This window comes from Sturnira hondurensis, unplaced genomic scaffold (assembly GCF_014824575.4).
Source record: "Sturnira hondurensis isolate 20B ecotype Veracruz unplaced genomic scaffold, ASM1482457v3 Scaffold0011880, whole genome shotgun sequence".
Lineage (NCBI taxonomy): Eukaryota > Metazoa > Chordata > Mammalia > Chiroptera > Phyllostomidae > Sturnira > Sturnira hondurensis.
Window position 1 is genome coordinate 1,316,398 of NW_028084511.1, and position 275,754 is coordinate 1,592,151.

Below are 275,754 nucleotides of genomic sequence, written 5' to 3' on the forward strand. Positions count from 1 at the left end.
GCCGGTGAGGCTCCGAAACTCAGGCCCTGGGGGCCTTCCCACTTCTGCTTTGCTTGGGCCCCTCTCAATATCAATAAGGACAGAAACTTCAAAAGGCAAGTTTTTAAAACATCTTATTACAAAGAAATTTCAAACACAACAAGAGGTGTTTTTTTTAAGTGGTATCACACATGCCTTATTTCATCATTCAGCATCAAAAATCACAACATTTCTGTCTTAGTCAGCCCAGGCGGTCACAGCCAGGAGGCTAGAAACCCAAAAGCAAGGTGCCAGCCAGTGTGGCTCCCGAGGACCTGCTTCTCGGCTGGCAGGCAGCTGTCTTCTCGCTGTGTCTTCACATTGCGGGGCAAAGGGGGCGGGCGTCCTCATGACCTCGTCTAATCCAGTCCCAAAGGCTCGTCTCCAAACACAGTCCCACTGGGAGTCAGGGCTTCCACATAGGAATTTATGAGTGGACACGACGCCATCCACAGCAACAATGCAAATCTTTGCCTTATCTAGATTCTCATGTAAAAGTTTTTACCCTTTATTCCTTTTTGCTGGCATATTTTAAAGCAGAGGTTATCACTTATCTATATACACAATCTCCATAATGCTAGTTTATCCCGCCAAAACGAACAGCTTGAATATCATCTAATATGTAGTCCGTATTCAAATTTCTCTGAGTCTCTCAAAAAAACGCCTGTCAACAGTTTCCTGTTCAAATCAGGAATCAGGACCTAGACACCACATACCTCTGTTGCGTTTGGTTGTTGTTTCTGAAGGCGTCTCAGGGATCACCATCTTCCCCCCTTTTCATGCCACTCATTTGTTTGAAAAGTGAAAGGAGGTGGGGTCGTTGGTCCTGTAGAACGTCTCAAGTACTGGGTCTGGATGATTGTCTTCTTGTTCCTTTATGTGTGACGGCGATTTTCAGCTTATGTACCTCAAAAAAAATTTTAAAACATATAGTACCTGACTATTTCATCAGGGGCACTGACCTCTTTTCCCTTCGATGGTCAATTTAAAAAAATTATAGCAGCCAATACAACAATAACCGTCCAGTGTGAATGAATGAAAATTATACCTTTTTTTGGTCAGAATGGCAAAAGGTGTGTTTTTCGGTGTGGCACAGCATTTTAGGAACGGTGTATGCGTGCCATGAGATGGAAAAGGTTAGAAATCGCTGCTCTGTGTGTTTCCTGAAAACTGGTCATTAGCTGCAGACTTGAGTTTGCAATTCTTTGTTGGAGTACTTCCTAGGTCGTCCCACAAATTTCTTACTGCATCGCCCCATCTCCCGAGGCACATTATTTCTAGTCGCCCCACTTTTGTAGATGCCAAGATTTGTCTGTGGGTCCTGATGTTGCCAACCTCCTCTGTTCATCACGAACTTCCTTCGGCCTTTTGTCTTCGAGTCTTAGCACCCACTGATGAGTGTTGCCTAGATCCACTGTTTCATTAGGAGTTGTAAAACACCAATTTCCTAATACTGCCATGCCTTTTAAATTGAATTGCTGGTATTCTTCAATTAAAAAAACAAACAAACTTTTCTCTATCCACTATGTGCAGCTCTGTGAAATACACGTCACCCAGACAAAACCAGCAGTGAACAGGAACCATTATTTCCCTTGTTCTCCTGACGACCGCGGGAATAAACTGGCTGCCTGACAACCTCCCATGGTGACATATTAGCTGTTGCCTGTCTGATGAAGCTCCTGGCTTTTTACATATTTCACTTGTTTCAGCCAGTTTAATGTGGGGCTCCAATTGCCCTATTTTCGGCCAGTGGAAGCCTCTTCCTGCCCATTTTGGGCTTTCATCAGGCCCCAGTCACCCAGCCCTTCCTTCAAGGGGCCCCAGGCTCATCTTACACAGCTGACGGCTAAGCTCTGGAATGTGCCATCTCTTCAAAAATCTCCATTTCTTCGAAAATCCCCTCGCCCTTTAGTGGAAAGCGCTGGAGGCCACCTGCCAGGCCTCGGGCTATTCGCTGTTATCAGGGTTTCGTTGCTTCTAGGCTTTTCCGTGTGCGAGTCAGAAAATACATATTTTTAGAACAAAAATAAGTACAAACTTATATTTCCAATTCAAGTTTTAAGATTGCAGGGTTTCACTTAATCTTTCTTGTTTTATGCTCCCGTCTCTTTTCCATGAAAACTTTTGTTTCTTAACAATACTAGCGTAATCATTTACGGGCTTTAACCTAGAGTACACATATAATAGTTTCAAAGCGAGAGGACCGCCAGCAGTAAGGTCGCCGGGTACAGTTTCGGAGTTCTTGGAATTTTTTCTTTATTTTTCTCTTTTTTTTAAATTCTATTTTTGGTCCGTATATAATATCTGCCTGTGAATGCAGAACCAGAAGTTCTTCATCTCAAAGCCAGCTGAAGGAATGTTTTGCTCTGTATGATACAATGAAGCCTGTTTGTTTTAGTCTGTTCTCGGTTTTGAGGGCTATGATTTTCACGCATTTATTTATTTTTTGGTTCTGTGGCATAGTCACATGATTTCAAAGCCGAACATAAAACAAGAAAATTCTCACTTCCATCCCCGCTCTTCACCCCCAGTTACAATGTTTATTTGTGTTCTGGTTTATTCTTCTACTTTTCTTATTGAAAATGTACATGTATGTGTGCTTGTCCACGTCTACGTAAAAGCAGCAAATCGTAAACACTGTTCTGCCCCCTTTTTAAAACGAGTCAATAGGCCCAGAGATCTCGCCCATTCATCACTCTTTCCACCTGCGTCGCCCCCGTGGGCAAGGGCGCTAGCACCTGTCGGAGGCGCCCCTGCTGATGGCCAGTGCTGGTGTGCCCCTGATCACCTGCTTTTGGAAATGCCATCGCAGCGCGCGGCTGGTGCCTACATCTTTTTCAATTTTTGCCAGTGTATCTTTGGGATGGATCCCTAGAAGGACGGTTGTGTGAAAGGCCATGTGGGTGTGTCATTTGCTACATGCTGCCAAACCCCCTCGCGAGGGGATTTGACCACCCAAACCTAATTTGAACAGTATTCAGTAAGGAGGGGTGAGATGCACAGCCCCCGCTCCATCTACCACCTCAGCGGGGGGACTAGGCCAGCCTCTGCACAACGGACAGACCTGGACAGACCTGGACAGACCCCATGTAGGCACACCAAGGCCCTGGGAGTCCTGGGAGGAACCCTAAATCCTGGTCTCCTTACTCTGGCTAGACCGAGACGGGTTTCATGGATGTCCCTGTTCATTTCAGGATGAGCAGAAGCTCTGATGGTCGATGTTTATCTTCTTTGATTGGTAAGACACTTAAAAATTGATCATTTCTCTGTGTAGTTGGTTTGGCACACAAAATGTTTGTAAGGCATGGATCCAGTGGGGGAGTTACATTAGGGCCCAGCAAGTAGAAGTTGTTAAGTCTATTGGTTTATCTGACCCTGGGGTTCTTTTTATGACCAATGGAAGGAAAATTAACATGGTTAGGGTGCTTCCAGTCTGGAATGACTAGGATGCTTCTAGTCCTTCAACCAACAAGAATTGAACATCCCCCACCCCCAACCCAGTCCACTCTACTCCCCCCTCTAGGCGAGAAATGAAGCCCGCGCAGCCTGCAAGCTGAATCCAGCCCACAGTTGCTTGAAGTCTGGCTCGCACTACAATTTTTTTAAAAAAGCAATTAGTTGCTGACATTTATACATCAAGGGAGTTCACATAAATACCCAGACCTCAGGCGTCTCTTGGAAATCTGGCCCACCAGCCTGCTTTCTAGCACGGCAACTGCTGGTCCGAGCTGAGTAGGGGCGGCCCCATGCCCAGGGGGCCGTCCGGCCCTTACACCCCTCTCCCTGGCCTTCTGGGCCTTGGGTTCATGAGTCCTGCTCTAGACTGCAAGCTGCCCAAAGGCCAGGGCCACCAATCTGACTGGGCTTCCCAGCATCTAGCCCTGACCCCAGCCTGTCACGGGTCCTCAATAAATAAATGTTTGGTGGATGAATAAAATACATTTTGGACACGTGCATCACATGTCCTCCAATATCCAAATTGTACTGTTGCAATACTGCTATAGCCTAGGTGTTTGAAGCAGAGTAGCACCCTCAGAACCCCTGGTTTGCGCCGTCTGTCCCATTACCCAGAGCCACTCGCATGCCAGGGGGCTGCCCCCACGTCTTCACTCTGCCATTTGACATCTATTCCTCCTAGCAACCTCCCCTCCAAGAGCAGACAGCGAGGCACGGCTCACAGAATCCCTATGAAGACAACAGGAGACCAGGAATGTCAAGCATGGCAGTTAGCGTTTCTTTTTATGACACGATTAGCTGTGTTTTATCTCCAAGATAGCAAGCATCTCCCCATTCTTTGTCAGATCATGTGGTTTGGGGTTGGTTTTTTTTTTTTCTCCAGCCAAGCCCCAAGGAAGAGATTACAACAGAGATCTCTGCATTCGGAAAAACTTCTAAGTCCCTCCTTAGAACATTGATGGGAGTAAAGATCTTATCGGGAGGCTTGTATTTATTATCAAGGCCATCAATAGCCCTCCGAGGGGGCAATGAGGTCAGGTGAGAGCAAATATAACCAGCAGCGCTCACCCATCCCTGCACACTCAAAACTCCCTCTTTCCTGAGCGCGTGGATCCAAGAAGAAAGCATGAAGTGGATTGGGTTCCTCAGCCTGGTGGCCCTCTCCGAGTGCCTGGTCAAGTAAGTACAGGGACTGCAGGCAGCACCAGCTCTCCTCTGGGGTCTTCCTCATTGTCCTCTTATTCTTCCACCACCCAGGGGTAAAGAAGAGAATGCCGTCACTCCCTGTCTTGAAGTCTTGAGTCTCTGTCTATCAATGAGTAGCTTGTCGTGTGCGCTGTGGGGCTCAGGGGTCTCGGGGCAAGCCCGTGGGGTTACACACCCCCAGATTGCACGTGGGATCTGTGAGCGGTGCTCCCCGGAATTGTTCGGGGCACAGCCTGGACAATTGTGGTGCCACCTGGGGACAGCTTTTCCCTCCAATTTGCTTCTAGACCTTCTCCCTGCGCCCTCTCGGTTTCCAGGGGCGTGTGCCTCCGTGTCTTCGTCGCTGTATCTCTTCTCCCCTTCCATCTCTTCGGATGTCTCTGTACCTACAAAACTCTCTGCAGTTTTTTTTTTTTCTATTTTGATTCTTGTTGCTCTATCCTCTGAATTTTCCTAGCATATTCCCCATCTGCTGGCCTCCCCTCTCAGCCTTCTCCTCTGCTTGAACCCTGGAGAAAGCTCAGGAGGGAAACTCCAGGGTCGGGTTTTGCTCTCCAGGAAGTGCGACCAAGCACCAAGTCACAAACTCCCTGCAATTCAGATTCCCCCCTCCCCCGTAAGAGAAGATGATGGTCCCCACGCTGCCTCCCTCCCCAGGTTTCCTCGAGAGACAATGAGGTGACAGTAGCAGCAGGAATGGCTCTTGTGGCCAAGAGCTCCCCTAGGTCAGGTGTGCTCTGTCCGTCCTCTCACTTAACAACCAAAAGATTCTATGTGAGGGGGGCATTATCACCCCACTCCTTTGCAGATGGGGAGATGGAGGCTTCACAAGGTCATACGGCTTACCTGGGCTCACAGCGGAACCTGTATGCGAACCCAGGACCGTGGTCTTTTCACGTTGGGTGGCCTGTCCGGATAACAAGGCAACATTCATAAACACACTTGGAAAACACGGAGTGTGGTGACTGTGCAAGGTGTGGCAGTCACGCTGAAACACGGGGCAGTGAATTGTTTTCTTCTTTTTATCTGTTTCCCTTTCCCAATGAAAGAATCCCTCTGACGAAGATCAAGTCCATGCGAGAAAGTCTCAGGGAAAAAGACCTGCTGAAAGATTACCTGGAGGAGCATCCTCACAGCCAGGCCTACAGGTTCATTCGGAAACAACGGAGAATAACTTACGAATCCATGCGGAACTTCCTGGATGTGAGTGTGGCGGGGGTAGCCCTGCACAGCGCCCCCTGGAGTTCTGGGAACGCACTAGCGTTGTCCGGAGGTGGGGGCCAGGGCGTTGGGGCTGGGCCTGGGGGACAGGGCTCCTGTCTGCAGAGCTGAAGTCACTCTCACCCTCAGCTCTTGGTCTGTGGTGACTGGGTCCAGCCGCAAGTAAACACCCATTTTAATGCCAGGGATATGTCATCGAGCACCTGTGAACCACGGCATCGGTGTGACAGATTCTGTTCCTTCTGAACTGAAAGAACCACTCACTGTGTTATAGTTGAGGGCTGAGCCGTGTCGGATCAAACAACAAAGCCAATTGCAAGTCAAGTTTGATACCCTGGGCAGAGGACATTTGGCCTCCACAGCCCCAAGAACGGCACCATTAAGAAGTTAGTGAGCCCCTTCAATGTGTGAGGTTATAAAACCATTAACATGATGGTTATTGTTATGGATAACAAAGGATCTCATCTCTTCCACAAGAAGAGACGAAGAGAAAATAAATCAAATGAAAAGGCCACCTGTAAAGAACATTACAGGTTTTAAGTTTGGAGAAAGCTGCCTGGGGTAACCTAGGAAGGCTTCCTGGAGGAGGAAGCACTCCAGCTGGGCCATGAAGGGTTTAGAGAGCTGCAGGGGAGACTAGAGAAGTGTTCAAGTGAAGGCACTGGCTGGAGCCATGGCTGTGAGGTGGGGTGGTTGCAAAGTGATCTCAGGAGACATAGGGCACCCCAACAGAGACAGGTACCCCAGGGCGGCCAGGCTTGGCCTAACTACCCCTCCCTGGCCCCTGCAGCTGTATTACATTGGCACCGTCAGCATTGGAACGCCCCCTCAGGAGTTCAAGGTCATCTTTGACACGGGCTCTGCTGACCTGTGGGTGCCCTCCATCTACTGCTTCAGCCGTGCCTGTGGTGAGTGCCCCCAGCCCTGTCTCAGCACCGTACCCCACCTCCGGGTTTTGGTGGGCTGGCCGACACACACCCTCTGTGCCTGCAGTTAGACACACGGTCTTCAACCCGAAGAGGTCCTCCACCTTCCAGGGCACAAACCGGTCCTTCGCACTCCAGTACGGCTCTGGGAGTATGACGGGATTTCTCGGCTATGACACCATTAAGGTGAGGTGGAAACCAGAGGCAGAGGCAGGGCTGGCCCTGGGAGCAGCTTCTGCCTGCAGGACCAGAGGCACCATCTTTCCCCAAGTCTCCCGGCTGGTTGCCTGCCTCGTGGGGCTGCGTCCTTTGGAGAGAGAGCGCTCCTGCTGACAAGCTCTCCCAGTGGCTAACCCAGAGAGTGGGTCGTGGTGCTGGAGAGGCTTGGAGGCGTTGGCCTGTTGCCCTTTCTCCCATGGAGGGTTCAAGACTGATTTTGCCGAGAGCAGGGCGAGGTGAGGAAACATCTGTTTGCATATTCTCAGTTTGTGCTGGCACTGTGCTGGGCACTTGCATTGCAGTGCCCTGTCTAATCCTCCAACAACCCCATGTGGTGGGCACTGTGGCCACCTCCGTGACCCAGACAAGGGGGCTGAGACCCAGAGAGAGCGAGCACCTTGCCCAAGGCCCCAGACCGAGAAAGCGGCAGAGCAGAGGTGGGGTGCGAGTCAGGATCCATGCAGGTGTGGGGTGTTTTTCAGGAGAGGGTGGAGCTGATCTGAGGTCTCTGGGGGCTGCAGAGAGCTCCAGACACCAGCGAGGGGGACGCAGGGGACACAGCGGGCCACAGATGCCAGAGGGCGCCCTGTGATAAAAAGTGTTCCTACTTGGGGGGGGGCTTTGAGAATCTAATAAAAACTGTGGACTGTGCCAGAGTACACACACACACACACACACACACACACACACACACGTGAGCACGCAGACTTCTCACAGGAACTCCGGGGGCTACATGGCGTGGCTGGCTTCTCTCTCCTGGGATGCAGAATCCACAGTGAATCACAACGAGTTCCCTCCACTTGTGTCATCAGACCACAGCAATGCCAGAGAGAAGGCCATTTGCTTTCTGCTCATTTTGTCCTTGAGCAAGAACCCCTTGGTCCCACTCTGAGCCTCAGTTTCTCAGCTGTAAAAAAGGGGGGTAAAGCATGTTTTATTAACTAGGATGATACTAGCAGGAGGAGCGGGTGCTGGCTGGACTCCCCAGTAATGCAAAATGCATTCCTGCTCTGGCTTGTCAACCATCTGAGGGCAATGCAAAGCACAAGCCACGCCTCAGTTTATTCCCGGGGTGCCCGTGGTACCTCTCTGACGGCCTCCACCCCAGCCCAAGCCTGCTTCTCAACATTCACACGAGGTCACCCACCTCTCCTGCAGATCGGGAGCCTGGTCGGCCGGTCCCAGGCATTTGGCTTGAGCAAGACAGAGGCCAGCAAGATCTTGGAATACGGGGCTTTTGATGGCATCCTGGGCCTGAGCTACCCCAGCATGGCGCTCACGGGTACCACTCCCGTCTTCGACAACTTGTGGACACGAGGAGTCCTTTGTCAGAAAATTTTTGCCTTCTATTTGACCAGGTAAGTCTGGGCTAGACAAGCCCTCCCTCCAAATCAGCTGTAAGAAATTTTCTGTTGCATGAATAATTGTAGATGACCCCATCCACAAGTTTCCTGAGAGAAAGCCCAGTCCAGGGGTCAGGAAATAGTGGTCCGGGGACACATCTGGCCTACCAGCTGTTTTTTTATAAATAAAGTTTTATTGGAACGCAGTTCTGTTCATTCAGTTACATCCTGTCTGCCGTGCTCTATAGTGGCAGCATCATGAAGCTGTGTTAGAGGTCCCGCAGCCTGCGAAGCCCGGCATAGCGACAACCGGCATTATAAAAAGTGTGCCGATCCCTGCAGTTCAAATTCCCTTCTTTGCCTGATTGGGAAACTGAGGCTCAGAGAGGAGGTCTGCACACGATTGCCCAGGCACACACTGGTAGTGGCAAGGCTCGAACTCGGGCCACAGGACTGCCCCCCGTGATGAGTGATGAAGCCATCAGCAGGTCTTTAGTCACTGGGCTCAGTAGCAGGAAAAGCTAATGTCCCTGACTGGTTGACAGCCTCGATGGGGTGTGGAGAGAGAAGCAGAGACCACAGGAGGTGGCTGTTGACAGGCTGTGTTTTCCCACCAAAGGCAGAGGTTGTCCCCCCTAGGTGCCAGGAGGAGGCAGAGGGTGGAGTTGAGGCTGTGGGCCCTGTGGGAGCCTGAACACATGGCCCATGGCTTCCCAGTGGCCTCCGCTGTCAGAAAACAACAGGCTAGACCCCTCTGGCCCAGCATCCACCGGCAGCCTCTCCAAGCACTCTGGCGGCTAGAGGGGACCTGGCTGTCTTCAGAAAGGTGGGCGGCCAAAACCCAGCCAGACTGTCTGTGTTGGTGCCTCACCAGCCCTGTGACTGACCTTGACCGAGCACTCACACCGCTGCGCCTCGGCTTCCCCATCGGTACAGTGGAGACCACAGCCATGCCCACTCCTCAGGGCTGTGTGGTGTGAGGATAAGTGATCACCGCTAAGAGCAACCCTTGGGCCTGGCGTGTCACTGAGGTTGAGAAAAGCCACTCACTCCTCTCCCCTCACAATGAGCCCTCCCTCTGCCTCCCCCCTCAGCAACGAGAAGAAGGGCAGTGTGGTGATGTTCGGCGGGGTGGACAGATCCTACTACAAGGGACAGCTCAAGTGGGTGCCTGTGAGCAAACAGGGCTTCTGGCAGATAACTGTGGACAGGTAAGTGCCCCCTCTGAGGGCCAGAGCAGCGCCATCCCCACACGGGCCCGCGCACACAGGCCCAGGCACAAGGGACACAAAGACGCACACTAGTAGGGGGAGGGTACACAGTGATCCTGGTGTCTGCTTTGTCCCCTGTCTCCCAGCATCTCCATGGAAGGGAGGGTCATCGCTTGTGAAGGCGGCTGTGAGGCCATTGTCGACACTGGGACCTCATTGCTGACTGGCCCAGATTACGACATCTTCGACATCCTGAAGACCATCAAGGCCCAGATGACCAGCACTGGAGAGGTGAAGCGTCCTCTCCAGGGTCACTCCTGGGCTCTCCACGCAGACAAGGGTCAGCTGGGCCAACCGTCTCCCTCCCCCTTTCTCTAACAGTACGTGGTCAGCTGTAAAGCCATCAACACCCTGCCTGACATCGTCTTCACCATCAATGGCTTCAAGTACCCGGTGCCAGCCAGGGCCTACATCCGGAAGGTGAGGGGCCAGCCCTGGGGGCTGCTTCTCAAGTCTGGGATGGGTGGGACCCATTGGACTGCGGCTGGAAGAGGCCCCCTGTAGGCCAAGCCATGTCATTGCAGATGCTGCTGAGCACCCCTGGCTGGGAGGACCCTTCCCACAAAACAAACCTCTTGACAGCCAAGAGCAGGCCAGGGCATCCCTCATCCTCAGATAAATACGGAGTGGCCACCCCATACTGGTGGGGTGCTACACTCAGGGAGACGGGACACAAATGGCCACTGCCCTGTTAGAGCTTCAGTTCAACCAGGGCACTCAGATGGATGAACACGGATAGCTAGCCACAGCAATCCTGAAAATGGGCAAAGGATGGGGGCTGGTGGGGTTGGCAGGGGGCAGTCCCAGTGAGCTACGCCACCATAATTTTTAACTGCATCCCCTTCCCATCTCCAAAGGGTCCTGGTTTCACTGATAGATCCAATGGCCACCCTAGTCCTAGGTTGCAACCCCCCTTGTGAAGCCCCAATCCCTCTCTGTGAAATAGAGTGATGACTCCTCCCTTGGTGGGAGCGGTTAGACACCAACGTGAATAAAGGACACAGTGGCCACAGTGCCTGGCACGTAGTTGAGGCTTCATGAATGTCAGTTCCCCCGTGGGCGTTCAGAGGAGGTGTGAATGGACTCAAACAAGGCCTTGAGGAATAGAGGAATTTAGATAATCCTAATCCCCCAGGCTCACGGATGCACAAGGAGGGCCTACCCAGGTCAAGGCAGGTCTACACGAGATCCCAAGCAAATGGCACCCCAGAGAGCTGTGCCAAGGGGCGCCCAGGCAGGTCCAGTGTGACCAGGGCTAAAGACACAGGAAACTCGCAGGAAATCAGCCCGCCCAGCTTGGAGAGGCCAAGGAGGGCGGGCATGGGTCCAGGAAGGCTGCACAGAGCTTAGTCTTTGAGAATGAGCCGGGGTGAGGAGGCTGGGAGCACGCTCTGCAGAGGAAATAGTTGGAGCGGGTTCAGTTCCTAGGTGGGTGCCGGCTTCTGCCACTGCAGAAGGAGCCACAAGGCCCCCGGGAAAGCCAGGAAACGAGGCTGAGAAGCTGCCAGCTCTGGATCCCAAAGCGGGAGGCAGGCAAGGGCTCAGGCTGTGTTTTCTCCTCCTGCAGGGTCTCTTTAACACCTGTTACAGCAACTTTGATGACACTTTAAGCCACTCCACTCTCTGGATCCTGGGGGACGTCTTCCTGAGGCTGTATTTCACTGTTTTCGATCGGGAAAACCACAGGATTGGCTTGGCCCCTGTGGTGTCATGAACGCCGGCACTGCTCCAGGACGTGGCCCCACCCACCCCAGACACACACGAGGTGTTCCTGCCCTGGGGGAGCCGGCTACACGCACTTCTGCTGCTCTGGGAAGCCCTCTTCTCAGTAGAAAATAAAGGCTCTTATTCTCAAGGATGCAGATATGAATGGTGCCTCTCTTTGGGTGTGGGACATGCCTCAGAACCAGGTAGAACTCTAGAACCTAGCCTGGACCAAATGTGAGGAGACCAACTCCAACTGGCTTAATCGAGAAAGGACACTGTTGGAAGGAGACAGAGGATCCAGGGTACGGAAAACAGAGCAGGTCCAAAGAGCTTGGTGGTTGGACCCAAGAAATCTAAACCCATCAGCACACTTTTTCTCTCCATCCCTCTCCCTTCTCTCAACTTTGATTCTCTTCTCCTGACAGCTTTCTTTTGTCAGCCTTCTCCAGGTGGAAAGGACTTTGCCGTCACCTGCCCCAGAGTTTTACATCCTTAAGGCATCCAAGTGGAAAGGAGAGGAGCTCAGGGGGAAAAAAAAAAACGCAGAGCACCAGAGAGGGATCTGATTGGTCCATCTGGTTATATATCCAGCTCTGGACCAATCACTGTGGCCAGGGCATGGAGCACTGTGATTGGCTCTACTTGGTCCCATGTCCTGTGCTGTGGGTGGTGATGGATCGTTTCCTCCAGAACCACTGGCTGGAGCTGGGTAGAAGCAGTCCCCAGAAGTGGGAGAGAGATATTCTAGATCATAGAAGAGTATGTGACTCCCTCCATCAACTCCACCAGGCCTCATTCAGAGGGATGACAAAAACAGATTCTATTTTTCCCGTGTCAGAGGACCTTGGGCAGTAGCCTTGTGATTTTGGGGGGGGGGGGTCTTCTATCCTGTCTCCGCAACACACACACACACACACACACACACACACACACACACACACACACACACACACTGAGGAAGGCAAAGACCCCAGTCACCAGTTCTCTGCCACCCAGTCTTGCTTCTCAGATTATGAGTTCACATGGGTGCTCAGGCCATTCCTACCTGTCAGACACCCAGGATAGCCCTGCCCTTGGCCTTCAAGACTCTCTTGGGGAGGCAGACTCTCACATAGAGGGAGACCCAAGGTGCACAGAGCCTTTCAGAGCACGCCATCCTGCCCTGCCTCCAGGCAGGCAGCTCCCAAGCCATTTGGTTTCAGCTGCCATGGTTTGAGCTGCCATATTTTGGCAAGTTTGGAGTCAGGGCATCACTTCTTCCCACATGGAGACCCCAGGCAGAGGCCCAGGAGGAGAGCAACCGGGGTGAGAGGTAGAGGAAGGAGGGCCCAGACAGAAGAAAGGTCAGGAAAGAGTAAAGATGGAAAACAACCCCCGTCTCAATGCATCCCACTGCCCTCTACTCAGGTGAGACAAACACCAGAGAAGTCTTTCATCACCCTTCCCACTGGTGCATATTTACTGAGCATCTACTATGTGCCGGGCACTAAGATGGACCCCTGGGCTCGAGGGCTGGATTCGGAACTCACCTCTGAGTTATGGAGAAATATAAGGAGATAAACGGTAACACCAGTAATGGGAGCCAAGTGGGGAAAACAACAGCAGTCGGAGAGGTGGTGGACTTTCTCTTCAGGGTGCCAGGAAAAGGTGCCCAGAGATGGGGGGGTCATGCTCACCTCAGTCTTTCCACGGCACCCCCAAACCCCTCAGTCTCCATTGTGTGAAAATCCACTGCATGTCCACAGTGGTGTGTGCCCAGTCCCTCTGGGAAGGCCTGGGGTTATGAGCAGCATGAGGGGAGGCAAAAGAGGGCTGGACGCAAAGCTGGCAGAGCGCAGGGAAAGGGTGGGATCAGAAGTTAAACAAACGGTACAAATCACGAACTGGGCTTAATGGAGACTCAAGGGAACTGCTGGTTTGTAAAACTCATTTTCCAAGTAGGTCTTCATGGACCCATAAGCAGCACATCTCTCGGTCAGAAACCAGCACTTACCCCACTTGCTAGTATAGCAAGGGCAATGACAATAGCTCCAGCCAGTGACCTAAGCCATCTCACTATGTCCCACGACCCCCTGCATGGCAGACAACATTGCCCCCATGGCACGGGTGAGGGAAGTCTCCTCCGATCTTCCGCCTCCAGCACTGGGTGCCAGCACATAGTAGGCCCTCAATAAATACAAGTGGAGACAGTAAATGGTGGCAGCAGTGCTGACTGCCGTTATATCAACTGTAAAAGGTCAGGCTTTCCTCCCTTAAACGAGCCCGTGGCCGGGGCTGAAGCCGTGTCCGTTACAATGAGCCACACTGTTCCTGAGGATCAATATTTGTAGCCTGCGCTGCCAACAGGAGGGTCAGTTCTGATCCTCAAAGGGAAGCCCCCCCACCCTCCCCGTTCATCCTTTATCAGTTGCAGACCAAAGAGACTTCCAGTCTTCGGTGAGAGAAAATATGAGGAAAAAGGAAAAAGATGACTCTTGAATACTCCTTGTAACAGTGTAAATTGGTACAATCTTTTTAGAGATGATTTGTCCTTACAGCTGTCTGGCCTTTGTCCCAGCAATTCTGCTTCTAGGATTTCTGCTAAGAAAATAATCGGAAACTCCCGCAAATGTGAGTGAGCAGGGATGCGATCCTCTGAGTATCTGACGAAACGAAAAACCTGGGACCTCCAATGCCTATTCAACGGAGTTGTCCACGGCATAGCGGGCTCGGCCATCATGCAGCCAACGAAAAATCGTGTTTTAGAAGGATGTTTAATGTTATGGGAACGCATTCCAATGTGACGTGAAGAGAAAAGAACAGAACACAGAACAGAACGAGCACAGGTGTGCTCAGCACCTGGAAGACAGGGCCGCACGCCCCCCAGGTGGGCACATCCAGGAGCTGTACAGTCCGGGTCCAAAGCCCACCTCTGACACACACGACCAGTCATGTGACCTCGGACAGAGTTGTCTCTGTTTTCTGCTCCGCAATTTTGAGAGAGGGAGAGTTCCTCCCTCACGGATCAGCAGGGAAATGCAAATCCAAACGACAGTGAGCTATCCCCTCATGCCTGCTAGGATGGCCACTATCGAAAAAAACGAAAGCTAATGAACGTGGGTGAGGGGGCAAAGCCCTGCACACTGCCAGCGTGAACGCACAGTGACGCCCCCACTGTAGGAAGCAGCACGGAGTCTCCTCAAACGTTACAAACAGAGTTTCTGTAGGACCCGGCAACCCCACTTCTGGATATTCATCTGACAGAATTAAAATCGCGATCTTGAAGAGATGTCTGTCTTGCCGTGTTCACTGCATATTATTCACAAGCACCACGCTGTGGAGACAGCCTAAGTGTTCATTGACAAATGAGTGGATAAAGAGAATAGAGTATATACATACAATGCAACGTTATTTAGTCATAAAAGAAAAGGAAATCCGCCCTGGCTGGTGTAGCTCAGTGGACTGAGCGTGGGCCTGTGAAGTGGGGGGTTGCCAGTTCGATTCCCAGTCAGGCCACATGCCTGGGTTGCAGGCCAGGTCCCCAGTGGGGGACACATGAGAGGCAACCTCACACTGATGTTTCTCTCCCACTCTTTCTCCCTCCCTTCCCCTCTTTCTAGAAATAAATAAATAAAACATTTTTTTTTTTAAAAAAGAAAAGGAAATCCTGCCACGTGCAACAACAGAGATGAAACTTGACTTAGGAAAGACAAATACTGTACGATTCCACGTAGATGAGGTATCTTAAGTAATCACTCACAGAAGCAGAGAGTTCAATGGCAGTTGTCAGGGGTTAGCGGAAGGGGGGAATGAAGAGTTGCTATTCCACAGGTGTGAAGTTTCAGTTAGGCAAGATGAATGAGTTCTGGGGACCTGTTATACAACACTGTGCCTCTAGTTAACAATGCTCTACTGTGCACTAAAAGCTTTTTTAAGATGTAGATCTCATGTTAAATGTTTTTACTATGATAAAAGAGTAATTAATTAATAACAAAGAAAGAATAGCCTCTTTCAGTTAGGGGAAAGGGCAGGGTTGGCAGTGGTTAGACTGCTAATGTGTATGGTGTTTCTTTTTGTGGTATCAAAAATGTTCTAAAATTAAACCATGGGATGGTGATATGGCTCCGTGAATATACTAAAACATACTACACTGTACACCTGAAATGGTGAGACTTATGATACACAAAATAAATCTCTATCAGGCTATGTGAGTACCATATATAAAATAGTAACAGGAAAAAGTGGTCCCCACCTTCTCAGTCTACAGTGAAGATTCAATGAATTAATCTGTAGGAAACCTCGGGACAGTGCCTGCCACAAAATAGCATGAGTTATTACCAACTTCACACATACAAGAGGAAAACGCCCGAAGTATCGAACAGTGGTTCTATCTAGGAGTCAGCAGTATGGGCGATTTTTCCTCTCATCTCATACTTTTTTTCCAACGATGGCTTTTAAGATCAGGGGAAAACTAAGCATTGTTCTCTGAAACGTGGAGGTTTCATGTAGAGAGAGTCGAGAGAGGCTCTCAGAGGGTGAGAGGACCCCCCCTATCTTTGCTGGGGTTGCCGGCTGGAGCCCACGGATTCCCATGGAGAAAGCCGTCCAGAAACAGATGGCGAATGGCTGACACCTAGTGGCCAAGGTGGGCATTAATGTGCACACACCACATGGTCTTGACCTGATGAACCTGCCCTTTCGTTCCATGTACATAGATTTATATATCTATATAGAGGAAGATGTATTTAGCTACAAACTATTATATTAATTATCAATATGAATAGGAAGATGTATTTTGCTACAAACTATTATATTCATTATCAATATAGAGTCTATTTATACTACTAAAGTTGGAGTCCACCCTAGTTTCTAATGGCAGGGAAATTATCACCAGGAGGGAATCTGTTCCTGGCTTTTAAAGTGATTAATGTGGACTACATCCACTGAGGAAAGAGTGAAGATAGGAGATATATAAAACAGGGTCACTTTAACCAAGCTACTAAAACCATTAACATTACAAAGGTCAAGGCATGAGGAGAGATTCCATTCTCGGTCTAACTAGCCTGGGAACTTGAACTCTTCTGGACCTCGAAGTCCTGCGTCAGGGCCTGGACCCACATCTGGACCTGCAGGAGAACTCCATACAGTCCTCTGATTGTGCTCTGAAGGACTCAGGTGTCCAGACCCCTGACACAAGCACCAGCTGTGCCCAGACCTCCTGGCCCCATCTTCTGGGCCATCTGGCACCTGTCACCCAGACAGCCTAGCACCTGACTGGTCGTCATCCGGACCAATCACAGTGCCGAGAATGTAGCACTGGTAATTCTCAAGAATGCACTTTTTAAGAACTTGTAACTTATCGCTCTTCTTTGGAACACTGTTGGGGTTTCGCCCCGCTACGTTCAAAGTTTGGAGACTTTAAAACCCTTGAAAAAAAATCCTAGTCATTTATTTCTAGCAAAGCCACCAGACACTTTTTGAGTTTGTTTAACACCGTACAAAGATAAGGAAATGCTGTACACCCGAAACTACTAGTCAAACCTCATCTCAAATGACTCCACCTCAAACAATTTGGTTCTCGACCCAGTCGTTCACAGAAAAATGTCCTGACTGTCGAACACAACTTCGGGTCTTGAGTCTCTATCCAACAAACCTTTTGTGCCAATACCTGTACAGTCAGTCATGTGTCTTTCAGGCAACAAACAAATGAGATTCTGTTTTCAAACAAACCGCTTCTCAAACAGTTTTCCAGAATGAATTCAGTTTGAGAACCGAGGTTCCACCGTACATAATAGTGTTGAATGCAAACAGAACTTGAAAAATAAAATTTAAAAAATAATAACAATAATCGCATGCCACCCAACAGTATTTTGTAGAAAGATGAAAAATATCACAAATGTAAAAAAAAAAACTGGTCAGGAAAGGCGCAGCCCAAACTGCAGGCCACAAGTATCTGCCTTCCCTCCCCAGCTCCTTCAAATCTCTGCTCTCACGGCCCCTTCTCACGGCCCCTTCTCGGTGGGGCCTCCAACGGTCCCTCTACCTGAAATGTCAGTCCTTGCTAATATTCCCTGTCCCCTTTCTCTGTCTTTACTCCCCTCCCACGCTCTCATTCCCCGCATTATGTAATTCGTTTCTCTATCCTGCCCCAGGGTGTAAACTGGAGGGCGGCAATTTGGTCTGTCTTGTTCTTTGGATGATCGAACCCCACTGCCTATATTAGGGCCCGAAACATAGCATATACTGAATAAGCATTTTGGAGGGATGAACGTTATGTGAAATTGGGGTTAAGGAAACACAGTGCCGTGGGTTCACACTGAGCACTATTCTGCAGACGCAAGAGTGAGGGCATCGCCAGCCATATCAGCGTGTATCCACTTGCGCAGGCCACCAGAACAATACCACAGACTGGGTGGCTCAGACGACAGAAAACGTGTTTTCTCACAGTTCTGGAGGCCGGGCGTCTGAGTCCAAGGTATCCGTCTGCCGAGCTTTTCTTCTGAGGCTTCTGTCCTTGGCTGGTAGACGGCTGTCTTCTTCCGACACCTCACACGGCCTTTCCTCTGTGTGAATCTGTGTCACCATCTCCTTTTCTTAGGACACCGGTCAGATGGAGTAGGGCCCACCCTGGGGAGGTCAATGATCCTAGGTCACCTCTTTAAGGACCCTCTCTCCGAACAGAGTCACATGCAGAGGTACTGTGGGTTAGGACCTCAGCGTATGAATTTGGGGAGCACAACTCAGCCCTTCACATGGAGAAGGGCAGGGGGCGTGGCTGGTGTTATCCCTAAGCCAGTGATGGGATTTCCGAGCCTCCAGCCAGGCTCCAGAGCCTCCTCCACCTACGCAAGCTTCAAAAACATCCCTGAGGGTCAGCTTGGAAGCTTAGTGCTCAGCCACTTACTTCCTCAACACGTGCTCTGTGCCGAGTTCCGATCCCTATACAAATGTGATTCCCCCGGGAAGGAAGAACACACTCCTGGGCGGATGTCAACTTCCAATTTAGAAATTATTAAAACAGCGCAAACACCTCCTCCTCCGTGATGGCCTCCCAGATGTCCCCTGGAAGTGCACTCTTTTTCCTAAGTGACCCACAGCACTTGGTCTCTCTCCACATCCTGCTCTAGTCGGGGTACTCAGGAACCCAGCCCAAGTGGGAGGTTGCAGGGCAGGGAGGACATAAGAAGGCAGCAAAGCCTTGCACTTGGATGTGCAGCCTTGCACCCACCCCCACCCCATCCCGCAACCCAGGCAAGGCATAAAGACCCTGAAGCTGCTGCTGCTGCAGGTCCCTTGGGCAGGGAAGGCGGGTGCCCCAGCGGCTTTGAGATTGGCTTTGTCCGTCTGGAGCACGAGGCCCCAGGACAAGGGTTTTAAATACCCTTCCGCCACACCCCAGCTCTCTCTGCTGTAACCAAACATAAAGGTCACAGGTCAGAAGCCAGGACCCAGGTCACCGCCTAAAGGAACAGGGCACGGGTCAGATCAGATTGGATCAGAAAACACAGAGAGGCGTGTTTACCAGAAAGTAAGGTATCGTTAGAGATACGGAGGACAAAGGAGCTGGGGCCCCATGGGGAGGGACCCATTATCAGCAGGACCTTGACCTTCTTTGGTCCCCAAGAGGGGTTCACCCCAGACCACCAGCCCCAGTAGGTTCTTGCTGGACCCCAGGGCAGGTTCAGCTCAGGGGAGCCACCATGAGGAGCAGCTGGGGGCTGCAAGGGGCGGAGGGGGGCCTTCTGAGAATCCCTTTGTCCCTGCCGTGGGCCTGCAGGCCAACTCCTTGGTTACGCTCCAGTTCCCAGGAATTTTCCATACCCTAGTTAATATCTCTGTCCTCTGCCAGCCCCCTCCCAGGTTTCAAACATTTCCTCAGCTGCCTCCAGTTAACCCCTGCTCTCCCCAGCTCTGAATCTCTGCTTCCCCCCAAGCCCTTCACCTGCATTCTACCCGGAACAGGCATTAGCTCCCTTGCTGAGGGCGGCCAGTCTAGCCATGGGAGGCTGGGACTGAGGCCTGGGGCCATGCCTCTCCCTTCCAGGGAGCCCACACAAACATATTCCTGACCCCAGTACCCACAGCCTCCTCTCTGCTTCCTGACTGTCCACGAGGGCTTGGACCACAGCGCCCAGGGCCATCCTGATCAAGGGTCCCCAGAGTAGGGGCCAGTGCGGTCCAAGATGGCTCTCACTCCCCATGCTCTTGGCCCCTGAAGATGAGTGGGCTCCTGCTGTGCCTGGGGGTAACTCATTCATTCAATCATTCGTTCATTCATTCACACTGTCATTCACTTAATTAATGGGTAGAGAAGGTCTGTGTTGCACCAGCTGCTAGACGGCGTCCCAGTTTCTGTCCACACGCCTCTCGTGCGGCAAAGCTCACTGCCCGCAGGCTGCCTTATCCATGACCAACGACTTCATTTGCTGGAGCAGAGCTTTCTCCCCTGTGTGGGCCCCAGGATGGGCTTCGGGAGCTCCGAGACTGCGTGTGTGTGTGTGTGTGTGTGTGTGTGTGTGTGTTCCTGGGAAGGGGGCCCTGAGCTGTCACCACTGGCTAAGAGGCAGTAAGTGCTTGCAAGTGTAGGCTCGGGATCCAGACAGCCTGGCTTTGAACCCCAGCTCTGCGCCTGTGTACAGTGTGACCTTGAACAGTTACTGGATCTCTGCACCCCATCAGTAAAGCACGAATAAGAGGAGCACCTACGTCACAGGGTTATTGAATGAGATTTAATTCACACAACACACTTGCCTTTATACACGGTAGCTATTATCATGCTCACGGGCCTCTATGTCTTGCCGTGTCATGGGCTGTGCTCGGCCTCCTGGTCCTGGTGACCTGTCTGGGAGGAAAGGGCTTTGTTCCACCTGACCCAAGGAAGAGAACTGGGCTGGGACTAGCATACTCTTGCCCATGAGCTCCCTGCCAGCCCTCAGAGGTCTGGAAACCAGACCCACTTAATAAATGAGGAGGAGCCAGAGCCAGAATGAAGGGACTATCCCCAAAGCCTCTCACATGGATCCATTCAAAAGAATGTTCTCCCTATTTCTCCCCAGCACCTCTCAAGCCCTGCAGGACAGGCACAGCCAGCGTCACGACCCTCTGAGCAGAGGTGTCAAGGACGCCAGCTCCGCCTCTCGCTTCTCCACACCCTCAGCGAGCTGCTGAGCCTCTCTGAGCCTTGGTTTACCAGCTCTGCCCCTGTAAAATGGTGCTCCAGGGCCCTGTATCGACCTCACGAGGAGAGACACGTGGGCACTTGGCACAGCACACACAGACCTGCTCAACATCTGCAGACTGTTATTACCATTCATGTGACTGGGGACAGCTAGAGGGGAGATGTGTCCTTGAGGAGGGGAGAAACAGGGCTCTCACCTCTGCACCCCAAACTGCACCTATTTCAGAAGTTTTTCGAATTGCATCTCTGTGACTCCCAGGAGTTCTGTGGACATGTTTTGATGGGGGCTGCTGGGTCTTGACCTGCTCTGCTGCCTGAGCAACTCACCTCTCGTTTTCTGTAACGGCATTGCATGCAAGTAAGGTAAAGATACTTTTCTCCTAAAAATTACATTACCGGTGCAAACTTCCACAAATGGTAACAGAAGACAAGCTAAGTTTTTTGCATGAGCGAAAGGCAGGAGCGGGCACTTCCTAAGAAGACACGAGTGGTCAGCGAGCACACAAACACATGCTCTGATTCATCAGGAAACGCAAACTGAGCGGACAAGGGAGTGCCTCCTTCTACCCCCCAGCCCGGCCCACATGGAGATGACTGACTCGGCAAGTGTGATGAGAGCGTGGAGCCACGGAGCCCTCACCCACGGCTGCGGGGAGGGCAAAGGGCAGCGCCGCTCTGGAACCAAACGCCTGCTTCCCTGTGATCCAGCGCTTCCACTCCCGGGTCTCCACCCAACAGAAACGGGTGAGCGCGCTCACCCAGGGGCACGGCCTGGGCCACAGGTGGCAAACAGGAGGCCCGAGGGCTGAATCCGGGCCTCCACCTTGTTTTATCCGGCCCAGCACCTTGTTTCTACCCAGCGGCAGCGCTGACTCCTCGCCCCTAGTTAAGGAGTAGTTACATTTGTACAGTCCTGGAATTACAGTCCTGGAATTCAGCCCTTTGAAGGCAACCATGAGGCTGCTGTGGCCCCCGGTGAGAATGAGTTTGACAGCCCTGGCCTAGACTGTCCAGAGCAGCACCGTTCCTGAGAACCCCACACCGGGAGCCGCCCAACCGCCCATCGACCGGCGAAGGGATCAGTGAGTGTCGATGCACACGGTGGGCGGACACACAGCAGAGCGAACAACCGATGCACGACTACACGCTGCCCAAGGCGACTCCTGCAAACGCAATTCCGAGCAAAGAAGCGGGACACAGACACACGCGTGTTACGTGGGGCCATGTGTCTAAAGGACGAAAACACGCCAAGTTCATCTTTGGGGTTGGGGGTGCGGCTGGAAGGGAGCCTGAGGGAGCTTTGGGGGTCCTCGTAACGTTTCTGGGTCTGGTACCGGTGACATGGATACCTGTAGGTCTCAAAGTCCCATCAAGCTGCTCCCTATGACACGCGTGTGTCTGTGTGTGTTTTCTATTTCAACAAAACTTTTATAGGCGGTGCTGTAGCGTTATAAGCAACCACTTGGGCCCTGACTTGTGTGGCCCACAGTCATTGATCGGGAGCCATGCCGCAGAGCGAAAGGTCGACAGTTCAAATCCCGGTCAGGGCGCATCACCGGGTTGCGGGTTTGGTCCCTAGTTGGGAGCGTGCAGGAGGCAACCGGCCGATGTTTCTCCCACACGTCACGTCTTTCTCCCTCCCTCCTCCTCTCTAAACATAAATGAACAAAATCTTTAAAACAGAGAAAAAGAAATCACTTGGAATGTACATGAGCACTTAATTCTCCTTGAGAAAGTAATTCACAAAAACAGTGTGTACTGTACTATGTGGCCCCATCTTTGTAAGTAGATAAATACATGTGTTTGTAGCATTAATGGTGGATAGTCTTTGGGCAGTGGGATCGAGTCATTTAAAAATTTTTATTTACCCATAAATAATTTACAATAAACATGCATCATACTTGCTACGCTTGGGCCAAACATGCTATTATCACACATTTAATCTGAAACACTTGCGTCCACCTCTGGAGAAACCCGCAGGTCTGGGCCTGGGCAGTGGGAGTGTGTTCTCTGTGTTGTGGGAAGACCCCGTGCGGGGGCGAGACCTTGATGGAAAATTCCAAGGGGACCGGCGTCCCGAGGCCTACCTGGCCAGCTCGATAACACCTGGCGCATGGAAGCGTGCCATCCCGGCCGTGCCGTGGCCGAGCTCTTTAGATTACATTCCCCGGCTTGATTTGATATGTTTTTTGACAGAACATTTCCGAACACCTGTGCCCTTGTCGGGCTGCCCTCCACTCGTGATTCAGTCCCCGGCGTCCCTCAAAGCCCAGTGCCAGGCCCGGCTAATGGCAAAGTAAACCTTGTTGTCTAATCTTTCTGCCAGGCCAGTCTGGCCTGCTCAGATTACTCGGGCTCCCTGCTGGCAGCCACCCATCAGCCCTGGCTGGAGGTCGGCCCTCGGGGAGAGCACTTGGTGCTAGGATTCCGCTTTCCCCCTAAGAGTTCCTCTAGGGACTGGGTGGAATGGCTTCTCTGAGTGGCCTTGGGGCGAAGGCTGAAGATGTCACAGGATGTCTGCCTTACACTCTAGCCAGTGGGCAGAAGCCAGGTGGGTGTGTGTGGGTGCAGAGCCTGGCCCGAAACAAGCATCTCCCAAGCCCAGAGCCTCCGGGACCCCAGTTGTAGTCCTGCTCCTACCAGGTCTTAGTTAAATGAACCTGAGCTGATCACTTACACCTGCCGAACTGTGTCTACAGGGATAATGCAGGAACGATCATTTTTATTGTATGTGTGTATGTGTTTTTAAGCCTCACCCGAGGACCTGCTTATTGATTTTAGAGAGAGGGAAGGGAGGGAGAAAGAGAGGGAGAGAAACACTGATGCGAGAGAGAAACATCGTTCAGTTGCCTCCCATATGCACCCTGACTGAGGAAGGAACCTGCAGCCTAGGCAAGTGCCCCAACCAGGAATCAAACCCTCAACCTTCTGGTCTGTGGGAGAGCATTCCCACCCAATGAGCCACAGCAACCAGGGCAGGAGTAAAAATTTTTTGAAAGCTCATGTATCTCAAAGCACTCAGAAGAGCACAAAGAGCCACGGAGATGCGCACCTCGCTGTACCAGTGGAGGTTCGCCCACAAGCAGACCAGCCGTGCCAACGCCCTCCTCCCATCGCTGCCGCTGCCCGCACAGAAAACCGCCTCCCCAGGCACCATACGGCCCCCCAAAGCAGACAGCCAGGTGCATCTCCGTGGAGTTTGCTAGGAGGTTTCAAACCCCGTAATAGTTTTTATTGCTGGTGACGAATTAACACAAACTTAACACAACTCACATTTACCTCACAGCTTCGGTGGGTCAGGAGCCCAGGCTCCGGGCTCCGCTCAGCTGGGCCCTCGGCCTCAGGGCCCCTCACAAGGGCAGTCGGCCGGGCGTGGTCTCATCTGAGGTCCGAGTGGTTGTCCGCAGGATGCAGGTCCTTGCAGGTTGTCCGACGGGGGACCTCAGGTCCCGGCTGTCTGTCGGCTGGAGGTGACGCCCTGTCCCTTGCCATGTGGGTCTCTCTGAGGTCGCTTCATCAGAGCCAGCAGGCAAGACAGTCTGAACAAAGACAGACGTGACCACCTCATATAATATACTCACAGAGGGACACCCCATCTGCTTTGCCATACCCTCCTGGTTAGCAGCGGGTCACAGGCCCTGCCTGGGCTCCAGGGGAGGGGCTGACGAGGAGCAACCTACCCAGAGGCCAGGAAAATCGGGAACCGCCGGGAAGTCTGCCGTAAGCCTAGAACCGGTGCCCCAGAGCATGTCAGCCTCCAGGTCTTAAAATCTCTAATGGGAGATGACATGACATCGGTGTGACCCCCAAGACCCACCTAAGCGGAAAGAAACGAGGCCCCCCCTCCCGCCCTCTCTCGGGCCACCCAGAAACTCCTTGCCAGCTCAGGCCCATTTCCATCCTGCTCATGGAGGTGCCCCCAGCACGAATGGGGCCTGCAGGTTACCCCCTGAGGCATCTTCCTTTTGCTCCCCGAATGTGGTTTTCCTCTGTCCAAAACCGCCGTGTGGGTCTCACAGACAAGCTGTGCCCCCAAGCCGATGCCCCTCCTTAGACTCCGAGGCCTGCAAGCCAGCTCTGGGGCGCACAGAGGAGCCTGGGCGCCGTCCACTCCTCTGAAAGGAATCTCGGCCACCGGCAAGCTTCACCTCAGCCTGCCCGCTTGTCACCGCCACCCTTCAGTGGGACGAGAAAAGCAGACTGTGAGCAGATTCACCCACCGTTCCAAGAACAGAAATGGAAGCAGGGGTGGTGAGCAGGCTGTGCATGCCTTCCTCATCAACTTCGGCAGTACTGTGACAGTTCATGCGAAAAGAAACCAATGTGTCCCTGCTCAGGTGCCTCCCCAGGCGCCACCTACTACCCAACTTTCCCCTCACTCCCATGGGTGGAACGGTCACTGGCTGCGGGTGCCACCTGTTGTGAAGTCAGGTGCTTTGGGTCTCTCGTCACAGGGGGCAGCTTGCCTTTTCAGGGGTATAGTCTGGAGACGAAATATTTCTATCACCCCAAAAAGGTCCTCCATACCCTTGGTAGCCAGTCTCCTCTCCCCGCCACTGACCTATTCTCTGTCCCCATTTAGTATTTTAAAGATTTTATTTATTTAATTTTAGAGAGAGGGGAAGGGAGAGAGGGAGAGAAATGTCAATGTGAGAGAGAAACACCCACCAGCAGCTCTTTACCCACCACACAGCGTAACACACCAAACACCTTTGAAGACCCTGCCCGCCCCCCACCCCAGTACGTGCCCCTCCCTCCCTCCCTCTCAGCGGTAGCCTTCCTCCAGGGGTTCCCATCCGCTGCTCCCAGGGCTTAGGCAGCCACCTTTAGGACCATCAGCCTGAGGGTGAGTGTGACTCAAAGAAGAAAGGCAGTGGGGGCGGGGGGAGGGGGAGCGAGGAGAGGAAGCAGGAATCAAAGGACGTGAAAGTGGAAAATACGGGTCAAGGGTCCACATCTGTGGCATGAAGCTGACTTAACAATGTGCTTTGTACTGACCCCACCCCTCTGTACTCACTCAGAGGTACAGGGGGAACTTTGGAGCTTTACTAGAATCTGTATCTCCTGATGCTGAGAAAGCCTGGGGTGGCCCAGGGGATCTAATTTCAGAACAAGACCAGCAAATAGGCCTCCCTACCTACTGCTGACCTCCCCCCAGTATCTCCCACCCCCACAATTCCTGAATCAACGTTTTTGCTCCACTTCGTCCACTGAATAAATCTCATAGAGAATCCACTGGGTTGTTAAGCATCCTCTTTTAAGAAGGGACTCTCTTAAAACTTTCTCTTCAGGAGAAATGACTTCTTGAGTCATTCACACTCTAGTATAAATTCTCCCAGATGGCTTTGCTCCACTGTAGCTGAGTCAGCCAAGTTTTAAGATGGAGAGCATGGGAGAGCCAGACTCACTGGGTTCTCGAAGGTGGAAGCTTCAAGCAACCTAAGAGGGTGGCACAGGAGCAGCGGGAAGAGAAGGGGGACAGGAAGTGAGGAGCCCAGAGTCCAAAGACACAGCTGGCTTATTTTCAGAAAAGGCAGCGTTTTTCCACCTGTTCCACCCTCTCCTCTTCCTCTGCTGCGCACACCACTTTCCAGGACTCAGCCCAGCTGTCCCTCAACAGCCCCGTATAATGACATTTCTGTAGGGACATGTCTTGAGTCCCAAGCCACCGACCCATGAATGTGCTTTGGGGTCGCAGCTCCAGGAACCTGGCCCATCACTCGGTGGGGAGCTGGTCTCCAAGAACCCAGCCGTCTCTCCCACTGGGACAAATCAGGGTAACTGGGCTCCTTGGGCATCTGTTCAATGTTCAGTGCACTTTAGACCAATTCTGTCAACATACCCAGCTTGTCAGGCTGTAATACATTTCATTCTTTCAGACATACACCTCCAGCCCATCACCCGCTCTTCCAGCTAGGGGGAGTGGTTACAATGGAAAGCTTCTGTACTGGAAACTCCTCAGAACATGGCTCAGGGGCAGTGACAATCTTATCGAGAAACTTTCTGTTTGGGTTAGGAGAACCGGCGATGTTTGAGGGCTGATAAGGCCGACGCCTGGGCACGGGGCGGGTATATAAGGAGCGGCTCCGGCTCGCTGCGGCACACTTCCCACCACCTCCGCTGCTCTGGACGCTCGGGCCCGGGAAGAACCATGAAGTGGCTGCTGCTGCTCAGCTTGTTGGCGCTCTCCGAGTGTGTCCTCCACAAGTGAGTTTGCTGCCCGTGGCCTTGCCTTTCTTTCCGCCCGTCTTCCTCCTCTTCCCTTGGGCGGCACCTCTCTGGACCATTCTGTAGCTCGCTCTCTCTCTGCCCTTTTGGGAAGCCAGCACCACAGAGGTGATTAGCTGCTCAGAGGAGAGGAACCCTGTATCCATTTGAACGAAAGAGCAGGACCGAGGGCCCAGGGTGACTCTCTCGCGAGGACTTGCTTTTTTTCAGACGGAGTCTCTAGACTCCATGGAAGGAGGCGCTAATGGCAGACTCTTATTAGAGAGACCTTGAAACGCTCCCAAGGCCAGAGAGCTCCGTGCAAGACCAACCCAGGCAGCGCTTCCCGGGGGCCAGCCTGGGGTCGGCACCGGTTCCCCCACGGGACCAGGACAACTGTCCGACTCCGGACAACCACTGGGCCTCCTTGTGTCACCGTGCCCCAAAGGGGAGAACCTCCCATCTTGACCCCCTCCTTCCTGCATCTCTCTCTCGGGCCAGCTTCCTCTCCCTCACCGGGCTCCCACGGCGCCCCAGGAGCAGACTCCTTGACTAATTACTCCTCCCTCTCCAAACCATCCCTTTGCAACGTTCGCCACAGGGTTCCCCTGGTCAAAAAGCGGTCCCTGCGGCACAACCTGGCCAAGAATGGCCTGCTGAAGGACTTTCTGAAGAAGCACAGCTTCAACCCGGCCAGCAAGTACTTCAAGGAGGTCGCCGACCTGGCGGCCACCGAGCCCCTTGTGAACTACATGGACGTGAGTACACCGGCGGTGGGGGCGGGAGCTCTGGGGGCTTAGGAGAGAGAGGGCCCCAGGGGCCTTGGAAGATGGACCCGAACTTTGAGGCCCCAGACAGTCACTTAGGAGTCTGCTCCCTGAATCTCAGAGGCACAGGGAGGGCGGGAAAACTCTCTCATTCCTTCCTTCCTCCCTTCGTTTGCCCACTGTTACGCATACCAAGCACCTCGAGGTGCATCGGGCACCGAGCTGGGCTGGGAAACCGCAGTGAGCAAACTCAGGCTGGCCCCCACCCCCTTGGAGCTCACAGCCCCGTAGGGAGAGACAGACGGCGCTCTGTGCGCCTCACAAAGCGTGAGAAGTACAGCCAGGCGAGGGCTACAGTGAAGGCGACACCCTGTGCCAGTGTGGCAGATGGCAGGTGGCAGGCAGGGATATCTCCCCAGAGCCATGCAGGAAGACGAGGGTTCCCAGAGGATGGAATAGAGCCCCAGAGAGCAGGAGGGACCCCGTCAGACCCCGTGACAGTGGGGAGCAGAGTGCGTCTGAGGGAAGGAAGCCGGGGGGGGGGGGGGGTGCATGGAGAGCAGGAAGGGAGGGCAGGGGAGGGAGGGGCAAAGCGAGGTGGAGGGTCAGTGGGAGAAGCTAGGCGGAGTCTCTGATAACCATCTGCATCTTAAGTGCCACCGAATCATCCTAACAGGTGGTTGACAAGGTCAGATTGAAATTACAGGAAGATCACTCTGACCCTTCTATTTGTCTGCCATCAAAAATACTGTGCGTCCCCTACCTATGTGATGGCACTGGGCCAAGGGAACAAAGCAGGGTCACCTGTCGTTAAAAGCTCTGATTCCGCCAGGCCTGGTGCACATCTAGGCTCTGATGGTCCCGGTGACCTTGGGCAGGTGGTTTATATTCTCTGAGTGAGCCCCAGGGTCCTGTCTGTCAAACAGAACCACTAATATCCGCTGTCAGAGGGAAGTCCAAGTAATTAGTGTAATAATGGTCTTTTTGGAGTACTTAGCTCAGGGCCTGGCCCCTGGTAAAGTCAGCCCATGTACTTACATGTTTATGAAGCGCCTACTATGTGCCAGGGGCTGTGCAAGGAGCTGAGAAAATGATAGTGAATAAGCAAAGTTCCTGGAGCTTTGCTTACTTAACTAGAGTAATTGGAAAAAGAATAAGGGGGCAGGGCAAACTTAGAGTGGTCAAGGAGGGCCTCTCAGTGGAGGTGACGTTGGTTAGCGCTCTGAATAACGGATGAGAAGGAGGCAGCCAAGGAAAGATGTAGAATAAACATTTTCCAAGCATAAGAAGCAGCAAGCGCAAAGAGTCTGGGATGGAGAGGAGGCTGTCCTCATCAAAGACCAGCAAGACCAGCACAGCTGCAACAAAGAAGAGAAGTGCTGTCACGGAGAATAAAAACCCTGACTACGCCCTTTCTGGAAGCCTGCTATACACTGAGACTTAGGAAGAAGATGTATCAAAGGGTTTCAGTGACTTGTTTATCTCCCGGTCAACAATTTAACGAACACGCATGTCAGAATTTACTGAGCTGGGAGCTTTAATGTTTCACGCTGTCCTCCAAAAACATGCGTTCTCAAGGACAGCAAGACGAAGACAGGCAAGACAAGATTAGTATTAGGTGTCAACGGTGTGCAGCAGAGAACAGTCAGAGGAGAACCGGGCACGATCAGGGAAGACTCCAAGGAGACAGGGAGACCAGGCTGGGAGGGAAAGGCAAGAATGCGAAGGGGAAGGCGGGAGGTGGGCTGAGGAGCCGACCCAGGGACAGTCCCTGGGGAGGCAGGGTGGGGAGCCCCATGTCGTGAGCTGTGCTGTCCCCCACTCACCCGGCAGACGGAGTACTTTGGCACCATCGGCATCGGAACACCCCCTCAGGAGTTCACCGTCATCTTTGACACCGGCTCCTCCAACCTGTGGGTGCCCTCCGTCTACTGCTACAGTCTGGCCTGCTGTGAGTGCCCAGCCCTGCCCACCCCGCAGCCATGGGCCTAGGAGCCCAGCACACTCAGGGGCTGCAAAATGGCCCCTTTCAAGCCTGCTGGGGCCACTCAGGATTCACTCGGCAGGCATTTGCTCGTGCCCAGCACTGGGCTTAGACGCCTGGCGGGCAAAGGGGTGGCTCACACATGGTCCCAGTGGTCAGGGAGCTTAGACGAGTGGCAGAGAGAAGTGGGCAGCCACGGGCCTGTGCCTCACAGTGTTTGCCTGGGGCGTCCTCGGCAGGGGACTGTGGGGTCAGCTGGGGCTGTTCCATCAGTGATCAGAGATTGCCCCATCTGGTCTGAACAGAAGGCATGAAACCTGGGAATGCTTGGGCTCCAAAATCTAGGAAAAGGTAACCCATCTCCTCCAGAGCACCCCCTACCCAGAACCCACGCACCCACCCCAGGAAGACAACACCAGACCATGACTCCCCACCAGCTTTCAGAGGTTGACAGTGTCACTTCTTGCCCTCACAGTGGACCACAACCTCTTCAACCCTCGGCAGTCCTCCACCTACCAGCCCACCAGCAAGACAGTCTCCATCACCTATGGCACCGGCAGCATGACAGGCATCCTCGGATACGACACTGTCCAGGTGAGCTCAGTCCTCTGCTGGAGGACCGCCTCACCCCGCCCAGCCCTGGGACCCGCTGCCAGGAACCTTGGGGGCCACATATAACCAGCAGCCCCCCAGAACCAGCTCATCCCCGCAATGTGGGTCTCAGGGATCACAAAGTCACCTGATGGGGGAACAGGAAAGGGGAAATGGCAGAGGTGTCACAGACATTTCTAGGTGGGGCAGTGGTGGGTGCCTGGAGCCACAAGCCCACCTCAGCCCGACTCAGGCCGAGTGCTATGGAGAAGCTAAGAAGAGTCTCAGTTCTCTTTTAGCACCTCCTCCTCCTCCCCCCACTGCAGGCCCCCCACTCCAGCCCTAACGCTCCACCAGCTCCCCCCTTCCAGGGTGCAGCACGGGGCAAGGGCTCCAGTTTGCCTGGGGCCTGCTCTGCCTCTGACCATCAGACGCATAAGCACATGGTGGCCATCTGCTCTGCAGCAAACTCTGACACCGAGGCACAGACTGTGGCCATCTGGAGATCTCTCGCAATGGTTACCTCCAGCAGCATAACAAGTATTCCTGGGGACGGCCCCTCTCCCGTCCTTCCAGCCTGCCGCCCAGAAGCAGAGTCCCACGCAGGATGAGCCAGGACGTTCCGGGGCCCGCGCTGGCGCTGCGCAGAGCCCGGTGGACGCAAGCTGATCGTGAGCAATGTGGTTTCCCCACTCAGGTTGGAGGCATCTCTGACACCAACCAGATCTTCGGCCTGAGTAAGAAAGAGCCCGGCTCCTTCCTGTTCTACGCGCCCTTCGACGGCATCCTGGGCCTGGCCTACCCCAGCATCTCCTCCTCAGGGGCCACGCCTGTCTTTGACAACATTTGGGACCAGGGTCTGGTTTCCCAAGACCTCTTCTCCGTCTACCTGAGCTCGTAAGTTGGGGCAGCGGGGGTCACAGTCACCTAGTCTAGCACGGGGCTGTCCAGGGCTGGGTGGTGTGAAGAGGGTCTTAGCAAGCGAGGGACTGAAAGGGTCGGCGTCTGAGGCTCAAGAGGTGCGTCTGTAGAGAGGACAGCACCAAGTCCCTCTGTGACCAGCTGTCTTCATTCATCTTATCTGAGCAATGTGAGCCTCTGTCACTTTGTCTTACCCAACTCCAATGTCACAGGCGTTTGCTCTGCAGCACCAGTCCCCTCATCACTGACCCCCCAAAAGACCACCGTTTGAAGTGAATCTGCTTAAAATTGGGGCCAAAATGTCACAGCAAGAAATGAAAAAAAAATTGGTTGAGACTTATACTTGAACAGTGGGACTTTTAGAGGATGAATGCAAGTTTCTTTCATTAGTTAACATCAGGTGTGACTCTGAGTTAATTCCAAGACAATGAAAAGTGAACCAGGTGTTGGCTTCGGTTGAGTAGAGGTTTATGTGGGAACATCCGAGGGTGTCTCCACCTTCCCGGAGATGCCCAAATCCTCCTCTTCTGAAGCAGTTTGTCACAGCTGGTGTGTTTCTTCAGTTGTCCACTGTTCTGCGATGCGCACAGTGGGCCGCGCGCACTGTCAGATGGGATTAGGGAAGGTGGGTGGGGTTCGCTGAGTAGGGACAGTTTTATCTGCGGCCAGTTCTCCAGCAGCTCATTTCTTCATCTGCATCTGCTCCCCTACCGAACCCAAATCTGCAGATTTAGACAATTCCGGTAGCATGGACCCCTGCAGTTTCCATGGATATCCCAAGGATAAAAGAGAGGCCGTTTTATCCTTTCCCCCAGCCACTCAATACTCAAGGCAGCCCTAAATGCATTCAGCCCTTACAGGTATTTCATGTAGAGACCCTTCATCTCTCCAGCTGGATCAGTTTCTCAATCCCAGCGCCATGGACATTTTGGACCAGAGAATTGCTTGCTGCTGAGGGCCACCCTGTGCCTTGTAGGGTGTTTAGCAGCCTCCCTGGCCTCTCCCTCCCAGATGCCAGTGATGGCCCCTTACCGCCATCCAATCACGTCCATGAAAAACTCCTCCAGACACTGGCACATGTCCCTAGGGAGCGAAATGCCCCTGGCTGAGAACGAGCGCTACTGAAGAGCAAACATGTTTCCATTTCACGTACTTTGAAACCAGAAAGACCTAGGTTCTAATCTAGGTTCTGCCACTCCCTGGCTGTGTGACCTTGGGCAAGTCGCCTCACCTCTCTGTGCCTGTCCATAAAGTGGAAATAATCATCATCATCGCAGCCATGACAGGGGCCTTGGTGTGTAGGTTACAAGAGACCCTGTCTGTCACACACTCAGCAAAGTTCCTCGCACAGGCTAGAGACCAAAATATAGAGCAAACTTCTATAGCAAAAAAAAAAGAAGGAAAGAAAAAAGGTAGCTCTTAGAGTACATGTAGTTTATGTTCGTTTGAATGAGTGAATGAAGGAAAGAATGAATTTCTTGTCCCCCCACCCCCACTTTTCACAGCGACGACCAGAGTGAAAGCGTGGTGATATTTGGTGGCATCGATTCTTCCTACTACACTGGAAGCCTGAACTGGGTGCCTCTTTCCGCTGAGACTTACTGGCAGATCACCGTGGACAGGTGAGACCATTGTGGACGGGCGACGTCCTGGCTTGGGCCCCAGACTCCGTTTCCCTATAGACTCATAGTCAGCGAAGCTTTTCAGGGTCCCACCGGCACAGCCAGCACAGGGACATGGACCCCAGGAGGTAAAGGTGTGAGCTGGCCAAGCCAGAGAGACCCTGGACAGGTACTTCGCTGGAGGAGGAGAGCTGTCTGAGCCCCCAAACACTCTGCAGGGATGAGACGGCCACTTTCCTTCTGGTCACAGAGGCAGGACAACCTACTAGCATCCCCAGGCAGGGAGAGCGGGAGGACCTGGCTGTCCACCTGTCTCAGCACTTAAAGGACCTGTGAACGGGCACATGCTCCTCCGTTCCAGGACAAATGTCACTGTTAGTCTAGAGATAGGGCAAAACAACTGAGACGTTGTTTCAGCCATCCTGTCCCCACTCCTCCTTCGGGGCCTGCCCATCCCCCACACAGCCTCATTCCCCAGCTCTCCTTCCCTCCCCTCCCCATGCCCCTCAGGCCTGCTAGAGGGACCAGTCACCCAGGGTTGCCCAGGCCAGAGCAGTGTCCCGGGGTGCGAAAATCTCCAGCACTAAACCCAGGACGGTCCTTGTAAACGAGAGTGTGCCGGTCCCCCTGTGTCTGTCCCAGCCATGCCTCAGCTTCGTTGGTTCTTCCAGCTCCTGCCCCTGCTCCTCTTGTCCCCATCACTGCCTACCTGCTGCACGACACCACCCTCCAGCCCTTCACCTCCTTGCAGCCTCTGGGCTCTGCTTCCCTGAGAAGCCTCCCTGGTTGCTTCTCATCACCACCACCCTCACTCTGGATTGGGGCGCTGGCCCCCTGCCGTGGGCCCTGTTCATCCTGCCCTTCCTTGACCATAACTTACCTTTCCAGCTAGGCTGTGAACCCCCTGCAGCCAGACATTGTGTGGCTGTCTTGTTAGGCTTTGCACCTCCCAGGCCTGGCACAGAGTCGGCGCTCAGTGCATGGCTGCAGAGAAATGAGTAAACGAATGCACACACAAATGTACGCGTGAAGGAGAGAAGCTGACGCTTCATATATTGGCCAATGGGTGGGGAAGAGAGGCCCCCTGGAGTCACATGGTTCCTCCTGGGGATGCAGGAAGCCCTGACTTACATTTCCCCCACAGCATCACCATCAACGGCAAGGCCATCGCCTGCAGTGAGAGCTGCCAGGCCATTGTCGACACTGGTACCTCTCTGCTGGCTGGCCCCACCAATGCCATTGCCAACATCCAGAGTGCCATCGGAGCCAGGGAGAACTCGAACGACCTGGTAAGCCCAGCCCTGGTGGCCCCGGTCTAGACCCAGGTGGCGGATCTGCCACACAGAAAGAATGCAGTCCTTCTAACCCTCCCTCTTCCCAGGAGGTGGTCAGCTGCTCGACCCTCAGCAACCTGCCCGTCATTGTCTTCAACATCAACGGTGTCCAGTACCCGCTGTCTCCCAGCGCCTACATCCTGCAGGTAAGAGGGCTCTGGGCCTTCCACCTAAGTCGGCTCCTAAAATGTGGCCACATCCTCCTCCTCTGCGTGGGCGGAGTCAGCAGGCTGACATCTGCTCTGGACAGCCTCCAGAGAAAAAGAATACATGACAAATGAAGGCACGAGTGAGGACTTGGACCCAGTCCCCATCCCACCCACAAGGGAAAAGGAAGGCCAATGATGGTGGCGTGAAAAGAATTTCTGGTTGAACACCTGAGTCCACACCCCAGGTTTCCGTCGCTAGCCCGTTGATTTGAGTGTGGCTTAGCGGTGCTGGGTGAGAGGGACCACACTGAAGCCAGCAGGGGTCCAGCAAATGAACATCACAGCTTGTGTAGGGTCAGGGATAATAGGCTCCTACTGTCCCCACCTCCTGCTCTGATGCCTGGAGGGAAACTGGTTCCACCCAGGGAGTCAATGCTGTCCAGCAAGAAGTCCCGATGTCCGGGCCACTGCCCTCAACATACTGACTAATTAGTAGAGGGAGGCCTGAGCGGTGGGGTTTTTCAAAGCCTCCTAGGTGATTCCCATGTGCACCCAAGGTGCTCACAACCTTGGTGAACGAACAGGACAGAGAGCCGACCTGGTTTGTCGCTGAACGGGATCGGATAATGAGAAAAGGCTGTGTTACCAGGGCTTCCAAAATCCTTCCTGGCAGCTTTCTCCCTAAACCCCTTCGCTCCGGTGCTGATGTCAGGGTTTGTGCACCTGCCAGAAACACTGGGCCACGCCTCGTAGTCCCTGGAAACCGACAGTGCAGGGAACTGCTCCTGCAGGCAGACCCCAGGCAGAAGGAGCCAAGTCCCCGGACAGGAGCCAGGGAGATCCTTTGGGCACGTGCCTTGGCGGGCCGTGGCCCTTGGGGCACAGTCCCCCAGCGCCTGTCCCTGCGGAGTCTGTGTCCCATCTCCAGTGTCATTCTCCTCTTCTCCAGAGCGAGGGTGTCTGTGCCAGCGGCTTCCAGGGCATGGACCTCCCCACCTCCTCCGGAGACCTCTGGATCCTGGGCGACGTCTTCATCCGCCAGTACTTCACCGTCTTTGACAGGGCCAACAACCGGGTTGGCCTGGCCCCCGTGGCCTAAGCCCAAGTCTTTCCGGCTCCTTCCCGGGAAGATCTGGCCCCCACTCTGTTCCCACTCTAGGTGTATATAATTATATAATTATCCCCACTGGCCTGCCCGTGAGATTGTGGAGATGGAATCTTGGTCCTGTCCCCTGCAACACCAATAATGTAGAATAAAAACATGACCTCCTGAAAAAATGTTCGTGGCATTGCTTCTCTCCGTTGGTATTTCCCCTCACATCACCAGGGTCGGGTCACCAGGGCAGGGGGACAGACATGGCCACATTCTCTCGGACGGCACTGAACACAGTGACAGGGGCAGCTCACATTTCGAATGGAGGCAGGAAGACAAATGGGCCTTGGCAGGTGCTGTTGGGAGCACCGTATACAGATTTGGGAGTCAATTATACCTCAATTTAAAAACAATAATAATAAAATAAAATAGACTTCAGAGACCAGAAATGCCAAGCCACTGCCTCTTCCTGGAACAGGGCACCTGAGTTCATGGTTAAGGGGATTGACTTCTTATTTCCCCCAAACCCAATAAGGTAATGAGAAAAAGTGAGGGACTGAGGACAGGTGGCCCCTGGTGACGACACTCCCACGTAGGCGGGCAGGGTGGTGTTGAAGGCAAGACATGGGCTGGAGAGGGACACCGCACAGGCTGCTTTCTGTGATTAGCTGGTCGGTGCAGACTAACAGTCGAGGACCCCTCCCCACTCTGGGAACAAGACACTGCACTGATGCGTTTCCCTATCAGGAAAGAGGGCGCCTCTGTTCCCTGAACAAGGATTTCTAGAAAAGAAACTGAGCATGCTCATTAGCAGATGTGCCCAGAAATGCAACCAGGAAACAGAGCAGGGTCTCTCAGTGATTCTGAGACCAAAATGTTCAATGAAAACCAAAGTTTCAAGCTCCGGGACACGATAGGCCGTTCTTTGAGCTTCACAGGGCACGCAGCGCCCCCACCAAGGGCCCTGAGAAGTCCTGCTACATAGACATGGACTGCTGGCCCTCCGCCCACCCTTCGCTGTGAACCTGCGCTGGCTGTGCTCCTCTGCACGCCCGTTGGAAGAGTTCCCACCGCTACTGCCTCTGCCGGCAGCTGGATTCCAGACTGTTCGTGGGAGACACTGCCTGCGGCGGGAGCTGGGCCTCCCTACTGCGCGGGAGTGACCTCGGGGTGACCGGAACAACAGAGCGTTAGATGCTCTCTTGTCACGTCGTCCTACGATGTGTCATCTATCACCCCACGAATACAAGATTAGGGCTCCAGGAAGGGACAGCTGACTGATCTTTTTGAAACATAAATTTGATCTCATCCCTTCCTTGCTTGAAACGTTGAATGAATGCCTTCCAATTGCACTTGGGGAAGATGATAAAGCCTTGGCGTGGCCTTCAGGCCCCGCAAGCTCCAGTCCCTGCGCACCTGCCCTGCCTTGCCTGATCTCTCTTACCCTGAGTTCCCATCACCCTGGCCTTCTTCCACCTCCACAAACACTCAAACGTCTTCCCCACCTCCGGCCCTTTGCACACACTGTTCCCTTTGCCTGGGTTGCTGTTCCCTTTTTCCTGACTTGCCGACACCTGGGGTCCTCTCAGCTGAAACATCACTCCCCTGCAAGGCTGTCCCTGACCACCTTCCTGCAGAGCCCGGCCCTCCTCTGCTTCCTGGCACTGGGCACAGCTGGCGATTATGCATCTGTGGGGGTGCTGGTCTCATGCCCACCAGGGCAAGGGCTGTGATGGCCTCACTGTTGGAGCCCCAGGGCCTGGCACACAGTAGATACTCGATAAATATTTGTCGACTGAGTGATGAATTTGAGAAGATTTTTATATCTCGGACAGGATGAGAGAGTGGATCTGATTTGACTGAGGTCATGCTTAAGACAACAGGTGGGTCCGCTGCGCCCACCCCCACCGGCATTCTGTCCCCGTCATATTTGGTCATGGGACCAACAGGTGGACTTCTCAGATTTCTGGGGAGGGATTTCACGGTGTCCTGGCTCGTTGGCTGTTGGCATTTCTGACATTTCCTGAGCCCCCCCCCCTGTGAGCCAGGCCATGAGCTGAGCTCCGAGGACTCAGGCAGGTCTTCCCAGACCCTCCCTGTTCTGGTGCGGGCCACAGGCTGCCTTCTTTCCCATCCTCAGTTCTGCCCCTGCAGCTCGGCCTCTCCCTCGCAGCCCTGTTTCAGTTCCCTCACCCTGGGATTCCTGCGTCCAGATGGAACCTAAAAAGGCGCCCCATGAAACAGACCCTTCAAATCAAAAAACCCTGCGCTGACACATCCGACCCGATACTTCCCACTCTGCTCCACAGGATAAGATGGACTCACCTTCCTCTTCTCCAGTCTCAGGACCTTTCTCCATTCATTGTTCTTTATTTGCTGTGGGCCTCGGGGGTCCGGGCTCAGCTCACTTCCCATCCACTCTTGTCCAGAAGGGCTATTTTCACCTCGTAGGTCTCTGCTCCACTCACCTGTGGGGCCCCCCTCCCCGAACACAGACTCTCCCGCGTCTGGTGGGAGCGCAGGCTGGGACCAGCCCTACAGAGGACCGTGTGGCGATACCCTTCGAGACCAGAAATTCATCTGCCTTTGGGTCCAGTAACTTCACTTCTGGGAATTTTTCTTAACAATAACACTTGTACATGTGCAAAGTGTCAGTAGAAGGTTATCCTCTGTAGCATCTTTTGTAGGAGCAAATCTGAAACCACCCACAGGGAATACTTTAACGACTCCAGAGCGTGCACGCCGGGAGCTGCTGCGTGCCTGCGAAAAGGGAAAGATGAACGAGCTTGCTTGCTGCCAAGACCCTGGGGCGCCAAGCTCTTGCAGAGAGATCGCTAGGTGGGAAAGTGCAGGTGCCAGTAGGACCTAGACTACCCTGTGTTTGGATGACAAAAAATAATAATAAGGTTTGCTTGCATATACACCAAAGAACCGAGGCACCCAAGAACCAGAGACCACAGAAAAGAGAAGGGGGGAGCTGGGTGGATATGGGGTGGGGGAGACCTTGCCCTGAATACGACTTTATGTGTTTTCATTCCTAAGGATGTAGCTGTACTACACATTCAGAGCAAGTTGAGGAAAGGTACTTTTCAACCTTCAGATTATCCTAATCTGAAACCTCAAACCTGTGATTTGTCTCTGGGCCGGTTCTCCCAACCACCTGTACCCCTGGGTTTGGTCACCCAGCCCTCAGGGGATCCCCAGATCCAGTGACACTGACCTTGAGGAAGAGGCCCTGGTACACGGAAGGCTGCTCGGAGCTCTGGATGGGGACTTGCAGGCCTGGGCAGAGCCAGGGTGTGTTCACCCAGGGACACCCTCTCCTGCCTGTGCGAGCCCCGGCTGCTGGGAATTCAGAGCAGCCCCTCCTGCTCGTTCAGAGCACTACACACCCAGGTGGGGTCCTGACGGTGGTCTCCCGGCCTCCTGGAGCCACCCTGGGCGGCGGGCCCTGCACACTGGGGCTTACTGTGGACAGAGCATGTTCTTGCCAAGTCAGATTCCACAGGGGCTCCCAGCATGTCACCACACTGCCTGCCCACGGGGAAGGGAGGACGCTCAGACCCCTGCTCCAAGGGGCCCCGAGAAGAGACTGTGCGGACCACAGTGTGAGGCTGTGAGAACCCTGGCCCAGCCGGGAGGTCCTCTGCAGGTGATCCCAGCGTCTCTTCCCCAAGAGCCTTGCCAGGGAGCAAGCAGATGGGAGGCAGGCAGGGTCCTTGGGGCCAGCCGGATGTGCCAGAAACAAGAGTGGCATCTTCAGGCCCTGGCTGGGGGCGACCCTGAGGCACGTGCTCCCTGAAATCCCAGAGGGTCTGCAGAAGGACTGGGTAGCAATTACCCATAACCCCTCTTTCATGCATCTTGACTGGTTTTCTTCCCTTCCCCATCTCCCTTCCCCCTTCTTCACCTGCTTCCGGGGATCACTTCCCAGGGCCAGGGATTCACACATGCCCAAATACTGACCTCTGGGGCTGCCCTTGGGGGAGCCCAAACTCCGATAAGGTGATCACGGTGCCTTCTCATCCAAGGTGGCCATCCACGGTGGCCATCCACGGTCTCTCTTAAATTCCCACGGGAGAATCTAACCACATAGGATGTGAAGGGACAAAGCCCAGACTGGGCGTGGGAACAGGGCTGCCCTCCCAGCTCAGCCTTCATACCCTGTGCAGCCACGGGCTGCTCTCCCAACCTCTCTGAGCCTCTGTGGTCCCAGCTGTAAGGTGGGGGGTGGGGGTGAGGCAGGGTCCAGATAAGCCTGGTTTTGTGCTTGGACCAACTTGGGGGAAATGTGTGCAGCTGTCCTCTTGCCCCTCTCCCATGCGTTTTTTTTGGGGGGGGGGGCTGTGCTTTTTTTTTTAACATTTGAAATAACATCATTTCCTTGAGTTTGGGGGCAGGGGGTGAGGGGAGACTGGTATTAACATTTGAGTTGCATCCTTTGTTAAACAGAGGGTAATGATGGGACAGTTGGCCCTGACTCTCAGCCACCACCACGTGGACGGCCAGCTTGTTCAAGAAGCAGCCACGTGGGGGCAGCAGCTGAAGCAACCCGTGTCCTGCACGTCTGTCCTGAAATTAGATCCCAGGTGGCCTCAGGAAGCCAGGTGGCCGCACAGCATCACGAGGAGGCAACGCCATGAGGGAGGGTCAGGGTCCCACCACACAGACCCAGGCGCCAAGCCCCGAGGTCCCTCGGCCAATCGAGACTGAGCAGGGCTCGGAGCTGGTCGGGGCACCCAGCTCTCGCCCTTAAATGAAATCCCACCCTTCATGTCTGAGCCCTCTGCATCTCTCGGCACTTCACTCTGCAGCCCCCTCGGGCTTCAGTGGCAGCAGGTGGGTGACAGGGTGACATCATCATAGTTCTGTCTTCCATCTCCACCTGACGTGCCCCATAAATGACAGCACTGTCCTCTTTCCACCTGTCATGGAAAATAGGCTGCACCGCCCCGACCCCCCCTCCCCACTTCACACTGGCGGGCTTAGTCCCCCAGCTGCTGGGAGGGCTGCTGGCTGACAGCTCTCAGCCGCCCACCCTCACAGGCAACTGCCTCAGCTGAAGGGAGCTGCCTCGCCCAAGGTCACGCCGCTTTCCTGGGGCAGCCCAGATGGAATTACTGGTGAGCATGGGCACACGGAGCTGTCCCTTGGCCTTGCCTCGGGACAACTCTGAAGAATGAGGCATCTGGCCTCAGAGCTCCCCAAGGGGCTGGCTGAGGCCTGGAGACTCAGGGCAGCCGACCTCTCCCTCTCGCCCGCCCCACAGGTGTTGAGGACAAGGACCAGCTGCCTGCTGCTCCCTTCCCGCCCAGGGAGCCCGACCTGCAAAGGCCTCTCCATCCATCTTTTTCCTTCTCGTTTCAGAAGTCTCCCAGCACCAAAGGCCACCAGGGGCTTACACCAGACACCTCCCCAACACAGCCCCAGTCTGGGGCAGGCTTTTCTCCCAGGTGGGATGGGGATTGGGGTGGAGTTTTCCCACCTTTCCAATGAGAAGTGAATGAGTGAGCAGGGCAGCCTGGGGGAGACTGAGACAGCCTTTAATCGGGAAACCTCGGGCGAGGACAGTAACGCTGGCTGGCGGCACAGTCCCAGTGGAGTCTCAGGCCCTCACCACCAACCCTCCGCCTCCAGTGGAGGCAGCCCAGCCTTCCTTGAAAGAGGATGGGCCTTCCAGGGACGATTCTGCCCCTGGGGGAGGTGTCTTCTGATCCCCGCAGCACATTCCAAATGCTTCCTGGGAGCAAGGCGATGTCAGCCCTGAGGTCTGCCATGGCCCCAGCAGCCCTGCAGGAGTGAACCTCGCTGGCCCCCACAGCACTCCTGCACACTCCCAGGGCCACTGGCAGCTTCCTCGGTCTGGCATCTCCTGGGCATGGCCCTGAAATGGAGGCCGCCTCACCCAGCAGGCTCCTCTTTGCGTGAGGTCCCCCTTGTGGGCTGTTGGGGGCCGGGGCTGGTGGTAGCCACAAGGGCCGCAGAGAGTCTGGAGGTGGTGGGGGAGAGTCTTCGAGGCCCAAGGAGGGCGGTGGGGGTCTCTGAGGGGCTAGGGTCTGTCGTGGAACCGGCTGAGGCATCAGTCAGGGTGGATGCGGGCAGAGAAGGCTGCCTGGCCGCCGTGTGGGCCCCGGAGGCCATGGTCAAAGGCTCTGGAGTAACAGGAGGTGGTCCAGGAGCACCGGGAGAGGCTGGAGGTAGAGTGGAGGCTCCTGGCGCGATGGAAGGCCCCAGGGACGGCCCCGCAGGGGGCGAGGGTGAGGCCGGGGCTCCTGAAGGGCTCCTGGGGAAGGTCTGCACGTCAGACACGTTCGTTCCTAAGAGGAGCTGGAGGAAACGGAGTGCTGGCCTCTGAGGCAGGGCTGCTGGGGGCCCTGGGCAGGAGCTGCAGTTGACGGGGGCTTCGGGGTCTCTGCGGGGACTCCGAGCCACATTGCTGAACTCCACTTCGCCGGAAGGGTCGAGTCCCCGCCTTTCTTCCAAGGAATCTAGAGACAGGTGGGGGAAACAAGAAGCCTGTGGTTCTCCCGAAAGCTGAGGCTGCTTTGAGACAAGCTGCATGGGGACAGATGCCCAAGCTCTGTCCTCTCTTGGTCCTCAAACACCTGGTGAGGGCCAGCGGGTGCCTGTCTTGATGTAGGAGACACCAAAAAAGCCATGAATGGGCCCTGCCTGGTGTGGCTCAGTGGATTAAGCCCTGGCCTAAAAACCAAAGGGTCTCTGGTTCGATTCCCAGTCAGGGCACATGTCTGAGTTGCAAGCCAGGTCTCTAGCAGGAGGCACGTAAGAAGCAACCACACATTGATGTTTCTCTCCCTCTCTTTCTCCCTCCCTTCCCCTCCCTCTCCAAATAAATAAAATCTTTTAAAAAACGTCAATAGAAGGAGGCAGTGCACCAGAGTGGCTTTTCCAGGAGCTGGCTCTGTGACGCTGTGTGAGGCACGTAACTCCCCTGAGCCTCTGCGTCCCCATCTGTAAGCTGCCGATCACACAGGACTGGCTAACGCAGCANTAAGAAGCAACCACACATTGATGTTTCTCTCCCTCTCTTTCTCCCTCCCTTCCCCTCCCTCTCCAAATAAATAAAATCTTTTAAAAAACGTCAATAGAAGGAGGCAGTGCACCAGAGTGGCTTTTCCAGGAGCTGGCTCTGTGACGCTGTGTGAGGCACGTAACTCCCCTGAGCCTCTGCGTCCCCATCTGTAAGCTGCTGATCACACAGGGCTGGCTAACGCAGCACATGGGACATCTCAGCCCAAACCCAGATGCAAACTGCGAACTTTGAGTGACAATCCTGTGTCCACGTAAGGGTCACCAATGGCAACAAAGGTACCATCCGCTGCGGGGCGTTGACCGCGGAGACACAGGGTGTATGGAAGCTTCCCGTGCCATCCACTCAGTTTTGCTGGGGACCTAACACTGCTCAAATAAAACATCATGAGGGCTTAATACCCAGGAGGGTCAGGGGGAGGGGACAAGTAAAGGAAGGAAGAGGGAGGCAGAAAGTACATACAGAGTGAGGAAGCAAACGAAGAAAATGTTAGGAGGGCATGATCACAGAAGAGAGGGATGTTGTTAAACACATTAAAAAACTGGACGACCCTGGCTGGTGTGGCTCAGTGGGTTGGGCGCTGGCCTGTGAACTGAAAGGTCGCTGGTTTGATTCCCAGTTCAGGGCACATGCCTGGGTTGCGGGCCAGGTGCCCAGTAGGGGGCGTGCAAGAAGCAGCCCATGGATGTTTCTCTCCCACATAACTGTTTCTCTCCCTGTTCCTCTGTCCCTTCCCCTTATTCTAAAAATAAATAAAATCTTTAAAAAAACAAACCTGGATGCATGACAGTTTGAAAATCGTCAAAGGACAGTCACACAACTCTGTGAATACACCCAAAGTCACTGACTGTGCGCTTGGACCGTATGAATCATATGGCCTGTGAACTACTCCTCAAGCAAGCTGAGTTTGGTTTTTTTTTGGGGGGGGGGGGGTTTCTTTTGACAACCAAAAAACCCACAACTCGTATTCTAGTTCAATAAAAAGTGGTTTGGTTTAGCTTTGCGCAGTGGCAGGATCGTAGCCAATGAGGTTTATCCGAGGCGCGATTATTGCTCATTGGATACAAAGTGGTTTGCCCTTAAAAGGAGTTCTCATGAGAAAAAGTCCTATGGAGAACAAACTGAGGCCTTGTGCCTCAGAGCAGCTGGCTCCGTGCCTCCCTTCTTCGGGCCTCGCTTTCCCCATCTGGAGGGAGGAGAGCAGAGTGTGAAGGAGCAGGGGTCCGAGAGGCCGGGCCCCGAGTCTGACACCAGCCAGCACTGACAGTTTTAAAACAGACCCTTAGATGCTCTCAGCCCCTATTTCCCTACCTGAAGACGGAGATAAGAGTAACAGCCCCTCTCCAACATTCCCAGTAGCATTCAAGTGAGACGATACAGGTAAAACGCTCCGTGCCCTGCCCAGCACCTTTGCTAACAACTGGTCTCTAGGCAGCATGGGGAATAACACCTGTCAGCTGGCAGGGCAGTTGGCAGTGGTTAAACTGAAGAAGGAGCTATAAATCTCTCGGCGGTTGCCGAGGTGGGCTGCACGGACTCCAGCGGTCTCCGGCCCCCCAACTCCTGACAGCAGCTCGTCACCCGCAGACTTGAAGAGCCAGCTACCCTACTACAGAACGTCCTCTTCAAAAGCCCAAAGGTATTAAAAGCTATTTTATGCACAAGGAGATCCAGGCCAAAATCAATGGGAGAATTCACTGTCTTCTCAGAAGTTTAAAAAGCGTAAAAGAGCCACACTGAAAGTGCTTTATGGATATGTTAAATTGCAAACACTGACTGCATGCATTCAGGATCGAGTTGGGGAACCAGCCACCTTGCAGTAAGTTTCCTCTTTCCCCAGGACCCCACGGGGCTGTGTGCTGGGGTCACGTTGTGCCAGCTACCAAACCACGCGGATGCCTGGGACCCTGGTACTCCATCTATTGACCACATGTCCACATGCAACTCAAAAAATTTAAAAAAAAAAGTTGTCTGGCCTCAGCTTTTGTCTGTCTATCCTTGGGGATGGAGTGCTGGCCTGTGAACCGAAAGGCCTCCAGTTCAATTCCTCGTTGGGGCACACGCCTGGGTTGCAGGCCAGGTCCCTGGTTGGGGGTGTGCAAGAGGCAACTGATTGTGTTTCTCTCTCACATTGATGTTTCTCTCCCTCTCTTTCTCCCTCCCTTCCCCTCTCTCTAAAAAGAAATAAATAAAATCTTTTTTTAAAAAAAGCTGTCTGACCAAAGATTTTTCACCAGAGGTCCATTATGGTTAGAATAAAAAAGAAAGCGAGAAACCACCAAATGTCAACCAAAAGGCAGCAGGTGTGCCAGGTACGTATGTAAACCAGAACATTTGGGAGCTTTTCGGATGACCAGCTCAGGGCCACATCAATACTCCAAAGCTATGTGTTCTAGCAGGTCATCTGGGCGCTGTCTCTTCCTCCGGAAGGAGTGGACACAGATAAATATCAATAATAGAGACAGACAAACAGGCGGGAATAATGCTCAGCAGCCAGGACAGCGCAGGAGCTAAAAGCATCGACTCCGGGCTCAAATCTTGGCTCTGCCGCCACTCAGCTGTGTGACCCTGAGCACGTCGCTCCGCCTCTCTGTGCCTCAGCTTCCTCCCCTGGAAAACAGGGATGACATCAGCACCTGTCTCCACGGGCCGCTGTGAAAAGGAGATAGAGTCAGACCTGCGATGTCCCCTGACACGTGAGTGCTCAACACCTGTTAGCGAAGACACTTCTGCAACGCGGGTTCAGTCCCTGAATTCTGACTTTTCAAAAAGGAGGAAAGTGGAGGAAGGGATTAAGGAAAGGGATAACGGAGAAGAAAGAGGCACTGTAAAGAAGCCAACCTGTCACACGGCATGTCACGGGGTGGCACAAGGAGCACGGATGAGGGTCATGTGTGGCCTTGAGCAAGCCACGTTCCCTCTCTGAGCCCGGGTGTCTCACACCCGGGGCTTGGCCAGGCCTGTGTTTCTAGGAGAAAGAGCAAAGTGGGACAAGGCGGTGGAGGAACGCCGGGACCCAGAGGCCTGCTTACCTGGGCAGGACGGGCAGCAGTGCCCAGGGAATACGGAGGGGTCTGCGCAGGCCTGCTGGCAGGGGACCTTCTCACAGCTCACCTCTCCCAGCTGGAGAAGCAGAAGGGCACACATGAGGATGCCCAGAGCCCCTTACCCACCCAGAGCAGCACCCCCAAAGGCCTCTGGCACCAGCAGAGGGACCCACGGGAAGACCCGAGGACAGGGGCTGCCGTGCCTGGGCCTCACCTGCACAGCAGGTGAGGCCAAAGGCAGCAGGGTGGCCTTAAGGAGACCGCAAAGAGGGAGGACACAGTCATACCCAAAGGTATTCTGGCAGGTGATTGAAACTGAAGAAAGTTGAAGAAAGGCAGGAGGAAGACGGGCTTACATGGGCTAAGGGGGCTCGGAGGTTTGCAAAGGGACAAAAGGCAAGAAGCAGCCCCTGGCCAGGCAGCTCCCAGGTCCCAGGCCCAGCTCACCTGGCATGTGCACTGGGTGCAGGGCTCATCATCCAAGGTGAACACCTGGCCGTTCACCACCTTCCTTCCCTCGTAGTTGCAGTCTGCGGGGGCAGAGGAGACAGCGGCCCGTGAGAGCCAAGGCCCACCCAGGAGCCTCGAACATGGGGTGGCGGGTCCCACTCACCTCGGCACACGGGGCAGCACTCCCCGTCGGGGTGGAAGGGATACGTGCAGGTGATGGGGCAGTCCACGGGCGAGCAGGCCACTGAGCCCAGCTGCAGGACACAGAAAGTGCACAAGGCCCTTCGTTCCGGGGGGCTGATGGGACCCTCGGAAAGGACAGGTCGCTTAGCCACAGAGTGCCTATCCGCACCACCAAGGTCGGGGGAGTGGTCCATGGCGGGGGCAGGGGAGGGGGGTCATTCACTCAGTCAGAGTCTGTCTTCCTGCTAAGACACAAGCCCACAAAGTCAAGGGCCTGGCCTTGTCCACAGACCTCATCTGTCCACAAGCACCTGTTGAACAAAGCCATGTGCGCACCCAAGCAAGGGGCGCACCAAACCCCAGGAGAAAGAAGGACCCAGGAGCCAAAGCTGCCCAGAGCTCATGGCTGTGAATGAGCGGGGACACTCGGAGGCCCAAGACGTTCACCTGAGATTCTCGGTCTTTCCGCAGAGCGTCCCTTTTCACGCTGCGCCTCACCCTCCGCAGGCACGCCAGCGAGGACGCTCCACCCACAGGGAACGTTTCAGCAGGACAAGCAATCAGGGTTTTTGCTCCAGTCCCCAAACACTAACTGACTCGACTACCAAAGGTGCTTTTTCGGACTGAGGGGCCGTGTGGGTGGGGCAGAAGTGAGCTTCCTGGAGCCCAGGTTCCGAGGGTGAGGGTTTGATTCCCAGCACCGCAGTTCACGGGCTGTGGGGTCTTAAGCCTCGGTTTCCCACCTAGCAGATGGAGAAGATGGCGCTGCCTGCCTCCTAGGACGCTCCTGAGGACTGACTGAGCCCATGCAGATGAAGGGCTGAGAGCAGGGCTGGCCCCGGCTAAGAACCTGAGGTGTGAGTAGAGGGTGTGGGCTGGAGTCCCTCACCAGCACCCTCTCACACGCTAAGGACTGGCCCCCAAGACCCTCCCTGGTCACCAGAAGCAGAGGACTTCGCCAGGGCAGAGAATGAAAAATGGTCCCCCGGCCCTGGGTAAAGACTCGCCCTGGGCAGGGCTGGAGGGCGCTGACTGTCACCAGGACCCAGAAGTGACCTTTCTCTTGGAGGTCTCAGGACTTTGCCTCCAGGGTTCAGGAGTTGGTGGCAGTCCCCGGGGAGTTTCCGCAGACAGGGGTCAGGTCTGGGTGGCCGTACCAGGCAGATGCAGCTCAGACACGGGTCCAGCACAGACGGAAAGGTCTGGTTGTTGAGGAAGATTCTGCCTGTGTAGGTGCAGCCTGAGAGAGAGAGAGCACTCGGTGAGCGCCAGTGGGGCGGGGGCCGGGGCGGGTTGGTTAGGGGCCAGCCAGGGTCAGGGCCCCAGGCTGACGGGGGAGTGAAGGTCAGGCCAAGTGCCTCCTGGGCCAGTTGCCCCCGAGGTTGGGGAGGGACAGAACACGGGTCCAGACGGGGCGCTGACGTTTCCCGCTAGACTCAGCAGAGGGGTCAGTGTGTCTTCACCGCAGGGTCCTCCCACCTCCCCGCTCCCCCACGCCCAGGATGAAGCGTCTCCTCCTCTCCCCTCACCAGGCGGGTCAGGACAGCGGGCCTAGAAGAGTCAACCCGGGAGCCTGGCACCACAGACACCCTCTCCGCTCCTCCCCACTCAGCCAAACCCCACCCTCCAGAGCACTCATTCCTGCACACTGCTCCCCCCTGTCTCCTGATGCCCACAGAGACCCATCTAGACGGGGCCTCCTCGACGGCATTCACCACGTACTAGTAAGTAAACAAACAGTGATGAGACGGTAGGGAAATATTTTAAAGGCAAATATATGTATAATATATTAGATAGAAACATGTATCACGGAGATGTTACATATAGATGTAGCTATTACATCACAAAGGGACTAGAAAAGCCTCACCCCACCCTAAGCTGTAAGCTCTGCACATCTTCATATCTACCTCCGGCACTAGACAGCCCCTACCACAGGCCCAGTCTCTACGTCTCTGAGCCTCAGTTTCCTCATCTGTGAGATGGGCTGCCCCGGGGAGTGGTTGTGAGGATTACCCGAGATGAAACCCGTGCGGTGCGTTGCACGGAGGGGCCCGGGATGGGGAGCCCGAAGGCGAGGGCGGGGAGGGGTGCTCCGCAGCCCCCACAGGGAGTTCACCTGCCGAACAGTCCGGGCAGCACTGTCCAGGGATCCGAATTGGGTGCGGGCAGGAGTCCACGCAGTCTGTCCTCTGGCAGCTCACGGAACCATCTGCCTGAAGAAGAGGAACTTCACCAAGATCCCACCTGCAGCACCGGTCTCTATCTCCATGCCCCACTCCACCCTCCCAGCCCCACCCCAAACAGCGGCGATGCTGGAAATTGGCCAAGGCTTGCCCTAAAGGGCGCCCCGGTGCAGTGGGAGGTGGCAGGTCTCCCTCAACGGGGACCAGCCACTTGAGGAGGAGGTGTGAACCTTCCAAAGATGCCCGTATCCAAAGAGAGGGAATGTGCGGACTGGGGTTCAGTCTCCTCAGCTTCCTGTCCTTCCCCCCCCGCCCCCCGTCCCCGCCACAGCAGCCAGGGCTGTGCCGTCACACCCCTGCCCCCACCCCAAATTCCACTCTTGGTGCTGGAACCCTGGCTCACCCCACGCCACGGAGTGTAATACAACCCTATTTTTGCACTCCACCTGAAATGCCTATTTCAGAAGACAAAGGTGCCATGTAATCTTTCTCTCTATCCCTCAGAGTCTGAATGTTTATGAACATTCTGCGTTACTTTCTCACAACCCGAGTGCCCAGATCAGTCACGACGGAGAAAGACGGCAGCAGCCGCACTGCCCTCCCAACTCTGATTCCAATGAGCCGTCTCCCAGGTCTGGAAGGGTCTGAGGCTGATTCACAAACGGCACCTCAAAGGCCTGGAAGGTCGCGCTTCCCACACGCTGATGAACCCCTCCCCACCCCAGCACGCAGGGGTAAAGCGCTGCTTCTGCGCAGCAGGTCCAGGCAGCCCCAAGACTCTGCATGTTCGCCAGGCTCCAAGTGACGCCCACGACACCAAGGGCACAGGGACCTCGCTTTGAGACGCAAAGGTCTAGGAGAATCTGAACTCTTTTAACGTAGAAAAAAAAAGCCAACATGCACTTAAACAATGAGCTAAAAAACTGCGCTTCCTGGTAAGCAGCTGTGTTGGCATTTCCATCCATCTGACTCTAAAACTCAAGCACCTGGCCCCTACCCACTTCCGATGAGATGAGGTCACGAGACTCGGGTTAATGGTGAGAACACCGCGAGTTCACAGAAAAGGCCTGAACAACTGGCTGCCCCAGCCCCTCACTTATCTGTGCCCAGGGGAACCTGCTATGAGGACTCCGCCGTCCCATGCACAGTGCGGCACACACCGCTCTCAAGGCAGAGAGCCACGCCCCATTACCCCGCACAGTCCACTGAGGACAGAGATGCTGGGTCCCAACCTTTTCTGTTTAAATGGAGCCTGACAGCGTGGAAACCAGACTGAGGGCAGGGCTGGGTGGCCCAGCGTCCGGAGGGGCAGGGCGCCCCGGATCAGAGCACCGGGGCCGGGCCAAGGGGTCTGCTCAGCCGAGGCGGGAGCAGCAGGTAAGCAGCTGAAGGCGCGCAGGTTGTCATTCACCTGGCAGACGCATAGCTCACAGGGGTCGCCAGGAGACCAGATCTGTCCCACCGGGAACTCGGCCCCATTGTCGTCCAGAGAGCAGCCTGGGCGGGGAACAGCGAGGGAGACAGGATGGCTGGGCACAGGGACCGACTGAGGAGGGTCCTGAGTGCCCGCGGGACCTGCGACTCTGCCCAGCAAGGACAGACACCTCCACTCCCTCACGCCATGGAGACAGCTCCGAGGGTGCACACTCACTCCGGGGGCCGCCCTCGGCTGCCTGCCGGCTCCCTCACTTGGTGAGTGTGCCCTCCAAACCTGCACCTGGTGTACACAAGGCAGTCACACAAACGTGTGCTTCCATATGCACCCACAAACACAGAGAAGCAACTCGCACACACAGATATACAGACACATGCACAAATATGCAAACACACACTGACACACAAACACACACTCACACAGACACACAGGTAGATACACACACATGCAAACCGACACACTCAGACTCATTCTAACAGTGCAAGGGGTACAGCCCAGCCTCCCTCCTCAAGGGCCTGTGTTGGGCGCAGCCCTGGGACACGGCACTGGGGACCCTCACCTGTCCTGGGCGTGGGCTCCCGGCAGGTGAAGCAACACTGTCCAGGGCCCAGCCACCACTCCTCACGGGGGCAGTCCAGCTCTGGACACGGTGTGAAGGAACATTCCACTTCCCCATTCTGGAAGAAAGCCAAAGGGCATGGGCCCGTGAGGGCAGTTCCCCAGCCCTGGGCCATTGGAGGGCTGCCATCCCCCTCCTAAAAGCGACAAAGAAATCTCCAGGGAGCAGGGGAGAGAGGAAGGGTGAGTCCTCCCCTGGGGGCTGGGGTGAGGCTGGGGGGTCCTGGGAATGTGCCCGCTGCTCATGTGGAGGCTGCCCTGTCTGCCCTGCCTGCAGCCACCAGCATCGCTTCCCTTCACGCCTGCAAAGCAGCTTCTGTTCTGGCTCCCCGCGTTCTGCTCTCTCTCCAATCTGCTCTCGCTCTGCAGCCAGAGAACCTTCTCACGCACCCATCTGATCACATCACTCCACCACCTAAAACCTTCAGCAGCACTGCCAAGTCCAAAGCCCTCAGCCTGGCCGGCAAAGCCTTTCACAGCGGAGTCCGAGGCAGAGTCCGTCACAGCACCCCAGGCCCCTTCCGCTAAGTACTACCCTCGGCCAATGAGGACCATGTCTTCCAGGTGCCAGACGGTTCCCTCACCCAGACTCCCTGGGGAGCAAGGAAGCACACGCAAGTGACTAATGCTCCCTGGGCTCCCAACACGCCTGTCTGTGCCGTGCAGCGCCCACTCCAGAGGCCCGGGGTTGTCAGCCTGAGCCCCAGTCTTCACTGGGCTCCCTCCCCTGACCCTCCTGCTGCCCCCACCTCACAGCACTCCCTGGGAAAGTATCTTCTTCCACGGGAATCTCGCCCTAGGCCCTGCTTCCTGGAATCTAACCCAAACACCATCCCAACCCCTGCCTGAAGCCTCATCTCTTACCTGCCTCTAGTTGGGTGTGTTCTGTGCTCCAGCCAGGAGGGCTGCATGCCACGCCCTCTCCCCTGCCCAGGCACACCAGCCTCAGCTCCTCACTTGCTTAGTACTGGCCACCCCTCAGGTCTCGCCTTAGCGTCCCTCCCTCCAAGAAGGCTCCCCCGAAACCTGCAGTCTGGCTAGGAGCTCTGGTCACCTGTCCATCATCCACCTAGGCTGTGGAGCTCCAGCACTCAGCGTTGCTCTAGGCACACAGTAGGTGCTCTACAAATAGCACTGCTGAAGGGCGAACTTCAAGGAGCCCGTGGAAGGCCTTGGTGAGTGCAGGTCCTTTTAGTCCCCTTCCTGTCTCAGTCCCTCTTTCTGCATGGCAGGCCCTCTTCTCCTGGGTAAGTGCTGTGCCCTGCACCCTCCCTGTCACCCACCAAGTCAGCCCCTACCTGGCAGACACAGGTGGTGCACTCGTCACCACCCCCACTGAACACAGCCCCATCTGCATACCACCGGCCGTGGAAATAGCACCTCACTGTGGGGAGGAAAGGAAGAAGCAGCTCAAGGTTTGGGTGCCGGCGGCTAAAGAAAAAGGGGAGAAAACAGGTGGGGGGCCCTGGGGAAGTTCCCATGCTCCCACAGCACAGCCCATGCCCGAAAACCTCACTCACTTCCCCCCTCCAAACCCCCGACAAAAAATACACTACTACTTAAACATTGACAGACGATGAACCATGTGTAAAATAAGGTCCTTAACCAAAAGGGCAAGGGAAGCCCAGAATAACTCCAGAGGAGGAGGAAAGAAGAAATGGAAAAAGACTGTGCCAGACACCTGAGACGGCTCGGGGAGCCGTGCCACCCAGGGGGGGCTGGGAAGGCTCAGTGGGGGCCTCCCTTTTGAGGGTCCCCCACAGGAATAAACAGCCTAAAACCTGTCCGGGCCCACCTGGCACTCGTCAGACTGCCCTGAGTTCAAATCCCACTGATCCAACCCACCAGGGAGTGACTTCTGGCGGGACACTGAAGCTCACTGAGCCTTAGTTTTCTCATCTGTTCAGTGGGGTTGATAACAGTTCCCACCTCCTAGGGGTTATAGTGCCTATTCAAAAAAGATTTAGTTAAAAAATAATACAACAGTAAAAAGTTAAGAAAAAAATTTTAAAAGGGTGCCAACTTTGGAATCAGGTAGACTTGAGTTCAAGTTCTGCTCCTGTACTAACTGGCCGTGTGTCTTTGGGCAGCGACTTGACTCTCTGAGCCTCAGTTTCCTCATCTATAAAATGGGGTTCTGAACAATACTCCCTCAGGGCAGTGACACCCAGACTCAGTGGGATCAAGGTCTGGCAAGTGTCTGCAGGGCAATGACACAGAGCTGGCAGGGAATATCAGTGACTGTGATGAGGTCATCCTGGGCAAGAGAACCACATTTTTCACAAAGGACCAACCCACTGGTGGGGGAGGTGAGGTCCCCTCTCTGTCTCCAGACAGAGCACTGCCATGAGTGGGCTCAATCCTCTTCCTGCCCATGTTGAGGGTGCCTCTAGGCGCAGAGGCAGGCCAGGCTGTGAGCCCCGTTCAGCACCCAAACCACTCTACACATAGTAGGAGTTCAATTAAAATAGGCACTTTGAAATGTATCACTTGACCTGAGGGCCTAAAGCAGACATCAATCTCCTTCCTCTCTCCTCCACTCAAAAAGACACCCCTCCCCAGAACATACAAAAAGACTAACTTCACCCTGGCTGGTGTGGCTCAGCAGGTTGAGTGAGGGCCTGCAGGCCGAAGGGTCTCCGGTTCGATTCCCAGTCAGGGCGTATGTGCCTGGGTTGCGGGCCAGGTCCCCAGTTGGGGGCGTGCGAGAGGCAGCCGACCAATGTTTCTCTTAGGCATGGGTGTTTCTTTCCCTCTCTTTCTCCCTCCCTTCCCCTCTCTCTATAAAAGAAAATAAAACCTTTTTTTAAAAAAAGCGCTAAATTCTCACCTGGAACACAAGTACAGCAGTCGGACTTTGGGGAGGTCTGACACGGGCCGGGAGGACACTCGGGGGAGATGCAGGACACATTCCCAGCCTGAGGAGGTGAGAGACCAGGGTGGGCGGGGCGGGGAGGACCCAGCACTCTTCAGGCCCATCCAGAGCCAGCTCCCGCCCCACCCATCTCCCACCACAGCTTGGGTTTCCTGTCCAACACAGAAGCCTCCTAAAGAAAGCCTGAGAAAGCCTTCCCACACCTTTAAATGCCACCATGGTCACAGCAAGGACAGTCTGCGGGGACCCAGTGTCTGCAGCTTATTATGGGGTGGTTAGAACATCTCCGTTTCCAGAGCAGGCTGCTTCCCGGTGGAAACGACACCCCTCGCCAGGGTCTGCCCCTCCACTAACGAGCCGAGTGACTTTCGGCAAAGTGCGTCACCTCTCTGAGCCTCGGTCTGCCCACCTACCAGGGGATGCCGAGGCTTATGTGGGAGGAGATCACCCACAAAAGTGCTTGGCCACTGTGGGTGTGACACCCAGGAAGAGCTCGGCAGTGGGTGTGGTATCTGCCTACATGTCCCACCCCACTGATCTCACACCGAAGCTTCGGTCATCACTGTCAGACCCGGGGCTGCTTCTAAAGATGGTCAGAGAGGGGCAGTGAGGGTTGGTGGACAAACTCCAGGCTTTGGATGCAGACGGACCTCAGTTCAAATCCCACCTCTGCTTCGTCCCAGCCCCAGTCTTTTCATCTATAGAATAGGGACGACAAAGCTGACCTTGAAGAGCTGGCAGGAGCCTCAGGGGAGGCATCAGGTGACAAGCACCAAGGCCCGTGCCTGGCACACACTGCATGCTCATAATCAAATCTGTGTGACTGCATCTGGCAGTGTCTGGCACACAGTAGGTGCTTCATTGGTATTCTTGGAGGAGTGAATATGCCTAGAGCAAAACACTCGTCACCAACGGAGCCCAGTAATGAGCCTTCTCCCTACCAAACGTGGATACCTCCCCTGTGCTGGCAAATGTTTGGCCTGGAGAGAAAAACAGCCTCCCCAGTGGGAAGTTTCCAAGGGACTTTCATCCCCTCCCCTTCCTAGACAGATGGACCCTGTTTGCCTGCTGGCTCTTCTCTGCTCAGCAGAAACCTCCCTGGTTCCACAGACCTACAGGTTTCACGTTCCCCCCCCAACCCCCTGGCTTTTAGATCCGACAGGTTCTGACCAAAAATCTACAACCTGGGAACTCTCCCTGCATTCAGCCAGCCCTCCTCTTATACCCTGTCTTCCCCCCTTCCTCTAAAACCCCCAAAGGTTAAGAAAACACCCGTGGGGTTTCAAGGCTTCAGGAATCCTGTGATGCTCACCAGGCAGACACAGATGGTGCAGTTCTCCGTGGGAGGAGAAAACACGGCCCCTTCGGCTCTGATGACGCCACTGTGAAAACAGCCTTGGGAAGACAAACAGGAGTGGAGGAGGCATCAGACCTCTTCAAAGCAGAAGGAGCCTGCGGCCCCATTCCTTTTCCAAGCATAATGTGCCTGGAACCCTCTCTCACTGGCCGGGACGCCCCCGGAGCGGCAGATCCAGGTACCCAGAACTGCGTGGCCCTGAGACCCCTGGAGAACCACCGGGGGGCGCCCCCACAGGATGCCCCTGGGGGTTCTGTGCATGCCTGACAAAACCACAGCTGTGCGGAGAGTGTGGCCTTTTATTCCGGTTAGGCAGGAAAGGCAGCCAGACAGCCCTGGGTTCAATACCTGGCCTGCCCGTTTGGTCACCCGAGGGGCCTTGGACATGTCACTCAAACTCTCTGAGATTCAGCTGTCTTTACTGTAAAATGGAGATGCCGCCAAGTGCCTTGTGGGGGACCTAGAAGAACCCACAACCTCAGACGTGAAGTGCCCAGCACTTCGCCTTTAGGGCTCAGGATGAAGTAGAGACACAGTAAAAGGTCACGACTATCACTGAGCAAGTCAGTAGGTGCCTTTTATTCTCACTCGCAGGAAGGCTTTTCATTGCTGCTCCAAGTGCAGCAACTGCGGCATCGTATCACCATAGCAATGCAGATGCTCGGGCCCCTCCCCTGCTCCACCGAGCGAGAGTCTGCATTCTAACCGCAGGGAAACGGGTGCGCAGGGTTTTGAGGAGCTCTGTCGAAGGACTTGCTAAGATTTGGGGTCTTTATCCTAACAGCAATGGGAAGCAAACGAAAGACTGTAGGCAGATTGTGGGAGGAAATCAGGAAAGGGGAAGAATTTGCAAGTGCTTGCTCCTCCGGCTACAGGACGGGGCAAGACCAGGGGACTGCAGAGTGGAAACGCAGAAACTCACGGAATGAATGAATGAATGAGTGAGAGAAGCTCAGAAGGGACCCCCAGGAGATGAAAAGTTGCCCGAGAGAGATCACAGCCCAGACCAGTGGTTCTCAAACTGTGGTCCCCGGACCAGCAGCCCCCAGAATCACCTGGGACCTTGTTAGAAATGCCAAGTCCTGGCGCTCCCCACACCTGCTGAATGAGAAGCTCTGGGGGTGGGGCCCAGGGGTCCCCCTTCAGGTGATTCTAAGGTATGAGAAAGTTGGAGAAGAGACTTTCAGCTGCAGAAAGGCTGGGGAAGGGAAGAGGAGGGACCCCGTGGGCACTCACAGCCGTCGCCCCGGGACCAGCTCCCACCTGCGCACGACGGGCAGCACTCCTCGTCTCCAGAGGGGATGGGGTGGGAACAAGCAGCTTCGCATGTCACCTTTTCACAGGTCACCTCCCCATCCTGGAAGCAGATGTTCCCATCACCACAAAGCCCCAGCACCAGACCAGGGCAGCCCCGAGGACCCTCACACCCACCTCGCACCAGCACTGGGAACACCCAGGCTCTGTCCAGTGGCTCCCCGACTCATATGTGGCTCCTAGGTGCCAGCAGGCAGAGGGCCCTGGTGCCGGCTGTGGGGCCGTGGGGCCCCTGGGCAAGGAAGGGGTAACCACCACCTTGTCTTGGAGTTGTGAGGGAGGTCCGAGCGTCCCCAACAGGTGGACACTAGGCACTAGGGTGGCCATCAGGGTGGACATCAACCTCGTTGGGGCAGAAGGGGAAGCTGTTGGTAGTGCAGGGGTGGGAGATGGCAGGCAGGTGGTCCTGACTCCGGCTGGAGGCCCAGGAGCCCCGGAAGGAGGGCTGTGTCCGGGGGAGAGGGCAGGCCGGCCGGCCTCTGGGAGCAGCAGCAGCATCTTGGGCGGGTGCTGCAGGGGCTGCAGGATGGCGGATGGGGCCAGCACGGCTTTCGGGAAAGCTGAAACAGAAGCACAGGGGCATCTTGAGGGAGGTGAGACTGGGCGCCTGAACTCAGCTCCACCACCAGAGTCAGCGAAGGTCTCTGGGCCACTTTCTTCATCAACATAACGAGTCTAATACCACCAGCTCACCTCTGAAGTACTGGGGCTGTGGACACAATCACACAGAAGGACTGAGGGAAAAGTCCCAGAAGAGCAGGCCAAGGGGACCAGCGGGACGGTGTTCCTGCCCCCCACCCATGGGTGGCTTCCTGGGATGGGATGCTGAGGCCTGGAAGAACTTGCCATGGACTAGAAGGCCCACCTCCAGTTTTTGTATAATGTTATACCTCTATCTACAGGCACACTGGTAAAGTACGGCAGAGTGATCTGACACCACTGTCCGAGAGTGTCTGCCCCTGGGAGCCCAGGTTACTGGGGCTCCTATGTCACGTGCTCATGTTTTCCCCTTTTACCATTTGGAGGAAAGCAGAAGGGCTAGGGAAACAATGAAGTGATACGGGAGAAAGAATGGATAAAGAAATGGAAGGAGGACGGAAGAAAGTAGAAATAAGAGGAATGAAAACAAGAGTGGGCGGAGGCAGAAGAGGGTCCAGCTCTGGGAGGGCGGGGCTGAGGGCGGGGCCGGGAGCTGGGAGGCGGGGCTGGCTGCTCACCTTCACAGGACACGCGGTCAGCTCGCAGCCTGAAGCCAGGCCTGCACGTGCACAGGAAGCTGCCCACGGTGTTGTGGCAGGAATGGTGGCAGACTCGCCTCTCCTGCGGTCTCCGACATTCGTTAACATCTGCAGGAGAGCCTCGCTGTCTTGTCGGGGCTACCGAGCCTTTCTTCCATCATCCCTTAGACCAAATGGCTAGGGGAGTCTCCCTGCCCCAGGGTGTGGACGTGACTCAGACGTCTGGCAGTGGCGCTGAAATCTACGCTAGTCCCCCTGGAAGGCTCCCCCATCAGGAGGCACTCTGTGGGCGCACCAGCGACTCACCCCCAGCATCACGCAGCAATGATTAAGTGCTGGCGGGGATGAGCCCGCTGGGAATCCTATCTCCGAGCCTTCCACCATCCCACCTGTCGGGGGTCCGTGCTCTGGCCCCTTCTGGGAAAAAAAGAGTCTCAAAAACCACTGTGCTGCTCAGGGTCGGCTTCAGGACAAACACCGCACTCTGCTAGAACAAGGCCTTTTTTCAGGCCCATGGGACCCCACCTTCAACTCACGAGCCAAGTGCAAGACAAACATGCCAGTCCCTTGCTGGAAATTTCAGCTAATGGGCTGAGAAAACAGGGGTCTCCTTCTAAACCTGAGGCACTAAGGAAGACATAACGTGCTTTATTTACCCAGGGGAGCAAAGGCAGCCAAGAAAATGGGTGAGCAGAAAGGAATCCTGGGGTGTATCTGGGAGGAGGGGCGGAAGAGAAACACAACAGGATGAAAGTGGCACGTGGCCAGGAGGAGTCCAAGCGGGGTCTTCCATGCGGAGCCCCGCCCTCCCCAGCCAAAGGCAGACTGAGCAGAGGCTTCAAGCACCTACGGGCTCCAGGGGACCGGGCAGTCAAGACTGCCGACCTTGCCCTGTCCCTGGGCTTGGACCTGTCCATCTTCCAGGCTGGCAGCCCAAGTGTGAAGACAAGCAGGTCCCCCCGACCTTACCTACACAGGAGTGCCGGTTGCCGTGCAGGTGGAAGCCGGTCCTACAGGAACACCGGTAGCTGCCGATGCTGTTTTTACACCTCTGCTGACAGGGGGTCCCAAGGCACTCGTCCGTGTCTGGGAGGGAACCGACAAGGCCGGAGCTCTTTCATCCATGGAGTTGTGGAAATACGTGCTCCCCCCATGTCTCTCATTGCCACCCCCTGTCCCTCGAAGGGGTGTGGGGGGCCATCTTAACCCCTCTCTTTCTCACTGCCCACATGCAGTGGATCAACTCCTAAGTGCTCGCTGGACCAGCCTTCTCTCCACTTCCACTGCCACCCCCTAGCCTGGCCACCTCTGTCTACAGTCTGGAGAAGAGTGACAACCTCCTGCATTGTCCTGCCTCTCCCTGAAATACCCTCTACAAAGCCTGAGGCATGTCCCAGCCAACAGGCACCTGTGATTGGGCCACCCGCCCTCCGTGGCTCCCACGAGGACTAATGCAGCCCCCCAGTTCACAAACCCAGGGCTGCCTTTTCGTCTCCTCGCATTTGCTCTGGCTCAAATTCTTGCTATGTCCCAAGCGCACCACACTCTGGAGGCCTCCCCTTCATCCATGGTCTCCGGTTTGCTCAGACTACCTTTCTATCTTGTCTGGCTGGAAAACTCCTACTCATACCTCAAAACTCCACTTCTACAGCACCTCCTCTGTCAACGCTCCCCTATGCTGGGATTTGGAATTGTGAAAAAATGGAAATAACCTCCATGTTCACTGGTTAAGAGAAGAGTTAGTAAACTGTGGCACATTTGCACTGCAGACTACCAGGCAGCAGTTAAAAGAACAACGCAGGTCTGTCGACCCCAAGGAGAGACCTTCAAGACAGACTGTCGAGGGGGGAAAGGCACGCAGAGGAAGGACTGGGTTCCAGTCCCAGCTCTGCCAGGATCTTGGGCAAGTCATTTAATTTCTTTAGGCCCCAGTGTTCCTCTAAGGAAAATGGAAATAAACAGTACCAACTTCACAGGAGAATTCTGAGGGTGGAACAAGAAAATGCGTGTGTAATGCTTAGCACGGTGCCCAGACACAGCAGTTCGGGACAGTGAGCTGCTCGCCTCTTACTGTCATTTCTGTGTGCGCGTGCACGTGCTGGGGAGAGGCAGCCAGGCACTCGGGTGCCATGGTGAATCGTGTGCCCCGGATTCCTGTGTTGAAGCCATAACTTCCCATGGGACAGGGTTAGGAGGTGGGCCTTTGGGAGGTAACCAGGTTTCAATGAGGTCTGGAGGGCAGGCCTCACGATGGGATCGGTGCCCTTAGAAGAAGAGACACCAGGGATCTTGCTCACTCTCTCTGCTATCTGTAAACTAGGAAGAGGGCGCTCACCAGGAACTCAACAGACCGGCACCTTGAACTTAAACTTCCAGCCTCCAGAACTATGATATGTTCTTGGTAAGTTGTTGGTATTTTGTTATAGGAGCTTGAGCTAAGACATCAGAGTTATGTCTTAAGACATAACTTAGTTATCTCTCTAGGGAGAGTGGAGCGCAGAAGTGGAAGAGAGGGCTTGGAGCTAGCAACTTGTAAAACCTTTGTTACAACTGATGAAAATGTCAAACACGCAGAAAATACTACTGCAGTATCAAGGGGGAACTTTCACCTTCACTGCCTCGTTTACCAGTGTTTCCTTCCCTAATTCTATAGAGAAAAGCCATCTTAAAAGAATGAGTAATTATTTTTAAAACTCGCTCTCACCCTGCTCCTTTAGGAAAAGAGATGTCTTCTCTTCTCTGGGTCCCACAGCACTGATGGGCCCAACCTCGTTGCTTTCCTCCCCACCAGACTGAGGCAGCTGGAGGGTCATATTCCTCCCAACTGGCCCTGGGTCTCCAGAGCCTGGCCCAGCGGGGCCTGTAGGACCACAGGGTCCACATCAGAGCCCAGCAGCAGCGGTGACAGCGTCACCATCACCCACCCGACCCGAGCCGCTCACCTTGGCAGCTGTGGCGGTCGGCAGACAGCTGCATGCCCGGCCCGCACTCGCACACAAACCCCCCTTCCGTGTTCACGCACTGGCCCTCACAGGAGGAGCTCAGACATTCATCAACATCTGGGAAGAGAGAAGATGCCCTTGCACAGCCCACTGTCAACATGGTTGGGGTGCAGGGAGAAAACACCCCACACGGACCCCGTGTCCACACCCGCCTGCCCCACCCCACTACGGGAAGGAAGACCAGGCACCAGGAGCGTCAGGGGCCCCAGAAAGAGGCCGAGGGGCCAGGCCCCTCCTCTTTGACCTATGCAGACCGATGACCAAAAGGATGCTATATCCCACCCACAGGGCAACCGCACCAGGGCAGAGGGAATGGGCAGGAAGGCTGAGTAAAGCCCCATAAATGTTTAGAGTGCCGCCTGTGCAAGCAGGAACGGCGGGGAGACAGTGGGGACACAAATGGGACTGAGATACAATGCTGACTCTCCAGATGGTTACAGTCTGATACCGGAGGAGCCACGACACACGCCCACGAGCCGCATGGCCGGGTGATATGGGCCCCACCAGGGAACGCCCTGCCGTGCACAGCGGGAGAGTGCTGGAGGAGGAGTGGGCTCAGAGGACCTGGAGGCTCCAGGGTGAGGGGCCGTCAGGGGAGGGAGTCTGAGGACGTCCTGAGACCACAGGGAAGACGTGGGGTCCAGCCCGGCTGGACTGGGGCCTCGGGAGGCAGGGCTGGAGAGCTGGGTGAAGGCTTGGCTGGGAAGCACCAAGGACCCCGCAGAGCTTCTGCCCAGGGTGGGGTGACTGGATACAAGAAGTGCTTTGGGGAGGTTCTGAGGGGCGAGGGGGCTGGAAAACAGACCTCTGCACCCCTGTGGCACCCCTTCCTCATCCGGGAACCACGGCGGCTCTGGAAGACCCACAGGAGCAGCTCTGCCCAATCGGGTCTGCACCTGGGTCTCCCACCCTCCGGCCCCGGCCCCTCAGGACACCTCCATCCGCACTCTGGGCTCCTCAGGAGCACGCCCACCGCTCCTAAGAAGCCCACCCTGGCTAACCCCATCCTACTGCCTCAGGCTGTGGCCAGTGCCCCCACCCTGCTCTTGCTCCAACACGATTCTCTGCCTTTTCCTCGGCCCAGTTTGCCTCTGCAGCAAGAAGTGTGGGCAGAAACTACCCCCCATGAAAGACATGCAGGGGAAAATGAATGGCCTCATCCTTCCTGAAGGGGACGGTGGGGCAAGGAGCCCCAGCAGCAAGCCTCTCTCGGGAGACGCTCCAAGCCACCAGCTTTTCTGGGAACAGCCAGAGATGCTGCCAAGAAGCCCTTTATTGCGGCATTATTGACAGCGGCAAAACACAGCAGACAAGCTCGGTGACGGGTAGCAGCGCTGGGCGCTCACAGCAGCCACACATGCAGCTGCGAAAAACTACGTTGGGCAGACTATTTCGTGCTCCCAGGGTAAAGTTCAGCGGGAAACATAATGAACGAAAACTACAGACAAGACGTGATGCCCATTTTATAAAACACACAAATGTGCATGTGTAGCACACACAATTGTAGACACAGGATTACAAACACATACACACCCAGGAACAAGGGTGGGAGGAATCTCATCCTTGTAATAAATATCTCTGGGCAGGGGCCTCTGGGACCGGCGGGTCTATTTTCCCCCGAATTCCCTTCCTTTACAATACTTTCCAAATGTTCCAAAATGAGTCACCTTTCACGTCTGTGTTCAGGGGAAGAAACATGATTTTTACCAAATCAAACCTCAGAAAGAGACTTTCCCCTCCCTGGAAAGATAAGCAAGAAACTGGTCCGAGTGGCCGCCTCTGGGGAAGGGAACTGACTGCCAGCGGGAACATTTCAAAATCGTGAACAAATACAACAGTTCTGGGGGTTCGCTTCTCTCCTCTTTCTGATGTCACTCTCCCCAGGGGGACTTCTGTGTCCCAGCCTCCTCCAGTCCCACCTTGCACACGCCAGTTCTGGTCCCATTCTGTCTGTGTGTAATACACGCTTACGGTCCCCGCCCCCAGCTCAGTTCCCACCCGTAACAGGAGTGGTGTAAATATTTGGGAAATAGCAGGAGGGTCCTATCCCTTTGGCTCACCTGCCTCCCTGCCCACTCTCAAAGAGCAAAGCTCATCCCAGCTCAGCTCTGGAGGCCACCGTGGCAGGCGGGGAGGGGACATAATTGCTGCCCGCCCCTCCTCCACTGCTCCCAGGTCTCTCACCGGTACACCGGATGCCAACGGCTGTCTCTGTCATCGAGAAGCCCACAGGGCACACGCGGGCCACCTCCTGACAGCCGCCATGGTTACAGGTGAGGTCGCAGCCATACTCTCCGCAGGGTCCGTGGCCTTCTGAAACGGGCACCACGCACGTGAGCGGCACATGGCCTCGGTCCCAGCTGCCCCCACCCCACAGGCGCTCCTGAGTTTTGTTGGGAGGGTGCCTCAGGAGGCAAACAGGCCTGAGTCTCAGTCCAGCTCTGCCACTCACTAGCCACGTAATCCTGGGTCAGCCACTGACTTCTGTGCCTCAATGTCCTCACCTACACAGTGGGGCTAAGAATGCCTGCTATTCTAACAGGGCGGTGTGCGGATGATATGTGAGCCCAGTGTCTGGCACGTGATCTCAGCGTGAACACAGTTCCTCCCATGAGCCGCTGCCCGCCCCCAGTTACCTGGGCAGGTGGCCCCTTGCTCTCCATCCTGGCAGGAGCAGACATTGGGCGCGATGCAGATGCCACCCCCGCAGCCAAAGGAGCAGAGGGCTGAGAGGAGAAACGCAGGTGAGCGGGGGAGGCTGGGGCCTCCAGTCTGCCCCTCAGGCCAGTCCCAGGGAATGATCACCTAGCTGGGGAGGGTGTTTGGGGCCCAGGGACAGGCACTTACGAAGGGTGCAGTGCCCACTGCCCACGGAGGGCGCCCAGCCAGGGCAGCAGCCACTCCCGAACCCTGAGAGGCAGACGTGGGGGCCCAGCCGGCGTCTGCAAGAGAGGAGAGAGCGCTTTCCACCTCAGATGTGTCTGCAGAGGAGGGGGAGCCTCCCAACCCAGCCAGTCCGTCCGTCAACAGACAGTTCTTGAGACCCTCAGGAGAGGCAGTGGGAAGTTTCCAAAGAAAAATGACCCTGACAGCCAGTCCTGGAGGACACAGACAAAGGCACCAGTGTCCTACAGCTCACTGCCGCAGGAGCACGGAGCAGAGTAGCCAGGAGGGGCCCTCTGAGGGGCTTCGGCGCTGAGGGGGAAAAGCTGCAGTGGATGAAGAGCCCAGGGCGAGCTACCGCAGGGCCTTTGCACCTCCAGTGCCCTCTCAGGAAGGTCCCTCCTCGGACACATACTGGGTCGTTCCCTCCTTTCACCCAGATCTCCTTGCTCATGCCGTCTTCTCAGAGGCCCTTCCTGTCGACTCTGACTTTGTTTCATTCTTTCCATGACACTCACTTCCCAGGACAATACAATACTTATTAACTTGTCGACTTTTTAAAAAGATTTTATTTATTTTTAGAGAAAGGAGAAGGGAAGGAGAGAGGGATAGAAACATCAATGTGTGGTGGCCTCGTGCATGCACCCCAAGGGCACCACTGGGGGCATGACCTGCAACCCAGGCAGGTGCCCGAGAATGGGAATCCACCCGTGACCCTCTGATTCACAAGCCCAAGCTCAATCCACTGAGCCACACCAGCTAGGGCTTAACGTGTTGATTTGTTCATTATCTGTCTCCCCCATGATTCCTGGAGGACAGGGCTTCATCTTTTTCTTCACCTCCGCACCAGGAGCAGTACCTAGCACACAGTAGGTGCTCAGTACTTGGTGGTTGAGGGAAAGGTTGAGAAGGGAAGCCAGCAGAAGAGAAGAGGAAGGGCAGCCCCAGCGGGGCTAGACAGATGTTGTTCCCCAGGTTACCCCTCTGGGGTGGGGGTGGGGACACCGGCGAGCTGCCCAGAGGAGTGAAAGGGAACCAGAAGCTGGGTGAGGGCCAGCAGCACAGCCAACAGCCACTGAGCAAGTCTTTTCCCCACCTTCAGGGGCACTGGGCAGCAGGGCAGCCGAAGAACCAGGTGATAACAGCATACTGTGACACGTGTCACAACAGGACTGGCTACGGAGCCCAGAGTAGGGTCAGGTTTCCTGGAAGGCTGAGGTGGGGATGAGGCGTGGGGGTGGCTGGTGTGAGTGCAGGAGGACAGGGGGCAGAGGGAGCACAGGGTGGGGGCAGGGGACAGTGGACGGGCCTGGAGGGAAGCGGACGGCATCCCTACAACCAGTGCTTTGTGACTGGCTGGGGGGGGGGTGGCCCACAGGGCAGAAGAGAGCCCAGAACACCCTCCCACCTGTGCTCCACCTGTTTGGAGGGTGATGGGAACAGTCTGAGGGTCGGGGCTGAGGACTTGGGTGGACAAGACAGACCCACCCTGCCCTTGGGGAGAAGAATCAGTGCCAAGTGTGACATGCAGTCTGAGAGGGAAGCTCGGGGCACAGGGCAGCACAGAAACCACTGCAGAAAGGAGTCCCTGGAGCCCCAGAGAGCCTGTTTACTCTCTGAAGTCATCCCAGAAAAAGAGGGGGCCCTGGGGGGACACCTGACAGCGATGTCTCATCCACTGCCCTTGCTGGAGTATTTTGTCAGCCGCCTAGGAAGGAGGAGCCGGCAGCTCCTCAGACCCAGCTCTGAAAGGGAGGGAGATGCCACCAAAGTGGCAGATGTTGGAATGCCCAGGAGCCTGGGCCGTGGCGGGGAGACAGGTGGCAGCAATGCTCTGAAATGCGCAGAGCTTGCTGGATCTGAGTAAGAACTGGCGTCGGTGGTGGAACGCACGTGCGAGCGGCGGGACCACCCCCTGTGCGCCCCTCTCTCCCCGGGCAGTGGCAGAGGGCCAGGGCGCCTGCTGACTCCGCATTCCCTCGCTTGGAGCATCACGCACACACGTGCTCCGCCCGCGGCAGCCGGGAGACCCGAGGGGAAGGCGGCATCCGTTGGGAAAGAGCAAAGGGGCAAACACCCCACCCCCCGCCCTCTCTCGCCCTCGCACATAGGCGGAAACCGAAACATAACCTGGAGAGACACTGGTGGTTCCAAGGTCCACAGCGTGCGCAGGGCGTGAGCACAGGGAAAGCCCCCTCCCAGGAGCGGCCGGAGCCGCGGGGAGCCAGCCCCTGCCGAGGCAGAGGCACCAGCACGTCCTCAAGCGAAGCCAGCCAATCTGGACACCAGGTGGCACATCCCGAGCTCCCCTCGCCCCAGGTCTACGCTGCAGAACGGACTCAGATGGGCTCATCCAGCGCCTGGGTCTCTGTTCTTCCCTCGACGTCCCAGCCAGGACAGCCCCGGACAGGGGCACAGAAGATGCATCCGTCCAGAGGCACATGCCGCAGTCTCTTTGTCCGTCCCCCCGGGATGCGCCCGTGCGGACAGAGCCCCAGAGGGGAGCCCCTTTTTGCAGTTGCAAGAGGCACCGAGCGCCCCTCCGTGCCTCCCCGCTCCACACCGACAGCGCCCCGCGGCAGGGCAGGAGAGGGTCTCGGGTCCTTACCTCTCTGTTGCGAAGTGCCCAGGCGGCTTCCTGCCAGTGTAGCCGCGGGCTAGGGCCCCCGGCAGCAGGAGCGCAACACAGGCAGCCGGGAGGAACAGTCTGGCCCACATGACCTGCAGCGGTGCGTCCCCCCGGCTCGGCTGGGCTCCGGCGCTGCGCACGGGGGAGGGGGCTACCGGCCCTCGCCCCTCCTCCTGGCGCCGCGGGGAGCGAACCAGCGAGCCCCGAGCTGGCACGCAGAGCCGAGCAGGGGGGCTGGGGACGCCAAGAGGAGGGGCTGGGGGCCCGCGAGGGGACGCTGCGCAAGGCTGGGGGGTCTCTGGCACCTCGGAGGGAAACACACAAAAGGCAGGGACTCCCGCCTGCTGGTGGCCTCCAGGGTAGAAGGCTCGGAGCCCCAGGAGGGGTCAAAGATCAGGGACCCCTGGGGGCGGGGTTTAGCCCTTGGCCCCCACCCCCTGCCCGGGTTTTGGGAGTCGGCTTCCTGAGAAGGGCTGTGGGCGTCAGACTGAGGCCCGGGAAGGGAAGAGACTTCGGGAACAAGGCTGGCGCTGGAGGCTGCGCATCCCAGGCATTGCCGGTCTCAGTGGAGCCGAAGAGGCCTGTGTCGTCCGAAGGTGGGAAGTGTGGAAATCTGTGCCCTGTGGAAAAGGACTCTGGGTCCTTTTACTGCTGGGCAGTCTACACCCTAAAGCTGGGCGAGTGAGTCAGAGGGTCCATCTGCTCCCTGGTCAGGGGGAACTAGGTGTTGAACCCACAGCCTCCTCTTTGCCGCCTCCGGCAGCTGCCCCAGGCCAGTCAGAGAGCGCTGGGCAGGAGCAGGTGGTGTGGCTGGGTAGGATCATCCCGCTGGGAGAAAGCCCAAAAGATGACCAGAAAGCTGAAATTCTGCCATCTGCTGTGTGCGGGAATCTGCCCTAGCCATCCGGACCCAGTTAGTCAAGGTTTGCTTAAACACTTCCGGGGATAAGGACCCTACTACCTGTCAAAAGGGACACCAACCGAGTTTTGAGTAACTGCCTTTGTTAGGAAGCGCCTTTACTTCCCACCCAAATAACCGACACCCCCCCACCCCGGCCCCATTCTTGCCTCTGCAGATGCCCACCCACTGGNAGGTTTGCTTAAACACTTCCGGGGATAAGGACCCTACTACCTGTCAAAAGGGACACCAACCGAGTTTTGAGTAACTGCCTTTGTTAGGAAGCGCCTTTACTTCCCACCCAAATAACCGACACCCCCCCCCCCGCCCCATTCTTGCCTCTGCAGATGCCCACCCACTGGCTACCCCAGCCTGTCACTGAGGTCCTCAACATCCGTGGGCACAAATGAACACGCTCTGCGGACGGTAGCCTGAACTCTTGCTTTCTTCCTTTCCGACACCACGTTCATTAACACGTCCTACTCCTGCTTGGCTCTTGGGACAACCCCTGATGCTGTTGGTTCGTAACAGGGAGTTTACCATAAAGGAGGACCTCCGGCATGGCCAGGTCTTCATGGTGCTGTTTGCTAAACACCAGCCGCCAAGCTGACTGCCCTCCCTGAACCCANCATCCGTGGGCACAAATGAACACGCTCTGCGGACGGTAGCCTGAACTCTTGCTTTCTTCCTTTCCGACACCACGTTCATTAACACGTCCTACTCCTGCTTGGCTCTTGGGACAACCCCTGATGCTGTTGGTTCGTAACAGGGAGTTTACCATAAAGGAGGACCTCCGGCATGGCCAGGTCTTCATGGTGCTGTTTACTAAACACCAGCCGCCAAGCTCACTGCCCTCCCTGAACCCATGTGGTTGAACTTTTGCGGAAGTTCACATTCGGACTGGTTGCCTCACTTCGTTAGTTTTGATCCATCTTCTCAGCCAAGCAGTAACTTCTCACCAAATAGGTTGCAAAAATACTGTGTCCTAAATTGAACACAGTGTCCATATTTACGTCCCTTCTGAGTCCGGCGGACCTTCACAATCCTAGGGCGCCTTCCCTCTGTGCCTGAGAGGCCGGAAGGGGTGGCCCATCCCTCCACCGCCCACACGGCCTTCTTCCCCAAGACCTCAGCCGGCTACAGAGTGCTTCCACGCCCGCCTTCGGTGAGCACGTAGCCACAGTCCAGCTCTGCATCATTCGGTAGTGAAGAACATCATGGATACAGCCCTTCTCTCTGTCGGGCCCGCAAAATCACAACCCCACCCTTATCCCTGCCTAGGCCCCCCTCAGTGTCAAACAGGCGCTCCACCCTGGCCCCAGAAGCCACCCACGGATTCTCACACTTACACGGGACCCACATTTCCTTCTACACACCCGTCACCCCTCGTTCCAGCTCCTCCCACACGCCAGCACGCCTGAGCCCCACGGCTTCGTGTATGTAGCCTGGCCCCTGCACCGCATCCCGTACCCAGGCAAGGTCTGTCCCATAGTGGTCTCCTGCTCCAAAAAAATCCTCATCCACCCTCAGGAGCCCAGGGTGTCTGAGATGCTGCAAAGTCCTACTGGCGCATTTCAAAACAACCCTCTGAACAGCCCTGGTGTTTCTCAGTTCCCCAGCTTCCTTGACCTTATGGCATTCCGCTTGCTGCTCTTATCAACAGTTTGTTCCTTTAGTTTGCTTTTTTCTTTCTCCCGTCTTTCCGTTTTTTGGCCCAAGGCTCAAAGTTTGGCCCCCAAGAATCTCCAACTTCACGTGGGTCATCTTCAAGGACGAGTTCGGGCATGGCCCTCAGTTCCGCTTCTTCCGTGTTGCCTCCCCACTCCTGTGGCTTCTGAGTAACAAAAGGGACCCTCCTCGGAGGGCGCAGGATCCAAGTTGTTGGCCACAGACAGAAGGCCTCTCTCTGGCTTGTGACCCTTCGAAACGGTCATGGGATGAGTCAGTGTTTCTGTCCTCCCCAAGGTCGGTGCTTGCAGAGGCCTCGAGTGAGGCTGGCGCTCTGGCAGTGCCTGCATGCACAGGGGCGACTCGGGCTGGCTGGGCTCCACAGGCAACCTTTCACCCCTGGAGTGGTGACTGACCGTTTTTTTTTAAAGTGGGGAGGGGGATGTGAACGTGCAGCAGCACAATGTCAGAGTTCCCAAACGACTGCTGGAATTCAAGCCTGAATGTTCCCAAGATGGTAAGGAACCAAAACTGTGAGGACTCTGTAGCTTCCAAGTCAAGCCTGAAGCCACTGATAAGTAATGGCCGACTAATGGCTGACTGCTAGCCGCAGCCGGTCTCCTTGGCTGCAGGTCCGACGGCTGGAAGGCACCGAACACGTCACACGACTCTGTCTTCCTGATCTCGGCACCTTATTGTCCATCCTCCCATCTAAGATTAATTGTTAACATAATCACAATCTGGAGATCGCTGCTTGCCTGCCTCATCAGAGGGGTCTCTGGCACGGGCCAGGCCCTTTCAATTCAAACCATGACTTGAAGAATTCAAATCACAGTGTTGAGTTTCAAGTCCAAACTGTGGTTTTTGAGAGATGCCGATTATTTTTCCCCCTAAGGCCCTGAGTCCCCACCCTCAGAAAGCCCAGGAGAGCAAAGGGGAGAGAGCAGGAGGGAAACACACGGAACGCCTCCTCCAGGGAAGGGACCTCGCTCCGGAAGACCCCCAACGCAGAGATGCTTCCTTGCCCTTTTCCTTTTAAGCTAGAATCTCTCAAAACCACAGTTTGAACTTGAAACCACAACTTTCCTGACACTGTATCAAAGGCTGGCCTTAAAGGAGCCAGCCAGGATGCCGGGGACCCACCCGACTCCACCGTCGGGACAGAGCAGCCTTTATCCCCACTGGGTCACTGGTGGGAATGTGGGCCCAGACACTGACCACTGCGCTGGAAGAAGACGGGCTCTGTTCACCGGACAGAAGGGGAACCCCAATGTGCCCTACTGGTGTGTTTTCAAACTAAAGGCACCACAGGTTTACCTGGTTAAAACCAGCGGACACAAAACGAGAATCCAAAGGGTCCGTGACGACAGGAAGCTGGGGGCCAAGGAGCAGCCCCCAGGGGCTGGTCAATGGGCGGCTGCGACTGGCTGTAAACTGACGTCAGGAGAGGCAGCCCAGGCAACCCCCAGGCCAGGCAGGCGACTGCCAGAGCAACTGGGCAATCAAATGATGGCCCAAGGCAATCAAAGACCCCGGAATGTCAGACACCTCACACCCATCACCCTTAGGCACCCACACGGCCAAGAAGAGGTACGGATGCCATCTCCCTAGCCAGCCTGAGAGGACTCCTTCCGGCAGCAACGGCAGTGACGGCAGCAGCTGCCGTTACCAGGGGCCGAGACGCTGCAGGAAACGGGGCCCAGTGCGACCCGGATGCTGGAGTGCTGGGCAGCCGGAAGGAAAGCAGAGACAATCGGGTCTTTCTTCTTTAGACTCTACTTTTATTTGGTAAAACTCGGAAACTAACCACCCACTCACGCCCACCCACCTCCTCTCTGAAGGAGGCAGTTCCCCAGAGACAAACAGGCTGCAGCTTGGGGGTCATCCACCACCCCCAGGTTTTGCACTCTGGCAGCCCACGCCCGGTGGGCAGGGCTCCAGACCCAACGCTCTGGGAGGCAACAGAAGAAAGTAAAAGGGAGTTCTCCTTCAAAGACAGAGAACCCTCCCTGCCCCTCGCCCTTCTCCCCACAACCTCCCCACACCCCCAACCTAAATAAAAAGATAGCAGAGGACAATGCATGAGTGACACACAGAGCTTCCTTTCAGCCAAAGAGCTGCAAAATCCCTCCCTGGAAGGAAAAGCTGCGACACCAAGCAAGGCTTGGTGGCCCCAGGTGATGGCTGGAATCATGCGAGACTGGTAAAAATCTAGGGAGAAAATTATTTCCCCTTCGGCCCGTTCCCAGGTGTCCAGTGAGCTGGTTTTTTAGTTCTAAGAAATCCCCATTTCCACACAGGCGGCTGTGGCTTCTGGGGCAGCTGGCTTAGGGAAAGGTCTCCCGTGGCCAAGAAGACAGGGGGGGGGGGGAGGCAGGAAGGCAAAGCCTTCTGGGAGGATCTGGGAGAGGGACTCCCGCCCTTGGCTAATGGATCCGAGTCAGCTCTTCCACAACCTTGATCAGGTCGTCTGCCGTGGCCTCTCGCTTCATCCCACTGCCGTCGTCATACTGCAGCAAGGAAAGGGGGGGAGGTGGTGAGGGCCGAGGGCGCTCTCGCTCCCCCGGGAAAGGGAACCCACAGCAGGGAGGAAGCCCTCCCCAGAAGCCCACACCTCTCCTTTGGGGTACAGGTCAGCAAGGTCGACTGAAGGCAGGGCCACCTGGAGCACGTTTCTCTCTCCCAGGAGGCTCCCCACAGGCAGCGTCTCCAGAGAGTAACACCCCAAAAGCCAGCACTGCAGACGTTTCTCCACCCTGTGGTTCCGGCCCGCCTCCCTCTGTGGGTCTACCGCGAGCCGGGACACACCCCCACGTGCCCTCACTGCTGAAGCACAGTGGTCACACGGGGAAAGGTGCTCATACAGTGCCAGCCACGCGAGGGGCACCCGGGAGCCAAGCCTCAGCTCCCTCTCCTCGCCCTCAGATGCCACCTCCCATGCAGCAGAACACATAAAAGGGCCACTGGTTTCTGGGAAGTGAGGAGGGGAGACACCTGGAGTCCGGACAGTCTCCTGGCGTGCCCGGCCCTGCAGTGAACCAGCCCAGAGCTGAACACCGCACAGCTCACCTGAAGGTTTGCCACAACCTCCTGCATCTTGGGCCGGCTGATGTCCAGGAAACTCTCAATCAAGTCTCCATCGATGAAGCCGGTGGCTGGTTCTGTCTTTCGCTCGGTATGAAAGGATCTCCAGGTGGACGGGTGAGTTAAGGAATAAGCAGTTACTTGGAAGGACCCTGTTCTCAGTCCCCCTGCCTCTGCTTGGGACCACAACTGAAGCAGTCAGGGAGAGGACAGGATACAGATTCAACTAAACATCTCTCTGCTTTCTGGACAGTTTTGGAATTGAGATGCGTCAATCATTACCTGCTCCAACAGTTATCAACAGGGGCAGTCTTCAAAACACTTTTTAAAGCCCATGCATTCACCCAGAACACTCACGAACACCCACACGCCTCCCCGAGTTTCCGGGTGCTCCGGGTGGGTGAAGGGGCTCGGGGCCTGGGAAGAACCAGTCTTCTAACTCTGCCCTGGCCTCACAGGCCAAAACGTGGGGCCCATATCGCTTAGTCAGACCAGGGGCATGACAAAGTCCTGCCGGTCAGCAAAAACCAGCACCTCGCCCAGCTCCTCCCTGGCTGTAGCCAGGCCACCCTCCTTGTACCAGCATGACCAGCGTCACAGACTCACAGCAGGAGCCCCTCCCACGGGGAGGGCCCTTTAAATCTCCCATAAGAAACACACTTCCAATGCTACTTGAGTCCTGGGGGTCTCTGGGGAGGCTGATCCCTGGGCTTCTGGAGTTTTCAGCTTCTTTACTTTTCCCAGCTTCTGCTGGCCACTCTGGCAAAGATCCTCAGACCCTACTGCCCCAACAAAATCTATGAAAGATGTTCCTATGTTGTCATCTAAACTGACTGACAGGCATCGCCGGGAACGCCAGAGGCAGACAGTTCAGTAACATCATGTACATTTCCAAGGTCAAGCAGTTGAAACTGGGTGATAAGTACATGGAGATTCATTGTATTACTCTATTGTGTTTAAATTTCCCTGTGAATTAAAAAAAAGAAAAAAGTCTGTTTCCCACAGGAACTTAGTTAAGATGTTTCCGGAAGCAGCCAGGCGTCACGCAGCACCCCCGCCAGTGTCAGGACATGCTGCCCGGCAGGAGAAGCCTCTGGGAAGGATATAAGGAGTGCTCAATCTTGCCCACACTTTTGATGACTTTATTGAGTCGATTCTGCATGTCCAGGAGGAGGTTGTACCAGCTCTCTGACAGTGAGGTCACCAGCCCTGCAGAAGCAAAGGGAGCGGTGAGTTGCAGATGCTCCGGAGCCTATGACGAGCCTTTTCCACCAAGGGCAGCCCCCAGAGCAGCAGGAGGGACAGCCCGCGGCGGCCTCCTCTGCCAACGCCCGGCTCCCCTGGAATGGCGCCCTGAAGGAGGAGGCTCTATGGGAGTGCACCCAGCAAGGGGGACCTCACCAATCATGCCGTTGACTGTGCCGAAGAGCACTGAGCCCTGCGTAGGGGTGGAAGTCTCGCCCAGATTCTGCATAACCAGAGAGCCATGGCAGAAGACATTGACGAACTCGCCCAGGTGGAAGAGGCCGACCTCCTGAAGGTGCTGCCGCTCCTCGTCAGTGGTGGCAGCACTGAAAGGCAGTGACAAGCTCACTACCCAAACCTCCTGCCCCACGGGGACCACGCACAGTGGACACTGTGTACCGAGCCCCCCTGATGACCCCACAGGCCCCACAGTGAAGGAGCTGGCCTGGAGAGGCTCCTCACCCACTGTGGACCCGGGGCTCCAGCCCCTCCACCACACCCCCACCCCCGCTGGCCACTCACCTGTCCTTCTGACACACAAACAAGTTGAAGGCGTTCTCAGCCCCCAGGAAATTGTCATCATCCAGGATCTCCACAGCACTCATCCAGTTGGGGTTAAAGTCCCGAGCGATCTTCAAACAAACAAGGTGCAAACAAGCAACACAATCAGCAGTGTGCAGGGAAGCCAGTTCCAGGCCTGTCTTCTCTTGGCCAGGAGCCAAGAGCCTGCCCTGAGAAGATCCAGCCCTGGGTTCAACAGTTGCCCTCTGCAGAGCTTCTCCCCCAGTGCCTGGCAAACAGAGCCCGTTCGACTGCAATGACTGAGAAATGGAGCCTGCTGAGTTTAAGACGAGAAGGGTGAGTGGGTGGGCTGGAAAAATCCTAACTCAATGCAGAGGGTTCGCTCCAGGGAAAACGTTTCTGCCCCTCACCACCACAGGAACACGGGCAGGGCATGAGCTCACCACCACAGGAACACTGGCAGGGCGTGAACGAGAAGCCCGCCCCGCCCCACGCTACCTCTTCAAAGTTCCCCTCCATGGGCTTGTAGGCGAGCAGCAGCACAGAGCGCATGAGGTCGCCCACCAGGATAAAGTCGCCCTTGGTCTTCAGGTAGAGCGCCATGATGTTGTTGTAGTGGTTGCACTCGGTGCGAAGCTCCTTCTCCGTGGTCCACTCATAGAGCCGCACCTGGGGAGGGCACGTCTGCCTCAGCCCGAGGGCCCAGCGCTTGCTCTCACCAGGCCGTGGCCCTGGCCCACCCCTCCCGCTGCAGTGCCAGTCACCGAGTGGAGTGTGCGTGGGCCGAGAGCGGTCTGATGAGGGACTTGCATGAGCATTTCAGTGTTTACACTGTATTTGTGAAACATGAAAGTAGGGCGAGCACATCAAACCAACACCACAAAGTTTCCCTTTACACAGAGGGAGAGAGCGTGAAAGACAAGTACTGGAACACCAAGTCGACAGTAATTCACGTCCTACCAAAGGGCTACTGCGGATGTGACAAATGATGCCTTCTTGCGACTGAAGTTTTCTGACAGACCTACAGAGTATCTCTAGAAAGAAGACCCATCTCCAATTCCCAAGGCTGCCTCCCCAAAACACCGCTGGTTCAAGCCCTTCTTAAACTTGTTCACTCCTGGAACCTTCGATATGAGGCCCGAGTGGAGAAAATGAACGGGGGAGCCCACTGGCAACATGGTCACGTAACAAAGGACTCTAGCACGCTGGAGTCTGTGGCAACACTTCCACCCAAAATAAAATTTTGTTTCTTCTCCACGGTGATCTCTTCAGTTACACACAGCCACATCTCCAAAAGGATGAAGATGCTTTAAAAGCAGAGGACAGATGAACAGGTGTTTGGCACAAATCTGAGGAAGATCCACTCACCCCCGGGAGAAGCCTGCCCTGGCAGACCCTTCAAGGCCCAGGTGGCCCCACCCGTGGCCTCTGCACCTACGCAAACTCCCGGACAGAATACATTGGGCCGTGACTTCCCGAGGTGTGTCTAAAGAACCCGAGCTCCACAGGGGTGCCCTCCAAGAGCCATTCGTAGTACTTACAGCGGCTACCACACCTCCACCGGCAGGGTCCAGGGTGTCTAGCACACCCTACCTCTGTGTAAGCCCGGACTTGCTGGACCGCCACCCCTCCAACCGTGAAGAGTGAAGGAGGAGTGAGGGTTCTACACACACTGGCAACACACCCCACCCTCCCTCTCCACTGTCGGCCTTCCTATCTGCCACGGCGAGAGTCCTGACCGAGGTCAGACGCCACCGAACACTGCACAGGTTCTAGACCTCCGCTGTCTAATCACGTGGCAGCCGCTAGCCACACGTGGCTCCAAAACACTGACGTGTGGCTAGCCCAAACTGAGATGTGCTGTAAGCGTAAACAAAACACACCCTGGTCCTTGAAGTCTTAGTATGAAGAAAAGTACGATATTGCACTAATAGTTTTCATATCGACCACACGTTAAATAGTGTTTTAGCTCTATTAAGTGCACTTTACCTACTTCTTAGTTTATTCATGTGGCTACTAGAAAGTGTAAAAGTACACCTGTGGCTCCTATGATGTTTCCACAAGACACCAATGGACTAGACGGTACGCAGCTCCTAATCCAGACTCACATCTGACCCCTCCCAATTCCAGAGTCACCTCGCTGGAGTCTCTGGAACCTGCTGACACTAGTCTCGGGTGACGCGCTTTCTGGCCAGTCCCTTGTTACTCCAAGTGAAATGTAGGTCTTGTCGCAGGGCCCTGTGGCCCTCTGCACCTGGCTATTTGCTCTCCTCGCACCACTGGCACTGGAAGAAGGACCGCCTGCCCTTTCAGACTTCCACCCCACCCCAAGTCCACTCCGCCAGGCCACTCCCAACACCGGCCATTCCATTACTCTTTCCCACACACACCGTGACTCTACGTAACCTCGATATTCACCCAAGGACCCTTCCAGTACCCTGACCTCCAACCTTGTCTGATCTCTTTCCCGCTCACCTTGTCCTGTGGTCACCCCCTGGAGTCTGTCATTAAAATAACTCCAGAAATGTCCTGTGCTCAGTTTTACCTTTCCAAGGCCACTGCCACAACACTTCTCTTACGGATGGTCCGCTCCCTTGCTGCCCTCCCCCTGGACCATGCTCACCCCACAAAACCTGACTTCGATGAGATTCTCCTCTCCAACTACGGCTGAGAGAAACCCTCCAGCCAGGATGACTGGCCTCCCGTTCAGCAAGCCCACTCACTGAGAGCAGGCGCTCAGGCTTCCCAGGAGCTGTCGCTTCCCTAGTCCACCACACTTCAGGGCCTGAGATGCCAAGTTCACACCCCCACCCCCCTCCTCAACCCTCTAATCCCCCTCCCCCTTCCTCTCAGCCACTTCACAGAGGACAGACACAACCCACTCCTGCAGCACCTGAGGGCACACCCGGCACAGGTCCCGCCCCACCCCTTGCCCGTCAAACCACGGCTCCAGCAGTTCTTCTCTAACAGGTGCTCCCGTCAGCAGGCAACACGCCTCCGCACTTCCTAACTTGAAAAGCCGACACCCTCTTGCCCTGCCTTCCCTGCACGAACCCTATTCCCCTTTTCTCCTTTACTCTCTTCTCTTCCCCTTCACCCAGCTGCCTGCCCGACACCTCCACTGGGACGACTACCACAACTCAGCTCGTCCAAACCCAAACTGTGACATACATTTGGTCTCTGCCCCCACTTCCCTTGTCATTTCCTAAGCGATATGGATAACAGAAGCATCTTACAGACAGCTCCCAAGTCTCTGGATTTTTCTGGATAGAAAGGAGCCTTCGGTTCTAATGAGGCCACTCCTGCTGACTCCTGGGTAGCTTCAGGGCGGGGCGGTCACCAGAAAGACCAAGTTGGGACTAGAAGCTTGTAACCTTCAGCCTCTCCCTTCCTCTGGGGAGGAAACGGGCTGGACACTGAGTTAATAGGACATCGTGCCTACGTGATGAAGTCTCCATAAAACCCCTGAACGACAGGGTTCACAGCACTGTCCGGGTGGGGCACCTCAACTCCAGGAGGGCAAGAGCTCCAGCGCTCGGGAGCCTCCTGGGGCAAGTGCTACTGCAGCTCTCACCCGTCTCAGTCCCCACAAGCCCTCAGGGTCTGACACTCACAGAGGCTCGCAGAGCCAAGTCTGAGAGGTGGTCCAGCCCGAGCCTCCCTGACTCCCAGCTCCACCCCTCCCCTCACTGCTGTGTCACCCTTACAATTAGACACACACCGACCCAGGAAACACAGGGGAAACATGCTCTGTGGACGACGGTGTGCAACCAAAGGTACATACACAGATACCAAGTGGTACGGGCCTCACCGTGCTATTGATGCTGGCCAGCAGCTTCCCGTTAAATTCCACCATAGAGTACACAGCCCCTTTCACTTCCTTTTCAGCCACAGTCTGTAGTTTTCCTGGGGGAGGAAAAGATACTCTTGAGTCTCCTTTATGAGCTCACACTAATCAAAAGAAACCTCTGGCTCCCTCTTGGGCTCTAACTCCTACCCAATACCACTCATCTGAAAGCAAAAACACAGCCCGTGCACACCGAGGTTGGCCACTGGCAGCAGTGTGAGCCTCACGGTGATGTGCAGGGGTTCCAGACAGCGTGCGAGACCTGCCCACCCTGAAACACCACATCTGTCTCCTAGGACGGAGACCAAGTCCATCTCGGCCCTCTGATCCGAGATTGCTCGGCTGGGGAGATGAGCAGAGACACAGACAGGAACACAAAGTTTTGGTGCTGGAAAGAAGTCCAAAATGGTTGAGCAGCCCCGTGGAAAACAAACCCAGGATCCGTCACTCTTAGTCCAGCCACCAGATTCTCCCCCCATCATTTACTTCTCCCCCTTCCCCTGCCTGTCAACAAGTAGAAAAGGAAGAAACGTATGCTAGGCCCTGCGTGCCTCTGCTCACCTAGTCCAAAGCGCATTCAGATCACCAACAGCCTGAGAGGAGGGAACCCAATGTCGCACGCACAATTAACACGAGTTCTACTGCCGCTTAACTGAGGCTCCGAAACCTAAAACAACCTGCTTACTCTCCCAGAACTTCAAATCTCTCAAAAGCTGGAGACCGTGTCCACTTACCATCTGAATACTGAAACACCACAATACGACCCTGCTTGGGCTCCGCCTCCTCTGGGTACACCATGGCTGTGCCCACGATGAAGTACGTGTTGGGGTCTTTGCCCAACTTGCAGGAGACCAGGCTGAGGGCATACTCGTTCTGCAGAAACTGGTGGGCGTGAAGCACTAGAAGGAGAGTGGAGAGGGGTGATGGCCGATGACCCCCATCCACATGCAGCCTTGCACTTGAGGCTCACAGCTCAGCTCCAGGCCGAGGACAGGTGGTGACTGCACACCGCTTCCTGCTGCTCCCGCCTCTGCAGACGCTCCCTCACCAGCCTCCACGGACCTGAGGAGGCCCCACCCCTCCTTCTTTTCCTCTGAGGATGATCTAGCACAGGGCCCACCAAATTTTGCAAAGAACGGAGGTACCAAGTGATAGAAAGAGCTCGTGCGCACCTTCGAAGGTATGCTGGTCGATGATAAGGAGGTTGTGCACCTCCACCTCCTCCCCAAAGGAGGTCTCGTGCGGGGCTGTACTGCTGGAGAACAGCTTGCTGGAGCTGACGCTGCTCGACAGGGCCTGCGAACAGAAGGACTCGCATCACCCTCGCAAGAGCGGGACAGGTGTCCGGAGCAGCAGGGCTGGACAGGCGGGGTCAGGGAGCAGACCCGGAGTCTGAGTGAGGAAATCCCTGATGCTGGCAGCTCAAGTGCCGCCTGAAGAGCAGGGGCTCCGGAGGCCACGGAGACGGAGGACAAGGGTCCGTCCCCGTGTGGAATTGGCGCAGCAGCCCCAAGCCCCACGAGAATGTGAGGGCCATTAAGAGCATTAAATCAGTGATGCCACGTCAATCAAGCAAGGCTACCACGGAACTCAGGACACCTGAGAAAGTGACAGGCTCCACCTCTCCCAACGGGAACAGCAGGGGAGCGCTTCATACAAAAACCATAAAGACCCTCTACTCCAGACTGGGGGGAGAGTCCTCCCCTAGATGTCTGGCAGAAAGAAAGGCAGAGAACACATGGAATGAGACCATCGGCTAATATCCCCAGGATGTGTGACTCCAGATCGTCCTTATCGCTATCGTTTGCAGATGAAAAAATTAAAATTTAGATTCTCCCAAGGTCATGCATTTAGCTATAAACCTTGAAGCCAGTTCTGTCAGACGCCAAATCCCACTTAACGATCATGCCGTGCTATCCCCAATTATGCACACGCCACAAAGGACCCAAACTAACGACGAGAGAAGAGGAATCACTTGTCTGGCAAAGCTACCGAGTAGCAAAGTCACAGACTGCCCCAAGTACCCCAAATTCTCCTGCATCCTGCAGTGAGGGGCCAACCCAGCTCCCGCCTGCTCTGTAAAGTGAAGACTGCACTGGCACCCCAGTTGTGCCACCTGCTGCTCGTGGCTGCTCTCCTAAGGGCGGGAGCGAGGAGTGACTGAGACCGAATGGTGTGCAAAGGTGAAACATCCACTCTCCGACCCCCTACAGAAAAGTCTGCCCCCGCTCTAACGCCGTCTGCCTTCGTCCACTGCCCTCACCTGGGTGCTGGCACTGGGCCTCAGGGCAGTGGTGCCCCCGCTCGTGTCCTGGACTTCAATACGGCTGGAGAGGACCCCGAAGCACTGGGACACTTCCTGATAGCAGATCTTCCTGCAGAGCAAGGACAAAACAACAGTGCCTTTCAGAAAAAGTCGGGGGCCACTCCGCCTACTCCCAGATCACCGCCCGCTGCCGTTTCCTGACCCCGGCCTCACCTGGGAGACTCGTAAAGGGGGACGGTGCGAATGTGCAGCTTCTGGATCTCGTCGATGGTGCCAATGGTGAGGGTGCTGTTATTGGCCAGTGCCAGGCTGGAAAGAAGGGTCTGGGTTTAGTGTGAGCAGTCCCGAGGGAGGGGAGAACTCGAGGCAGTAACTCCGTCAGGGGAGGAGAACAAGGCAGAATTGCACTACTTTACTCCAGGGCAGCGGTTCTCAACTTCAGCCCTCTGGCTGAAAACCCCTGGGGAGACTTCCAAATTCTAATGCCTGAGTCCACCCAGAGATTTTACCTAACTGATCTGCAAGGGCCTCGTCTGAGATTTGACAGCTTTCGAATGTACGCGCACGTGCAGCTCTAGAACACAACTCTCAAACTATTGAGAATCAGCTGGACGCTGCCCCAGATTCTCACATGTCCAACAGGTTCCAGGCAGAGCTGGGACTGCCGGAAGGGGCCACACTCTGACGGGTCCTGCCTGGGGGACACACAATCGTTGCTAAATTCCCCATTTGGACCACCCGAGAGGTTTCCTGAAAACCCAGATCCTAGGCCCAACGGCAGACCTGCTGCAGCAGGATCTGAGAAGGAGTCCAAAACAGCTGCACTTTAAAAGAAGTTCCCCAGACACTGCGATGGGTGGCCAGACCTGGGAACCTCTGCCCCGCCCTTCCTGCCTCAGCTGTTCACAGTGGAGGAAGGCTGGAGGGGTGGGGTGGGGAAACTGCACGATGCCCTCAATCGTGGCTCGTGCTGAAGACAAAAAAAGAGGCCCACCTGTCAGGATAGCCGTCTGAGTTAAGGGGACACATGTAGTTCACCTCCTTGAGGTTGACATTGGAGAAGACCAGCTTGTGGTTGCTGCTGTAGATGACAGTGGGCCGGTCGGAGCAAGCGAAGACGTTGGTGGTGGACAGAGAACGGAAGGTCCTCAAGACCGTGGGCTGTGTGCCCAGAGTCACCTTCTTGCGGTCGCTCAACAGGCCTACAGGAAGAAGAGTGTTCAAAAAAGGAAGGAAGGTATACAGGACGAACAGCTGGTTACTCCAAGTCCCGAAGCAGCACCTGCAGGCTCAGGACTCCGCAGTTCCAGCCATTTCCAAAGAGCCCCTCACGCGGGGAGCACCATTCTCACCTGTCTCAACGTTGAGCCCGAAGTAGAAAAGTGCCCCATCCCCCAAGGCACAAAGGAGGTAGTGGCTGCTCTCAAAGGTGGTCATCAGGATGGAGCGAGGAATGATCTCTGTGGGGAAGGGTGTGTTAGGTTCTTGTCCACATCTGCCTCTGACCCCAACCCAGGCCCTTAAAAGATCCGCACCTCCACCCAGCATCTCTTTGTGCAGCAACTCAAAAGAGGGCAGCTTCAAGATCCGCGCCGAGATGTCTGTCCAGAGGCCAATGGCACAGAGAGGGGACAGCCCACTGCTGTCCCCTAATGGTGTGATGTCCAAGCAGGCCACCTCGTGTTCCATCTCTGTGTGGCTGAACAAAGACGAATATGGTAGCAGAAGGAAGGCGAGGATGAGAGAAGTCCCGGAGCACACGGGAGGGAACCGGTGCAGGGAGAGGAGCACACACCTGATCTGTCGGAGCTCCTGAGGGTGGATCTGCAGGTAGTAGAGGGCCCTTCCCACGGCCACCACCACCTGGCTGCTGTTGCAGGACGCCACGCTGATGTTCTTGCCCTGCGGCTCCTTCCACTCGCTGACAAGGGCTTTGGGTTCTTGGGAGACCAGCCTCACGGATGCTGAAGTGATCTAGGGAAAGAAACGCCATGTCTACGAGCACCTGCAGGGACCTCTGCAGGAGAGGTGGAGGGCTCACACACGCCCTGGGAGAGCCCTAAGAACGAGCGGTGAAGTCCTCTTCTGCCCTCTCCCGCCATGTTTCTAGTTGAAGCCCTGAAGAAGACTGGCTTGAGGCATTCAGAGCTTCCATACCCACAACCAGAAAAAAAGGCCTCCTTCATTCTGATCAAGGCTTGGGTAGCTCAACCACATCCTATGGGAAGGAACTGGCCGCATGAGACCCTGTGACTCACCAGTCCAGCAGTTTTTCTCAACCCAGAAATGAGACCTTTAAAATATCCCAGTCCTTTTTTTAAAATTTATTTATTTTTAGAGAGAGGGGAAGGGAAAGAGAAAGTGAGAGTAACATCAATGTGTGGTTCCCTCTTGCGCATCCCCCACTGGGAACCTGGCCTGCAACCCAGGCATGTGCCCTGACTGGGAATCAAACCGGAAACCCTTTGCTTCACAGTCCAGCTCTCAATCCCTTGAGCCACACCAGTCAGGGCCCAAGATTTTTTTTTAATGCATATTATAACATACCAATGTTAATAGCATACATATCAAAAGTAAAAGTGAGCCCTGGCTGGCGTGGCTCAGTGGACTGAGTGCTGGCCTGCAAACCAACGGGTCACCAGTTCAATTCCCAGTCAGGGCACATGCCTGGGTTGTGAGCCAGGTCCCCAGTGGGGGGTGCGGGGACACATGAGAGGCAATCACACATTAATATTTCTCTCCCTTTCATACATTATTAATTACACAAATGTCATCCAACAAGTTCTTGGTCGTCAAGTCAACTTATGAGCGACTCCTGCTGAACACACTGCCATGGGCCACAGGGAAAGGGGCTCAGGTGCCGTGGTGTCTCCTCATGAAACCACATCTTATGACAACTGTCAAAACTTTCAGAAACACATGTTTTCATACGGCAGTAAAATACAGAATTTAGAGCTGAGAACAAGCACTTTTTGAATAATCTTATTAAATTTTCATTTTGCAGATATCTGTAAAATTTGAAATTACCTAGGTCGTAATGCTGATACACACCTTAGCATGATGTCTATAGTCTTATATCTCACGGGCAACCCATCAGCCAAGGCCAAGGCCTTAATGACTCTTCTTGACCCCTTTCAAAGACTAATACTTACAGGCATAGAAATGGAAAGACAGACTTTTAAGCCAGACAGACCTGAAGCCTACCGCACACTAACTTCACGACCTTGGGTAAGAAAGGTGAATGTTCAGGCTCGCGATCACCATCCGTAAGGTAATGGGAACGCCCATCTCAAAAAGCTGGGCGAGAAGTGTATGCTCCTGGCATGCAGCCAGCACTAAGCAGTTATTATCATTTGTCTCCACTGCTCCTGCAACACAGCCACAAACAGTCATATGGGAATGTGTTCACAGCTGTGGCTGGGTTTCTCAGTAGGTAAGAGTGTCATCTCCATATACCAAAAGACTGCAGGTTCGATTCCCAGTCAGGGCACCTGCCCAGGTTGTGGGTTTGATGGCTGGGGTGTGCAGGAGAAGCAAATGATCGATGTTTCTCTCTCACATTGATGTTTCTCTCTTTCTCACTTCCTCTTTCTCTAAGATCAATAAACATATCCTCAAATGAGGGTTAAAAAAAAGTGCCCAACCTTCTAAAAAAAGTGTTTATATTAGCTAGCAAAAGTGCATTCTTTAAGACAGTGGTACTAACAAATGACCTATCTTTATTTTTACGGGACTGGAAAGGCTTGAAAAGATTATGTTAACTATGTAATAATATGACACTTCTAAGATTTTTTAATATCCAAGTTCTCAACTATGCACAAATCATTAAAATTATTTAAAATCCTTTCGTAAAGGCAACAAAATTATATTGACATGTTTTATAAATCTATGTCATCACCGAAGCACAACAAAAAGCAGGTCGATGGCACGTATCAGTTCATCTTACCTATCCGAGCTGAGTTGATATTTAACGAGGAAAGGCCTTTGGTAAGCCACGGCCTGGTCAGGAAGCCACTGTTTAGCAAGTCACCGCCCCCTGGCTAAAAGGAGGACCAGGAGGACGGGAAGATGGAAACAGTTCAACGCCCCCAGTCAGTCGAGTGCTGTCCGCTCTCCACGGGCGAACACTGACACTGGCCGCAACCGAGAAGCGCTCAGAAGGTGAGGTGGGCATGGAACCGAAGAGCAAAGGGGTCACTCAAACACAAAAACATTGCCAGGGGCGCTCAGAAATCAGGCTCTCGGGGATAACAAGTGCCAAAGGGCTATCTGACCTCCTACTGCAGACAGATTTAAAACGAGAACCCGAAGAGTGTGAGAGCTCTGGTTCTACCAAGCGATGCGTGGGAAGTGCAGCCGGCAGGCCCACATGGAGGGCAGCACGGTGACCACTGTTCCTCTTCTCCCAGGGTTTCTCTATTTCCCCAGTAAGTATGCACCCAGGTTATAATAAGGGGGAAAGGTGTGCCTCAGAAAACAGGGTATAATTAGTGCTAAAATAGTACCCCCCCATATATATAATAGCCCCACCTATTAAAGAAAGCACGAATAAACTGTAAGTGTGTGTGTATATCTATATATAGCAGAGGAAACAAAGCTAAAAGCAATACCTCCAAAGCTAAGAGCTCTGAAATTGTTATTGCTGAGCAGTGGGTTATCAGTAACTTATTTTTTTCTAACTCTTTAACATTATTATTTTTACAGCCATAAAAATGGCCTGTTCTAAAATCTGGTGCTGCTCTGTACTACACTCTAGGTCAAATGCAAGGACATGCGGCCTGCCCCCTTCTCAGCCGTTACCTGGATGAGCTGCTGATGAGCCACGTTGCCACAGAAGAAAGTCTGCTGATCGTCCACAAAACCCATCAGTTCGGTTTCTTCCACCTCCTCTCCATTCAACATGAGAACTCTGCAGCAGAAGGCGGCCCAGGTCAGCCAGCCGAGGTCAGTCAGCCCCGCCTCCCCCCTCGCCACCCTCACACAAGCACCTACCACTGGCACCAGACTCGTCTTACCTCGTCTGGCCCACGAAAGAGAGCACCAAAGTGTCATCGGTCTCCCGGCTGGGATCAGACCGCAGTGGCCACAGGCCTGGAACAAAGATCAAGGATTAAAATGCATAGCACTCACACATCTAAGGAAGGGCCAGCCTGACCCCACAGGAAGAGCAGGAAATTTGGAGTCAGCCCTGAGTCAAAAAACACACTATGTTCCCCTCTGGCATTAGGACTCTGAAGAAGCTGGATATTCTAAAAACTGTTTTGAGCCTGGTATTTGAAAGCTTTTCATTTGATTTCAGGTAATACCTCACCATGACCCGAGGTCAAATTTACTTTTAAAACATATAACAGAGCCCTGGCTGGTGTGGCTCAGTGGATTGAGCGCTGGCCTGTGAACCAAAGGGTCACTGGTTTGATTCCCAATCAGGGCACATGCCTGGGTTGCAGGCCAGGTTCCTGGTTGGGGGGAGCACAAGAGGCAACCACACATTGATGTTTCTCTCCCTCCCTTCTCCCTCCCTTCTCCTTAAAAACAAATAAATAAAATCTTTTAAAAAAAAAACTTATAACAGAAGTCTTACTCCTATACCTATCCCTCCAACCTATTCCTCACGTAAGTCTTCAAGGATAGTTGTAGTTTCTATTGCAGTTTGTCCTTCCAATGTATTTTTTATTTAATTAAATTTATTAGGGTAACACTGGTTAATAATTCAGTTTATTTTATTATTGTTATTTTTTTAATCCTTATCCAAAGACATGCTCACTGATTTTAAAGAGAGGGGAAGGGAGGGAGAGCGAGAGGGAGAGAAACATTGACTGGCCCCTTCCCGCACGTACCCCAAACAGGGACTGAACCAACAACACAGGCACTGCCCTGACCGGGAACTGAACCCAGACCTTTCAGTTTAGGGGACAACGCTCCAGCCAGGGCTTCAGTGTGTTTTCTTAAGGAAACAGGTAAACACTGTATGGCAAGCAAACAAACATAGAACAGCCCACTGCACACTGTGCTGCACCCCGCCTTCTCACTTGATATGTGCCCGAGCCCTTATCAGAACAGAGCGGCCTGTTCTGACTTCCGCACAGCGTTGGATCGTGTGGCTGTAACTAGTTTGTGAGTAAGTCCACTGCTGGACACGTTTGCAGCGGGTTTTGCAGTAACATACAATGTCACAAGGAACAGTCGTACACTCATGTTGTTTTCTACTTGTGAAGATCTGGGGGAGAGATGCCCAGACTGGGGTTTGAGGGTAATTCACTAAATGCAGCTGCAGTTTTGGTGGGTACTGCCAACGAGCATGCTCACGTCCTCACAGCCTCACCGCCATACCGTGTTGCCAAGCCTTTGGGTTTGGTCCTCTGGTAAAAAATGATGTCACTACTTCGTTTTATTTTGCATTTCTCCTAATACGAAGTGAAGCCTGTAACCTGTCCATTCATGTCCTTTGCCAAACTGGGAACAGAAAACTTGGTGATCTTCCTAGAAATCCTTTTATAAGTTAGGGAGATTAGGCCTTTGGCTAGATGACACTTTTTCACCGGTTTCCATTTCTTCTGTCTTCACAGAGTTTTGTGTTTTGGCATGCAGAAGTGTTTTATTTTCATGTTGAAGTCTTAAATCTTCCTTTTTGGTTTCTGTACTGAGTCGCACTTTAAAAGACCTCCCCATTCCAAAATTAGAAAGGAATTCACCAACTTTTTCTTTGAGCATTTGTACCGCTCCAGGCTTTACATTAAGTCTCTAATCCTTTTAGATCCCAGCACTATACACAATATGCAACACAGGTCCTGCCTTATCTCGCCCATCACCACGGAAACCCATCACCTTCACCTCACTGAACTTAGAGACCACCACGACCATACACTAATTCCCACACAACTGTGTTATTTCTGGACTTCTGAGTCTGCCATGACCATCTGCGCACCAAAACCACACTTGTGGTGACTAAGGCTCACTGGTGTGTTTTAGTATCTGGTAAGGGTAGTCTGTCTCATGGCTCTTAGGTTTCCTGGCTTTTCTTGTTTCTTTTTTTCATTGGGACTTTGGCTTGTCTAGGTCAAGGAAAATAACCTATTGGTACTTTTATTGAGAAACATTATACACAAACAGTCAAAGACACAACGGCTTCATAACAATTTATAAGAACTTGGTATGTACGCCTTTCTCATTTGATCCATCCTTTTAGTCCTTTCAAGAGTACTTTAAAAGTTTTCCACACATATAGATTCTGCACATTTCTTGTTAAATTTATTCCTTGGTATTCTACCTTTTCACTGCTATTGCAAATTGCCTCTTTTCTTCTACTATATCCTCTAACCATGTTTCTTAACTGAAAGTTATTGATTTCGGTACATTAATTTCATATTCCTCTACCTTAGTGAATTCTGTCTATAGTTTTTTCAGTTTCCCTTGGGTTTTGTAGTTCTATGACCTCTTCCTTGCTGATTCATAAACCTCTGTCTCTTCTCTGTGCCCGTCTTCCACTTTTTTATATTCCGAATCACTTTATGTTAGGTGTACCTCCTCTACACAACTTTAAACTGGTTTTGCCTTACGCTTCAATCTGATCATCTTTTTCTTATAATAGGCGAATTTAGCCCATTCACATTTACTGATACTGTATCAGGTCCCTGATGTAAGATACAGGTACTCATACCTGTTCAGTACCATTTCTATCATATTACGTTGAGTTATGTTTACTATAAACTTTTCATTATGCAGTCTTTGGTTTTTTTCTTTATTATACCAGTTCTCCTGGAATCAAAAAAGATTTATATTTTTGTTCTACAAGTTACTTATACCTTTCTATGACATCCTCTGTCCCCATTTTCTTTAGGGCAGGGGTGTCAAACTCGTTTTCACCAGGGGCAACGTCAGCCTTGCAGTTGCCTTCAAAGGGATGAATGTCATTTTAGGACTGTGTAATATACAGTCCCAACACAAGGACTACACATTTACACGGTCCTAACATCACATCTGGCCCTTTGAAGGCAACCACGAGGCTGATGTGGCCCCTGGTGAAAATGACTTTGACACCCCTACTTTAAGGTTTCTATCAGTTCCCTATAAACAACATTAAACTTAACCTCTAATTCTTTTCCTCCTCATCCCTCTATTTCATTGTTCAACTTGGGTCAACAATATTCTTTTTGTTTTAACGAACTTTTATACTAAAGTATGTTTAAGCTTCTATCACTTTGTTGCTACTGTGACTTTCTTTACTCTTCATCTGATCTGCTTTTCTCTAGCTCCCACCCAAGAGCCCTCACAACATGTAAAACAAGGTCGAACACCAAGGTCATTGAAGTAAGATCTACATCCTGTGTCCACCGAAAGGCTACCTTTGATGCCTGGTAAGTCAATGCTGGCATGCTCATGGATTCCAATTCCATTCCGGATGATCCGCAAGGAACCTTCCTTGAAAGCCCCAGAGCAAGTGACCAGCTGCAAGGAGAGAAAAGGTTTCTAAATAACCCCCTCCACAGCCTGAGGCCATCATACTGATGCCCAGAAAGTGCACCAGTTGTACCTAAATCCGAGGACCCTTCCTACGGAGCTAGGTGTGAGCATGCAGTCTTCGCAGCGCTGGACGGCCAGAGGCCCTCAAATACGCCGAGCAGACAGAAAGGCCTGGTCCAAAAAGCAAACAGCTCCCCCTTTTCTCCTAGCAACCTTGCTTCCACCCCTGGAACCCAGTTTACTAGAAAGATCCTAGGACTTGGCTTCAGACACATTTGCCACTTAGTAGTTCTGTAACCTTGGACAAGTTGCTTAATATTCCTCAGCCTAAGTTTCCACATTTCTGAAGTGGCCGAGAATCCCCATCTATCAGGGTGCCCACGCAATCACAGATAACATAATTCAAGTGCCTGGCAGACCAGGACAGGCACTCAGCAAATGGCAGTGACTCGTCCACCAGTGAGATTAGTGAGCGAGGCTCTTAAAGCGACCTTCAGGGCTCTCTGCACAGGCAAACCCAGGAGGACACAGTCTGACGGGCACAGCAACTGCCCATTCCAGGCTGACCCCTTACCTGCCCTTGCCCCTGCCTCTCCAGGTCCACCACGCACATGTCCACAATGGGTCCCAGATTTGTAAAGGTTTCCATGGCCACAACATAGGAGCCTTGTTCGTTGCTGTCAACATTGAGCTGGAAAGAAGAAAACCCTGTTAGTCCTGCAAGGCTGCTAACAGACCCTCCCAAGAGAGAGTCTCCGCCCGGAAGAAGCTCTCGGTCCTATTGGATCTGCCCTCTGGTGTCCCACTGGAGGCTTCCAGGAGGGGACTGCTGACTGAGGAACGTGGCTGTGCCACAGGCGACCCACTAACCCCAGGCAGCGATTTCTCACGAAGCAGCGTGGAAATTAATGTAAAGTGTTTGCATGCACGTTTTTGCACAGATCCAACACCTTCTTACTTTAGAAGGGATCCCGTACGTTAAACTATGACCTTCTGAAGTCAGGAGCTGGGTCTTGTTCATCATTGTCCGCAGCACCCAAAACCCTGCCTGACACATGTGCTGAATGAACCTTTAGGACAAAGAGCTAGTCAGGATAGAATGTTCAATTGACATTGAACAGCTGACAGCAGGGACATGAGTGAACTGAAGAAATGCTGAGGGCACTGAACACAAAAGATACCTGGGGAAGCAGCACGGAAGCCAGTGAAAAAGAAGCTACAAAGAAGAAATCGCCTCCTCACCTTCACCAGCTGTGAGTCACCAAGGCGAGACCCGACAAAGACAACACCATTGTCCAGGTACGTCAAGCACTCAGCAATAGAGGTCTAGGAGAAAGCCAACAGCACGAAAGGCATCAGAAGGGACTCTTCACGGGACCCAGGCACCATCCGGCCCACCTCTCAGCCCCACGCTGGGAGAACGCACGGCTGCGGCCATCATGGCTGCAGCAGCTCTCCTTTCCAAATCCCGGGTCACACAGAAAAAGGTTCCAAAGTCTCCGATGCTTGTGACTCTCCCCTTTTCACACCTTTACAGCCAGAAAACCCTATCGCTTATCTTGAGGTGCCTATTCCAAAGGGTCACTTTAATCCCAACCACTTCAGTCTCCTGAACACAATTAGAAACCTCTACAATTCACTGCCTGATTCTTGAACTTTTTTTGGAATCTCCTCCCAGAAATGAGCATCAGCATTAGATTAACCTGTAATTCTTCCTGTTTCCTTTTTGTTTCTTTCTTTTCAAGTGCTCTAGGTAGGCACTGAGGGGATGCCTCTGAGATTCTTTGACATCTAACTCATCTAAACGTCTAGGGCACGGGTTACCATTTGCTGCCAGGACAGTAACTCCCAGCTGCAGCGGGAACCACACACGCGGGGTCGCTAGGCCCCGGGAGAACACAGCAGAGTGGGAACAAGCCCTACCTCTCCGAGCAGTTCTACCCGGAGATCCTTGAGGGTGACGGTGCCGTCCATCTGCTCCTCCTTCTCCAAAAGCAGCATGAAGAGCCGTCCCTCCATGTCTCCCAGCAGGTAACGGGAACCGTTGGGGTCCACACGATTGTGACACACAATTGTGCTTTGCTGCCAAGAGGGAGGGCACAGTCATTGGAGGTTGAGTGTCTTCCACAAGCAGAGAGCAAACCACTCCCTTACCAAGCTCAGCCACTGCCTGAGCAAGAAGTCCACTCAGCGAACATGACATGAGTGATTGAAAGCGGGGACATTTTTATTTTAAGACAATTTTCTGAGTTCAACATACCTAAAATGTTCATTCACATGTTATTGTCCTGGAATACAGGAATAGAAAGAACAGAAAGCAGTTCTAATCATTCGCTGGACCATAAATGCTACCACTGTCTGTGTTATTTATACTCAAGGCTTAATTTTTAGGACTTGAAATTTGAAGGCTTGCAATTTTTGTGACTAACTTTGTCTATATAATTTATCACTATAGTACTTGCATGATGGGAGACCTAAAAATGTTCAAAAGAATTCACAAAATGTTTCCCTTCTTCAAGTTGCCCCAGTCAACAGAAAGGTAAACCTATTTTGGCATTTCTCTCTCTCAGAGGCAAGCAAGGTCTTTTCAAGCAAAACCAGCCAACCTCTCCTCGTATTCCCCACGACCACGCATGACAATGCAGTGTCTCCCATACTCAGTGAGCAGCACGGCTGACCCTGCGCACCATCTCCTTTTCACAAATGGGGAAGGAGAGAGGAGCAGGGCAAAAACCAGGGGGAAAGGGAGGAAGACAGAAGGAAGAAAATGTCCAGGAAAGCTGCTCACCTTGATGATGGGAGGCGCAATCGCCAGGTACTTGTCACCGTTGTGATAGGTGATGGACTCCTGCCCGATGATGATGGCCCCTCCAAAAGGCTCTGGGACTGCAGGAGAAAGGGCAGCGTTGCAGGGCTCCGCCCTTGGACCTGCCAGACCCTGCGACAGCAAGGGCGCTGACCCAGATGCGCAAGGCAAACTTGAGGATAGTCATTATAGTTAAAGACACCTGAGCCCATGGAACACGATGGCCTTCTTCTGAGATCTCTAAGATTCCAGGCAGGCACTACCTCGCCCTGGTGACACTTTATCGCCATGCCTGGTGTTTCTGAGCTCCTAGGGCACAGCCTCTCGGTGTTCTTCCACATGCATTCTCCCCATTTGCCTCTCCTAGACTTCAGATCCTCCCAAACTAGAAGCTTCACTCCTCTCCTCATTCCTCAGTTCCATCTCCCCTGTAATCAGGGCGGCTACTTGGAAGAGCCGACTTGTACTTAAGGGTTTGACAGTTTCTGTGTGGCTGAGACACAGAGCACAGGGCTGGGGCAAGAGCACAGAAAGGGGCAAAGGGGTCTGCAGCACAGCCAGGCTCTGTCATGCAGACACAGACACGGACAAGTCCCTCAGGCCCCGTTTCCTCATCTACGAAACAAAAGAGTTGGGAGAGCTAAGCTCTACCAGTTCCTTTTAGTTTTTTAAAGGTTGTGATCAACAATAACATAGCGAGACTAATTCCCATATGCTACTCTGTAAATCAATTTGTTTTACAGTTAACCCTAAGTAAAGAAAAACTATACTTTTGGTGGAAAAGTAAAAAGCAAGACAGTCCCCAAAACAGAAATGGAAGAAGCAAAGGAAAACGCATTCGGAGAAGAGGCGCAGGGTGCGTGAGACGGTGCACGTGTGTGACGGTGCACGTGTGTGACGGTGCACATGTGTGACGGCGCTGGAGCACTGAGAGGAGGGGGCAGAACAGGGAGCAGGGGAGAAAAACAGGGACCTGGCCACGACCTGAGGTGGAAGCAAACTTCCTGAAACCCCCAACTGACCTGCAATCACCATGGAAGCTTCAGCTTCTACGTTTTCCTGTTTCCAAGGGCCCTTATTGAATTCCTTCTCTCGGAGAGACACCTCATAGGTTTTCACGTGCCGCCCCTGAGGGTCCTAAGTGGGAAAAGATGGAAGGATTGGCCTTTAGGGAAGGAGAGGGGCCCTGGAGGCGACTGGTGACCAACACCCAGCATCTCACGATCCTGTCATACCACCTTCCTATCCTGTGACTGTGCCTGTGACCGCCTGGGTAGACTCACTGAGGCCTACTGTCACCTACAGTTCAACCAACCAATAAAGGTTTAAGAATTAAAGAGAAGGAAACATCACACTGAACCAACCACTGTAAGATACAAGGTAAACATGTAAATCTGTGCATGTGTGTGTGTGTGAAAAGTACATATTCCATATTCCCTGGCCACAAGGAACTTACAAAATAACTAAACAGAAAAGACACTAAGAAGCTATCTGCACCTAAATTCTTAAAAATCTGTGTGATAAATTCTTAAAGGCATTCTGATGAGATGGCAAGGAGACAACACAGTGCTCCTCTGAGGTCAGCCAGCCCCACCCCCCCCTCCTCCTTCCGAGTCCCAGCTGCCGGGTCCTGGAGCTGCCCTCCTTGTGAGCCAACAGAACCGGCCGGGAGGAGGCTGCATCCTGACAGCGGGGGACAGCCGCGCAAAGGCCAGACCAGGGTCTGGGAAGTTATGAAAGGAATTCAGCAATGTTTTCCAGTGCGGGGACCACACCTCAGTGACTGCTACAGCTCCTGAAACTATCAGCATAACTGCCTTTCATGTCGTAAACACCAGTCAAATGAAATCTTGGACACAAAAACAGATGAAGTAATTTTTAGTTGATGAAAATTCCACTTTCCCATCAATAATGGGGTAACTCTCAACTTCACAAAGAGTTTGGATTCGGGCCTCCCGAGACCTACGAAAATGAGAAGACCGTTCACACTGGCACACCCAAGGCTGCAAACTGGCAGAGTCCCGTTAACCAGCAGCAACGTTCCAATGCCCCGATATTTACAAAACTGGAGAGAGAAATTCTGATTTTATTTCAACTCTGATAATTAAAGTACTGTAAAAACAGTTTTTAAAAAGATGTCCCAAAATAGTTTCAACCTTACTCAACTGAACTTTTTCTAACCAGCCCCAGAACCGTAACAACTCTAGTGACACTAAGAAATCTACAAACAGTTATGCATCAGTGTATTTCCAATACATAACACAGCTCTCGGTGTTTTCATACCCACACAGACCACATGGGCTCGTAATCTGCCGTTTGCACAGCAACATGCTAGCGGAATGACCTCCTGCTGTATGGCCCTTGGTTAAAAGGCTGAGATTTTACCAAGACACAGGCATGTTCATCTAGTGCTCTGCCGCCCTGCCCCCGCACCCCCTGGCCCAGAGAACAGCTGCCCACGATCAGCTCTGCTAAAGTTTTAGGCACAGACTAAAATAGAAGTCAAGAGCCAGCAAGTCACCAGAAAGTGAATGCTAAATAAAATGCCAACCTCTTCTTAGAAGACATAAATGCATCATCAAGACATTTCCCTCTTTGCTTGTAAAAGTAACTTTTGGATCATTTCTCTACAGCCAAGCTTTACTAATCCCTTAGCATGCCAGTAAGAAACGAAGAAAAAATAAACCAGGTCACCCTACAAAATCTCCAAGGCCCATAAACAGGGTGTAATCTCACAATGAAAACCTGCTATAAGCCTCAGAGAGCTCCCAGCCTCCACAGTAAGTGCCACTGCACTCAAGACACAGCCAAAACCTGACCATATTAATCATGCTGTTCAACAGTATTTCAGGACAAACACATTAACCACGTCCACCTACCCTACTAGTAGCCAAAGTGAGCTCCTACTCTGCCAAACCACACAGCTTCTCCCTCTTTCCTCCCAGTCCGGTACCTGGTAGACAAAACAGATGGTAGGTGCTTGGCAACCATATAGAAACTTGACATCGATGACATGCAGCTCCTCCAGGCGGATGTTAAAAGCCTTGAGCTCTTTATTGTCTCGGTCTAGTGGGATGACCTTGAAAAGGCCATCATAGAGTCGCAGGCCAATCATCCGGCACTCGGGATCAATGATGCCAATAATGCCAGTCTCAGAGGGGCGGCCAATTCGGTCCTGAGAAGCAAAACTGGGGTTAGGAAAGAACCTCAATACCCAGAGCCCAGAGGACACTAGGCACCACTTTCCCAGAACGATTTTAGGAGCGGTAGCATCTGTGTGACATACCAGGAAGCCCAAAAGTCAGTGTGCGTGTTTCTGCAAAACACTGAACTCCATGAATTGTTTACCCTGTCCCTTGGACTCTGAGTAAACTACAGAAGTCCTTTCTTCACAGCTCAAAGCCTTAGTGTTTTCTCCTTGGTTCTCTGATCATATAAAAAAAGCCGTCCCCAGTACTTCAATTTTCTTCATCAAATCATGACAGCCCTCCTTGGAAAACTCTCATCAGCCTGAAGCAGCCACCTCACCTGCACATTGCCATGGGCTCGAGTTATGATGTCAATGCTCTCACCACTCTGCTTATACTCCAGGATGCAGGCATTGTACTTAGCTGTCAGGATAAACAGGAGGTCCTTGCTCTCCCCCTAGAAACCAACATTATGCTATCAAAAAAAGGTTCTTTTAAAACAGGAGTCCCCATCCAGCCTTTAAGCATCATTCTTGAAGCAAGCACATTTAAGAACTTTTTGTCCTCCCTGAAGAGAAAATCCAGTGAGTACACTACAGACGTAAGCGCACACACACACACATTCTGAGGGTGTGTGCAAAAGGCCAGAACTGAAGCTGGTAAACATCTAGTCCACATCTCTCTGCTCTACATAACAGTATCTTCACCGATTTCCATATCAAGCTAATCTCAGCCATTCCACCCAAATTCTGAGAGCTGAATGTAATGACTCCTAATCTTCTCCAAGTATTTGGAGAAAGAGGAAAAAATGTGAATAATAATAAAGCTAAAATGGGTCTACAAAGTCTTACTTATTAACACAGACCCCCCCCCCCAATGTATTCTGTTCTAAGGGTTAAAATCAAAATGTTGAACCCATTGCTTTGTCAGATTCGGTTAAGACATAATGAAGCCAAGTGGCGGCTAGTTGAATGAAAACATCTGAATAATAATAATGATGATGATAAGTGTTAATATAACAATGAACACTTGCTATGTCCTAGGCCCTGTGCTACTAAACAACAACTCAGGAAATTGGATACTGTTATCCCCATTTTGCAGATAGGGAAGTAAGGCTTTGAAAGATTCAGTGCCAAAGTTAGAATTAATGAGAACGAAGCTAGGACTGCCGTACTCTACAGCCAACGCTCCCAGTTGCCCCGATGACCCACATTTCAAACTGCTTTAATTTCTCCTTTTTTAAAGAAGTCAACTTGATCAATTTTTTCCACTTATAGGAAGCTTGTTCAAGAAGAATATAAATTGACGTCTACCATTCAAAATGGGTTGTTTGTCTCCTAAGCCTCACCCCGCCTTCTCTAAAAAAAAAACAACACACACACACAAAAACAACTTTGTTGTTGGACTCAACCCGGAGGGCGTCTTACCTTGGGCCTGAAGAGCTCCATGACAGCGATCTTCCCGTACATGCCCACCTCTTTAACAGGCCGGAGCCCCTCGGCTGTGACCACATAGATCTCTAATCTCGTGTTTTTGGCAATCAGCAGGTTTAAGTCTTCAGCCGAAGTAAAGTGTCCTGAAAGAACAGATACTCTAACTTTGGAAGCCAGAGCAGTTTCTAAAATATCAGGAACTCTCACTTAATTCATATTCTTCTCCAGCTCCCTCCATTCTCACCAAATCCAGCACCTCAAAGAGTCTCACTTCAGACACTCATGAAAGCTACTTCTCTAATCATACTAAGAAAACTGGACCAGCTTACGAGCAGCATGTCCTTCACCTGGCAATGACTGTGAAACCCTTCAGATGGCTCTGTGCCCTCAAATTTTCCTTTTCCTTTTGCAGGGGCACACTTATCCTCTAACTAAGCAATGGTGAGCAAGTCTTTATCTCTACTTGGTCCTCATCTACCTTTCCACAAAAATCTACACCACAAAGACCACGCTGAATGAAGAAAATTCTCAGAGCTTTATATCAAAACACTGCTTTGTCCGGACTGCTTGCCCCACCCCCAGTAGTCTACCGAAAAAACCCTTGCCCACATTCTCTCTGCACTTCAAACTGACAACTGTTTTGTTCTGTAATCATAACTAGTATTTACAGAAATACACAGGTTTGACGTCATCCTAATGTTGCTGAAAACCTGGTTCAAGATGATTATTCCCGGATTCTGGACATCTGTCCCCTTAACAATCTTTCCACAGTCAAGGCAAAAACAGCACTAGGCAGGGCCACCCTAATCTTCCTTTCCAGCCGCTCCCTGGTGTAAACAGCCCCAGGCAAAGAGGACTCCAGCCCCGCTCCGAGTGACTGCGGGCATTACTCACATCCCTCCACCCGCCAGGCTCTCCCACAAGAAAATTCTGACCCCCAAATCGCCATCACCACCGCCCCTTACCCTGACCACACGACGCCAATGTGGAGGCCCAAGCAACACAGCACAACCAAATCACACTTCGCTCTCTGTCCCACTGGGCCCGTCCCTATCCTCGAGGCCAAGTGACCTCCCAAAACTTACGGGGATCCTCAAAGGAGGTTTTAAACCCCAAAAGGCGCATGTAGAGACAACTTCTTTGAAGTGGTGAACTAGGACAAGATCCTTGGCCTCCGGTCCCTTCCATTCCCCGGGCCCGGGCCTGGGCCCGCCCGACTGCCCCAAGGGCCGCGGGCCTCCCTAGGCCTCGGGGTCTCCCCAGATCCCTCCCTTGCCGGGGTCTCCGGCCCGGGCAAACTCACCGGTCACGCAGCCGTTCACGGCGGTGGGCTTCTGTGCCGTTACCACGTAGTTGTACGACATGTCGAGATCTGGAGTGGCCTGGAGAGACTCGAGAGCAACGACAGAGAGATGGACACCAGCAAAAACACAGGCAGCCCTGCCCGCGCGGCGAACTCCGCGGCCGCTGCCTCCGCCCCGCAGACACGTTGCAGGCCAGAGCGACCGGAGCGCGGAGCATCACGGGATGGCCTCACCTGGCCTCTTGGAGGACTCACGGATCTCCAGGCGGCCAATCAAATGAGGCCCCACCCCCTGAGGCCCCGCCCCATCGCTTACCGCCAGAGCCGGGGTACCCGGATGTGGCCGCTTGTTGTGAGTCCCTGTGGAGCGGCGGCGTCATCTGGGTTGGTGAGGGGGAAGTGAGTGGTTGGGCGAGTTGCGCCGACGCCCCCGAAGCCATCAGAGCTGACCCGCCGACCTCAACCCCTCCGCGACCCTCACCCTAACCCAGGCCATCTTATCCCTTTCCGTTGCTCCAGAGCCCTCGGGGGTGTTCACTCTTTTGGAACCAGAACTGCAGAGGCTTGGAGAAGGAAGGGAAGTGACAACAATTTGTGCCCCTCCCAGACTAGAACCAAGGTCCGTTCCTCCCTCCCGTTAGCCCTCCCAGTTCCTCCAAACCCGCCGGTACCCTCGCTTAACCCTAGGATGGCCTGTCACCCCGCCTTACCTGGAGAATGGAGGGAACACCAGGAGGTTCGCCTCTCTCCTTTGAACTGTTTTATTCAGACTTTGAAGGACCCACCAGGCCACTTGGCCAGCACTATTGATGCCCCTATTGCTGTACAAATTCTGACCTCAAGTACAAAACCCGAATTTCCCCAGTGAGAACCTTAAGGACCCAGGAAAGCAGTTAGCTCTGCAACTTCAGGCGAGGCCATATCACACAGCCTCAGCCAGTAGGAGGAGGAGAACCACAGGTCTGGAGCACCTGCAGACTGCCACAGAGGATACAGCCCCCACTTTACAGATGAGGAAACTGAGGCTCAGGGGAGTTGGCTTACCTAAGATCCCCCAGTACGTCAGAGGCAGGGCTAAGGCACGGAGCCAGGTTTGGATTCTTTGCACTGCAGACTCACAGTGAGCCCACAACTGGGAATGACCCCCAAGACACCTCTGAACCAGGCTGAATTGAGGAGAGCCAAAATGTCTTTGGGGTTTACGTGTGTTGTTTCCCATGCCAGGGACTCTGCCTGATTTGGAGGCATTGGATTATCTGTAGAAAGAACACAGGCTCTGTGGAAAGAATAGACATGGGTTTAAGTCCTGGCTCTTACTAGCATGACCTTGAACAAGTCACTAGGGCGCTTTGTGTCCGTTTCCCAGAAGTAAAATGTGCTCAAAGGCCCAGTTGCCTTCAAGTGTGTGAAGAGCTTTGTAAACGTATTCAGTGCATATGATGCGCACAGAAGAAATGAAGTGGCTCTTTGTGTCACTTTGCCCCTGGCAGACATGGGTGCTGCTCTGGGGCATAAAGGCAACCCTGTGCCCAGTGTGGATAGATCTGCTTTCGGCAGCCAAGTGCAGGTGTGAACCTTGGTCAGCTCCACGCTCCTGTCCACCCCCAGCCCATGTTCTGGAATTTAGACTCGGATCAAAGTCTGGGGCAGTTAGTTCCCTAATTACTAGGGCCCTGGAAGCGTGATTGTGCCAGTAGGCTGCGTGTGCCTTCGGCAACACGTATCCTTACCCTCTGCTGCAGGTGCTGCNCGTATTCAGTGCATATGATGCGCACAGAAGAAATGAAGTGGCTCTTTGTGTCACTTTGCCCCTGGCAGACATGGGTGCTGCTCTGGGGCATAAAGGCAACCCTGTGCCCAGTGTGGATAGATCTGCTTTCGGCAGCCAAGTACAGGTGTGAACCTTGGTCAGCTCCACGCTCCTGTCCACCCCCAGCCCATGTTCTGGAATTTAGACTCGGATCAAAGTCTGGGGCAGTTCCCTAATTACTAGGGCCCTAGAAGCGTGATTGTGCCAGTAGGCTGCGTGTGCCTTCGGCAACACGTATCCTTACCCTCTGCTGCAGGTGCTGCTGCCGCCCTCTCCGTGCTCAGACTCAGGGAGCACCCACAGGATCACCCATCCTCTGGCCCCACCATGGTGAGTCTCATGAGGGCCAGGGGTGGGGAAGGACACCGTTGGCTTGAAGCGGTGGGGGTTGGAGGGGATGCCAGCCCTGGGCACACTGGAGTTTCTTACACTCTGACCAAGAGGTGCCTCCTAGGTTCAGAGAGGTTAAGGGAGAGGGTCCCTCTCAGGGCCTGGTCCCTGCTTCTCTTCATTTCCCAGCCAGTCCCAGCCACCCCTGGGGCTGCAGCCTCTGAGTCCTTCCAAGGTTCCTCTGCCCCTGGTCTGGGTCGTGTCTTTAGATTAGAACAGTAACAGTTACCTACTCTGTAATAGATACAGTACCGGTCACAGAAATAGCCATGAAGAAGGACCTGGTGCCTGTTCCTGAGTCTGGGCATGTGTGGCTGGTCCCATAGGTGGAAACTACACTTTGGAAGCTCAGTGCTGCTGAGCATTGCCCCATGCTACTCTAGAGCTGATGTGAATAAAGCAGGCCTTGGACAGACCTAGGTTCAACTTTCAGCCTGCTACTGACCAGCTGTGGGACGTCTTACAGAGACCTGACCTCTCTGATCCCTTCTCCTCACAGTGTGAGTCAAAATTAAGGCCTGCCTCCACGTGGCTGTGAGGTGTTTATCAGACCAGAGCCCTGGGGCCTTGCACAGTACTTGGTCAACTTCCTTTCCTTTTCTGTTCCCTCAGACCACTGGGAACCAGGGAAGGCTCTGGTTCCAAGCCCTCCTCTGACTCTGGTATAGGAAGGGTTGCAGATTCCAGGCAGGACAGGCTGTCCATGATGGCAAGGGGTCCCTGTCTTGGAGACTGTTGGCCCTGAAGGCCTGGCCTGGAGTTGAGACCAATCACAACTTCATTGCGTGTCCAGTCCCTTGGCAGGCTCTGAGAGCTACAGGCCCATATCCTTCCTAGGGCAGGACCTCTGCCACTCCTAGGCTCCCATCTGCCCCTGGGGAAAGCTGCGTGAGAAGGCCAAAATGGAACCAGCTTTGGAGCCAGGCAAACCTGGACACTTGCTGGCTTTGTGACCTTGGGCAAAGTCATTTAACTGTGTGTCAGTTTCCTCATCAGGATAATCTTTCCTGCACAGGGTTGGTGGGAAGATTAAAGGAGACATGTGCGAAAGCACTCAGAGGCAGCCTGGCTCTCAGTCACTGCTTGGGAATGGAGCTGAACGAACTTATTATTCTGCTCTCTTCCTATTGACCTGAGCTTGTCTCCTTGTCTGAAGCAGGTGGATTGGCTCCGGCCCCTGCCAGACCCAGGGAAGGTCAAAGTTTACACAAAACAACCTGCTGCCCGCAGGCTTGAGGAAGGAGCCTCTGGAAGCGTGCCTTGCCAGGACCTGACTCCACTGCAGGCTGCCCCCAGGGCCACCAGGTGGCACTGGGAACCTGGCCTTCTGAGTCCCTTTGGGCCCCAGTCTCACTCTCTGGGACAAAAGAGCTGCACTGGGTCTGCAAACCTCCTTTAACCAGCTCCAGCTTTTTGAAAAGGAAGTAGCCCCCTTTTATTCGATTTTTACTATATGACAGGCATATACTCTGTTAAATCCCCATTTTGCAGAGGAAGACTTGACACTCAGAACAGTCAGGCGTCTTCACCGAGTTCTCACAGCTGCTGGAGGCAGATGGGATTTGAGCCCACGCGCCGGTGCCTGCAGAACCCAGTCCTTAACTGCTGTAGCCCCATGCCACCCGTTTCTTCCCGCTCCTCCGCTCCTCCGTGTCAGCTCAGCTATAGCTCCCAGGCCCGCCTGCCCGTGACCCTCCCACCTGAGGCTCTGGGTGGCCGGGGCCTTCATCTGCTCCTGAGGCCCTACCTCCCTCTCCCTGATGGTCTCTGGTAGCTCAGGTCGTTCTGTCTTGCTTCCTGGCCTGGCCGCCATACTATTTCACACCTCCAGACCTTGGCATGTACCCCTCCTCTACCTGCAGTGTCCCTTTTCCCTATGTGCCCCTCACTCCCTTTCACCTGCCTAACTCCCGCTTACCCTTCACAGCGATTTCCAGGATCCGCCAAGGAGGTTGAAGTCCCTCATTTCTCTGGTGTAGCACTTCCCACAGCATGTGGAAATGACCTCTGTGTGTTTTCCATCAGGGCAGGACCAGCGTTCTACTGTGTCCTTACACACAGCACTGAGCCCTGGGCCTGGCTCTGCAACAGGCTCAGGCAGTGTTGTCCCCCCCACCTCCGTCCAAGGTCCACGTGGAGCAATGAGTGGGTGGGGGCCTGTTTGCCCCGTCCCCCCGGCACAGGAGCCTCAGCCCGGGGCTGCTCCTCCTTTGACAGAAAACAGCTACTGGGCCCGGTTGTATTAAATGTTTTGTACTCAGTATTCCACTCCCCGTTTTCTTTGCATCGAAGCCATTCTTCAGGATATGTTTAAGTCATGGTCCAAAACATTTCATAAATTAGGCAAAGGATAAAAAGATACAAATTAAGAAGAGGACTCATAGAAATAACCACCTGATAAAATGACACCCAATTTTGTGTGTCCCTGGAGTTCCCGAGTGGCCATGGAAGAGGGGTCTTGGCCATAGCTCTGTGACTGGGCAAGGTGGGGGCCAGGCCACACCTGAAACCTCCTCCTCGCTCCTCTCCCCTAGACCTCCAAGAAGCTGGTGAACTCGGTGGCAGGCTGTGCTGACGATGCCCTTGCTGGCCTGGTGGCCTGCAACCCCAACCTGCAGCTCCTGCAGGGCCACCGCGTGGCCCTCCGCTCTGACCTGGACAGCCTCAAGGGCCAAGTGGCACTGCTGTCGGGTGGGGGATCCGGCCATGAGCCTGCCCATGCTGGTGAGTACCCCAGGCCAGAGGTAGGGGTGGGTGCTGAGCAGAGTGGATGGGGGCTCCGGGGAGATCATCGGAGCTGCTAGAAGGTCCACCAGGCAGCCAGGAGCCAGGCCCTGGTTCCCTCTCTCCCACTCTGGGCTGTGATTTGGGGCCAGCTGTGGCCTCTCTCTGGGCTTCAGTCTCTGTTGCTCATAAAAGTAAGAGGTTGGGCCAAATGATCTCTCAGGCTCTTCCAGTCCTGAGAGTCAGTGATTCTGTGAACCCTCCTGGCCTTCCAGCTGACCCATCATCTCCTCCATGAAGCCCTTCTGACTCTTCCAGCCTAGAGCAACATCTCTCTTCTGAATTCCCACCCGGCATGTTCACATACAGCGTGAATAGTCCTGGATTGTTTCCTGTTCAGTGCATGTGACCTTTCCTTCAGAGCTCCTGGGAACTGGGACCAGGCTTTGTACCCTCTGTACCATTCCTGTCTCGCTTTGGCAAGTCCTTCCATCCCTTCAGCAAACATTAATGAGCACCCACTGTGTGCCTGGACTGCTCTGGGCACCAGGCGTGCAGCCGTGAACCAGACAGACAAGGGGCCTATTCTCACCAACCTTCTGTTCTCCTCTGGGGAGACAGGCAGTAACCAGGTAAACACACAAGTGAAAGAGATCAGTCCAGAGTGTGTGAGTGAGGCCATGAAGACAAGAGAGCAGGGAGAGGAACAGCGAGCCATGGAGTTGGTGGGTAACAACTTCAGCTGGGAAGTCACACAAGGCCTGTCCAAGGAGATAACTCCTGAGTAAAGATGTATGGAAAGCAGCACAGGTGCTTGTCTGGCATCAGGCACACAGTGGGCCTCACCACACCATGAAGCTCAGGAGTGTGGGAAGGCCCAGGTCCTCACCCAGCATCCTCCCTCCACCCATCTCCAGGTTTCATAGGGAAGGGGATGCTGACGGGGGTCATCGCGGGAGCCGTGTTCACCTCCCCAGCAGTGGGCAGCATCCTGGCAGCCATCAGGGCAGTGGCCCAGGTGGGCACAGGTAAGCCTGGCATGCAGGAGGGAGTGCATTCCCAGGAGGACCAGCTGGGAATGGGGGTGGGGTGAGGGCAGGCACTGATGGGGCCTGCTGGCTGTTCCTGCAGTGGGGACCCTCCTCATCGTGAAGAACTACACTGGAGATCGGCTCAACTTTGGCCTGGCCAGGGAGCAGGCCCGGGCTGAGGGCATCGCCGTGGAGATGGTGGTCATCGGGGATGACAGCGCCTTCACGGTCCTGAAGAAGGCTGGCAGGCGGGGTCTCTGTGGCACTGTGCTCATACACAAGGTCAGGCTCCCCACCAGGATGTGGGCTGGCCACCCCTCCCAGCCTGCTGTCTCCTGGTACCTGGACCTCTCCTACCACCCCACCCTGTAGGAAGCCACCCCTTCCCTAGTCTCCCTGATCCAGGGAGGCCCCACATCCCCACCCCTAGCTAAGCCCAGCCTATGAGCATTCTCCCAGGCCCTTCCTGTCTGTTCCCCACACACAACCTTCACCCTGTCCTGTTGACCTTATTCCCGACTGCCTCTGCAGCACGCATCCTCCTCAGAGCCCTGCCTGCCCTGCCTGCCCCAGCCTCGGCTTGGCACTCATCTGCTGGTGCCCAGGTAGCTGTCAGGCTTCCCTGCCTTCCTCCTGCTTACCCTTCTGGTCTATTCCCACTCTTCCCTGGAGGTGTCTTTTGAAAACGTGTCTGATCAGGCTGCTTGCCTGCTGAAAGCCTTCTGGGGTTTCTAGAGTCAGCCCAGGCTCCTTGGTCTGGTGCCCACCACACTTGCACCTTCTCCCTGAACTTTCCAAGTTCATCTCCCATCACCCCTCCCATGCTCTTATGCTCCGTGAATAATAGTTCCCTGCACCACCAGGCTGCAGCTCACCTCTGGGCTTTCCTCATGCTGTATCAACAGCCTTGGAAGTCCTTTCTCCTGGCTAACTGCTACTGTCCTGTCAAGGTTCAGCTCTGATGTCTCCCCATCTGGGAGGTTTCCCTCCCACTACACTGAACTGGTTAGGAGCCCCTCCTTGGCGCTCCCACTGCACCCCACCACGAACCCTGCCATTGCATTTGCCACCTTGCATGGAACGTTCAATTTGTGTGTGTCTGCTTCCCCAACCGTCCCCAGAATGAGAGTTTCTTCAAAGAAGGGACTGTGACTTAGTCACAGTTTTTTGGGGGGGTTTTGTTTTTTGTTTGTTTGTTTCATTTCAGCACATATTAGGTGCTCAGCAAAAAGTAGGTGGGTGGATGGATGGGTGAGTGGATGGATAGGTGGGTAAATGGATGGTGGGATGGATGGATGGAGGGATGGATGGGTGGGTGGATGGGTGGATGGGTACTTGAGTAAGCGGATGATGGCTGAGTGGATGGGTAGGTAGGTGAGCAGATGGATGGATGGATAAGTGGGTGAGTAGATTAGTGGGTAGGTAGGTATAGTGAGCCATGGTGTATATGCCCTGGAGAAAGAACTCTAGACTAGGAATGAGGAAACTGGCCATCACATCAGCTAGCTGTGTGACATTAGACAAGTCATCTCCACTCTCAGGGCCCATTTCTCCATTTGTGAAGTTCCTTCTGGCTCCAACACACTGGGGTTCTTAACAGTCCCTGGCAAGCACATTGTAAATATAGAGCCACACTGTTCTGGCCCTATATTCACAACGTGGCCCTAAGTGTGATGGGCCAGGTTGATGTGGTGGTGCTCAGAGAGCCCCCCTGGCCAACTAGAAACTCAGTTCCAGCCTCTCTTCAACCCTCATGTGCTGCGGTGACTCTTTCCCCATTGGGGACTTATTTCTGTGTGGGTACAGGTAGCAGGTGCCCTGGCTGAGGCAGGTGTGGGGCTGAAGGAGATCACAGAGCGCGTGAGCATGGTCGCCAAGGCCATGGGTGAGTTCTAGCCCAGGGACTGGGAATTGGGGAGGGAAGAGGAGGCTGACCTTGGGACTAGGAGCAGGTTCCCAGCAGCTCTCACTTGGAAGGCTTGTTATGTTATTCCCCAGGGGCAGAGGGCAGGTCTCCCTGGGAGACCCTCAGGGACTGGTAGCCTTAGGCCCCAGAGCCAGGTGTCTCCTCCATTGGAGATGAAGGGGCTGCCCTGTCTCATGCCTGCTGCACTGACTGATGCCAGCAGCTGAGGGGGTCATCCCGTNGAGGGAAGAGGAGGCTGACCTTGGGACTAGGAGCAGGTTCCCAATAGCTCTCACTTGGAAGGCTTGTTATGTTATTCCCCAGGGGCAGAGGGCAGGTCTCCCTGGGAGACCCTCAGGGACTGGTAGCCTTAGGCCCCAGAGCCAGGTGTCTCCTCCATCGGAGATCAAGGGGCTACCCTGTCTCATGCCTGCTGCACTGACTGATGCCAGCAGCTGAGGGGGTCATCCCGTGCGTACCTCATTTCTCATAGGAACCCTGGGAGTGAGCTTGTCCTCCTGCAGTGTCCCTGGTTCCAGACCCACCTTCGAACTTGCAGCTGATGAAGTAGAGCTGGGCCTGGGTAAGCTGGTGGCCACCCCTGTTCCAGCCATGCCTGTTCCCTGGGTTCTGCCCACATCTTAGGCCCTGGGACCATCTACATGGTCCTCTCAGGTTCCTGGAGCTGTCGCCTAGGTGGTCTTGGTGTTTTTGAATGAGGACATAAAGCCCTTCTGGCCCAACCTGCCTGATTCCTACCTGCTTTGCCATCCATACCCATGGCTTTAGCCACAGGAGGCTCTCCACACTGCCCACCTCCCTGCCTTCGCCCCCATCCTTCCCGGGTCCTCTGCCAAAATGCTGCCCTGCTTTCCAGGGCCACTCTGAGGCCATTCCAACCACAGCACTTTCCCTCTTTCTCCTGTGCTTCCAAAGTGACAGGCAGAGGCCTCATGCTTCTCCGCTGTGACTGCCTCTGGTCAAAGCTACTTAACTCATTAAAATTTAAGCTCCTGGCCACCTCTACCACCAAGCCACAGCTCCTGAAGAGCAGAAATGTTGTATATTTTATTTTTCGGCTCATTTCTACCACACTCCCCATGTGCATGGCACCTAGCATAGCAATGAGCAAATATTGCTGAAAACTGAGCAAATCCCCAGGACTCAGTGTGTCAGCAGTGACTGCGTCTGTCCACAGGGATCCACGGGGAAGCTGGCGTGCGCCGGGTAAAGGTAGGTGGGCTCCATGGGCCGGGCTGGTGTGACAGCAAGGCCTCGGACACAGCTCACCCCCAGGTCTCCCCGGCAGATGGCAACCGCTGACGAGATCGTGACACTCGTGCTTGACCACATGACCAACCCCTCCAACGTGTCCCACGTGCCTGTGCAGGCTGGTGAGGGCTGCCACACCTTCTGTCTCCCAGCCCTCCCCACCCCCCCAAGGGGGCCCAGAGAGTCTCACCAGGTGTCACGTCTGTCCCCAGGCTCCTCGGTGGTGCTGATGGTCAACAACCTGGGCGGTCTGTCATTCCTGGAACTGGGCATCATTGCTGACGCCGCTGTCCGCTCTCTGGGTGAGCCGCACCCTGGCAGGGGACCTCCCAACCCCAAGAGCTGCTTCCCTCCAGCCCTTGGAAGCTGAGGTGGGGTCTCGAGGCGGCCCCGAGCTTGAGCTGTGCCGTCTGAGGAGCCCCAGTGAAATCCTGACTCTGCCACCCAACTGCTGCAAGCGCCACGCCTGGGCCTTGTCTGTACAAGGGGGTGTGAGAGTGGCCGTGCCTGCCTGGTGGGGCTGTCGTGAGGATTAAACGAGACTAAGCAAGCATAGCATACGTAGCACAGTGCCTGGCACCAGGAGGCGCTCCATAAGTGAGACCTACATGACCTAGCTGTCCCTACGGGGGGACTTTGCCAAAGAATGCAGTAATTTAGGGCATCATGGAGGAATGAATGCCCTGAGCAGATCTGACCGGCTCCCGCCTGACCTCAGGGCCCCAGCTTCCAAAGTCCTTGTTTTTCTCTTACTCTGTTTCTTTATCTGATGCTGGAGGGGGTGGGGGCAGGAAGGTGGGAGGTGAGGTACCGCCCTTCCCACCTTCCCTCACAGATGTCCTTCTTTCACGATTGCAGAGGGCCGTGGGGTCAAGATTGCCCGTGCCCTGGTGGGCACCTTCATGTCGGCCCTGGAGATGCCCGGCCTTTCTCTCACCCTTCTGCTGGTGGACGAGCCCCTCCTGAAACTGATAGGTGAGACCCGGAACCCGGGGCCATCCACACCAGAGCCCCTCATAGCGGGAAGGGGCCAGGGAGACCTAGAGAGACCCCATCAGGGCCAACCATGAGGGTCAGTCCCCTGTGAATGGACAGGCCCTTTCTGACAGCTCTGGCCTCCGCCAGCTCTCACAGAACTGGGGGAATTGGAACTAGCGTCCTCCCCAGGGACAGCCCCACTTGACCCTGGCCAGCTGACCTATGTTTAAGAGAGTCCTCCTGCTGTCACTAGATGCTGAAACCACCGCGTCGGCCTGGCCTGCCGTGCCCAGGGTCTCTGTGACTGGGCGGAAGCGGACCAGGGCGGCCCCCACCGTGCCCGTGGAGGCCCCTGATTCCACTGCTGCAGGAGGTACGGAGTCCTGCTGTTGGGCAGGTGGCCTGGGCCATTGGCCTGAGCCCCGAAGGGTGAGGGATGTGCAGGGGCCCTGACACTCATGTGTCCCACACCTTCAAGTTCAGCAGGGGCAAGGGCCAGGCGTGCCTCTTCCTCGCTGTTCTCCCCTCCAGGCTCAGCCCCAAAGCGGATGGTGCTTGTGCTGGAACAGGTCTGCAGGACCCTGCTGGGCCTGGAGGAGCACCTGAATGCCCTGGACCGCGCTGCTGGCGATGGGGACTGTGGCACCACCCACAGCCGCGCTGCCAGAGGTTGGTGCCAGGGCCCCTCTGGGGTCAGGGAGGGGCTGGGGTCACATCAGTGCTGAGGTTTTGGCATTTCATGAGGCAGAACAATTGCAAAAACACTTGGAGCGCTGGCGCGGGTTGCCAAGTTTTGTCTTGCCAAGCACCGTCATTCGTGAAACCTAGCACGCCTTCCACCTATTCTCATAGAGAGAAGGCCCTTCTAACACTCCCCATGTGGGAGGGTCATCACTGCAGAACAAAGTGTACCCTTTTGCAGCAAATAATAACTTTAGATTCAAAGGGAACTCATTCTGTAGTTCTTATTTTTCTTGGCTTACCCAGACTAGTGAACAGTTCTTAATTGTACAGCATCATTTGGTCAAGAAAGATGTATTTAGCCCTGACCACTGTGGCTCAGTTGGTTGAGCATTGTCCCACAAAGCAAAAGGTTGAAGGTTCGATTCCCAGTCAGGGCACATGCCTGAGTTGTGGGTTAAATCCTCAGTGGGGGCACATACGACAGACAACTGATTGATGTTTCTCTCTTAAAGACTTTATTATTTTTTGAGCCAAAGGAAGGGAGGGAGAAAGGAAGAGAAACATCAACTTGTGAGAGAAACACTGAACAGTTCCTTCTTGTACTTTCCCTCACCAGAGACCTGGCCTGCAACCCAGACATGTGCCCTGGCCAGGAATCAAACCCGTGACCTTTTGGTTCACAGGCTGATGCTTAATCCACTGAGCCACACCAGCCAAAGCAAAAATAAAATACTTTTAAAATGTATTTAGTGCCTATCACAATGTAGTGCTCTCAACTCTGGATACAACAGTGAGCAAAGCAGATAAAAATCACTGCCCCCGTGGCTTGTGCTCTGGTGGGGAGACAAACAATCAGTAGAAGATAAAGGATCATAGTACAAAGCGCTGAGGAGGAAAATGAAGTGGGGAAGCAAGGTATGGGGATGACAGGTGAGGGGGGTCAGGCGGGCCTCTCTGCTGGGGCACTGCCAAGGTCACAGTCAGTCACCACTTCCCACTCCTCTCTGGAGGGCACAGTGGACATGGGAAGGGAGCCTTGGACTCTCTCTGTGGGGGTTCCCTCAGCCTCCTCCAGGCCAGGGTGCTTTCCTGCTGCCTGGCAGCAGTGCCTGGGTATTTGTTGGGAGGGTGGGTCTCTGAATTCCTTGCCATGTCTCTGTCTGCAGCAATCCAGCAGTGGCTGAAGGAGGGCCCACCACCTGCCAGGCCTGCCCAGCTTCTCTCCAAATTGTCCCTCCTGCTTCTAGAGAAGATGGGAGGCTCATCTGGCGCAGTGAGTGCCGGCAGCTCCCAGGGACGGAGGGCTGACACAGTGGGGTCGCGGGCTGGCTGGGGCCCGAGCCAGACCCAGTGCTCAGTCCTGGTCCTCCCCAGCTCTATGGCCTGTTCCTGACTGCGGCGGCCCAGCCCCTCAAGGCCAAGACTGACCTCCCAGCCTGGTCTGCTGCCATGGATGCCGGCCTGGAGGCCATGCAGAAGTGAGCCCTGTGCCTTAGACCAGGGGTGGCCTGGGGATGTGGTGGTTGTCACCTGCTGCCAGCCAGGCCTCGTCCCGGCCCCCAAAGTGATTCCCTACATTGAGCCTCACTTGTTCTCTTGCCCTGTAGGTATGGAAAGGCTGCCCCAGGGGACAGGACTATGGTGTGTATGGGCCCAGCCCTTCCCCTTTTTGCTTATCGAGGCCCTGAAGCCCACCCTCAGTGGCAAGGCCTAAACTGAGCTCCCCCCTCCCTCACCTTGTCCAGCTGGACTCTCTGTGGGCAGCAGGACAGGAGCTCCAAGCCTGGAAGAGCCCGAGGGCGGACCTGTTACCAACCCTAACCAAAGCTGTCAAGGTGAGTGAGGCTGGGCCCTGCCACCCAGGGGAACAGGCCTGGAGCAAGTTAACACCCTCGCTGTACCTCAGTTTCCACACCGGAAAATGGAGATGAGTACCTGTCTCAGAGGCTGCTGTGAAGCTAAAGGGACCAATAGCTCCCCAGCATGGTGTCTGGGGCATAGCAGCCCCGGAGTGAATGGGCCCCTGGTCCTGCCAGAGACCAATGGGAGGTACCTCTCTACCCTGGTGACAGGGCAAAGGGTCCTAGCAGAGCTGGGACAGGAGGGCCAGGGTCGATGGCAGGAAGGAGGCCTCGTGGCTTGTGCTTACACCTGTTCCTCCTGACCCCGGCCCCCCAGAGCGCAGAAGCTGCAGCCCAGTCCACCAGGAACATGGAGGCCGGAGCTGGAAGAGCCAGTTACATCAGTTCGGCACGGCTGGACCAGCCAGACCCTGGGGCAGTGGCAGCCGCAGCCATTCTCCGCGCCATCCTGGAGGTCTTGCAGAGCCAGGGCGCCTGACTGCTCCCTGGGCCTTCATGCCTCTCTCGGGGCCGTGCAGAGGCAGCCACTGCCACGTCCGTCCGCCTCCCAGCTGTCACCCTCTCTGGCCTCTCAGGCCCAACCTCCGAATCCAGCCTCCAGAACGGCTCCAGTGTAGAAGCTGCAGGCCTAGTGGGTGGCCTGCCTGTTCAGCACTGCCCTCTCCCTCCTCAGGCAGGGTGGGGTCCTGGGGTCTTGGGGTCAACCCACTCTGCCCCCAGCCAGTTCTGGGCTTCAGCAGCATTTTCCCCGGGAAGAGCACAGCCTTTAACTGGCTTGGCTAACTCTGTTTTAAGACCCTCTGGGAAAGGCCCTCTGCATCTGAACCTGAGCCAGTGTGGAAAAACAAGCTAATAAACCACATTGACGCAGCAGAGCTCCTGCTTCCTCTGAGGGACCTTTTCCCAGGTGTGTGAACAGGTGGCCCCACTGCTGCCCTAGGAGCTGAGACCCCAGCCCCCGCTGGGGACGATCATGGCCCATGGCCCACCACTTGAACCCAGAGGCGGGTCTGCACAGCGGGGTCGGCGTCACTGGGGTCCCGTCCTTTCCTCCCCCTGAAACACACACCAGCCCTGACGGCGGCTTGTCTCAGCACCACACCAACAGATCCCACCAGTTCTTCAGGAATCAAGTGGGACACCGAAGGGGAAAAACCACCATACCTTAAGGCTCAGTGGTGGAACAGAAACCACGCCCAGGCCAGCCCCCGGGGGTCTCTAGAGCAGTCGCTAACGGCACTGCCGAGTCTGGCACACAGCGACGGAACGCGACGCGACCCGCACCCTGTGTGGGGGAGCAGTTACGGGAACCAGTGTGGGTGCACACACATGGCATTGGCCCCTGGTGCTGCCCAAGACCGGCTGCGGAAACTCGGGCCTGTCATTGGGCCTCCTGGAAAATCAGAATGGTGCCTGTCTCGTGGGGTGTGGAAAAGGATTGAAAGGGACTGATGGTGGAGGCCTCAGCACAGCCCTGGGCTCACCCCCTGGGAGTTACTGCCACCCTGGAGTCTGCATCCAGGTCCTGCCAGGTCACCTGCTCCACCACCAGGGGGCATCTACAGCTGGTCACACTGGGAGGGAGGGAGGGGCCCCTTCACTTCGCCCCAACTTGACTACAGGCTCCCTCAGTCCCCGGGCTTCTCTGCCCAGGGTCCCCCTGTCCAGCAGCCAGACAAAAAGGTGCAGTGATCAGTACACACAGATGCACACACCCAGCAGCCGGGGAGGAGGCTCTGGCATCAGACACCTGGCCTGCGGCTCCCCTCTCTGCCACTTCCTGGTTGGGTAACCACAGGCGAGCCGCTTCTCCTTGTGTTCCAGATTATCAACAGGCAACACGTCTTCCTGTGTGATAACAAGGTGCTCAAAGGGCATTCGGTGTTAGGGGCACGTGCACACGCCAGGAGTGGCGTGCGGCTCCGGGAAGAGAATCATGTGGATCTTCGGTGACTTCTGGCTCGTCCTTCTTCGGGTCTTAGCGTCAGAACTGTCCTGAGACTTACCCACTGCCCAGAGCTCGTTTCAGCACAATCTCAGCAGAAAAGGCTGACTCTTAAAAAACATATTTAATGAAAATCAGGCTTCATAAACAAGTGAAACACCTACCCATGCGACCTACCATGTGGCTGAGGTACCTGGCAGTCACCCCAACGGCTTCGAAGCCTTCAGTCACTGGAGAGGTTCAGTCACAGTCACCCTGCCAGCACCTGACCACGTGGGGTTGTGCATGGGGCTGCCATTGACCAGAGAGTGAGCATACCCTGGGCCCCTGGTGTCATGGTGCCTGTGACCTAAGCACACCAGAGTGGCGCCCGAGACCCAGAAGGACTCATCTCGGGGGGGGGCAGGAAAAGCCACAGTGCCCACACATAGGAGAGGAGCCAGATTCCCCCACCTCCCGCCCCGGGAACAGCTGCAGCTCTCATTTGAGGGTGGCGCACAAGACGGGGTTTGGCCCTTCAGTAGCCACAGTGGTGGGGCAGGCGAGGCACTCGGATGCTCAGCAAAAAACACCTGTGAAGGCGGCCATGGCTCCTGGGCTCTGCTGGGTACAAAGCACCACACTCTGGCATGTGTCATGGTGGGCTGGAGTGGGAAACTTAGCTGAGCGAGGGCCCTGCCAAGAGAGCAAGGTTGAACCTGCCCAGAGAACCCTCCCCTGGGGAGGAAAGTAATGGGAGTCTGGGGCACCCCTGCTACCCATCCCTGTTGGGGCAGCTGGGGACAGCAGGTTATCGGCACTCACTGGGCTGCCTGACAGTGACAGGCATGTAAGCTACGAGGACAGGCCAGCATCCAGGCCCCAGCTGTAGCCGCAGCTAGAGGGGGTGGACCTACACGGCCACAGTGGACACAAACACAGAAGGCAGGGATGGGAGGAGAGCAGTCAGCGCCTCTGCTTCTCCTCTGCGGAAGCTGCTCTGCCTTCCCCTTCCTTCACCTGACGTTCCCGCCCAGCCTCACATCCAGGACGGCCAGGTGGAGGTAACACAGCTGAGGGGGCCCATCCCACGGTGAGCGCCTAAATGAAACGCATGCACTCAAAGAAGCTGAGGGGTGCATCACCTCCCTCACTTTCCACGCTACAGACTGCACTTGAGTCCGGCTCGTCCGAGCCACTGGGATTTCCTGTCATATCCCGAGGGGCCTCAAGGGGAAATCAGCTTGACTTCAGCCAGACAGCAGGAGTGGTGGGAGCAGCCAGGGCAAGAAGGGCCTGTCTAAGTGGAGGACTTCAGAAGCCAGCGCCGAGAAGGGGTGCAGGAGCCAAGGCCCCCAGGAAAAGCCATGGGCAGCCAGTTGGTGGAGAGAGCAGGCCCAGCACGGAGGGAGGGAGAGGTCGGGGCCCAGAGCCCCAAACACGTCTGTTGACAAGACCAGAGGGGGCCCAGGTACAAGAGAGCTTCTGAGGGGGTCCAACTGCACCCCCGACTGCTCCTGGGAGCTCCTTCCTGCTTCACTCCCTTTCATGCAACAGGGGCTGGAGAGACAAGCAGAGGCACAGGTGTCAATGGCATGTGTCACAGTGGCCTTTGGCCTGCAGGTATCACACCAACTGAACAGATCATACTGACCCCAACCTACAGGGTGGTCCCCCCCAAAGCCCCCGGGCCTGATACACACCCCATCGCACCCCATCCCTCGGATGCCCGAGTGGCCAAGGAAAGGCACAGCCTGCTCCAAGCACTCCGCTTGTCACCAAGCACCTGCGAGGTAGGCTCCCATCCCGCGAGGCTAGCCCCAAAGCTGGAAAAGTAGTCCCGACACCCCTCATCATGCTCAAGCCCTTCCTTGGGGAACATAAGACCATGCTTCCCCCTCACGAAACCACAGGAATTTGGGGAAGGGAGTGACCCCGTCCTCCCCCAGTGGACAGGCCCCTGGGAGACCCACAGCCTGAGCAGCTGCCCCTGCCATAGTGGCTGGGACGTGCTGCCTGGCACCAGAGCTTCCCACCGGCTAACCTAACCCCACCTTCTAGCTACCTGGTTTCCCACCGCGTCACCGGGTTAGTCTCTTCCAGGGAAGGCCTTGGCCTCTTCTGGGGACCCTTTTCTAGACCCGGCCCTCCCCCATCCTGGCATGGGAGACCAGGACCCCATACCTGTCCTTCAGCCATCACGCCCACCTCCGGGCGTCTCCAGGACGAAGCCTGCAGGATGTAGAGCACCAGCAGCCCGAAGATCGCCACCAGCAGCCCGGTGCTGTTGGCGAACACGGCCTCGCCCGGCAGGCTGGAGTACGGCCTGGTGGCATTCTTCCTGAAGACGGTGAAACAGGGTGGGCCCCTGAGAGACTTTCCCACCTATTTTTGCCCAGCGGGAGAATCAGCGCCACTGGCAGAGGCCTGGAATGTTGACACACTTTCAAAGTCCCGGCCACAACAGGTGTCTGCAGAATGCTTTCTACTCTGCCTCAGGCCTTGCATGTGTAAGTGGCGATGACAACAGTATTGAGGTTGTGGGGCAATTAGAGGGGTAAATTTAAGGTGCTTAGAATAGTTTGACACACAGTAGGTACTAAGCCAACTTGATGCTGGAGAAACACCTACTGACTGACTTACCAATCTCAACCTAAGACTGTTACCTTCCTGATCAGATATGAGCCGAACCCCAAAGCCCCCCGTTCTCCACCCTTGGATGGGTCCAGTGAGCACAAGGCATGACTCTGAAGATGATTCTTTCCTCCCACCTTAGCGTTGGGGCCCCCTTCCACTCACAGGCTGAAGAAAAGCTTTTCATTAATGCCAGAGATGACAGATGCAATGGCCAGCGAGAGGATGGAGGTCCCGAAGAAGACGTGGACAGGTTTCAGGAGGCTGCGCAGCCACAAGGATGCCCAGGGCAGCAGGAAGACGGAGAAGCCCAGGAACCACTGTGGACACAGGGAGAAGTACCAGATCCACCTGTGTGTGACTAAAGGCACTCCAGGTCATGCCATCTCACCAGCGCCTCCTACTGGTCACTGAACCTTCTCTCTTCCTTCCTAACTCAAACCAGGAATCGCCCCAGCACCGCCAGGCTTCCTCGTGTGGCCCGTCTGTCTCTCTTACACAAACAAGAACCTTTCATGGAACGCTTAGCTACAACCCCTCTCTCCCACAAACACAGCCATCCTCGTTTGTCTCTGCTTCCTTCCAGTCCTGGATCATAAAACTCCCTTGCTCAGAGTGCACTGGAATGACAGATGGGCAGAGCAGGGTGAGTATAGGAGCCACCATCTCCCGCGGCCTTTTAAACTGCGCGTTCTACAGGCTGTGCCCGGCTAAGGCCGTCTCCAGGCAGCGAGCAGAGGGAATTTGGTGCTGGCACAAGCAAAGCCCCAGCCAGAGCCTATGGCTGCCACTCAGCCGTGGGAACCCAGAGGAGGGTGGGCAGCACCCACCTGGCAGGCGAAGAGGAAGACGGCGGTGATGCCCAACCAACTGTGCAGCGAGTAGAGGTTGGTGATTTTGTTATTGTTGTGATATTTAAAGACGGCCACCAGCCCCAGCACGGTCAGGATGAAGGCCGTCAGATGCAGGGACGCGTGGGCGATTTTCCAGGGCAGCTTGGGCCCCACCCAAGACTGGGGCAGGCGGTACACCAGCGACGCTGTGGGAGAGAGCAGTCCCGGGGCTCAGCCTCTTCCTCTCGTGTTCACCACCCATGAGGGCAATGGGCCCGACACGGCCCCACTCAGCCTCCCAGAGAGGGGACAAGGAAATGCTGAAAGCGGTGTTGCTTATCATTCCATCTAACTGAATTCTCACAACGCTACCAAAAACAGCGGCTGTAAGGTTGGATAACCTAGGTGCCAACCCTGGCTCCGCCTCTTAGCTATTTGGCATCTTCTTTCTAAGTCTCGGTTCCCTCAGCTGTGGAATGGGGATAGCAATAGAGCCTACCTCTCAAGCAAAATGGGACGCCGTGTCTGAAGCACATGGGGCACACTGCCACTGCCAATGTCGCCGTCATTCCCACTATGCAAGTGGGGAAACGGAGGCCCTCCTGGGCCCACGGCCCGGCTCTGAATGCACGGGGCAGACGGGTCTGGCAGGAGCGGGCAGATCCCTCACGTCGGGATCCACCATGCCACCAGGGGCCTTGGCCTCCTGCTCCCTCCAGCTCCCAGGCCAAATCCAGCCCACCACCTACCACATTTTGCTGAGTATAATGAGCTCCTGTGTGTAATGTACACCCATGTGAAAACTGTGTGTTAAGCACCCCCCATGTATAATGCACATCCTTACTTTTCCCTCAAAAATTTGGGCAAAGAAAGTGTGCATTATACACAGAAATATATGGTATTTCTGTAAGTAAAGTGCTATTGGAACACAGTCGTGCGTGCGTTTTCGCGTTGTCTGTGGCTACTCTCGCAACGCGACAGCAGAGCTGAGTAGCTGTAACACACATTATGGGGCCTAAAAAGCCTCGAATACTTACTACCTGGCCCTTTAGAGAAAAATTTTGACAATCCCTGGCCTAGCCGTGTATCTGTGAGGCTGCCCTCTCAGATGCCCTCGTTCTCGCTGCTACTGCCTCCAGATGACACCTAGGCCCACACACAGACCCACCCGCCCAACCTCCATAGCCCTGCACCTAAGGGTGACAAAAACCAACCCCAGAGAGAGGCTGCTCCGCCCCGTCCAGGCCTGGGCTGTGGGGTGTCTCCCACGCTGATCTCATACTCACCCGCGCTGTAGAGCACCACCATGCCAGTCACCATGAGCACCGGGTGGTAGTTGAACGTGGATATGGTGCCGTCCCAGGCAAAGCCACCGTGCCAGCTCTGCATCCAGTAGACGGTAAACAGGATGCACATCACGCCCAGGGCTGACAGCGCCAGGACAGACAGGTAAAACGATCCCACAGCCATTCTGATCAGGCACTCCTAGAGGGAGCAATCACGTGTCCCTGCTGGCTCAGGTACGCCCCGCACGCCAGCCAAAGAAAGACCTTGCTCTTGGGCGGAAGGGTGGATGCCTTTTGTTTCCCTGCCCCTGCCATCAGACTGGGCACCGCTTCCACAGGGCCTTGATGGCTGGGTGGGCCTGCTCTCTGGTTAGGGACAGTGACTGCGGACCTGCCCTAATGCACAGTACCCCCAGCCAGGCCTGGGGCTGGCCCCGGGAGGTGTCTCCTCTGATGTGGCCTAGTGCCAAGGCTCTGGGCCCGGAGCCCTGGGCTCAGTCTCCCCTCATAGGGCCAGAAGATAAAGAATTACCTCCTCCCAGAAAAGAAGGGACAGGAAGCGAAATCCAGGCTGGGTAACACAAATGCCCAGGCCCTCACTTCTAACACCAGGAGGCAACATCATAATCAACAAGGAGCACGCTATTAGGCCAGCGGGAGGACGTCCCCTGGGCTCCCACTTGCACAGAAAAGTTCTCATGCGGATGTTCTCTGCGGGGCCAAGCCTCCCAATGGGGAAGGTAAGGACAGGCCTTCGCTCCAAGTCCCCGCTCTCTACACCTGGAGGTCGGCGATGGCCCTCAGCTCGTCCGCAGGCCTGAGACTTCTGCTTTCTCTTCCTCTGGGGAAAGTCCAGAGGAGAAAAGAGGAAGCAAGAGCTCATGGTCTAGAAAGCAAGACTTTCCGGCGTGCCCTTGCTTAGCATCATCGGCAGGTTCTGGGAACTGTGGTGGAAAATACACAGTGAAGCCAACCTTACCACAGGTGACTTGATGTAAAGAAGAGTTAAGTTCCTACAGCATCTCATCGGTGTGAAATGAAATGACGTTACTTTGATAAACTCAGAAACTGACTCTGGTTTCAAGCATGGAGAATCCCTGAGTAGCTCATCTTAAAAGCCAGGCAAGTGGGCGTGAGGGGGAGCAAGCACGCGCACAAAGTCCCAGAGCTGCCTGGCCTTTGGCTAACGTGTACGGAGCACAGGTCCAGGTCTCAAGGAAATCAGAGCATCCCGCGGACGCACACCAAGAAGGTGACGACACTGTGGCTTCCTGCAGCTCAGGTCCCTGGATCTGAACCAGCTAACAGGGAGAAGAGGCCCCTAAAGTAGCCAGGAATTCCCAAGGAGCTAGAACACTTGATTCCTTACCTTTACACCTAGTGGCAGGCTGATAGCCTGGGGCCTGGGCTCTAACTCTTACAAGGTGAGGCACCCTGGGCAGATCCCTTAACGCTTGCAGCACTCAGTCTTCTGTGCTGGAAGAAAGGCACGGCTATGAGTGTAGTTCCGTGAAAGGCAGCGTTGAGCAGACACCACCCTGGAACCTTACCCATGGTGCCATTTATTCCTCCCACCAACCCCGTGAGGAGTTGGGATAGCATCCCCATTTTACAGATGAGGACACTAAGGCTCAGAAAGATTCTTACTGGCATTAAGACCAGTAAGTGGGCAGGGAGTTTCAAACCCTTATCTGTTTGGCTTCATGTTTTTTTCCTTGACCACAGGTTCTCAAAAGGTCAAGTGAGAAAATGTATGTAAGGACATTGTGAAAGTAAAGTACTATACTTCCCTTTGTTGTAGCATCTCATCCTAACTACTGGCAAAACCCTAAAGCTCACGGACCGGTGCCTGCCCAGGCCCCTCCATGGCCCTGACGCTGTGCCAGGTATCCGCCTGACCAGAAACAGAGACATGGAGCTCTCGCGTGGTGACCCAAGGTGGCAGTAGGCTCTGATAAAAGATGACCTGAGGTCTGGGGTTGCGGGGACAAGTTCCCATGAAGTTGGAAGGACAAAATCATGCCATCAGCTTCCTGAAGCTTTGTGATTCAACTACCAAACCCAGAGCTGTCCCCTTAGTTCCTGCAAGAGCCAAGGAAGTTTCGGCCCTGGCTTGTGTGGCTTGGTGGATTGAATGCTGGCCTGTGAACCAAAGGGTTGCCAATTCAGTTTGCAGTCGGCACACGTCTGGGTTGTGGGCCAGGTCCCCAGTAGGGGGCGCAAGAGGCAACCACACGCTGAAGGGTCTCTCCCTCTCTCCTTTCCTTGCCCTCTCTCTAAAAATAAATGAATAACATATTTTTAAAAACCAGCAGAGGAAGTTTCAGATCACCAGATGTTTAGTCACCTAACCCCCACGACCCCCAGTGAAGTGCTAAGTCAGCACAAAGGTCCTCTTGGTCAGAAGGCTCCATCCATCAAACAATATCTACTTTCGGCACTTTTTCCTTTGTCCAAGGAAAAAAGACACTAACTCAAAAAGGACTGTGTGCACTCCCCTGGGAGGGGTCCTGGATGACTGCTCTGGGGCAGACTGGAATGGACAATGGGGACTTTCCTGACAGAGGAAATTGTCTGAAATACAATACTGCGCACAGCACACAGATGAGCCCTCCCTCTGCCTGAAAGAGAGAGTGAAAGCAGAAAAAAGGGAAGAACGTAGTGAAAATTACAACCCAAATGCTAAAAATGCTCTCCCTCACTCCGAGAGCCTGCCATGCTAATTCCAGGATGTGCTCACCTCTGTGTGGTCCCTACTCCGCCCTTGCTTTGTGGGGCCCTGTTCTAAGACAGAAGTCCACCAACTCTTCTGTGAAGGGCCAGGACCGTTAACACGTTAGTCTTCGCCAGCTGCTCAGTCTCTGTCACAACTACATCCTCATCTCTGCTGATGTAGTGCAAGAGCAGTCACAGACAATCCTTGCACAAATGGGTACAGCTGTGTTCCAAAGCAACTTTATTTACGGACACTGAAATTTTAGTTTCATATCATTTTCACATGTCACAAGTTATCACCCTTTCCATCCCTTTTCAACCACTTAAAAAGGTGGAAACCATTCAGGAGAGCCAGATGTGTCCTGTGGGTGAAGACTGCCGACTCTGATCCTACAAACACACTTTCCAACCTAATACTCTCCTCAATCACAGTGGCAGAAAGCATTCTCCCAGGCGGCATGAACACAGGCCAGGCCCTGGGGTAGGAAAGGAGTACAGGCATACCTTGGAGATATTATGGGTTTGGTTCCAGACCACAGCAGTAAAATGGGCATGCAATGCAATAAAACCCGTCCTAACCTTTTTGCTGGTGGAGGGTTTTGGCTTCCTGTGTAAAAAATGCAACAGCCCCTGAAGCGCAACAAAGCAAGTACAACAAGTATTTCCCATTCAGCCCTTAGACGGGAAAAGGCTCTACTTCAAACTATAATTACTTTTATAATTAAGAACCACAAATAGATGAAAGAACAAAGTCATTTTGTTCCTCTCCTTTCCCAAATGAATGGCTTTAGGAATCCAGAATTTCAAGTCCTAAACTCAAGAATATTGGGGTCAAAGACAGAATGTGCCTTGGGCGAGGGGAGCAGCAGAGCTGGCACAGGAATCCCGTTCATCCCCTCAGATCCAAGGGCTCCCCACTTCGGAGTGTGGCTCCTGTGAAGTCAGGACTGAGGAGTGAGGGGTCCTGAATTCCAGTCAGGAGGCAGAGAATCAAAGCCCTCCTCAGCACCGGAGAGATTACAGACCTTCGGACTATGCCCTGGTCTGGTTCAGGTGCCCCGAGAACCATTCCAGGAATGCCCGACAACCCCTGACTCCCCTGCTGGGTCCAAAGAGGTCCCAGCTAACCCTGGGTGAAAATTAAGGCGAGGCTCCACCTGCTGACTGAGACTTTTGCAGAGATTTCGTGCCTTTATAACCACCACTGGCAGAAGGAAGGGCACGGAGAACGGTGTCCATTTCCTAAAAGAGGAAACTGAGGCCGAGCGAGGGGTCGCGACAGTGCGAAGCGAGGTAGCAGCTGAGGCAGCACTCGAACCCAGGTCCCAAAACTCCCAACCCGGGCTCTTTCTCACCCCCGAACCACAGTGGGACGCAGCGGGGTTTGGGGTCTCCGAGACCCGCTTCTGCCACCCGACGCCCGCCGCCGTCCCCGAGGTTCCCGGGCGAATTGAGTCCGAGATTTCTTGCAAAGACCGCACACAGCCGACACCACCGTCCTAGAATGAACTGGAGAGGCCACTTCGCCCTTTAAAGGCTTGCATTACTTCCGGTCGCGCGCACGGCCTCCTGGGAAATGAAGTCCGGCGTCTCCCACTCCTAACACGCCAAGCAGCTGATGGCAATTGCACTTCTTCCGCCGGAGTTTTATCCCCCAAGCCCAGGGCCCCAGAGGCCAGCAACGCCGTCACGGTCAGACCCTGCAGGGACAGACCCATCCTGTGGAAGAGGAAATGTTTGGGCCGACGCGAAACCTCGCGTCAAGGGCTGGCCCTCTGCAAAGCCACACGCCAACCGGGCAGGAGGCCTAGGTCAGCGGCTGGGAGGGCCCGGAGCGGGGCGGGCCCCGGAAAGCGGGAGCCCAAACACAGAGCTGTCCGGAGAGCCGGGAGAGAAAGCCGAGAACCAGCGCGTAGCACGGCGGGCACAGAGCCCTTCTTCGCCCTCTACTTCCGGAATTTAAAATCGATTTCCGGAAGCCGGGACAGTGTCACCNAAGCCACACGCCAACCGGGCAGGAGGCCTAGGTCAGCGGCTGGGAGGGCCCGGAGCGGGGCGGGCCCCGGAAAGCGGGAGCCCAAACACAGAGCTGTCCGGAGAGCGGGGAGAGAAAGCCGAGAACCAGCGCGTAGCACGGCGGGCACAGAGCCCTTCTTCGCCCTCTACTTCCGGAATTTAAAATCGATTTCCGGAAGCCGGGACAGTGTCACCATGACAACCGCCGTTGGGGTTTTCAGGTGAGAGTGCTTGATGATTAGTAGGTAGAGTGCAGGATCCGGAATTTCTGTTGTTATTGTATTGGTTTTAGCTTCTTGCCGAGGCAGCCCCCTTTTAAAGTGGGTTTGGGAAGGAGAGACATAGTGCCCTGGGGACAAAGGGAACGCGCGGCTGGGAGCGGTGGACGAACTGCGAAGACTGCTTCTTTACCTCGCGAATCGCCGCTGCCCTGAACCGGAGGAGAAGCTCATCCTTCTCTTAGAGACGGGGATAGGCGGTTCTATGTAACGGACCCTCACAACAGCCCTCTGGTGGCCTGTAGTGGCGTGGGTGTCACACCTAGTTGTGTATCCTGGATCCGGAGGAATGACTTGAACTCGGATCCCGTGCCCTTGTCTGTAGGATAAGGATAATTCTTTCCCACTTTGCGGAGTAGTTGTGAGGTTCAGAGGAAATTATCTCGGTTGACAAGTTTATCGTGGTGCTGGCGTGTACGTGATAACTGTCAATACTTGATGAGTAAGCCATCAGGACTCAGAGAAACCACGTGCATGCATTCATCCACCCAGGCGGGACTTGCCACCAGGTGAGGTGAGCGAGGTTCCTTAACCTCGCAGAGCCTCTGTGTAAGATGGCGATTGTATACATACCAACAGTGACTGCTCCAGATGGGTGTAGGATTAAATAAAGTAATACGCGTGAAGAGTTTGTAAATTGTACAGCATTTTAGATGTTAATTTAATCTCCATCTCTGACACCTCAAAGCATTTTGAAATTTGTTTATGAATTTAATCCATATGAAAAGTCACAGGACACCCCCCGAGCAACTTCTGGTCTTGTAGCGTGGAAACACAGGCCCAGCTCCCCTTACCTGCTGTCCGTGGTGCTGCTGCCACAACCTTACACACACAGTGTGCAGGGGGGCACTATTTCCTCTCAGCTTTTCCTGCCGACACCACTTCCCACTTCGGTGCCAACATTTTTCCCGCCTGGTTACACACCAGCCTATCGGTAACGTGACAGACAACTCTGTGCCGTCGTTAAGAACACACGGACTCTGGACCCAGATGGCCTGGATCTGAGTCCCAGCTCCGCCACTTACCAGTGATGTGACTGCGGATAACTTATTTCTTATCTCTGAACCTCACCTGTTCCAACCATAAAATGGAGGGAGGAATAGTGTACCTTCTGCCTTAGGCAGGCATTGTAAGATTTAATTATATCAGCACTGGGACGAGTCCCTGGCCTGTTGGAAGTGGTGTGGAAGGTTTGGTGCTGCAGTGAGTGTGTCAGCGTTGGTCTCAGCACACGGCCAGACAGTCACCCTTTGTGGTGCTCCTAGATCCCTGTGGATGCCAAGTGGGTGGGAAGAGCTCTGAGTTTAGAAGGTTTCTAGGGTGGAGAAAGATTTGAGGGTGAGGGTCCCTGAAAGGAGTGACTAATTGGGTTTTGTTGGTGATGGTGGGGGGGTTTGTTCACTGATGTATTCCAAGCACCTAGAATGGTGCCTGGCACACAGTAGGTCCTCAGTAAATATTTATCGTATTACTGATTTTTTTTTCCCCTCAGCAGGCTCTTGTTTTAGAGCAAAGGAAACAGCTGTAACTTTGAGGAACTACACACTTCTCCCCCAGCACGGGGGAGAGTCAGGAGCTGTGTTCTGGGGAACTGGGGAATGTGCCTGTGGGGACCCAGGAGGGCACGAGGAAGATGCTCCAGACCAGTAACTACAGCCTGGTGCTGTCCCTGCAGTTCCTGCTGCTGTCCTATGACCTCTTCGTCAACTCCTTCTCGGAGCTGCTCCGGGCGGCCCCCGTCATCCAGCTGGTGCTCTTCATGTGAGTGCAGTGGGCGGCTGGGCCTGGGCAGTGTGACGGCCTTGACAGGCGTGGCTTTGCATTTCAAAGTGGGTAATGGAAAAATATCGGGGGGGGATTCCCATTGTCTTGGGGTGCACAGACACATCACACAGCCGTTTGTGTGTCCTTCTGACAAGGATGCAGGATATGGGAGCAGCGCATGTCAAAAACAAGGGTCGGACTGCTAGCCCGACTGTTTTCCATGCCTGTGAGTGGAAATCTGATCTTAATTGCCGTGAAAGAGGATTGTAAAATGGCAGGTGAAGAGGGTAATCATATTACATATGAGTCTCATAAGTTTGAAGCTATTGGCATTTTCCCTCAAAATAATTTACAGAGACTCCATGAGGCAAGCTCCAGACAGGAATCCACAGTCTTGGACACAGTCTGCCACGTTTCACAGGTGTCCTTGGCCTGCCGGACGTGGGCCGGGTGCTGTGCTGATGTGACCAGTTCCGGCTCTCATGGGGGTTCCGTTCTAGTGGAGGGAGATAATGAATGCATCGAGAAAAAACAAACATAATTTCAAAGAGTGGTAGATGTCCTACAATGGGTATAAAGTAGCTGGGTGGGGAGGCAAGGGCTGCTCTAGGGAAGGAGGCTAAAGGAAAGTCTTCCTGAAGAGGGGACTGCGACCTGAATGGCACTAAGGCACCGGCCATGCCAAGGTCAGTGGAAGTGCAGCGCTGTCTTGCTAGATGAAAAGGTCTGACGGGACCAGGTCATGGGACAGATAGGCTGGTGTTTTCTGGACGTAGCGGGGCACGTCGCTTCTCTTCCCCGGCGCCAGGAGGTTTGTTAAGAGTGTCAGCAGGAAAGCCTGGTCTGTGGGCTGCATCTGATGGGTCCACGGGGTAGTTTCGCTTCATGCCACTCGGGGCCCAAAGCGCATGCTGCCTCTGGGGGGTTTCAGAGGACTGTCACAGGGAAGGCCAGGCCGCAAGGAGCTCCTTAGGACGTAGGGCCAGCTCTTGGGTCCTCACAGGCCTCCATCTGGCTGTACTTTGTTTTATGTGTCTGCAGCATCCAGGATATTGCAATCCTCTTCAACATCATCATCATTTTCCTCATGTTCTTCAACACCTTCGTCTTCCAGGCTGGCCTGGTCAACCTCCTGTTCCATAAGTTCAAAGGGACCATCGTCCTGGCAGCTGTGTACTTCGCCCTCAGCATCTCCCTTCACATCTGGGTCATGGTAAGAGGGGAGCAGTGAGTTCCCGATCTGTGAAGGAGCAGGAATGTCTTTCTTCTGGGAACCCAGCGTCCTTCTTGGACATCTCACAGAATCCTTGATTTAAAAAAAAGAGAAAAGAAAAGCATGTGGTCTGGCCTGGCGCTAAGTGTGTGAGTTTCCTGAGGCGGTTTTGCTCGACCTTATGTGTTGACGAGCTGCCTTATCCAAGAGTCAAGGGATACTTCCGGGACATTCAGTTCACTTTTGCCCCAAAAAGATCTACCAGGGCTAAAACAGAAGTTGATCTGTTTCATTGTCGGTGGTTTGGGTGGGTGTTGGTACGGGGCATTTATGGGCCGCAGTGTCCCAAGGGAAGCAGCCCAGCCGGAGTGCTGCTTGCCTTCCGGAGCCTCTCGCCCCCTGCTGCCGCCCTTCACGCACACTGGGAGCACACCCTCCGGGAGGCCTCCCTCTGGCCCTGAGATAGGCCTCAGGGCAGATCCAACTTCCGAGGTTTCAGATTTCGTCTGCTCCACAAATCCTCCCATCTTTTTGGGTGTCTCCCGTGTTTCTCAAGTCCTCATTTCGATGGAACAAATTAAAACCTCAGGGTTCTCTAGTCATTTCTGCACTGTGGCCGCCTCCTCAGACCAAACCCTCCGTCAGGTTGTCCTGTGACTCCGCGGAGAGCAGGAGGGCTCTCCGGAAAGATGTGCCAAAGTCCCTAGGTGCTTCCTAAAGACGTCTCTGCTCTGGTTCCTGGAGCGAAATCGGTTCCGGCTTTGTTCTGTAAAGCCGGCAATCTGATTAAAGCCCATGCACAGAGCCTTTATCTGGCAGGAGCTGAGCCTGAGATTTTCGAGGCAAGACAGTGACCACGAGGAATGAACGGAGGTCATGTGTATCCTTTCTCCTTGGCCAAGGCTATGGAGTGAAAGATATAAATAGCTTAGTTCAAACTCCCTCCCTTAGAGTTAGAAAGGATATTCACTTTACAGCAAAAAAAGGGGCTTGGGGCACCTTTGAGAAACACAGTGTAGGGTGTGGGAAGGAAGAAGGGTGAGACTAGCCTGATTTCCAGTCCAGTGGTGTCTGCAGCTAACCCAGCTGCAGGTGTTAGGGCCTCACCTGGCCTTTAACCTTTCCCTTCATGTCTCCTTCAGAACTTACGCTGGAAAGACTCCAACCGCTTTGTCTGGACAGAGGGACTTCAGACGCTCTTTGTGTCCCAGAGGCTAGGTAAGGGCCAGAGCAACAACCCCACGGTGGTCCCCACTGTGGCTGTGGTGGTGAGGGCCTTGGTCCTGGCTTGCCAGCCCATCACAGCCACTTGGGACGGAAGGAACCACCACACCAAGAACAGGACAGATTACTGCCCTCTGCCTTGCAGGGAGCCACTGGGAAATCACGAGGCAGGGCCCCCCAGCCCCCTTGGGTCAGGTTCTCACCTGAAACGAGTGCTCAGGAGCGCCCCTGAGGCCGCTGTTCTGCCTACCGTCCACAGCGGCGGTGCTGTACTGTTACTTCTACAAGCGGACGGCCGTGCGGCTGGGCGATCCTCGCTTCTACCAGGACTCTGCATGGCTGCGCAGGGAGTTCACGCAGGTCCGAAGGTGACTTGTCACTCTGATGGATGCCTCTCCCTCCTGACGGAAGCCACATTTGTGGTTCTGCGAGGGGGAAGTTGGCCCTGTGCTCCGGGAAGAGCTGGACTTTCCTAGGACAGGCTCAGGCCACTTGTGTTCATTCAGCCAAGAAGGACGATTATCCTCTTGTAAGTGAAAGTGCTCCCAGTAGCGACTCCAGAACGTACGTAATGTCTCAGGTCTGCCCCTCTCCTTTCTGCCCCCTCTTCCTCACGGGGCCCTGTGGCTTTGTTGTTGGGGAGCTTCCCACTTAGCCTGGCACAACTCCCCCCGCCCCCCACGCCAACATACTCTCTGCACAGGTACTAAGGACCAAACAATGCAAAGAGCGGTATTTCTGTGCTCCTGGCCGACTGCACCTTGGCCACTTAGATTTTATGCCCAAGGCACTTTTCTTTTTACATTTTATAAATAGGAAATAAATTGAATTTTTCCATAAATGTTGGAGTCTGTCTGTCTGTCTAGATCTCTTGGCGATTAAGAGGCAACGCCAAGTCCTAGCCTTGACTCAGTGGGCACATTGAGCCACAGAGCAAATACAGATAAAATTTATTGAGTCCCATCAGGCATACAAGACATTTTTGCAGAAATTCACGACGTCATCTGCTGCCCCGTCGCCACCCCTGTAGTTCCAGACTTCTGTGCCTTACTCAGACTCTGTCCCTGTCAGAGCCCTGAACTGCGCCTTCAGAAGAGTAAGAATGTTCCTCAGCCTGTTTTGGTAAATGAAATTTTTAAAATTTATGTGCCCTTAGCATCAGTTTTCTATTGCCAGAGTAACGTGTGACAGAACACCAGCAGACCTCAGTGGCATATGGCAATACACAGTTATGTGGCTCTTGAGTCTTGGGGTTCAGGTGGTCTGGCTGGGCCTGGGTGACTTCTGCAGGGCTTGCTCATGTGTCTGTGGTCAGCTGTGGGTCAGCCGGGCAGCTTGTGATGATCTTGGGACCCTTGGCTGTTGGCTAACCTAGGCTGACCTCACCTGGAATGACCGGGCTGTACAGCTCAGGTTCACATGACCCATCCATGACTGGCCTGGGTCTGTTCACGGGACAGGGGTGGGGGAGCAGGAGAACAAGCCCCAGTGTGCAATTCCATTTCAAGCCTCTGTTTGCATTGTGTCTCTCAGACTTCCCTTGGCCAAAGCAGGTCACGTGACTGGGCCCAGGGTCAGAGTGGGAGAGCAAAGCACGGAAAAGTTCCCTGGCCATGGGCACAGATACAGGAAGGGCCGTGCGTTGTCGGTCTGCCCCCGCAGAAAGTCGCTCTATGAAACTTGTTATTCATAGACACAGGGTTGGCAAACACATAGTAAATGTTTCAGATTTCAAGGGCTCTGTGGTCTGTTGCAACTATTCAACATTATAGCGTGAAAGCAGCCATAAGTGATACAGAAATGAATGAACACAGCTGTGTGCCAATAAAACTACTTTAGGACACTGAAATTTGCATTTCGTATTTTCAAATGGTCTTAAAATAATTCTCTTTTGCCCTGGCTGCTGTGGCTCAGTGGATTGGGCACTGGCCTGCAAACCTGGGGATCACTGGTTCGATTCCCAGTCCGGGTGCATGCCTGGGTCGAGGGCCGAGTCCCTGGTGCAGGGCCCGTGAGAGGCACCCACACGTTGACGTTTCTCTCCCTCTCTTTCTCCTTCCCTTCCCCTCTCTCTAGAAATAAATAGATAAAATCTTTAAAAATAATAACAGTAATTTGATTTTTCTCAGTGATGTAAAAAGATCATTCTATTCTTAGCTGAAGGGTACAAAGCTAAGCTAATTTCAGCTCAGGTACAAGAACAGGCTAGATTTTCCCCAGGCCATAGTATGCTGATCCCTGGTTTTAAAGCCTAAAGTTCTGGGGAAAGAGAGACCATAGGTAATAACCTGCTGTGCTGCCATGATTTTAACAGATATTTTTAAAAGAAAAGGTTCAAAAATTGTCTAAGATCCATATCCTATAATCAGAACAAATGATCTATAAAGTCCTAACAAAGCAACTATCTATCTACTATCCCTTCATCTGTTAAAAAAAAAGACAATCAATAGCCCGATTTTGAATATTTTCATAAAGGCTCTTGCAGGTGTATTATAATCCCCTTTGCTCATTAATTTCCTGGAAAGGCTATTTTCCGCGCCCCCAGACAGACCAGGGCTGGATTGTTCTCTGCTGCTTTGCAGCTGGTGAGGACAGCCGAATACCTGTCTCCTCGCAGTGTTTGGGGCTCTCTGTGGCCCTGTGAGTCTCTGAGATGCTGTGTGTATATGTGTTCATTTTTCTTAGTGGCTGACAAGTCTACGTTGCACAAAATTCAAGCTGTAAAAAGATCTGTGCAGTTTTCCCACTGCTCTATTTCAACCACTGAGTTTCTTCTCCCTCCCTCCTTGACAATCCAATTTACTCACATACTTCTTATAGAAGTAATATTTCAGAAACATTTTTGCCCCCCCAAAATGCCATAATCCTACCCACTCATTCATCTCAGACCCTCGAATACAGTCAGTCCTCCATATCTGTGGATTCCTCATCCACGGGTTTAAAAACTGCAGATGGAAAATATTCAGAAAAAAGACACAATAGTGTGTGCCGTGTGGTGAGGCCTACGTGGTGGTTTGGACTAATCATGTATAGACTCTTTTTTTGTCATTATTCCCTTCACAATACAGTATATCAGCTGTTTACATAGCATTTACATTGTGTTAGGTATTATACCTAAGTAATCTAGAAACAATACAAGGTAGTGTCAAACCTCACTTCTTGAAAGCCGTGGTTCTGGAACAAGTCAGTTCTCCACCACGTAGTTTATGGAGAAAAAGGTCTTGGTGGCCCTACCAAACTTCGGGTCCCAGCTCTCTACCCGACAGCCCCCTCGTGCTGGTACCTGTAGGAGCAGTCGTGTGTCCCTCGGGCAACAGAGGAGATTCTGTTTGTGGACAGATCCCTTCTCTAACCATTTCTGGAAGGAACTGAGTTCGAGAATCAAGGTTCCACTGTGCACGGGGGCATGTGCCTAGGTTATGGGCATATACAGTGCTGCGCCATTGCCATTTCTTACAAGGGACTTGAGCGTCCTTGCAGTTTGGTGCCCGCGGGAGTCCTGGAACCAACCCTCAGCACGTACCAAGGGACAACTGTATGCATATGTACTTTACACACAGTTGTAATTGCGGGGAAGATGTCATAAAACAGTTTGGGTTTTTTTCACTTAGCAGAAGGAATATGTTTTTAAGATAGGATGTAAATTGATTTCTTGGGGACAGTCAGCTTTCAAAGTTCAGAGAAAGAAAGTAAATACTTTAAAAGTGCTGAGAGACTTTTAGTAGGATGGAGTTGCTTCTGATTGATAATGCTCTCGTCAGGAGCTAGAAGAAAACAGATAAAATATAAATACCAACTTTTAAAAGGGCCTCAGAGAATTGCTGAAGTAAAGCAGATTGGAAGGTCTAAAGTGATAAAGTAGGGAGAATCATACAGCCAGGGGAGCTGACAATTTGCAACAGATTTTACCCCACGTGGACTGGCTGATTCTGGGCTTGAACAATGGGTCAGAATCCAAGCACTGCCCAGACACAGGGCTGCAGCCGGGAAACAGGGAGGTCAGTGGAGCTTAAGGATCTCAGACTGATGGAGGGATGAAGCTGGGAACCGGAGGAACCGTAAACACATTACACAATTTCTCCTCCAGTTTTTTACCTAAGTCCAAAGCTGTTTAGGGACAGAGGCTATAAAAAGCTAAGCTTCAAGCCTCTGAGAAGCAGAACAGAATTTTTGGCAGGGGGTGGGGACTGGTGAGCACACAGGCGTTTCAGTTGAAAGCTCAGGAGGCCTCTTTTAACTAGGAACAAGATGAAACAGGTTGACGGAGGCCTATCAGAATCACAGCACAGCCTCAAACCGTAGAGTCCCCGAAAGGGTAGATCAAGGCGTCTACCCATTCTTCCTCCCCAGCAAAGGAAAGAGTGGAGAAAACATCTTGAGACACTATCAATTTTTATACACAATTTCTGGATCCAATAAAAAAATCACTAGCAAGTCAAAAGATAGGACCATGTTACTTAAAACCAGAACAAAAGTAGAAAATAGAAGCAGGTTATCCAAATATTGGAGAAAGCAGACAAGAAGTTAAAGTATGATATGCTTGAGAAATAGAGGGAAATATGGAGGAAATAGATAAAGTAACCTATGAACTTCTAAGGGCTGAGTAAGATCCCGTGGGAACGAGCCTTCCACAAATAACAGCTGTAAAATCTGGACATAATCCAAAAACAAACAAACACAAAAAACCAAACAGCTACTTGAAGACACTGGAGAATGAAAGGAAGCAAAAGTTTGATGGGAAGTCCACACTCACAAGAGGAGAATTATGCAGAGAAAGTTCCCTATGTTTGCTACTTGTAAGTTGGTAGCAGGCAGAGTGGTATGCGGGATATGGCACTGGAAGGTCCCAGCACAGGAGTACTGCGCCAGGCCAACTACAGCCGCTGGTGGGAAAGATGGGGATCTCAGGAGGGAAAGAACCGGAGAGGAGAGGAATCCCCCAATTCTGTCCGTGTGCGACTCTGCCCGAGCTGTGGACCACACGAGTGCAATGCAGACTCAGGGCAGCTCAGCTAAAGACACAGTCTAAACTGAGATTGTTGCGCCACCCAGTAAGTGTGGTTTGCAGCGTGTATCCAACCAAGTTAACTGCCTGATAAAATGAAGGAACTACCACTCTTGGGAGATGATGGGAACCACAGTCTCCACATTCAAAACTGACAGTAAGGCTGAGATGATCCAGGTACTGGAATTAACAGACAGGATATTAAAATATGTTCTGTGAAAATATGTTCTCAGGGAATACAGTGAAAATATGTTCTCAGGGAATACAAAGATATGTTCTCAGTGAATACAAAATATGAATACAAAGATATGTTCTCAGTGAATATGAAGATAGGAAACCTGAGCATATACAGAAATGATTTTTGGACTAATCATGTATAGAAATCAAGACAGAAATCCCAGAAATAAAAATTACAATAACTGAACATTTTTAAATGGATGGATATAACAGCAAAAAAGGAGGTAACAGAATGAGTCAGTGAACTAGAAAATAGACCAACAGAAATTTCCCAAGCTGAAGAGCAGGGGAAAAAAGAGTAAAGAAATAAAGAAGCCTCACCACTAGTTAATAATATCACACAGTCTAACATACATGCCACTGGTGTCCTAGAATGCAAAGAGAAGGAATAGAGCATACAAAACATTTTTAAAAATAGCCAAATTTCCTAAATTTGATGAAAGATATAAATTCACAGGTATAAGATACTCCCAAACCCACCTTGATAAAAAAAAAAAGAAAGGCCACACCTAGGCACATCATAGTCAAATTATTGAAGTTAAAGATGAATAGCAAACCTTGAAAGCAGCAAGAGAAAACAGCATGCCACACAACAGAGAAATGGAAGGAACAGCTGACTTCTTACTACAAACCAGGGTCCAGGAGGGAGTGGAATGTCTCTAAAGTGCTGAAAGGAAAAGGTCAGCTCAGAACTCTATAGGCACCAAAAAATATACTTCCAAAAATGAAGTTGAAATAAAGACATTTTCAGATGAAAGAAAACTAAGTATTAGTTGCCAACAATCTGGCACTTCAAGAAATGCTAAAGGAGCCCTGGCTGGTGCGGCTCAGTGGACTGAGCACCAGCCTGCAAACCGAAGGGTCGCTGGTTCAATTCCCTGTCAGGTCACATGCCTGAGTTATGGGCTAGGTCCCCAATAGGGGGCATACAAGAAGCAACCACACATTGAAGTTTCTCTCCCTTTTTTCTCCCTCCCTTCCCCTCTGTCTAAAAATAAATAAAATCTTTTAAAAAATGCTAAAAGAGTTATTCCGTTGAAAGACAAATGATAACAGATGGAAACTTAGATCCTCACAAATGAATGGAGCCCATCAGAAATGGTATTTGGGTTTATATAAGACTATTTTAAATTTTTTCCTATTTATTTATACAGATAAATGCAGAACACAATTTTTACTAGGTGACAGAGTATTGATATATATATATATATATATATATATTCCATATGCTGGGCCACAAAACAATTTTCAATACATTTAGAAGAATTTAAATTAATTAAAAATGATAAAGAGTGTGTTCTTTGATAATGGAACTGAGTCAGAAACAAGTAACAATAAGATGGGTGGTGTAGTCTAGGTCCAATCACGAGACAGAAACCACACACTAGTTTAAACATGGCAAGTTTGATGTAAAGAATCATTAAAATAATTACAAGAGAGGAACTAGAGAATTGTAAAAAGAACTCCAAAAAGGTACGTCAGAGCTGACACAAGGGTACCTGAGGAAGGACAAACATGGCAGGGTCCCTCACCCTTAAGGCTGGGGTTCGGACCTCACTGCAGCTGACTAGGTGGTGGACAAGTTCACCAGTTTTCCCAGGCCAGGCAGTTGCCAGGCAAGATGTAACCCTCCAGGATGCAGGCAGATTGAAACTGGTGGGCAGGTGTTCAGGGAGCACAGGGACACCAGCTGCAGGCACCTGGTCCAGAGCACACACTCCCCACATTGTGGGATCCCAGGAAACCTACCTTTGCACAGGTGAGCCACGGCTGGTGGGCAGGTGCTCCAAAAGTTGGCGCTCTCTGTGCACGAGGACCGGATTGTGTGATGTTCCCACAGGGCACGGAAGATCATGGAGATCCACCCTCTGGGGAGAACAGACAAACTTGAGAAGCTGAGGGTAGGAGCTGGGGCACTGCTGTGGGTACACTGGTGTCCATGCCTGGAGGGCTTTGGGAAAAACTGTCCAAGGTATAAGAAAACAAGGCTGAGGGGGCTGGTGTGGAGTTAGGAAGTTGCACTGCCACTGGTGCAAGGCCTGTGGTATCCTCGACAGGAAGACCCACAGCAAAGTGGCCACTGAGCCTCGACTAGTAATGCGAGGCTGCCCAGGGAGTGCCTGCTCTTGGTGTGCAGCTGGAGCAAAGCACCACCTGATGTCCCCACACACTTGCACTGCCAATAGATCATGGCACAGAAGCAAGGAAAAGCAAACCAGGGCTCACTGGAGCCAGGAAGAAAAGCCCTCTTCTTTCTTCAGTGTCCCTGCAGCGCCCTCTACTGACAGAGCTTGCCATCATGCTCACTGTAAGGGAGAGATGCTTAAGAGGCCAGTCCGTTATCACAGACTAGGCGCTGAAGGGTAATGTGGAGCTAAAAGCCAAAAACTAGATAAGAGTCCGTCTTTTTCCCTACTCAGTTTCCACACGCACCGTTCTCCACGTATTTGAACTCCCTAGTAGTTAAATTCCTACTACCAAGATACATCTATCCTTCTTAAAAGTGACATTCTCGCCCTTCCCCCCAATGAGAAGATACACAAATTACTCTCTCCAGGTGCAGGGAGTTACTTCTGCTCCTTCTCGCGCCACCCCCCCCCCCAGCACTGTAACAATTACTGCCCCACTTCCACCCCAGCTAGCTAGGAGTACACAGCACTGTCCTTAGAGGTTAGTCGCTCTACTCAAATGACCTGGTTTGAGAGGGCCCTCTGTTTCTCGTCCTGTCCCGACTCACAGCGGGCCAACAGCCAAGGCAGCCCGAGTCCACCTAAAAGCCTTTTTCTTTCTACTCCCCTGCGAACAGTAACATTGCTGTGCTGCTCGAAATCGTACTCAGGCTTCAGAACCCAGTTTACAGACTGTCTCGTGGAAAATTCTCTCAAGTCCTGCCACAAAGGACTTTGTCCTCTCAATTACTCCAGCATGTTTATTAGGGTCACGTGTTAATCACGTTTCATCTTCATGTCTTTTGATTTGTGCTCTTTGAAAGAACCCTCTAGTTCTGATTAATTTTGGTGTCTTCGAATTACTTGGTACATAAATTCGACGCAGAAAAACCCCTACCCCCACAAAAAGACTGCTAGACAAAGGACCCCAACCCCATCCCGCATTTGCAGAAAAAGCACCATCGCGCACACCGTTTCTCATTTTCAGACCGTTATCAGAAAAGAGAATCGTTGGGGCTATGGGCCAGGGCCCGCGGGCCGATCCTGTGGTCACGGTGCTACAACTGGCCACTTCCGCTAATGCACTGTAACCTACGGGGCGGGGCGGGGGGGGGGGGTAAGAGCCACCCCTGCCCCGGGGTCCAGCGGACAACTTCTCCGTGGACGACCACGGTTCTCCCCAAGTCTCTGTAAGCCGAAATCCCAAGCGAAGACCGTTTGTGGCCCGAGACCCTCTCACCCGCCCTGACTGCACCGAGACAACCCCGGCCACATTCACCATAGAGCGCCGCAGGCGGGCAGAGGGGCCAGGAGCCAGGGCCGCTCTGTCCCCCGCTTCCGGCAGAGCCTCCGTGCTCCGGGAGTGGCCGCACCGCGTACGCAGTTTCCATGGGGACTGAAGATGGCGCCGCGAGGTGAGGTTCTGGAGGTGTGTGAGTCGCTTCCCGATCCCTTCAGTCCCCCTTCTCCCGTCTGTCCCAGAGCTCAGCCCAAACCCTCGACTCTCGGGTGTTAGGGTCGTCGCTCCTCACTTGTCCAAAGGGGTGGGGGGAGGGGTTCACAGCCTCACCCACCGCGAATGCCTAAAGGTCTCCAGGTGAGGATCTATCTTTCCAGTATCCCCCAATCCTTGGCTGGGCCTATTCCAGGCCGGCCCAGTGACGAATTTGCTTGTTGTGTGAGCTCAAGGAAGCCAGAGGGGAAGTCTCTGCGACTCGATTTCCCCTCCCAAGTACCGACGTGGTTAGATCTGAGAGGGGCTTTTCACCTCCGACGCCCAAAGAGTCGAGTTTGACCGTGATTCCCGGGGAAGAACAGAATTGAATGAAGCCCCCTCCACATCCTGTACTCACACAGCTCGCCGCCCCCTCTTTACCAGCAACCAGAAATGCCCGAACGGCCCTTCCTCCTGGCTGCGACCCCCTCGTGTTTTCTGCAAGTTAGACACAGACCAAAGAGATTGAGCCGCCCTCCCGCCCATCCCTGTTCTCTGTGCTCCTCTTTTCAGGGAAGCGGTTGTCCTCCACCCCTCTGGAAATCCTGTTCTTTCTGAACGGGTGGTATTATGCTACCTATTTCCTGCTGGAACTCTTCATATTTCTGTATAAAGGTAAGGCACGGGGCTTGACTGCCCTTGCCCCCAGGTCCCTTCCCCACTTCTGCCCACTTCTTCCCTGCAGCTCCTCTTCACTGCAAGGTAGTGAGTGGCTTCCTTGAGAAGGCTTCATTGGAAAGCGTCTTGGCAAGAATTTGAGTGTGGGAGTGTGCGCTTCTCCATTCTGACCGCCCCCACCCATCACCTCTCTTTGTGAACTCTAAGCCCACTAGTGATCCTCAGAACCATTCGGCAGCCTGTGTATCCCTGTACATCTGGTTCTGTTGTACGGTGGAGTCCCCCTGGACTTTTGGAGTTGGGAGCAGAACCCTATAATAACGAGCCTGCCCCTACATAGTCGACTGCACTGTTAGCATTCTGCTGCAGGGTAGCAGACCCTGCCCACGTCCCACTAACCAGCTCGTAGAAAGCTGGTAAGACTCCTGTGCTCTTTGTTCCCAAGTGTGTGGGAGTCCTTGTGGGTGCTGTCAGATGTTGTTTGCAAACTTGGGCTTTTGTATTGGCAGGTCTCCTGCTGCCATATCCAACAGCCAACCTAGCACTCGATGTGGTGATGCTCCTCCTGTACGTTGGGATTGAAGTGATCCGGCTGTTTTTTGGTGAGTGTTGTTCAGAGGATATTTCCATTCCCTATGAGATGAGCTGGTATCTGTAACCTGATTAACAAGGAAAGGCACATAACCAGGGCTCACAATAAGAGATGGGATCTGGTGGCGTATCCCATTCCTCCCTTTCTGAAGAAGTTCCAAACTGCTTTATATTTGGGGTCAAAATCCACCTGTCTGTTGCTCTGTGGGCCAGACGTGGGTGGTAGCATGAAATTATTAGATAATTCCTTCCCAGTTGCCTAACTACTATAAAAGTGCCCGGTTGCTCTCACTGGTCTGCTTGGGAGAATAGGTTCAGGTGTATCTCCATGTCCAGGACGGGATGTGCCTGCACAGGTCAGCACCAAGTTCCCCTCCGCTTCTCTGAACAAGACTTTCTTTAGGACAAGCTGTTCAGAGCACCTCTCTTACGAGTTAGAATATCTCATCTCCGAAAACAGTGCTAAAATGCAAACTGAGCAAAAAAAAAATACTTGCAAGACATATAACAAAGGATAAAGCAGGCTCACATACATCACTAAGAAAAAGACAACCTAATTTAAAAAATTGGGAAAGAACACTAATGGGCAGTTCATATAAGAATGATTACAGAGCACCAATAAACATAACAAAATGCCCACACTCACTAATAAAAAGTGGACATGAGCCTGGCTGGTGTAGCTCAGTGCATTGAGCGCGGGCCTGTGAACCAGAGGATCGCAGTTCGGTTCCTGGTCGGGGCACATGCCTGGGTTGCAGGCCTGTTCCCTGCAGGCCAACTCGCAGCAGGGGACGCACAAGAGGCAACCATACATTGATGTTTCTCTCCCTCTCCTTCCCCTCTAAAGATAAATAAAATCTAAAAAAAAAAAGTGGACATGACAGGAGCACATTTCGCCCATTGTGTTAAAAAGATTCTCAGTATCCAGCGAGAACAGGCGTGAGAAACAGGTCCCTACAGTCCCAAGTTCTCATGGTACTTCTATTCTCAGATTCGTTGGGGATATAAATTAGTACCTCCTTTTTTTAAATCCTCATGCGAGGATATGTTTACTGATTGTAGGGAGGGAAGGGAGGGAGAGAAACATCAGTGTGAGGGAGAACCATCGGTTGGTTGCCCCTCACGTGCACCCTGACCAAACTGGCAACCTTGGTTCACGCTGACCAAGAATCGAACCCACGACCTTTCAGTTTATGGGATGATGCTCCAACCAACCGAGGCGCACTGGCCAGGGTAGTACATCCTTTTTGCTAATAGTTTTACCATGTAAAATGTGTATCCTTAGACCTAACAATTTCACTTCAAAAACTGGTTTCAAAAAACCACTCGCACAGACAGGCAAAGATATCTGTGGGAGGTTTGCTGCCACGTATTTTGTTACGTTGGAGTCAGAGAGCCTGAACGCGTGTGAGTGTAGGATTACATAAATAAGCTTGGGTATTGGTTCAGTGAAATCGTTTGTAGCCAGTAAAAAAGAATAAGGCAGTTATCTCTGGAGAGATGACTAACTTATGAGAAAAAATAAGTTGCAAAACAGTATTAGAGTATGATAATACTAGTGATATGGGAGTATCCACACATTAAAAAATCTGAAACAGTATACATCTAATAATAGCTATCTTCAGGAAGTGAGCATGGAAGTGAGTGAGTTTCTATGGTATGCCAACTTATTTTCTGTATATTAGTTGAAAGGTTTTCATTGATTCTGTTATTTTTATAATTGAAAAACAATTTTCTCCCCAGTAACAATCCCAGCATTGCTTGACTAGGAGCCAGGCTGGAAGCAGGACATTTAGAGTGAATGATTCAAACCCTAAACGCCCCCAGTCTTTCCTCTGAGGCTAGGGAAGGCAGGCCACTTGGAGGTGACTCCGTGGCTGTGTCTGACAGGTACGAAGGGAAACCTCTGCCAGCGAAAGATGCCACTTGCTATTAGTGTGGCCTTGACCTTCCCATCTGCCATGATGGCCTCCTATTACATGCTGCTGCAGACCTACGTGCTCCGCCTGGAAGCCATCATGAATGGCATCTTGCTCTTCTTCTGTGGTTCAGAGCTGCTGCTTGAGGTGTTAACCCTGGCCACTTTCTCCAGGTACTGCTGCTGAGGGACCCTTTCCCATCACCGGAGGGTTGGGTTCCCATTCCCTGCTAGAGAAGGATTCATTGTTCTTCAGAAGCCTGAGAGGTCTCGTGGACTTTTTAAGGGGGAAAGAGTGTTTGTGGAAGTGCCTTTCTCATTGAGGGTGGCCAGTTACCCACTTCAGTTAGGGAAGGTATTCTCCTTGTTCTTTGGGGCCAGGAGGCTTGGAATATAGAATGGTTCAGGCCAGCTGCCCTTGTTCACTGGTCTTTAAACATTTTCTTTCTTTCTTTCTGCCATCAGTATGGACAAGATTTGAAATACAAAGTTTCAGCCAGCAGCCCTCAGGGCTGAGCTCACACAGACTTCCGGTACTCCAGCCACACCAGTGAGAAGTGATGGGTCAGGTGGTCCCGGGGAAAGTTGCAGCTTTTCCTCAGTACAGACATATGGGCAACAGTCCAAGCAGAAGACTACTGGGCACCGTCTTCTAAGAAGGACCTCAGCCTAAGAGATGCTCCTACACTCCAGCGTAGGGTGGGGCCCGGCTGTCCCCATCCTGGCCACCCTGAGAACTGGCTCCCTGCTGCCCTTGCCCTTGGGGTCTCCTCTTCGATCCTCATGGCCGGAGCATCATGTGTGGACCACGTGGGCTCCTTGGGCTTCCAGCAGGATCTGAGCCACACTCCCTGTCCCTGTACGTGCTGTGCCACACCTGTCACACATGAGCGTGGAGAGCCACAGGGTGGTGCACTCCCAAGTGACGCAAAAGCCTCCTGTGCTTATTCTTCCGAGACAATGCTCCAGAACTTCTTTAGTAGCTGATAATGTTATTTTTCTATTCTCATCATGAAACACACACTGTTTTATAATAAATACGTATTTTCTGTTGTGCAGCCTTTTCCTTACGGCGCCTGTCCCTAGAAATCCATCCCCTCCCACAGAAGGTAGACTGCCCCAGCGGTGTGTCCTCAGGCTGTGCTGAGTGATCCAGTGCGGACCCGGAGATGGCAATGCAGGCCTGCCACTGGTTTCCTCCCCTAGTCCCAGCCCAGATTCTTTCCCAAAGGCACTGCCGGCTTCTGGATCTTCTTCAGGTCTGTCATCCTGCAAACGACTGCTTATATTCTTCACCTCTGCCACAAATTCCTCTTCCAGATAATTGTCCCCTCATCTCCAGGGTGAGGCATGAGTAATTGGACAAAACATATTCTAAACTTACTGGTATTTTGTCACTTATTTTAAAATTTCAAATTAACATAAAAGGAACATAATTTTTTTAAGCTGGAGAAATGTTGCCTTATATGAGTATAGCACTCCCTTCTCCAAGTAATCAACCATTTTTAAAACTTTCTCATCTTGCTTGGTAGTGGCCAATTTTCTATTTTTTTTTATTTTTTTGCCCCAAGCCACCAGGAGCCATAACAGAATCCACTGCTTTAGGAAAACTTTTTTCAAGGGCCCTTCTGTTAGAAGAATCCTAGAATATCTGCACTTACTCAAAGTAGAAAGTAATTGGCCTTCAAGCATCCCATGCTGATTTTTAACTGCTTACTTCCTGTGACCAGGCTCAGTCTCATCTACAGAGGTATCCACTGTCCAATTCATTGATGCTTCCTGTTTCCAATCCCTTCTGTGCCCTTGCCTCCTAACTGTCCCTGGGGTCTGTCCAAAAACCATAGTAGACAGGTCTAATCAACCATGAATCTATCAAAAAATCCCATAGGGACATTCCTGATGTTTCAATCACAAACCCCACGACTACCCTGATTTTCTGTTGCTTCTCACACTGCCGCTTTCTGTAGCCCTTCTGTGACGAAACTGCCATTTAGTTGGAGAGGCACCCATTCTCCATGGCCTTCCTGGTCATTTAGAGGTTCAGTGGTCAAGGTCACCCTCCCATCAACACAGAGAAATGAATGGAAGGCTCAGGTGGAAATTTAGAGGGGGCTTATAATTGATGAAAGGGACTTTAGAAATCAATTTTTAATCTGCAACTTTGCAGGCTGAGGTAAGGAAGTAACATAGCCACATATCATACAACTGGTTATTAGCAGCTAGAACTAGAAATTGTTAAAGTATATTATTTCTTTCCAGTCTATTTTTTAAAGATTTATTTATTTTTAGAGAAGGGGTGGGAAGAGAGAAACATCAATGTGTGGTTGCCTCTCACATGCCCCCTACTGGGGACCTGGCCCACAACCCAGGTATGTCCCTAGGCTGGGAATTGAACCAGCAACCCTTTGGTTTGCAGGTCAGCACTCAATCCATGGAGCCACACCAGGCAGGGCTGGAACTAGAAACCTTATGAGTTTCAGTCTGGATTAAGTTTCATTCCTCAACAGGTACCACTTGAGGGTGAGAAGAAATGGTTGAAAATGAGAAAATGATTAAGCCAGAAGTCCCCCCATGTACCTCAAGGTTGTCTGGAAGCTTAGTACAGTTTTCCACGGGTGGTTCTGTAGATGTCCATCCTTCCCGGCGGCTGCTGGGGCCACCTGTGCGGATGCAGTCAGTCACAGCGGAGCAGACCATCAGAAACCAAGGCAGCAGAGGACAAGAATCAGCACAGCTAGTCTCTCAGGGTACAGGATGGTGAGAGCCTGTCATTGCTCCGTGCCATGGGAAGCCACTCCAGAGCCCATATGGAGCTGTATGCAGCAGGATTGAGACAGCAGAGGGGACCGAGGTGCAGGCCCTGCCAAAGGAGCTGGCAGAGGCCTGCTCAGAAATTCACACTCATGGTTAGAAGAGTCAGGTGACTGCATGGCTGTTTCTGGGGGCAGAGGTCTGACCCCATCAGGACGCACTGAGCGCACACAGGTTCAAGTTCCTGGCTCTACAGCAGCAACCGTAATGTTCATCTGGTGCCTGGCAGACACAGATCCTGAGGCAGGAGGAAATCAAGTCAGATGGTAACCAATTCGTGTGTCCAAAGGCATTCAGCCTACAGTTAAGAGGTGGGACTTGAACCTGGAGATATCCCAAAGGTCAGTCCTTTCCTATACCACCAACGTACTTCTGTGGTCACACTTCTCTAATCTAGCAGTCCTCACGCTTTAGTCTATATAAGTCACTCGGGGCACAAAAAGCAGGTTTCTGGACTTTGCAGATTGGTTCCACAGCTCGTCCATGTTCAGATCAACAGGTGGAAGCGGCCACTAGCAAGCACACCTTTCACTTCTAGCAGTCTTCCCTTCCTGAACCCGGTGACATCAGGACTGAACTGGGAAGGGCAGGACATTTATTATGAGAATAAATCTTAGGAATCTTGGTAAAGGATGACTTGGAATTTCTCTCTACCCAGACTATTCGGGTGGCTAAAGAGAAAATCTAACCCTCAAGGCGCACTTCCAAAGGCTTGCACTAGGGGCCTCCTATGAGGGGCACCACAGGCACTACACACCCCACAGGCAACTCCAGCTAAGGACTCAGGGTTTCACTGCCATCCCGCAGCCTCTACGTCAATCAGCCCGTGCCCATGCCCCAGACACCTCAACAAATCTATTCAATGCAGAATCCATAAAACAGCTCACACCCCATTTATTATTTAAAAATACTTTTGTTACAAAAGGAAAAAAATACAATGCAGTATAAAAGATTGACAGCGTCATCAAGTTTATTACACAATTTCAACCTATCAGAAAGACAAACAAATCACCGACAACAGGGGGACGGGGCCTTGGCCTTTTTGAGGGTTGGGTGTTTTTTTTTTTTCCTTTTGCTATCAGGAAATAAAACTAAAAATTGTGTCATTGAGTAAAAACAAAACAAAAATGGGGAGAAAGAAATTCTCCGGGTAAACGGCTTTTCTGGTATTCTATATATTTCCTTACACTGTCACCTTACTTGGTTTTCTCTACATTTTAAAAAGACACCCGGAGCTGCTCTCGCGGGTAAGCATGTCACTTAACACTCGGCCAGCTGGGCGGGGTGCCATGTTCTGAAGTGGAGGTGGGGACGGGATTAGGGACAGGGGGGAAAGGAGCTACAGACCTGCAGCCTCTGTCCCAAGGGACTGTGCCTCTCCAACCCTGGGGGGACCCCTTCAGTGACTGACTGAGGGCTGTATCAGAAACGTGCAGGGATGAGGAAGGGTTCAGTCCAACGCAAGTCTCCCCTCTGAGCCAGAAGGGTCTCCAATGGCCCTACATCTCGCATGCCACGTCTCTTCTCGTGTCAGATGTCACGTGCCCTGTAGCATCCATCGCCCCACAGGTGCTGCAGGACCCTGTTGCCGCTTCTCCCCTCAGCAACAAGAACATCACAATTTAGATGTTATAGGAAAAGCAATTCCATATGCCCGGGTGGAAAACAGGCCCCAGAGTGGCGGTCCTTAGAACGCTGAGCTCATTCAAGTCAGGCTCCACTTCCTCCCTGCTCCTTATCAGAGGAAGAAAGTACCTCCAGGCAGAGCAAGGGGAGCTATGAAGTCAACAGTCAAAAGGTGGAAAGACACCAAATTTGTGACTTCTACCTGTCTACTAGTGCCAGGTTACCCCACAGGAAGTAAAACTAGTACCTGGGGCACGCAAGCCCACGCTTACATCAAACCTGAAAAAAGAAAAGCCTATGGAAATCGGTGTGTCCTGCTCACCTTGCCTCCTTCCCCAGTCCTGGCACTTCACAAGGGCACTTCACTGCTGAGGCCCACCGGCCCCACCCTCCCAATGGCAGTACCTTCCTCTAAAACAAGGAAGCAGCCTTCTTGGGGGAAGGGCTCTTCGTGTGAAATGGCAAAGCCCCAGGGAAAGGGAACGTCTAGCAAAGCTGGTTACTGCCAGAGGCACCTGAGCAAGAACCAAGCAGAGGGGGGGGGGGGGGGGTGCCTGGCTCTGCGGGGCCCCAGCAGAGAGCAGCCTCACAGGCTTTCTCTGCTTAGGAGGGCAAGTCCGCAGGGAGGGCGGGCAGCAGGGAGCTGGAAGGGTATAGCCCCCTGGGAGGTCTGGGAAATAAACCGTCAAATATGTAAGAAAGAAAAGCAAGAATAAGAAAAGCTTTTCATAAGGAAATTTCTGTCCTCATGGTCCCTCCTCAAAGGACTGGGAAGGTAAAGGAGTTAAACAAAGAAGTGGTATGTTAGCAAAGGGGTCTGGACCCTCTTGGCCCCATCAAACCTAGTGCTGAGGGCAGGACCCTGGGCATATTTTGGCACACCCAGTCACTCTCCTAGATCCCAAACGAAAGATTCGTTTTCTTTGAGAAGGAAATCTTCCCATCAACCTCACCGATGAACTGCTCCTGGAAAATCAGAAACTCGTGTTTCCTTGAACAAAGCACCATTCTCTATGGAAACCAGGGGCCTGGACACGTTTTCTTCCTGTCTGCCCCCCTCCCAACCACACAAAGTCTTTAGGTGCTTTTCCCTGGCAAACAGGAGCTGTGGGATTGGGAGGGCTGCCAGGCAGTCTTCAGTCCTGTAGGGCAGAGGGCATTCCCTGGGAGTCTGGAGGGGCTAGGGGTTTGGAGGAAGGGGGAGGGGTGGAGCGGCCTCCGTCCTTTAATCCTGATCAAGGTGAGGAGATGCAAGTCCATTAAAAAAACATTTGCTTCCAAACAGACTCCTGCAATGAGAACATCAGAAGAGAACACGAATTAGAGGTTACTTTCTGATTATTAACAGGGGCTTAGATGAGTTACACCGGCATTTTCTACAGTTACAACATAGGATGTGGGTGATGTGGACAGACGGAGAATGCAAGCCGGGGAGTGTCTGGGAGTGTCTGGCACTGGGAGGGGTGAGGGACTGGTCGGAGGAGATGCCATAGAGGAAAGGGGGAGTGAAGGCTGAGGGGAAACACGGACAATGAGATGAGGTCTCAAAGCAGTTTGACTGAAAAAGAGACTTGGGGTGGAAAAATATGGAAACTACAACATTTCAAGAGAAGTTGTTATAAGGGAAGGTGGTGAGTTTCACCACTGTTTCAGAAAATCTATTCTGAGCAAATCATAGCTTACCTTAAGGGGAGGAAAAATCTGGAAACATCAGTTGTACAATGATGAGAAAACACATGGGTACACAACCAAACCCATTAACCCCCGAACACCCAAGAGGCCGTGGCAGGGAGCATGTACCCACACAGGAAACTCCTAACCCTTTCTGCCCTTTTAAAGCAGCCCAGGCTAAAACAGATTTCAAACAGCACTCTCACGAGTACGTGTGCACACACGCAGAGCCCGAGATGTCCTAAGTTGTACTCAAGAACTCAAGAACCTTTTAAAATCTTTCCCGCATGATCACTGCAGACGAGGGACCGAGAGCACACTAAGAGCAGACTGCAGCGATCCAGCCGGGACATAAAGCAGAGCATGGGAGTGAAAAAAACCACCCGTAATCACCATCTAAGAAACTTAAAAGCACAGTTAAAAACTCGCTGAACAGTAAGGCACTGTTAAGCCATTTGTCGAATTTCTACCCAACTGAAGGTCCTCAGTCCACTCCACCCTTGTTCCAATGTTGCAATATTAATCTGGAGGGTGTTGCTTGGTCAGCCTGACCAGATAAAATAGAATTAATAGCTAAACAGAAAAAGGGAGATTAAATTCTGGCTTAGGATTTCTAATGTCCAAACTGGCAACACAGCTCGCACACAAAGGCTCACCCCTCCTTCATGCACTTCTGTGCGCTGCAGGAGCTGACCTGGAACAAGGACACCCACAGCTGTGTGTCCCTCCCACTCTGAGACAGCACTGTCTCAGCTGGGCAGCTCAGAATCAGCCCTGGCCTCTGCCCTCTGGTTTCTCCAAACACCCGTGCAGGTAGGTTTCGTCTCATTTTCTAATAGGGAAAATGGAAGAAGCCCTCAGTGCTTTCTCAATTTCACACCATGGGGGCTTCTGAACCTTTGCACTAAATCAAAACTGAGCAGAAGGCTGTTTTCACTGACCAGGAAGATAGAAATCAGGTAAGAATGACTGTATTTCAAGCTATTAGAAGGCCCTAAAATCATGAAATAGCCGAGAACTACAAAAAGTCAAAACCACTGATCATTTAAGAATATCTCAAACTCCAAAAGCATATACACACATATAGCCCGAAAGAGACGTACTTTGGGAACTGTCCCTACAAGACCAGATGCAGAATATAACTAGTGCATCAAGAGAAATAAACTATAGCACTCGATTCTTAAAAGGGTATGGCTTCCTTTTGGTGATAATGCTTGAATACAGATAGAAGCCAAAGAGTCCTACATACCCTGGCTGGGTAGCTCAGCTGGTTAAAGCATCACTCCAATGCACCAAAGGTTGCGGGTTCAATCCCTGCTCAGGGCACATATAAGAATCAACCAATGAATGCATAAATAAGTAAGCACAGTGACAAATTGATGTTTCTCTTTCTCTCTCCCCTCCCTTCTCTAAAACCAATTAAAAAAAAAGACGACTTCTGCTGTGGGCCAATCAGACTTCAAGCCCCTGAGGTGGTGCCTATCCTGAGGAAGGACGGTTGCTGATCTAGTGCTGACGCTTGACAGAAGGCGCCTGCTGGTCTAGAGAACACCTGTTCATACAACATAAAACACTATCACTTTCTAACCAGAAAGTATGTACTTAACACTGGAAAAGTTCTTGAGATAAATGTACCATCTGCCCAACATGAAATCTCCTAAGTCACAACTTGGTAACTAGATGAATCAAGGCTCATTAGGATAAGAATATGAGAACTGGACATTTTTAAGGTGTCTGATTCAGTTCTCTTGGACAAAATTATTCCTTGGGTAGATTAACCAACAGAAGACAAATTGGGGAATTGGAAAACCTGCCTCAGGGTTCACCTTCCTCATCTTGTCACAGGCCTGTGCCAGCCAACTGACCATTTGCTGGGAACTACTGAGTTACAGGATTTTTCAGTTATCCAAATTGAATAATCCTCATAATGGGAGAAACAGTCCCACATTACAGGTAACAGCTAAAGTCTCAGCAAAGTGACAGCTGAAGTCTCGGGTTCAGACGTGCAATCTCCAAAGTACTAATGATCAGAGGATCTTGCAACCTTCCTGTCAAAAGGCTGTCAGAAGCAAAGCCACAAGGAATAGGGACACGCGGTTACATGTCCTGACTAAAAGTGAGTGCGATCGCAGTTCTGTGTTCTGCACCCTGGTCACTCTTGCCCTAGTCAGCTCAAAGGACACACACCGTGGCTGCAGGACTGGGTGAGGTGGTGACACGAGACCCACAAGCAACACCAGCAATTGTCTAACTCCGACAAGAGGAGGGAAATGTAAACTGCATTAGAGGCGATGAGACCAGATCAGAGACCTTCCCATCCACCCTCTGAGTCTTAGGGCCAAAGCTGTTTGTGGGCTCTACCACCCCTCGAGTCTGCTTTTCTGGAGGGTATGTGGGCACCTCCCAAAGCTCAACCTGTTGCAAAATCCAGAAAGAAGTATCTAGACCACAGCCTAACTGGTAATTTTATGCGGGGTATCCTAGATTTCAATGTCAAGCACTCTAAGATTTTGTGGAATGAATGAGTGGTTGAAGAATAGAGAAGGAAGGCAGGTAAAAATGTTACTAACTCTTCATTTTCCCACTCGCCTGTCACGCACAGAAGACAACAGAATTCCCAACTATAACTCTGCCTAAGTTCATGGCAGACAATGTCGGACAACATAGTAGAGGGCAGTAGCCAAACATAACAAGACTCTTGTTTGTTTGTGCAGTAGGCTGCCACTAAGAAAAACACAACAGACTTTTTCAACGGTTTACAGTCCAGTTATTGCTTGTGAACCTCAGGCACTCACGGTGGGTGGGGGTGTCTCCCTTTCCCTTCTTCATCCAGGCATGCGTCTACCCACCCAAACATACCAAAAAGAGCTCACTATGCTTTCTCCTCACCCTCAATTACCATTACTGAGACCGACCAAACAGTCACAAAGCCAAGGACATTTTCATAATGCACTTAATGTTACACCACAAGGTTGAGGAGAGACCCCCCCAAGACACCTGGATCACACAGCAGACCCCAGGAACCACCAACAGACCCTCCTAGCCAGAGTCTAAGCTACTTTTAAATATCTCCACAGAAAAAGAGTCAACAACTCCCTCTACTTGCTTACACACTACAAACAATCTTTGCTACAAGCCTTCTGTCAGTTGGGACTGCCCAGCAGAGTGAAAACAGAGCTGAAGCCCCTGGACCCAGCCCCGCCCAACTCAACTTTTCAATTACTTGGGTTAATGTGGCCCCCACCCCAACTCTCCTGCCTATGCTTTACTTTGAAAAAATTTGCTGTCAATATGCTTTTTCCCAAAACAAATATACCCTTCCATTAAAGCTTTTAAAAATAATTTTTTCCGGGCCAGCTTTCTTCTGACTAAAGCATCCTGATTTTCAAAATCTTTTACAAAGGTTTTAATTCTTAAAATCATTAGTGTTGCACCTTGAAAACAAACAAGTAGGCAATGGCCCTACTTTTCCGTATTGGTCAACTTTCCCAATTTTTTCACTTGGAAGCGTGGTGTGGTCAGTGCAGACTCATGCCAATAACGAGGCCATCACTGCCTGGGAACTGACTATGTGACGGGCACTACAACTGCTCAATGCCCGTGGGTTATCTCACCACACACTCGGCAATGTAACGAGACAGCCACTATTATGACCCCCATCTCCAAAGTGAGGAACTGGGATAGAGACATGCGGCTGAGGAGTGGGAGTCACACCCCGGTGCTGCCCACAGGTGCCGTGCTCTCAGCCCTGCGTCTGCTGCCTCACGTCCAGGGCAAGGCAGCCAAGCAACGAGCAAAAATAGGTTCATCCCAGGTCCATCTCAGACTCCTGACAAACAAGCGGCAAGCCCGCCCTTCTGAATTTTCAGTTACTTAAATCAAAAGTCAGCCCATTCCCTTTATTTGCTTTAAAAAGAGGGAGAGCCCTGGCCAGGTAGCTCAACTGGTTAGAGTGTCATCCTGACATGCCAAGGTTACAGGTTTGATCCTGGGTGAGGACACATACAAAAAGCGACCAACAAATGCATAAGTAAGTGGAACAACAAGTTCATGCCTCCCCCACCTTCCTCTCTCTCTAAAATCAATAAATAAGAAAAATAAAAATAGACAGACGGACGGACCGACCAACAGAAATCTTCACTATCAGCAACTCCTCTTTCAGAAAGATCACCCACCGGTCAGGAGCGGGGCTCCGTCCCACCTTCCTCAGTGGTGCCGGTCCCGTTCTCTATCCCGGTGTCTCTCGTGCTCCCGGTTCCGTTCTTGGAAATAATCATCATGCCGATCCTCGTTGTGAAGCAGGTCCCGGTGCCGCCTGCTGCTCTCCCGGGACCTGCTAGGTGACCTCTCTCGGGACCGATGTCTTTTCCTATTAGAAAGATCCTTCAGCCTCACTCAGAGGGCCTACCACATTCCTTCTGAAAGTGGCGTGTTTCAGTGCCTTCCACTACTCAATCCTGGACCCGCTGTCCTATGGTTTTAGCTCTTCGAGGTCCTATCTTTTTTGAGAAAATACTACCAGTTAAACTTGTTGAGATCTTATTAATGTTATCAGGCACAGCGCTAAGAGCTTTCCATCCATTATCTCACCTAATCTTCATGACAGGTCTGCAAAATTAGCGCTGCTATTGTCCCTTTTTTAAAAGTGAAAATAATGAGGCTTGGAAAGTTGAATAATTCTGTTCTCAAGGCCACACATGTAGCTAGGAGCACACTGGGATTCAAATCCAAGTGTGTATGGCTCCAAAGCCCATGTTCTTAGCTATACCAGTCTGTCTTTTTTTCCTAGATGAGCCCACTGTTCCACCCAACAGAGGTTCCAGACATTAGGTTAACTTTGCTCCCTTTCAGACGTGAGGGGCAGCTCTTTCCCAGGTCCCTGACAGATGCCCTGGGCTCCTTCCCTCCCCCTGCCACTCCCTGGAAGAGTGCTGCTCAGGGCTGGTAGGCCACCGAAGCCGTCAGCCACTCACCTGGACGAGCTCCCGCTGGCACCCACACTGTAGGACTTGGCTTCAATGCCATGAAGGCAGTCCTTAAGAGAGGAGATGAGGACACGGCAACGCTCATCATTGGCAACCCGGGACTGTTTGATCACAGCAATGGCCGTGAGCAGCGTCTCAATCGCGTCACTGTAATCCCCTGATGGGACGGATGGAAAAGGCCAAGGATAAGCAGAAGCCATAAACCAACTGGACCAAAAGGAGAGCTCAGGGGGACACAAATCAGGAGTAACCAGCTGCCCTACAGGACCACACTGAAACAGATGAGGCAGAAGTGGCAGGTACAAAACTGGAGGGCACCTACATTCCCAGGGTCTGGAATCACAGGTGTTCTCAGACATCGTTAGCGGGCATACAAACCAGTGCGTCACTGTCTGAGGTCCATGCAACAACATCCATCAAAGTAAGCAATGTGCAGACTCTTGACCAAGGAATTCTGAAAATTTTCTACTTCTATTCACAACTACGTGTTAGTTTAACCACGTTTGTTTCAGCGTTGTTTGATGTATTAAAGAATTAGAAACAACTTGAAGCCCCTCCAACAGGGTCTGGCTACAGAGTCACAGAGTACTGGGTGTGTAGAACACTCAGTGGTTGTTGAAAAGCATGAGGGTAATCTGTATGCAAACAAAGGGGCCCATGTAAAGTGCTCAGCACAGTGCCAGGCACACAGTAAGGGTTTGATAAATGTTAGGTATTATTACGTATGATACAACAGATGTTCAGAATATATTTACCTGAAAAGTTACAAAACAGAATTTCATTTTTGTAAAACCAATCAAAATTATGTGTGTGTATGTACAATCATATGCACAAAAAATATCTGGAGGATAAGACACAGAACTATAAAAGGTCCTTGTGTAGACGAGTTTATCAACACTGCATACTTTTGTCTAAATTGTTTTACATATGCCATAGACACTTGTATACATACACATACACATATTTAAATTTTTTGTTTGTTTATTTAAATTATGCTGCCATCAAGAATCAGTCCCTTCACTCCTCAAATCTGGGCAACACCTGGCAGGGACAGTGGTCACAGGGCACAGAGAACTAAGGTTCTTAGTTGCACAAAGCTTTTCCAAGCCCAGTTAGGGGCATAAGCACAGAAGATAATGCAAGGAAAACATGAACCAGACAAAGGCCCAGTGATAACGAGGACTGGAAGCTGTTCTCTGTGCAAGGCAGTAAGAGTAAACTGGAAACTGTGGAGCAGTTCAGGAACACTGGGGTGTCAGCTCTACAGGAGGAAGGAAATTTCTGCCTACTTTATAGGCACCCAATAAATGTTTGTGGTTTGAACGACTGGAATGAGCACCACAAAATCAGAGGGAGACATTGCTTTGGTTTTTGGCCCTCAGCACAAATGAGGTAGTGGAGAACAGTGGTTTTCATTATAGTCCTCTGTGTATATGACCTGTCACAAGGAGCACAGATTACTTTCAATTTAAAAAGGTTTATTTGGGCCTTGGCTGGTGTAGCTCAGTGGATTGAGCGCGGGCCTGCAAATCAGAGTACTGCGGTTCGATTCCCAGTCAGGGAACATGCCTGGGTTGCAGGCCAGTTCCCAGCAGGGGATGCACGAGAGGCAACCATACATTGATATTTCTCTCCCTCTCTCCTCCCCTTTCCCTCTAAAGATAAATAAAAATCTTTAAAAATTAAAAAAATATATAAAATAAAAAGGTTTATTTGGCCTTGACTGGTGTGGCTCAGCAGATTGGGCATCATCCTGCAAACCAAAAAGCTGCTGGTTCAATTCCCAGTCAGGGCACACGTTTGGGTTGTGGGCCAGATCCTCAGTTGGGAGCATGTGAGAGGCAACTGGTTGATGTTTCTTGCCCTCTCTTTCTCCCTCTCTTTAAAAATAAGTAAATAAAATGTAAAAAAAAAACAAAACCCAACTTATTCAGATGCCAATGAAGATTTTCTGGAGGGGAAAAAATATAAGAGAATATGTACACTTCCTGTGTTTAACCTACTCCATGGATTCAAATTTTACAGCCAAAGCTGAGAAACTATGAAAAACAGACGATAATATTTAGGGTTAACTTAGAGATCTGATAGTCTATGTTTACATTCATTTGGGAAATCATAGGAAGTTATGGCTAATGTCATGAAATGAAACTTGGACCAGAACCCTGAAACTTCCTGTATTTTCTCCTCTTAGCAACCAAAACTTCGGTGCCTGGGCCTCTCAAGAGTAGTCATGGCTTCTGGTTCTACCTACATAATACTGACAACAGGGAAAAGTTACCCATTAAAGAATGTTATGCCTTAAGCTGACACCCAACAGACTTGCCTCTTTCTAGGACAGGTGACATGGAGGCCACCTGCTCTCTCTAGACCCCCAGAGGTAATTAAATTCCACATCACACCACCATCTAGTTGAAGTACCAGCGCTACAACCCCAGGGTCCACACTCAGCAGTGGACCCACCACACAGACATCAGAGCCACTGAGGTCAAGGTCTCCATGAGGCAGGAGTTTCATTCTACAACTAATACCACAACGAGATGGTCTGATTTATATTCTGGGCCCTAAATTGGTTTTCACAGGGTAGGTCTAGACACAGGCTAAAATAACACCACTAGAGCACCCCAAAAGCCAAGACATTAGATCGCATACTGCTTTTCAACCTGTGCCGCTCTTGAGAATCTAACAGTGCTCCAACTTTATCCTGTTGCATTTCTTGCCAGTGGAAATGTCAAAACAAGGGAAAACAATGGAAAGACTAAGGCAAGGAAAAGGCAGCAACGGTTAAGGGTGAGTTACCTGCACTGGCTCCAGACACCGCTTTGGAAATGGCACTGCTGGAAATTGCTCTGTTTCGCTTCATGATCTCTTCAAATTCTGCTTCACTCACTGAGGAGGGCGGAGGGCCCGAATCTCGGCTGCACAGAAAGAGTACCATTCCTGATTGCACACCCTTATTATCTTTACTACACCCTACATTCACAGCCTTCCTAACAGCCACTTACAGTCAACATATGTCACTCATTTTAATCATGTCTCTTAAAATGGGATATGAAGGATGTGGTTCCAATCAAGTGGTTAAGATGCAAACAAAGCATCAAATAAAAACGTTATCTACTAGGTAAGTATTTCCTAAGACTCAACACTATGACAACAGGATTTCCATAAGGAAAAATACCAGAATTCAGTGTTCAATTCCTTCCTCAAGGAGAACAAAATGCTTCGCTGTCTACTCCACTATACCTGGCTCAGATCTGAAAGGAACAAGATCGTTCTTACCTGCCATGATGGTTATAGGGTGCCGAGGCCTTCATGTATGTATCTGGTGGAGGCCCCACTGTAGCATTTGGTGGGGGGAAGAAGGCTGGATTGAGGTGAAGGGCAGGTGGGATGGCCCCAGGGGGAGGTACAGCCAGATGAGGAGGTAATCGAGGAGGAGGGGGCATGAGATGCTGGTAGTGGATGCCAGGAGGAGGAGGAGGAACCCCAAAGCTTGAGGAGAGAGGTGGTGGGGGTGGGATTGGAGGTGGGGGCAGACCCATCAGGGGAAGGGCCGAAGGAGGACGATTGAAGTAGGGCAGCACACTAGGGGGCTTATCCACACGGGCAGATGAGGGTACAAGGTTCTCAGAGGGTGTGGCCCGTCCATCAGCAGAATCACTAGATTCTCGAGAGTGAGCCCGTGGAGGTATTCCTATGAAGTAAAAAGAGCTGCTGTTACCGCCTGGGCGTGAGCCGCGCCCACAGGACCAGTTCATCAGTCAGCAAGTTGTCCGACACCCCACTGAGCAAGGGAACAGACAGCTGAAAAAGAAATCCCTTGCCTTTTCTTTGGCCTCAGAGAAAAAGGTCAGAGGCAAATTAGTTAAGACATAAACCCATTTATGCCTTACTACCTTAAATTCTGTATGTCAAAGTATATCCTTTATCCAGAACCCTCAGTGCTTCACATGTTACTTATCCCGAGATTTGTTTTACAGTTTTAGGTGCAAAGAGACCCCAATAACTCATGAGAAAATGATGGTGTTCAAGTACATTCATTATTACTATCCAGCTGGACTCAATCTTATCTGGAACCCATATCTTCTGGTGAGAGTTCAGGGCCTCCCTCCTTAGCCTGGTTCTAGCCCACCTTTATCCTGTGGGACCCGTGGAATGTCCTCCTTCTACGGCACTCTGACTAGGGAATTTGGGGGGAGAGGGAAGGAAAAGGGATGGATGTCATGTCCTCCATCCATATATCAGAACTGGCAGCTGGGATGAAAAAAGGCACACAACAAAGAGTAGAAGATTGGAGATTGGGAGGTAAAGAGAAAATGGGAGACAAGCCAAGAAAAGATCTGCCTACAGAATGAGCAGATGGCACACAGCTGATGCAGGGACTCCCAGCAAAAGCTTGGTACAGAACAGCCTCAAACCTGGGGACTCCCGCCACATTTCAATGGCCCAAATGTGCCACCCCACGAAGCAGCCCTATCAGGTGCACCGTCATAGCCTGCTGGTATGGTGCTGTGTACAACACAGGCTCAGGACGTGTTTGTGTACAGCTGGAAACATGCTCTGACACTGTCAAGGCACCTGGTTAAGTTTGTCCCCTCTCCAATTTAACAGTCTACTTTACACCTGGTTAATGTGGAATCCAACAGAAGAACGTGATCGCATGCCTTGGGAGTCTCGGAGGTAGAAAGATGCCATTTGTAGACAAGTGTGGAGAGAGAGGAGTGCTCCTTACTAAAACGTGTTAGTGAACCCCAACTCCTGATTAAAGCACAGGTGGGGTGAATCACCCTGGCAGCCACTGTGGTTTCCACACTGCAGTATATCACCAGTGCCTATCATGGCACTCTCCTTTTTTAAATTTTTTAAATGTATTGACTTGAGAGAGAGAGAAAAGAAGGGAGGAAAGGAGGGAGGGAGGACACTGATTTGCTATCCCACTTATTTATGCACTCATTTGTTGCTTCTTGTATGTGCCCTGACTGGAGATTGAACCCACAGCCGATGACATTCTAACCAACTGAGCTGCCCGGGCAGGGCAGCTCTTTCTTTCTTTTCATGTCATGTCTCAAATACATGACAACTTGCTAATTCCCCAAGTTCTATCAAATGGAAGGAAGAAGAGGTATCAGCACGTGGGATCTCTGAAAGTTAGCCATTTCCCAGTGACTGTTCTTTCATCTGCAAGGTTCCATTTTGTATCTATGGCTACAAACCCCAAGAGCAACACCCCTTTTTAAGCAAAGCCCATCAGCTATACTTAGGAAATTAATAGAGGTCCAGTGCATCAATACAATTTAGCAGAAGACAGCAGTCATTCACCACTATTTCAGCAAAGAAAGGTAATACCAAGGAACAAACAGCCAAGTGGAGGTAGAAATGTTACCCTCGATACACCTGTAAAATCATGTATTTTAGGAAAGGCTGAAGAGGACTGAGTTATAGGAAGACTAAAGCAGAAGGGGCAAGTTGTGAAGGAAGAAACATGTGCCGTCTAACCCAGAGCAGTAGGAGCTCACGCCACACCCATCTAGGTTCTCAATCTAGTTAAAAGGACAGCTGTTTCTGTACGAGAGAAGTGGCCATATTTCTACCTTCAATCAATCACAAGGTCCCAGTGGACCACCCCACCAATACAAGGCACTATTTTGAGAGGGCTTTTGCCACCTCCCTCCAACACCCCCCGCTGTAGTAAAAGCAAAGCAAAGGCAGTTGACTGTTTCAGGAAGGACCTTGCAGGGTGGCTACACCTTGTGAGGTCAGGACAATCCAGGGTCTGGTCCTCAGGTTTTGCAGGTTCAGAAACTCAATTTTAACAGTTCCCCTAGGGGTGATCAAACCCTAGGAGACTGATTCACACTAACCAAACTCACAAGAGACTGATTCATAAACCAGAATGACAATTTATTAATTTACAATGAGAAATATAACTGCCAAGCAGACTGGAATACTTGTGTCAGCTGGTCAGCGCATTCTCTTCCCAGCAGGAAAGCCTAGTCAGGAAACCAAGTCATGTCAGAGGTAGTTGGTGAGTACAGGGTCATAACAAGGGGAATAGGGTGCACTTAAGGGATACTGGCGGTGAGCTAAGGCAGTATGATGCAACTTTCCTTACTAATGGGAAATACTTGCCAAGCAGACTAATACCTGGTAATGAACGGGCACCCCTGGACAATGCTGGAGAAACCCAGTTAAATTCCCATTCTTCAGTACTTCTTTGGTCAAACCCTTATAAAGCACCCTTCCAATCTAGGTTTATGACAATATTACAGCCATCTTAATATACCTTACTTACATTTTAGGGTGGCTTTCTTAATAATTTATGGAGAGGTATGCCGCTCATTCACTATACATCAACATTTTTAGACAGAAACACAATTTAGAGTTGGCAGGAACTTTAAACATCATGTATCTAGTTCAGGTGGGCAAATGAACCCACGCAGTAAAGTGACTTGGCCAAAGTCACATGACTCAGCGGCAGAACTGAACTGTAACCTGAACCCACCTGACTTCCAGCAGTGTTCCTTCTGGTACTCAAGCTTCCTTTCTGGGCCAACCTATTGACCATGCCGCCACCCACCACCACCACCACCCTGCCCCCAATCCCTCCACACTGTAGGCTGAGCCTACACCACAGAAAACAAATCCACAGCCTTCCCCCATTTGTACAGATGGTCTCCACGTACCCCCTCTTGGGACTCGGACGCACTCACGTTTCCGAGCCTGTGCCTCAAACTGTGACAGGTTCTGCTTGGTGGCTGGCCTCACGTCTACTTTCTCTCCATTGAGCACTTTTCCCGGTAGGAGCTCCAACAATTTGTGGACAGAGTTTTCAGAGGCTACCACCACCTCGGCATACCTGGAAAGGGAAAGATGAAAAAGGAGTGAGGTCTACTAGACATGGAGAGAAACAGAGAGACTCTTCCACTTCTACTGAACACTGCTGTTTCTGGGTACACACACACAAAGAGGTGTCAGTCTATTACCTTCCCACTTACTTGATATCAGAAATCAGCTTTCGTTGTCCCTCAACAAATGGATGCTCTACTACACTGCAGCTAGGTTCCCATTCTAAGGCCGTTTGCCAAAACCAAGGCAGTGAACTGGGCCAGGGGTGGCAGGGACTAAAATCCAGGGCCAGAATAAAGCACAGACCTGTCATCCCATTGGTTATTAACTAAAAGGGGCTTTTCCAATCTAGACCTCACCCTTTGGATTGGCCGTTTGCTCGATTCTCTGCAAACTTCAGCTCCACCACATCATAGACTCCTATAGAGCGAATAACCTGGATCAGCTGCTGGTCTGTGGTCCACTGGGGCCGGCAAAATGGAAGAGGAAGACACGTCAGGAGCTACACGGTTCCCCTGACCCACAACGTCCCAACCCCCACCCCCCCCACAGGATTCTAGTCACAGCCATGACCTCCCATAGGAAACCCAAAAGCCCATCAGTATTTCATTAGTGCAGGCTTTTCTTATTGTCCTCACCCATACAGAATTTCAGAACCACCCACCCCCTGCCACAATCCCCACCTTTAGAGACTAGGAAAATTAAAACCTATTTTAACTCTGACTGCCATTTGGGCTGGCTGGTCATCAGTTCAAACATTGATTATTAGCAACTTTTAACTATAGATCTGATATGCTAGAGGTGACCACTGTGAGCAACTTTCCCTCATAGATACATTTCCTAATTTGGAAAAATGCCCCCCCGCCACCAGCCCAAAAACATGTCACACAATAACTTCCAGAATAACAATCACCACCTACCCCGAGTGTACTAGAGCTATCAAGGTCTTTGATCCCTGTCACCCATCATTATCACAGGACCATCTAATGACCACAAGAGTTCAAGGTATTCACTCTGAAATCTCATCCCACAGATGACCCTGCTAGACATAAAGCCCCAGGGTCAGGGGTGGTAACAAGATGGCAGAAAAAGCAACTACCCACTTAATCATTGCTCTCTTCGGCATCAGAACGTCCTCAGGATAGTTCTCTTTCAGAGATCAATCCAACCTGATCCCAGGAAAAAGAAATCCAACCCCATCAGAGCACAAAACAGTGCAACATTGATTTCTGAAAATGCCATCACCCCCCAGTGCTCTCCCTCCAGCCCACCCGCACGCCTTTTTGGTTGCCCAAGCTCACCCAGGAGAAGCTGCCCACGTAAACAGCAGCCCGCCTGTTGCGCAGGCCACTGTAGGTGTACAGAATCGCGGGGGTCTTGTTATTGGGCTTGGGCGATGGCTCCTGGCGGACAGGAGGTGGTGGCTCGGTGCTGCTGCTTCTGTCGTCTGAGGGCTGTGAGGTGGCTGTCAACACGTCATCATACAGGTCAATCTGATCTGTATTGTTGAACTCTGGGTCCTGAGAGATGAGGGGTCAGCAAAGGCGGATTTGCAAACCTTTCATTTGGTTCATTCTGTTTCACTCTACTTCACCCAGAACTCACAGTCAGATACTCTATAAAATGTACAGAACTCCCCTGGCCTACTCTGGGAAACTAGGGGAAGAACAACTTCTTCACTGAAAACGATTTCACTCAATTATGCTCATGCAGGTTTTCCCCCCAAGGCCCTGTTAGGTGCCTACAACGTTTCTAGCTCCAGTCACCTGTGATAATTAAAAGGTACATGATGATTAAGTAAGAATGCAAACTAAGAATGCACAGAGATGCATTTCTGGCTGTTATCCACGAGGCTAGCTTCTAAAGACCACATCTAAGATACACTAATCAAATTTCCGTAGCTTATACATTTTCAAAATCAAGAGTTACAAAAACTTACTCTTTTACTCAATAAGAAATAGCATGCAGTGGAAAGGCATGCTAAAATGGGAACCAAAAGGCAAAAAAGAATGGAACTTACCGGTTTAAATTACGGGATTTACACAAATGATCTAGGGAAGCTCTGAAACTCACAGCACACAACCCCATCTTTCTAATACTCATCAAAGAAACATTAAAATAAAATGAAAGGTAATAACTGGAAAATTTTCCCTAAGTTCTATTTCTCAAGTGACATGCATACCAATACATCACCATGACACCTATGTAAGAGACATCTCTGAGCAATACCAGAGATGTCTAATCAAAAGTTCTCTAAAATAGCCCTGGCGTGTGTGGCTCAGTAGATTGAGTGCTGGACTGCAAACCAAAAGGGCTGCCGGTTTGACTCCCAGTCAGGGCACACGCTTAGGTTGTGGGCCAGGTCCCTAGTAGAAGGTGCATGAAAGGCAACCACACATTGATGTTCTTCCTTCCTCCCTGCCTTCCCCTCTCTAAAAATACATAAAATATTAAAAAGAAAGGTTTTCTAAAATTTAAGGGTCAGAACACAGGAGATATACCCGTATCATAAGCTATGTCAGAGCGAGCATTTACAATATAAATGTCTATTCTGGAAGGAATGCAAACAGACTTCAGGTCTGTGTGCTGTATCACTGTGTGGACTGAGTGTATGCCCAGGCCATACACACGCTGAAACCACACCTCCCAGTGTGATATGAGGAGGGGCCTTTGGCAGGTAATTAGAGTTAGATGAGGTGGAGGGCAAAGCCCTCATAAATGTGCTCAGCACCCTGTAAGAGTCAAGTGAGGGACTGTTTGCTCTGCTCTGCTCTCCATCATGTAAGGACATAAGAAACTGGTGGTCTAGCCCTGGCCAGGTGGCTCAGTTGGAACTCTGTCCCTGTACAAGGAAAGGTTGCAGGTTTGATCCCCCAGTTGGGGCACATACAGAGGACAGCTGACTGATCGCTCTCTCCCCCCACCTTACTCTCTTTCTAAAATCAGAAACATGTCCTCAGGTGAGGATTAAAAAAAAAAGAAAGAAACTAGTGGTCTACAACTCAGAAAAGGGCCCTAACCAAAACCCAAACCTGATTTTGGCTTTTCAGCCTCAAGAACTACATGAAAAATAAATTTCTGTTGTTCACAAGCCACCCTGTTTTTAGTATTTTGTTATAAAAGCCCAAGCCGACCAACACTATACACCAAAAATCCAAACACGGGAACTACTATCCAAGGATCTTAATGTTTCAGATTTTGCAATGGCATCATCTCAGACCTTTTTATTTTTTAAAGCATCAGACATTTTTTCCAGCACTGTAACATTCAAACAGTGATGAAGATGGTGCTGCCAAAGTGACAGAGACGGAAGCTCAAAGCATTTTAGGGAACCCACAACTCATTCATATCACCGCTGTCTTTCAAAAAGGGAGTCAAGGAAAACCTACATTAGGTAACTCGTCTAGTTCCCTGAAGAGTCATTTCCTCATCTAAGGAACTCAGGGGAAAAAGTTCCAATGACTTTCTCCCTTCCATACCATCATTAAAAGTAAGACTAGAGAGGAGAGACCCACTACAAAATTCATTATTAGACCTACAAACCATTACAAACATTTGGAAACAATCTTTTAGTTCCTCAGCTAATCTGAAGTACAGTGAAAGAACAGGCACACTAAGATACCATTACTGATTATTTTGCTAATGAAGGGGAAAAGATTTTACCTCCTGAGGCATGTAAATAATTTCGAAGACTACAAATACTCTAAGAAACCCCATAGGAGTGGAGTTTAAACCTTGTAAAAAAGAAAAAGTCAGAAAGAGAATGGCAACAGAAACTTTTTAGGGGCAGCTTAAAAATGAGACGTTTATTTATTCATATACCAGCTATGATGATTCACCTGTTTCAAGACAGAGAAAGCACCTGACCCTTTCCAATGATCTAACCTTGGAGAGCACTCCTTCACACTAGGCTGCTCTTTTTAAATCAAAGACTTTGAACTGGAACTTAAAGGGAATAAGGAAACAAACCATCTTGGATAGTCAACAAAACCAAACTGGGATTCCTTTCATGTAGTACCTGGGATTCGGAGATGTGTGCCTGAGAGTTGTAATACAAAACTTACCACTGATAATTCGGTGGCGAACTAACAAGCAGCTCTGGATAGCCCTGAAGGCAATGTGTCACCAGGAAGTCCCCCATACTACAGCCCTAGACAAACCATCTACTCCTTCAGGGTGCTCTGAGAATGACAGACTCAACCCAGAAGACCCTGTTGTACAAATGATCTTACCATTTTAAGAAATGTAAAGGGATTCAACAAGCACAAAATTGTCACAAGATTCAAATGGTCCCTCTGGGCCACAGACCATCAGTTCAAAGAAGCTGATGGGGACTCTTTTGACATCCGGGGCAAGGCCTATTGAGGACTGTGTTGAGGTAAAATTTTATGGATGAAATAAGGTATCTGTTAGTGACACTGATTCACTTTAAAACAAAACATTTAAAAACAAAATAAAGAGAAAAAACTTTCGCTTAAAAAGGGAAGTATGCATTTAATACTGAACGACTGTCTCACAAAGAACCCTGTGTTTAATGGCACAGAAAGAACTGTACTTGTGTCGTGACGCTTCACGGTTACCAAGGGAACCTGCAGAGTCTTGAGCGCGAATAACAATTCCTCACCTGCACGCTCACCTCCGGTCCCCTTTCCCTGGTATGTCTGAGGGCAGTAATAAAGCCTCAGATTTATTTTTCTTGAAGCAACCTACTTAACACTATTGTTTCTTTAAAGTATAACCAAAGCTAACAAAGTTAGGTTTTATAATTACCATTCCACAGTTCTCACCTCACAGCCTCCTTCCCGGTCACCAGGAACGCCTCTTTGAGCACATGGGTGCTCCCCCCCTTTCCTCACTAGTCCTCACACGGTGCCTAGCAAACAGTAGCAGCTCAACAAATACTCGTTGATGGAAGTAGGGAAGAGAACTGGGCATACTTTGCAAAGGCCTGCCTGCCTTGCATGGGACAGGGACAAAACACTCAGGAGAGAGGCAGGTCTCGGTGGCCGTTCCCAAGTTCTTCTCCCTACCCAAGAGAGCAGCTGCGAGTCTCAAGACTTGCTATGTTAACAGGAATAAAGCAACTCTGTAAAAGAGGCTTTTGCAGCACATTTAAAAGATCAGGGAATCAGCACCACAGAGCTCCATCTAGGAAGTGTGTTCTTTTCCCCTGGGGAGCAAAGTATACACTAACAAAATTTCTGGCATGGGTCGGTTTGGGGAGAATCAATGACATTCTTAAAACATTCTAAAGCACTACCTGAACTGACTGTCTTCAGTCTAAGCCTGTTTCTGACAATCCTAGCCAGACAGAGCCTTTACCATTTTTTAAGCAGCCTCCAAATTACACTAAAACCAGTTTTGGCAAAAATTAACTCTCTGATGGGGGGGCAGCACTCCTCCCCCAACCTTCCACAAAGCACTCAAAACCCACACTTTCTTCAACTTGCTAAGCACCCAACATTGCCTGGATGTCTAATAGACCCCACATACCATCTTTAGCCTATCTCAGACCCTAAAAAATCCTTTTTAACAAGAGACCAGAGGACACAAATTGTTGAGGCCAATGACTTCTACTGTAACAAAGCAGTGACTGACCTCTGGACAAAGCCTGTATCTTATTTATGACTTGTAACTTTTACTGCTTAAGAAATAATGAAATCTCACTTTCTTAGAGCAAAGGAGGCTAGACCTGTGGTCAAGGACCCCATCATGCCCATTTCCCACAGCAGCACTGCTATCCACCCACACAAGGGCACCAACTCCACTGCTGGAGTCTTTCTGTCTTGCTATCTTGTACTTAAAAAACAAACGAAGCTTAACTTGTTAAAGACTAGTTAAAGTCTGATTCAAAGTAACACGGAAAATTCAGGAAAGCAATGGTTTGTAACTAAATTAATATGCTAAACTTTTCTTTTTATCCATAAATAATTATTTGACTCGTTCAAAAATTTAAAAAATTTTTCATGCATTTAAATCAATCAACGGCCACATGTAGATGCACCCAGTTTGCCCAAGACACCAGAAACTGACTATTAAAAAGCACAACTAGTGAAGCTGTACAATGGGTACAAGATCATTACACTTCTAATTTCACATTTTTAAATCTCAACGTTAAAAAGGCATAATACATTTTTAAAAGGCTTTCTTAATGTAAACTTATGCCAAGTGAAAAAAAAATAGGACACATTTCAACCTCTTCTGTTGCCTCACATAAAAGTCAGAGTCCAAGCAGTGTACTTTCCTTCTCTAGTTTGTTCTTAAACAAAAAAACCCAAGATTTTATTTATTTTTAGAGGAAGGGGAAGGAAGGGAGAAAGAAAGGGAGGGAAACATCAATGTCCAAGAGATACATCTACTGGTTGCCGCTTGCGCACCTTCAACCAGGGCCCTGACCCACAACCCAGGCATGCGCCCTGACTGGGAATTCAACCTGCGACCTTGGGGTTCGCAGGCAGGTGCTGAGTCTACTGAGCCACATCAGCCTAGTCTCTAGTTTATTCTTTTTACCCTTTCTCCAAGTCCTAATGTGTACCCATTAAAAGGTGCCAATGCAAAGAACCAGCTTATTGGAGTGGAATGGTGCTGAAAACAATCCAGGCAAGATATTAATAAGCTGTAAATAGAGACTTTGGAATGTTCTTGAGATATAACCTCAAATCAACCGTATATGAGACTATTGTTTCAAGGGAAATCACTGGATGGTCCTTGATGTAACACAACGGCGCCGCAAATCCAACTCAGGGCACATAAGTGGGTCTATCCTTGCCTTTCAACCGGCTTATCCAAAACCTTTACCTCTCCCTTCAACTCCCAAATAGTTATTTTCATCAATAAAATTTATTACCCAAAAATATCTATGGACATAAGACTTAAGCCAAGCTACTCACAGGTATAAAACAATCAGAATGGAACTGAAATTAAATGTCAGAGTATCTTTACATTGTGCCTTTGCACTGCCTTATGGGACAAGGGACTAACATTTTTCCAGCGGCAAAATGAATGAATCACAAAGGAACAGGTATCAACACTACCCTCACAAATACTACAGCAAACAAATTTAATTTTTCAGCGTGGCTGGTCTATGAGAAGACAGACATCCATCTCTGGTTTCCTGGGGCAGCACATTCCACAGGTTGACTCACCATCCCATTAAACCTGATTTTTATTTGCTCTTAAATCAAAGCCTTTAAATTAAGCCTGGAGCTTTTAAATTAACATAAATCAGAATGGCCACAAGTCTTGAAAGTCTGAACGAGAGAAATAATTTAAAACCTGATAGAGGCATTTTCAGGCTTACTAAATCCTCGAGGCCTGGCATAACTTGGAACCACCGCAAGTACGCAAGTATTCCTCCACTGATGCAGGAAAACCCCAATGCTCTCGAAGCCCCCTCACCTGATTGAATTCCTCGTCAGCGTATATATCAATCAAGTCCACTCCTTCTGACATGGCTCCGGAAGGCAGATCGCGAGCCCGGAAAACGCACAGTAAGAAAGATGCCACTGCATATCCAGAAAGAGGCAACAGTTAGATATGGCATGTGGGTCGCAGGTTGGAAGGAGGGCAATGGTTGCCAACCTCCCGTCTCCAGAGACGCAGCCTCTCAGGCAGCCCTAGCTCGGCCCCACCCGCTCCGCCCCGCCCCCGGCCTCGCGCCGCCCCTCGCTCTCCCAGGCCGCGGAGGCTCGCGGGGCTCGCTACCCATCACCCTCGGGCCCGACCCGAGCTGCGCCGCAGCTGGCCGTGGCGCGACGGCAAAGTCCAGGCCTCTGCTGAAGGGGCCCTCGGAAGGCGCTGCGAAGAACGCCCAAGGCAAAGCCCGCAACCCCAGCCTGGCGCACCTGCCTAGGCCCCAAAGGGGCCCGGCTAAAGTCCCCTCGGGTCCCGGAATTCCAGCCGCCCCCGCTCCCCACCCAGGCCCCGTCCTCGCCCCCAACTAGGCCCGCCCCGCTCCCTCCCTACAGACCCGGCCCAGCGCCCTCGGCCCCCTCCCACAAAGGCCGGCGCCTCCCGCCGTCCGCCGACTTCGGCTGCCGCAAACTCAACCGACCCCCTCCCTGCCTCAGCGCCGGCCCCGAGCCCTCTTCCGGCCCAGCCGGCCCGCGGCCGCGCGCCCCCGTTACCGGGAATATGGCGGCGGAGGCGGCGAGTCCGGACTAGGCCCGAAGCGCGCGAACCGCTCTCGGCCCCCAGATCCCGCCTTCCCCCCCCCCCACTCCGCCACGGGCGTCATACGCACAGCCACTTCCGCTATACGCAGGGAAGTGTCTTCCGCAAAGCCTGCGTTCTGGGGTTCCCGGCTTCCGGTACAAGTCGGGAAAGATGGCAGTGGTCACCGTGTTCTCGGCTCTGACTCGGGTGAGGAGAATGGAAGTGCTAGGGTCCTAGGCGGGCCACGGTAGAGACTGCGTCTCCTTTTCCTCCCTAGTCTTGGAGACTGTGGGGAGTGTCCAACAGCCCGATAGCCCGGGTCAAGGACAGACCCAAAGAGAGGTCGATCTTGCAAAATTAGATTCACGTCGCTTCCACCTTTTCCTGAGCCCAGTGTGAGCCTGTCTTGTCGTGTTAGTCTTCCTGCGAGAGCCAAGTCGGATTTCACTTATTGCCCACGTGGAGCTGGCCCGATCGCCTCCGGGCGCCCCTAATCTCTGTTCTTAAATCTCTGATGCTTGCTTAGCATGATTTCACATAGCATCATACAGTCTTTCTTTTTTAGTGTAGTGTTTACCACTGTATACTTCTCAGTGCTACCTTTTGCTGCATCTAATATTTTGTATGTTGTGTCTTTAGTTTCAAGATTTTTTCTGATTTCCCTTTGATTTCTTTGACTCATTTGAACCATTGGTTAAGTGCTTTATTTAATTTAACGTAATTGTAAAACTTCCAGTTTCCCTTCTGTAGAGTTCTAGTTTCATTCCACTGTGGAATTTCAATCTTCTTAGAAAAACTTGTTCTGTAACTTAGCGTGATCTGTCCTGGAGAATGTTCCCAATGCGTGTGAGAAGAATGTAGTCTCGTTGCTATTGGATGGCATGCTCCGTGTATATGTGTGTTTGGTCAATTGGGTCTGTAGTGTAGTTTAGGTTCCCTGTTTCCTTATGGGACTCCTGTCTGGATGTTCTGTCCATGATTGAAAGTGGGATATTGAAATCTATTACTGTGTTGCTGTTTCTTCAGCGCTGTCAGTGCTTGCTTCATATATTTGGGTGTGCTGATGTTGATCGCATATATATTTGTAGTTGTTTTCTCTTCCTGGTGAATATACCTTTTGATTGTTACATAATGTCCTTTATCTCATGACAGTTTTTGACGTCAGGTCTGTTTTGTCTGATGCGAGTAGGGGCATTCTGTTCACTTTTGGTTATCATTTGCATGGAATATCTTTTTTCATCCTTTTACTTTTTAGCCTGTACGTATCTTTACATCTAAAGTGCGTCTCTGTAATGGCAAAGAGTTGGATTTTACTATGTTTTTTATCCATCGAGCCACTCTGTGTGTTTTGGTTGGAGAGTTTAGTACATTCACATTTAAAGTAATTGCTGGTAGTAAGGACTTACTATTGCCATTTTGTTCATTGTTCCCTGTCTGTCTTGTAGCTTCTGTGTCCCTCTTCGTGTTTTATTGTTATCATTTGTCTCTCACTGCCTTTTTAAAATAGAGACATGCTTTGATTTTCTAATTTTTAAAAAAGATTTTATTTATTTGTTTGTTTTTAGAGAGAGGGGAAGGAAGGGAGAAAGAGAGAGAGAGAAACATCAATTGGTTGCCTCCTGTCTGCTCCCCAACCAAGGACCACACATGCAACCCAGGCATGTGCCCGGACTGGGAACCAAACTGGCGACCCTTTGCTTTGTGGCATGATGCCCAACCCACTGAGCCACACTGGTCAGCTCCTTTCTCCATTTTTATTGTGTAGCTTTTATAGGTGTTTTCTTTGTGTTTATTGTGGAGCTTACAAAAAACCATTTTATCATTTATTCTAAGCTGATAACAATTTAACTTTAATCTCATACAAAACTCTGTTCTTTTATTCCTCCCCACTTCATTCCATCCCATCCCACTTCATTTTATTGATGTTACAATGACATATTTTATACCGTGTACCGAGCCATGACTCTTAAGGCAGACTTTTTTGAAAGAGGTTTTTGTCTGTTAACCTTTACATCAGAATTAAAATCGGTTTTTGTGCCGCCGTTACCGTGTTGCCGTGTCCCGGTGTGTCAGGTGTTCGCCTTCGCTCTGGGCCTGCATGTGCTTTGTTTTGCTGTCCCGTGTGCTTAGATCCCCTGGGCTCCTTCAGTTGGAATGTTCATTTCTTTCCCCACATTTGAGAATATTGTGGGGGGCCATTATTTCTTCAAATGAGCTTTCTGCTTCTTTCTCTTTTCTTCTTCTGGGGTTCTCATAATGCGTATAGTGGTCTGCTAAGTCTTTCAGGGGTACTTTATTACTTGGCATTCTTTATTTTCTCCCTCTGTAATTTCAAATGACCTATCTTAGAATTTCTTCCGATTGATCAAGTCTGCTCTTTAACCCCTAGAGGGAATTTTTCAATTCAGTTATTCTTCAGTTCCAAAATTTCTGCTGGGTTCTAAAGTATTCCTCTTTGTTGATATTCTCATGTTGTTCATGCATTGTCCCTTTGAGCCCAGTGAACATCTTGATGACAGTTATTTTGGATTCTTTGTCAGGTAATTCACATAACTGTTTCATTAGCGTTGGTTTCTGGAGATTGTTTTTACTTTTTTGATTGGGCTACATTTCCTTGTTTTGTCACATCCTGTGCAACTTTGTGTTGGGATTCACCCCTTTGAAGAAACCAGCCACCTCCCACAGTGGTTTTGGGCTGGCTTTGTGCAAGGAAAGACCATCAGCAATCAGCCTTGCTAGAGATTCTGGGGGATTCCCTCAATTGTTTTGCTAGAATCTGGGTGTCTTCTCCGTGTGTGGGGTACATTCCCAATTAGAGGGATTTGCTGGCTGTTTTGAGGAACGTCTTCCTCATAACCTCTTCGTCCCTCTGGTGTCTGTCTGTGGTACTGCAGATCCTGTGGAACAGCCACAACCTCCCAGCTCCTCTCCGTCTCAATAGTCGTCAGGCTTCTAGAGTATTCCAGATCCTATCAAAGCTACAAGTTGGTGAAGTCGGAAACCAGTCTCTCGAGCAGTTCCTTGAAAAGCAGGAGTTTTGCTCCTCTCTTATTTACAAGGGAAAGGCGCCAAGCTGTATTGGCCCCTGTCTCCTGTACCACAGGTCCCCCTGAGCAGCAGCAAGCTCTCCGGTTCTCTTTGGTTTTCAGAGGCCCCCCCAGACATCTAACTTGTGCTGGGTCCCATCAGTGCTCTGAGACAGGTGGGACAGAAACCATTGTCAGATGCCTCCCCCGAAAGCTGGAACATTGGACATGCATTCCAACTGTTAACCTCCTCAGGGAAAAGCCAGGCATTGGAGGTTTTCTCCTGTATGTGTGCTGAGCCGGGGGTAGTGACCATGGTGAGTGTGTGCTAGCCCAAACCCTCACCTTTGTTTTCAGCAGCACCCAGCCTGGCGCCCTTTCCCATCAGCAATTAGATTCAGAGGGGACAGAAACTAAGCCAGTCTGCACTGTGGACGAGTGTTTCAGGCTTCTCATTCTCTCCCCAGGGAGAAACCAGGAACCAAGGATCTTCTTCAGTTGCACCAGGCTGAGCTAGGGGGAGGGACTCTGGGGAATAAGTGTCATACAGTTTCCTTCCAGCTTTGACACAGCTGCTTTTCTGCTCCCCTGGGGGTGAGGAACCTCTGAACTGGTTTCTGGGATTCTCACAAAGGGAGTTGGTCTGTGCATTAACAGAGTTGGCATCTCTGCAGGGGAAGAGTGCGGGGCTCCCTGTTCTGCCATCTTGCTGATGTTACCACCTTCCCATTGCATCTGGATAATTTTTGCCGTTCTCCAGATTGGGAGACCGTGGAGGATTAGGGTCCATGCCGAAGCTGTACACTCAAAGTTTCACTCAGTCAAGTGAGGAGAATACAGACCATACCGTAGGAGTGCAAAGGAAGGAGAAGATATTTCTGCTGAAGAATTTCTGGAAGGGCAGTGCTTAAGAACATGTTTTCAGTTAGAGCTAGGTTTCAATTCTATCTACAGTGACTATTTGGGCGACCTTGGTAAGTTTTTTAACCTGGGTTTCAGTTTTCTAAGCCCCTGTAAAGGGGTGTCAGTGTCAGCATAACTACTTAAGGACTAAATGAGATCAAATGCATTTAGCGCCTAGTAAGTGTTGAGCAGATGATAATGATGTTATTTGATGTTTAAAAAAAAATGCGGTTCATTTGTTTCAGAAGCTTGCTCTGTCAAGGCGCCACCTAGCGTCTCCTTTGCTCAGCATGACGTCATTCAGCCGGTTCTACAGAGGTGACAGCCCGAGAGATTCCCAGAAAGATATGATTGAAATCCCTTTGCCTCCGTGGCAGGAACGAACTGACGAATCCATAGAAACCAAAAGAGCCCGCCTGCTCTACGAGAGCAGGAAGCGGGGAATGCTGGAGAACTGCATTCTGCTCAGGTGGGGGCCCGGGGGTCTCGGGGCCCGTTTTCTTTGACTGCAGACAGTCTCTTAACCTCTTTCTCGTCTCTCGTCTTTAGCCTCTTTGCTAAGGAATATCTGCAGCACATGACCGAGAAACAGCTGAACCTCTATGATCGCCTGATCAACGAGCCCAGTAACGACTGGGATATTTACTACTGGGCTACAGGTACTGGGCGTGAGCGCGGCATGGGGTGCACAGTGGGGCGACTTGGGCTGGTCGGAGTCTGGAATTGTATCCGGGGCGATTCTTTTGCTTTTATTCATACAAATAGGCCCTCAACCCAAACAGTTCAGATTTTTCTAAAGTATATAAAATTTGTTTGATTAGTTAAGGTTCTTTTAACAGTAGAAACCTATTGTGTGTAATTTAAGCAAAGAGGAACTTAGTGAAATTATGTAGGTATCAGAGGAAGGTTGAAGAGAAACGAGGCTGGGAACGGACTGGAACCAGACAGCTCTCCAACGTGCGTAGCAGGAGTCCCTCAGTGGTCTCACTGTGGCACCGCCTTTGTGAGGGGTGGCGTCTCACCGTGTGCAGTTAGGGTTAGCTTTGGCTGTGAGTTAAAAAAAAAATCCAAAACAATAACGGCTTACGCAAGACTGAGCTCTGTTTCTCTTTCCCATAACAGAAGTCCAGGGCAGGCACGGAGAGGGGTTTTAAAAAGTCCTCAGGTCAAGTCCCTTGACTTGCCACCTCTTCATCCCCCACGCGTGGTGTCTACCTCGTGATCCAAGGTGGCTCTGGGGCTCTGCCTGTCGTGCCGTGGTTCAGCCGGGAAAACCTGTGTGGGAGAGCACGTCCCGTTCCTTATGGGTCCTTCTCAGGAAATTATGGACCGTACTCCCACTTACTTTCCATTGGCCACCGTTTAGTCACGTGGCTGTACCTCGCCTTAAAGAAGAAATGAGCTATTCCATGAGTCCAACCAAATTGGAAGTTCTGCTAAGGAAAACGGAGAGAATGGGTATTCGGATATCTCTTCTATTTCTCTCACACTCTGGGTCTTTTGTGTTTTTATTTCCACTCAAGATGTGTCGCAAACTAGAAGCCATTCTGTAGGTTTAAAGCGTAAAATGTGATAATGAATTGTGCTTTCGGTACTTGTCAAAGGACTTGCCCAACCTAAAGTCACCGAGATTTTCTTTGTTCTAGGAATTTTATAGTTTTTGAATCGGCTGTTCAGTTTCTCCGGAAAAGAAAATTCTGATTGGATTTTGATGGGAGTGTTCAATCAGATTAATTTGGGAAGATTCTGATAGAAATTTAGAATAGTCTGCTGTTTGAACACACTATATCTCCGTTTACTTAGGTCTTTCGTTTCTTTAGTCAGTGTGTTACCCATCACTGCATAGCCCGTGTTTATCCTCTCATTATTGTGGTGGGTCTGGAATCCAGGCATGGCTTCTCTGGGCCCTGTCCTTCAGTCTGTGGTGAGTTTGCTGTCGAGGTGGAGAGGGGCCGGGGCCCCATCAGGACGCCTCACCATCGGAGGGTCTGCTGCAGGCTCGCTCTCTGGGCTTGGGGGATTCCGTTCCTCACGGGCTCTCCGGCCCTTGCTGGCTGCTGCCCTCTGTTGTTGGTCACACGGGCCTCCCCACGTGGCAGCTTGCAAACCAAGAAGTCTGTAGAGGGTCTGCCGGCAAGACGGGAGTCTCGCTGTTTTGTAACCTGATCACAGCAGTGACGTTCCATCATCTTTGCCGGATTCTGCTGGTTAGAACCGGAGTCATAGGTGCAGCCTCGTTCGGGGGGCGGCTCACACAAAGGTGCAGTACCGGGGTCAGGGACCGCTGGGGGCCCTCCCAGAGTCTGCCAGCTACAATCAGTTTTATAGTTTTCAGCATATTCTGCTATGCTTATATGTAGGTATTTCACTTATTTTGGTGCTGTTGTAGATGGGGCTTTACATTTGTTTCTTCAACTTTCCACTGTTGGTAGAATACAGAAATGCAGTTGATACTCGCTGGCTTTGTGCACTATGACCTTGCTAACCTCACGCAGTTCCAGAAGCTTTCTGATGGACTCTCCGGGATTTTCTGTGGACACAGTCGTGTGGTCTGTGAGCAGAGGTGCTCTCCTTTCTCTTCCAGCCTGTGTGCCCTTGCCGTCTCTCCGTCCCCTCGCTGCACTGTCTGGGCTCCCGCACAGCGCTGAGCAGCTGAGTGAGAGCAGACTTTTCCCCGCGCTGGGAGCAAACACTCCGTCCTTCACCACTAAATACACTGTTGGGTGTGGGTTAGGTGTAAATGCCTCTCATCAGGCTGACAGTTCCCTTCTGTTTCTAGTATATGTAGTGTTTAATCATTGATAGATGTTAAAGTTTGTCAGGTGCTTTTAGGCATCTATAGAGACGATTTTTTTTTAGTGGTGTGATTATCCCCCCTTTGGTTTATTGATACGATGAAATTTTTATTGATTGTCAGATATTGAACTGACCTTGTATTCCTAGGATAGACACCACACGGTCATGATGTGCGTGGGTTGATTCGATTTGCTGACGTTTTGGAGACTTGGCTCTTGTATCTGAAGGTGTTGGTGTGTAGTTTTTTGGGCATGTTATCATCTGCTTTCGATCGGGGTGATGCTGGCTTCATAAAGTGGGTTGGGAGGTGCTCTCTCCTGTGCCATTTTCAGGAAACTTTGTAGCGAATCGGTATTATCTCCTTAACTATCTGCTAGGATTGCCAGTAGAGCCATCTGGATCTGGGGTTTTCTTTGTTAGAGGTTTTGAACTGGGAAGTCAAATATTTTTCATACCTGTGGAACCATTTAAGTTAGCTGTTTCTTCTTGGACGAGATTTATTAGTTTGTGTCTTCCTGTAAATGTGCCCATATCATGTCAGTTGTTGAATGTATGAGCAGGAAGTTGGCTGTAGCTTCCCTTTGTATTTCAGGGTTTGAAGAGCCGTGGTGAGGTCCTTCCTTTGTTTCTAGTATTGGTAGTTCGTGGGCTTCCCCGCCTTGGTCAGTGTGGCTGAAGCTTCTCAATGTATCTTTTCTTTTTTTAAAGTATAATCTTTATTATATTCTTTTCCATTACCATTTAGTCCCGTTCAATGTATCTTTTCAAAGAACCAGCTTTTGATTTCATTGATTTTTCTTTTTCTGTTTTCAGTTTCCTTTATTATTTCCTTTCTTCAGCTTGCATTGGGCTTAATTTGCTCTTTTTCTAGTTTCTTAAGGTGGAAGCTGAGCTGATTGAGTTGAGACCATTTTTTTAACTAAGAGCATTTAAACTTCCATCTAAGCATTGCTTTAGCTTCATGTTACAAATTTGGGTGTGTTGTGTTTTATTTTTATTCCATTCAAAATATTTTCTAATTTCCCTTGTGACTTCCTGTTTTACCTATGAGTTATTTAGAAGTATGTCTAATTTTCAGATATTTCCAGATTTTCCAGATATTTTTTTGTTATTCCATTGTGAGCACAGAATATATGTTGTACAATTTCAGTTATTTTAAATGTCTTGCAATTTTTTTACAGACGATTTCTTTTCAGAGACAGGAGAGGGGAGGGAGAAAGAGGGAGAGAAACATTGATGTGCAGGAGGAGGTACATCGATGGGCTGCCTCTCACACGCCCCCTACTGGGCACCTGGCCTGCAACCCGGGCATGTGTCCTGACTGGGTATCGAACCAGCGACCTTTCAGCTCACAGGCCGGCACTCAGTCCACTGAGCCACACCAGCAGGGGCAATTTCTTGAAATTTTTTAATGGCCAGAAATGTGGGTATCCTGATAACTGTTGCGTGTGCATTTATTGGAACATTTGTGTCCCGCATTTGTGGATGAAGTGTTCTATAAATGTCAGTTAGGCAGATTGGCCAGTGCTGTTCTTCATGTCTTCTGTATCCCAGCCGATTTTCTCTGTACTTGTACTTGTACCATTAATAAGAGAGGAGCATTGAAACTGCCACCTGTAACTGGATTCGTTACTCCTTTCATTCTCTCAGTTTTCGCTTCATCTATTCTGAAGCTCTGTCACTATGCGATGACGTGTTAGGATTGTTGCATCTTCTTGATGAACTGGCTGCTTTATCATTACATAATGTCTGTCTTTCCTGCTGATCAAGTTCCTTGTTCCAAAGAGTCTGATCGTAATTTAGACACTGCAGCATTCTCCCGATTAGTGTGTGCATGGTGTGTATTTTTCCATCTGTATTGGTTTTCTGTTGCTGTGTAATAAGTTACCACAGACTCAGTGACGTCAAGCGGCACCTGTCTGCTGGCTCATGGTTCAGAGGCCAGAAGCTCGGTCCAGATCTCACAGTCTGAGGTCAGAGTTCTCAGTTTTATGTTCCCACCTGGAAGCGCATTCAGGCTGTTGGGATTGAGTTGTGGGACTGAGACCCCGATTGTCTTGTTTGCTGTTGCTCTCCTTCAGCTCCTAGGAGCCACACCCAGCTCTTTGCCCAGTGGCCCCTCGGCCTCAGCCCTGGAGACCCCCCCTCACACGGTGTCCCTCTCCTGCCTCACGTCCGTCTGATCGCCCGCCCTGTCACCTGCTGGAGAACACTCTGCTTTTATAGAGCTCCTGGGTGAGGTCAGCACCACCTGGGTAGCTTCTCTGTCCTAAGCCAGCTATGCCGTAATGACATCACCTAATCATGGGTGTGACCCCCGTCTCGTTCTCAGTCCTGGGGGTCACCCAAGGCTTGTGCCACCGGGGAGAGGGGGGTACTCGGGCCAACTTAGAAGTCTGCCCCCGCACCAGTGTTTTACTTTTAAATTGAGCGTCTCGTAGACAGCACATGTACCCTGTACTTTTTTGTCCAGACTTATGGTCTCTAGTGTCTTGGCCATTTGCATGTAATTAATGATCCGTGTGGTTGCATTTAAAATCTACCATCTGTTTGTTTCCTACTTTTTCCATCTGTTCTTTGTTCCTTTCCCCCTCTATTTCCGTGGGGTTTTAAAATTATTTTAAATTTCACTTTACTCCACTGTTGGTTTATTATTTATACCTCTCCTTATAATTTTTTAATGATTGCCCTAAGGTTTGTAGTGTATATTTTTAATTAATCACAGTCTGCCTTCAAATAATACTGTAGTGCCTCGTCCGTAACGTAAGAACTCGACAGCAGAACACCCCGGTTCTGCCCTCTCACCTTCTGTGCTGTGCTCGCCGTACTTGGGATTATTTCCATTGTGCTGGAAGCCTGCACTGCACTTGTGTTGGTTTTGCTTTAGGCAGTTACCTGTAGAGCAGTGTAAAGTAAGGGAAAGACTACTTTATAGCTCTAAGTTACAACATGTATAGCATTTGTAAATATCTGGGTCACATAATCTATCACATTCACACTATATGAAGTGTATTCTACTTTACTTTTGCCTTCATTCTCACCATCTTTGGAGACCTTCATTTCTTCATGTGGACCCGCGTTTCTATCTGGCGTGTTCGTGAGGAATTTCTTTTAATACTGGTTGTAGGTCTGCTGTTATGAATTCTCTCGGCTTTTCTCATTTTTGAAAGGCATTTTCACTGAGTAGAGAAATACAGGTTCACGGTTTTTCTCTCATCACTTTGTAGGGGCACACGCTTTTCTGCCAGGCCATGGGTGTGCGGACCCAGTCTGGTCAGGAGTCGGGCTGGGTTTGGGCTGGTTTTCCCTTTGCTTCCTTGCCTTCGTTGTGCTGCCAAGGTCAGATTCCTCGGTGATACCAGCTATCGTGTTCTGGTTTGCCTGGTTTCTGCCGAGAGGTCCGTCGCGCCTTCGTTCCTTTGTATGTGATGCATCTTTTCTCTCTGAATGTTTTCAGCATCTCATCTTTGGCTTCTAGCAGTTCGAATGTGGCATGTCTCAGTGCTTGTTTTTGGTATTCACCCTGCTTGCGGTCCTCCGGGCGTGTTGGATCCAATCACACTTAGGTGAGACCGTTAATATTATTTTCTAGCTTTTGGAATCCGTTTGGGCCTCTCCCTCTTTTTACGGATCAGTGTGGGTAATTTGTATCAACAGGATCTGCCGACCTGTCTTCAGTTCACTGATTCTTTCCTGGACTGTCATATCTCATGATCAGCCTGCTGAGGTCAGTCTGCTTATTTGCTTATTTTTGTTTTTAACATTTTCATTTGGCTTTTGCAGTTTCTAACTCTCTGCTGGAAGTCCTCATCTGTTCACGTACTTCATCTGCTTTTTCTACTAGATTCTTTTACGTACAGGTCACAGTCACTTTAAATCCCTCAACAGTCTCACATCCAGGTCATCTCTTAGTCCCTCCCAGTGACAGCTTTGTCCCCTCACACTGTGTGTGTGTCTCACAACGTTTGACCAAGTGTCAGGCATCGTGAGTGAGACAGGGGAGGCCGAGGCGGGTGGCATATACGCCTGGACATGGTCATGCTTCCACCCGCTGTCAGCGCGGCGATCAAGTCCGCCCGGTTAGGAGTTCAGCCCGCTTTGGATTCCTGATTGCTTTGGCACCACTGGCCTCTGTCGTTACTCAGCTTGGGTGGAAGCCGAGTCTCCTGAGCATGTTTCTCAATGTCCGTGTATCCCTGTGCCTCAAAGGGAATCTCTTTCCCCTCGTTTAGCCTCCCCCTAGTTGTAGATTCTTGTTGCTTCCTACATGGTGCTTGTTTGCTTAGGGAGGGGGAGGTTGGGAGGGCTTCCAGCTTCAGTCCCAGCTTCAGTCCCAGCTTCAGTCCCAGCTTCAGTCCCTGTGGCCCTGGGCCTTGGAGGTGGGCCTTCTTGGTGACCCCACCCATCCTACTGGGGAGGGGATTTGTTTTCCTCTTACCCTTTCACCAGCCCAAATGGGTTCTCCTGTGTGCCCTGCAGGAGACAGGGTTGCTGACCTGCTCCAGTCACCCGAGGTCTTTGTTCTGCAGAAGGCAAGGGTGGGGCTGGGTGGGGCGTGATGCTTCCTTTGCACAGTTGTCTGCGCCCATTGCCCTGCCGGCTCCGTCCTCCAGTTCCGAACCTAGTCTTTGTCGGGAGCAGGCCTAGTGCAGGTTTCTTCAGAAGAACCGGTAGGTGGGCGTGAGCTCCCCTGGGGCTGTGCCCAGCAGTGTTGTTGCAACTCTCAGCGTCCTCCGGGGAACCTAAATATCCCTGGTCTTACTTTGGTCGTTGCAAACAACCAGACAAGGGTCCTGACCCGCCGGAAGCCAGGTTCTGTGCTGACTGAGCGGGCATCGAACTTTGCTTTGAGGAATTCCCCTCCTAGCACTGTATTTAGCCTTGATAGGAGGGTAATGCCAGAACACCTTACCTACCGAAGCTTTGCCAGTGGAAGGCTTTGCTTATGATCGGAATCTTGAGTGTCTCGGGGTGGAAAGAAGGGTTGAAGGTGAGTAGCATCCGGCCACACTGCCTCCCACTAGCCTGCGGCTGGCATTCGCATCGCCACACTTTCTGTGGCTTTGTATGTTCAGGTCTGCCCCCTCAGGTGCATGGCACTGTAGTGTGCCTCTGATAGGCTTCCAGTCCATTCCTTTCGGCTTCACTTTACTTGAGTTACTAGTTTCTGTCACTTACAACCAAGGACCTCTGCCTCAGGAAATGTATAGACTGGAAAACAACTGAAATACCAAGTGCAGAGCAAAGCAGTACAGCTGAGACAGGCCAGGCCAGAGGTCGGCAGCCCTGCTCATGAGGGACCAGAGAGCAGGTATCTCGGTCTTGTGGTCCTACGGGCGCTGCCGCACCCGCTCTGCCCATGTAGCCCAATAGCCATCGTGGACACCCATGTGAGCCCGCAGGGCGGCTGTGCTGGTAAAACGGGTCACGCAGGCAGGCGGCTGCTATGTGTGCTTGGAGGAAGGATGGGGACCATCTGGGTGTCTGCCGGGGCTCTTGGCCAAGATCAGAGTTTCACGTTTCAAGATCCTTTTGCCTAAATGTTGACTGACTGACATGATTCTTTCTGCCCATTCTTCTCTTGCAGAAGCAAAACCAGCCCCAGAAATACTTGAAAATGAAGTCATGGCACTGCTGAGAGACTTCGCTAAAAACAAAAACAAGGAGCAGAGGCTGCGCGCCCCAGACCTCGAGTACCTCTTTGAAAAGCCACGTTGAGCTGTGCCCCCCGCCTCCCGCGGGGGCTCAGCCCACAGCCCTAAGCGCTTATCCCGGACACTGGCTTCGCCTGCCTGCCCTGTCCCTGGCAACCTAGTGTGTGTGAGATTGCCTTTATTTCTTATTTATTTAATTTTTGAAATTGCTTTTAAAATTAAGATTCCCCTCAACCAGCAATGCTGAATTTACTTTCACTGGTTTTTCTGAAATCTGGTGTTTTTAAAAGGAGCAGATTTTGTGTTATTTCATAAATGTGTCTATTTTGCCTATAGAAAACAGTTATTAAAGAAAAACTGCAATACTAATAGTTTTTGTGATGACTCCTTCTACTTAAAAATTTTATATGCCCGGGCCCTAGCTGGTGTAGCTCAGTGGATTGAGCGCAGGCCTGCAAACTACACAATCACGGTTCGATTCCCAGGCAGGGCACATGCCTGGGTTGCAGGCCAGTTCCCAGCAGGGGACTCATGAGAGGCAACCATACATTGATATTTCTCTCCTTGTCTCCTTCCCTTCCCCTCTAAAGATAAATGAATACATTTTAAAAATTTAAAAAAATAAAAATTTTATATGCTCAAATAATTTCTTTGAAAAGTGGCTAGTTCATTAAAAACATTTTAAAAAACTTAACTGACTTTAGAGAGAGGAAAGGAACGGAGAGAAAGAAACACATCGATTTGTTGTTCCACTTACTTATGTAGTTACTGGTCCGTACGTGCCCCGACCTGGGAGCCAACCCACAACCTTGGACTGTTAGGACAACACTCTAACCCCCTGAGCTCACCAGCCAGAGTTAAAAACATTTTTTAAAAGAAAAGGGAAAAACAAGTGGTTTCTCCTGGTTGTGGGCCGTGGGGCCTGTCTGCTCCCTGGCCGGCCTCCACCACAGGAGGGCGCTGCAGGGAAGCGGATGCACTCGCTCACGGCTTCAGCCAGACGGGAGCTCCGCAGAGGCAGCCGGTGCTGGACCATGTACCATGTGGAGAGCTTCCCTGCGCAGCCCAGGGCCTTGTTCCTGTGCACTTGTCCCCCTCCCACCCAGGATGGTTCTTTCTGCCGAGGGAAGCTGACCCAAACCCCTGACCCCCACCTTTCACAGGCACAGCAGACAGAGTGAGGGCTGCAGGCAGGAGTGGTGTGGGCCTGCTGCTTAAAGGCTTCCTCCCCATCGGATTGACTCTGAAACACTGCAAACTGAGTGTCAAGGGAATGTTAAAGAATGTTCTGAAAGGGAAGTCACAGTTCCCAGCCCCCACACAGTTACTTAGTTTCACTTTGCATAATCCACAGACAAGTCTACAGAGTTTTTCAAGGCCACAATCATGGGTTTTATTTCCATGTAACACTATGGCAAAATTTTTCTCTATTTCTGCAGCCTTCACAATGATTTTAATTGACAAAGTGCCATAAATAATATGTTAGAATGAATTCATTGGAAGTGTTTAGCCCTAGGGCCAGGAGACTTCGGTGTTGCTCAGGTGGCCTCACTGGAGGGCTTTTGTCCTCAGAGCTGTGATCCTGTGACAACGGTCTGCACGAGGACAGGCCAGCGCCGTCTAAAGGTGTGGCCTTAGGAAGGCAGGCAGACCTGGTAGCAGAGGGCTGGTGACCACGAGAGCTGCGTGTGGGGAACAAGACCATGTTCCTGGTGTCGGCGAGCTGCGGGGGCTCCCCCTCAGAGCCTCGTGGTCCAGCCTGCTCCTCAGGTCCCTGGCTAGGTGGAGAGAGGAGAGCGAGCCTTTCCTCACAGCCTCACGGCTCTCCCACAGACAAGTGGCGCTATGCCTGTTTCGCAGGTGAGAAAGGGACCTCAGAGAGCAGTTTGTGCAAGGTCGAGTAGCTATTCAGTCCAAAAGGCAGAATCTCGTTTCCATCTGAATCTCGTGAACTTTGTTCTAGAACACACTGCCTACTGTTGGGAACAGTAGAAATGTACGCTCTGAAAAATGATGGCAAAGGAGCCTGTCAGCTCTGAGGCATGACCTGCTCATCACCGAGGGGGCAGGACGCTGCCAGATGCTCCCCATCCTTAAGCCCTCAGTCACCCAGAGCCTCGCTCGTTGAGGGAGGAAGCAGTGCAGGCCCCGGTTACAAGTTCAAATCCTGGCTCTGCGGCTCACTTGCTGGGTAAATGCAATGGCCGGAGCCTTGGTTTCCTCATGTATCAAGTGAGGGTGGTGACGCTCCCCCTATCTTCACCGGCGGTGACGATCAGACGGGAAAGGGGCAAGGCATGCGGACCTCTTACATGGCTCCCAGAACACAGTACACTCTCAGTGGACCTTCGGTGCCAGCGTTTGGTCATGGCCTCTGCCTGAGACTTCAAACCTATTTCCTAACAGGTTGCCTGGCATGTGAGGAAGGTCACCAGGGCTACGTGCAGGGCCGTCTCATCGGCAGATAGAACGCTGAGCCGACTGAGGCATCACGGGGTGTCTCGCCAGCCAGCGGAGACTGGGGGGAAGGCAGACCCTGCTAACATGAGCCTGGGTGCAAACACCTGCAGCACTCGCCCAAGCAAGGAATGGGAATGAGATTCGGAGGGCGGAACCAGGGCAGACAGGAAGACGGATGTCATCCTGGGAGCTTACCGCTGACTCTGGCCGTTCTCTCGGGCCTCGTTGGATGTCCTGTGGGGAGAAGGCTAAACAGGCAGAGTTTATGTAGAGAGATGTATCTGGACTGTGAGGAGTGCACGTCCTGGACAGTGATGCGGTGAACCCCAGCAGCCAAGTGCGCCTGCTGTTGGTGCGCTTTTCCCCCTGGGGTCTGATCTCTCCTTATCCTGATTCTGTCTTGTTTAACGTGCTGCCACTTTCCCCCCAGAGACCACGTGCTTCTGAAGGAATTGTTCGCCTCCCAGGCTGCTGGCTTGTGTCATCTCTGAAAGTGAAGGATCTTGCAAACTCCAGCTGCTCAGCCTCAGACCCAGGGGCACTATATAAACAGTTTTCCCCTTTATTAGGCATTAAGTGAAACTAGGCCAACCACAGTGTGTTTAAAAAAGTTAATAAACATATAGCAAGTGCCAGCGGCCCCCCCCAAGGGTCCGCGGTGAACAGAAGCTAGAATCATTCCTCTCCATTTGACACATCACTGCTCGCCGACCTCATTCAGAGCCTGTGCCGGGCCGATGAGCATCCGGCCCTGCCCTGACCCGTCTGAAGTGGTCTCACAGGTCCTATCTCCAGGCTCCTGCTTGACACATCAGACTGGGTCAGTAAAGGCTGTTCTCTTCCCATTATTTTCTCGCTGAATCATTTTAAGTCTTCAAAATCCATAAGCCGAACACCTTTTGCCCCAGCTCTGTGCCTTAGATGGAGCGTATCCCTCACGGGTCACGGTGGAGTCATCTCTTGCTGGCTTTGGGCATTAGCTAGGGGTCACCTGGTCTCTCTCTTCAGCTCCAGCCAGGGTAGTACTGGCACAAACCTGGCTTTTATTTGAAATATCACCTAGGAAAGAGATTCCTCAGGGAGAGCCGAGAGTCTCACATTCATCCTTCAGTTCATCTGCTGCTATTGTGGCTAGACAGGAAGATTTCGCAATACAGAAGCTCGAGTAGCCTTAAATGGCAAGCAGGTCTGGGAGGCGCTCAGCTGACCGCCCCCTTATTAGCGCAGCCTGTGGCGTCTGAGGACGGTGGCCCTGCCACCCTGCAGCTGCCAAGTTGAAGATCCTGATCGGCTTCTAGGGAAGCCAACTTGTGACACCCGCATTTCCCCGGGAACCCTCTGAGCCTTGAGAGACGCTTCCCCAGACAGGTAAAACAGCCTCGGTGGGACAAGAGGCCAAGGCAAGCAGTGCTCTGTCGGCTTTAAGGGACAAATGTCCGTTAGCCGTCAGACACTTCAGAGGGATGGTAGAAAAGGTGAGGTATCCACGACAGCGTTAGGCTTCAAAGGGGAAGACGTGCGGAGACCTCTACCACCTCATAACCTATACCCACAAAAGGAGAGTTTAAGTCTTGCCTGAATCGCACACTCCGGCCAAGAAGAGCGTCCTCTTTAAAAAGGGAAGCAACGGGAACGCATGTTGCCCATCACAGCGTGCCATTTTAAAAAGCAAATTATAATGTTAAGGTGTACGTGTTATTTCCCGGTGGATTTCTGTTTAGTTAGTACGTAATGACATGTTCACATCTGGCCCTGGCCGGGTGGCTCAGTTGGTTAGAGTGTCGTCCCGTGCAACCAAAAGGTGGCAGGTTTGATCCCTGGTCAGGGCATGCACGGGAGGCCACCGATTGGTGTTCTCTTATGTCAATATTTCTGTCTTTTTTCCCTTCCTCTCTCTCTTAACACCAGCAAGCAGATCCTTGGATGAAGAGTAAAAGAAAAGAACTGTTCACAGTTTGTATCACCTTAGTTCCTGTGTTGGGCAGGAAATGGAGCAGGACAGTCAAGGTCACTGTGTGGGAATCAGACCTCAGGCAGAACCCTGGCTCCACCCCCTGTCAGCGGAATGACCCATGGCGTGTCACCTAATCTGGCCACACTTCTGTGTCTCACGTGTGGAAAGGCAGGAAGAAGCACCTTCCCTCGTGTGTGTGCGTAAGGACTAAGTGGAGTCTCACACAGCAGGTGCCTCGCACAGACCTGCCCCCGATTAGCATTTGGTAGTAATGACGGCTGCAGGAACGGGGCACCGAGACTGCTAGGAGCTCTACTTGGATTGCATCCGTCATTACAGCCATAACAGCAACAGGAGACCGGTACAACGATCTTTCGCCTTTCACAGAGGAGGGGCATGAGGCCAGGTGAGATGAAGCTTGCCGGAAGTCACAGATCAGAAGGGGTGGAACAAGAATTCGAAGCCAGGTGGTGCGCCTCCAGGGCCCACATGCTCAGGGCCATATTCTACTCTGCCTCAAAGCCTGCAAGCCTTGTCATCCCTCCGCTGCTACGGGCTTTGCACGCTGGACCTTTTCTTGGCCTGCGGTGCACTGCTGTGTGGAGGACTTTGCAGAGAGCCACTCTGGGTTCTCTAGAGGACCCCAGGACCCCGGCTGTCACAGAGATGACGTCACAACCTCAGCGGCTCTTGCGTTAACCACCGGAGCCCTCTCAGCGAGACAGACGCTACCTAGCTCTCTGGGTGATGATTTGAGTTCACGGAGAGTTCCTTTGGATGTGGTAGGGGGCGGGGGCGGGGGGGAGGAGCCAAGGGGCAGGGCTCAAACTCTTCCCTGTTTCCTGGGTTTTGTTCTTTCCCTGAGCCCAGAGACGAGCTTGGAAGCATTCTGGGTCTTCCCGTGACTGTCCCTCCAGGTGGGAGGCTAGCTCTGAGAGGGGGGTGTAACTGGCTGGGAGGGCCATGGGACCCCCGTTCCAGGGCCCCAAGACGGGTTGCCCATCCTCCATCACACCCACTGGCCCCAGCGTTGTTTCTGACCAGCTGGTGCTCCTTCCTCCTAAGGCCAGAGGCTGTGATTCCAGGCCCCGTGTGATCAGGACCCTCGTTCCCCTCTGGCTCTGACCCCCTCCAGCAGGGTCCCCCAGAGGGGAGGAGGTGTTAGTGGGTGTTGCAGCGGGTACTGTGTTTCTGGCACAAGTAGAGGCAGGCAGTCGGCTGGGGGCAAACTGGGAAAACGATGCTCAGCAATCTAACTGGAAAGATGGACTGTAGTGGTCCTCACTGGACGCGGGGCGCCAGAGAGGACTGCGTCTTGGCTGTCCTTGAGGAGTTTGCCGCTTACTCTCTCACTCTCGCTTTCACTGATCTGCAAGCAGAGGCCCTCTGCACGGGTACCACGGGGGGGCCCTGTGCCAGACCCCGGAGCCACAGAGAAGAATGGGGTGGAGCCCAGGCCCTGGAGGACCTCTGAAGAAGGGGTAGTGGACAGAGGACTGGTCTTTGTGTCTCGGGCACTGCCCTGAGGGCGGGCTGTGGGACAACCAGCCTTGCATGGCAGGTCTGTCCCCACAGTAGGGCCATGGAGCTCTGACACACACCTACTTTTAGTATCGTGGCAGTAACTTACCTTGCTTGCTCTGACTTCACCCTCACCAGCTAATTTTACAATTGTCTGGTGGAGTCGTCGCCCTTTGCCTTTGCCATGCAGTTTTGCAGCCTTTCCACTGTGACTCCGGGTCAGCCAAGGACCTCGCTTGGCCAGTGGGGTGTCCGCAACTGGGAAGCAGGCAGAGCCTTGAAAGGCGCCTGTGCGATTTTGGGCTTGCCCTGGCTCTTGTCCTCTGCCGCCACCCGAAAACCTGCCCAGTTAGCTTTCAGCAGGTTGAGAGACGTGTGTCCAAGTCACCTCTGTCACCTCAAAGTCAACTGACAGGAAAGAGAGCCCAGTCACGACGAGAGAATTGCCCAGCCAAGTCCAGTCCAAACTGCAAACCCACTGACCCTTAAGCTAAATAAATGTTTATTATTTTAAGCCACCAAGTTTTGGGATGATTTGTTAGGCTGCATTATGGTAGCAATCGGTCACTGATACAGACAATAATTAGGCTTCCTAATGACTTTTTTCTCTGTTTATAGAGAATAAAGTCACCGACTGGCCAACATGGGTGAGGACTCGCACCCTGGACAGGTGGACCTCTCACTTTACCATTTTTGAGAACGTGCCTGGTTAGTGTATCCGACTCTGGAGAATTTAGTGTGCCGGCCTCACAGGAGCACATGTCATGCCCCCTTCGCCCCGGGAACATCGCAGTCACAGCGAGCGCACACACTGCGGGCTCACTCCAGACCGCCCGGCGCGCCAGCCCCGCACATGAGCTGCCTCGCTCAGTTCCCACGGTGGCCCTGGGAAGTGGGACGCACCGTTACCTTCACTTGCCAATGAAGGGACAACCCCGCAGGAGTGGAGTTGCTCACCCATGGTCACATGGCTTAGCGCTGGGGCGGAGGTGAACAAAGAAACTGACATAGGACCTTCAAAACGGGGGAGATCTGTGTTATGCAGCAGCCAAACGTTTGGGGACACTCTTGCCTGCTCTAACTTGGAGGTCCCCCTCTCGGTGGCCACCTGGCAGAACACGGGAAGTGGCTGGGAAGCTGGGAAACCAGTCGTCTCTGTTGGCTGCTACTGTCTGCATTTGGTGAGGGTTTGCCAGGAAGAGGTGGGCTCAGGGAAGAATTACCTGGTGGTTGAGTAGAACTGAAAGGAAACGGAATCTCGAGATCTCAGGCCTCCCAGGGTTGCAAAACCTTCTGCACCCTAAGTGGAAAAAGATGAGGTATAAAATAAGTCTGGGGCAATAAAGGCCCAGGAAAACTCTCCTCCTGGGTGAAGTGACTCAGGACAGGATCACATGAAAGGCGTGCCTCTGGTTTCTCGTTCCAAATAGCCTCCAGACAGTCACTGAGGGGAGAGCGAGAGGTATGGAGGTGAACCAGCAAGACAAGTTAGGCTTGGGAATGAGTCTCGGAAAAGAATTGGGGTGAGTATCGCTGCGGGCACAGGAAACTGACTAGGCACAAATGGGTTAGAGGCCCACAAAGTCTGGAAAGAGTTGCATTGCCAAGGGAACCGAGAGCTGGGGCCCCCCTCCCCCCACCCCCCAACAAAAGCCCTTGACTGTTTTCAGCTATAAAACAACCAACCTGTGGACCTCCAGCCGCCCATGAGCAGGAGAGAGAATATATGGCCCCCAAGGGCCTCCCCCATTTCCTATGTGGCCAAGGAGAGTGATCTCCAAGGAGGAAGCTCCGGAGAGAAGAGCCAGGGCCAAGGTGAAGAGCGGGTGGGAGAGTCCCCCTGGGGCATGACCAGAGTCCACTAAGAAGGTGCCCTGGCAGTTTTGTCCCTGTTCCAACGGCCGTATGGGGCAGGGTGAGGGGGCAGTTTCCTTGTCTTTTCATAGGTCTCCTTGTCTCCCACATGCAGGGACAGGACAGGACGGGACTTGGGGTGGTGTCCTTTGAGAAGAGGGTGAGCATGTGCCAGGAGCGAGGAGAAAAACTTACGGGTTTGGGAAACAGAAGGGCGGATTGAGGCAGAGACTGTGGCATGCATCCGCCCCCTGCCCCCATTCCTCTCCCGGAGCCTGTAGGTGGGACGACAGCCTCCTCCAAGCCTCCTTTGTAATGAGGCTGGCGCCGGACTGCGACTGGGCAGTAGGACGGGCCTGCAAGTCCTGGGAGCCACTTTCCAGCCTGGCCCTGACAAAGGTCCCGTGTCATCTGCACCCTGTTGCAGACGACCAAGCCACATGCCCCAGACGGGTACCCACACGCAGGAGGGTCACCGAAGCTCTTTCAGATTGTGTGAACAGGGCGTACACCTGTGACTGCATCAAGTCGGGGGGATCTCGTGCTTTATCCGTTTCCTCCTTGGTTCCTGCGCCCCCACCTCCACAGTGGTCTTCCACCTCTCACGGGCTCCATGACCCCTCCTGCCACTGGGCCTGTTGCTCACGTGCTTCCCTCTGCCCAGAATCCTCTTTCCTCCTTTTCCCTCTTCGCCCCCTCCTCTCTCAGGGGTGTAAGTTCAGGGGCTACTTCCTCAAAGAAGCCTTCCCTCACCCCTCGATGTTACACCTGTCTGGTGACTCTCTGATTAACGCCTGTCTCCCCACGGGACCTTCGGTTCCACGAGCGAGGACTGGATCCGTTTTTGTTCACCTTTATGTGACCCTAGTGCCTGGCATGCTGCTTGGCATGCTGAACATGTTTCTAATTATTTAAGGGATGAGTAAAAATAAAAATCGATGTGTCAATCTGATTGCAGAGCTCAAAGCAAAGCTTCCCACCAGCAAGAGCTGTGGGCCTGCAGGAGTCAGAGTCCCCTTGGGCCTCCTGCTCTGATGAGATCCACCCCCCACCTCCTCTGTAATTTCAGCGGCTCAGTGTGCTCCAAGGATGGGCAGCTGGATGCCCTAGGACGGGGGCGGGGGGGAAGGGTTTTCGTGGATTGCATTGGTCCCTTTCACTGTGGAAGGTGGAGAGTTCTTGCAAGACCTAGGATGTTGAAAGAAAGCAAAATCCCAGACTCAGGTGTCCTTCAGGAAATGGACGCTGCACCTGAATGCCCTGGAGCACAGGGCACCGGGATGCACCCACCTCCGCTGAGGGTGGGCATCTCATTTCCCACAAGGAGGATGTGCTGGAGAAGCAGAAATAGCTGGGAATCGTGTCTGTGTGGGCGCTCAGCACCAGCTCTCTCTGCTCGCTCCTCCCCACTCAATCTGGTGGGCCTTCTTAGAATCACGCCCGGACACGTGCACATCCCGCCCTGCCCCAGAGCATCCTTCCAGCTGTCGTCCCGGATAGCGATGTTCTCTGCCCTCGTCACGTGTGGGGAGGAGGGTGGTACGTGGCCTCCCAAGCTATGCTTCCCCTGGTCTGTGTCTCCTTCATGTTCACAGCAAGTCTCCCTGCAGAGGAGGTTGCATTATCCCATCTCTACATGAGGAAACTGAAACCCAGAGAGGCTTGCCCATGCCCATGCCCACAGCTAGGAAGCAGCAAGACAGGGCGTGCACCCCGGCTGGTGCGGCTCAGTGGATCGAGCACTGGCTTGTGAGCTGAAAGGTTGCCAGTTCGATTCCCAGTCAGGGCACATGCTTGGCGTGGGGACAGTTCCCAATTGGGGGTGTGCAAGAGGCAACCAGTCGATGTTTGTCTCTTCCTCCCTCCCTTCCCCTCTCCCTAACAATAAATAAAATCTCAAAAAATAAAATAAAATGAAGTCTGCTATAAAAAGAAAGGACACAGCTTGTCGTCATCAGCGCCCTCTCCTGGCCCGATCTAGCTCACACCATGCTGCCCTGAGGTTCGCTGTATCTGTGCACTGTCTGTTCCAGTACTTGCCATCTATTTTTGAGGACATGCTCTTTGATTTTAAAGAGAGGGGAAGGGAGGGAGAAAGGGGGAGAGGAACATCGATGTGTGAGAGAAACAGAGGTTGGCTGCCTCCTGCACACAGCCCAACCAGGGACTGAACCCGCAACCCAGGCACGTGCCCTGACTGGGGATCAAACCAGCAAACTTTCCATCTTCAGGACGAGGCCCAACCCATTGAGCCATATGGGCTGGGGCTTTACTTACTGTCTTTCTTAAATGGAGTCCCTTTTTTATTTAAACGAATTAATTTAAAAAGGAAACTGTGCATCACAACTACAAGAACAAATGCATAAAATGTAACCAAATTTTTCTTAAAAACTTCAACCAGACAACAATGGTGAGCGAGTTTTAGAGGGAACACACATACACCCAGCACTTCCGTTCTGCGATTGACTTTTCAGCCCTTGGCTCCATTGCCACCTGTCCGTCTTTCCACTCCTCTCCCTACCCCCTGAACCGTCTACTTTTTGACGCCTTTCAGAGAAAACTACAGACGTCAGAACACTTGCCCTGAATACTTCAGGATGCAAATTAGTAACTAGACTTTGATATTTATTTAAAGCTTTTTTCATTTGCTGTAAAATACACATGCAATGAAATGCACAAATATCATGTGCACATTTGCTGAGTCGGGGCCCTACAAGTTCCCTTTGGACAATGGAGTCCCTAGCACGGTGCAGAGGTCCCATTCTCCTGCATACCAGTCCTTTGCCAGACGAATGTTCGCAAACACTTTCATCCAGTCTGTGGCTTATACATTCAATTTTCTCAATGGTGTCTCTGGAAGAGCTGGAGTTTTGAATTTTTATGAAGTTCAATGTATCAGCTTCCCCTGCCTTATGGTTATTGAGTCTGTGACCTATTTAAGGAGCCTTTGCTTACCCCCAAGTCTTGAAAGCATCTTTGTGTCTTGAAGGCATTTTTAGGTGTGGAGAGAGGTAAGGCCTGGGGCACCTTCCTTTTCATACAGAAACCCAGTTATTCCATGAACATTCATTAAAGAGACTTCCTGTTGGGTTGCTCTGGCGTTTTTTTTTCCGTCACAAGCCATGTCTATACCCATGAAAACAGACAAAACAATGTTATTAAATTTTTTAAAAATTTTAAATAAAATGTTTCAATGAAGAGTAAGTTCAAGCAAAAGGAGCTCAGTTGAGTTACAAAACATATATGTATATTTCAAAGGAAGTTCCACCTGGAGAACATTGGGCTAAGGGAAAGAAGCCGGTCAGAGAGAGACAAGTACCATGTGATCCCACTCATATGCGGAATCTAATGAACAACCTGAACTGACAAGGAAAAGGGGGGCAGACCATAGAAGGAGAGCAGATGACAGCTGGTGGGGGGGGATTGAGCAAAAAGGAGAAGGGACTCGTGGACGTAGACAGCAGTGTGGTGAGTGCTGGGGGAGGGGGCATAAGGGGACTAAATGGTAATAGAGAAGGTGCAATAAAAATTAAATTTAAATATTTAATTTATTTATTTTTAGAGAGAGGGGAAGGGAAGGCGAAAGAGTGGGAGAGAAACATCAGTGTGTGGTTGCTTCTCATGGGTCCCCTACTGGGAACTGGCCCGCAACCCAGGCATGTGCCCTGACCGGGAACCAGACTAGCAACCCTTTGCTTCACAGGCCCGCGCTCAATCCACTGAGCACACCAGCCAGGGCAGAAAAAAATTTAAATTTAAAAAAAGAAAACAATTATGATAAAATTCACCGGGACAGCCACCCAGCTGGCCCATCTGAAGCCCCCCGCGTAGCCCTCCTTACCTGCATCTGTCCTCTCTCCCACGAAGAAGTACCCACTCTGCTGAATTTCGAATTCACGATTTTCTTGCTTTTATTTTGTTTTTAGCCTGATTGTATGCATCCTTTAATATATATTATTTAGTTGTTTAATGTTATATAACTGGAATCTTACTATACATAAAAAAAGAAAAGTAAGTTCCTTATTAAGAAAAAAATGGAACTGGTTAGGACCAGTCTGTCATAAAAGGATATTTGGTTTAATGTCATTTATATCTAAAATGAAAATGAAACTCTCTATCAACAAGCAATTCTCTCTCTCTCTCTCTTCCCCCCCCCCCCCGACTGTGCTATTAACTAGCATTGAGAATGCCAACATCCCTATGCACGTGGGTGGACAGACCAAAAGATTTTTTAACTGCCTTCTCTGTGACAACTGTTTATCAGTTAGTCACATAAAACATGGTTGTCAACATCCAGGAGGAATGTCTTTTGTGGTGTTGGGTGTGTAAGTTCAGGGCTCGACAACTCTCAGCGCCTACACTGTCCACAGACCGTGGGGCAGGAGGTTCCTGTGGCCACGGGGCGCTGTTCGGGTCAGTGCCCGAAATCCAGCAGGCCCGGTACCAGTTGGCTGTACAGGGTACCCTGTCCCCTCATTTAGCCGTACCCTGAGATCCACAGCAGGGAGACCAGCTCACAGTGGGAGGCGCTCTTCTGACTTCGATCATCTCTTTCTCACAGAGAAAGGCAGAGGCACTCTGGCCCCTCCCACTGCGCTGGGAAATGAGCACACAGAGGATCGGTGCTGCTTGGCCAGGGTTGGCCAGCCGCAGGTGAGTCGGGGGATGGACAGGAAGCCAGCCAGTCTGCCCCCTGCCTCCTCATGAGAAATTTACTGCTCCTCTTACTGAGTACCTGCAGCATGTACATGGTTAAAAATCTGTTTGTCGACATCCCTCCTGAAACACCCAGGAGTGTGTCCCCTTCAGGAGCCCCCCACGCACTTTGGGGCCTGCTGCCTGTGTCTTCCCCACCACCTCGTTCTCAAGGCCACTGTCAGGCACAGCAGCCACAGCACTCCGATCTGTCTCTCCTGCCCCTCTTCGTCCCCACCCCTGCCCCCTGCATTCACTCACGACTAGGCTCTGGTAAGAGCGCACAAGATGCCACTTAAGAAAATGGCATTGTTCTACGGAGACGAAACACTCTGATTTAGCTTGAGAATGAGCTCCTCCAGGCATTTCCTCCAAGAACGACTAGAAAGAGACGTGATTTAGAAAGAGTGTGTGCTCCTGGCTGGTGTGGCTCAGTGCTTTGAGTGCCCTCCTGTGAACCAGAGGGTCGCTGGTTCGATTCCCAGTCAGGGCACCTGCCTGGCTTTCGGGCCACGTCCCCAGTAGGGGGTGTATAAGAGGCAACCACACACTGATGTTTCTCTCCCTTTCTTCCTCCCTCCCTTCCCCTCTAAAAATAAATAAATAAAATTAGAAAGAGAGAGAGAGAGGAAAGAAAGAAAGAGCGAGCACGTGGCAGGGGAAAGGCGTTCCAGGCAGAGGGAACTGCCTGGGCAAAAGCAAGGAGCTGAGACAGTGTGGGGCATGTTCAGAGAGTCTTGAAATGGTTCTACTGGTATCGCTTCTTGGCTTTTTGGCTGAGATCAAGTGAAATGGGTCTACTGGCGAGGCCAGAGCACGGGGAGCCTGGTGGGAAAGTGTTAGAGGTAAGGCTTGGAAGGCAGGGTGGCAGGTTTTCTATCATGCTTAAGCATTTGCACTTAAAAGAATATAAAGATATTTAAAGCTGGTCATGCCTGAAAGTTAGAATGGGCCAGGCTGTGCTGTGGTAACAACCAGCCCCAGGTCTCGGTGGGTCCAAACAGCACAAGTCCACGTCTCGCTCGCGTTGGGGTTGTAGGCTCGGCCCTCCTGACATCCATCGACAGACACGTAGGTGGTGTCCACGCCTTGGCGACCGCACGTAATGCTACAGTGGGCATATGGTGCGGAGATCTCACCAAGCTAGCGAGTATCCTCTGGATATACGCACAGAAGTGGGCTGGCTGGCTCGCACGGCGGTTCTGTGTTCAGGTTTGGAGGAACCCCCGTACCGTCCCCACATCCTCGTCAGCGCCTGCCTCTTGTGTTTTCGGTAACGGACACGCTGACGGGTGAGAGGTGAGACCTCGCCGTGGTTCCGCTTTGCACTTCCTTGATGATGGGTGGTGCCGAGCACATGGTCACGCACCTGCTGGCCACGTGGATGTATTCTTTGGGGAAATGTCTGCTAATGTCCTTTGTCCATTTTAAACTGGGTTCTTTGCCTTTTTGCTATTGAGTTGTATGCATTCCATATATATATGTATGTATGTATTTTTCCCTTCTGTATTTTGGATACCAACCTCTTCTCCAACGCGTGACTTGCAAATATTTTCTTGCATTCAGCAGGTTGCCTGTTCATCTTGTTGATGGTTTCCTGTGCTGTGCAGACACTTTTTGGTTGACGTCGCCCCATGCGTTTATAATTGCTTTTGTGGCTGTGCTTTTCGTGTCACAGTCATAAAATCACTGCCAAGGTCAAGGTCAAGGAGCTTCTCTATGCCTTCTCCTAAGAATTTTATGGTTCTAGGTCTTAGGCTTAAGTTCGTAATTCACTTTTAGTTCAGCTACAAGCTAGCGAAAGACCATTTCAGTGGGTGGCTCATCTCTCTGCTTCCCGGGGGCACAGAATGTGTCGGTTGGTTTTATGTGGTCCTCATACCTGGTTGAACGTTATCCTGGCTGTTTCCGTGGGGGCGTTTCTGGGTGAGATGAACGTTTAAGTCAGTAGACTGCGTAGAGCGGACTGTCCTCCCTAAACTGGATGGACTTCATCCAATCAGCCGAGGGCCTGAGAGACTGGTCCTCCTCCGAGCAGGGGAGAGTTCTTCCTGCCTGCCTGGCTTTGAACTGGGACACTGGCTCTTTCTCGGTCTCAAGCCTGTCTGTCTTCAGGTGGGAACTCACCATCAGCCCTCCTGGTTCTCAGGCCTTCAGACGCAGACTGGAACTAAACCACCAGCTCTGCTCGGGCCCCGGCTTACCGACTGACCCTGCAGATCCTGAGAGCTGCCTGCCTCCGTCATCGCATGAGCCAGCTTCTTATAATAAATCTCTCCCTCTCTCCCCGCAGCCTATCAGTTCTGTCTCTTTGGAAAATCCTGACTAATACACAGAATCACATCCAAACCTCTCCTCTAAACACCCTCACATCTTCAGTTCTGTTCTCATGCTGCAGTAACAAACAAAATCCCAGACCTCAGGGGTTCTCTCTCTGCCACGTCCCCTCAGACGAGGAAAAGGCAGCTGCCCAGGGCAGCTGACCTCCATGAAGTGACTCGGTGATCCAGGCTGCTTCCAGCCTTTAGTTCTCCCATCCCTACACAGGGGCCCCCACCCCAGAGAGTGGAAAACTCACAGTCACTCCTAACCATCTCAGACTGGGAGTGGCACCCCTCCATCCCTCACACAGCATATTGGCCAGAATCGGCCACATGGCCCTTATCTAACCGCAAGGGAGGCTGGGAAATGTAAAATAATCATAAACACTTTGAGTGCTTTCTCTACGCCAGGCTGTGTGCTAAGCACTGAAATATTGTTTTTCCTGTGTGGTGATTGTGGGGAGGAGGGGCAGGCATAAGGGGAGGTAAATGGTAATGGGAAAAACACAATAAAAAAAAGAACAGCGTAAAAAGAAAGAAAGATATATTGTTTGTTTTCTGAACCTTCAGCCTCACTGCCTGAGTTCTACTGTGACCTCATTGTACAGCTAAGGAAACGAGCTTCGGGAAGTTAAGGAAGTTCAAGAGCACCGACCCCACGAGGGCTGCAGATTCGCGCCCAGGTCTCTGTGCTCCCAGACCCCACCCTCTTGACCCCTGCCCTGGGTCTGTCATTCGTCACTGCCACAAATATCGCCCTCCCACTGAAGGACGGGGATCGGGCTCTCATTTGCTGTGTTATCTCCTTTCATCTTGCCCAGGAGTCATGAATTTTTAAACCTTGTGCAAGATCAACCCGTTTCCCCAGAGGAGGCAGTAAAAGAACAGAACAGGCAGGAACAGAACAGCCATCAAAGCAGCACAACAGACTTCTTCCAGGAAGCGTCCTCCGCTGAGGGGGGAAATGGACTGGAAGGGATCATGCCAGCATGGTGGGAGGCACAGATCGAGGGCTCAGGCTATGGGGGAGTCATTTCCTTTTAGAAAACACAAAGGCAGGGAGAGGGGACTCGGGCCATTAAGACGCAGACTATCTCCATTCCTGGTGGGACGGCGCAGTGAGCAGAGCCTGCAGAGTACCATGGGGGTGGGGGAGCCCAGCCCAGGCAGCTGTTCTGCCTTGCGAAGGCAGGGGCTCTTCCTGCAGGCCCAAGTCACCCTGCAGAGAAGCTGGGAACGGGCCAGATCCTGGTGGAACCTGAGGGCGTCTGGCCTCTCTGCGGGTCCACACCCAGGCTAGTCCCACCCCCAGTACTCCCCAGTGCCCGCTGTGCAGGCTCCCCGCCCAGCACCTCTCGTACAGTCCTCAGTTCAGTGTCCTCACAGCCCAGGGAGCAGGCCTGGGGACACTGCTCTCCAGGGAGCCCGGCTTTGAACACAGGCTGGCAAGGGCCCCACACCGGTTCTCCTAACCCTGTTGGATCCAGTGGCCTCTGACCTACTTCCCCCAACTCCACCACCTACCTGCCCATCCCTGGAGCCACTGGACTTCTACCACCCAGGGCTCCCCTGAGAACTGGGGATGGGCAGGCCACTCTGCTCCCTGCACCCCATGGACGAGAGGGCCCCATGGGTTGGACATTGCCCCAGTCAGCGCTTCCTGCTGTGGCCCCCTGTAGGTCATGTCTTGACCTCAACCTGCTCACTGTGAGCAGCGGGGATCCAGGTGGTCAAGCAGTGGGGGCCTCACCTAGTCTGGGTGAGGTGTGTCAGGTGGCCTCAGAAGAACCTGGGCTCAGGGACAGGGTTCCCGCTGGCAGAATGAGGGGTTTGGAGAGCTCTGCATCTGTGGATGTACCTGAGGGTCTGGGCTGGAAGAGGCTGCCGCTGTGGGTCCCGAGGCCACAGAGGGCTGGGCCTCCTTCCCCTGCAACAAGGCAGAAGGGAGAGACCTAGAAAGATGGTGGGCTGGGGCCCTGCTGCCTCACAGATGAGGCAGGGGGTGGGGAGTAGACAGGGGTCAACCATCATTTCAATATCTGTTTGAGGGGGGAGCTCCAAGGCCTGAGGTCAAACAAATGACACAGCTCAAACTAAACAGACAAATAAGCTGAACCTCCTTTTCGCAGGCAGCAGGACCAGAGAGGGTGGTTAATAAAGGAAAGTCACACAGCACTGTTTGTGCCAGAGCCAGACCTCAAACCCAAGTTTTAGAAGAGGCTCAGAAAGGAGCAGGGATGTGACCCAGGCCCACCGAAGACATTAGCGCCCCTGCCTCTTCTTCTCTAGGCTAGAGGTGCTCAGTCCAGACCTACCTGGGGCAACGCCCGATCCCATCCGTCCCCCCAGCATCCCTAGTGTCAGAGCCCAGGACACATTACCCTTTGTGCCTGCCCCAGCCTCCAGCACTGGGACTTCAAAAGCATAATATAATCCAGCAATTTCACTTCTGGGTACGCGCCCAAGAGAACTGAAAGCAAGGACTCAAAGAGGTACTTGTATACCCACGTTCATGGCGGTATTATTCACGACAGCCAAAAGGTGGGAGCAACCCTAGTGTCCATCTACAGATGAGTGGATAAACAACACGTGATATCTACACGGAGCAGAATATGATTCAGCCTTAAGAAAGAAGGACATTCTGAAGCCTGCTACAATGTGGATGAATCTTGAGGACATTATGTGAAGTGAAATAAACCAGTCACCAAAGGAGAAATATACGATTCCTCTTACATGAGGTTCCCACGACAGTGAACGTCACAGAGACAGAATGTTGCACCGTGGTTGCCAGGGGCCGGGGTTGGGAGGGGAGTCTTGTTTTCTGGGCACAGCATCTCAGTCTGGGAAGATGAAAACGTCTTGGAGATGGGCAGTGGGGATGGTTGGGCAACATTGGGCAGGTACTAATGCCACAGAACTGCACCCTGAAAGATGGCTACAATGGTAAATTTGATGATATATATATTTACCACAATTTTTTAAAAAGCATAGGTGGAACACACTCTCTTCTCCCCCCATCACTTCGAGCCTCCTGCTCTGTGAGGACCCAGTGCCCTCAGCTGCATCCCAGCATCCTGCTTTCCACTGTTTCGTGATCTTGGCCAATTTGGCTGATTTTAAATCTTTCTTCTGTGGAGTTTTGCCCAGAAGTGCCTGGCACACACCAAGGAGCGGGTACAGGAGAGTGTATGGGAAGTGAGTTCTTAAACAGGATTTAAAGAGAAAAAAAAATGTCATTGAAGGCCAGATTTTGAAAATAGCAATATTAAAGTAGCGACCTGTATGACCTTTGGAGCCAGCTTGCCTGATTCAAATAATAACGCCTCCCCTAGTCTACTGGCTGGACAAGTTAGTTCTACAGCCTCTCTGAGCCTCAGTTTCCTCGTCTGTGAAATGGAGGTGCTGAGCCACCCACTACACAGGAGCCCACCTTACAGTGAGGTAAGGGTTAAATGTGCTAACAGGTATGAGGCTGAGGACAGCACCTGGCACCTCATAAATGCTAGGTGAGTTTGCCAGTGTTGTCGTCCAGATTCAAGCAGATGTAAACTTCCGCTCAAATGCCTCCTGGATGGAGAGCACACTCCCTGCCTGCTCCCCCTGCTCAGGACAGCCAGTCCCCCTAGAAGGCTGGGTGTGGTCAGAAGCTCTTTTCTCCTCCAACCTGTCTCTTCCTGATAAGGACCCCAGCCCTGGCCTCTGAGGCCGGCCGCGAAGACACACATCACCCAAAGCAGCATGCATCGTGCTCGGTGTTGTGCTGCCGCCTTTGCCTGGGCTGAGCCTCCTTTAGGGCCTGAAGTTTGAGCAGCCCAGGGCCCAGAGCGCAGGTGTCTGTCCCTGTTCAGGATGAAGCAGCCAAAGGGTGGTATCCACTGGCCTCGGACACCTGTCACGGCCAGCCCCCATGGGTCCCAGCTAAGGAGTTCCATGGGTCTGGGCCCCAAAATGTCCTTTTGCTGGTTCCTGAGCCTCCATCTTCCAGGCTTGAGTGGAGAGGAGCAGCTGCTGGTGTCCAGGGCCAGCCCCTGTTCATCCATAGCCCTGCCTTCTCAATCTTACTGCCCAGAACTGGGCAAGTCTAGAAAGCAGAAAGAGGTCACCTATCCAGCCAGTACAGTCTGTCTTCCTGGGAAGCAAGTGGTGTTAAGCCCACTGCTAGAGTCTCACAACACTACAGAGAAATTGCCAGCACGTGCCAGCAGGCTTGGCGCAATGCCAGAGTCAAAGCTGGCTCCACCCCAGTCTGTGTCCGGGGCATCTGGTCTCCGGGCTCCCTCCTCACGTATCTCCAGCATCTCCAGCGTCTCCAAGCTTCACGAAGGCAGCACCTGCTGCATCTCCTGCAGTTCTGAGTTACAGCCGCTGGGTGGCGCCACACAGCAAAAAACCGCACAGGCTACCGCGAAGCCCGCAGCAGGTGGCCTTAATGGGAGCTCAGGCTGGGAGGGCCTCCGCCTCCGGAATTCCTGCCCGAGTCTTTCGTAGGTTCCAGCCCAGGCCGTCCCCCCAGCTCAGGAGCTGCCCTCACAGCGCTGCTGCCAGACGATTTCAAACCTTTCACTTCCCTGCTAAAAGGAAACCCTGGCCGCAGCCTCCCTCGTCCCTGGAGCTGCCTCCCACTGCAGAGCTCCTCCTTGCCACGCAGCGCCCCAGCCCCCGGAACCAGTCACCCCTGCTCCCGGTAGGCCAGGCACCCCCACCTTTGTCCTGCGGGTCTTCTGCATGGAATGCGGTCCCTCACCTCCACCTCTGCCTGGTGCAAGCCTGCTGCGTGCGTGGGGTATTTCAAATCCACCAACACCCCCGCCGGGCCCGCCCCGTGTGCTTCTTCCTTACAGGTGCGGAAGCTGAAGGCGCCCAGCTATGGAGTGGCAGAAGTGTTTTTGAGCTCAGGCCTCCCGGGCTCTGGATTTGAGCTTTCCTAGGTCGGAGACCCCTGCGGAGCGTGGGCTCCCTGAGGGCAGGGCCACGTGGAATTTCTGTTTTTAACCCTCGGGCCCAGAGCTTTGCCAAGGTCTTTCCCTAACTCCAAGATGGCACTTACCCTCAAAGTGTATTGGCACTGGACTGGGTCCTTGATATGTACGCACGGGTGGCTACCAGCATTACCCCCGCTTTCCAGAAGGGGAAACTGAGGCACAAGCAACAGTCTTATGGTCATTAAGTGGCAGAGCCAGAGCTCATGCCAGCTGGCTTCTGAGGCCGAGCCTTGCTAGTTGCCCCTTCTCTACGGGCACTTTGAGGAGAGCCACTCCTTCCCTTCACCCAGGGGGCCCCCCACCTGCTCTGGTGCCCTCTCTGGTGGGGCTCACGTGAGCCTCTGCCATTGGACTGGGAGCTCCTCCCTGGAGGGTGGGTGGTGTGCATCCACTTCCGTCCTGCAGCTTCTGGTCCCTGAACAGAAAACCATGGCTCGGGGTGGGGGGCGGTCAGTGCCTGCCACACTCACCTGGCAGGTGCTGTGTCTGCGCTCTCCTCAGCCCTGTGAGGCAGGGCCAGTGGCAGCCCTGGGTGGAGGCGGGGCAGTGGGGCGTGGAGAGGATGAGTACCTCGTCGAAGGATCCGTGTGAGTCACAGCCTTGACAGCTGTGGTTTATTGGGCCCGTAAGCACGGCTCGCTGGGTGGCATGGGGATGGTTCTAGGAGGCGATGTGTGTGGAGGAGCTTGGCACAGGTGTGGCCCCCACAGAAGACCGAAAACGTTAATTTACCGAGAGGCCGAGTGGGGTCTGGGCCCACCCACGTCAGAGTGTCAGCTCTGTTTTCTGATTGAGCTTTGCTGGGCGAACCCTCATGTTCCCTGTGTGACAAGAGGGATGGTAATAGCTGCCTGGAAGAGCTATTGAGAGCACTGGAGATAAAGGATGTAAAGTGTCTGGTGAGAAGTGGGCACTCAATAAATGGGAGTGATTGTTTGGGATTATCTTTAATTTCGAGTCACTCAGACAACACTGCTGCCTGGCTCTGGTGGGGGAGGCTGGTGAAGGGGGCCAGCGCCTGGAGGCAGGACCTTGCCTGGGCCGCTCCTGGCACCCCCTCCTGGCCAAGTCAGCACCTCAGTCAGCCCTGGCCCTAGAAGGACGGCAGAGGCATGGGACGCTGTTGCTAGGTGCCGGTTGCTAGGCGACACACTGTTTCTCCTGGCCCGGCCACCTCCCAAGGGCCCAGGCTTCCCTGGAGCAGCTAACTTCTGCCTCCTGCAGCCTCTCCCAGACCTCAGAGCCACTGCGGAAGGCAGGTGAGGGTGGGGCCTGCTGCGGTCGGGCCCCGGGGAGAGCAGAGCCAACTTCTGGTGGGAGGCGGGCAAGGCCCAGCGATCCGAGGAAGAGACAAGGAGCCTGGGGCTAGGAGTGAGCGTCCAGCTAGAGTAACCCAGCATTCCAGGCCGGCCAGAGGTTGTCTGGTCATCAGACCCCAGAGGGCAGTGTGTGGGGTTAAGAGCAGGGGCCGAGGGGTCAGGTACCCTGGGTCTGAGGCCTGACTCTGCCACTCATTATGGGCCAACCCTTTACTGCTTGGAACCTCAGGTTCCGGGCTATAAAATGGGACGTTCATAAAAATATGTGGGAAACGGGGCATGTGACACAGGGCACATGAGATGAATGACGACAATGACCTGCCCTTTCCTCACTCTGAGGAGTGGCTGTTGGTGGAGGGGGCAGCCTGGGGTCAGATGGGGGCTGCTCCCTCTTTGTGTTTCCGTCCTAGGTCCCCCGGGGCCCCGCCCCACGGCACCATGATGGGGAAACTCCCCCTGGGGGTTGTCTCCCCTTATGTGAAGATGAGTTCGGGGGGCTGCACGGACCCCCTGAAGTTCTATGCCACCAGCTACTGCGTAGCCTACGGTGAGGGCCTCCTTGGTGCGGGACCCAGCCCCAGGACACTGGCAGGGCAGGGGAGGCTCTCCCGCTGGGAGAGAAGAAGTTCCTCTGGCTTCTCGAGGTGACCCCAGCCTGCTGAACCAATTGGTCCCCCGAGCCCCGCAAGGACGGGGGCCACCCCTGTTCTGTCAGCTGGCCCCACCCTGTAGTCCCTGTCCAAGAACCCATTCTGTGATCCTGCCACACCGACCCGGTCCCCGTCCTGGCAACTCCGTTCTCTCTGCCAGAGTCCCGAAAGGCTGAGTTTTTTCTCTCTCATGTCTGTTCCTGCCCCTGGCTTTGTGCCTTCTCCAACAGGGGGCCCCTTGGCCCTGGGGGGATGCCGGCCCTGCCTGGAAGACCGCCCTCTCTCCCTCTCCCACACTCCTGACCTTGGGTCCTGCCTTGTGGCTTCCCCTCTGGTAGGTCAGGAGTTCAAGCCCCGCATGGGCAGTCACACAGGCACCGGCTACAAATCAAATTACCGGCCTGTGATCTCAAGCCAAGCCAGTCTCAACGCCCTGGACAATCCAGCCACGGGGTATGGTCTGTATACCCCCCTCTCACTCCTGGCCTGCTGGGCCTCAGCGTTCACAGACATCCACACATGAGGACCCTGAGCCTTGCCTGCCTGGGTCTGGGGCCCTGGCGTACTCAAGCCATGGTGACTTGCCCAATGGACTTCTGAGGCATCTGTGGGAGGTTTGAGGGAGGCAGAAAGCTTCTGGACGTGAGCATTGCAGGCCCTGGTGGTGAGAGCTCCGACTCCACCCTCAGGGAACGAGTCCAGGACAATTTCCAGACAGTAACCAGTCAGAGTTACCGCCCCCTGGTGGTGTCCGATGGCACAAACCCACTGCCCGGCAACTTGTACCAGACGGACTCTGGCTACTCTCTGGAGAAGGCCGGTTTGGTACCCACCACCAAGGAGGTCAGTGCTGGGCCAGGGCCAGGAGAGAGGGCAGCCCTAGGGCGGAGTTGAAGTGGAAGAAGGGCTGGGGGGGTGGGGAGAGTGGGGATTCCTTCGGCAGGATGGGACCGCCTGCCAAGGACTGGTCAAGGCTGAGGTGTCCAGGCGCGAAGGAGCCGCAGTGTAGGCTGGGGTCCACTCACCTTTATCACCTTTTCCTTCATCCGCGTCCCCACCATCCCCCCTCCTCCTCCCCCCCCCCCCCGTACCCATCTCCAGCCCCAGCCCCAGCCCCACAGTCTCCACCATCCCATCCACCTCTCCAACTCACGTCACTATGCCCACCATTCGTTCACATTCACTTTTGTCATCATCGTCCCCGTCTTCTTCATTTCTGTCTGTTCAGACAGAATAGGTGATATCAACGTGCCCACCAGATACTCATTCATTCATTCATTCATTCACTCACTCACTCAACTAATGTTCCAAACATCTATATTTGAAGGTGATAAATGCTGGGGAAAACCTACAATAGGGAAGAGGCAGGGGGTGGAGCAAAACTGAAGGGGTTATAACTGCAAATCAGAAGGGTCCAAGCAGGTTGCTATGGAGACATCAGACAAAGACCGGAGGGAGGTTAGTGTTTGCCTCAACTGCAGCAACGTGAGGGAGGAGCGTTCCAGGCCATGAGACAGCAAGTGCAAAGGCCCTGAGGCAGGGTGTGGGGCAGAGTGTCTGACCTGAGGAGGGACAGCGAGAAGGCAGATACTGGAGAGGAGTGGGGAGCCAAGGGCCTTGTGGGCTGCTGTCAGGATGTGAAGTCTACCCCGGGGTGTGCTGTGAATACTCAGGGCCCTGAACAGTGGAGGGAGGGATAGGACCCGACCTCATTGTAAGGGGTCCCCTGGGGCTGCTGTGCAGGGGTCAAGGGCGGACTCAGAGTCAGGAGGTGACTGCCAACCAACCCCCTGCCAGGTGGGTCATTGGTTGCTCCCTCCTCCCAGGTCAGAAAGGTCCACTTTGACACCCAGGACTATGGGCCCCACTCCATCACGGGGCTGGAGCCCAAGCACAGGCCCCTGCTGTACCAGCAGCAGAGAAAGGGCTCGCTGGAGTGGGAGAATGCCGGCCACGTGAGTGGGCGGCCCCAGGGCGGGCTGTGGGCAGGGCAGAGGGGGCCCCCCCTTCTCCTTCCTCTGCACTGAGGCACTCAGGAAGCTGACTAAATGTCCGCTCAGGGCACCCAGAAACACTGGGGCGAGCCAGGGATTTGATATCTCCAAGGAGGCCTCAGAGTGGTTCTTGCACGTGTCTCAGGATTGAACAGCCCAGTCCCCCACTCCCCTCTCCCCCATCCAGACAGACACCTTGAATCCAGGCAGTGAATTGTGATGTGAGCACCCGTTTTCCTCCTTCGGTCTCTCTCCTCTCCTCGGGCCCCCCACCCCCCCCCAAAGATCTGGGTCCTGGGGCCTCCAGGCCCCGTTGCTCACTACTGGGAGTCCAGTGCGGGCTGAGGCTTAGTTTTCAGTGCCATGGGGCAACAGTGCTCCGATGAACTTCTGGCCCTGGGGTGCTGCTGTTAGTGCCAGGGCCCTGGGGTCTCAGAACATGCCACACAGGTGTGCTCAGAGCACAGACCCCAAAGAGCTGCCACTGCCCCTGGTCGTCCCCCCGCCCCGGCCCACCTATGTCTCCCACTGCTCCACCCTCTGCGTTCCAGGGGCCGCGCTTCATGACATCTGAGTATAATTCCAAGTATCTCAAGGAGCCTTCAAGCCAGCCAGGTGGGAGCTTGTCTGNCTGGCCCTGGGGTGCTGCTGTTAGTGCCAGGGCCCTGGGGTCTCAGAACATGCCACACAGGTGTGCTCAGAGCACAGACCCCAAAGAGCTGCCACTGCCCCTGGTCACCCCCCCCCCCGGCCCACCTATGTCTCCCACTGCTCCACCCTCTGCGTTCCAGGGGCCGCGCTTCATGACGTCTGAGTATAATTCCAAGTATCTCAAGGAGCCTTCAAGCCAGCCAGGTGGGAGCTTGTCTGAGCTCGTACCTCCCTCCCACTGTACCTCCCTACCCCCTGCCCCAGGAGAGACCCCTGGGGGGGCACTGGAGCTGGCACAGCACCAAGAAGCACCAGGGGAGGAAAAAAGAACATACAGGCAGCATGGGGGAACCGTCTCCCCAGGCGGACCCTAGTTAGTGCCTGAAGTCTGCCAAACCTCGTGGACAGCTCATTCACCACGCAGGGCCCACCGGCCTCCAGCCCTATCCTTCCTTCTGCTCCCCTCTCCTCTGCCCTGCATTCTGTAGTCCTCAGGGGGCCCATGGTCCCGGAGGTTCAGGCCTCCAGATCCTCAGAGCCGGCTCCTTCCCTGCCTGCTGGGACTCTGAGCCTCTGGAGGTCACACGGGTGGGGGCAGGTGGCCAGGTAGCACAGGAGGGCTGTCTTTTGCAGATCTCTTACAGAAGAAGTCTATCGGTGCCAAAGAGGAGTCCAGCTTCACCAAGGAAGCCACCAAGAACCCCGTCGTCTTCCAGCCTCCCTCTCAGGCCCTCCCTGGGGACCCTGTGAGTAAGGCTGGGCTCCACAAGAATCTTGGGGAGATTGAAACCCTCCAGTAGGGGAATTTCTGGCTTTAAAAACAAACAAACAAAAAACATGAGTTACAGAACCTTTTTTTCAAACACAATATGAAAGAACTTGGGCAAAAATCATGGGCAATGCACCCACTTTATGGGTGAAAAGCCTGAGGTCTGAAGCTGAGAAGCTGCGTAGCCAAGGTCACTCAGCATTTGGACAAGACTGCCGACCGGTGCCACAACCTCCTCTCTGTTATCCCCAAACCCTCCCCTTTCCTCATCACCCCCGTGGTCCCCTGTGTGTGGAGCCCTCCCCTGCACCAAGGGGGCAGCTGCCTCTTGTTGGGCTGATGCTTCTCTGTGCACCTCTTCCCAGGTCCTCCTTCCTGGCCGGAGCGTCACCAAGTCTGACTTTGTCCCCATGACCTACCCTCATGTAAGCGCAGCTGCAGCCAGGGGAGGGTGGCCCCTGGGAGGCAGTGAGGGCCGTGCACTGAAGGGCACAGCAGGGGCCGCGCTTGGGTCCCAGTGACTGCTTTGCTGTCTCAGGGCCATGAGTTGCTGCCCCAGGTGGCCAGAGGCTCCGAGCGGGAGACAGGCTTCAGCCGAGTGAATGAGAGGACTCTCAGCTCCAGAGTAAGTGGCCTGGGGCTGCCTTGGAGAAGGAGCACTCAGAGGGGAGGAGACGGGGTTTCTGGGACTGGGGCTGGCCCTGCAACATGGGAAGAATTGGGGTATTTAGACTCCCTGTGGAGGGTAAGGGCCAAGCAGCTGGAAGGGAGGGTATGTCGGACACTGAATTTGGTGTGGGGGGGGGCTGGTGGGGTTGGGGGTCCGGGCCAGGCTGTGGCTGCACGTGCCTCTGCTTGACTGCTCTCCTTCCCTGCTGCCTCGGCCTGGCCACCCAGCCACCCACCTCGTGGTTCTGTCCCCTGCAGGCATGCCCTCCTGGCCCAGAACCCAGCAGCATGAGCCACTGGCAATTCCAGCACCCACAGCGGGTACAACAGACAAATGTCACCCTGCCTGGCCGGGAGATCGTGGGGAACAAGGTGAGGCCTGTGGTATCCAACCCCCAACCCCCAGCCCGACCCCCTCCTGACCTGACAGGTCCCCTCTGTCTATCCCTGCATTGCAGGAGCCCACAGGGTACAGCCTCAACAACCCTAGCTACGTCCGGAGCCCCTGTGAGCCCAATGTGGATAATCACTACCTGACCACCTACAACCAAGGGTGAGTCCCTTCCCTGCCCAAATGTGAGCCTGTGAAGCTGACACTGTGGACGTGAACTCACAGGCTGTGAGGAAGGCCAGCACTGAGGCAGCCCGTGCCCCACTGGAGCCGAGGGGAGGCTGCCTCGGTGGGCGGAGGCCGGCTTCCCACCCGTAGCCCCTCCTGCCCCGCAGGTACTTGGAGAACACCCCCAAGGGGCTAGACCAACAAGGCTGGACTCAAGGTAGCATCCAGCCACAGAAGCCTGGAGGCTACGCCCTCAACCAGCCGGTCACGGGCCTGGTGGCCACCCCCAAGCCCACGGAGAGCCTGAGGCACCTCCACCCCCACGTGGGAAGGTAGCATGCCCTCCGTCCCTCCCTGCCTCCCTCCCTCCTGCTCTGTCCTTGGCTGGTTCCAGGCCTTTCCTCAGCCTCTCCTCCCTCTCTCCATCTGTCTGTCCTTCTGAGAGGCCCATGTCCTCTCTCTGGCTTGTTCACGGCTTCTCCTGCCCACGTGGCTCCACCAGCCCCCTGGCGGCCAGAGCCAGTTCTGCACCTGCTCTCTGCCAGGCTGCTTGTGGTGGCGGAGGGCGGGGGAGGGGGACACCAAACTGAATGGGCTGTGGTTATACGCCTTACTCTGACATCTTTCTGCTCAACTGAGTTCCTCAGAAATTACGTTCATGCGGCAATGGCCCCGAGCTGGCAGGCAAGGAATGTGTGTGGCTTGGCTGCTGTGGCAGAGTGCTGGCCCCTCCCGGCTTGCTGCCCCACCACGCCCTCATCATGGCCCCTTTCTCCCTGCAGAACCCTGATCTCAACTGACCCCTTCTACCGCCCCATGCCTTATAGCAGCCGCTTCAACACACCCCACTGAGCCTGAGGTCTTGGGTAAGGTTGGGGGGCCCCACCGCAGCTGTTCCCCCTTTGGGAGTGGCTATCGAGGGCCAGCCCCACCCCCCAATCCCTGAATTGAGGAAGCCCTGCCCCTGGACCCCAGCCCCAGAGTGGGGGTGGGTGAGTGCACAGACCGCCTGAGGCCCCTCAGACCTTGTCATTTCCCCACAGGTTTGCCATTCCCGTGGGGCGGGAGCTGGCTACTGACCTCATCCCCTCTCCAGTGCCCTGGGGGCTCCCCCGTCACTTTCCAATGAAATAAAGAGCAGAGGAGCAGCGCAGTGTGTCCGTGGCCCTCAGGGGTGGCTGGGGAAGGGAGGGGTGGGGGTGGGGCGAGGTGCAGGGGTGGAGGGGCCAGGGCCAGATGCGGAGGCCCAGGTGACTCACTGTGACACTGTGGACAAGGCACTTCACTCTTGAGACCCAGTTTCAACTCCTGTCAGGGGGTCTCCTGTGGGCTGTGCTAAGTGCTAGGTCAAGCTCCGAAGGGAGGAGGCCCCAGGGAGGGGGCCGGTGGGCCAGGGAGGAGGGGGAGGCGGAAGTGTGGGTGGTTGAGAGGCCTCAGATACCTGGTCTGTGAAATGGGTGGGGGCCAGGGCAGGACTTCCAGGCCCTTCTGGGTCCCGTACTGGATACTTTAAAGGAGAGGGGAGGACAGGGTGGGCAGGAGGAGTCCCAGAGATCTCTCTGCTGAGACAGACGGAGGCCGGTCCAGGCTGGATGGACACGTGGACACCAGCACAGGGGCAATGGGGCTGCCAGCAAAGGCCGGTGCCTTGGTGCAGGCCCTTTGTGAGAACTGCAGGAAGGCCCCCCGGGGCGGCTGCCCTACCCCAGGGGGCCTGTGAGGCGGAGTCTGGGCTGCCACCCAGCACGTGCTACCCGCCCAGGTGCATTCGTGCCGTGCACACCTCTACAGCTATGGGTGGTGGCCCTGCTGGCACCAGCTCCTTATTTTGTAAGTGAAGAAGCTGGACCAGAGAGGGCACATGAGCTGCTCAAGGTCACACAGGACAGAAGGACAGCGGCAGCCCTATGTTGAGGACGTTCCCTGCACCTCACTGGCCAGCCCAGCATGCAGAGGGGTTACTCAGTGTCCAGCAGCTGCTCTCCCCTCCCCTGCCCAGCAGCGTGTCTGGGGCCCAGCTCTGCTGGTCCCCACAGCTTGGCTGTACCCAGCAGTCTTGAGTGGCGGGCCTGGGCGCTGGCTGGAGCCTGGCCGCAGCCCCCAGGGGCCTGTGGACATCACCAACAGGCTCCAGTTGTGGAGGACAGGAGAAGGGGACACAGTTTCTCAGCTGAAAACCCTGCCAGACCCAGGACCCAGTGGCAGCCCACAGACTGTGGCCCCCAACACCAGGGGTGAGTCACCAGACTAGAGATTTGCCACTTGGGAAACCCACCCACAGTCACACGCACTCGCCAAAGCGCACACTCACGCTAGATGCACGCAGACGCAGGAAGACATGCGCAACAAGCACATACGGGAGCAAAAATGCCAGCAGACAAGGACACACAGACTCACTAACCACCACACATGGAGACATATGGGAGCACAAAACAAGCATGCACATAAACACAGCTCTTCACATGGATGCCCACGGTGCTTCTACATACATACATGCATGCGTGCAGAGATGCAGGCAGACCTACAGACACATCGACACCCACAGGCCAGCCACACACACAAACACAGGTGGACAGAGACTCACAGGACAGACGCCCCCCACCCCACTCCACTTCTCCATTTCCTGTCCCCTCCCCGAGGTGTCTTCTTACAGCTTGTCTTTCCTGCTCACGCTCCCCACCCCCTCCCCGCCTCTGGCTCAGTGGGAGATGCGGTGTCATGTTGGTGTCATGGACACTGGAGCCTGGTCACAGCCTCTCTCTGTTGCCTCCTCTCTCTGCTCATCCTGCACCCAGTTTCCAGGCCGTGTGAGCTGGGGCTGTATCAGGGTTCCCCGAGCTGGAGCTGTGGACCCCGCCCAAGGGAAGAGTGCCCAGCAGCCCCTCGTCTGCACCCCCTGCCTTCTCCCCTGCAGCCTCTCCCAGGCAGCTCATCTCAGCCTCCCCGGGAGGACCCTGGGACCCAGCCCAGAGGTCTGCGTGAGGACAGGGAGGCCCAGGGAATGGGTTGCAGGAAGAGGATTTAGGAGGGGCCACGGCTAAGCCTGGGAGGTTCTGGAGCCTCCACCTGGTTCAGAGCCTGGATTTCCCATCTCCCAGATGAGACAGATGAGGGAAGGTGGAGGGACTGCCCCCAGGTCACACAGCCAGTGAGGACTGTGGGTGGGGGCCTGGCCTGCTGGTAAGGGGTAGAGGGGGAGCCAGAGTAGACCCCCCATCACACCTGGCTTCCTGGCCTTTGCTGACCCACCAGGTTACTCAGGGCAGGCCCCTTGTGGCAGGCCTTGAAGGAAATGGGCAGAGTGGCCAGTTTGGGGCAGCAAGGGAAGCAAGATTGTGGGCAAGGACACAGAGGAGGGGCCAGCCCAAGGCTTGGCCAGACAAGGGAGCACACAGCGAGCGTGGCCGAAGGGAGAGCATCCCCGTGGGAAGGACAGTTGGCCTTGTCAGGCGTGCTGAGGAGCCATTCTCTGTCCCTCCTTGGTGACACAGCTCATCCAGGCATAGGCCACGTTTGTCTTGTTCACAGTGGAAACTCTGAAGCCCAGGACAGTGTGTGACTCACCTGTAGGTACTCAGCAAATATCAGATAGGTGAGGGAATGAATGAATGGATGGATGGATGGATGGATGCTGACTGTCATCAGGGGCACCAGTTGTGGGCTTCTCCTTGTCACTCGCCCTGGCCCCAGGATGTCAGTCACTCAGGCCCCTGCACCTGGCAGGCCCTACTGTGCCTCCCCTCACCTGGAAGCCATGTCTGTGGCCCCTCAGAATGGCTCTGATTTGCCCACTAGGTTGCTCCTTCTCTCTCGGTGTGTGGCCCCTTGTTCTCCTCACACACTGTGCCAGCTTCTGGCCAGTCCCAACCAAGCTCCCCTGTAGTGGCCCTAGGGCCTCATATTCCAACCTTGACCCCCAGCCAGCCCCAAAGCCAGGGTCAGGTCAGTGCTGAGCAGTCCTCTGTGTCCCCAGGCAGCAGGGGTGGACACTTCCCACCTTGTGGCTGCTCGGGTTGCTGAAACTCTATTGAAGGGACAGGCCTTGGCCACGTCCCTCACCCTCTGTGCTGTCTGGTAAATGTGGCTCCGTCTGAGGGGGCACCTGTCCCCTTGCCCCTCTGAGACTTGAGTCTCCTCTGTGGCTTGGGCCAGCATCCACCCTGCACCCTTTCCTTACCCGGCCCAGGCTGTCAGCATAGTGGAGCTGCCCAGGCCAGGTTCAAACCTCAGCTCCTCACAGGAGGCTGCCTGCTGCCGCCAGCTGTGGAGGCCGCCTGAGTGTTCCGAGTGGAAGCTAATAGCAGCCCCCACATTGTGGGCTAGATGGGAAGATGTATAGAGCGCGTAGCACACAGGTGGTAGCTGCCTTGGTGCTGGAGCAGAGGAGACAGAAGTCTAGGCAGGAAGAGGGACTTGAGCTAGGGCATACGACAGGTAATCACAGGGTCTGGCCTTTGCCCCTCCTGCTTGGCCCCAGACAGGGTCCCTCAGGCCCCTTCTCTGGGAGCAGGCCCCCTCTTGTCTGGGACTGCATGGGGGGGGTCCACCTGCATGTCCTCATGTGGAGGCCTAGGCCGCCTCTCTGAGGCCAGCTGCTGCCAGGACCTCTTGGAAGCTGCCTGCCCCTCCCCTCCCCTGCAAACCAGGCTCCATGAGTTCAGGTGAGTCACTCCTTCCCGCAGGTACCAATTGCAGCTGCTGCCAAAAGCTTCCTGCCCCTCCCCAGGGACGTGCTAGAAACTCATCTGAGGCCTACAATGGCAGTGATTAACTTTTGTTAAGCCCCCACAGCCTGCTGGGTGCTGGAAATTTTCCGTGGGCCTTCACCTTTTCAGCAAGAACACAGAGAGACCTCCCTCCAGGGGAAGTTTGGGGACACAGGTGGGTGCTATGCTGACGCCCTGACTGTGGGGGTGTGGAGCCCCAAGGGCTGCCGGGACAACAGGATCGGGACAGACACTGGGTACCACACGGTGGGGCGCCCCTCCTGACGCACAGGGACCCATGTGAAGCTGCTGCTAGTCATCGCCTGGTGGCAGCTGAGGTTGGCAGGTGCCATCTGGCTTTGGTCACACGGTGGCATACAGAGTCGCCAGCTCAAAGGCTTGACAGCGGGCCAGCTGGGAAAAGGCATCTGTCCGTGGGAACTGGGGGCCAGGGGGTGGCGGGAAGCCCTGCGTGGGGAGCTGCAGGAGGGTGGGCATGCCACGTGCAGACAGATGGAGGGCCTGAAACTCAGAATCCGATCGCCGGTTTCCTCCCTGACCATCTGGAGGGCCACCCGTCTCCGAGGAAATGTTCCCCAAGCAGGAGAATATGCAAGGACATGGGAGAAATCAGACCCAGGAGCCCCCCCCCCCGGCCCCGCCACCCAGTGCCGATACTTTTCACTTCTCAAGATGTCGTTACTGCAGACAGGGCTCTGCCAAGAACATTTTTTGAGTTGGAGAACTTTACCCTGGAAGGAACTTTGGGAGAACCAGCTCAACCTGAGACAGAGAGATGGAGCGGCCTCCCCAAGAAACCTGGCTTAATGTGCACAGTCAGGCCTCTCTGCTCTGAGTCAGGCCTTTCCCAGCACATCACTGAGCTGGGGGCCTCTGGGTGGCGGGCGGGGGAGTGGGTAGAAGTGAGGCCTGGAAGCGTCCTAGGAGAGCTAGCTGAAGTCTGGCCATGAAACCTGGCAGAGCTCTCTGCAAGCTACAGAAACCAACTCTGGCTAATTTAAGCAGGAGATGGATTTATTAAAAGGATTTTGGAGATCACAGAACCTTCAGGTGGGCCTGAGAACAAAGCTTCGGGCCTATGCAGCCAAGAACCTGGGTGTCCGTCCTCAGAAGGGACCCTGCCTGGTCCCTGCAGCTCTGCATTTCTCATTTCCAGTACAAAATCAGGGGTGGGTGCCTCTGATGGGTGCCTTCCAGGTCACACGTCTGTATTCAACTTGCAAAGGAAGCTGGGGAGGTGAGTTTCCAGCTTCCACACTAGGACACATGGCTGCTGTTTTGTATGGTGGTTGGAACTCTCCACCATAGAATGCTGGGTGGCCCAGAGAATCCAAATGTCCTCACATATGGGTGCTGTCAAGAAGGGCGGGGCACTTCCTCTGCCCCAGTGCCCTGCACACTGGGTAGGGAGGCGCTGGCCCTTTGTGAGACATCAGAAAGGATGCCCTTCCTCGGCTGCCCTAATGCTATATCAATCTACAAGGCCCCTAATGCAAACAGAGCCCCTTGGGCGTGGTTCCATCATGCATTGCACCCCCTGCTCAGCTGTGTGCTTGGCAGGTGCGGGTTTCCCGGGCTCGCAGGCACTGAGAAATGCCCCTTGGTCTCTCTGTAATGGAACTGAACAAAGATTCCATCTAGTTGCCTCCAGTCCCACTCAGTCCCCTCTGAATGTGACTGGGTCCCCCCCATCAGGTCAGGAATTCTGTCGCTCCTCCTCTTCACGCTCTTCTCCCGGGAGGGTGCACGCGTTCACGGAGCCTACTGCTGGAGAAGAGGCGGCCATCCATGCTCGCTCCTCCGTGTGTGTGGTCTCTGAGGGTTTCGTCATCCATGCCTGTCCTTCCTGCACCTGCACGGGCACAACGGTGGCGCTGACCTCTGCTTGCCAGGGTCACGCATGCAACCCTCCAGCTGCCTCACCCGGACCACTCCTGCAGCCCGTCCAGGCCCACCAGCCTGCTCTCAGCCACACCTCACTCACGGTGGGGGTGCAGGAACTCCCAGAGGCTCCCCCTCAGGACACAGGGCTGTGTGGAAAATTCAGCAGAGGGGCTAGTTCGCCTCCCTTTTGGTTCTGCTGAGTCCTCTCCAGAAAGTCAGGGAGGCTTGTGGGAGGCAGGTTGCATCCTCAGGTCACAGATGGTAAGAAAATGCAGGTCTCCTCTGCCCTGGTGTCCCCCAAATATATCTGCTCTTTTTCATGTCACCCTCAGACTCAGCCCAGAGCAGGTAAGGCCCGGGGCTCCTTTGCCAGTGACATCCACGTTTAGGGTGGATGTCACGCTCTGCTCCCTTTCTCCCACCTGCCGGCAGAGCGTTTATGTCATTTTAGGTGGGACTGTGGCTTCTGTGATGACGAATGCTTCCCCCACTCCAGGGCTGACAGCATCGGCTCCCTGCTACCCAGGTTCAAAGCCAGGCTTTTGGACCAACAAAAAAAGGTTTCTCTCTCAAAACTCAGCTCTTGCAAGGCTATAGTCTCAGCTATGGGTTTCAAAGCCTCTTTTGTAACTCAAAGCCAATGAGTTGACTCTCTGTTCTGAGTTCTCCTTGGGGAGCTGGAACATAGGAAGAACGGAGGGGAATGGACACCAGGACATGGTCTGCAGTGGAGCAGCAGCTAATATCTCAAAATGACCATACCCAGCTCCCCAGGAGCTCACTGACGCTTCACGCTAATCCTTGGGATTGTGCCCATCCCAGGGCCAGGACTGGGGTGAAGTAAGCGAGGCACTTTCCCAGGCACAGAATTTAGGGGACCAAACCACTGAGTCATCCAGATTAAAAAAATACTTGAATGCAATCATTTAAAAAATCAAACATAATGCAAAAAAATCTATGATGAACAACATATAAAACATTTAAATATAGGCAAGATTAGTACTGCTGATCTTTCCTTTTGCCACAGGCTCCAATATGGCTCATCCCAGCGCTGGTACCAATTTGCCTTTGTTGCATTAAAACCATTCCTTATCTTGATCATGGAGCGTTTTGGCACCCCCTTAAATTCTGTGCCTGGGGCAAGGGCCTTGCTGACTCCACCCTAGTGCCGGTTCAGATGCACTGTTTCGATGTGAAATCGAGGTCCAGAGAGGGCGAGTAGCTTAAGAGCAATGGGAGGCCCCTGGGAACCTGTGGGGCAGAGGCTGCCTGTTCACTCCCTCCACACACACTGGTTAAGTAGGTACGATGCAGCCGAGTGCTATGGAACCTCCTCGAACAAGGTCCCTACCCTCGTGGAGCTCGTGTCTTAGTACAAAGGAGACAGACTTCAAGTAATTTGGAGTTAATTACTTATTAAACTGCAATTGGAATAAGTCCTTCGAAGGAGAAAGGTGGGAGTTCAAGAACGTATGACGTGGGGGCTTGACGTGCGCTGGAGGACCTGGAAGGATTCTCTGACAGACAGAGGTTTCAGCGGAAAGCTTACAGGATGAGCAACGTGAGCCAAGCGGAGTGGGAAGAAGAGGGGCCAGCACGTGCCAAGGTCTTGGGGTGGGAAGAAGCTGGTGCGTTTGAGAAACTGCAAGGAAATGTGTTAGGCAGTCCAGGCTGAGGCTGTAATCAACAGCTCTTACCTCGAAGTGGCTGGACGTGTTAAAATGTGTTTCTCATTTGCTTCCCAGTCTAATGTGGCTCAGGTAGCCCATCTCCACATGGTGACGCAGGGACCCAGTTTCTTCCCTCCTCTAACACTGCAGAAAACAAAGGAGTGGAAGTCTGTGCATGGATGTGGCATAGACTGTGACTTCTGCCCACCTGTGCTGGCCCAGTGCTCATTCCAGGGCCCAGCCCCATCAGCCTGCTGGGAGCTCAGGAAGAAAAAGGGGAAACAGAAGTTGTTGACTCTTGTCTGCTCCTGCCATATTGAGGGAACTAGGTCAGACACATCCTTGGCAGTCATGGTCAGGACCTAGGTCTGCAGAGGAGCAGATCTTCTTGGAGATCTTCTTGGAGCAGAAGATCCAACTTGAACTTGGCCACAGATCTAAGAAGGTATTAACATAAGGGCAGCTGCCAGCTGTGACCATGGTGGTCTCTTGCAGGAGGAAGGAGTCATCATGTCAGAACCCACTTTGGAGGTGGGTTCCCAGAACCCACTGGAATGGTCAGGTGCCTGACCATGGCATGGAGGTGTGTCCCCAGCATCAAGCCAGCCTCACAGCCTGGCCTCTGTCGCTCCAGCTCTTGCGTCCCTGGGAAGGGTGGGGAGGGTTCTCAGTTTTCAACAGACCAGCCAGGTTGCTCTCAATAGCTCTGGTTTCAGAGAATGTGATCCCCAGGGTGTATCTAGGTTCCAGTTTCTAGGGGGCCTGGGGAGCAGGGTGGCAGGGGCTGAGCTAGCTTGGTGAGTTTGGCTATCTAGTGAAGGGCTCTGGGCCAGTAGCAGGCCAGACATTGCCTGCAATTTGCTAACAGGCAACCCCTGAGCCTGGATCACAGCCCTCAGTTGCCCATGGACTTGGAGGCCTCTTTGTTCCGCCTTCTCGAGTACGTTTTGTGGCTCCTAGGTTTGCTCTGTAGGTTCTAGGATGCCCCCAGTTGGGTAAACACACTGAGTCCAGGACCCTGGAATCAAAATCTCTAAGCCGGGTGGTCCCGGAAACCTTCCTGCTGTTGGCAGGAGAGGGGCGAGCATTTGGGAGCTCAGGGTGGTTTCTCTAATGTGCCCTGGCTGAGAGAGGCAGTCCAGGCTTTGCAACAAGATAGCCTGAGTTTGAATCCTGGCTTTGCCTTACCAGCTGTGTGACCTTGATCGAGCTACCTTCTTGGAATCTCTTTTCTCATCTGTAAAGCAAGGGGCTGTAGTACCTGCTTGGCAAAGATGTGGTGAAAGGTAAATTAGATAAACTGAAGGCGGCCAGAAAATGATAATCTCCATTACAGTGTGGAAGAGGACCAAGATGAGCAGGTTACACGTTGCACAAACTCCTTCCTCCAACACCACACACACACACACACACACACCCTTTCTTGCAGCTGCAGCCAGGGGAACCCTATTAAAATGTGTGTAAGATCCCATCATTCCTCTGCTCCAAGTCCCCCAATGACCCCTTACCAAAAGTCAAAGTCAAAGCCTTCCCAAAGGCCACACACAGGCCCTCGGTTGTGCTGCACCCCCTCCACACTTCCTCTCTCTGCCACGCTCCCCTGCCTCTCCAGCACACTCGGCACGCCCCTGCCCCAGGGCCTCGGCGCTGCCACCCTCGCCCAGGAACACGTTTCCCCCAGCACCTGTCTGCATGGCTCGCTCCCTCTCTTCCTCCAGCCTTTGCCCAAATGCCATCCTGTCCCCGAGGACTACAGGCCACTCCATTCTCTCCAGAGCCCGCAGCCCTCCTCTGTCCTCCTGCTCCTTCGTAGCCTGGCCGTTGCCAGACACACCGGGAAGCGCCTTTTGTTGGTTATTTCCACTCACAGGAATTCGAGTCCCAGAAAGGCAAGGTGTTTTTTCTTTTGCGAGGGGGGGGCATCTATTAATATATTCACACTCATAGTCCTCTCCAGCCACTAAGCATCTGAGCAGGGACATAACGTTTTTTGGAAGAATACCTGAGGCCTGGTGTTCTGAGGGTACAGGTAAGAGCGCTGGGCCGTGGCAGGAAGGACGTTGTCACTTTCCTTTTTTGCCTAACGAGGGAGTCGGACCAGGTACCCGGGAGACCAGGAACTGTGGGGGCTGTGCCCCTCACTGGGTGAGTTCTTGCCTACCTCCATTTTTCTGGGACGAGGGTCCCTAGCTTCCTGCAGACATTGAACTGAGCCTGTGGTCTCTCCTGGGAGCTAAGCGCGCTCCCTGCTCTGACATTTCCTTGCTTTCTGAAGACCTGCGTTGCTAAAACATTCTGTGGCCTTATGCAAGTCTCAGCAGCCACTCTGGTCCTGTCCCTGGAGAGGGGAGTGGGAACCGGAGGGGGCCCTGGCAGGGTCAGCGTAGTGAGGGGGCGGGTCCCTGGGGACGTGGGAGGCAGGACAAAGGAGCCTTCTACATTACATGTGCTGTTTTCTTCCTTTTAGGTAAAAGAAATTGGATTTAAAGCAAGTGTGACCATGCTGGATACTGGGTACAGGGGCGTTTATCACAGAGAGCTTTGTACGTTTCTGTATGTCAGAGAAAAGGCCATTCAGAATACAGATCTGGAGGCGGGCAGGGCAGTTATAACTTATGAGCAGGAAGGGAAAGGCCGTTTCTGGGGACCGGGGGCGACCTGGACGGTAGCCACTTTTCCTGTGTGTGTTTGGGCAGAGGGGGTGTCTGGAGTCTGGCCTATTCCCAGAGCTGTCAGATCCCGCTCCCCCCACCCTGCGCCCCCTTCCCAGGCCTCAGTGTCCTGACTCCCCGAGGAGGAGCGAGGAGTGCAGAAAGGCTGAGAGGCCGCGTGCCAGGGATGGAGCTAATTCATCAGTGACGCCGCAGCCAGGACTGGGTACCCGCAGTGCCAGTGTGATTCATCCAATGACTGCCCGCTGCCAGCCTGCGTGGGCCCGGAACGCAGGCATGTTTTACCTGTACCCACCGAGAAGGGCCCGGAGGGAGGCAACGGTACAGCATCTACCATGAGCAAGACTCGGAGAAAGGAGAGGGCTGGTCCCCTGTGCCCTTGACCCCAGGAAGCTCTGCCAGGCTGGGCCCGGAGTTGCAGGAGCACGGTGGCTCCTGCAGGAGCATGTGGTGAGGGGGGGCTGGCTGGGCCGCCTCCTCCACAGCGAATGTTCCCTCGGGGAACTGCCTGCGGGGCAGCAGTGGGTGGGGTGGGGGAGGCGCTCCAGCTATCCATCATTCTGGCTTGGTTTTCCTCAGCTTTCTGCTCCCCGGGGTTTCACTTCTTCCAAGAAGTTCTCCCAAATGAGTAAAGGGGAGGGCATTGGACTGGGGCTCGGGTGAGGTCCGGAAGGAGGCAGAAGCCCCCCTCTGGCGGGGGCCCAGATCCTCCCCTACCCGGGTCTGGTACCTGGGCTCCCCTTACTCTCTGCCTGAGCCCTCGGTCTGCGGCTGAAGTCCCCCTGCCTCTCATCAGTCTCCAGCCCAAGACAGGCCTGCGGCTGGTTTCCTGCTGCCCCATGGCATCCCTTGCCTGGTTACAACGCTGTTGCTCCTTTCCCCCCCTGCATGTATACGGTGTATCTGAGCAAAGCAGCCAGGAGCCGGGGGGGGGGGGAAGTACCCACAGAATAGTTTCATTTGCCCGAAGTTCAAGAACAGGCAACGCTGATCTATGGGGACAGAGGTGGGCCAGGATCACGGCTGCCCCTGGGAGGTGGGAACTCACCAGAAGAGGTACGAAGGAATCCAAGCCACGGAAACACCGCCTGGGTGTCCACGCTTGTCAAAACTCAGCCCATGCACCTGCGAATCTATGCATTTCACTGCATGTAAAAGTGGCCTCCATTTTTTAAACGGTTAAAACATTTCATTGAACATCTACAATGTGCCTGCAGGGGACATGCCCTGTGGGGCTTCTGTGGCAGGGAATGACAGGAACTGTGGTTCTCTTCTTTGTTTTAAAGATTTTGTTTATTTTTAGAGAGAGCGGAAGGGAGGGAGAAAGAGAGCGAGAGAAATATTGATCCGTTGCCTCCTGTGCACCCCCCCCCCCCACTGGGTGGCCTGACCCACAACCCAGGCATGTGCTCTGACTGGGAATCAAACTGGTGACCCCTTGGTTCGCAGGCCGGAGCTCAATCCACTGAGCCACGCCAGCCAAGGCAGGGAGTGCAGTTCTTATCCTGACCTTTACCTTGCATTGGCCACTACTCTCTGCCCTTGGGCTCACCTCCCTCCCTGCCTGCAGTGGGGGTGGGAGTGGGGAGTGGTCAGAGGGCAGGGGGCTGCCCAGAGGTCTGTCAAGGGTAGGACAGAGGAGGCAAGTGCCTAATCCCTCTAGAGGAACTTCCCTCACCATCATACAGGATCAATAACGCCTTCCTTGTAGTTCTGGCAAGAGGCTCCGCTATGAGAAAATTCATTGCCAGAGGTGCGGTTATGACTGTTTCCACTTATTGGTGCGGGACCTGCTTACGAGCAGAGGCCAGAGAGTCCCACCGCTTGGCTTTACACCCAGCCACTCCCCAGCCAGCAGGCAGGGCGGCCTGGAGCAAGTCACTGAGTTCAAGTCAAACCTCTCAAGCCTCATTTCCTCCTCTTTAAAATTGGAGTGACCAGGGTACTCCCCATTACTCCAAAGCAGATTTGGATTATGTGCTCCAATACCTAAGTTGCAACTGTCTGCCCACCTCATAGGCACATCACAAGGATTCAGTGAAACGCTCTCTGTCCAGTGCTGGGCACTTGGCAGGCTCCCAATACATGGGAGCTAGTTTTTCTGCCAAGAGTTTTGGCACGATGGCTCTGAACGGGAGGGGGGAAGGCAGGGGCCCACGGCTGGGCGGTTGGTGGGAGGGTGCGCAACAGGAAGAGTCACAGAATTAAAGTGGTCGACGGTGGCACTCAAAGCCACTTGTGTGTCCCAGTCCTCTGTCTACCGCAGCCACACACAGACTTTGAGCATAGCTGGAGGGATGTGGCCGGTGCTAAGTGTGTGAGCGCATCCACGGGGAACCTGTTGCGCAGTGAGGGTGTCCGGGTGCGGAAGGGGGCGGACCCAGGCTCTGGGTTCCCGAAAGTCCTCCGATGTGACGCACCCTGTAAAGGGCCAGACTGTAACACAGTTCCGAGTTACTATCCTGAAGTGACTCTAGCGGGGAGACCAGTTGCATGCCGATGGCATACGTGGCCGGCAGTGACCGAAACCCTCAGTCCCCCCTCGGGAACCACCTGTCCAAAGTCTTGGGTCGCGCGCCGGCCTTCCCTCGTTCCTCGGTCGCTTCATGTCGGACTCGCCAATGTCGGTGCCTACGACCGCACACCAAACGTCTCACCGTGACAGGTGTGGTGGACAGCGTCTGATGTCGGTCTGTGTTGGTACAGCTCCAGGCTTGCGAGGTGCGGATCTTGGGTTTCCTTAGCAGGCGCTGACTGCCGGGTGGGTAGGAGAGGCTGGCGGGGGCCGGGCCGGGGCGCCAGTACCCTAGCGCGGCAAGTACCTTGGCTCCGCCCCGCTCCGCCCTCCCTCCACCTCATTGGCAGCCGCGTCGGGGGTTGCCAGGGCGACGGGTCGCTTAGCTGCGATTCAGCTCGAACTCCAGCCAGTCGGCTGGCGTAGGGAGCCGGGGAGACCAGAGGGTGAGAAGCTGAACGCCGCACGCGGCGGCGGGGCCCCGAGGCGGGCGCCTCCTCTCGGCCCCGCACGGCCCCCCTCCCGGCGCAGGGGCAGGCCGGGGCGGGGGGCCCCGGAGCCGAGGCGGCTGCGGCCCCGTCGGGGAGACCGGGGGAGGCCAGGACGGAGCGATGCTGGGCGGCGGCGGAAGCGGCCCCGGTCGGGGCCCGTGACCATGGGCATAGCCGAGTCCACGCTGGACGAGCTGCCGTCGGACGCCGAGGAGCAGCTGCGCCACGGCGAGCAGCAGCTGGAGCTGAGCGGGAAGCGGCTGCGTCGACTTCCCAGCGCGGTGTGCGCGCTGAGCCGCCTGGAGAAGCTGTACGTGAGCGGCACCGGTCTGCGCGAGCTGCCGGAGGAGATCGAGGAGCTGCGCGAGCTGCGCATCTTGGCGCTTGACTTCAACAAACTCGAGTGCCTGCCCGACGGCCTGTGTCGCCTGCCGCGCCTCACGCGCCTCTACCTGGGTGGCAACCGGCTGCTGGAGCTGCCCAACGACTTCGCGCAGCTGCAGAGCCTGCGCTGCCTCTGGATCGAGGGCAACTTCCTGCGGCGCTTCCCGCGGCCGCTGCTGCGCTTGGTGGCGCTGCAGTCGCTGCAGATGGGCGACAACCGGTTGCGCTCGCTGCCCGCGGAACTGCCGAGCATGACTGGCCTGCGCGGCCTCTGGCTCTACGGCAACCGCTTCGAGGTGTTCCCGCCCGCACTGCTGCGCATGGGCCGCCTGCACATCCTCGACATGGACCGCAACCGCCTGGGTGGTTTCCCCGACCTGCACCCGCTGCGCGCCCTGCGAGTCTTCTCCTACGACCACAACCCTGTTACTGGGCCCCCGCGCGTCGCCGACACAGTCTTTCTTGTAGGCGAGGGCGCCGTCGAACGTATGGCGGAGCGTGACGAGCCCATACCCCGGCGGCCACCCCGACGCCCAGCGCCGGCCTTTGAGGATGAGGAGGAAGAAGACCTGCTCATAGGAGGCGGTAGCTGCCGGGCGGTGGGGCCCCCGGAGGGCAGCCCCGGTGCCCTGGAAGCCTCCCCAGGACCGGGCACCTGAGCCTGTGCTCTGGATGATGAACTTTGGCCACTCTGGGAAGGGAAGGTCCTCGGGAGTGGTGGGCAGAAGAGGGGTCGCTTTGGGGGAGTTGACGGGACCAGACAGGCCTGGGGCCATCTTCAGACACTCCCAGGTAGTGAGAAGACTGCCCCCTGACCTGTTCCTGGGCAGTCGTCAGACCAGGAAGGGAGCCCCAGAGCTCCCTCCAGTCCCCCGTAGCTCTGCCTGCACCTGACAGCGACGCAGACAACACGATAGAGGTCCAGCTTCCTCCTGGAACCAGGGTAGCCGCCCCCTGCGGAATCATCACCTTGGCTGAGTCTGGATGCCCAGGGTGCCCACTCCCTCCTCCTGGAGTCTGAATCTCCTGGAGCCACCCTCTCTGGTGCAGGAGCCCTGCCTCTGCGTGGCCCACATGCCGGTGTGAGGCAGGGCTTCTTCTGGAGCAGGGCCTGGCCCAGGGGCAGGGGCTTGGAGGGGCCGGTGCCCAGGACAGAAGTGAGAAACCAGGACTAGGGCCCTAACACTGTAGCTGACCTTGCCTCCCCTCCGGGGCTTATTGTACATACCTCCCTCCCCAGCCGCCCTCCTCCTAAATTTGTATGGGGAAGGAGGGGGCGCTCAGGAGGCATGGTCTCCACCTCTGCCTTCCACTCAGTTCTCTCCCAGCTTGTGCCTGGAATCTTGCTGGGAAAAAGCTCTGCCTCCCTCCCCCCAGCCTGAGCCTTCCAGCTGTCAGTTTTGAAAAGAAGCCACTGTGCCTCCAGGCCTCCTGCACTGAGGAGAGTGGCTCTGCTCTGGGAAGCTGCCTAGCGCCTCTCCCACCGCCTGCACTCTCCATTCCCTTAAATGGGCACAGTCAGGGTGGCTGGCACAGTGTGGGGCATGGGACGCGCGCCGTGGGCCTCCACCCCAGTCACCAGGGACAGCCTCAAGTGGGTGAGGAGGGTGCCTCACTGTGCAGTTCCCAGGGCCCGATCTTTCCCATCCAAGCAATAATGGGAGGAGGGAGCCAGGGCCAGGGACACTCAGGGACACTGTCAGGGGCAGGGGCCCCCCATGGTAGTATTTTCTTTAGGAAGAAAAAAAACTGGTTGTAAACATAAATCACATTTCTTGGAGAAAGAATGTGTGTTCTCCCAATGCCTGTTTATTTATAAGCCCTGGGAGCACTGAGTCCCATTGCTGTGTGGACCCTGGGTGCTCTCTGGTACTGCCCTCTGTCCCTGTGCCCCAGCTCTGCGTTAGACTGGGCCAGCCAACTGTGGCTGAGCAGGCTTTGGCTACTCAAGGCCGGTCTCCGTCTGCCTCCCAGCCCCCCACAATCCCCCTCTTCCCTGGTCTTCTTCCAGCTTCTCAGTTTCCTGACTCTTAATATGTGTCCGAAGCTCCCTCAAGCTGGGCTGACCTTTCTCTCTTCCTTCACTGGTACTGATCCCCCATCCCTGCTCTGTGACTTTGTTCTTCCCTCCTTCCATCTCCCTTCCTCTGTTTTCCTCTGTCTCTCCCTTAGTCTCTTTTTATTCAGTTATGGTATTATTTTCTCTCCTCATTGTTCAGAAAAAAATATTAAAGATTTAAAGAAAAGAAAGAACTATAAAGCCTCAAGCTTAGAGCCCCATCTCCCATGAGATGCTGCTAGGCTGCTGTCACCATGGCAACAGGGCTGATGTCATACAAGGCCCAAAGGTCAGGCCTGGCCCAGCAGTTCTGCTGACCACTGGGCTGGGCCTAGATTAGGAGGAGGCTGGAGGTGGTCTGGAGCAGTCAGCCGGCAAGTGAGAGTGAAGGCTTTGAATGGGCATTGAGAGCTGGTGGCCGGGGGTGGGGGGGGTGGGGGGAGGAGTTGGGGGGGGCTGCTTCCTCCTCTGCCCCTCCCAGAGCTGCTCAGGTGCCCATGCTTACCCTGTTGTGGTTCCATAAGGGCCAGTGGGCCTTCTAGGCGTCTGGGAACTGACATCTCGGGTCACACAGGTTGGGTAGGAGTGGCAGATGACACGAATGTCCTGTGACCCCGTGACTCAGTCATGGCATGGGGGAAATACCTTTAGTCCTGGAGTCAGAAGGCCTGGGTTTCCGTTTTAGTTCTGTTGACTGAGTGACCTTGAGTAACGGCCAGCCTCCCGGGCCCTGCCCCACCCCCCAGCCTGGGGCTCAGTTTCTCCATCTGCACACAAAGAGTTGGGTTTATTTAGATCTGATGCTGCAGCTCAGGACCACATGCACCCTGGTGTTTGCCGACCTTCCCTTCACGCAAACCTTAGATGACCGGGAGAGAGAGGCAGTGGGGTGGGGGGAGGCTTGGTCGCCCTGGAGTAACTGTCGGCACTGGGAACCAAGCTGCCCTTCCTGTCCAGTCGGGTTCGCTGAAACTCTTTCCCCACTGCATTCACTGGAGAGCTCCGGGTTGGGGGCAAAGGCCCTGTGATATGTCCCCCTGGGGCATCCTGAGGCCTGGTCCCCAGCTTCACCACTCAATTGCTCTCCACCATCAGGAACTGGTTCCTCTTGGGAACCGAAAGGTTTTTGCTTAGAGTGGCTGCTGATGCCTGGCTAGGGAGTCCTGCGGAGGGTCTCTGTCTCCGCGAGGAAGTGGGGAAGAGCAGGGCAAGAAGGGGGTTGTTGCCAAAGACAGCTGGGCACCACAGCTCCCCTCGGGGATGAAAGGAGCACTGTAGTAGGGGTCTTAGTTCCCTCCGCCCCACACCTAACTGGCTGTGACTCACTCGGCGAGCAGGGAGGAAGCAGACGATTTTGAAGGACACTTGTAACAAGGCCGTGACTGCAGTGTCTGAGAGCTGTGTGGGGGCATGCAGTGGGGGGCAGTCGGTGCATGGGCCATGGGGGAGTTGGACAGGAGAGCCTCGGAGGAGCTGGCTTGTGCCGGACGTGCAGGGCAGAGGCCGAGGGAGTCAGCATCAGGGCAGGAACACAGGCCATGGAGCCCGGGAGGGCCCAGGCAGAGGCCGCAGCAGAGCAAGAAGCAGGCCCCGGGGAGGGAGTGACTTGCCCATAAATGGGTGTTGGGTTTCCTAACCCAGGGCCCGGTCCTCTGTCCTTGGCTGGCGGTCAGGTCTGGGTGTGGACTGAGTGGCAGCTGTTAGCAACCTGCTCGTCCCCCCTCCTGGAGCCTCCTGACAGCCAGACGGGCTGGCGGGCAAAGCAGCAGAGACGGGGACTGACACGTCCCCGTCAGGGTGGGATCCTTTCCTCCTTTATTACCTCATCTCCTTCTTCCTGCCCACCCTCGGGGGCTGTGGAAAGCAGGACAGGGTGCTTGGGACCTGGGGCCCCTGCCCAGAAGTCCTTCCCTGTCTCCGGTGCCACCACCTGGGCTTGCTCAGCCATCTGTCCCAAAGCTTCCTTAAGACACCTGGGCACTCTTGTTCGGAGGATGGACATTTATTAGCACAGCCGGGTGTGCACAGAACACGTATTCAGACAGGGGTCCCTGCCCTGGAGGCTCACAATCTAAACAAGACACAACACGTACACACAGGACACGAACACAGGGAGTGGGGCATCTTCAAGGGGCACAGACAGTCGGGGAGCCACGGCTGGGGCGTACAGCGTGCGCAGCGTTGGCCTGCCGGGGGTCGTTGTGGGGGAGAGGAGAGCACAGCGTGGCCCAGGGTGGCCTTCTGGAAAGCAGCGGCATCCAAGAGGGACTTCCGGAGGAAGAGAACGCCAGAGAGCCTTGGTCGCAGGTCCAGGAAGGGAGGGGCGAGTTTCAGCGTAGTCGCGGATGGAGAGGCCTAACCAAGTAAAGGCAGGGGAACGAGGCGCAAGGTCCAGGAGAAAGCCCCGGGCCGCCGGCGACAAGCCGTCCCCTCTGCTGGGCCGAGCTGTCCCTGTTCTCAGGCCCAGTTTTCCAGAGCCATTTATTTCCCCAAAGTCGGAACCGAGGTTCTGAAAAGGGTCACCCTCGAGACTACTTACCTGACCCTCGGGCTCCCTCCAATCTCTGGGGCCGAGATCAGAGGCCAAAAGAAATGGCCACCTTTGGACTGGACATTCACACTAGGTTCTCAGACATTGGTGGGGCGGGAAGGGGCGGGTGGGCAGCTTCAGGTGGGGGTACTTAGTGCTGCGGGAGGAGGCAGCTGCCGGCCAGGTGCTGGGGAGCACCTGTCCCCCTCTCACTCGGGAGTGGGGCAGGAGCCAGCAGATGGACACACGACATCAGAGGGCACTTGATCCCTCCGTGCCTGTGACCGAGGTAGCACCTTCCACTGAAGTGCCCTGAGAGCGGCCAGGCCTTGCTTCCCCTGGCGATGTGGGGGCGGGGGGCGGGGGGGGGGCGGGGCGAGGTGCCGGGATGGTCGTTATCTGACTGTGGTCTGAGATTAGAGGAAGGAAATGGCTTATCTGGGACCACAGTGGCTGGAGAAGGACACTGGGTCCAGTGCCCGCAGGCCATGGCCTCTTTTGAGTTGTGGAGACTTTTCTGATCCTAAAGGGTTAAACCCGGAAAGGGTACAGAGAAGCCCCGGGTGCAGCCAACAGAGCTGGAGCCCTCAGGGACCAAGAAAGAGCTGATGCTGATCCGAAACCACAGTGGCCCAGCCAGAGTTCAGGCAGTGCTGTGGGGGGTGGAGGGTACCCACCTTGGTTTTTCTGACCTTTCTTGGAGGGTGCCGAGGGTCCCCTGGGAACTGGGGGAGGGAATAAAGGGCTGGGTGAGCTACAGGGGCACCCCTCAGACCTCATGAGACACCACTCCTAACAAGCCTTGCTTCAGGCCTGATCTGGGGGGTGTGGCTGCCCTCTGCTTTCTGGCCAGCTGGTGGGTTATATTGTACATCTGAGGACAGGACTGGAAGGGCCTCACCACCAGTGAAGACAAATCTCCCAGGAGACAAGTCGAGGGGAGACTCGGCCCCAGGCTCCCCATCGCCCTCATCCCGCTTCCTCTTCCCCTGGGAGGTGAGGGAGGGCTGGGACCCACGGAGGAAACAGCCGAGGCCCTACTTTTCCACGATCCTTTATTAATCAGAACGGGCCTTGCACACACTGCAGGGTCCATTCCCACAAAAATATGATTTTGCAAAGAGGAAATCTTGCTGGCTTAGAGGGTGGTTGTGGTGGAAAATTTTTGTATGGTTCTTTCTTCCTTTTTTTCCCCTTCTTCAGTTTTTCATTTCTCTTTGCTGCCTTTTTTTTTTTTTTGGTGACAGTGGGTTTTTGTTTTTGTTTTGTTTTTTTTTTAGAAAACACTTGCGCTCAAGGACTCAGACACAACACAAACGACGGCCGCCAACCCCCACCCCTGGGGCCCCAGCTGGGCTGGGGGCTCTGGGGGACCCCTTGGCGCTTTTTTTTGTGGCTGTTTTCCTGGCGTCTGGCACCGGTGGGCAGGTGCGGGGTCCTGGGGCGGTGAAATTTGTACAGCAGTTCCCTGGGGAAATGGTCACAAGAAAGGGTACCTGGACAAGAGGACGACTAAGTCTAGGGCGCCCACAGAGACGAGAGGTGGCGCTCATGAAGGGGCCTGGGACACAGCGAGGAGACAGACGGGCCCAGGCCGGCCTTGGCTGTCCCTGGAGGCTCGGTCGGGGCGGGGCAAGTGGGCCCCGCTTTCAGGCTACAATAATAACACTTTGCTCACGGGTAGCACCTTCAGAGTTCTCCTGCCTTGACCCCCAGGTCAGGTGACAGCGGCCTCACAACCTCCCCTATGAGGTAGGTGAAGTATTATTACCATCATTTTACAGATGGGGAAACTGAGGCCCCGGGAGTGTGGGTGATTTGCCCAAGGTCCTGGGATCGCGGCAGGGCTCCCATGCCCTCCCTCACCCTCCAGTTCCCCCATTCCTGGTTCTCCTATAGCCTAGACCACCCCCGCCCTCGCCCCGTACCACCCGCCTCCTCCCATGCCTGCACACCCAACCCTTGGCCCACCACCTACAGCCCCTCGCCCAAGTCCCGGCTGTGCATCTGGGGCCTGGGGAACCCCAGGCCGCTTTCACCAAGGTGCCTGGGTGGGGTCAGACAGGAAACAGACTCGACTGCAGAGACGCTCTCTGCATATGATTGGCCAGGAGTCCCGTGGTGGGGCTCGGAAAAAGGGCTGCAGTGGCCCCGCCCACTCTTTGCCCCTGCTCTGCGGCAGTAGAGGGGGCCTGGGACGGGGCTTGCCCGCCTCCCACGGAGAGGAGGGGCACAGGATCCCCTCCACCTCTTGAGGCAGCACCCTCTCTTCGCTTCCCGGGACTCCGGAGTCTCTACCCTCCTGTTTCCGCCGCAGGGGGCTGGTCGTGACCCAGCCCGCCGGATAAGGAATGGCGCATTGGGACAGACCCTCATTTTAAGCAAAGCTACAATAGAGAAAAATGCTGATTTACAATGCTGTGGGTGACTATCTGCTGTACATTAGCACTTTTCACTCTACGAAAGGATTCACCTACTTTGTATGATACTCCTCCAGATCCGAGGGGAAGGGGCGGGGCAGGAGTGTGATTCAACGTCAGAAAATTTCGATATGGGCAAAAATGTGACCCATCTACTGCAGAATGCTCAGCTCAAGGGGAAGCCTACTGAAGGAGAATGGTTCTCAAATGCCCATGCTTTGGCCATGCTCTCCTTTCCTGGGCGGGGCGGGGTGGGGCGGGGGCAGTCAGCCCCATCTAGGGTAGAACAGTGGTCAGAGGCTGCGGTCACCGACGGCGGTGTCCGGGCGCCACCTGGCGGTGTGTGCTGGGAATGTCAGGTCCTGGCTTGCGGACCTCTGGATTCGAAGCTGTCCCCAGCTGTCTTGTATCAATACCCGGACCCGCATGGGGATGAACCGGTTTAAGCAGGGATCATCATGAAATCTGCTGTCTCCAGGGGGAAGCCAGCTCTAGTCTCTGCAGCAGCTGAGGCAGAGAAGCCACAACTTCTGTGTGCGGGGCAACCTCAGAACTCACAAAATCCTGGAATTCTCCCTGCTTCCTTGACCTGAACTGAGAGGGGCAGAAGGAGCTACTTGACGGGGAGCAGTGGGGAAGGTGCAGAGACACGCCTGCAGAAGGCTGGCTGGTGCAGGACCAGAGACTGGGGGTGAAAGGGGGGTCTGTGAGTGTGGAGAATGGAGGGGTGGAAGAATGTGGGGGGGGGGGCTCTGCAGACAGAACCAGTGAAAAGGGGAAGGAAGCCGGGAATCATGTAGAACATTGCTGGTGGGGCTAGGGTGTGAGGTCAGGTACGAAGAAGGGTGTTTCTGGATAAGGGTGTTAGGGAAGAACTAGTGGGGGCTTGGGACCCCAAGGAGGAAGGGAGCAGGTGGGTCCTGGTGGAACGTGATACACACAGTAGGTGCCTAAAAGGTGTGAAACCATGTTCACTAGATGAAATCACTTGGGAAGGAGCTCTGAGCAGAGAGCGGCCCTGCGGGGTGCAGGAGACAGGAGGGGAAAAAGCAGGAGGTGGTCCTGTTCTCAGCCCAGCTCAAGTTTGACCCTCTTCCCCACCCCACCCTCCCCCATCCCCACCACTGGCCCCTCACCTGCCCCCTGTCCTCTGCCTCCTCTCCTGTCCCCTGGCCCAGTGCACTGTCCTCTCCGGTCCTCCAGCCCTGCCTCACTTCATGACACCCTGCCCTCTCCTCATAGTCTTCAGCACTGCTGGCCCCAGGGGGACAGGGAGCGAGCCCCCCCACCCCACACGAACATGCACACGCACACGCACACACACGTGGTGGACACAACACGAGCACACAGGGCCGCAGCTCCAGGACCCCAGAGGGGGCTGTATACTATCCTTGGCATTCAGGGCCCAGCCGGCACCTGAAACTGCCTGGGTCGGGCCTCTCCTGGCCAGGCCGGGCCAAACGCCTCAGCCTCCCCTCTGCTGGGCCCAGGCCGAAGGCTGGGGAGGGGGCAGCCTCTGTCCACTCCAGGCACTGCCTTAAAGAAAACGGGGGACTGTGTCCACCTGGCGGGCCTCTGGAGGGATCTGCCTGTCTGCCTATCTGGCTCTCACGACCTCCCCCACTTCTTTAGTATCAGCAAGTTGGGAAGGAAAGGGGCAAAGCAGAAAAATGGCTCCCAGAGCCCCTCCCCCAGAGCTGGCTGGCGGGGGATGGGGCTGGTACTTCCTAGAAATGGGGCCCAAATGCTTTCTGGGTCCCCTCCCTGGCCAAGCCTCAGGGTCCTCCCCTCACCCACGGCAGGGGGACCAGGCCGGGCGTTGTGCATAAAGTGGTGAGGGCGTGATGGGGACCCGGTCCCTCGGCCCCCTGGGCCTCCTCTGGCCCACTCAAGCCTTCAGCTGGTGCCACTGGGCCACAGGCTGCCGGGGACGGGCAATCATGTCCTTCCAGTGTTTCACCTCCCCAGGCCCACTCTTCCAGGACAGGTAGATCTGGGGAGAGAGGGACGGGGGCGGCATTAGTGGCTCACTCTGGGGCATTGTTCCCTGTCCCCACGAGGGGCTGACACTCCATCTCCACAGCTCCTCGAGGACCCCCTCAGATGTGATCTGGGGGGTGCCAAGGGGCTTCCTCAGGCAGGGACACCTATGTCACAGAGCCCCCCCACCCCCCGCCTTCCCCTGCTAGCCTGACCTACTCTTTTTTGAAGGCCTGGGCAGGCATGGCCCTTCCCAGTTAGCCTTCCGACCTGTTTCCCAGTGGGCAGGGGGTAGGGGCGTTGAAGGTGGGAGTGGGGGCAGTCGGCCTCCATACTCTCCCCTCCCCTGAGTGTTGGGCACTCTCTTTCCTTAATACGATCACGCCCGCCCGCTGGGCCCTTACTGCACACCAGGAGCGGAGCCAGGGGCTTTCCACACAGAGGTCATCAGGTCCTGACCTGGGAGGCAGGTCTATTATCTCCATTTTACAGATGGAGAAACTAAGGTGCAGAGAGTTAAGAGTTGTACTATAGTCACAGAATCTATAAGTGGTGCTGAGGGATTTAAACCCAGGTCTGCAGCTCGACACTGCCAGCTCGATCCTGCCGGCCTCTGTGTTACGACGGGGTTCGTAGCCTCGGGGGCTGCACGCATGATCCCCAGCTTGCGTGGGCGGCCGGCTGCGGGGCTCTCTGAGCTATACCCGGGCCAGAGCCAGAAGGAGCTCACCTCCGCCTTACTTCAGCCCACAGACAGCAGGGCTGCTTCAGTGGGAGCTGTAACTCGTACCTACGGAACTCCCTACTCCGAAAGGCTAAGCTACAGAAAAGCCTAGAAGTAGATAATAGTTACTTGGCCCACGGCCCTCAGCCTGGGCTGGTCAAGGAGGGGCCGAGCAGGCCCCAGCCCCGCTCAGAACACACAGTCCTGCCGGGATTTGGGTGACCTGCTCCCGGGGAACTGTCTCACCTGTGACCACAGGTCAACCAGCCATGTGCCCTGGGCCTCGCTAGATGACAGGCAGGGCCAGCCCCCCTCTGTGAGGCAGCTCCTTCCCTCACCTCCAGGACCTGCGTTCTCCATTCCCATCTGGCAGAGGGATGCCTCCACCTCGGGCCCCGCCTCCCTGTGGGGGTTCTCCCTGTTCCCCTCACACGGGGCTGGCCCTGGCTCACCTGCTGCGTGCCCTCGCCTGCTCCTGGCATCTCCCCTTCCTCTCTGCCCGCCCTGGCCACTCACTGGCTTCCTGCACTTTTCCAGGTCAGACCTGCACGTCTGAGTGAACACATGTGCCCTTCAATGTGGAGGTTTCAGAAATAACTCCTATTATAATAGTAGCCAAGATGCATGTTCCGAGGACTGTGTTGCGCGTCTCGCCTGTGTTATTGAGGCTCCCAGCGCTCTGTGGGCCTGGGGCTGTCTCGCTCATGTTAAGGGGGGAAATGAGGCTCAGGGAGGTTACGGCCATCCGTAGTCAGAGCTGTGACCTGGACCCCGCAGTCTCACTCCCAAACCCCCACTTCTAACACTAACCCATGAAGAAACACAGGATGTCCCAGAGTAGAAACATGGACGGCTGTATGTCACAGAAGCACACCCTGGAAAAACACAAGGCCAGGCGTGGATGTGCTGGCTAATACACGAATAGGAGAGGTTGCTTTTTACATGGAGAACATCCACAGATCTCAGGCCACTCTTACGCCATGAAGTGCTGTAGGGTGGTATCAGCAGCTCCATTTCACAAATGAAAGGGCTGAAGTTCAGAGAGGCAAGTGACTTGCCCAAAGTCACACAGCCACTTAGCAGCAGATGAGGTGGGAATCAAAGCCAGATGTTTGGAGTCTGATCGCAGCTCCCCACACGGCCCCACACCGCTCACCCCTGCAGACAGGACTCCGGGGACGCTGCCCTGAGGTCCTTACCCTGAAGGTCTTTTTGGGATCCTGGGCCATTCCTCCTCCATTCCCCTGCCCCTGCCTTTCCAGCTGTCTGTTTTAGCTGGTGATCCACAGTCCAACACAGGGAGATCCTGTCCAATTCCCTCACTTTCAGAGTCCAGAGAGGGGAAGGGGCTGACCCTATCTCTCCCACTGTCCGGCCCTGTGCCCGCCTGCTACCCCTCCTGCTTCCCGTAAGCACAGACCTTCGCCGGGCGCCAGCTGGTCCGCCTCCCCACCTGCCTCGCCCCTACCTTGCCAATGACATCGTTGCGGCTGAGCTTGTCCTTATCCATGACAGTGATGATGATGGTCGTCTCCCTCAGCTTCTCCGTGGGGATGTCAAAGGCAAAGGACTCGTTGAAGATGGGGTTCAAGTTCCTCTTCATCGTCACTGTCTTCTTCTTCTCTACCCGCTTGTCCTTGTACATCAGCCACACCTTCACGTAGGGGTCTGGGAACCAGGAGGGCAAGGGTCAGTGGAGCAGTGGGCAGCTTCCCAGGAGGCCCTCCTCCCGCCAGGGGTGGCAGCTGGGGCCAGAGGGGCTACGTGCTTTCTGCAGAGGGCCAGGAAAGCCCCAAGTGAGGAGGGGCTCAGGGGATTAGGGAGGGAGGAGTGGAAGGGACCTTAGCCGTCACTACTTCCTCCTGTGAATACGAAGGAGGAAACGGAGCCCCAGAGAGGCCAGATCTCGCCCGAGGTCACAGACCAGCAGTGTCAGAGCTGGGGCTGGAAGCCAGGTCTCCCTACCGCAGTGTCCCCTTCTTCAAGACTGTGGGACAGACAGAGCCTAAGAGGACGCCGACCCACAGACGGCTCTGAAGGGCTCTAGGGGAGAGGAGTTGAGACTGGAGGGGGGTAGGCGTGGGAGACGGGGTAATGGGAACAGTGTGGACCTTGCTATTCCCACCCAGTGTGACAGCTGTGTCCCCAGAACCTGCCCAGCCCACCCGCCCTCTGCCTCAAGAAGCCCCAGAACCTGATGTGCCCCCGATGTCCATGGCTTTGAGGTTCCGGGCTTTGATGATGTTCACGATGATGGAGTTGGCAGAGGGGTTGTAGCAGAGTGACAAGAGCAGCTCCCCCCGGCTCCCCTGGGAGGCCAAGGGGCGGGGTGAGGCCGGGCCACGCCCCCAGCTCTCTCCACAAAGGAGGGCCTGCCCCATGGTCCCAGGCCCCCTCCACCCTGACCTGGGTGCTTGCACCCCCTCTGTCTGCCACCTCAGTCCGGCTTGGTCTTCCCTCCTCTGGCAGGTCTGCGCTCGGCCCCCTAACCCATCCCCCAAACAGAGCCCTGGGTTCTTCCCGCACCTCAGGTGGGTCCCCCGAGTGCCAGGCCCCAGCGCTGAGTGCTGGTGGGAATTCAGCCCTAGAGAAGCCACCCACCTGCACCCCTGCACAGCACTTCTGACCTTCCCGAGACCGAGGGGCGACTTGGCCAGGGTCCGTCAGCCCTGTCTGTTAGCCACCCCCCACCCCCCGCCAGGGGCCCGCAGCTGGGGCCTTACACTCCCATCGCTACATGGCTTCAGATCCTTCCAGAAGGTCTGCATCTGGGTCAGGTCCACCTTGTTGAGGGGGATGGACACCTCCCCAATGGGGTCGTTGCGGCTGAAGCGGTCATAGTCCAGGACCTGGAGGTAGAGGACCCTCTGCACCACCTTCTCGTAGGGGAAACCTGAGGGACAGACAGCGCAGGTGACCAGTGGGACAGGGGGCCCTCTGGGGCCTGGGCAGGGTGGGGCTCCTGGGCAGGGAGGCTGGTGAGGAGTGGGCTGGTTCTGTCCCTTCGGGTTGCCACCCACCCAGCACAGCGGCCCACACCTGCATTCAAGCCTTCCCAAAGCCTTAGCAAGAAGTGTCACTGCCTCATCTGTTTCTCGTGACAAATCTCTGCAGTGGATGGTCACCTGTCCCTTTTACAGGTAGGGAGACTGAGGTTCGGATGGCTTGCATCACCGAAGTCCCACAGATACCACAGAGCAGATACCATCCATTCACTTGCTCATTCATCGCGCATCCGCCTCTGGGACTGGGCTGTGGTCCCCTTGCTCTCTGGGCAGCCCTGCCACTGCCAAGTGTCCTGAGGCAAGTCTGGGCAAGTGGCCCTGCCTGAGGTGAGCAGGGCTGCCAGACAGGAAGCCCAGAGGACCCAGCAGAGGGAACCGGCAAAGGCACGAACGTCCAAGTGGACGCATGACCCCAGGCTCCGCACTTCCCTTCTCATCCCCCCAATGTATCAGCCTGTCCTTCCAACCCTCCCCACTGGATCCCACAGCTGTCCCCTTCACCACCATCCCCTCCCTCCTCCAAGCCACCGGCACTGCTGGCCTAGGCAGTCACAAGAGTCTCCAAACCGCCCTCCCCTCTTGCTCGCTTTCTCCTCCTGTCCATTCTCAACAGAGCGGCCAGAGTAGCTTTTAAAAATAGAAATCACATCATAACACTCCTGCCTAAAGCCTCTCAGTGGCTCCCAGTGCACTTAGAATAAAAGCCATGCACTGAGTCCGCTTCCTCAACGTAGCCCGCTGCGCTGGCCCACTCGTCTTGCAACCACTGTCCCCTCAGTGACTGGGCTCCGGCCACCCGGCCCCCTTCACGGCCTCTCCTACTAGGCAGCCTGGCTGGCCCCCACCACGCTCTGTCTCCGCCTGCTTTCCTGGCGTCCCAGATGGGGTCAAGCCCCCCTGTGCTGCGCCCCGGTGCTTCCCTTTTGCAGCTAAGATCACAGGCTGTGATGGAGATGTATCTGTTTCCTTGAGCCTGACTCTCTCAGGCTCTCACTAGGGCTAGGATTTCCAGGAAGGCATCTCGGTCCTCAACCACCGGATCCCAGCATCTAACACTGTTTCTGGCACGTAGTAGGCACTCGATAAATATTTGTTAAGTGAATCGATAACTGAACAAGTAAGTGCTGGTGAGATGACCCGATGGAGCCGGGGGAGCTGCAGCTGGAGGGAGAGCCAGGGAGGGAGCTTGGAAGAGTTGGACCAGGTCCTAGGAAGCCAGGGGATGGACGGTCTGAAGCTGCTGCTGGAGCTGTTGGACCCTGGGGGGAGGGGCCGCCCGGGAGGTGCAGGGCGCACAGACCAGCCTGGAGGCCTGAGGGGATCACATCCTGAAGCAGGGAGTGAGCAGGAAAGAGAGAGGGCACAACACCTCAGCCCAACTGATGGAGAGGATGAGCTCTGGGGGACTCTAGTGCCTTTAGCTAAAGACTCTAGAAGCACAGAGAAGCCTCTGACAGGAGCAGGTGCACCAGAAGATGAAATCCTATGCTCCTTGGACTTCTGGCCTCATATTGAGGGGGACTATATCAGCTTGGAGTACTCGGCTTGGAGTACTCCAGGGACCTTGCCCAGGTGACCTTTGGCATCTATCCAGGTGACATGCATGACAAGTGTTCTGACAATGTTGGAGGTTCCAAGAGGCCCTTGCACCTGAGTTAGCTCTCTTCAACGCCAGGGGAGGCAGGCTCCTATTTGGCAAACTCCTATTCATCTATCGCAACCCATCCCGAATGGCCCTTCTGGGAAATGTTCTTCAGCACCACCGAGGGGAGCTCATACTGGGTTCCCGCAGCACCTGTCATGCAGCGCATGGCCTAATTATTTGCACATGTCCACGTCTCTGTCCTCCCTCTGACCAGCAATGCCTTGAGGGCCCCGGTTCTGTTCTGCTCTCCCCGTACCCAGGAAAGTGCCTGGTTCAGAGTTGATGCTAGATGAAGGTTTATGGGAGGGAACAGTGGATTGGGGCTGTGCCCATGAGCCTGGCCCCACTAATTGGCTCCATACATCTCTGGACGGCTGAGCCTCTTGCTGGTTGTACCACCTCTAAACTGACCCCCACACTCCCCTGGGGGAGGAAAAGGGTCCAGAAACACAGGAGCACCCACTAGCTCACCCTCAGTGGGAGAGCTGGCCGCCACCTTGCAGAAGGGGTGGGGTGCCAGGTCACTGGGACACCAGGTGGAAGAGAGTCCCCGGGGCGCATACTGAAGGTTCTGGAGAGCCAGGGCACTGGGATTCATTCTCACTGGTGGAACAGGGCTGCTGGGTGTTGTCCCCATGCATCTGGGGGGCACTGTTGTAAGCACAGAGAGGCTCGGGAACTTGCTCCAGGTCACACAGCTAGTAAGCAGCGGAGCTGGAGTTCAAACTCGGGAAGCCTGGGCCACGCCCTGTGCTCTTCACCACTACACTGTGGTCACGCCAGACGCTCCCCTGCAGATCCCGTGGGTGCCCTCCTCCTTCCTGCCCTCCTGAGACAAGTCCTGTGTTTGAGCTGAAGCCCCGGGGGCGGCCCAGCTTTGCTCCTGAGCCTCTGGCTATGAAGCCAGCTCCACCCAGGGCTCTGGCCTAGTCCCACGTCGGCACAGCGTGCAGCAGGTTAACTGGGCAGGACACGTGCTGCAAGGGCCTTGTGTGTGTGTCTGCACCTGTGCATTTTTGCTTGTGGTCACGTGTGTCGTGTGTACAGGGACGTAGTTGGGTGGAGGCGATGGTGGGAGGGAAGACAGGCCCTGGGTAGGCGGGAGCAGTACCAGTCTCACCTTCAAAGAGGAAGGTCTCGTTCCAGTGGGGGTTCAGGTTCTTCCTCTTCACCTTGGTCTCCAGCTTGTGCTTCTTGTCTGGCAGCAGGTAGATCTTGACAAAGGGGTCACTGGTGCCGCTGAAGTCCTTGGCTGGCAGCTCCTGGGCCTTCATGATCTTCACAGTGAGCGTGGACTCCTGGAAGTTGTAGCCGACGCTGAACTGGATCCGGCCCAGGTTCTCTCGGCTGCAGCCCTCGTGGGCCTCGTCCTCCTCGGAGCCTGGGGAGAGCTGGGGGTGGGGCAGAGGTCAGCAGCATTGGGAGGGTTCTGCTTCCCCCAAGCCCCCCCCCCCCAACCCAGCACACTTAGGAGGCCTCTCTGTGCCCCAGGCCAGTCCAGCTGCTGAGAGCTGCACTCTCCCCAGTCACCATGGGGGGCTGGTGGGGCCCGTCCCACATTCACACCCAGGTGAGGATGCCCAGACAGAGGGCAAGTGCCTTGGAAAGGGTCCCACAGGGAGGGAGGGCAGAGCCAGCCCCTGTCCCCTGAACCCCAGGGCAGTACACACCTCACTCCCCAGCCTCCCTGGCTGCCCCCGGTCGGCTGCCCTCTTTGCTCTGACACAGGCTGCCCTTGCTTCCCCTGGTCACCACTAAGCTGGCTCGCCCTGGGCTCCCTCCCCTGGCTTCCCACCCTCCCACAGCTCTGTGGGGCGTTTTTGTGTGTTTTGTGAAATACACTAACACGGAAAGCTGGGCCACCAAACAGATGAGGGAGATTGTTCACATCTCAAAAGAATGGACGGTGTTATTTCTTTGTGACTCTGGAAAGCGACTCTGGAGTTCTGAGGAAGGTGTGATTTACCAAACAAGAGAGGCGCATTTTCAGAAGTGACGCCTGCTTGTGTAAGGCAGGGGCATTGCAAACACAGATTCCCAGGCCCGAGGCTCTGGGAGCCTGATGTGGCGGAGTTTGGGGCCCTGGGGGATGGACAGTAGAGTTGTTTAAAAGAGGCCTCTGAGTGCGGCACAGCTTGCTGAGGACCACACCCGATCCAGTCCCCGCCCCCCAGGGGCGTCACCTGGGCTGACCCAGTCACTGACAGATTCAAGGATGGGGGTGGGAGTGCACAGCTGTCTCATTCCCAGGTTGACACTGAGACAGGAAGCAGCTGGGGGCGGGTCTCCCATCCAAGTCTTCTCAGCTGTCACTGCTTATTGGGAATATCTGGGTAGGCTTTAGAATACTGCCCACTCCTGGCCACCTGGGTCCCACCCTATGGCCCTTCTTTCCTCCTGGAGAGGTGGCCCCAAGCTCTGAAATACTAAATAATACAGGTGACAAGAATACATATAGTGCGCACCTGCCACCGCAAAAGACTCTTACATCACCTTCTTACTGATCCCTGACAGCGGCAAGCAGTAATCACCGCTCTTGCTGAGGAAACTGGCTCAGAGAGGTTGCGTCACATGCCCAAGACTGCACAGCAATGTGAACCCTCTCTGGCTTGAAAGCCCACCCTTTCCACCAAAGCAGGTCCACATCCCAGGGTGATGTTGGGTCTCCCCGCCAAGCCAGTGGGGATGCACCTGCCCCAGGTGAGAAGCATCCAATCATACAAATAACAGGCTCTGCCACGTGCCTGGCCCTGCCCTGCCCTGGGCGTCTGGCCCTCACACTCCCTGCAGTGTCCAAGGAGGCAGGTGTGACCATATTCCATTTGGTTTGGGGCACAGAGAGTTGCCTGGGACTAAGTGGTGTGGGAAGCTCAGACCCAGGTCAGGGCTGGCCACCACTAGCGCCCTTCCTCCCAGCTCTCCTCACTATCACTCTCCTTTCCCGCCTGGAGCTGGGGAGGGGCTGAGTTGCCCCCCATGCCCCTCTTCCTCACAGTGGAAGAGGGTCCCTCCAGTCCCTGCCCACTGCCCCCCCCACCCCACCGGCCTAACCAGGCATCCCCACAAGCTCCACCCCAGGGGCCCGAGAGAGTGGCTTCCCTATGCAGACCCAGTCCCTGTACCTGCGCCTTCCCTCTCCAGGCCCCTGTGAATTCGGTTTCTGCATCTGCAGAAAGGGACTGAGAGGCCTAGCTTGCGGGGTTCCTGGGAGAGTTAAACGGGGTCCGGCCCCTCCCAGGGTGCTGCTCTGCAGTCTGGGCCCAGCCACTGCTGCCCTGGGGCCTACAAAGACCTCTTGTCCCTTCCCGTTCCTCCCAAAGTTGGGGTGGAGCCCCTGGTGACTGGAGTCCAGGTGGCCCCAGCCCTACGTGAGGGCTCTCTGGTCACTTGGCTCCCAAACAAGAAGGCCTGGGAGTGGGGGTGGGCTGGGCCAAGTGGGCTTCTCCGTGGAAGCCTGCCGTGAGTTCCTGCTGGCTTTGCGCCCTGAAGCCCTAATTAACCAGCTGGGGCAGCTCCAAGAGCTGTTTCCAAGGCAACGGGGCTGGCCACCCCCACCCCACCCCGGGGGAGGAGCCATCTGAGCCCCTGCTCAGGTGGGAGCATCTGGGCAGGGCTGACTCGGGTCCAGGTGGGGGTGTGGCCCAGCCTCCCCTCTGACCCCTCCTCTGGCCAGCTGTGGGTGCCCCACTCCTTTTCCTGACCCCGGCTTCCCACAGGCGGGGGGCGGGGGATCGGATGGAGGTCTACTTCTGTCCTGCTTGGCTGCTGCTAATGACCTGCCTGTGGCTGGGCAACAGTGCCTGGCTGGCCTCCTCTGAGGGTCTGCTGGGCCTGTGAGGGGGCTCGAGGCCTGCACTTCCTCCCTCTGCCCGGGCTGGCTGCCCCTCCCCGGGAGCCACAAGGGGCAGGCAAGCTGGCTGGGGAAGGGCTGTCCCTTCTGGGAACCTGGCTACCGGGGAGCTGTGTAGCCAGTTCAGAGAATGTGCAGAAAGACCGGATGGCCTGTGGTGACGGCCTGTGCAGAGGGGGCAATGGTTGAGCCATCTGCAGGGGTAAAGGACAGATAAGACGGTTGGGGAGAGCCAGGCCTACGGGGGCCTGCAGGGTGGGGCAAAGGGAAAATCTGTTGCTACCCCCTGCACCCAAGGGAGACATGGATCCTGAGACCCGCCTCAGGTCTGAGGCCAGGGAGGCTGCATTTTAACAAGATCCCTGGGCTGGGCTAGAAAGCATGGGCGGGCGGGGGGTGGGTGGATGGCTAGACCAGCTGGAACCCTAAATGGCAAAGGGTGGGGCCTAGGGGTTCTGGGAGGCCTCAGGGAGGGTGGGGGCTGCGGTACCAAGACAGTGGGCAGGGGAACTCTGAACTGAATGGTGTCTGCACTGGCAAGGGCCTGAGAGCCCACCCAGCCCCTTCTTTCTCTGTGTGGGAGGGAGGCCAGAGGGGAGCCCAGTCCAGGGAGGGAAGTGACTTGTCCCAGGTTATGTCCAGTAGGAACACAACTGGCACTGGGTTCCCACCCTTACAGCCTCCCCAAGCCTCCCTGGGGCTTCTGAGCTGCAAAGCCTGGACCGGCTCCTGCCAGGTCTTTGGAAAACATAGGTGGGGCAAATGGCTGTGACTTGTTGGTGCTGCCACCAGGGGGCGCAATGTGAAAGCCCCCACCATCTGCCTCCGTGAAGAATGTCCCAGAACCACAGGGCTGGGATCCTGGTGGGTGAGGTGTGGACAGAAAAACTGCAGGGCCCACAGTTCCTGCTCTCCTGATTTTGCTGGCCTGCAGCCGGCCCCCAGCAATGGGGGATGGGAGGGTCTCTGGGACGGGGGCATGAGGCCTGGTCCACAGGGGGCTCTGCCTCAGATCTCTGCCTGACGGGGTGCCCCTGCGAGAAAGGAGGCACCTTCTGTCCCCGGTCCTCTGCCCACTAGCCCTTCCTTCTAGGACCATAAAACCACCTCCCATGAGAAGGTTTTCTTAGGCCCCTGTTCAACCCGGAAAGACACCGGAGGAGGGCAGTGTTCTATTCTCACTTGGCAAGCGAGGAAACTGAGGCAGGAGAGCCCGTTCTGGTGAAAGAGCTGGTCATCATGCTGGTGCCCCTACCTGAGTGGGTGGCCCCAGTTTCCGTGCACGTGCCCCCCCCCCGGGCCCCTTCACCCAGCTCCTGTGTGGGCCCCTGGCCCCTGGCCCTCCTCACCATGAGCATCTCGCTGGTGAGGGAGTTGACGAGGTCCGAGACAGAGGAACGGGGCTCGGTCCGACGGTCAGACTCGTCGTGAGGCGTCTGGCTGGGCACCGGGGCCGTGTTCACTGCCTTCCCTCCTGCAGGCAACCTGGGGGTGGGGTGGGGTCCGGGTGAGCGAGACTGGAGGTGGGCAGGGCTGGCTGGGCACCACGGCCTGGGTGGTGGCAGGACCTTCTCGGAGACCTGAGCAGTTGCCACCTGCTGCGGTTCAGTAGGAACTGTTCTTTTGTCCACAGGGAGGCCCGGCTCCCATCCCCCCACCTGTTCCAGTGTGATCTGCCTTGGCTGCCCCTGTGGATGCTGTTTTGGGGGTCCTCCCACTCCACCTACTCCCCAGGAAACCCTCACCCCTCACTCACAGCTTGCCTGGTGGTGTCTGAGCATGCCTCCCTCCTGAGAGGCCCCCCGCATCCCTGCTCACCCCAGCCTGGGAGGGGAGGCTGCGGGGCAGTGTGTCCAGGTGGCCTGTCTGCATCATTACCCTCCACAAACACACCCAGAGTGCCTATCTCCCGGATGCCCCGCCTGTGTTTGTTCAGGCTCGGCCAGCACACAGGTGCCCTTCAGGCACAGGACTGACCAGGTGAGGTCAGGACCAGTGTCCACACAGCTCTGTCCCGCAGAACGTTCTGTGGTGACAGCAGTGATTTATTACCTGTGCTGTCCACAGGTGGCCACTGAGCATTTGCAATGTGGCCAGTGCGACTGAGAACTGAATTTTTCATTTTGATTGACTGAAACTCATTAGATTTAAATAGCCACCTGTTGAGTAGGGTAAGCCATCACCCTTGGCTCTCCAGTCCCCACCCTCACCCCACTCTGAGGCCTGCGCACTTGAGAAGGCTCTGCCCCAGGGTCGGAGAAAGATGGGGTACTACGCAGAAACCCCGGATCTGACCATTCCACGAGAGGCCCTGCTGCACCCAACTCCACACTGTTTCCAGGGAGCCAGCCTCTCTGGCCCAGCCAGCAGCCAGGCGATGAGCCCAGGCTCCATCCTACTGGGCTCAGGAAGTGGGACCAAAAGCCTATCCAGGGACCAGCTTGGAACATCCCATGAGGAGGAGGGGTGGGGCAGGCAGCGCGGAGGAGACCAGGACACTGGTAGCGTGGGGCTCGGGACAGGCTACAACAGAACAGCTTGGAGAGTACCAGAGCCAGACGTGGAGACCACACAGGCTGGACACAAGCCATGGCCCTTGGTATGGACCAGCCGCCAGCACACAATTGGCCAAGACAGACACAGACGAACATGCATGGAGTATGCCAGGTCCTGGAAGGGAGACACCAGAATGCACAGAATATGCCAGGTCCTGGAAGGGAGACACCAGGACCCAACAGCAGGGTGCGTGTGCGCACAAACACACTCACACAAGCGCACATCAGCCCAACGGACACGCAGGGGACAGGGAGAGAATGGCACAGGCGACAGGCAGGTCGACCAGAGCAGCGGGGCGAGATACACCAGGGGTGCACACACATTGCGCCCAAGGGGAAACCCGTTGCGGGGGGAGGCCCGAGCATGCCAAGTGTGCTGGTGAGTGGGGACAGACCGAAACAGAAGAGCAGGGAGCCGTCTCAGGGACACACACCCTGACAACCAGGCGCCGTGAGAACTGGGCCTTGCCTGGACAACACGGAAACACTCCCGCCCAACTCGGGGATGCTCAGGTGCCCCTCCCGGAGGCGCGGCCACAGCAGAGTACGCACGCACACAGACACACCTGGGAGGACACACACACGCACACATGGGTGCACACACAGACACACACAGACACACACTCGGGCACGTGCTCACGCAGGCAGGCACGGGGAGGAAGAGGAGACTGAAATAGCTGGAGAGGTAAAGTCAGGTTAAAAATAGAGGGTAGAGGAGGAGAGCGGAGACTGACTGCTGAAGGTATGAGAAAGTCAGAGTTATTTTGGCCACACCACTGCATCAGCGCAGCTGCAAAGCAGCCTGGGAAAAGATGGTCAGCGCCACGGAAGCTATTGGAGGTTACAGGACAGAGAGAGACAGAGAGACAAGCACACAGAGAGGCAGAGGGAGAGGCGCAGGGGCCCGTCACCGGCCCAGGGACATCCCTGTGAGGAGCAGATGGGAGGAAGGATGGGGGGAAGAGAGGCCAAGAAAGGTTAGTTGGAGACCAGCGAAGAAGGCTGCAGGGTGCACAGGGGGACAAAGAGGAGCAAGGCGGCTGAGAGGACAGGCAGAGAGGAGGCGGGGGACACACACCGCAACAGGAGGAACATGGTGACTTTGGGGCAAGGAGAGCGATGGGGGTGGTCAGGTCCTGGCCCAGGCCCCTGGCCCACTCTGGGGGGGTGGGGCCACGGTGGAAACCATTTGGATCCCAAGCAGCAGTGGTGAAAGGGATGGCTGAGAGCATGAAGTGGGGATGGCGCAGGGCAGACGGGTGAAGGTGCAGGGCAGGGCATGAATGCCAGGGGCTCCCTGGGCTCCCTCCCCCCCTCCTGGTCCCAAGACCAATCTGAAGTCCTTGGGACCCAGGGCACTGAGGCCCAGGGGCTGGGAGATCCTGCATGGGGCACTTCCCAGCCACCAAGAATCCTGGGAGTAGGGATAGTGACCCACCCTTCCATCTTTGAGTTCCTTACTACATGCATCCCCATTTCTTGTGGGACCTGGAGAAGCCGCTCTTCCCCCCAGGGTCCTCCTGTCTCCCTGGAGCCTTGTGCTTATAGACCCTGGGGGCAGAAAGTCCTCCCCAACAACAGCCAAGGGCCTCGCACCCCTTATCCCAGAGTTGGGGTGGAAAAGCGGGCGGTGGGTCTGGAGGCAGAAGCTGTTCAGGGGCGGACAGCTGACCTATGCCTCACACTCCAAGGTCCAAGGAGCCAGGAGCCCAGAGGGCTGGGGCCCTAAGGCGCCTGGTGCCCAGGGGGTGGGGCCAGTGCCAACCCTGGGGTGGGGAGAGTGCTGGAAAGGAAGCGCTGGATTCTGGACGCCCTTGCAAGCAACTCAGGGGCCATGAGAAATGAGTGCCAGGATGGATGGTGTGACTGGCTGGGACGAGCATGGGTCCACTCGGAAAGTCAGGCTGGGTCCGGTGAGGGCCCGCGGCCTGCACCTCCACACCCCCTTTCCCAGGAAGGCAGGGGAGAGCTGAGGCAATGATCAGAAGGGATGGCAGTGTTAAAATGTGGAGTGAGGCCTAGGTGGCAAAGAGGTAAAAATAGGCTGGGGGTGAAAATGGAACCAGTTAATTAACACATGGGTGATGTGAAATCTCGTTTCCAGCCTGCATCTGCTCCCTCACGCTCCACACCTTTCCAGGCAGGCTTTCTGAGCCTGACCCACTCCTGCAGCCCCCGCCCTCCCCTGGGGGGCCTACCGGAGGCCCAGCCCTGCGGCCCCAGCCAGGGAGTTGGGGTGGCAGGCTCTGTTCCTCCTGTGCCCCAGGGGTTGGGCTCAGGGTGTGCCACCACCTGCGTCACCGAATGGCAGAACTGGCCTCCCCTCCCCTCCCACTCCATGAGGGACTTCGGCTTTGCCCACCACACAGAGGCAACTGTGGCCTTGGACGGGAAGACACCAGAGGGCTGGTCCCCAGAAGCCACCGGAGGGGCAGGCAAGTCAGCTGTCTTACTTGGCCCATCCTTCCCTAACCCGCAGGCCCCTGGGAGCAGCTTGGGACCATCCTTTCCTGTACCTAAGGGCCTCTCAAGGAACAAGCGCCAGGGTCCCTGCCTGGCTGACGGGACCTGCCAAGTGCCCAGCCTGTTCCCTCATGAGAAACTCAGTGTTTCTGAGCTGCAAGGGGTCACCCCATCCAATCCTCCACTTGACAGACAAGGAAACAGTGGCCCGGGAGGGCCTGGGACAGGCTGAACCGGAACTAGAAGGCGGGAGTCCTGGCCACCGGGCCACATGCTGTCCTGTAGCACAGGGCTTCAGTCTGACGAGAGGCAGGCCTGGCCAGAGCGAGGATCCTTCTCCCACGGACACAGGCATGTGGCCGGGCAGGCTGTGGCCGGGTGAGTGGAGGTTGCCAGACTAGACACAGGACCACCCCACCTTTGTGGTGCTGGTGGAGCCTGGGACCTCCATCTCTCCCCCGTGCCCTCCGCCACGAGAATGCTCCAGGCCCTCCCTGAGACGGGGCGTCTGGAGATGCTTCCCTGGGGCCCCGGTGGCCGAAGCTGTGGCCGGTTAAATGCCCAGCTCTCTGCGCAGCCTGTGCTGTGGCCACAGGGGCTATTACTGGTCCCCACAGGGCCCTGAGAGCCAGCAGCCGGGCTCCCAGTGACAGGTTGCTCTCGGCTCCTCACCCCGTCCCCTCCTCTTGGTGCCGCAGGTTCAGGGTCTGCCTCTCTGGGTCTTTCTGGTCACCAGGCCTGTCCCCTGCCCCAGATACTCCCCACCAGGGACTCTTCCTCCACCAGCAGAGTAGCTGGTCACACCTCTGCAGCGGGGGTGTGACCATCGGCCCAGCAGGGCCTCCAGGCAAGAGGGAGGTTGGGGTGGCGGGGATGAGGGAGAACAGGCTGGCGCCCCTTCCCGAACATCCCCCCCGCCCACCAACCACCGGAGAAACTGGGATTTCTGGGTCAAGGCAGAGATGAAAGATGAGGGGGCAGCGGGAGGGAGCCAAGCGGGAGAATGGGGCAGAAAGGCTGGCTTGCTCCGGGCGAGGGCAAGCCTGCCCAGGGAGCAGGCTTGATCCAGAATGGTCCCAGGACGGCCACGCTGGCCTCAGACCCAAGGGGCACCAGCAGGGTGGCCGCATGTGAGGGCGACGGCTGGGGAGGGTCAGTCCTGCCGCTCCAGCGTCCATTGAAGGCGCCGCCGCTTCTTCCAGCAGCAGGGCCGGCCGAGGCGGGCAGCCTCTCCGCGCATCCTTCTCTGCCGCCCGCGGGCCCTCGCCTGAGCTCGTACCTCTTGTCCCCCTGAGCGTTCTGGTTCTGCTGGGTTCCTGGGTTTTGCAGGTCAGGGATATTGGCAAAGTCATCCTGTTCCGAAAGCCCTAAGACCAAGGATAGCACCACCATCCGGCCTTCCCTGCCCGGGGTGGGCAGCCCGCCAGCGGGGAGTGGGGGGAGGAGGAGGCCCCATGGGCGGGGCGGGGAGGGGAAGGAGAGAGAGACAGAGACAAAAAGAGAGAAGAAAAAAGCGTAAGAAACTGGCCCTGCAGGAGAGAAACCAAACTTCAGCACTGTCAACAGCTGCAGAGCGGACCAGGAGGGAGGTGGGGCGGGAGGGAGGTGGGCAATGGAGGGGAGGTGTCCGGGGTCTGAGACCCAGCGAGCCTGGGGCGGGGCAGGGCAAGATCCTCCGAGAGAAAAGGGGAAGGGGTCGGGCAGAGGCCTGCTGAGAACGGCCTGTGACTGGGACTCCCTGTGGGACCTGGGGGGGTGGGGGCGGGGAGGCTGAGGGGAGTGGAGCCTGGGCCCTGAGACACGGCAGGTTTCCAAAGGCCAACTCATCTCCAGCTGAACCAAGGCCAGGGGCTACTGGCTTTGACCATCTGGGTCCCTGGGAGGAGAGGGAGGGGCTCTGTCGCCGTCCTGCTGTGGGGCTGTGCAGGCAGGTGTGGCTCCCAGCTGGGAGGTTCTTAGAAAGTTTGGAAGTCCAGCGGGCGCCACGCTCTGTGTTCACGGAAGGCCCTCGTAAAGACATCTCTAGGTCACGGCCAGCTAGGTGTGCTTGATGCCAGGAGGAGTCTTAGGGGCTTCCTCCCCTGGGTCTCTGGACACACAGCCCGTCAGAAGGAAATGAAGATCCCTTCCGGCATCTGGTGTGCTGGCCATCCTGGGCCTCTGTGTCCCCTTCCTAGAGATCCAGGGAATAACTGCCAAGGCCATCCCTTGGGGAAGCAGTCCAGAAGGCACCAAAAAGCAAAGATGGAGTTTGAGAAAGTGCAAGGACTTGGCAAGTCCGGAGACGTCCAAGCAGGACTCGAGGGAGCCGGCGTCTGAGCCAGCACAGCCCGGAAAAGGCTGGACAGTCCAGGCAGAGCCGCGCCAGCAGATAAGGAAAAGGAGAGGCCGTCCTGGAGTTGACGTGTGGGCAGCAGCCCGGGGCCAGAGGTCGAGGTGAGGCATCCTCAGTATGAAGCATTCTGGGAAAACTGCTGGCTCGCCCGCTGCCCCTCCACACCACCTGGGTCCAGAGGCGTTTTCTGGGAGCTCACCCAGCGTCAGGCCTCCCACCCGAAAAGGGGGAGGAATTCTCAGATGGCACAAGCATGAAAGCATCTCGGGAGGGTCCAAGGGAAAGATGCTAAGTTGGTGGAATGTTCTGGAGAGGGGTGAGGTCCTGGGTCAGGAAGTCCACCACTTCCACCTCCATCCGGAAGGGCAAGGCAATGAGAAGCAGCTGGCTAAGGCTTTGTCCCCAAGAGGCTGTCAACTAGGGAACTCCAGCAGGAAAGAAATGACCTCTGGAGAGAGGTCAGGGCACAGAGTCTTGGAAGATGGGAGCTGGCAGTGGGGGGAACGGGAGGGGAGGAAGCTGAGTGGCCGCACAGTCTTCTCTGTCGTTGTGTCTCTGTCCGAGGCAGGGTTGCTCCAGGCTGACACTTGCACCGGCATCTCCCTTTGGGGACGAACACTCACTTCCTTCGTTCCCTGCCCACCGGTACTGTACGGGAGTTGGTAAAATGCCATTTGGCTGCTTGGGAGCTGGTGGCGCTGGGGGAAGGCAGACCCAGTGAAAACAACATGTTTTCCCCGGTTAATGCCTTTCTCAGAAGCTCCCTTTGCTCTTCTTAAAAACAAACGGCTCCTCTACCTAGACTCCCGATTTCTCATTCTCTCTGACCGCAGGCCAGGCAAGGGCCGGAATCGGGGGCCAGGTGGGGAGAGTTGGGGGGCAGCTGGTGGTGTTGGGTGGCCACATCCGTTAAACAGGAGAAATGCCTCCCTCCCTGAGAGAGGGCGTGGGATTTTGAGGGGCTGGCCCTGGCTGGCCTTCTCACCCTGACCCTCTACCTGGGCCTCAGAAAGGCCTCAGAGACTAAACTGCAAGGCAGGGGTCAGGGGTCAGCAAACTACAGCTGGCAGCCTGCGTCTGTAAAGCCCACATGCCAAGAATGGTTGGCACATTTTTAAATGTGATCAAGGACGCAAGGCCTAAAATATTTACGGTCTGTCCTTCACACAACGGGCCGGCCCCTGCTGTGAGAGACCACAAGCCGGGTTGCAGGGGAAGCAGCGGGTGCAGGGGCCTGACTGGCTTTCAGCTCTGGCCAGGCCGCAGCAGAACCAATGCCCTTCACTCTCCTGATCCACGCCAGTGCCACCGCACCTGCCTCAAAACGAACTGTGACCTGGAAGCCAGGAGGCTCTGCTGGGCACCTGGTCTCATCATGCCCACGGGTCCCCGGGTGGGGAGGAGCCCCAGTGGGTGTGCTGCCCGGAGTTGCCAGGTAGAGTCGCAGGCGGCATGTCCCGCCAGGCTGTGGCCACAGGTCACTTGCACGAGCGTGGGAAGCTGGCGTGGCGCAGCCTCTTCTGTTGGATGCCTCTGCCAGGGGCCGTGCTCCCGGCTGCCCTGGAAATTTGGGCTGGGGTCCAGACAGAGAGGCAGAAAGCCCTGAGGGACAGGCTTGCCTTCAGAGTTCCCACATCTTGCCAATGAGCTGAGGCCTTGAGCTTGGCCTTCTCCTTCCTCCTCCCTTTCTCTTCTCCCAGGCTTGGTGTGCTGGTCTCCTGCTCGGGAAAACTGCTCCCAGTAAAGACCTGGGCGAGGGGAATGATCCCCAGAGCCTGGAAGGAAGGTCATGTTAGGCCCAAGAAGGTCACGATAGGAGGGGTGGAAGACCAGGCCTGCCCTGGGCTCTGAGAGTGAACACAGGTGCCCAGAGGGGCGCTGGGGAGCAGGGTGGGTGCTCCAGGTGGGAGGGCCCTGGGTGGGGCGGGGGGCACGTGGCCGGGGGAGAGGCTAAGGTCTGGTACTGATGGCACGTTGGTACTTCTCAGACCTGTACACTTGAGAAAAGACTCTGATTGAGAAACAACGTTCCCTAAAGTGTTGGGAGGAACAGCTGGGATTTGAGGGCAGGGCCTATGGTAGGGATGGGGACGTGGGAGGGAGGGAGGAAGTGACCTGGAGGGGAGGAGGCCGGGCCTGGGAGGCCAGTGGAAGGAGACCGGGTTTGGGAGGCCGCAGGGGGAGACAGTGAGGCTGGCAGGGAGGCCACGAGCAGCCTGGGTCTAGTCCAGAAGAGGAGACAGGCTGGGACGGCAGCAGTTTCCCCAGCGCCTCCACCGACTATCAGGAGGGAGCTCCTCTGAGCCCTGAGACACCAGGGTCCTCAGAGGGGTGGCTCAGATAGGAATCGTTCCACGGGGGGGCTTCTGGCTTGGACTACAAGCCACAAGAGACTGGAGAGGGGGTGGCCGAGTCTGCCTGGCACCCTGCCCCGGAAATAGAGGGCCAGCAGTTCCCAAGGAGATGTAGAGGAAAGAGGCTGGGTTGGGGAGTGAGGGGCTGGCCGGCTCAAGGGGGGACTTACAGGAAGGATTTCATGTCCAAGCCTCGGTTTCGAATCTGCCCCACCACGTGGTCCCAGCTGCCCGGGTTGGAGCGGCTGCGGCCAGCAGCCGCCCGGTACTTGGAGCCGGCCGAGGCGCCCTGCCGGGCCTGGCCCCTGCCACAGGCCCGGGGGTTGGGGCCGGGCACTGAGGCCGTGTGGGCCTGCAGCTGGCCCAGGCTCTGGCTGGTGGTGGGCTGGCTGGGCTGCCGGCCCCGCTGGTGCTGGCTCAGCGGCTGCTGCAGGCTCTGCTGCCGCATCAGAGTGCGGGGTCGCTGGCATTTCGGCTCTCCCGTGGAGCTGGGGATAGACTCAAGGGTAGTGGCCGTGGACAGGGTGGAGTCCTCGAAACTTGGGGTGGGTGGAGGAGAGGAGAGAAAGGAGAAGCAGGTGAAGGGATCACAGTGGAGAAGAAAGAAGCCTAGAGCCAGGACTAGGAGGCCTGAGTGCAGGGCGCGTTCTGCTGGACCTCGCCAGGCCTCCATCACAGTTGTCGCTGCTGCCGTCGCCGCCGCCACCTCACCCAGGAGGCCAGAAAGCCCCAAGCCCACCCTGAGGCCCCCAGGTTGGCCCTGCCCAGCCCTCCCTCTGGCTTGGGCTCAGCTTAATGCCCAGGCACCTCCTGTCTGAGCAGCCCTCTAGGCTGGTCTGATGGGCCCCGGAAGCTTCAGAGGCTGATGCATGGCGAAGGCAGGTCCCTAGGGCCCTGCGGCGGCTGCCTGTCATGTTGGAATGAGAGGGGGTGGGGAGGCTGCTGCTGTCCCTCCCACCGTCTCACTGCGGGACCACAGGAAAGTCTGCCTCTGTGTTCTAGGTACTCCTGGCCTTTGGGGACATGAGGAAATCCAGGCCAGGGCAGAGCTGGCCTAGTAATGTGTGGTGAGCAGAGGGAAGGTGGCAATTCATGTGCTTTGTCCACAGAGGCTGGGAGTGTCCTTGGGCTCCCAGACCTCTGCTCTGTGGCCAGAGCTACCTCAGGGTCCAAGCTCTGGTCCAGATCTTTGCCCTCCTTCCAGGGTTACTGTTTCTGAGGGGAAGTGTCCCCTCTTGGTGTCTTTGGGAATGACTGCTAGCTGGAGAAGAGAACCCAGGGAAGGGGCAGACGGGGCAGGAGTCCCAGGGACCACTTGTCTGGCCACTTTGCACACTTCTGACGGCAAACAGGGTGACTGTCTTGTCCTTTGTGCATTCAAAAGAGGGAATTTCACGGGCCCACCGGCCTCTCAGAAAAACACTGGGAGGATGGCGGGCCCTGACAGGAGACAGGACATGGCTGATCAGAGGCAGTATGAGGTCAGAGACATGGGTTCGAACCCCATCTCTGCCACTTCCTGATTTGGGGACTTTGGAAACGTGAGTCCACCTCTCAGTTTCTTCATCTGTAAGATGGGAGTTAAAAATAATCTGAGCTGCCTCTGTCACCTGGTGGCCGTGAGGACCTCATGAGGCCAGAGCCGGGCATGTGTGGTGCAGCCAACACTCCCATGCCAGTAATGGCGGCAGCGTCTCAGGAGATGGAGGCGGCCGAAGTCTGAGGCCCCGGGCCTCCACTGGGCGACCGCCTGCTTCACGCCCTGGCTAGAGATTTTAGCACAACCAAAGGGCAGGGCCGGGGCCTCAGGGGTCCCAACCTCTCCCTCTGCCCCTTCCCCTGCCTCCTGATCCACTGGTCTAGGGCAGGGGTTGGTGAGATCTGGGTCCTGGGCCAATTGTTTTTTTTTTTTTAAATAAAGTTTTATTGGAACACGGCCACTGTCCTTAACTTATGGGCATACCTCATCTTGTTGAGTTTGCTTTACTGTGCTTTGCAGATATTGTGGGTTGTGTTGTTTTTTTTTTAACACACATCATAGGCTTGCGATAACCCTGGGTTGAGCAAGTCTGTAAGTGCCATTTTTTTTAGCAACCAAGTGTTTTTAATCAAGGTACGTACATTCCTTTGAGACATAATAGACAATGGTGCGGTGTAAATGTCACTGTTACATGCACTGGGGAACCAAAACAAATGCATGTGACTTGCTTCACTGTGACGTTCGCTGTATTGCGTGGTCTAGAATGGAACTGGCAAGGTCCCCAAGGTTTGCCTGCGCATCTGTTTATGGCTGCTTTGGGCTACAATGGAGGGGCTCAGCTGTTGGATGAGAGACTACAGGACCTGCAAGGCCTATTTCCTACCTGGCCCTTTAAGAGGAAGCTTGCCGATTTTTGGCCGTGCACCTCTGAGCTGCCCAAGGGAGGGGGCCCAGGGCCCTTGGGGCCGCTTTCACCACTGCAGTCAGACCTCAGCTCTGTTCCCACCCCGAGCCTACCCTGGGAACCAAAGGACAACAGTTAGGCTGCCCCTGTGGGCTGAGAGAGAGAGAGAGAGAGAGAGAAAGTCAGAGAATAGCAGAGAGAGAGAGAGAGAAAGTCAGAGAATAGCAGAGAGAGAGAGAGAGAAAGTCAGAGAATAGCAGAGAGAGAGAGAGAGAGAGAGAGAGAGGCAAGACACGGCTTTAGCTGGGGTCTTGGGCGGGGAGCCACCTTGCCTGGCTCAGGCCTGGAGTCAGAGTTGCCCCTGGCAGGCGGGGCCTGATTGGCCAGACGGGCCCATGGCTCTCTCGGGCGGGCAGAGGCAGTGGGAGGACGGCACCTGGGTGGCCTCCTCCTCCTCCCTGCTGACCTCATTTCGGTTTCCTATCATATCCAAAATTAGTCCAGTTTACAACCTCTCCGTCACAGGGAACTAAAATTGGTTCCCCTAGGCCTTGAGCCAGGGGATGGCACGGAGGCCTCAGCCAGCCTGGAGTCTGTGGTCGGAGCAGCCAGGCGCGGGTGAGCACTGGGTCTGCCTTTCAGGGGGCGCGTGGCCCTTCCCTCCGGCCTCTCCTGAGGACTGACATCAGGGGTAAAAAATTGGCCTTTGTTCCCTCAGGCCAAACCAGCAAATGAGACTGTAGCACGGTGGGCCTCAGTGTTCCCAGCGGTAGAAATCATAGGCCTTGGGAAGAGAATGAGGAGGGCCCAGAACTGAGAAAACAGGATAGCCCAGCAGCTAAGAAGGGGTCAGGGCTGCTGGCCTTTTCAGTGAGAGGCTGGTCCATTAGCTTGGAACAAGGCAGTTCTAATAGCTGGAATTGGAACCGGTGTCCCATCAGGTGACAGTGGCCGTGGTTCAAAGGGTTTAGAGCCTGGGGGGAAACAGAAGCTTCTGAAAGCCAAGATGAGACCAAGGCTTCTCCATGGGTGGGGGTGAGGGCAGCAGGCTCTCTGCTGGGAGCAGGGGCCAGCCCTACATCCATCGCCCAAGAGAGCGGCTGCCTGACGAGCTCAGACAGCTATTAAAAAGGAAATGGCGATTCAGCCTGACACCCAGAACACCCTTGTCAGGAAAAAGAAGCTGGCTGGGCCTCAGCAACCCGACCTCCAAGAACATACAATCCCAATATCTGACAGCCTGCTGACCAAGACTGGGACAGCCAGTGGGGGTGGCTGAGATGAGGATGAACCAATAACGGGACAGCCTGGCTGCTCATGGCGGGCCTGTGTCACAGATGGTGTTATGGTGTAAGCAAGACTGAGACAAGCCAATGGAGTCGCCCGATGGTCAGAAATGGCAGGGCTCAACCTCTGGGTCTAGAGCCACCTGCTGGCTGTAAGAGGGAAGGCCCGGGGGCAGATGAGTGGCATAAAATAGGCTGAAGAGTGGGCCGGCTCCCCAAGGATGGGGTGGTCCAGGGGCTGAAGGACCTGCTGCCCATGGAGGCGTGACTGACGGCTGAGATGCAACAGCCAATCAAAGAAGATGGGATGACCCAGGGACTGAAATGAAGCTGCCTGGGGGCAGAAAATGGCATGACCTGGCCGCTTGGCGAAGGAAGAGACCGATGGGGGCAGCAGCCGGAGGCTGAGATGCAACATTGTATGGCTGATAGTTGTGCTGGATGGCGAGGACGATGGGAGTCTCATGAAGGAATGGAATGAGCCAGGGGCCGAGGACGGCACCTCTGGAGGCAGCAGCGGGCATGCCAGGGGTCCCGCTGTCCACCCTGGCGGGGGCAGGCTTGAGCTCCCGGCTCTGGCGGCCATGGGGCCATCACTCACTTGGACAAGTTGAGCTTCCCTGCGGCCAGGTGGCTCTGCACCGTCCGCCAGCGGCCTCTCCCCGCCTTGCCACCGCTTGCCGGCTCGCTGGGGGCGGTGCCGCCGCTTCTCAAGGCGTCCTCTCCAGGTGGTGGCACTGGTGCCGGCTTCTCCCCCCGCCGGCCTTCCCGCTCCACCGCCAGCCCCGCTGCGGCGGCCACTTTGGCGCCGGACAGGAGGGTGCCACTGGAGGCATGCACGAGGCAGCCAGGCCAGAGGAGCACCGGGGGTGGCGGTGGGGGAGAGAGGGCAGGACACACGTGGGGGTGGGGGGGTAGAAGAGGAGAAAAAACAATAACAGATAAAAGGAAGAAAGAGACAGTGAGAGAGGAGGAGGAGAGAGACAGACAGACAAGAGACAGACAGAGAGAGAGAGAGAGACATCAGCACTGCAGATGGGTTAACAGCAGAGCCTGCAGAGAGGAGAGAGGGGGACCGGCGGGCTGGGGTTGGAGAACAACGCACCACACAACGGAGGGGGGCCCCTCCCCACCGCCTGGGGAAGGGGCGGCGGGGGTGGGGGGTGGGCAGCCACCTCCAACTCTATCCCACAGGACAACGAAGGGTTAACGACGGAGGAAGAGCGGGCTGTCCAGGCCAGGAGGCCCCCAGGCAGGGAAAGAGAGAAAGCCGAGTTAGTCAGAGTTCATCACCACCACCACCATCACCGCCACCACCTCCACAACCGACCGAAGACCACCACCACCACCAAGCAGCAGGGCAGCAGCACACAGCAGGGAGGAAGGCTGAGCCACACCGAGAGGGAGGGACCAAAACGGGCAACCCCATCCTGACTGCACAGAGGGGTGGGGCCGTGGGGACCAGCTGGGGGCCGGTGGTGTGGCTGCGAGGGGGCTCTCCTGCGTGGCTGGCCCTGGGGTGGGGGACAGGGGAGGGGCGGGCAGGCAAGGGCACAGGAGGGGTTGCTCGTCTCCATGGTCAGCCTGCCCATGGGGTGCAGGGTAAGGGGAGTAGGGGAGGGGAGCAGGAGGAGGAGAACTGAGGGGCTGGGAAGGGGAAGAGGGCGTGCGCGGAAACTCAGTATTCGGTACGTATGATCAAACCAGGTAAAGTCACTCACTTGAGGGACAGTCGTGGGTCGCCATAAGGGGCGTAGGGTGAAATGTTTAGAATAAACTCCTTGGGAGGGTAGGAGCTCCATTTCTGCTGCACTGCGCTCTCATTGTTATTCCAAAAGTCTCTGTCTAGATCGCTGGAGGGGCAGAGAGAGGGGAGAGAACAGGGAGATACAAGGAAAAACAAGAACCGCCAGTCCTGGGGGGCAGAGGCCCGGTCTGGGCACACAGAGGGCAGGACGGGCCAGGATCGGCTCCTGCGGGAGGGAGAGAGGCAGGCGGGCTCCCAGCCGGCGCCCCTTGCACAGGCACACGCACACACGTGCCCACACACACACTCGAGGGCGGGAGAAGCCCGTGCAGAGAGGAGGCAAGCTGCAGGAGGGTGACTGGAGTCTCGCACCCTGGGAAGCTGGTGGGAGAGAGAAAGATGGTGAGAGAGGAGGGGGGGAGAGGGCCTGGGGAGCAGGCCCCGTGGGATGCAGTGGAGAATGGGGGGAGGAGAGGGCGCTGGTTCCTGGCTAAAAAGAGCTGAAACGTAGATCAGACCCTGCTGCCACCTTCCTGGGACCCACCTCCTGTGGCCTCAGTCTCCCCGCCTGTCACACCAGGAGGCTGCTGTGACTGCCAAGTCGCCATCTGTCCCATGGTGGGCCAGGGGCCAAAGTTCTGGACCCTGAGGTTCTCCCCTCTTCCATCCACCTCCACTGAGCAGCCCCTTCTCTCTCTCCCTCCCACTGGCCAGAGGTCCCCCAGCCTCTTCTGCTCTCTCCCTCTGTGGCAAAGGCTGGGATGCAGCTTCCACAGGAGGTGGGTGGGGTCTCAGCCGAGCTGGAGACACTCTGCTTATTGCCACTATGATGGTTGGGTCACCCCCTCCCCAGAAAAGGGGAGCATCTCCAGGCCTCTGACCTTGCTGAGGGTGTGACAGGGGCCCTTCAGGTCCTCTGCACTGGGGCCTGTGTGAAGGGAGCCTGCCCCTCTTTGAGGGACAATGGGTGGACCCAGCCTGGGACCCTCGGCGTGTCCCTGGCTGGGCAACCTGGCCTGGAAGGGCGCCTCTGCCCCGGTCTCCCCACCCACTCTGCTCCTCAGTATGTCCTGTGGAAGTGGACATGCTGGGAGCACAGAGACGGTGGTGGTTTCCACGGGAGGCAAGCAGCAGAAGCCTCAGCTGCCAGAGGCCATGGCCTGGAAACCCCAGGTGCCCAAAACATATTTGACTGTGACCTCAGTTCTCAATCTCAGTGGACAACCAAGTACAGAAAGACAGAGAGAAACTTAGCTGCCACCACAGGTCCCCTTGGACCTCCCTGGTGTGGACAGAGTCCCTGCCCATAGGACACCTTGGAAATGTCTCACAGGGACCCTGTGAGCAGGTTCAAAGCCAAAGCCCTGAGCCAACTTGCAGGCAGTGGGGGCCAAGAGTGGGAGAGGCGGCACAGGCCTGCATCAGCAAAAGGCCCCTCCCTGGGGAGGTTCCCTGGACAAAGACCCTCTTGTCACCAGAGACGTCCCTTAGTCCCCCCTCTCGAGGGCAACACAGAGATGGAGCATTTGGAAGGCCCCCCTCCCTTTTCCCCTTCCAATGTCCAAAATCAAGGGCCATCCAGCCCTAGGTCCTGGAGAGAAAGATCCATCCCAGGGCCACCACCGCCAGGCTGTCCTCCCATCCTGTGTTCTAAGGAGCTCCAAGGTCCCCCAGGCTGCCGGCTGCAGTGCTGGGAAGGAGGGTCTGCCAGTAGGTTTGTGAAACACTGGTCACTTCAATGCAGGACTTGTCAGGGCCTTTAAGGCGCCAGCGACTATTGCGGGCAACGTTTCTCAAACTCGGTTGCCCGTGAAACCCTTGACTTGCAGAGTATCTATGACATTTCCAAGGCACAAGGGCCCTAAGGAGCACAGTTTGGGAAGCACTGCTGAAGAATGCATCCTCCCAGGACTTCTGACAAGCCAATAGCTTTAACAGAGGTCGTAAGCCTTGGGGAGATTGTACACTGGGTAAGGCCTGCTTCCTGCCACTGCCCTGGCTTTGGGCCCTGGCAAGAAGCAAAGGCCTAGGAACCCGGGGACATGTAGAAACTGTGGCTTCCTCCTCCTGGGGCAGAGGGTCTGCCACCTCAGCAGGGTGGGGTGCGCATGGACTCCAGAGAGGTGGGGGACAGCCCACTGCTGCCCTCCTTTGTCTTAGAGAGCCCCTCACAGGTGCCGGCCCCGCTGCCCACCCAACGCCTTGTGGGGAATCCCATCTCCCTCTGTGGGTCCTTTCTAGGACTTCCAGTCCTGCCGCACACTCCCCTGTCCAGGAAGGTTACGTTCCCCTGGCAGAGCCAGGTCCCCCCGCCCCCCCCCCCGCCCCCGCCCCAGACCATGGCTTCAGAGGCCTGCCTTGAAGGAGGCACAGGTGCTGGGCTGGTCCCGGGCTCCTCTCACAGGGTGTCTCTGCCTCCAGAAAGCCTGGAGCCTGGGCTCTGCAACAGTCCCCAGAGACCTGCCAGCTCTGGCTTTGAAGACTGGAGGGTGTGCAGCCAAACCCAGCTTCAAAGGCTTCCCATGGCCTCCTCCAGAGCTTCCTCCCCGCCCCCAGCCTTGGCCTGGCCCGCCCCTCCACTAACCTGCCCCCCACAGACACACACTGGCAGCTTCTGCGAAGGCCCCAGACAGGGTCAGAGCAAGAGATGAAAAGAGGGGAGGGGGGAGGAGGGGCAGAGAGGGACTCCCTCAGGAGCAGGGGAGAGGAGGAAGGGGAGGAGGAAGAGAGACAAGGAGAAAGATGGACGAGGGAAGGGAAGGGAGGACTAGGCAGTGGGAAGGGGGAGGAAGGGGGGCCGGGGCAGGCTGCGGGTGCTTGCCCCTTAGCTGGCTCAGATGGAGGGGCCCTTGGCCCTACCTCGGCCTGACAGGCACCCATCCAGGGCCTGGGCACAGCAGCGGAAGGGGACGGGGCCATCGCTAGAGGGCACAGAGCCCTCTAGAGAGAGCCCCCCATTCCCAGTGTGGGGTAGGGGGGCTTCCACAGGTGTCTCCCAGCGACCCCCAGCAGTGTGCTAGCCCAGGTGGTCCAAGTGGAAGACAGACCTGCTTGCTTGAAAGGCCTCTTTGAGCAACATGGGGAAACCCAGGTGACTCAGAGGCAGTGGGACATTCAGTGGGGATGGGGGGGAAGGGAGAGTTTCCCCCTTACCAGCTTCCTGGAGCAGCCCAGCACTGGGCTGCACCCCTCCAGATCACCCTGAGAACAGTGATGGGGTCTGAGAAAAGAGCAGGCGAGCTGGGTGGGGGGTAGGCATGGTGTGTGTGATGCGAGGGTGGGATGGAGGAACCAGCAACCAGGGTCGAGGGAGGGGGCAAACAGTACTGGGAGAGCAGCCAGAAAATGGGGTTGCAGGCCCTGGAACATTGTGAGGGTCTGGGGGGCACCGGCAGAGAAGGTGGAGCCCTAGAGCCACCCTGAGGTGCAGGGCGTGTGCGGGGTCGGGAGAGAGCAGGGCACGAGGTGTGTGTGTGTGTGTGTGTGTGTGTATGTGGCCAGATCTGGGGAGGGGCAGGGGCTCCTCCCCCCTGGGCTGCCTGCACACCCCCACCCCAAACTCCAAGGCTGGCACCTACTTGATGGCCTTCTTCTCACTGCGCCCGCGCCCTGAGTCTGGCGTGCCCACCGTCTCCAAGGAGCTCTTGTAGCGTGTGCCCTACGGAGAAAGCCCCAAGTCACTCTCGGCACAGGGGATGTGCCCTTCCTGCCTCCCCAGAAAGGGCTGCCCCAGGGGAAGGGGAGCAGACTGGGGCCCCGCCTTGGCAACAAGGTCAGGGACCACGGCGTGATACTGTCACCACTAAGGGGTGTCAGCTCCACTGTTGCAGGCTCTTGGGTTGCAGCTTCTGGGCTTCACGAGGCCTGAAGACCTGCTCCCCCCCAACCTGCACTCCATCCCTGACCCCAGGAATGGGGCCTCTCCTGTCCTTTTGTCTCCTGGGGCCCTGGCCAGACTCCCAGAAACATATCTCCCTCTGCCACAGACAGATGGCTCTCAGGCACCTGGCTACGTCACGCTGGCCACGTCACACTGCCATGTCACTGCCCCCAGATGGTGGGGGTGGCATCCTGCGGGGCAAGGTTGGCAGTGGCCAGTGACCGCCAGTGACGTGAGCCACGGGGGCGGGTAGAGGGCCTGTGTTCAGTCCTACTCAGGCTGAGTCCCCCACTGTCTGGGGCTCCTTGGGGTCCTCACACCCCCGGGCTGGGAGGCAGGGCAGGGCCTGAGCACTCTCCCTTGTGAGAAGGCAGCCTTAGGAAGGCAGGCCACCCGCTGGCTCTGAGGCCAGGGACAGCCCCTTAGGGTTCCTCACACCACCATGAGTTGGAGGGGGAGCGGAGGGAGGGGCAGGGCGGATGGGGTGGGCATGCTAGGGCTCTGGCGAGAAGAAGGACCCGGGCTGCAGCGGTGACTGGGCCTGCTGCCCAGAAGGTGAGCACCATTCACCTTCTTGGTTTGGGTTTCTAAATTTAGCTCATGCAGAGCCTGGCACCATTAACATTCCTGGCTGCCACCAAGCATCCTCAGTGCCCCCCTGGGCCACAGGCCCGGGTCCAGCCTGGGGCTGGTGTGGGTGGCAGGGGTTTGTGCAGGGACTGGGGCTGCCCCCACTGCCCCTTCTCCTGCTGAGTGCTGGCCTGTCCAGGCCCAGGGGGGACACATGCACGCATGCACGTGTGTGCGGGCACACACACATTTCCCCACCCCCAGTCGTGGGCACCGACACCACAGCCACAACAGTCAATTATTCCATTCTCCACAAAGCAAAATAAAGGCCGCACGGCCGTGCTCCCTGGGCTGTTGCCAACCGCAGCCCCTTCCCGGGCACGGGGCCGCCTGCTTGGGGCCGTGGTGGAGGAGCTCCCAGGAGGGGGTGTGTGTGGAGTCGGGGTGAGTCCTCATTCTGCCTTCAGCACCCCTAAGTCCCAGGGGTGCCAGAATCCCGGTCTGAGCAGAGCTCCCCATTCCCCGTGTCACCCCAGCCATGTCCCCGGCCCTCTCTGGCCGCCTTGCCTCCTCTCAGAAATGGTGTGGCGTCACCGGATGAGCCCCGGGGTCTTCACACTTCAAGCCTCTCCCATCACAGATATTATTCTTTCTCTCCTTATTCACTTCACCTCCCACACCTGGGGAGACACCACCTCCAAGGACGGGGACCGTGTGGCCTCTAATGCTTGGTGCGGAAGCTGGTGCCCAGCAGTTCTCAAAGCCAGCACATGGAAGCTCCCCTCTAGTGTGCCACCCACCCTGACAGCCAAGCCCTGAGGCTACTGCCTCTCAGCCCGAGCTTAAAGCCGGAGCTTTAAGGGTTAAAACACAGAGCTGCTGGATCCTCTGGGTCCACAAAAGCGGCCCTTCCTCAGCTCCATCTCTGATCCCTCCCATTATTACCCAGACGTTTAAATCCCAAACAATTCTTAGTCCCATCTGGGATGATCAGAGCCTACAGCCCCTCTATGGCTCAAGAAGTGGCCAAAGGCCCTTCTTGGGGTGACCCTCAGGCAGGAGCCCCCCTTCCACTGTTCTCTAGCACTTCAGGCAGTATGGGGCCCTACTGAGGGCCTGCAACCCCACCCCTCACCTCCTTTCCTCTTTCTTCCCAGTCTTGGCAGGGAACTTGCCCCACGCACCCTCTTCTAAGGCTGATCCGCTCTCCTTCCCCGAGGTCACGCACGGCTGGGACGGGCTGGCCCCCAGCTCACCCACAGCCGCTCCTCCTTCTCCTATGGGTCAGAGAACCTTCCCCTCAGGCCACCACTGTCACTTCCGCAGGAGCTGGGGTGCTATGGGGGGCAGGAATCAGAACAGAACTTGATTTGGGGGGCCAGGGGAAGCTAATGGGGCAAGGACAGGAACCCCAGGCGGGGTCCCGCAGATGTCAGGTGGCTCCCGGGAGCCCGTGCCGCCAGCCTGCTGGGCAGGGACAGGGTGGAGGCCGATCTGGAAAAAGCCAGCTGGAGATTACGGAAGTTATTAATGTTTGGAAATGGGATCTGGGCTGTCAGGGTACCACGTCACTGCTGCTGAGGGGACAGGCCGGCAAGGAGAGCAACAGTGCCAGGCACTTTAAAGCCCCTTCCATGGAGCATGGAGACAGTCTGGGCAAAAAGCCCCCTGCTTCTGCAGTGGGGGGGGGGGCAGGGGAAGGGAGGGGTGGTAGCAGGGTTGAGGGCTTGGGCAGCTCTGAGGAGCAAGTCCAAAAAAGGACAGACCCCTGGGGAAGTTCCTCAGGCTGGGAGGAGGGGCTGAGGCCAGGGACGGTTGCACATCTCTCAGCTGCCCACCTGCGACCAAAGCTGTTATCTTTGCACTCCTGTCCCCAGGTGAGTGGGGGTGGGGTGAGGCCCTCGCTACAGACACGCGTGCTGCAGCATTTACCAGGGGAAGCTGGGACCATGGGGGGGACGGGCGCCTCGGCTCGCTCACCGATCTGATGAGACCGTCCACATCTCACCGTGCAGGAGGAACACACGCACACTCCTGACCAGTGCCCTCAAAGGCGACACACTCAGCACCGAGACCCCCCCCTCACAGTCACCAGCAGCACCTGCTCACACACCTTCACCTGCCCCTCAATGCACTCAGACAGCCTGATGCGCCCACCTAGACACACGCGGCTGCGGTGTGTGCTCAGCCACTCCCACAAGCCTCCGAGGACACTTGCGTCCATAGGCACGCGGTCAGGTCCCCCTGCCCCCTCCCCTGAAATTCTGAGACAGTCACAGTCACAGGAGATCCAGGAACAACGCAGGGCGGCCAGCCAGGCCCCACCTGCACGCAGGGAACAGCTCGGTCCTGCAGACACTCACACACACTCCTCCGTGGGGCAGGGCTGGCGTCTCTAAGGCTGCTCCCCACAGGAAGGAGCTGCTGGACGCTGTGTCTCCAGACAGAGTCACATGCCAGTTCCTGAGTTTGCCCTTCCTGAAGGAAGCAGGCTGGGTCCTCCCTGGGGGCATCTGCCCCTTCTCCTTCATAGGAGTGGGACATGACGCCCTCCCCTCACACACACACAGTGTCCACAGCCACAGCCCTCCCTCCTTGTCCTTAAGGCCCCTCTGTGGCTGGGCTGGGAAAGAATGGGGTTCCCACAGACCCTTCTACACCTAACCCCGGGAAGGTCCCCCACACGGGACGCCTCCCGGCCCACCTTGGGTGGCGTCCCCATGCATCTCCCCAAAGTCCCCACCGCACTTCTGGGCTGGGGCGGCAGGGCAGGGAATGCGTCAAGGGTCTGTTGCGGCAGCCGTCCGCCAGGAGCTGCGGACTGCAGGAGGGCGGCTCAGCCCAGCTTCCCCTCCCGGCGCCCCCGGTGATGAATGTCCCTCCTGACGGTCTCATTACTTATTGAGGGCCTAATCCTGTTCGTTAATTCCTCGGCCCTCGTTAAAAATAAAAAGGAACCGTTTGTGCTTGTACAAACCTGGGGAACCAGGATGAATGTTCAGGCGCTAGAGGCGGGGCGGGGTGGGCGCAGTCGCTTCATTGGCCAGGTTACCGGGCTTGGCCACGCCCTGCCCTGGGGGAGGGCGGCGGGCGGAGGGGCGTTTGGATTCTCAGTCTGCACAGGTGTGTGTGTGTGTGTGTGTGTGTGTGCCTGCGGCTCCTGCGGCGGGAGCTGGGGCACGTGTGCGTGGAGTTGCGCTCGTGAGAATGCTGCGGAGACCCATGTCTGCCCACGAATGTCCTTAGGTGTGCCGCTCTAGGTGTGCACACAGACATACAGGGCTAACACCCAGGCGAACGCAGTGAGCACGTGCGGTGTGAATTTCTGGTAGGGGGCCTGCCGGTGTGGGCAGGTGCGTGGTCTGCAGGCGCCCTTGAGAGCATTCGCGAGCCTGTAATTGGGGGAGCGGGATGCAGGGCCCTGAGGAGCCTCACCAGTTTGCGCTGACACCAGTGGCAGAGGCCGCAGAGGATGACTGTGACGCTAAGGCTGACGGTGATGATGGCGGAAACCAGCAGGACATCGCGGGTGGGCGCCCCTGGAGAGGACATGCACAGGTCAGACCCTCACTGGCCAGGGTCAGCCACCCTCTCTCAGCCCAGGGCCCTTAGAACAACCACCCTACCCTTCCCTCTGGTCCCCACACTGGGAGCTCTGGGCCCCAAGTTCTACTCGCAGCTCTGCCTGACTGGCCGACCAGACTCCTCCCCTCTCTGTGCCTTAGTTTCCTCATCCGTAAAGTGGGCGAATGGCGCACGTGAGCCAGCTGACACCTCTCCTGCTCTCTCCTGACATGGGCCCTGTGTGAGCCCACAGGATCCCTTCCATCCCCTAAACTTGACGTCTCAAATGGAGAAGCCAGTGCCCCTGGCTCAGCCAGGCTTTGCGGGCCCTTCAAACCTCTCTACTGGGGCCACTGCTTCTACCAGGCCTTCCCGCTCAGCACCCTTGCACACCCCACCCCACCCCATGTTCTGAGCAACAACTCAAACTGAATTTGCCCAAAGGGTTCTTATTAGCTCTTGCAATTCCTCTGAGAACAGCCATCTGTCCTATGGGCACTAACAGACCCTCCTAAGAGTCTGGACAAGACTCAGCAGCCACATATTGAGTCAAAGAGGAAACCTCGGGCACCCTCTGATCAGCCCTTTCCCCCTTTCAGCCCAGCTTTCCTTGGGCTGGAAGTGCACCCAGCTGGCCTCTGCACACCCCGCCCTCCGCACCCCCAGTCCCTATCACCTCACAGGGGCCGCCCTGTGGGCAGCTTCCATTTCAAGAGATCAGGGGTCCTGTACTCCAGGAAGGGAAATCTTCCCAATCTGCCCTGGGAGGAGAAGTCCACGTTTCTGTGTGGACCCGGCCTCTTGCTCGCTGTGTGGCTTTGGACGCGTCTCATAAGCAGTTTTCTCCCCTGCCGTGCGAAGTGCACCTCCTCCCTGCCTTCTCACAGGTGGTTGTAAACATGAGCCCAAACCGAACATAAGGAAGGCACGACCTGACCAGAAACGATCGTGTGGGGGAGTCTAGCGAGCACGGCGCAGACCACGCGTGCTCTTTGTAAACACGTGTGTGGCGGGATGCGTGCTAGAGTCAAGGAGATGCTGTTTATTTACAGAGGAGCCTGCGTGGGCTTTTCAGTGCCACTGATGATGGTAATTAAGAGTTGACAGTAGCTGTCTGGTCCTGGTTCCTGTGGTTTTAGCTTCCTGGCTCTAGTCCCTCTCGCGCGTGGCTGTGGGGCCCCAGGAGGAGGGCCCAGGGTCACCCCCAATTCTCAGGGCCCTCAGGGCTCCCTCCCATCACCACTCCAGTGCCCTGGGCACCTGGTTCACTGTGCATTCTCCCCGGAATCCTGCTTGGGCACCCCCTCCCTTCCGGATTTCCGGAGCCTCCCAGTGGTGGGAAAAGGCCATCCTGATCTGTCCCCATCTATCTACCTGTCAGGCCAACAGAATCTCCTCTCGTCCTGAGTGTACAGCCTCAGCCCCCAGGAAGCTCCCGCACCCGGGAGCTCTGACCTGGACAACCTGCAGACACCAAAGCACTGGTCCTGCCCTTCCCTTATCCCAGCAGAGGAATGAATTTGCCAACATTCTCAGGCCAAAGGGGAGGCCTCCATCTTCAAACTCCAGGCTTGGGGCAGGGGTGGGGCCGTGGGACGAGTCGGGAGAGTGATGGCCAGAATTCCACAGGGGATGTCGCCAGGGCCCCAAGACTCAGGCTGTGGTAGGAAGATGGGCAAGTGTGTCTTTTGGGAAGGGGCCAGAACTTCTTCCTGCTGTCCACGGGAACTGCCCCTGCCCCTGCCCCTCTGGAAGGGTCTGGGGCAGGGGGAGGTTTGGGGCAGCAGCCGACCCCACACCTCTCTTGGTTGAACTCCCTTTTCAATAAAGTAAATTCCATTCTTGAGTTGAGCTTTCTGCCACCAGTATCTACTGAGAATCTACCATGACGCCCTGGAGACAGGCAAGAATCCAGCTAATCACTCCTCAGCGTGTCAGGCGGCCCGGAACCAGTGAGCAGCAGGACACCAGCCCCGGGCTCCAGGCTCCAAGCACAAATAACACCCCCTTTTTTGTTTTATTTTGTTTTACAAAATCTTTTATTACAAGGTCATAAGCATGTCATTTTGTAACATGACAATATCACGCTTGAGCACACCATAGGACATTTTAGGTGAAGTGTTCAAACTGGAACGATAAATTACCACGCCCACATGATCACCCCACCAACCACACGGCAGCCTCACTCCTGCCGGACGCTGTACAAGAGGGAAAAGCCCAAGTGTGAAGACAGCCTCTGCCTCTTTTTGAAAAACTACTTTTTAACATTTGTATTCTTCTAAGTTTATTTTTCAATCACAGTTGACAAGCCCCTGCCGCTCAGCAGCTGTGTGGCCTTGGACGAGCGTCGTAACCCCCACATCTCCGTCTTCTCCTCCCTGAAGTGAAGGTGAAATCGGCATCTAACCTGAGGGACTGTCGTCGGGACTCACTAGGCTGGGACGGTCACGAGGGCATGTGGTGCTGGTTTTGTCTCGGGTGCAAACAGCGGGCTCCATGAGCACAAATGCAGATGTGCTTGCTGGACTAGGGAGCTGTCTGGGAACGCTCCCCGGGGGAGGCAGCATCGGGTGAGGTCTGGGCGGGGGGAGGTAGGACATTTGGGAAGAGGGAGCAGCCAGAGCAAAGGCAAGGAGGCGGTAAGGAGAGCCAGGCACGTTGTCTGAGGAGTTGGACCAGATTATGGGGAATGAGGTGTGGAGACTGGGCTGGGCATGAGAGTAAGGCCTGACGGGAGGGGGCTTGTTGCGTTCGCCCAGCACAGGCCCCGTGGGAGGTGTGTGAGCGGGGGAGGGACAGACTCAGAGGGTGTTAGAGGGCTCAGGACCTGGTAGCTGTGTTGAGGTGATGGGAGGCTGCACTCTGGGTGGGTTTCTACGCGCGCGCGCACGCGCACGCACACACACACACACACACACACACTCCTCTTCAGCACAGGGCAGTTCTCTAAGGGGTCACCCACTGGGAGCTCCCTCCTTTCTTTGCCAAACAAGATCCTTTTCAAAAGCTGCTCCTTCACCTCTGCTATAAGCTGGAGAGGCCCTGAGGACAGAGCCTGTCACTCCCAGAAGCTGGGGGCACCTTCTGACTGGTCCTCAGAGACCCAGGGGATTTCATTTATGCAATTAGCATCCCATGGCATGCAGAACGAGCACCACGCCTGATATCTCAGAGAACCGGGCTGAGGCCCCCTTCGGGCCTCTGCCAGCCGTGTGGCCGTGGGCAAGGCCCTCATCTTCTCGGAGGCCAGTGCCCTCATCTGTGCCTGAGCTGACCCTTCCTCGTTACTCACAACAACTGAAGTAAGCACTACAATTATCCCCATTTTACAGATGGGGAAGCTGAGGCTCAGAGGGGCCAAGTTACCTCGTCCAAGGTCATCAGGAGAGCAGGTGGCAGAGCCAGAGTTCCAACCCAGGCAGTCTGGCTCAGAGCTATGCGCTTTGCTTTGTGTGCCGTGGAGAATGCACGGGGTTCCCAGCAATTTCTCATGAGGCTATGGTCCCACCACAGCCTCCCACAGTCCTCTTCAACCAAAGCAGCATCACTTCCCTGTTTCACACGCAGGGCTTTTGCAGACAACTGGGGAAAAGGCTGTGTTATTCAGAACGCTGAGCCCCCCTGCTGGGGCCAGTGGCTCTGAGGTCCCCTGCAGCATCGGAGGATGCCATCGTCTCTCAGGCAGCTGACCCCTCCCACAGATACCCTAGCATCCCAGGGACGGTGCATGAAGCCCTGGTGAGACACATGCTTGCCGTTGCAAACGGCACTGATGCTGTGAATACAAGTGACATGACGCGCTCAGCCAACACGCGATGTTGCTATCAAGGGGAACGAGCGTGATCTCACCTGCCAGCCCGAGTGAAACCATTCCCAGAGCAGGGAGCCACTGTCTCAGGCTGGAAGGAACCTCGGAAGTCACGGGTCAGGCCCCATTAGTGCACGAACCCCCAGGTGGCCCTATTGGTGACAGGAAGCTGCTTCTGCAGGAGTCAGGCCCTCCATGGATGGGCACTGTTAGGGGTGGGCTGCTCTGCCTTGCACTGTGCTGAATCCGTCCCTCTAGAACTTCCCCTCACGGCCCTAAGCGTGCCCTCCGGAGCTGCTGGGAACAAGTAGGCTTCCTCTGCTACTCGACAGGCCTCCAAATCCTTGCCGACAGCTCTCATGTCCCCTTCCGGTCTTCTCCAGGCAAAGCTGCCCCGGCCCTTCTAAACCCTTTCTCCGGTGACATGCATGGTTTCAAGTCCTCTTAGCGTCAGCATATTAATATTCGGGGAAAGAAAACGCTGCAGCCCTCGTCAGCCTTTGGATGGAGCTGAGCTCCACGACCTATCCTTGGGCAAAGGAGACATCCTGGGTCCCAGGGGTTGAGATGCAGACAAGGGCAGACAGACGACATGGGGAGACCCGGGAGGCAAGGTGAGCCGGCGGCAAGGAGAACCAGGCCTCCTGGGTCCCAGCCCAGGGCTGTCATGGGAGTGACTTGTGAGCTCGGGCACGTGGCTGCCCCTGCGCCCACGCCTGTGGGGGACACGCCAGCTGATGAATGGTCATCTAACGGAGTCCTGTAGGCTCTGCCAGGCCACGTGGGCAAAGCCTGACCATGCTGCTCCTCAAGGGGCTCTCGGGGTAGAGCTCCAGGAGGTGGCCCGCCTCTGAGGGTGGACGGGGTGCTCACACACAGTCTCCCTCTGGTGCGCCGGTGCTCCTGGCCACCACTGTCTTCCCGGCACCCAGGACAGAGCCGAGCATATAGAAGGTGCTCAATAAATGCCTGTTGAAAGAATGAATGGGGAGGCCTCTAGGAATAATGCTAATAATAGAGGCTACCATTTATTAAGCATCTATTGTGTACCAGGCTACAGGGTCCGGGAAGGCCGTGGTTATATCTGCTTTGCTTATTCCAGGATCCTCCGTGACAGGCGGACCTACAGGAGACACTCAGTAAACATTTGTTGAATGTTCAATGCTTGTATGTGTTATCTCACTTGTCACCCAAGTGAGATGGGAGAGAAGAGACGGGAGAGGCTTCAGGACAGAGTTTGAGAGCCTCTCTTTTCCACACACACTGGGACTCCTTCCTTTTTCCCTCATGCCCACCTTTGCCTGGCAATTCCTGATTTTTCTAGACCCAGGTGAAAAGCACCTCCTCCAGGAAGCCTTCCAAAATCTCCCCAGTAGGAATTAACTTCGCCTGCCCTTCTTTGAGGGTACAGTGCCAGGGTTCTGGAGCCAGACTGTCTGGGCTCAAATTTTGGCTCTTCTGTCAAGCCATGTGACCAAATCTCTGTGTGCCTTGGTTTCCCCAACTGTAAACGGGGACTAATAATAGTACAGGCCTCAGGGAACTATGGTGAGGTTTAAAGGAATCAGCACATGTCATGTGCTTAGCACAGTGCCTGACACAGAATAAGCAGGCAGCACATGCCAGCTATTATCATAGCATCACCACATCTTGCTCGGTGTGGGACATTGGGGACATGGAGCCTGCAGTCAATGGCTGTTGAATGAAATACTGAATTGGATACGTATCTATTTCCCCTGCAGGACAGCAGAGGCCAGGGGTCACGTCTTCCTCTATTCTATGCCCCGCCCCAGCCCAGTCCCTGACTCAGGACCTGGGCCAGGGCTTGACCAAGAGCAGGAATCTGTGAATGGCGATGGCAAGGAGTGGGAAGGGCTGTGGCAGGGGGGGGTGGGGGTGGGGGTGACGTCTGGAAGCCAGGCTAGGTTTCAGGTGTGGACTGGAGACCTGACCCTGTCCCTTGGCAGGGATCTGCCCTCACTCCCAATCTTTTCTCATCTCCTCAGCAAGCCATGATTTATGGATGAGCAGAATCAAACAGGCCTGCTGGCTGCTGGGATGCCCTGGGGAGCTACTGGAGAGGGAAAGGGCTTCTGTGGGCAAGCTCAGCAGCCACCCAGGGGAATTCGAAGGGACCCAGAGGGGGGGCAGCTGCACACGCACAGGCCACAGCCACGGACACCCATGGCTCTCTCTCTTGCACAGTCACACATGTGTGCACACGTCACAGAGACACCCTTGGTACAGACACCTATGCTCACACACATACACATGCACAGACACCCATGCATACACACATACCCACCTGAGCCACGGAGACCCACTCCTTGCACAAACACCCATGCTCGTACACATGCACACACATGCATGGTCATGGCCATGAGCAGATGCCCAGCCCACTCTGCCATCCATGGCACTTCCTCTAACCTGAAATTTTCTCCCTAGGCCCATGATCGGTTTACTCAAATTCTGTCTGTCCTTCTGAGGCAGAGCAGTGGGACAAAAAGCAGACTTGGAGGCAGATGACTAGGGTTCCAGTCCCACCGCTGGCTGGCCCTGGCCAGTGACCCTGGAATGGCCCACTCTGGGTCCAAGTGCTTTACTTTTAAATGATGACAATAAACCCTGACCTCTGCTGCTGGGGTCCTGTCGGGATCAGAGGGCAGTACCCACTAATTGAGCACATGCTTCTGTACCAGGGGCTTTGTGGGCGCCGTCTTGTGTACTCTGCACAGCCTTGCACCGCTACCGCTCCCATTTCACAGAGGAAGGGACAGGCCTGGAGAATTAAGGCCACTTGAGCCTGTCCTTCACCTTGGCTGTGGCGGCTTTCTCGGAGCTGAAGGATGTGACGACGTTCTGTAATACACTACCCCGCACCACCTGGCCACACCCAGCTGTTCTCCTTCCTTCACACCTGAGGCTTTGCATTCGCTCCTCCCTCGGCCTGCAATGCCCTTCCTTCTATTCTCTACCCTCAAAGTCCCTAGACGGGGACAGCCTTCATGCCCTCCCATATTTTCTTAGGCTTCCCCTGTCACTATGGTGATTCTTCCCCTGTCACTATGGCGATTCTTCCTAGTTCCCCCACTGGGAGCACCTGGAGGGGTGACCCCAGATCACTCATCTCTGTAGCCCAAGTTCTGGGACACAGAAGAGGCTGGATAAATAAGTGCTGAACAAATGAATGATGTTATTCAAGGCCCCAAGTAAGACCACCTCTTGCAGGAAGCTCTCCTGGATGACAGGCACTCACAGCAGTCTCTTCCCTCTCCAAACTTGAATTAACTGCCCATCTCCCCCTTTTACTTGGGGGTAGCTCTGTTTCTGGTGCAAGGCCAATGGGATAAGATCCTGTCTCCCCATTGCTTGGAGTCTGTCATTGCCTACAGCCCAGGACACAATACAGGGAAGCTACAGGCTGTGCTGTAGTCGGTGCACATAGGCTCTTTCCCCCAGAATTAGTTCGCTCTTCACTCTCAGGTTGTGACACGCACACTCCCCATATACAGCCCTTCCAAAGTTGTCCCATCATCCCTCACATCCTCCCAACCTAGGCTGCTCCCCTCTTTTGGGCACCCCCAGATCCCAGGCCTTAGTCTCCTTCCCAAGCGCCTTTAATCACAGTAACCAATGCACACTCAGCACTGAATCACATTCACAGTCCTTAGCACCCCTCTGAAGGTAAACAGTTCTATGCTCATTTTACAAAGATGCAAACTGAGGCTCAGAAGGTCAGCTATCTGCCCGAGAGCACACAGCAGAAGAGAGATTGAGTCTGTCAGAGCCCAAACCCTGCAGCTCTGATTCTGGTCCATCCCCTGGAGCTGTGCCTTGAAACATGTGGTCCAAGGAGAGCAGGAAGAGAAGACCCAGAGTGAACACAAAACAAAGAGCAGTGGGGGGCAGGGCTTCCACTTCCCTGAGAATTTTACCAGAGAGCCGCGCCCAAGTTCCCCAAGCATTTCAGAGGTCCCGCTCCCCACTGCACAGCTTTCCCAAGGCTCCTTCCTCCCTCACGAGCCCAAGGAACAGGTTGGAGGTGGAGCGCCGGTGGCTGGACAGAGAGCAGAAGAGGAGGGTGGGGTGCCCGAGGGCTTGCCCAGGGCCCTGTCTCTGCTGTGTTGACAGGTGCAAGTACTATTTCAGAGATAATGCCGAGTGATGCCCGAGGTGGCAGGGACCACATCTGCCAGCACAGTCCCATCCTGACGCCCCCTCCTCCCACCTGATTCTGCACCAGGACGGATCCTGCCCCAGCACCCCCCACCCCCCGACCCATCCCTTGGTGGTTGCAGGATGACATTCCACCAGGAACATTTCCTGCACCAGGTGGAAAGCGGTGAAAGCTGGAGTTGCAGGTTTCTCCAGCAAGTGGAAGCCCACTCCCTGGCCTCTCTTTATTTCGTGTTCCCCTGGAGTCCTTCTTCTCTCCCTGCTCTCCTTGGACCGACTTGTTTCAAAAGGGCTCAGCCCCAGGGGCATGGAATGGAGTGAGGGCTGCAGGGTTTGAGGTCCAGCCCTGGCCTTACTTCCTTTCTGCTGAGCAGTTGGAAATGGAGGGAGGTGGGAGGGCATTGCAGGTGCAGAGCCTGCCAGCCCCAGGGCTATTTGGGCATGGGAAGGGGGGTACAGACGTGGCGCCCATCCCACCTCCCTTCCTCCACCAACCCAGCACACACACACACACACACACACACACACACAGAGCTAGAAAAAGGCATAGTTGGGAGAGAGCAACAGAAAACCAATGAGCTAAACTCTGAACCCCAGACAGCCAGGCACAATGCCAAGCCTCCCGTCACGATGAATTCTCTGCCCTCTCTCCACACCAAAACTCCCTGCTCCCAGCCACCCACCTTGGGAATGGGGGCAGCTCAGTTCTTGCTATAGGAGAAAAGAAAATGAGATGGGCGGGTAGAAGAAAAAAAGAAGAAGGGAAAGAGAGCCAGATACTCATTTCCCAGGAAAGCTGGGCCTTGGCCCTACCCCCATGCGCTCCTGTCTCTCTGAGTGTCCTTCAGAAAACAGCAGAGGCGTCCACAACCCCTCTGGCCTCACCCGGGTAGGAACAAGGCCAGGGAGAGAGGGAGGCTTGAGGGCAATTGTTTCGGAAAGTTACAAGTAGCTGAAAATAGGGGCTTAGCACGAGCAAGCCTCCTCAACCTTGACTGTAATAAAAACAGATAATGCGTGAGTGAGCTAGGGAGAGCGTGCTGGCAGGGGCCGCAGAGGCCGGCTGGATGCAGACAGTTTAGGATTCAGAGAAGATGCCAAGTGAGTAAACAGCGAATGAAGGATTATCTGGATGGGCCAGGAGCTGTTCCAGCAAGAAATTGGATGGGGACATGTCAGGACCCACAAGCACTCGGACGTCTCAGCAGGGAGCCAGGCCTGGCGAGCTCCAAGGGCCCCCTCCACCCCTTCTCTGCCTCTGCTCTCCCTTCCAGCAGGGAGCCTGGCCTTGGTAATAATGGTTCACATTTGCTCAGTGCGGCACAGTTTACAAAGTGCTCCAGAGGGTTTCTCATCCATTGTCATGGTTAATGGAGGTGATGGAGGCATCTTCTCCCTGGAGACCCCTTCCCCTCATCACAGCCACCCCCACCTCCCACAATCCAGGGCTTAGAAAAGCCTGTGCATCTGGCTTCAGGCTTTAACCTCAAAAGATGGGGAGAGGGAGACAGACCCCCCTGAAGACTCTGGAAATCTACTGAGTCCAGAAGACATTGGGGTCAAAGCCATTCACGATGAACAGGGCCAGGTGCCAGCTCTGAGCAGGGAGCCCAAGCTGAAGAGGGTCCAGCCAGAAGTTAGCCCAGAACCTGCCATCCTCCCACCTACCCCCTCCAAGGCTGATGAGCTGCCTGGGCAGTCATGAAAATAATCACATCAGAGCAGCAGGAGCGCAGGGAAGGACAGGCTCCGATGGAGGGCCTCTCTACCAGGAACAGGGAGTCGGGGCAGGATCAGGGACGTGTGGTGATTAAGTGCAGGCCTTGACCACCAGTTACTCCTATGAATAATACATTGTTGTGCCTTGGCCTAAATCAGCATCTTATTGGTATTAATAATATATGGCTGCAAAGATGTTGGGGTGAGAATAGTGAGCAATATTTTATTATTTGAGGGTCTCAGAGCACTTAAGGGTTCCCCATGTTGGTGATCTGACTTTACTTCCCCAAGTGACAGGCTACTCTACAGGTCTGGTCACCTGTCCCACTCCAACCCCCTCCCACTTGAGGAAAGCCACAGGGGCTAGGGGTCTTGCGTCCTAATATTCAGATTATTGTCCTGGGGTTTCCGTGGCACAGAGATACACTTAATCTTTGTCTGCTCGAGAACTTTTAGGGATGCAACATTATGGGAAGCTGCTCCCAGAGGTGTTTAGGAAGGAGGGGGCTAACGAGTGGGAATTTGGTCTGTGGGAGTCATGGGTGGAAGGAGACCACTGGGGATCTGAGTCCAGCTCTGCCGCCCACTATGTCACTATGACTGTGTGACCTTAGGCAACTAACGCAGTTCTCTGGTCCTAATAGAATATAGGCTGGCTGAGCTTCCCTATCAGAGGTGTCTGTTCTACCAGATGCGGATTTCATTTGCATCTCAAGTAGGACAGGACTACGGAGCACGCACCCTGAGCTCTGTCCACGGTGCCGAACCAGCCACTGGCCCCTGTCCACGGTACTGAAACAAGACTCAGTTCTGGGACAGGGCCCTGCTCCAAGCTACCCTCTGCATTGCCCAGGGCGAGCAGGATCCGAGGAACTGGAACCCTTCCCGGGACTGCAACATAGTGGTCCCACCTCCCTCTGCCAATTACTCCCCGATAAGCCTTAAGCTGAGACCCGCTGGTGGGGTTTCAGTGACTAACGGACCTTAAGAGCTCCCTTCCCCGCCCGCCCGCCCTAGGGTGAGGTCCCCAGTCAGCACCTTAAGATAAAGAGAGCCTCCCAGCCATTGTGAATGCTACATCCCACTCCCTCAAGGGAGGCTTGGCACGCCACTTCCTGGAGGTTGGCGTGGGTATTACACTCAGAGCAGAAGCACACAAGGTCCCCAGCGGTGGCACTGGGTGAATGAGGAAGAAGTAGCAGACTGTCCCGGCCCCCACCACCCCCTCCCCCCTCCCTGGGCAGTCTGGAGCTTTGAACTTGCAGTGCTGCCCAACACCCATGCTCCACACTGTCCAGCTGTGGTTGGCGGCCTTGGGGCACCATGCTGCCCAGTTCACATCGAAGACTGAACCCAGGTGGCCAACCTGGGCCAGGCGAAACTCCTTGCTCCATCCTCCCTTCTTGCAGTCTCCTCCCACTGCAGGGCCAGTCCTACCGAGGTGCATACAGAGGCCTGTAGTGTCCCTTCCCCAGGGCAGAGGCTCCCCACCTCACATCCACCCAAAGAAGAAACTCGCCCGCAGCCTCTCCCCAGAAAGCAGTGGGAGTCAGAGGGGAAGGTGACATGTACAACCCACTTCTGGCCCCCAGCCCCACAGGTGGGTGCTCTCTGAGAAGCAGATCTGCTGGTGTTTCTAGGGGCTGCTTGATATTAGCCTTGCTGATCGTAAAAATTCCCCTCTAAAAAAAAAAAGCAAAACAAACCAAACCACCTGAAGACAATACTCAAAATCACAGCTTCTCTGGATCCAGGCAGCGAGCGAAGATAATAGCCTTTAATTACAGTAGCTGCTACAGTCCATGTCATTTATTGAGCACTTACTACAGGCAAGACTGTGGCAAGGGCTCTGCCAACATTATCTCATTTAGCCTTACGACGCCCTCGGGGAAACATCATGACCAGCATCCTGCTGATGACAAAAGTAGGCTCGGAGAGGTGAGGTGACCACTGGGGTGGCGCAGCCGGTGGCTGCCGAGGCTGGCGTGGGACACCACATCTGCCTGCCTTTGATGCTGCAGCTCATCTGGATCCACCCGTGCTGGAAGCCCCTTCGTTGGTCCCGGGACCACCTCTCCACCATCCTCACATCTTAGCAGAGAGCCGCCTGGAGGGAGGTGGGAAGGCACACACTCCTGCCGCACTTTACACTCTGCAAACAGGCTTTGCAGCCACTGTCCACACTGACCCTCCGGATACTGAGGGTCTCGTTTGATTTGACAGGAGGAAAAACTAAGGCTCGAAGGAATGAGTGGCTTACCCCATCACACAGGAGTGAAGCTAGAACTTGGATGGAGATGGCGGCACCCCCAGTCCAGTGCTATCTGCTGTCCTCGCCACGGGGTCCTGGGAGCAAGCCAGGGAGGGGGTTCCATGGGCCTTCATCTCCTGAGGGGTCTCCTGAGGCCCTGACCTGGGCTGCTTCCCTCCTCCTGCTCCCTCGGGGGCATCAGTGGGTTCAGCTCGAACTTGGAGTCTTGATTTCTCATTCTAAATGAATTTTTTTCCAGGCAATTACTTCCTGCTAATTAGGAGGCAAGACTGCCAGTCCCTGGGCCCTGGGCTGACCCCTTTTCTCAACTCGCAGGGGTGGCGGGCCGTTGAGGTACAAGGTGGCAGCACCAGCCACAGAAACCGCCCGGATTGTCCCCAACAGCTGAAGGAGGCCAGGAAACTTTTGAGGGCAGCAGGGGTGGGGGCTGGTGGAGGAGTCAGAAGCGCCAAAGAGCTGGACGAAGGGAGGCAGGATGTTGGGGAGGGAGGGACTCTGGAGTGGGAGAGCCAGGGGACGAGAGGCTGGAAGGAGACGAGACATGCCATGCGGAGTAAGTGGGAGACCTGGGCTCAGGAGCAGCAGGGGAAGCCAGAAAGAGCCAGGGAAATGGGGACACGTGTAGCGTCACAAGGAGGAAAAAGGAGGAACCTCAGGAAGCAGAGAGACAGACGAAGGGGGGAAATTTCCCCTCTGCGTCAGGAGGGGAAGGAAGAAAGCGCCCTAGAAGACGGTCAAGATGACAGAAGTAGAAGAGGCAGGGGGGGGAGATGCCGGGAGACTCCGTGAAGGGGAAGGAGAGAGGAAGGACGAGGGGAAGGAGGAACTGCTGGAGAAAAGCCCTGGGGAGAAGGGGAGGAGAGAGGGGAGGGCGGCTGGAGTGGTAGCTCCCAGGGCCCCAAGAAGGGCTCTCTCTACGTCATTGTCCTTGAGCCTCCCCCAATGTCAGTGCCCAGCCAGTCGGGCCCGCATGCCCTCCTACGCACCCACAGGTAGGGGCAGGCATAATGGCAGGCCACCAGCCAGCTCAGGCCCCAGATGCTCCACCTACCCAGGGCAGCCGGCCCACCTCTCTTCTTGCCAGCCTGCCACCCCCTCCAGTGGGCTGAGCCAGGGGCGCTCGTGGGCCACAGAGCAGCATGGGCAGGATGGTCTGAGACTGTGTGCTCCTGCCTCCCCAGTTTATAAAGGAAGGATCAAGGCCCAGAGAGTTAATGGTGCTCGTCCAAGGTCATGTAGCAAGTGGGTGATGAGGCCAGGTATAGAGGGCTCAGGGACTAAGTCCCGGTGCTGGGCCCCATTCCCTCCTGGGCAAAGCCAATAACAGAAGGTAAAGACAGGTCTTGGTTGCTGGCAAGTCCGTCCCTGATCAGGGTAAGCCTCATGGAGGAAGGGGTGGCAGGAGGAAGGGAACCGTGGTATCCAGGGGCTGGAAGGGAAGCACAGAAAGTCACCATTTATGGAGCACTGGGGGGAGGGTTCCACATGGGTTCTAACTGCAGCCAGCATTACTGAGCACTCATTAGGTGCCATGTTCCAGCCACTTACAGTGTTACCTACAGGATCTCATGTTATCCCTACAATAACCCTGCAAAGAATGCATTCCTGTTATTATTCCCTTAGAGGGAAGAAACTGAGGCTCAAGGGTGACTGGCCAAGCCCACAGGCTAGCCAGTGCCCTGGTTCTAACTCAGGCGGCTGGCCATGGCCCTGAGGACCCCTCTATCCTGGCATCATCGAATGATGCTCAGATCCTGGAGTTCCCAAGATCCTAGCCCAGTGGTGGCGGAATCCGGGCCCCAGACGCCAAGTTGGATACAATCCTGTGTCGCAGGGGCCTCTTGTGGCTTAAAAGGGGCAGCACCGCGAGGTCCTAGACTTGAACAGGCCCTGTTTTGAGGTGCTGGGGTCTGGGTTCTAGTCTCGGCTCTGCCGCTAACTTACTGCGAGACTTTGGGCAGCTCCTGCGCCCTCTTTGAACGCAGTGCTCCCGCCTGCGTCATCAAAGCGGAGGACCGGCTAGCGAGAGCTAGTGCGCATGCGGTGCTGCCTCTGACAGGCCCAGCTCTAGGCGGTTCACATACATCCGCTCATCGCCCCCCAGCCCCCCGGTGAAGTAGGTGCTGTTACTGTCTCCATTTCGCAGTGGGGAAACACGTCAGTGAGAGGCGAGTTAACTCCACCGGCATCACAAAGCTCATCGATGCACGGCAGATCTGGGGTCTGAACCCCGTTATTTTCGACCCAGAGCCCTTGCCCTGGCTGTCCCTCCACATTATTTCCCCAATGACTCTCTCGGCCCCTACTTGGTGCCCTAGAGAAGCCTGCCTGTGTCTCCCTGCACAGGCACGCACGCCATCATGTTTCCACATGAGAAGCACACACACCATCATGCGTGTGCATGACATGACATGTGTTTGCTTCCACACTTGCTCCCATGCTTTCACGCAATTGCTGTCTGGAACGGCCATGCTCAGACATACATTCCCAGGAGCGTCCAGCACCAAGCACATCCTCCGGTCAGCCCCAGCAGGTCCGCACACACGCATGCACATCCCCCTTTCTGGGCACTGGCTGGGGCGTGGGGGCCGTGCCACGCCTGAGCACACAGCCACGTGGCAGTGACGTGGGTCACCACACCCCTTCTCGTCTGCCCCCCACTAGTGCCTGGTGACTCACATGCCACATCTCGCACCTGCCGGCACCCCCCGCCCCGCGCTGCCTTCCTCACGCCTCGCCTCTAACAGAAGGGGGCACCTTCTCCGGGAAGGAAGCAGGCACACGCCCAGCGCCCACGGCCTGAAGATGCCAGCCAGCTGGGTGATATTGAGGGAGACAGAGGCGTTGGCCAGAGGCTCTGGGGGCCCTGGGTCCTCCATTTCTGTCAGAGACTGAGCCCTCTCTTAGGTCTGAGTGCCAGAGTTGAGTTTTCAGTAGAGAACACCCCCCTTTATCATTGCCACCTATGGGGCCAGATGGGGGAACTGGGGACCCCTGCCCATCCTTCTCAGGCAGGACTGGGGAGGCTGCAAGGGCTTCTCTGGCCAAGTTATCACTGCACCCCCACTACCCCATCCCTGGTCCCTGCTCTCTCCTCCCCCTGCCCAAGCATCTCGGAGTTCTGGGTATTTTTAGGCCTCAGCTGACAGGCTGTGAAATCGCTCCCTTCGCACCTCCCCAACCAGGCGGGGGCTGGAGAAGGAGGGATGGGGCTGGGGGGGCACACAGCCAATTCATCAGGCTCCTCCAGGGCTGGCAGGTGCCAAGCAGGGGGTGAGGGGTGCCTCCCCTGAGTGAGAGGGTCCTTCCACGGTGCCTGGAGAGAGGCGACAGGCTGGGAAGAAAGCTCCACCCCACTCCAGGGACCTGAGAACAAAGGGTGCAGGGGACATCTTGAGCACCGAGGGAGGCACTGGGGACACCCTCCGAGTCCAGCTCTGCCGCCAGTACCAATTTCCGGTGCTCCCTTCCAAGTGATGGGCTGAGAGACAGGCTGGCCTGGATCCTAGTGGGATAAGGGGGGCACCAGGCAGTGTGGACCAGTGGTTAAAACCTAGTTTTGGAGTGAGGCGGACCTGAATTCATCCCTGTTGTACTGAGTGACGTGGTGGGACACTCCACCTCTCTGGGCCTCAGAGTCCTCACCTGCACCACAGTGATAATTATATCTCCCTGACATCTGTGGAGATCCGATGGAGCGATGTGCACGAGGAACGTTGCGGCCCAGGGACCCACCGGGCACTGCCGGGAGATTCTCCCTGGCCACTTCCGGCGACCTGCATGTCCTCCGGACCTCCCCTTCCCCAGGCTGCTTCCTTTACTGTGAAGTGGCCTGCAACTCACCCTGGCATCAGGCTCTCTGGTGCTCCCCTGACCCTGCCCCCGAGGGGAACAAATCCCCAGCTAAGGTGGGTAGGCAGTGTCGGGGCCCTCGCCCCTCGCCTCCCTGCTTCCTGCCACAGGGGACACATGTGCATCATTCATGCACACCAACCCAAACACCAGCACATGAGTGTGCCATCAGCGCTGAGGTGTAAGGTGTTTACCCAGGGAAACCCCCTGGGGAAGTGAGAGGACACACCCATGCCCTGATGTGAATGGGCCACTGTGTCAGGAGCCCCCGGCACAGAGGGGTGGGGGTGGGTCCATCTAGTTGCCCTGGAAACAGGTCCATCTAGTTGGCTCTGGAGCTCAGGCCTGGCAGCTGGAGTGAGCCATGTGGCTCTTCCACGGCCTGGCCCTGATGCCCACGGCGAGGGGCGGGGTAACAGGTACCAACCTCAGGAGCAGTAACTGGGTCCACTGGACCCTGGGCCTGTCTTCCTTAGCCCTGTATCCCTCCCTAGAAGGCTTTCTCTGATACCCCAGCTCTCCAGGGGAACCCCCTGGGTGTCCATTCATACTGGTCTATACCACGCTGCCCCCCTGACTGCCCATTACCCACCATAAGCCTTTAAAGGACAGGGTCCCTGTGCAGCGGGACGCTCCAGACCTCCTGGGGTGGGAGCCACAGGCTCCGCTCTGTGCAGGTGAGAGGCCCTCCTCCCCGCCACAGCCCTCATGGTCTCCCAAGAGAGCAGCCGAGAAGCCGTCTGTGGCTCTCCATTGCCCGTTTTTGAAATCCAGCGTTTCTGTTTCCAAATGCCAGGGCCCTCATCGTGGGGCCGATCCTCCCTCTCCCAAGCCCTCACTCCCATGGCCACCACCAAAGGCCTCCCTTGCAGCCATGCTGCCGCCCGGCCAAGACTCGGCTCACCCACTGGCCATTGCCCGTGCTGTCCCCACCACACCGAACGCCTAGCCCCTGCTTCCTCACAGGGCAAGCCTGTAATCTTCCTTCAGCACCCAAGGCCCTGGACCCGAAGCTCACTCTCGGGTCTGGCGGTGTGGCTGGAATCTCACGCCGCTTCTAACCGCAAGCCCCCTCCAGCTGTTCTGATGGTAACAGACGGACCCTGCCTAGGTGAAGCCCTCCCCACTGCTCCTCCTCCGCTGGGGCCGAAGCCAGGCCCGTCCTCCTCAGAGCTTCCGGAACCCGCATCCCACACATCAATCACTCGGTTCAGGATAATGCCGATAACAGCTGCCATTGGCTGAGTGTTTACTATGTGCTGGGCGCTCGGCTAAAGATGTTTCCTGCCTTATCTCGCCTCCTCCTCCAGCCCCGTGGGAGGTAACAACCATGATGACACCCACTTCACAGGAGGAAACTGAGGCAAGAGTGGTACACTCACTCGCTTCAAATACACAGCAGCAAAAGCCCCTGTCAGGGTTCGAGCGGACCTCTGTTTGACCCCAGAGACCTGGCTGAAGCAAGCCCATTTCTTCCATGCAGGTGTATGTGCTTAGCACATCCTGAGCGCTCCACAGGAAGAACCCCCTGTTACTGGACTCTGTGATTATTGGGGCGGGGGAACAGGGCACGTGGAGCGGCCAAAGAAGGTTTCCTTATGTGGCACCCCTCAAAAAGCATGAAGCCCCCACTCCTGGAGGAAGGAAGTGAGGGCTCAGAAGAGCCCTGTGCGGCCATGGGGGTCAGGATGGCAAGCAGGTGTGCAGCCCCAATATCCAGACCCATTGGACTTGGGGAACCAGGGGGTGCTGGCGTGAGCAAATGCGGAAAAGGGTCACAGAAAGTAGGGGCCCAGAGTGGGTCATCCCGTTGGGCAGAGTGAGAGCCTGCCCTCGGTGTGCTGACTGAGCTGGCCACCACTCTCCGGCCCCGCTGACACCACCCTGTGGTAATGAGACGGATCCAATTTGTACCCACGGCCCCGCCGGGAGCAGCTGCCGCGGCTGGGTTTGAAGTAATTTAATTGGACATATTAGCCACACAGCTCTCTCCTCCGCTCCCCTCGTGCAGGGCCTCACGCAGGCACTCTCGTGGCCTCCCACGCCCCACACCAGCCTCCCCTGTCTGGAGGAGGGGTTCGGGCTGCACCAGCCAGCCCTACGAGACCCTCCTCTGTTAAGACTGACCCCTTGCACTCCTTCTGTTTCATTCCCGGGGCTTCTGGGAATCCGGAACCAGAGGGCAGGCTGGGCTTTGCAGGCCCCAAGTTCCTCCCTTTCTCTGCTGCACTTGGCCACCATGGGCGCCTCTGGGGTTGCAGCTCTGACCTGTCCCTCCAGGCTCCTCTGATGGGCTGAACATAACCGGACACCCCCTCTTCCCCCCCAGCCAGCCTAAAAGCCCCAGCTCCCTGCACTCCACGAAGGGCACTGAAGTAGCAGGGCCACCAAGATGGGCTGGGGGGCAGCGGGGGGGGGGCGGGATGGGGGAAGCAGTCCTCCTCTCGAGCTTTGATGGAGGGGCATGTACAAACACACAGAGAATCAGACCCAGACACAAGCACGCACACACAGCACACACATGCTGACTGACCCACATGCTGTTGTGGCAACGCCCGTATCTGTGCACACCCAAGCGCCAACACTGCATCCGTACTCCTGCATGCCGCACAG

The 275,754-nt window shown here is 54.5% G+C and overlaps 12 protein-coding genes and 1 pseudogene across 35 annotated transcripts in view; 8 read left to right on the forward strand and 5 right to left on the reverse strand.

Moving 5' to 3' along the window:
* Positions 1-26,634: 26,634 nt before the first annotated feature.
* On the forward strand, positions 26,635-35,377 carry LOC118996901 (pepsin A-2/A-3-like). The gene is made up of 9 exons (XM_037060512.1): positions 26,635-26,731; positions 27,333-27,489; positions 29,332-29,449; positions 29,958-30,076; positions 30,771-30,970; positions 32,500-32,616; positions 33,761-33,905; positions 33,998-34,096; positions 35,049-35,377. The coding sequence occupies exons 1-9, from the start codon at positions 26,676-26,678 to the stop codon at positions 35,196-35,198; spliced, it is 1,161 nt and encodes a 386-aa protein (XP_036916407.1). The 5' UTR covers positions 26,635-26,675; the 3' UTR covers positions 35,199-35,377.
* A 5,354-nt stretch (positions 35,378-40,731) lies between these two features.
* VWCE (von Willebrand factor C and EGF domains) lies at positions 40,732-65,903 on the reverse strand. Of its 2 annotated transcripts, none has more exons than XM_037060514.1 (20): positions 65,437-65,903; positions 62,793-62,887; positions 62,582-62,671; positions 62,130-62,258; positions 59,886-60,002; positions 57,913-58,029; positions 56,923-57,051; positions 55,823-56,265; positions 55,655-55,748; positions 54,347-54,429; positions 52,990-53,077; positions 51,458-51,543; positions 50,101-50,218; positions 49,538-49,603; positions 48,040-48,132; positions 47,081-47,163; positions 45,904-45,994; positions 45,738-45,820; positions 45,276-45,366; positions 40,732-41,680 (listed from the first exon to the last, which is right to left on the reverse strand). In XM_037060514.1, exons 1-20 carry the CDS (start codon positions 65,544-65,546, stop codon positions 41,094-41,096), a joined length of 2,793 nt encoding a protein of 930 aa, XP_036916409.1. In that variant the 5' UTR covers positions 65,547-65,903; the 3' UTR covers positions 40,732-41,093. The 2 variants fall into 2 exon arrangements, with proteins under 2 accessions (XP_036916409.1, XP_036916408.1); XM_037060513.1 differs by having other exon boundaries at positions 48,040-48,136; positions 49,518-49,603.
* LOC118996944 (uncharacterized) lies at positions 43,240-43,344 on the forward strand (annotated as a pseudogene).
* A 3,880-nt stretch (positions 65,904-69,783) lies between the features above and the next one.
* Positions 69,784-96,391, reverse strand: DDB1 (damage specific DNA binding protein 1). Its single transcript, XM_037060515.1, has 27 exons — positions 96,178-96,391; positions 94,869-95,017; positions 93,782-93,898; positions 93,207-93,428; positions 91,276-91,390; positions 90,236-90,333; positions 89,371-89,529; positions 88,690-88,773; positions 88,022-88,138; positions 87,330-87,432; positions 84,003-84,078; positions 83,788-83,896; positions 80,783-80,961; positions 80,523-80,686; positions 80,340-80,447; positions 79,982-80,189; positions 79,201-79,296; positions 78,985-79,096; positions 77,894-78,017; positions 77,456-77,620; positions 76,686-76,780; positions 73,373-73,543; positions 72,875-72,984; positions 72,509-72,678; positions 72,214-72,316; positions 71,093-71,216; positions 69,784-70,533 (listed from the first exon to the last, which is right to left on the reverse strand). Exons 1-27 carry the CDS (start codon positions 96,236-96,238, stop codon positions 70,450-70,452), a joined length of 3,423 nt encoding a protein of 1,140 aa, XP_036916410.1. The 5' UTR covers positions 96,239-96,391; the 3' UTR covers positions 69,784-70,449.
* A 234-nt stretch (positions 96,392-96,625) lies between these two features.
* TKFC (triokinase and FMN cyclase) lies at positions 96,626-109,338 on the forward strand. Of its 2 annotated transcripts, none has more exons than XM_037060517.1 (18): positions 96,626-96,796; positions 98,244-98,317; positions 100,912-101,101; positions 102,019-102,129; positions 102,233-102,414; positions 103,939-104,017; positions 104,532-104,621; positions 105,237-105,271; positions 105,348-105,432; positions 105,523-105,612; positions 106,169-106,285; positions 106,542-106,661; positions 106,820-106,957; positions 108,139-108,245; positions 108,347-108,450; positions 108,580-108,613; positions 108,718-108,807; positions 109,151-109,338. In XM_037060517.1, exons 2-18 carry the CDS (start codon positions 98,315-98,317, stop codon positions 109,310-109,312), a joined length of 1,737 nt encoding a protein of 578 aa, XP_036916412.1. In that variant the 5' UTR covers positions 96,626-96,796; positions 98,244-98,314; the 3' UTR covers positions 109,313-109,338. The 2 variants fall into 2 exon arrangements, with proteins under 2 accessions (XP_036916412.1, XP_036916413.1); XM_037060518.1 differs by lacking the exon at positions 96,626-96,796 and adding an exon at positions 97,856-97,919.
* A 252-nt stretch (positions 109,339-109,590) lies between these two features.
* CYB561A3 (cytochrome b561 family member A3) lies at positions 109,591-119,668 on the reverse strand. 3 transcript variants are annotated; one of them, XM_037060519.1, is made up of 7 exons: positions 119,582-119,668; positions 116,881-116,987; positions 115,512-115,710; positions 114,223-114,431; positions 113,558-113,712; positions 112,943-113,099; positions 109,591-112,318 (listed from the first exon to the last, which is right to left on the reverse strand). In XM_037060519.1, exons 3-7 carry the CDS (start codon positions 115,693-115,695, stop codon positions 112,295-112,297), a joined length of 729 nt encoding a protein of 242 aa, XP_036916414.1. In that variant the 5' UTR covers positions 115,696-115,710; positions 116,881-116,987; positions 119,582-119,668; the 3' UTR covers positions 109,591-112,294. The 3 variants fall into 3 exon arrangements, with proteins under 3 accessions (XP_036916414.1, XP_036916417.1, XP_036916415.1); XM_037060522.1 differs by lacking the exon at positions 119,582-119,668 and adding an exon at positions 119,384-119,574; XM_037060520.1 differs by lacking the exon at positions 119,582-119,668 and adding an exon at positions 118,252-118,395.
* A 554-nt stretch (positions 119,669-120,222) lies between these two features.
* Positions 120,223-125,336, forward strand: TMEM138 (transmembrane protein 138). The gene is made up of 5 exons (XM_037060523.1): positions 120,223-120,463; positions 122,016-122,281; positions 123,326-123,497; positions 124,640-124,715; positions 124,981-125,336. Exons 2-5 carry the CDS (start codon positions 122,154-122,156, stop codon positions 125,091-125,093), a joined length of 489 nt encoding a protein of 162 aa, XP_036916418.1. The 5' UTR covers positions 120,223-120,463; positions 122,016-122,153; the 3' UTR covers positions 125,094-125,336.
* An 8,151-nt stretch (positions 125,337-133,487) lies between these two features.
* Positions 133,488-137,806, forward strand: TMEM216 (transmembrane protein 216). Of its 2 annotated transcripts, XM_037060525.1 has the most exons (5): positions 133,498-133,560; positions 134,140-134,241; positions 134,754-134,846; positions 136,726-136,927; positions 137,219-137,806. In XM_037060525.1, exons 3-5 carry the CDS (start codon positions 134,801-134,803, stop codon positions 137,232-137,234), a joined length of 264 nt encoding a protein of 87 aa, XP_036916420.1. In that variant the 5' UTR covers positions 133,498-133,560; positions 134,140-134,241; positions 134,754-134,800; the 3' UTR covers positions 137,235-137,806. The 2 variants fall into 2 exon arrangements, with proteins under 2 accessions (XP_036916419.1, XP_036916420.1); XM_037060524.1 differs by lacking the exon at positions 137,219-137,806 and having other exon boundaries at positions 133,488-133,546; positions 136,726-136,940.
* A 2,636-nt stretch (positions 137,807-140,442) lies between these two features.
* On the reverse strand, positions 140,443-162,910 carry CPSF7 (cleavage and polyadenylation specific factor 7). 4 transcript variants are annotated; one of them, XM_037060527.1, is made up of 10 exons: positions 162,743-162,824; positions 162,088-162,194; positions 155,991-156,209; positions 155,049-155,152; positions 154,527-154,699; positions 151,123-151,537; positions 150,643-150,761; positions 147,835-148,003; positions 147,037-147,230; positions 140,443-142,479 (listed from the first exon to the last, which is right to left on the reverse strand). In XM_037060527.1, exons 2-9 carry the CDS (start codon positions 162,139-162,141, stop codon positions 147,068-147,070), a joined length of 1,416 nt encoding a protein of 471 aa, XP_036916422.1. In that variant the 5' UTR covers positions 162,142-162,194; positions 162,743-162,824; the 3' UTR covers positions 140,443-142,479; positions 147,037-147,067. The 4 variants fall into 4 exon arrangements, with proteins under 4 accessions (XP_036916422.1, XP_036916423.1, XP_036916421.1 ...); XM_037060528.1 differs by having other exon boundaries at positions 140,505-142,479; positions 147,063-147,230; positions 162,816-162,910; XM_037060526.1 differs by having other exon boundaries at positions 140,505-142,479; positions 162,816-162,910.
* A 59-nt stretch (positions 162,911-162,969) lies between these two features.
* On the forward strand, positions 162,970-175,587 carry SDHAF2 (succinate dehydrogenase complex assembly factor 2). Of its 2 annotated transcripts, none has more exons than XM_037060531.1 (4): positions 162,970-163,050; positions 167,018-167,241; positions 167,322-167,431; positions 175,156-175,587. In XM_037060531.1, exons 1-4 carry the CDS (start codon positions 163,015-163,017, stop codon positions 175,284-175,286), a joined length of 501 nt encoding a protein of 166 aa, XP_036916426.1. In that variant the 5' UTR covers positions 162,970-163,014; the 3' UTR covers positions 175,287-175,587. The 2 variants fall into 2 exon arrangements, with proteins under 2 accessions (XP_036916426.1, XP_036916427.1); XM_037060532.1 differs by having other exon boundaries at positions 162,976-163,050; positions 167,021-167,241.
* Positions 175,588-196,183: 20,596 nt separating this feature from the next.
* On the forward strand, positions 196,184-202,770 carry SAXO4 (stabilizer of axonemal microtubules 4). 5 transcript variants are annotated; one of them, XM_037060535.1, is made up of 14 exons: positions 196,184-196,268; positions 196,739-196,881; positions 197,320-197,431; positions 197,668-197,821; positions 198,805-198,933; positions 199,524-199,587; positions 200,257-200,369; positions 200,758-200,817; positions 200,931-201,017; positions 201,320-201,433; positions 201,520-201,614; positions 201,788-201,952; positions 202,403-202,486; positions 202,664-202,770. In XM_037060535.1, the coding sequence occupies exons 2-13, from the start codon at positions 196,767-196,769 to the stop codon at positions 202,470-202,472; spliced, it is 1,278 nt and encodes a 425-aa protein (XP_036916430.1). In that variant the 5' UTR covers positions 196,184-196,268; positions 196,739-196,766; the 3' UTR covers positions 202,473-202,486; positions 202,664-202,770. The 5 variants fall into 5 exon arrangements, with proteins under 5 accessions (XP_036916430.1, XP_036916428.1, XP_036916432.1 ...); XM_037060533.1 differs by lacking the exon at positions 199,524-199,587 and adding an exon at positions 199,764-199,827; XM_037060537.1 differs by having other exon boundaries at positions 196,739-196,875; positions 197,317-197,431.
* Positions 202,771-215,488: 12,718 nt separating this feature from the next.
* LRRC10B (leucine rich repeat containing 10B) lies at positions 215,489-217,695 on the forward strand. The gene has a single exon (XM_037060538.1). It carries the CDS (start codon positions 215,744-215,746, stop codon positions 216,620-216,622), a length of 879 nt encoding a protein of 292 aa, XP_036916433.1. The 5' UTR covers positions 215,489-215,743; the 3' UTR covers positions 216,623-217,695.
* A 6,428-nt stretch (positions 217,696-224,123) lies between these two features.
* Positions 224,124-275,754, reverse strand: part of SYT7 (synaptotagmin 7) — a 56,925-nt gene continuing 5,294 nt past the window's right edge. Inside the window, exons 2-13 of one of the 11 annotated variants that reach the window (XM_037060540.1) lie at positions 257,186-257,289; positions 252,879-252,958; positions 249,275-249,406; positions 248,155-248,379; positions 244,054-244,422; positions 240,474-240,596; positions 235,526-235,661; positions 231,447-231,717; positions 228,400-228,569; positions 227,871-227,985; positions 227,145-227,344; positions 224,124-224,965 (exon numbers count right to left, since the gene is read on the reverse strand). In XM_037060540.1, the coding sequence (XP_036916435.1) occupies positions 224,861-224,965; positions 227,145-227,344; positions 227,871-227,985; positions 228,400-228,569; positions 231,447-231,717; positions 235,526-235,661; positions 240,474-240,596; positions 244,054-244,422; positions 248,155-248,379; positions 249,275-249,406; positions 252,879-252,958; positions 257,186-257,289 (2,030 nt within the window). In that variant the 3' untranslated portion in view covers positions 224,124-224,860. Of the gene's footprint in view, positions 224,966-227,144; positions 227,345-227,870; positions 227,986-228,399; positions 228,570-231,446; positions 231,718-235,525; positions 235,662-240,473; positions 240,597-244,053; positions 244,593-248,154; positions 248,380-249,274; positions 249,407-252,878; positions 252,959-257,185; positions 257,290-275,754 lie in introns of those variants that run through there. The other 10 variants (XM_037060542.1, XM_037060543.1, XM_037060544.1 and 7 more) reach the window with 10 other exon arrangements.

Excerpts from the sequence above, each read along its gene's own strand:
- SDHAF2 (XM_037060531.1), top strand. The coding sequence starts at position 163,015 with ATGGCAGTGGTCACCGTGTTCTCGGCTCTGACTCGG. Across the intron at positions 163,051-167,017 it reads TGTTCTCGGCTCTGACTCGG|AAGCTTGCTCTGTCAAGGCG; the intron begins GTGAGGAGAATG and ends CATTTGTTTCAG. Across the intron at positions 167,242-167,321 it reads GAGAACTGCATTCTGCTCAG|CCTCTTTGCTAAGGAATATC; the intron begins GTGGGGGCCCGG and ends TCTCGTCTTTAG.
- VWCE (XM_037060513.1), bottom strand. The coding sequence starts at position 65,546 with ATGTGGGCCAGACTGTTCCTCCCGGCTGCCTGTGTTGCGCTCCTGCTG. Across the intron at positions 56,266-56,922 it reads TGACCGCGTGTCCTGTGAAG|CTTTCCCGAAAGCCGTGCTG; the intron begins GTGAGCAGCCAG and ends CTTCTGTTTCAG. Across the intron at positions 48,137-49,517 it reads GTGAGCTATGCGTCTGCCAG|GCAGATGGTTCCGTGAGCTG; the intron begins GTGAATGACAAC and ends CCTCTTCTTCAG.
- SAXO4 (XM_037060535.1), top strand. The coding sequence starts at position 196,767 with ATGATGGGGAAACTCCCCCTGGGGGTTGTCTCCCCTTATGTGAAGATG. Across the intron at positions 201,018-201,319 it reads AGAGGACTCTCAGCTCCAGA|GCATGCCCTCCTGGCCCAGA; the intron begins GTAAGTGGCCTG and ends TGTCCCCTGCAG. Across the intron at positions 201,615-201,787 it reads CTGACCACCTACAACCAAGG|GTACTTGGAGAACACCCCCA; the intron begins GTGAGTCCCTTC and ends CCTGCCCCGCAG.
- CYB561A3 (XM_037060519.1), bottom strand. The coding sequence starts at position 115,695 with ATGGCTGTGGGATCGTTTTACCTGTCTGTCCTGGCGCTGTCAGCCCTG. Across the intron at positions 114,432-115,511 it reads GGTGGTGCTCTACAGCGCGG|CGTCGCTGGTGTACCGCCTG; the intron begins GTGAGTATGAGA and ends TCTCTCCCACAG. Across the intron at positions 112,319-112,942 it reads GCGTGATGGCTGAAGGACAG|CCCCTGTTGCATGAAAGGGA; the intron begins GTATGGGGTCCT and ends TTGTCTCTCCAG.
- LOC118996901 (XM_037060512.1), top strand. The coding sequence starts at position 26,676 with ATGAAGTGGCTGCTGCTGCTCAGCTTGTTGGCGCTCTCCGAGTGTGTC. Across the intron at positions 32,617-33,760 it reads TGGCAGATCACCGTGGACAG|CATCACCATCAACGGCAAGG; the intron begins GTGAGACCATTG and ends TTTCCCCCACAG. Across the intron at positions 34,097-35,048 it reads CCAGCGCCTACATCCTGCAG|AGCGAGGGTGTCTGTGCCAG; the intron begins GTAAGAGGGCTC and ends CCTCTTCTCCAG.
- CPSF7 (XM_037060527.1), bottom strand. The coding sequence starts at position 162,141 with ATGTCAGAAGGAGTGGACTTGATTGATATATACGCTGACGAGGAATTC. Across the intron at positions 154,700-155,048 it reads GCAAACGGCCAATCCAAAGG|GTATGCCGAGGTGGTGGTAG; the intron begins GTGAGGTCTAGA and ends TTCCCTTTCCAG. Across the intron at positions 151,538-154,526 it reads CGTCCGAGTCCCAAGAGGGG|GAATACCTCCACGGGCTCAC; the intron begins GTACGTGGAGAC and ends TTTACTTCATAG.
- TKFC (XM_037060517.1), top strand. Across the intron at positions 104,622-105,236 it reads TGAAGTAGAGCTGGGCCTGG|GGATCCACGGGGAAGCTGGC; the intron begins GTAAGCTGGTGG and ends GTCTGTCCACAG. Across the intron at positions 108,808-109,150 it reads CCCTAACCAAAGCTGTCAAG|AGCGCAGAAGCTGCAGCCCA; the intron begins GTGAGTGAGGCT and ends CCGGCCCCCCAG.
- TMEM138 (XM_037060523.1), top strand. The coding sequence starts at position 122,154 with ATGCTCCAGACCAGTAACTACAGCCTGGTGCTGTCCCTGCAGTTCCTG. Across the intron at positions 122,282-123,325 it reads ATCCAGCTGGTGCTCTTCAT|CATCCAGGATATTGCAATCC; the intron begins GTGAGTGCAGTG and ends ATGTGTCTGCAG. Across the intron at positions 123,498-124,639 it reads CCCTTCACATCTGGGTCATG|AACTTACGCTGGAAAGACTC; the intron begins GTAAGAGGGGAG and ends TGTCTCCTTCAG.
- LRRC10B (XM_037060538.1), top strand. The coding sequence starts at position 215,744 with ATGGGCATAGCCGAGTCCACGCTGGACGAGCTGCCGTCGGACGCCGAG.
- DDB1 (XM_037060515.1), bottom strand. The coding sequence starts at position 96,238 with ATGTCGTACAACTACGTGGTAACGGCACAGAAGCCCACCGCCGTGAAC. Across the intron at positions 80,448-80,522 it reads CAAAGAGATGCTGGGTGGAG|AGATCATTCCTCGCTCCATC; the intron begins GTGCGGATCTTT and ends CCTTCCCCACAG. Across the intron at positions 78,018-78,984 it reads GGCCCAGTGCCAGCACCCAG|GCCCTGTCGAGCAGCGTCAG; the intron begins GTGAGGGCAGTG and ends TTCTGTTCGCAG.
- TMEM216 (XM_037060524.1), top strand. Across the intron at positions 134,242-134,753 it reads CTTCATATTTCTGTATAAAG|GTCTCCTGCTGCCATATCCA; the intron begins GTAAGGCACGGG and ends TTGTATTGGCAG. Across the intron at positions 134,847-136,725 it reads AGTGATCCGGCTGTTTTTTG|GTACGAAGGGAAACCTCTGC; the intron begins GTGAGTGTTGTT and ends TGTGTCTGACAG.